Source organism: Stegodyphus dumicola, chromosome 1 (genome assembly GCF_044657685.1).
Source record: "Stegodyphus dumicola isolate Sdum_Otavi_A_Nest chromosome 1, ASM4465768v1".
Taxonomy (NCBI): Eukaryota; Metazoa; Arthropoda; class Arachnida; order Araneae; family Eresidae; genus Stegodyphus; species Stegodyphus dumicola.
Window position 1 is genome coordinate 196,469,396 of NC_140768.1, and position 288,358 is coordinate 196,757,753.

At 35.0% G+C, this 288,358-nt stretch overlaps 1 long non-coding RNA gene across 1 annotated transcript; it reads left to right on the plus strand.

Moving 5' to 3' along the window:
- Positions 1 to 3,281: 3,281 nt before the first annotated feature.
- On the plus strand, positions 3,282 to 11,048 carry LOC146999434 (uncharacterized). The gene is made up of 3 exons (XR_015043232.1): positions 3,282 to 3,384; positions 7,798 to 7,887; positions 10,907 to 11,048. It is a non-coding gene; the product is annotated as an uncharacterized LOC146999434 (long non-coding RNA).
- The last annotated feature ends 277,310 nt before the right edge of the window (positions 11,049 to 288,358 follow it).

Below are 288,358 nucleotides of genomic sequence, written 5' to 3' on the forward strand. Positions count from 1 at the left end.
GAAAGAGATTCCAATGGAATTGTTTAAGGATGTCGTCTATTGAAATTGAAAAACAAAAAAGAAGAAAATATCATTTTCGTCCTGAGAGTTTTGAGATGAGATTGCTTTTTCGAAATTTATTCCTGTTTTCGTCTGGATAGACATGGTCTTCATGAAAGGTAAGTCTTTTACAAATATTTTACTCAAACTATTCTTTTAAACATTGTCTAGTAGAGCATTGTAAGATGTTATAGATTTATAAAAAAACAATTTTTTGTTCCTAATGTTATTGTCATACCGGGCATAATTCATATGTTTCACTATACTCTTTAGATCTGATTCTCCCTTCTTAAATAGGAGTGTAGAAAATATCTGTATGTCGAGAGAGTTGAAAGGATTTCCCCGGGCCCCTTCCCCCTTAAACGCATGATTACTTTAAAAAAACATATATATGATGTTTAGTTTGCCCTCTTTTGGATGTCTTTTCCAACGTATCGTGGTCGCTGAAATGGGGCAAAAGGATTTCTGTTAGGCTTCCCCCTTTTTTACACTGTGATTTCCAAACTGTCCTTTTAAAGACCTTCATGGATCAACAACGAGACTCTAAAGCAAAAATTGATTCTATTGATTACCTATTTCTAAAGGATCTCAGAGGCATTTTTTTTAGATTGGTTTTTATTTTCTGAGCTTAGAGAAAAAAATCTCTCACAGAGTTTATTTTTTTGAATTCCCTGAAATAAGTCTCAAGCGAAACGGTGTGGACTCAAATCCTTTCCGTTCTACAAGTCCCTCCGTTTAGGCTGACCATTGAGGTGTGAAGGGGGGGCAGTTTGTGATATTTATTTCCATTTCCACGACAGACAACACTCTTGTGATTTAGAGAGGTATGAGAGACGTGCTAGAGGATTTTTTTTCCGTTAACATTGTGAAAGGGATCGAGTCGGCTGGGAAAAATTTCTCAGAGCTCAGAAAAAAAAATTCTCAGTTCCGAGAGCTGACATTGCTTTAGGTTGAAAATTGCTTTTTGGAAATTTATTCCCGCTTTCGTCTGGATAGAAATGATTTTCACGAAAGACATATCCTATTTTTCATTTCTCAAGTCGTTGTTTAACGTATGCTTCTAAACATTTCCGAGTGAAATATTGTCAGATTTTCTGTTTCAACCCTACCTCTTTAAACACTCGAGAAAGATCATGATGAGAGATCTTGTTCTAATTTTCTCAAATCACCCTGGTATGGCTAAAACGAAACTCGGAAGGCTGTCAATAAAAAACATTTTTCAGATTTGCTTTCAAAAGCTAAGCAAAAAAGCTACGAGGATTCAAAAGAGCTATGACAATTTCCCAGAAGGGGAGGGGCAGAAAATAGGTATCCAGGTGAGTGCACTGCAAGAAACTGCAGGGAAGTGAAACGGGAAAGGCTTCCATAGATAACAGAGAGTCCTTTCTTAAAAATACCCCCATAGCACAAAACATCCTCAGGATGTCCCATTTAAGTCGCAATATCCCGGGACACACTTAGGATGTCCTAAGCATGTTGATTCTCAGATGTCCTGAGGAGATCGTAATTTAACATCCTGAGGATGTTTTATTTAAGTCGCTATGTCCCGGGATATGACAGGATGTCCTGAAGATGTTGATTCTCAGATGTTCTGAGGAGTTCACCAATTTCACATCCTGAGGACATTCATTCTGCATTGTCCGGAGGACTTTCCTTGTCAAACATTTTGAGGATATTTGTTCTCAAATTTACCAGTTTTAATTTTTTGACATTGCACATCTAAAACTTGCACATTATTTTATTTTTCATATGTATTTTACTAAGTTGTTTCTAAATGCTGTACATTAAAAATATTGATATGATTGATGATTTATTCTTGTTATTTTGTTATTAATTTTAACTGCTATTTTTTCTGACGTTTTTAAAAATTTATTTAGTCATGGAAAAGATTTTTTTCAATGGATTAGCATTTTCTAGAATATTTGCAAAATTCTAAATAACATATATTTTTTTTTATAAAAAATGTATAAATTACATGTATAATTACTTACAGATTACAAACCCTACTACAAATATAGGTAAAATTAGATATATATATATATTTAATTACGGAAACGAATTTTTTTTTTAAATTTGGGTATAGAGACATTAGGTATTTTTTTGGAAGCAGGAAACATGAAAAATTAGCAACTGCCTTCGCCGGGAATCGAAGGACGGACCTCTGGAATACCGGCCCAGTGTGCAGAACCACTACACCCCGAAGACACGCTAGGTGTGGTGGTGGTGTATTTAATTATGGCAAAGCACACTAGGGCTATCTGCCTAAGGGGAGGGATGTCTTCGTGGAGGACTTTCTAAGGGAAACTGGCTCGTATACATTACACGTGGGGAAAACCACGAAAACATCCATGCAGCCAGCCCGTTCGCGGGATTCGAACCTCGGATCGCACTACCAGGGTTCAGCGACTTTACCGCTCGGCCGCTGGTGGGCCGAAGACACACTAGGAGAAATACCTTATATTACTTCTCTTTTTAAAGGCCGACTTTTTTTTAAGGGGATCCAATCACTAAATCCTGGGTGTGGATATACCTCATCCAACACCTTTTTAATTCGGGCGCCACTGTAGAGACATTAGGATTTTTTTGGGGAAGCCGTAGAGATGAAAAATTAGCAACCGCCTTCGCCGTGAATCGAACCACGGACCTCTGAAATACCGGCCCAGCGTGCAGAACTATTACACCACGAAGGCACGCTAGGAAAGCGGGAGAAATACCTCATAAGGAAATTTTTTTCCCTCTAATTACAGGACAGAAAATGTTTTTCAATCGCGCGATCTGTTATTGATATTGAATTACAGTCGTGCGATAATTTCGCAGTAAAGATACATCTCTGATGACTATCCAAAATTCTAGAAACTTTGGTCTTATATAGAGATGGTCGTCTTATAGAAATAATGCTTAATATCAATATTTATTTATAATCTCAGAACTATTGGTCACTTTCAGAAGTGGTCGTTTGAGAGGCGATATTCTATATATTTATTTACTGATACTCTCAGATTCCAAAATTTGTTTATATTCTCAGAAATATTGGACGGAAGGTGGTCGTCCCATACATGCAAAATTTTACATTTCATTAAAAATGAATTCGGCATTATTTAACTATTTCCCTTTTAATTAATTAATTAGATAAAGAAAAAATTAGGAAATAGTACTGTTTATTACGGAATAATGTAGGAAGTTCTACAGAACTATATTCTTTCGCGTCATTGCACATTGTATCCGGCAAACTACTAGTTCCTCGTATTCTTCCGCAAATCCGTAAACATCTGTCTGATTTGAAACGAAATCCAAAATGGCTGCGCTTGAGGTTAACTTGTATGGATATTTTTTGTTGCATGAAAGGTAAGTTCAATTGCAATACTTGTATGTTTACTTTTTTTGCTTTTCGAATTTATGTCATTTTGACAGTTAAATGTTTCACAGCTTTATGAATTGTTACCATTCTGTCGTGAATTACGTGTATCTCAATGGCTGGCTGTCTTTTCAAATATCTACTTTGCCCTGCTATCCAAATGTTTATGACTGAATTTTTTTTAGTCTAGTTTATGCATTCAGTTTCAAAATAATATGTGTGATCAGATTGCTTATTATTTTATTGCAGCAATAAATTTATGTTAAATAGTTTGAACAAATGTATAAAAATAAGAGTTTGCATTGTTTTGTCCAAAATATGTATGGTTGAAACATTATCTTAATCTAGTTTGTAATTCAAGTTTTTTTGGGGGTACTGTTCTGTTATTGGGACCAGAATCGGAAATGTATGAACCTGTGTTCGTACGTATGTGCATAGATGTGTATATGTAGACACACAAACATACAAATATACAAGCATACATAAATACAATTCTGAACCTGGTCCTGATAACAGAACAGTACCTTTTTTAAATCTTTTTTGAATATTTTATAAAAGGATTAAGCATTTTTCAAACTGCATATCATTTTAAGATTCGACTTGCAGGAAGACAAAATATGGTCATTCAATCAAATGCTTTTAACATTTTCTCATAAATATTGTTTGCATTTTTATTGTATTTTAGATACTTTAGTTATGTAAAGTGAACATGAGAATATTAGGAAAGCTGAAGAATATGAATAGCTACCATAATACATGTATTTTTTCATCAAGCCCATTGTTTTAGAAACCAATGCACCATTATTATATGCTGGCTTATTTTATAGTTATATGCAGTTTAATTTTATGTTTATGTTACTGTAGTATTGTCATTATAATAAAAGTATTGATAATTTTTGTTGAATCTTGCAAGTTGCCTAACATTCAGAATTATTACTACCGAATTTTACTGATAGGTTTTTTTCGAGTTGACATAATCTGTCTGATAAATAAAATAAACTGGTGTTTAAATTATATGCATTTCTCTTAATGTTTCATGAAAAGTGAGATGGAAATATAAATGCTATCCAGAAAAGTGAATTCTTTTTGCCTGAAATAACAAACTGTACTAAATGATTAATGTTTATATCATTTTAGAAATGTCAATATTAAAGTTTCTCCCCTTCTCTTCTTTGATTTTGAAATAATTTATAATAAAATAATATATGCATAAGTGTAATTAATGTAAAGTGTCATTCAATAATATAATTTATTTTTACTGATATTTTTATATTTCTTATCTGGGTTTTCTTTTGGTGTTAGAAGGAGGAAAAGACTGTAATGTTTTAATTAAGGAAATAATTAAAACATTACAGTCTTTTAAATAACACAGTTACAGTAATGTTTATTGAAGCAATCAGTACTGTGTGATTGCCAGTGATTGAATAATGTTAAAATGCATTGTTCATAAGGAAATTTGCTTATCTTTGTGTTATAGATTTTATTTTGACACAAGCTGAAATTTCAATTATTGGAAGCACTTTGAAAACCCGAATTATTTCCAGAATCATTAATCAGGCCAATATATAACATACAAATTTTCATACAAAATTATTTCTTTTAGCATATTATAAAGAGCTCATTTAATTTTATTATTTGTACAAATTTTAGACAAAAGTAGCATGTAACAGTTAAAGATTTATTGAAGCCTACTTGTTACTTGTGGTAACAAAGAAGTGTGAAAGATATTGCCACATTAGCGAACATGACGATCATTGATGCTTAGTTTAGTAATTTAATAATATATTGAGAAATGCTGGGAACTTTCAGAAGTAGACATTTCGGAAATGATGGGCTTGATCAGAAATTTACATGGTTTTATTATTTATTCTTTAGTTAAGAATGGATTTTAGATGTTCATGTGAAAGAAATCTGGGTTGATCTTTACATTACGGTAACTTGGCGATTTTTTGGCGAAAATTTAGCGACCAACTCCCCTACAGCAACCCTCTATTTTTTTTTCCCCGCCGCCATTTTGTCTTCACGAAGTAAAGACATGTTTCTTTTCTTCTTATCTACTGAACACTTCTTCCAACAATCTACTAGCCGAATTACACTTATGCTAGAAATTTTATCAAACAAAACTGCTTAATCATGACAAATATTCACTGCAAAATTCGGAAAAAGTGCACAATACCATACACCTTACGCGTTTTTCAAAATAACACATACACATAAACCATGTACACGCCGACTTATTTTTACTTAAAAAAACATCCCAGAATTGCACAAAAATGGCATTGCGCACACTCTTCACTATATCCATGTACACTGCTTTTTTCTCATAAATTCGAAAAATTTCACGAAAATACATGACAATTTTCTCAATCTTTAAACCCGGTAAAAAGAACATATATGAAATTACCTGATCGCGAAAAAGTATTTACCCTTTACAAATATGAACATTTCCACATATAAAATAAATAAAATATCCAAAAACTTTTACCTCTAAATCATCTATTACATTATACACGTCACCAACAAATTCATACATGAAGCATTACAAATATTTAGTATCAAATATTTAAATTATTTCCATGCACGTTTATTTCAACTTAAACGTAAACCAAATTCCTACAAGCATAAAATTCACAAAATAACTATCATTTCATTAAAATATCACTGAACCATGTACACGTCGACTTATTTTTACTTAAAAAAACATCCCAGAATTGCACAAAAATGGCATTGCGCACACTCTTCACTATATCCATGTACACTGCTTTTATCTCATAAATTAAAAAAATTTCACGAAAATACATGACAATTTTCTCAATCTTTAAACCCGGTAAAAAGAACATATATGAAATTACATGATCGCGAAAAAGTATTTACCCTTTACAAATATGAACATTTCCACATATAAAATAAATAAAATATCCAAAAACTTTTACCTCTAAATCATCTATTACATTATACACGTCACCAACGAATTCATACATGAAACATTACAAATATTTATTATCAAATATTTAAATTATTTCCATGCACATTTATTTCAACTTAAACATACACCAAATTCCTACAAGTATAAAATTCACAAAATAACTATCATTTCATTAAAATATAATTAAATTCAAAAACACCACTTAAAATATACATGAGCACATACATTCAATTAATAAAAATTACCTTACAATCCTAATTACTTTAAACTAAATCATTGCTAATAACAATTTTCCCAATAATACCAAATTCCTTTCCACCTTACATTTCCAACAATGCATAAAAATAATTAAAAATACTAACTTACCTAATCTCCTTCAAAATCTTCATTACGTGGCGGATACACTTTTCTTCATTCTCTTTCAGAATCTTTAAAATCATACTTATCTTTCAAAGCAAGATACCAGGTAAAATAAATAACATAATAAAACATGTTTATTTCTCTCTCACACAACCTTAAAAAACATTTCTTACTATCCTTTTCAATACCACTAAATACCCATTTCGAATTCACTTTACTTACGGCCATGGGATCCAAAAATTCACAAACACTATTTCACACAACACAGAATAAAGCCAAATACAAAATTTCCAGATTTTTTCCCGATTTCCCCCCTTTTCCGATTAAAGAACCGTAATTCGTCCATTAATATCACATGACATATCCCATAATCTCTCATTTCCCCCACACAAAATAATGCGTAATCGGAACTCAGTACTGCTCACATTATTACCAAAGTCCCAGGTAGTAACCTTTATCGCCTCCAAAATGTCGCCAAACTACCAGTTACCGTAATGTAAAGATCAACCGAATTCTGTTTAATTATATGTGAAAGAATTGTTAAAGTTTGGCATTTAAAAAAATGAATTAATAATATGCAATTATCTTTTTATTATACATATATTACTATATATTTCTAATGCGCTATGTAAATGTCAGTGCTAAACAATTGAGATACTATTGTCAGGGCAATCTTTTCTTATACATGAAAAATTCTGATACTTTCTTATCATCTGCCCTCACAGCTTCAACTTATGCTAAAACAGCAAGAGTATGCACACGATAATAGTAAACTATGAATATGCATACCACACACATGTATTTACATGCTTTATATTTAATCTTTATTTCTGAATAGTATTCCATTGGATGAAAAATATGTGAATATTGACCCAATGTATATATTTTTGTGTGTGTGCATCCTAAAATTTCTTGTTTCTTATAAAGTGCTTATTTGAATTACTACTTGTGAACAGAGCAGTAGATATGAACCATAAACTAACCATTTTGCCAATTTTCACAGCTTTGCAGATAGTCAGAAAGCACCAAAATTTGTAATAATGTTAAGTTTAAATGATATTCTATACTTTTGTGTTAATTTTTCTATTCTATTACTGTGTTATCAAACTTTCTGCAGGAATTTCAACTGGTTAAGATGTTATTACCATGTGGAGAAGAATTTGGTTTTCAAGCTAGAAAAAATTGCAGCTGAAGGATTTTGTAGAAGGTCAGTCAAACTGGTTTTAGTTAATTATAATTTAATTTTGGGTGAAGAATTCTCAAATTTATTTATCATAAGTGTCTCAAGGTCTTCTAAATTAAATTCTGCTTGTTTTTGAAATTTTTCATGACATTCATTCTTTGATTATTATTATTATTTTTTTTAAATTTACTAACTTATATCCAGGCACATAATGTTGCATTTAAAAATGCCATACCTTAAATATTGTAAAATGTTAAAATAATACATTTCACTTAAAAATGTGGTTGTGACAGTAAATTTTCTGTTACATTTAATCATATCTATAAACATTGGTATACATCATTTTTCAATAATCTGTATATTATTTTGTGCATTTCTTTTACATCCAAGATCTGGCATATGACTTGCTTTTCAAACTGATAACATGGTGTAATAATGTAATCTAATGGTTAAAGTTTACTATGGAACGGGCCAAATTTAATAAATTATTCTTTGATAGAAATTTATTCATATGTTCAGTGTGTCTCATCTCTTTAAATTGCTAAAGTAAATTTTATGTACTTGCATTTAGGAATTTTGACTGTATCAGAGTAATTTTGTTTCAGTTATTATAACATGCAAAGGAAAAAATTCATTCATAGCTCCGTATTTAAAATTAGTTAATTAAAGTCCTTAATAAAGAGGGACGTTTTGTTGTTTTTAATGTCGATAGAGTTTAATTCAAAAATATGCCACATTAAGGGTTACTTTTTAACCTAATTTAAAATTTTCATTACTTTAACATGTCGAATAATTGTTATTTTAACTCCGATATTGTAATAATATCAAAATTCCTTACTTTTTGATAGGTAATCCAAATGTAAAACAAGAAAAGAAAAAATTAAAATCTAGAAGTATATTTATTTCATACCTCTAACAAATAAAAACAACACAAGCACTTTTTGCTGTCTATCTGCATAGTGTGGCATGTCCCGTAAGACTGAGATTTGTATGGTCAAATCCATGTTTCAGTTAAAGGAAAATGCATGCACAGTCTTCTGATTTTCCCTTCGATTAAGGATTCTGTATATACTAGCATAAGAAATATATTAGTTAATGCAGTGTTATACATCAATATTTATGGACAATTATTGTGGCTATGTTTATTATAATTTTGTTCACTGTAATGGCTGGAGTGCCTAAACATCATGCTGTGTAAACAAAACTCAAATCTTCATCTCTGCATACTGCTCCACTAGTGTTTAAACCACTGAAATGGTGATTATGGTAGAACATCTTTGGTAAAAATTTACTCTACTGTAACCCTTGGCGAATCGTTTCTTTTTTTTATATCAAGATCGTCACCTGAGAGGATCGGCACCAATTTCAAGGTGGCCGCTTCACAAAACCAAAATAAGAAGTCAAAGACATACACAAACTCTGTGTCCATGCACGCATCGACCTATTAAAACAGAGAACTGCACAAACTGGGCATTGTGCACTGCCTTAATTTTGTCCATGTACACATTGATCTATTTTCACTTTAAGAAAATCAGAAAGTTAAAAATATCATAGTTACCAGAAAAAATTCGCCACTGTCTTAACACACAGACAACCAAAAATACACAAACAGAGAGGAATAAGTTACCAAAAATACATATTTCCTAACATAAAAACATTAAACAACAAATCTTCTAACAAAAATTAACACACAGAGACAAAAAAATAAATGAAACGTCATTTTTTTAACATACCTTTTTTTTCACATGCATATGTTTAGGCTTCCCACCACCATCCTCCAGGTAAGCAATTCAATTAAATTTTTCGTCTCTTAGTCACCTCAGACATACTCAAACGATGGTACCCACACCAAAATAATAAATAGCATGTTCAAAATACAATACCATACCACTTCCGTGCAACCAAACACAGCAATTGAAAAGAATGGTAAGAACCAAAAACCTGGGACCATACAAAAGGTTTACTATTAAAAAAAGTAGCCCAAAACTAAATTTATCACAGCACGTTGGCAATATTTGCAGAAATAACTCCTTTTTATTGACCAAAAAAAAGTTTTTTTTTTTCCTCAAAGGCTACTTTCGTCAACATTATCAACATTAGGGTTACCGAAAAACTTATTTGACGCAATGGGCTTCCACATTTCACAAACAACCAATACCACTTTGCGATTTTTTTTCAGACAGAAACCAAGGTGTACCATACAGTAAAGATTAGCCACATCTTCATTTACTACTGTTACAAGAACTTCTTTGGTAAATTTCTGCGGTTAATTTCAAAAGTTTAAAATTGCATTAACATGATCAGATTCAGAGTCATAGCTAGGGTTTTCAGCGCTCAGGGACAACTGAAGATTTCGTGCCCCCTACTGCTTGCCAAGGATGGAAAACATTTAATTCTAAAATGTTCTAACATCAGTTTGGTGCCCCTTGGATTCTGCACCCGGGGACAGATGCCCCCCTTGCCCCCCTCTAGCTACGCCCCTGATCAGATTTTATTTTCTGCACGTAGCTAACAATTACTTATGTGTTGTCAGATAAATGTTACCAGATGCAGTTAATTATTTTTTACTTGCCAATCTCATGAGACAAGTTTTTTTTTCTCCTGCAAGACTTTACTTTGTGTTGCAAAATAAATTCATTCTCACTCTTTTTGGACTTGCCTACACATTAAATTTAAAATAGTTTTATGAATAGGTAAGATGTGATTATCATAATTTTGTTTCTCTCTTTATCTTGGCAACTTTATATGTTGATTCAGTATCCAGGTTACCTACCAGTGGCTGATTGATAAAACTGCTCATATGTTCAGCTGGTGGTTTGAGTTTATTTTCTGACATAAAAAATTTTAAAAGGCATCCCCCATGTTTATTTTACTATAATCGAAAAATCAAATAATTGCTACTCTGTTTATAGGTACTAAATGTTAAAATATTTTAAATGCTTCCTTTAATTTGCATTCTAATAGTCATTTGTTTAAATTTAATTATGAATTATATTCACATATAGTAATTGTGAGTGTTTTTTTTTTTTTATTATTATTTTAGGTGCTGTGAAAGGCAATGACAGAGATCCAATTTATCAAGAGTTCTTATATACATAAGAATACATGGATATAAGATTGTTTTTCATGAATTCAAATAAAATGTGATAAATTGGATTAATAAAAACTATTTTGAATTTTGAAAAGTGTTTTTCCTCTGTTAATCATAATATAGTGCCATAAATTTCTGAATGTGTTTATTTTTCATCTAAATAAATAGCTTTACAAAAATTTGTCATATTAATAGATATTGCATAATTTAGCATTATTATAAATATTTATTATAGCAGATTTAGCTGAACTACTTTTTTAGTCTCTTTGCAGATGAAGTCACAAAGGTAAGTGGTTAGATATTTTTCTGTATTCCCCATTAAGTAATTTTATCTGGTAAATTACTATTACTTATATACTAAAGGTGAAAGAATAAGCTTTCCTTGAAGATACAAAAATTTGCAGATATTTCAAAAAATTGGTATACGTAAAAAAGTTCTTAAATTGCCACATATGCGAAACTGAAAATGTTATATATGAAATAGTTCAGAAATATAAATATTTTCACTATTTTTTAACTATAATTCACTGCATTTGTTATATATAATCACAGTTTAAGGTAGCAGTGCTTTTCTCACTGTGATTTCTCATGTATTTTGATTCATAAATATACGTACATAAATCCACGTATTTTGATTTCTCTTTTGAGACCGAATAAAAAATGAACTAAACATTCTCGTTGACATTGAGAGTTGAATAAAAGCTCACCTCAAAATAAAATGAATTAATAAATTTATGGAAAATTTTACATTGCATATATTGAGCAGAAAGAGTAAACTGAATATACTTAATGGAGTTAATAATTGGTAGATTTGATAGCAGAATAAAATGCCTTAATTGCATGGTAAACAGTAGATCTTTTGAAGTTTTTCTATGTTGTGTAAAATGCAGATTTAAATTTTTGATATTGATTGTCATATAAATGGCAATTACTGTTTTATTTTGCTCTGAAATGAATGGTTAGTAATAAAATTCTGGATGAGACAACCTTTAACATGCGCTAGAATTTACAAAGTTTAATTTGGTGCTGATTTCAACGGGTAAATTTCATTTTACTGAATTTTGCGTAAAATAATACCAATGAAACATTGCAAATTATTTTCAGAACTTTTTTTTTTTTTTAATCTAAAAGGGCTATTAGTTTTGAAATGTGACTTCATATCGTCAGTCGTAAACTTGTTTCGCTTTTCATTCAAGTCTTTCCATTTGGCAAAATTTAACATATTTACCTTTAAAATCTAATATATTATTGACTAACAAGTCAAGCTATTTAAAAGCATTACACACAGTTCTTAACAATGCTTTTTTTAATTTTTAATCTGATTGATTTAAAATGCATTTAATTCATGATATATCTAATTGAAAACATTTTAATATTTCTACATAATTACATGATATATTTCTTCATTTTTCAAATATATAGAAGATATATAACTTTCTAGTGTCAGTATCTTATAAAATGTTTTGCTATTTCTACTGCCCCATCTGTATTGATAATCTATGCATTCATAAACTTTTAGCCTCTTTGAGTGACTGCTAAAATCTGAGGCCTTTCAGATTTTTTTTAATTGTGTGAGCAGAAAGATAGAATTTTAGAAGAGTTTCTTGAGTTACCTTTTGAATGATATAAAGAATTGTTAACATAATGTCAAATTTTTACAACTAAATATTAAATATATAAAAAAGCCTGCAGCATTCTCATGTAACGAAAACATATTTATTTATTCTGAGGCTAGGAATTGATTTAGTTTTAAAAATACAATTTATTCCTTTTAACAATTTCCCAACAGTGTCATCAAAACATTATAAATTCCTTACATGTTTTAAAGAAAGATGATTCATTTATGTAAAGATTATTAAATGGGTAATTTTATTATTCAATTTTTAATACAAATTAACTGAAATTAGAAACTGATTTTGTAAAATAATTTAATTATAAATAATTCAATTTGGGGGCTATTGGATGTTTAAAAATGATCAAAAGATTTTTAATATCTTAAAAATAAAAGCAAAATTTTCAGTTTTAATATTTTGTATTAATAATTCATTTTAATTTCCTTGCTCAGTTTTAATATATTCACAAATTCAGATTTAAAAACAAAATAAGTTGTATAAATATTTTCAACATTTCTGATTTTTCCATAGTAACCATTGGAGAACGATTTGAGACTATCTGTGTAAAAAAAAGTAGGTTTTAGATCATCGCACCCTCATATACTTTCACTGGAATTTTCCTCTGTATATATACTGGGATGTGACACTAAGCAGTTGAGAGTATGTATTTAAGAGGTTAAAAGGATATTGTAACTAGTGTTTCAAATCCTGATAACATCCCATACGCTGTCGGTGGGACGTAGATAGGATGTCCTAAGGATATACTGGGATGTGACATTAAGCGCTCAGGAGGATGAGTTTAGGAGGAAATTGGGATATTACGGGATGTCCTGAGGATGTAGTAAGTAGGACTTTAAATCCTAATAACATCCCATATGCTGTCGATGGGACATAGATAGGATGTTTTTAGGATATAATGGGATGTGCTTAGGAGGTTTGTGGGATATCCCGGGATGTCCTGAGGATGTAGTAAGTAGGAGTTCATATCCTAATAACATCCCGCACGCTGTCGATGGGACTTGGTTAGGATGTCCTGAGGATATCCCGGGATGTGACATTAAGCACTCGGGAGGAGGTGTTTAGGAGGTTCGCGGGATATTCCGGGATGTCCTCAGGATGTGCGCATATCCCGCGAGCAACATCCTTGGGATATCCCAAGGATGTTTTTGTGCTATGTGGGTAGAGGGATGTCTCGTCGATCAAGTTGCCTGGGGTAATAATTTTCTAACAGCTGCGAGAAAATATTCCCATACGTTCATAGAAGCTTTTTTCTAGGAGGGAGTGAAATGAAACGGGAAAAGTGTAGAAGAAATTTCTCTTGATACCAATTCTTTCCAGTTCAGGGAAACGTGTGTCCCGGTAGGTTCACAGCAGGAACTGGACTGCAGCTAATCGCGGAATGTTTCATTCAATAATGGAAAGTCTATTCTTAAAAAAAAAAAAAAAAAAAAAAAAAAAAAAAATAGGATGATGCCTCCTCGATTGAGTCGGCTGGGAAAATTTCTCAGAGCTCAGAAGAAAATTCTGAATCAGTCCCGAGAGCTGACATTGCTCTAGCCCACCGGGCGGCTTGCTTTCAAATCTGTTTACGTCTCGAAAACTGCAGCAAAAATTAATTTAATTTTTTAATCAATTTTTTTTTTCATTAAGAGTGAACCAAAATTGTCTTGAAAACGGCCTTTGCTAGATTTTCTTCCCCCCTCCTTGTAGGGCGATCAACAAGTCGTTTCACTTAAGTGATGGTTTCCTACTATCCTTTGATTACCGCCTAGAGGCGATTAAGCAGATGGGCTGCTTTTGCCCTTACGGAGGAAGGAACACGTTTTGTGTCCATGCTTTGGTTAGACAAAAAAAGATATTTTTTTCTGGAAATCCAAAACAGAAAAGGAAGTTTTGTATTGCCTTGTTACTAATTTTGTGCATATTTCTGATCTTAATTTTCTTTTCACCATAGGCAGAAAGGTAAACGTGCGTCCATATAAATGTAAAAATAGCTACATTTGTATTAAGCAAAAGTAATTGTATTAAATCAAAATATCATAATTCTTATAGCATAATTATACCATAATTCTTAAAGTAATTTTTAATCATAGTTTTATAAATTCAGAAAAATAATATAGCCAATTATTTATAAATTTCAAATGAAAATGTTAAAAAATTCGTTTTTGATAAATAATAAATAGCACTCAAATGCATATTGCATTAATTTCGAGCTTTTCTTGCAATTTTATTTTGGTTTGTTTTTTTGATTTAAGTTTGACGAAGCCTATTTCCCCTAATAATTACTGACAAATTAAAAAACATAATTCAAGTAGTTTTCCAATTCGTATAGCCAAATTGGCACCTCTTCTAGTGATTCACATGAGGCAAGTGCCTCACTTGCCTGACCCTTTTCCCGGCTTTGTTGCTTATTAAGTATAAATGTTATTAATTTTTATTGCGTTTCGGTATTTTAATGTACGTTTATAGAATGTTAATTTGTTTTTATATGCATATTTCAGTAATAAAATCTTACGACTAGTGAGACAGTGTAGTTTAACTAATTTTCTGCTTTTGATTCATGTTATCGAGCTTTAACGCTAAGAAAAAATTTATAAGAGGCTTAAAATACCTAATTCCTATTGAAAGCTACATGTAATTGATAAATAAATTACTATTAAAATAACAAACACATGCTCAGTGTCAGTCATTTCGACATAATGTCTGTAAATCATTTTACCACAAATTTATTTCGTTTATCTTGTTTCATATTTATAAAAGAGGAGTTTACCTTTATCGCATTTATTGGTTGATAGAAGTTATGAAATATACTGAATATTTTGAAACAAGTTTCAGTCATAATAACCTTATTAAAAATTTTCTACATATAGACAAGATGTCACAGATACCTCTCAGTTTCCGAACTAAATTACATGGTACTGAAATTCGGTGCATTTTCATATGATTATTTTTGACAGAAAGAGTTACCTTACATAAATCACAAAAGAACATTGTTTTAATTCTTAATTAAATATAGCACTTGTATTAAATTTTAAAATTCATTGTTAGGAAAATCTCGCTCTAAAAAATTAGACACTTTTACCTTTCAAAGTGGAATTTTTGTGGTTTTCTCTGTGCATAATGTGGGCGCGAGTAAGTTTCTCTTAGAATGTCCTCCACTGAGGCATTCCTCCCTTTAGGCAGATAGCTCTCGCGTGCTTTGAAGGAAAACTAAAGCAAACCAAAACAAAAGTTTCAAAATTGATGTTTAACATTTTTTTGGGGTTCAAATACGCAAATTACTTAGAGATCTCAATTTACATTATCAAATGTTATTAGTTAAATAAATAAAAGCAAGCTGAGGATTTCCATTTAAATTGTTTGTTTTAAAATAAAAAATAAGAACGGTAAGTTTTGAATAAATCTTGTCAACATCAAGCAGGGACAGGAACATGCCAATGTAAAATTTAATATTAAGCTAAAAAGAAACGCTTTGACGTAGATTTTGGATAAAACTTAACCAAATTCGCAGGTAGTCAGACACAGGCCTTTCTTCAGTAGAAAGAAAAAAATTTTTCTGAAGTATTTGTGTATTTATTACATAAATGTTTTAATGCTTCCATAGCACTGCTAATCGATAAAATTTATTTGATGAAACGTAGGAAGTTTGCTTTTAAAATTCCGATTTTTCAACCTTTTTCAGTGACATATGTGGCATTGAAAAACACGTCTGGCCAGGAGGCAGATTAATGGCTGAAAAATTCTTAGAATTTAAAGAGGCATCGAACAAGAAAATTTAGGGATGGCGAAATTCTAAGAATTTGGCACTTGACAGTTTTAGAATGTAGAGAGCTACAGAATTTAGGCAGGGCAAAATATTTTAAATTTATAGAACATCGGTCAGTAGAATTAAGATCCCACAGCGATTGCACTGAGAAACAAATCGACCTGCTTCTCGATTATGCGGATGGACGTAGATTAACTTCCGAAAGTACAATAGATTATATAATGATATTACTAACAAAATGATGCCGATGACGCATTTAATTTTTATCTTTTTATTAATCTAAATAAATATGTCATTGAGTTTTCCATAACTTAGTTTTGCAAATTAAAAATGTTCAATAATATAATATGTGATTATGGTATTATTGGTATGGTACTATTCAAGGCAAAGCACACGAGGGTTATCTGCCTAAATGGAGGGAGGCCTCTTGGAGGACGTTTTAAGGGAAACTTGCTCGTATACACGTTACACATGGGTAAAACCACGAAAACGACCATGCAGCCAGCCCGTTCGCGGGATTCGAACATCGAACCGAACTACCAGTGTTCAGCGTCTTGACCGCTCGGCCGCTGGTGGGTAATATGTGATCATGAAAGCTGTGTAAAAGAAGAAAAATTCTTGCACGTTCGTCAGGCAGCATGCTTGAGGAAAAGGATGCGTTTGTAGATGACTTTTTCAGGGAAACTGGTTTGGTATATTCAACTTAAAACTCTCCAAAATACTAAGCAACGAACGCATTCGCCGGAATTCAAACTTAGGCAAAACTACCAGTGTTCAGTTGCAAAAGAGAGTTAACAACATAAACAGGCAACATGTCTAAAATTAGTATTTATTGCATCCAACAGTGATATGATTTTCTGATATAATTTAATGGAATATCACAGTAAAAGAATGGGAATCTTTTTTTTTTTCCTTTTGTAAGGAGATTTTTTTCCGCTTTGTTTTCAAGATTTGTTTGAAATGCAAATTAAATAAATATTTACAAATGCAAAATATTGGATAGTTATTGATGATTTCGAGATTCAGTTTCTGAAATCCATTTCATGTGTCATTTCCTTAAAAAGGTGATACTGAAACCAACTTTCGAGGAGTAAAATGATTACTAGAAAAGAGTTTCCGATTTCTTTCATTCTTTTATTCCCATTATAAATTTATCCCGTAGTTCTTGGAACATTCTTCTATCCGTAAGTGATGATTTGCTTTCCGAGAAAATTTTCTGAAAGGAATAAATTACTTAGTCTTCAAACCATGGGAAAATCTTGCTATAGCCGGTACTTAATTCCCTTCATTTACTGAGATAACCTGCTTTGTTATAAGTATGGTACTTGTTTTCTGATTTTTACTGAATTTGCATGCTCAAAGCTATCTAAATAAAGAAACGCTATTGTGAATATCAGGGTATGAGTACATATATGAAAGGGTTATATATTTTTCAGAATTCCCCTATGAGCTGTTTATTATTAGGGCAGAAAGAGGAAAAAGCTTGCATACATCGCTATTCCCGGAAACTAGACTGTACCGAAAACATTACTAGACAGTCCGGTTTACCAAACAATAGAGTTTATCTGATTCCTAGTTCTAAAAGCTGACAGTTATAAATTGTTATGTTCATGGCGACCTTCAGAAGGCATCAAATTACTTCAAAAATTCCGCTGCTATAAATTTTCAGACTGCAATTTTGTTCCTTTAAATTTTCGAAAATACCTATTTTTTAAGTATTTTTTGGTACTTATGTTAATATTGATACAAATAATATAGAAAGCACCAAACGTAGCTATGATGTATTTCAATTTGTCCTTAGTATTTTCTCACATATAGTATTAACACTTTGTCTACACGTTTCTAATGTTTCACCATAGTAAGCCTTCTCTTTCCGAATGTATTCAGTTCCTTTTCGCTTTCGTTTTCTGCTTCTTCTTTTTTTTTAATTTAATTTAATTTATTTATTTAATGTTACCATATCCTGAGTTTTACTCTAGCTATTAGCTAGAGTAGCTACTAGGTACATTCAAACATTTCATAATATGTAAATGTACCATAACTTCTTTCCAGTGCTTGCACTGAGAATCTCCTTCAAGTAAACCTTAATGGAACTTTATTTCATGAAAATTTAGAAGTATTATAAAAGCCTCAGAATTATTTCGATTGCAAACATTTATGAATTATGCAGAAAAATATATAAGAGAAACATCAATGAGAAACTATTATCGAATATACATTTCATGACAGTAGTAAAACATTTTTTCAGTACCGACGGTATTAAAAAGCTCAATATTGTGATAAGCTAAATAAAATAAAACGGTATTAAAAGTTTAATTATTGTGATAAGTAAAAGTATATTAATCTATAACACTCATTTCATATTTTTGCCATTAGAACTATAATGTAATTCTAACCGTTAAAGTAACATTGTATTTGTATTAACTAGAATTATAATTGTAATTTCAATTAAATTTATCAGAACTCGTTGTTTCCTGCACCTTGAGGGAGACGCATTATTTTTTTTTTCTATTATATAAAATACTGTCCTCAGAAAAAAATGTCTCTAGACATGAATCTGTCTCCAAAATTAATGGATGAGGTGAACAGAAATAATCTTGGAACAGCCTTTGGGCAAGTGCTGCGAGTATGCGAAATGTAAGACTGTAATTAAACTTCGACCATCCTGGAGACTACACTTTCTTAGAATATTGCCATTCGACAAATTATAAGACCTTCCATTTATCTTTAAAGTTTAAGCTATCTGTTATTGACTGAGAAAAGCTGGTAATTCATTGTAGTTACTTTGTAGTTAAAACTACAACTAATGCAGTTATAATTGTAATTGTGCCGTCCAGATGGTATAGTGGTTAGGGAAGCCTGACTGCGATACCGAAGGGCCTGGGTTCAAATCCCGGAGAAGGCATGGCTTTAACTGTTCGTCCTTTCATAGGAGGCGATAATGGCCCACATATTAGATGCCTCCATAATAAAGTGACTGCAACTTCTGACCTTGTATAGACTAATGGACTGTGTTGCACTGTAACTGTTCCCAATCTGCCATTTGGGAAAAAATAAAATAATAATAATAATAATAATAATAATTGTAATACAATGATTGTTCGAATTAAAATATAACTTCAAAAGCAATTAGATTTTTCGCTCAGCAGAGTAATAAGTCGTCTTTTGAATACTACTAGTTCAAATCGGATGCCCATTTTGGCAAACAATCTAAATGTTTAGATAGCTCCGTGGATTTCCTTATGTGTAACATGAATACAAATCATTTTATTCTAGAAAGTTCTCTATGAGTACATCATTCTTCTTAAACGTTTCGTTGCATTCAATTAAATAAAGATCTTTTCCTGCTTTTATTAACGGGTGATGTGAACATGAGCCAGTTTCTCTGAGAAAGTCCTCCACAGAAGTATCTTTGCAGGCTTAATGGTAATCCAAATAATATGACAATCACAGGTGCATAAGAAAATTGTACTTTTATTTGTTCTTACGTGAAACAATGATGGAAAATAGTTCATGCAAGTACTTTCACTTGTAACTGAATAATGCATTTTAGCTATTTATGGAAAATGTGTGTTATGTTGAATAAAAGACCAATTCGTAATTTTTTTTTTTTTTTTCAATGGCAGGGAGTAACCGTTTATAGACATTGATCACTACTAAGGTCGGTCATGATATTAAGAAGGAAAATAATATGTGGGCCACCGTTGCCACCTATGAAGAGGACGAACAAATTACATTCATGCCCTATCCGGGATTCGAACCCAGGCTCCGGTACGACAACCAGAGTCACGAACCGCTTTACTGTCTGGGCGGTAATTCATAATAAATGGATTTAGTAAAATGTCTAATACCCACAGCAATTAAGCATACTGATTGCTGATCAGAATCCTTTTTTACCAGCTAAAGCAATAGGTTGGATAAACTTATGAGACTTAGTTCGGTCCTTGGTGATCTCCTTTCTGAAAAGAAAAGGATAAATGTAATTTTTATGATTTATTTCTTGTGTAATGTAATCAAGACAAGCGTCCCGTAACAAATCCTTTGCGAAAACATCCCTTTGCACTGGCATAAACTCTTTGCTTGCATGGCATAAACAGAAAATATTAATATTTTTCTTATAGGTGATTATCCCGTTGTATTATTTAAAAACTCATTATCCAAAATGCAGAAACATTTCGAATATAATATTATTGACTGTAATTTTCAAATATTATCACGATTTCCTTAGCCTATGTCACTGAAATTATAAGGGGCAGTTGTTTTTCTGATTAAATAGTTACAATCATCTCCTGCGCAATTTAATTAAGAGGTCATCACAATTGCATTGTAATTTTTATTAGATTATATAATTACAGTTGTACTGTTTATTCAATTAGATTTCACAATTAAAATGCAATTATAATTAAAATGCATTTGAGTAAATTGTATATGTAATTAAAATTTGTTACATTGTAATTACAAGATAATTGCATAATATTATTCCAATTACAATAATTAATCATGATCTTAATTGCAAATGTAATTGCATTCTGCAATTACATTTGCAATTAAGATCATGATTTTCTTGGGCTACGTAACTGCTTTTATCAGAAACAATTGCTATCCTAATTACATTATTATAATTTCTTACTGGAGTTACAATGACAGTGTAATTGTAATTAGATTATATGATTGCAGTTGCATTGAATATGAAATTGGATTTCACAAATATAGAGTAATTGTAATTTAAATGAAATTACGTAAATTGTAATTGTAATTAAAAAAGCAGCTACTTTTTAACTATAACTACTTAGTAATTGCATAATTTTATTACAATTGCATACTACACTTAGAATTACAATTATGATCATAATTTCACTATGTTAAGTAATTCTAATTATCAGAGACAATTACTTTCCTAATTACGCAGTTATAATTACCTACTGCAATTGCAGTTCAAATTACGTTGTAATTAGCTAATATTACCGTAGTTGTGATTAGATGCAATAAAATTTGTAATTGTAATTAGATTATATAATTATAATGTTTGTGATTATCATTGCATTGTAATTGTAAGACTTAAGAATTAAAATACAATTACATACATTATTGTTGCATTTAAAAAGTACTTACTTTCTAATTGTAATTGCGAAGCTAATTACAATCGCAATATAATTGAAATCACATATTTCAAAATATTGTTGCAGTTTCTTGCAATTTTAATTTTAATTCCAATTACATTTTTCCAAACTGCATCTAAAATTTGGAGAATAAGTAGGCTGGAAAATGAAAATTCTCTTTACGAACATAAACATTTAAGTTTACAGTAGCTGGTATAAGCACAGAACAGCTGGAAGTTTTGAAAGAGCTATTTATTCCGAGGTGTTATTCAAAACCTAACGATAAAACCCATTTGCCCCTAGCGAATAGATAGTTTCCTCTCCTCAATTACCTCCCGCAGAGAAAAATTATTACCTGTCAGTTTACATTAAGAGCAGAGAGGGGAGGGCACTCTGAGACAGGCCGTATATATGCTACTTTGCCGTTTCGTGCCAAAATTTAAGTTTACGTATATATGTTGCCTTGCCGCCATAAGGACCAAAATATTTGGAAGCATATATGCTGCCTTGCCGCTATGAGAGCCATTATTTTCGAACGCATATATACGGCCTTGCCGCCTGGAGGGCTAGGTTAAAAAGGGTTTTCTCAGATCACCCTGGTATAGCTAAAGTGAAACTCGGAAGGCTGTCAACCAAAAACATTTTTCAGATTTGCTTTCAAAATCTGCGAGAATCCAAAAGAGCTATGGGAATTTCCAGAAGGGGAGGGGCAGTAAATAGATATCCAAGTGAGTCCACAGCACGCACTGCACGGAAGGGAAACGGAAAAGACTTCCATAGATCAGAGAGTCCATTCTTAAAAAAAATAGAGGGATGTCTCATCGATCGAGTCGGCTAGGGAAAAAAAAATTCCTAACAGCTGAGAAAAATGTTCCCATACCTTTATAATGGATCTTTTCCAGGAAAGAGCAGTGTGTATCCAGGTCGAATCCCCAGCACAGACTAATTGGAAGTGGAAACGCAAGTGGTTTAAATAGATAAGTGTGAATTCTTTCTAGAAAGAATTTTGTATGTCTTGCCAATCGAAATTCGAGTCGGCAAATTTCTGGCTGGCTGAGTTATTAAAAAAAACTTTTTGTTAATTTTTATTATGTCTTTAGACATAATAAAAATTAACGATCTCCCCCCTTTTGTCTGGGAATGATGACTCACCTTTCTAAAAATAGACCATAGCTCATTGGTTTTCTTGGAATTCTATTTTTAGAAAGGATGAGACATCATTCCCAGACAAAAGGGGGAGATCGTTAATTTTTAGACATAATAAAAATTAACAAAAAGTTTTTCTTTCTTTTTTTCTTTTTTTAACAACTGAGCCACTCAGAAATTTTTTCCAGAGCTCTGAGAGTTCTTCCCCTCGACTCGAAAATCAAAACAAGACAAAGTGAAATTGTTTCTAGAAGGAACTCACGCTTATCTATTTAAAGCACTCGCATTTCAGCTTTCAGATCAATCTGTGCTGTGCACTCAACGTAGATACACGCTACTCTCTCCTGGAAAAAAGCTTCTGTGGAGGTATGGGAACATTGCTTCTTCTTGGGAGGTGTTTTCATTGGACGGATGGCTCTCTTTCTCTACCTTAGATGAGCCGGATGTTTCTTTTTCGTATTTCGAAGCTATTTATTGATCAAAGAAGGAGATTCCAATGAAATGACTTACCAATTTTGAAAATGTTACCCTTTGAATATTTTTTTGGGGTTGGGGAACTCTATCCTTTGAGTCGATACTAGAACGCTCTGAGTGCCGACTTCACTCAAGTGATTTTCGTTCGGCAGATCTCATTTTTCCTCCGTTTGAGAGCTACGAGTCCAAATTTTTACAATTCGCTTATACAGCTACGAGGAAATTGGGCAATGTTGATCTGAAGCGGAATGTCTGTATACATCACGCTGAGAGACCTATTTCTAAAGGATCTCAGAGAAAAAAATTCAAACATGTCGTCTAAAGCAGGCTCATGTTGAGAAAGATGAGAGATCGAAAAACAGCTTTCCATTGTGTTTAGTGGGCGAGACGTTATTCACCCGTAGACAAACACGGATGCTCTAAACTTTCTCCTATCTCAACGGTGTTATTTGAGATGAATAGGACAAACAAATCGTCACTGAGAGACCTATTTCTAAAGGATGTCAGAGAAAAAATTCAAACGTGTCGTCTAAAGCAGGCTCATGTTGAGAAAGATGAGAGATCAAACAACAGCTCTCCATTGTGTTCAGTGGGCGACCCGTTGTTCACCCGTAGACAAATAGGAATGCTCTAAACTTTCTCCTATATCAACGGTGTTCTTTGAAATGAATAGGACAAACAAATCGTCATAGTTATGAAATGAAACACAAAACCGGTTAATACTTTCTAGAATAAGTACACTTGTACCCGGCTAGATCTACAGCATGGACTCAACGGAAACGAAACGGGAAAGACTTTCATAGGTCGTCGAAAGCAGGCTCATGTTGAGAGATGAGAGATCGAACAACAGGTTTCCATTGTGTTCAGTGGGCGACCCGTTGTTCACCCGTAGACAAACAGGAATGCTCTAAACTTTCTCCTACCTCAACGGTGTTGTTTGAAATGAATAGAAAGCAAAAAACAAATCGTCACAGCTATGAAATGAAATACAAAACCGGTGGATACTTTCTAGAATAAGAACACTTGTACCCGGCTGGGTCTACAGCATGGACTCAAGCAACAGATACATTAAAGGCTTCCAGAGATATCAGAGAATCCATTCTTAAAAATCGGGTGATATCTCGTCGATCGAGTCGGCTGGAAAAAAACATTTCTAAAAGCTGAGAAATATGTTAACATGCCTTTAAAAAATCTCTTTCTAGGAGGGAGAAGTGTGTATCCAGGTCGAATCCACAGCACAGAGTCATTTTAAGTCTAAACTTGAGTGGTTTAAATACATAAGTGTGAATTCTTTTTGGAAAGAATTTTGTACTCGAGTGGTTTAAATAGATAAGTGTGAATTCTATCTAGAAAGAATTTTGTATGTCTTGCCAATGGAAAATCGAGTCGGCTAGGAAAAAATGAGGGCTGGAAAAAATTTCTGGCTGGCTAAGTTATTAAAAAAAAACTTTTTGTTAATTTTTATTATGTCTTTAGACATAAATTAACGATCTCCCCCTTTTGTCTGGAATGATAACTCACCTTTCTAAAAATAGACTATAGCTTATTGTTGTTCTTGGAATTCTATTTTTAGAAAGGATGAGTCGTGATCTATTTTTAGAAAGAGTGAGACATCATCCTAAACAAAAAGGGTTGTAGTTAATTTTTATGATGTCTATTAACAAATTTTTTTTTATAACTCAGCCAGCCAGAAATTTTTTCCAGCCCTCAGAAATTTTTTCCCAGCCGACTTAATTTTCGATTGGAAAGACAGCACTATTTTGTTTTAAGATTGGGCTCGTTACATTTTTCAACATTCCCAGTTTCGCATTAGATAGCTGTGAGCTGTTCAAGAATGCAGATCCGCTGTGAGCTGTTCAAGAATGCAGATCCGCATACAAGATTTTCTGGAGAGCGATTTAAATTTGTTTAAGGATAGTTTTCAACATTTCCTCCCCCAACTTTGAACTCATCAAGAGGTGAGTCTAGGTTTACCAAGATTGGATGAGAGAGTGACCCAAAAAAATGGCTCTCGGAAGGAATAGAATCCATTGACACTCATGGGTATTGAAATATACTGAAAAAAAACGGGCGTTTGAGTTAGTTTCTAGAATATTTCTATACAAATTCCACCGTTAAAATGACGTCATCGTTGCGTTCAAACAGAGTCAACATAAGGATATTTTTCAAGATTTCCTTCCCCAACTTTGGGGAAAAAACTATTTTTCTGATAGATTGGAATCAAAAATGGGCTGATGTCTCGTCTCGTGAAGACAATACAAATGTGTCGTTTTTCGGAAAGGATGCTCCGTTACATGAACACCACACGGAGTTGTAAAGAAAAAAAATCACAGATAGCCCCCCCTCTCTCTATTTTGAAAACCATCACGCGAAACTTGTCGAAGAGTCTTCTTGAAACCATTCAGGAACATTGTTTCTGCTGCGAGGAAAGAATTATATCCATGTTGTAGGTATCTTCAGCAGCGCATGCCCTCTGGAACGAAGCTCAAAATACTTCTCTCTAGATCCTATTGAGTGGATTCCTGAACCAATGATCCTTTTGCAATGGGCTGGAAAATATTTTTCTGACAGATTGGAATCAAAAAATGGTTGCATTCTTCTCATAGAATGCTGTCGGCTGGGAGGATCCTTTTGAGATGGGCTGGAAAAATATTTTTTAGAGAGATTGGGTGCACAACAGGGACTCGAGGAAAGCGAAATAGGAAAATCCTCCAGAGATATTAGAGAATTCATTCTTAAAACATTGGCTGATGTCTCGTCGTTCGAGTCGGCTGGAAAAAATTATTATCTAAAAGGTGAGAAATATGTTAGCATGCCTTTCCAGAATCTATTTCTTTGAGGAGGAAGTGTGTATCCAAGTCGAATCCACAGAACAGACTGATTTGAAGTCGAAACTCGAGTGGTTTAAATAGATAAGTGTGAATTCTTTCTAGAAAGAATTTTGTATGTCTTGCCAATCGAAAATCGAGTCGGCTGGGAAAAAATTTCTGGCTGGCTGATTTATTAAAAAAATATTTGTTAATTTTAATGATGTCTTTAGACATGATTAAAATTAATTACATACCCTTTTTGTTTAGGATGATTTCTTACTCTTTCTAAAAGTAGAATTCCAACAAAAACAATCAGCCACGGTCTATTTTTAGAAAGGTGAGTCATGATCTATTTTTAGAAAGAGTGAGACATCATCCTAAACAAAAGGGTATGTAGTTAATTTTTATAATGTCTAACGACATCATAAGAATTAACAAAAAGTGGTGTTTTTTTTTTTTTTTTTTTTAAATCTGAGCAAGAGAAATTTTTTCCCAGCTCTCAGAAATTTTTTTCCCAGCCGATCCGAATTCGTTTTTTGACCTTCACTTTCAATTCTCTTTTCTATAAAAGCGTTACGCATTTTTGTTAAGAACAGAGTGGGCTGTTGGAGATGCAACATGTCTCTCTCTCTCTACCGAAATCAGGAACCCACGATGATCTTAAGAAGAATTCTTTCTTACCATTTCGGAACCTTAGATGACCTGGATATTTCTTTTCGTATTTTGAAGCTATTTTTTGATCAAAGAAGAAGATTCAAGTGGAATAACTTACGAATTTTGAAGATGTCACCCATTGAAGATATTGGTCTATCCCTTGAGTCAACAACAGAGCGTTCTGAAAGCCGACATCGTTCTAAGATAAGAAATCATTTCTAAAATATCTCATAGAAAATTGGAAACACTCGTGAAGAAAATACACAAATGGGTCGTCTTTCGGAAAGGATGAAGGCGGCTCATATTGAGAGATATGGCATGAGTCTCGTCGGGTGGGAGGATCCTTTTTGAGATGGGCTGGAAAATATTATCTGAGAGTATTCTTTAAAAAAAATGAGCTGATGATCACGTCGGCTGGGAGGATCCTCTTGAGATGGGCTGGATGAAAGAGGCTCATGTTGAGAGATGTGGAGATTTGTATCCAGGTGGGTGCACAACAGGGACTCGACGAAAGTGAAACGGGAAAATTCTCCAGACATATCAGAGAACCTATTCTTAAAAAAAAAATGGGGTAATGATTACTTCGGCTGGGAGGATCGTTTTGTGATGGGCTGGAAAATATTTTTTCTGAGAGATTGGAATCAAAACATAGGCTGCATTCTTCAACTAGAACGATGTCGGCACTCGGAATGTTTAGTATCGACTCAAAGAATATAGTTTCCCCCCCCTTCTCCCTCCCAGAAAGAGATTCTGTGAAGGAATGTGAGCATTTTTCTCAGCTCCTAGAATTTTTTTTTCCAGCCGAGAGCGAAACGGGGAAATCCTCCAAAGATATCAGATAATCCATTCTTAAAAAAAAATCGGCTGATGTCTCGTCGATCACGTCGGCTGGGAGGATCGTTTTGAGATGAGCTGGAAAATATTTTTCTGAGAGATTTGAAAAAAAATCTAAGAATATATATAATATATATATAATATATATATTATATAATATATATATTATAAAAACTTTTTGTTAATTTTATGATGTCTTCAGACATTATAAAATGAACGACATCCCTTTCCCTTTTATGGTTTGAATCCTATCTCAATATCACATGCCCTCTGAAACGAAGCTTCCCTAGATAGTGTTGAGTGGATTCCTCAACCCTTTCTAAAAGATCTCAGAGAAAAAAAAATTGGAAACACTCGTGAAGAAAATACAAATGTGTCGTCTTTCGGAAAGAATGAAGGAGGCTCATGTTGAGAGGTGTGAACACTTGTCCCCAGGTGGGTGCACAACAGGGACTCGACGAAAGCGAAACCGGGAGAATCCTCCATCGGTATCAGAGAGTCTATTTTTAAATAATCGGGTGACGTCTCGTTGATCACGTCGGCTGAAAAACATTTCTCTAATAGGTGAGGGGAAAGAAATGCTCGCATACCTTCACAGAATCTCTTTCTAGGAGGGAGTAATGTGTGTATTCTGATGTCTCGTTGATCCAATCGGCTGGAAAACATTTAGAGGAGTTGAGAAAAATACTTACATACCTTCACAGAATCTCTTTCTAGGAGGGAGAAGTGTGTATCTAGGTGAAATACACAGCACAGAGTGATTTGCAGTGGAAACTCGAGTGGTTTAAATAGATAAGTGTGAATTCCTTTTAGAAAGAATTTTGTATGTCTTGCCAATCGAAAATCGAATCGGCTGGGAAAACTTTCTGAGGGCTGGAAAAAATTTCTGGCTTGTTGAGTTATTAAAAAAAACACTTTTTGTTAATTTTTATTATGTCTTTAGACATAATAAAAATTAACTTTACCTCCCCTATTTTGGTTCGAATCAGGTCTCAACCTGTTTCAACATGCTTCTAAAGCAGATTTCCAAGAAAGAAATGAGTCAATTTCTAGGAATTCTATTTTTAGAAAGGGTGAAACATCATCCTAAACAAAAAGGGTATGTAGTTAATTTTTATGATATCTAAAGACATCATAAATATTAACAAAAAGTTTTTTTTTTCTTTTTAATAATTCAGCCAGCCAGAAATGTTTTCCCAGCTGACTCGATTTTCGATTGACAAGACATACAAAATTCTTTCTTGAAAGAATTCACACTTATCTATTTAAATCACTCGAATATCGACTTCAAATCAGTCTGTGCTGTGGATTCGACCTGGATACACACTTCTTCCTCAAAGAAAGAGATTCTGTAAAGGCATGCTAACATATTTCTCACCTTTTAGAAATGTTTTTTTCCAGCCGACTCGATCGACGAGACATCATCCTATTTTTAAGAATGGACTCTATGTTATCTATGGAAGTCTCTTCACGTGATGTTTCTTAGATATCATCACCAACCTCTCGTGGTCGTTGAAATGGGTCTCCAGCGAAAGGGTTAGATTTTAACTCAAGAGATTTCCGTTCTGCTGTTCCACGTTTTCCCCGCTTCACGCTGCCCATCCAAATATCAAAGCTCTTCTTGGGAGCAGCTACGAGGAAAACCGGGCAGTGCTGATTGAAAGCTAAAAATGTCTGTATAGATCCCATAGAGTGACCCATTTTTCTGTTCAAGATCTCAGAAGAAAAAAAACTGAAAGGGAGATCGCGAAAAAAGAAATAGACTCTCCGACATCCAGTAAACACAGCTCCAACGACAGTGGATGGAATTTTTTTTGTCCTTCAAGAGATATTACCGCTTACTGATAGGTTGTTTAGCAACATGAGCCTCCTTCATCCTTTCCGAAAGACGACACATTTGTATTTTCTTCACGAGTGTTTCCAATTCTTTTTTCTCTGAGATCTTTTAGAAAGGGTTCAGGAATCCACCCAACACGATCTAGGGAAGCTTCGTTTCAGAGGGCATGTGATATTGAGATAGGATTCAAACCATAAAAGGGGAAGGGATATCGTTCATTTTATAATGTCTGAAGACATCATAAAATTAACAAAAAGTTTTTATAATATATATATTATATAATATATATATTATATATATATTATATATATTCTTAGATTTTTTTTCAAATCTCTCAGAAAAATATTTTCCAGCTCATCTCAAAACGATCCTCCCAGCCGACGTGATCGACGAGACATCAGCCGATTATTTTTTAAGAATGGATTCTCTGATATCTCTGGAGGATTTTCCCGTTTCGTTTACGTTGAGTCCTTGTTTCTCAGGAAGTCTCTCAGGAAATAATTTTCCAGCCCATCTCAAAAAGGATCCTCGCAGCTGACGTCATCATCAGCCCACTTTTTTTTTGATTCCAATATCTCAGAAAAAATATTTTCCAGCCAGCCGACATGATCATCAGCCCATTTTTTTGATTCCAATCTTTCAGAAAAAAATATTTTCCAGCCCATCTCAAAAGGATCTTCCCAGCCGATGAAATCTCAGCCCATTTATTTTGAGAATAGACTCTCAGAAAATATTTCCCAGCCCATCTCAAAAAGATCCTCTCAGGCGACGTGATTATCAGTCCATTTGTTTTATTCCAATCTCTCAGAAAAATATTTTCCAGCCAGCCGACGTGATCATCAGCCCATTTTTTTGATTCCAATCTATCAGAAAAATATTTTTTTTTCAGCCCATCTCAAAAGGATCTTCCTAGCCGACGAGACATCAGCCCATTATTTTTAAGAATGGATTATCTGATATCTTTGGAGGATTTTCCCGTTTCGCTTTCAGCTGGGAAAAAAATTCTAGGAGCTGAGAAAAATGCTCACATACCTTCACAGAATCTCTTTCTAATAGGGAGAAGTGGGGGAACTATATCCTTTGAGTCGATACTAGAACATTCCGAGTGCCGACATCGTTCTAGGAGAAGAATGCAGCCTATTTTTTGATTCCAATCTCTCAGAAAAAATATTTTCCAGCCCATCTCAAAAGGATCCTCCCAGCCGATATGATCATGAGCCCATCATTTTTTTAAGAATAGATTCTCTGATATCTCTGGAGTATTTTCCCCGTTTCACTTTCGTCGAGTCCCTGTTGTGCAGCCACCTGGGTACAAATCTCAACATCTCTCAAGATGAGCCTTCTTTATCCAGCCCATCTCAAAAGGATTCTCCCAGCTGACGTGATCATCAGCACATTTTTTTAAGAATGGATTCTCTGATATCTCTGGAGAATTTTCCCATTTCATTTTCGTCGAGTCCCTGTTGTGCACCCATCTGCGTATAAATCTCAACATCTCTCAAGATGAACCTTCTTCATCCAGCCCATCTCAAAAGAATTCTCCCAGCCGACGTGATCATCAGCCCATTTTTTGATTCCACACTCTCAGAAAAAATATTTTCAGCCCATCTCAAAAGGATCCTCCCTGCCGACGAGACGTCAGCCCATTTTTTTAAGAACAGGTTCTCTGATATGTCTGGAGAATTTTTCCCCTTTCACTTTCGTCGAGTCCCTGTTGTGCAACCACCTGGGTACAAATCTCCACATCTCTCAACATGAGCCTCTTTCATCCAGCCCATCTCAAGAGGATCCTCAAAGCCGACGGGATCATCAGCTCATTTTTTTAAAAGAATAGACTCTCAGATAATATTTTCCAGCCCATCTCAAAAAGGATCTTCCCAGCCGACGAGATTCATGCCACATCTCTCAATATGAGCCGCCTTCATCCTTTCCGAAAGACGACCCATTTGTGTATTTTCTTCACGAGTGTTTCCAATTTTCTATGAGATCTTTTAGAAATGGTTTTTTATCTTAGAACGATGTCGGCTTTCAGAACTCTCTGGTGTTGACTCAAGGGATAGAGTTTCCAAACAATATCTTCAATGGCTGACATGTTCAAAATTCGTAAGTTATTCCACTGGAATCTTCTTCTTTGATCAAAACATAGCTTCAAAATACGAAAAGAAATATCCAGGTCATCTAAGGTTCCGAAATGGTAAGAGATTCTCAAAGAATTTTTCTTAAGATCATCGTGGGTTACTGATTTGGGTAGAGACAGAGAGAGACATGTTGCATCTCAAACAGCTCACTCTGTTCTGAACGAAAATGCTTAATGCTTTTATAGAAAAGAGTATTGAAAGTGAAAGTCAAAAAATGAAATCGGATCGGCTGGGAAAAAAATTTCTGAGAGCTGGAAAAAAATATCTCTTGCTCAGATTTAAAAAAAAAAAAAAATAAAAAAAAAAAAAAAGTAAAACTTTTTGTTAATTTTTATGATGTCTTTAGACATCATAAAAATTAACTACACACCCTTTTATTTAGGATGATGTCTCACTCTTTCTAAAAATAGATCATGACTCACCCTTTCTAAAAATAGACCGTGGCTCATTGTTTTTCTTGGAATTCTATTTTTAGAAAGAGTGAGACGTCATCCGAAACCAAAACCAAAAATGGTATGTAGTTAATTTTAACGATGTCTAAAGACATCATTAAAATTAACAAAAAGGTTTTTTTTTTAAATAACTCAGCAAGCAAGAAATTTTTTCCAGCCCTCAGAAATTTTTTCCCAGCCGACTCGATTTCCGATTGGCAAGACATACAAAATTCTTTCTAGAAAGAATTCACATCTATTTAAACCACTCGTGTTTCGACTTCAAATCAGTCTGTGCTGTTGTTTCGACCTGGATACACGCTTCTTCCTCAAAGAAAGAGATTCTGTAAAGGCATGGTAACATATTTCTCAGCTTTTAGAAATGCTTTTTTCCAGCCGACTCGATCGACGAGACATCAGCCACTTTTTTAAGAATGAATTCTCTAATATCTCTGGAGGATTTTCCTGTTTCGCTTTCGTCGAGTCCCTGTTGTGCACCCAATCTCTCTAAAAATATTTTCCCAGCCCATGTCAAAAGAATCCTCCCAGCCGACGAGACATCAGCCCATATTTTTTGATTCCAATCCCTCAGAATATATTTTTACAGCCCCATCTCAAAAGGATCCTCCGAGCCGACAGCGTTCTAAAAGAAGAATGCAACCCATTTTTGATTCCAATCTCTCAGAAAAATATTTCCAGCCCATCTCAGAAGGAGCATTGGTTCAGGAATCCACTCAATAGGATCTAGAGAGAAGTATTCTGAGCTTCGTTCCAGAGGGCATGCGCTGCTGAAGATACCTATAACATGGATATAATTGTTTCCTCGTAGCTGAAACAATGTTCCTGAATGGTTTCAAGAAGACTCTTCGACACGTTTCGCGTGATCGTTTTCAAAATAGAGAAAGGGGGGCTATTTGTTATTTTTTTTCTTTACAACTCCGTGTGGTGTTCATGTAACGGAGCATCCTTTCCGAAAAACGAGACATTTGTATTGTCTTCACGAGACGAGACATCAGCCCATTTTTGATTCCAATCTATCAGAAAAATATTTTTCCCCCAAAATTGGGGAAGGAAATCTTGAAAAATATCCTTATGTTGACTCTGTTTGAACGCAACGATGACGTCATTTTAACGGTGGAATTTGTATGAAATATTCTAGAAACTAACTCAAACGCCCGTTTTTTTTTCAGTATATTTCAATACCCATGAGTGTCAATGCATTCTATTCCTTCCGAGAGCCATTATTTTGGGTCACTCTCTCATCCAATCTTGGAAAACCTAAACTCACCTCTCGATGAGTTCAAAGTTGGGGGAGGAAATCTTGAAAAAGGTCCTCTGTCGACTCTGTTTGAACGCAACGATGATGTCATTTTATACAGTGGAATTTGTATAGAAATAATCTAGAAACTAACTCAAACGCCCGTTTTTTTCAGTATATTTCAATACCCATGAGTGTCAATGCATTCTATTCCTTCCGAGAGCAATTATTTTGTGTCACTCTCTCATCCAATCTTGGTAAACCTAGACTCACCTCTTGATGAGTCCAAAGTTGGGGGAGGAAATCTTGAAAAATATCCTCCACTTTGAACAAATTTAAATCGCTCTCCAGAAAATCTTGTATGCGGATCTGCATTCTTGAACAGCTCACAGTCATCTGATGCGAAACTGAGAATGTTGAAAAATGTAAAGAAGAGTCCATTCTTAAAACAAAATAGTGCTGTCTTGCCAATCGAAAATCGAGTCGGCTGGGAAAAAATTTCTGAGGGCTGGAAAAAATTTCTGGCTGGCTGAGTTATGAAAAAAAAAACGTTTTGTTAATTTTTATCCCAAGCAGCATCGTAACGTTCCGAAAACGTTCAGAGTCCGTGTCATACCGTTCTATAACGGTGTTAGGTGTATTTAGAACGTTCTACATAACGTGCTAAAGTGATGCGTGTAACAACCGTGTATTTAGTACGTACATTTCGACGTACAGCAATCGTGTTTTTTGAAACGTTGCCAGATTGAGTTATAAAATACGTTCGACATAACGTGCTAAAGTTGTGTATGTTAGAACCGTTTTCTTAGGACGTACATTTCAAAGTACAATCCTGGTACATTTCGAAACGTTCTCAACATGTACTGGGAAAAACGTTCCAAATTACGTGCTAAAACGGTGCGTATTATAACCGTGTTTTTAGGACGTATATTTCAATGTACAACACTGGTACTTTTCGAAACGTTCTCAATATGTGCTACAAAATACGTTCTAAACGACGTGGTAAAGCGATGCGTATTATAACCGTGTTCTTAAAACGCACATTTCAACGTACAATCCTGGTACATTTCGAAACGTTATCAACATGTACTGGGGAAGACGTTCTAAATTACGTGCTAAAACTGTGCGTATTATAACCGTGTTTTTAGGAAGTATATTTCAATGTACGACACTGGTACTTTTTGAAACGTTCTCAACATGTGCTAGAAAATACGTTCTAAACGACGTGCTAAAGCGGTGCGTATTATAACCGTGTTCTTAAAACGCACATTTCAACGTACAATCCTGGTACATTTCAAAACGTTATCAACATGTACTGGGAAAAACGTTCTAAATTACGTGCTAAAACGTTGCGTATTATAACCGTGTTTTTAGGACGTATATTTCAATGTACAACACTGGTACTTTTCGAAATGTTCTCAACATGTTGTAACGTCAGGACACCCGTGTCGGGTGAATAAAAGACAGGTTGTCTTTTAAATTATTTATTTGATAAACTAAACTAGATTTCTTGATTATAACATAAAAATAAACTGATCATTACAGCCCTAAATCATACAATATCCGCTAACGCAGATTGGACGCAAAAAAGCTTCCTTTTTACCTTAGTTACAGCATAAAAAAACTATTGTTCGACAGAAACCACTGGCGTGGTTTAGAACGTAAAAGATGCGTCCTGTCACCTTAAAATCACACGAAGAAGTCTTACACAAAGATTTCACTCGTTTTGTTATCTGCGAAGAGAAACATAATTAGTTCTTTTTGTCCGGAAACTCGCAGGGCGTTTTATCTGTAGTCCTGCTTTTGCAGGTATGATCCATTTCGTCCGCGAACAAAACAGGAAGTTATAATTCAGCACCTGTGCCCGCGGTGGGTGCTAGTAGCTGTAACGTCACAACCCCTTTTCTCCCCGGAGGGCGGGAGTTTTCAGAACTCCGATCCCGGGTAGCTACCACAGCAAGTTTTCAAAGTAAACTAATTAGCATTTATTAGCATTAATACATTTTACAACAACACTGGGCTAAGTACCAAGGATAATATATAACAAGAACTATATTGAGGCCAGTAAAAAAAATATAAACACACAATACTAAGAAATAACTCAATTATTCATATACAATAACAAAAGTATAGTTTCTAAAAAAAATGGATTTAAATGGAAAAAAATTTATACACAAAAAAAAAAAAAAAAAAAAAAAAAAAAAAAAAAAAAACACAAGTTTATGACTATAACGGAAATATAGAGAATGGGTTCTCAAGCCCTCCGGCTTAACGCATCAGCATTCTTATTCAGTACTTTTGTCCGACACGTTTCGGGAAGACCAGTAATTTCCTCACATTTCCTATCCGTTCTTCCTGATATTTATATAACAGTCCATCTTTTGATTTGTAAACGTTTTTCGTAGAGTTATTTTGATCGTCTGCCGCAGCCAGGTCGAAAAGTGGTTTTAAATCCGTACTTTTCTTCTGTAGATCCGACAACTGCGTTTTGTCTATAGTGAGCAGTGTCAGGTCGTTCACCTCTGTTTCAGGCAGGGAGAAATTGGTCTCCTTCATTCCCTTTGTTGGGACTTCCTTTTCGACCGGGGGTTTGGCTTCCGACTCTTGCCGAAGACTTTCGCCGATTTCGTTCTTTGCTTGGCGGAGTTTCTGAGACCGAGTCTCCACCGTGTTTACTCGGAAGAAAATTCTATCCAGTTGATCTGCTTGTAATTTTGTAGCCGTCCTATTCCCCAGGAGATATCGGCCTTGATCTAAATCGTTTCGAATGACCGCTGCCTTTGTTGTCACTTGACCAAACTTCCCTTCTAATTTGTCGTGTGTTAAGGGTAAACAAATTGGGGTCGCATCAAACGGATGTTTGACCCAAACCGTTTCGCCCGTCAGCATCGAAGGAGTGATGTATTTGTTGCAAATTACATCTATAGATGCTCCAAAATCCCGTAATACAGGTAAATCGAATCCATTCACCTTAGCCATCGTTGTGTACGGGGCTAAAATATCTTCTTCAGTTTCCTGTACCCTATTTACTACAGCTGGCGATTTGAAATCTTTTTGAACTTTCGGGCATTGAGGCCTTAAGTGTTCGGTGGAACTGAAGGAATAACACTTAAGTGGTTTACGGACATCAAATTGGCGTTCTTTCTGATTTCTGAAAGTTTCTTTTTTCTCGGGCGCATATCTCGTTTTCCCTCCGGACTGATGATACTTTTGCGGATCCCTCGAATTTAAATTATTTGTATTTCCCTTTTGTGACTCCGAACTATGAACAGGAGAGATCTTCCGGGGTTCGCGCACATTTTCATATTCCTCTAGCATTTCCGCTAATTTCTCTGGAGTCGTTATCTTCGACCATTCGTCAATAAAATGTTGCCGCACTTCGGCATTTACACGACGCTTCATTTGGTCCGTTATCATGAGATCCTTTAAAAGTTCAAAATCCGTAACTTACAAACCTGCAATCCATTCTTCAAAATAATTCCTTAATTCAAAGGGAAAATCTCTCCAAGTGGTTTGGGGGTGTTTCTGAGATTGCACGAATTTGATGCGAAATTTTTCTGGACTAAGTTTGAACGTTTTAAGCAGTATCCCTTTTATATAAGCCTAATCATAAGCCTGCTGTTCTGGTTCTCGCATAATCAGCTGAACTATGTCAGTTGGCAAAATTGTCAATAAAACCGAAACCCATTCTGATTGGTGAAGATTCGCACGCTTTGCTTGGCGCTCAAACATGACTAGATACAAACTGATATCGTTCTCTTCAGGATCAAATTTTGGCATCATTTTTTTTAGATCGTATCGGCTTTTTTTTAGTTCATTTTCTTCATTCCCACCATTTCCAGAGTCATTTCCGTTAGCGGCTAGTAAACTGTAACAGCTTTACATATTATTAAAATCTTGTAGTTTAAATAATTTAAATAGATGAACATTGAGGTGTTTGTGAATGACAATATTTAAAACCAGACTCGAGTGCAACGTGCGACTCTCGCACAAAGAATGTAATTTATTTTTAAATGTTAGAATATGTTTTCTCTTCTTGTTTGTATGTCGCCTTTTTGAGTGCTAAATAAAGTTTTGTCTGTGTTCCATCATTGGAGTTGCTTCATATTGCCAAAGAAGTATCACAGTCTTAATTATTTTGGAGGCACCGACCGAGATCGAATAATCGTGCGTATTTTTATTTTATAAGTTCATCACTGAACATAATATTAGTGATACCAGATTATTACTTCCTGTTCATATAGAATTGCTTTATTTTATTAGTTCATCACTGAACGCAATATTAGTGATACCAGATTATTACTTCCTGTTAATAATAAATTGTCTTATTTTATTACCGTATTTGATATTATATTTAATATTCATTTTAGTTGTCCATACGGTAGATATATATATTGCTCTATGTTCTTATTCTTATTTTAATCACAATTAATGTGGTAGAGAGAATGAACTTCATATAATTTAAATATTTCATTTTTGAGCTATTTTGAGGAAATATAAGGAACACAGTGTTCGTTAATTTTAAACATAGAAACAATGTCTTACTTAGGAAGAGCTCGTAAGGAAGATTTGCAAAATCTCGCGGCTGAACTGGGAGTTCATGTGACTGCAGATTTGAAAATAGTCGATTTAAAACACAAAATTGTTGAAAGTAGAGATTATGATGAAGTATTCGTTAAAGAAGTCTTAGACACAATAATAGAAGAACGGAAAGAGAGGGAGGAAAGAGAAGAACGTAGAAGACAGGAAGAAGCGGAAGAGCGGAGAAACAAGGAACAGTATGATTTAGAGAGATTAAGACTTGAAGCAGAGACAAAGTCTCAAAGTACCGGACAGATCCGGCCGAAAACGGAGCTGCGTCACCTTATGCAGAAATTCGATGACAAGAAAGGAGATATCAGTCTATATTTGCTATTGTTTGAAAGGCAAGCAGAATGGGCTAAAATTGATAAAGAAGAATTTGTATCTCATTTACTAGGACTACTTCCTTACGAAGTAACCCAGTTAATAGCTAGAGAACCCTCCGATAAAGCTAAAGACTATGAACACGTGAAAAATTTATTGTTAAGACGGTTTAAACTAAGCCCAGAAAAGTTTAGGCAGAAATTTATGAAACATCAAAAGAGTACCGTATTCACATGGGTGGATTTCAATTATGAAATAGAAAATTATTGCAAAGAATGGGTGACTGGTCTAGGAGTTAAGACCTTTGATCAGTTGCTAGATTTGATGGTGATTGACCAACTTAAACGTCGAGTTCCTCCTGAAATTCGAGATCATTTTCTTGATGAATGGGTAGAGATGATTTCATCTAAAAAATTAGCTGAAAAACTTGATGCCTATGAAAACGTTTGCGGAAACTTGCAAAAAAGGCCTGTAGTGGATCGGCAGAAAGAAAGATACAATCCACTAACTCAAGGTAAATTGAGTTCAGATAATAAAAATAAAACTGAAAAAAATTGTCATCAGGATTTAATTCGCAAAGCTGGTTTCATAGACCTAGAAGTCCACGTCCAGATGATAAATATGAAAAACGAAAAACGCCACAATGCTATCAGTGTGGGTCCTATCAACATTTAAGACCCCAATGTCCAAAACTTAAGAATAGTACTGAATCTCCTGCTAATCTTAACAGAATTAGTGCAAAACCAGAGGATAAATTTCTATTACCTTATACTAGTATGGGTTATGTAAATGGTCATAAAATTCCTATATTAAGGGATTCAGGTGCTAGTATTGATATAGTTTGTCGCAAATACATCACGCCGGAAATGCTGACAGGTGAAAATGTGTGGGTGCAACAGCCATTAGATTTGAATCCAACCTGCTTACCATTGGCTGAGATCGAACTAAATTGCGATCTTGGGCGAGTAATAACTAAGGCTGCCATTATTAGAAATGAACTCGACAAAGGGAGGTATGTATTAGGCAATCGAACTTTTGCACTGTTGAATAAACAAAGAAAGGAACCTGATAGTCCTCCTTATCAGGTTAATGCCGTTTCTACTAGATCTCAAAGGAAAAGAAAAATAGCTGAAGAGAAGATCTCTGAACCGATGAAGGAAGAAAATAAAGCATCCAGAGATGTCTTTGAAGAAGTAAAATCACCGAAATTAAACGTGGAAGATGTTCACGAAAAACTGGAAAACGATAAAGAAATTAATATTGGGAATCATTTTGTAATGCAGCGTTATCATCATCTTTCGGCTTTTGATTTAATATCAAAGCCGCTACTAATAGACGAAGAAAACAATTGTCGAAAGCAAATGACAAATGAATATTATCCAAAAGGCACAGATGAACTGAGGAAAGGCTTTGCTGTGAATTATAGCCGACGAACTGGTCCACCATGGAAGAGATCTAGGCGCCGTCAAGAAAAAAAAGGAAGACTAATTTGAACACTGTCCATTTTCTTCTTATTTAAATGTGGTGTAAAAATATTTGTTTAAAACTTAAAATTTTCGGCCTGAAAATTTGGAAATTTATAAGAGAAATTACCTTTTCTCTTTAAGCATTTGAGCAAGCCGAGCTTATAAACTTTCGAATTTTACAGAACTTTTCCCTTCGGTAAAAGTCTCTCCGTTGGGGGAGAGGTTGTAACAGCTTTACATATTATTAAAATCTTGTAGTTTAAATAATTTAAATAGATGAACATTGAGGTATTTGTGAATGGCAATATTTAAAACCAGACTCGAGTGCAACGTGCGACTCTCGCACAAAGAATGTAATTTATTTTTAAATGTTAGAATATGTTTTCTCTTCTTGTTTGTATGTCGCCTTTTTGAGTGCTAAATAAAGTTTTGTCTGTGTTCCATCATTGGAGTTGCTTCATATTGCCAAAGAAGTATTACAAAACGTAACTTGGATAATTCAAATTCCATTTCTTCTCTTCTAATTCTATCATGCCTTTCTTCTTCTTCTCTCCTAATTCTTTCTGCTCCTTTTTTTCTTCTCTCCTAATTCTTTCTTGCCTTTCTTCTTCTTCTCTCCTAATTCTTTCTGCTCCTTTTTTTCTTCTCTCCTAATTCTTTCTTGCCTTTCTTCTTCTCTCCTAATTCTTTCTTGCCTCTCTTCTTCTTCCTTCCTAATTCTCTCCTGCTCCTTTTTTTCTCTCTCAAGCCTCGTTGAAGTGATATTTTCTAACAGGCCTTTCACTAGTTCCTCCTCATAGGATTCATTTCCCATAATCAGCTGTCTTAGATCCAATATCCTAAGTTCAGGGCTAACTTTTTCCCCTAACTCTTCAGCCAAGGATTTAAAATCCTCTTTCCTAACTTTTGCTAAGAATGCCATGATATAACCAAAATTATGATCCTAACAATTTTAGCTCCCTCACACTACAGATACATACAATTGATTTAAACAGATATAATTTTCACAAGAGAGAGTAAAAATTAAACTTTTATAATTTTTTTCACAACCTATTTTACAGATGTTAGACAAAAACAAGACAGTTTACACTATAATATGCACATTATGCATTCAAAAATAAAATCAAAAATTGTCTACTTGAGGACGTATGAAACTACAAATAATATTATCCTCTGAAAAGCTTTAAATTCAGTTGCGTAAATCACACTTGCTTATGATAATACAATATACTTTCCTCAAAATTTGGGATATGTTAAAATATGCATTCAGAAATACAATAAATTACACAATACCTATCCATATGCTAGTGATTAACATTAATATGACAACAGTTAAAAGGAAAGATACTGGGGGTTTTATCATTCCCCTTTTACTCCTTCAATAGAAAAAAAAATTTCTCAGTTCTTACACAAATAAAAGTTTGACACACCTTAACTGAAATTCTAATATTTATAACATTCAAAACGTCTTAGAAATGATATGTCAGAATGCCACCTAACATTAAAACCTTCAAGTTACAGTAATTCTACTCCTTTACACAAACCAATATATAAATTTAATTTAAGCACAACACATTAACATTTCAGATATTAAAAAAATCTATTAACACAGGTTTAAATTCTAAATTTTATACTTTCTTATTGTAACATAAAACCCAAAAAGCACATTTCTTTAAGCTTTACAGGAACAAGTTGACTTAAAACAGTTATGTAAACTTACATACTGATTTACAGAAATAAATTAAATTACTTTACTGCCACAATATAAAGATCCAAGGTACTTAACCGTCTGGATTGGAGAGTTGAAATGGTTGCGATGCAAAACCGGATGCCGTCACAACTTCGCTTTCTCATAATTTAAGATTTTATGGACACTGATGATCCAGGCACCTATATCGCACACACACAAGATCTGATGATCTAAATTTTCTCAATCACAAGGGTGATCACCCACATATCACTTTTTCAATACTCTACGCATCACAATGATCTGATGATCTTCGGACAATGATTGTCCCACACACTCACTGCGGTAAATTTTCTCGAACACAAAAGATGATCGCACAAGTAGCACCTTTATCACCGCGCTTAAAGATGAGCTTATTTCAGGAGACTGTCGTTCCTCTTTTCTGGACTGATGTCCGTAACTTCTTCGTGGATTCTATTCCCCACTTCGAAGAGCTGTAAATCACTTTTCGGACGGATGTTCGTAAATTCGTGCTGCACTTCAGAGCTAGGCGGTCTGTACTATCTGCAAACACTGATGATGTTCGGACAATGGCTGTCCTACAAACTCGAGATGAATTTCAGACTCGGACGGTCTGCAATCTTTGCATGGATTTTCTTATCCCACAGCTACCACCATTTGTTATAGCTGTAACGTCAGGACACCCGTGTTGGGTGAAAGAAAGGCAGGTTGTCTTTTAAATTATTTATTTGATAAACTAAAATAGATTTCTTGATTAAAACATAAAAATAAACTGATCATTACAGCCCTAAATCATACAATATCCGCTAACGCAGATTGGACGCAAAAAAGCGTCCTTTTTACTGTAGTTACAGCATAAAAAAACTATTGTTCGACAGAAACCACTGGCGTGGTTTAGAACGTAAAAGATGAGTCCTGTCACCTCAAAATCACATGAAGAAGTCTTACACAAAGATTTCACTCGTTTCGTTATCTGCAAAGAGAAACATAATTAGTTCCTTGTTTCCGGAAACACCCAGGGGGTTTTATCTGCAGTCCTGCTTTTTGCAGGTATGGTCCATTTCGTCCGCAAACAAAACAGGAAGTTATAATTCAGCACCTGTGCCCGCGGGTGGGGTGCTAGTAGCTGTAACGTCACAATGTGCTACAAAGTACGTTCTAAGCGACGTGCTAAAGCGGTGCGTATTATAACCGTGTTCTTAAAACGCACATTTCAACGTACAATCCTGGTAAATTTCGAAACGTTCTCAACATGTCCTGGGAAAAACGTTCTAAATTACGTGCTAAAGCGGTGCGTATTATAACCATGTTTTTAGGACGTATATTTCAACGCACATTCTGGTATTTTTGGAAACGTTCTCAACATGTGCTATGAAAAACGTTCTAAACGACGTGCTAAAGAGGTGCGTATTATAACAGTGTTCTCAGAACACATATTTCAACGTACAACACTTATAATTTTTGGAACGTTCTCATCATGTGCTAAAGTACTTTCTACAGGACGTGGGAAAGCTGTGCGTATTATAACCGTGTTCTTCGGCTCAGGCAAACTCGATGAGTTGATCGCAAAAGGGTTCCCGCGTTACGACGCTATCCCGGCATAGGAAATTTACGATTTTCGAATCTTTGAAAGTCGAATAATTGGAGAAAAAATTCGAATGCACATAGAGTTCATAACATAAAGAACCGATGATTGAGTCCTGAAGAAACAACTCCAGCGGCTGTTGGCCTTTGGCGGAGATAAGTGTGCATGGCAATGGCATAGGTGAAAAAGAAATTGCCTAATTCTACGCTTAATCGGAGTCCATGTGACCACTCAACATATATACATTACATGGTTAAATAACATTCACATAAATAAATATTAAAACATTAAAAGAAAATACATAAATGCAAAAGGAGAGATATATACAATATATACAATAATTTCATCAGGCGGTGACCCAAATCAAAACAAAGAGAAAGGGAGATTGCTTAATTAATAATAATTTATAAATTGCATTACACAAGGTACCTTAAAACCGCAAGCGGCCGTTCACTATTTACATCATTTGTGAAGTCATATTGTGGCACAGGTATAGAGCTGTTATTTACGTTTGGAATATTGTGAAAGAATTTGTCAGCAAGAAGTGCAAAATAATTTAAAATAGTTGGTATTTCAAACTCTTCGTGGATAGCCGTATTTCTAATAAACCAACGGCTGCTGGTAACTTGTCTGAGTGTTACATTCTGCAAAACTTGAAGTTCGTTTACATTTGTGCGGCTGGTATATCCCCAAACAGGGCAGGCATAAGAAAGTATGGACGCAAAAGTGTTTTGTAAATGAGCAACTTATTATCAATAGAGAGAACGGAGTTCCGGCTAATTAAGGGGGTAAGTGTTCGTTTACGAGCACGGAACTTGGCAATAAGCTGTGTAATGTGTGGGGTCCAAGTGAGTCGCCTATCTAAAGTAATGCCTAGGTATCGGGCTTGCCTAGTCCACTGCAGAGAAGTGTTATACATCAGGATGGAGTCTTCCGAGTCAATGGTGACTCTTTTTGTAAACCAGATCGCCTCCGACTTGTCCACATTTATCTTGAACTTCCAGGCTGTGAGCCAGGACTCGAGTGTGTGGATGTGAGATTGGAGTGCCTGTATAACTGGACCAGGAGATGCATTTTTCGAGAGAATTGCCGTGTCGTCGGCGTACATAGCCAGGGTGGTGTGTGGTGATTGTGGGATATCTTTCGTGTAGATATTATAGTAGATGGGCCCAAGGAGGCTCCCTTGCGGGACACCGGCCCTGATAGCCCGTGAGGTTGAGTATGTGTTTTTACAAGAACGATAAAGTGTCTATCCTTAAGATAGGAGTAGGTGATGGCTGTGATGTAGTCTGGGAAACCCAGAGAGATAATTTTGTACATGAGGCCCTCCAGCCAAACACGATCAAAGGCTTTAGCTACATCGAGGAAGATGGCACCTGTAGTCTGTCGTTCCTGCAATCCTTGCGAGATGTACTCCGTCACTCGGTACAACTGGTGGACAGAAGAGTGTTTTTTCCTGAAACCGTGTTGTTGCGGAATGAGGATGTTGTTCTGGTCCATGTATCCAAGGAGTCTCTTCAGGATAATGTGTTCTGCCACCTTGCTGAGTGAGGACAGAAGACTAATAGGCCGGTAGGAGGCTGGTTCTGCAGGAGGCTTGCCAGGCTTAGGTATGGGAATGACGATGGCTGTTTTCCAGGGTGTTGGAAAATGTCCCAGTCTTAGCATGTCGTTGATAATAGATACAAGTTTAAGGAGCATGAGAATTCCCATACACTTAATAATTTTGTTGGAGATTTTGTCAAAGCCTGGGCTTTTCTTGACCAGAAGTTTTTCGATGTAGCCGTAGACCGTTTGACAGGAGTAATGTTGTTCGTGTGTCGTTTTGCGAGAAATTCTGTTAGTGTGGTGTTTACCAGGTGTTCTGTTTGAGGGTGAGAAATGTTGTTTGTGCAGAATTGAGAAGCATAGTGATCAGCTAGTGACTCAGCTTTCTCAATTTCGGTGAGGGCATTATTCTGTTGGCCGTTTAAGGGCGGAATATTGGTGTGGCATCTCTTAAGCTTAGCAGTCGCCTTCCAGACAGAGCTTTGAACTGCTGAAAGGGAAGTGAGATAGTTGGCCCAGTCGCGTTGTGTGTGTTGGTGAGTGCGAGCCCTGACCTGATGGTTGAGTCGGTTGAGTACAGTTTTGTCCGCAGGAAACCTGTACCTTTGCCATTCCTTGCGGGCAGCATTCCTCTCCTGGATGAGTTTCTTTAGTTCAGGATCAGTGGCCTTTTGCCTGTGAGAGACAGGGGTGCTGTTGGCATCCAGGGAAGTTGTTAAGTCCTTGGTGAATTCTTGGACCAATGCATCTAACTCATCACCCGTGCTGGCTGTTGGAATGTGTAGTGCTGTGTTGTTTAAGGCTTCGGACATGCATTTTAAAGTACAATACTGGTTTTTTCGAAACGTTCCCAGACATACTACCCAACTAGCACAGTGCACGTTCAGAGCAGGTGCTTCACTAACGTGTCGGGAACGTTCAAGCAGAACGTTCAAAATGCCGTCTATATGTTACAGTTCTAAGACGGGCAATAACACGTCAAATACTTGTGTTTGTAACACTTTCATGCAACGTGTCATTAACGTTCTAGTACAACGTTTTTGGCACGGTTTACCTGAACGTTCTGAACCACGTCATGTATTGCAGTTCAATAACGGACAATAGTACGTCAAAAGTGGTACTACTATCACTTTTTTATAACATTTATAACGTTCTAGAATGTTCTTCTAACGTTCTAACAGAACGTTCCTTTAATGTTCTGGCAGAACGTGGTGAATCACGTCAATATGTTACAGTTCAATAACGGGCAGTAGAACGTCAAAAAATGGTGTTACTAACAATTTTATAAAACGTCCCTTGAACGTTATATGGAAGCTCCGTTAACCTTCTAACAGAACGTTCCTTCAACGTTCTAGCAGAGCGTTTCTTTAACGTTCAGGCAAAACGTTCTGAATTACGTCTGTAAGATGTAGTTCATTAATGGACAATAGAACGTCAAAATGTGATACTAGTAATAATTTTATATAACGTTCCTAGAACGTTCTTTGAAAGTTTCTAAAACGTGCTAGCAGAACGTTCTCTTAACGTTTGGGCAGACGTTCTGAATGTCGTCTATAGATTAAAGGTTTATGACGAGCAATACCACGTCAAATACTTGTACTGTTAACACTTCTGTATAACATGCAAAGAACGTTCCGAATCACGTTTAACTAGAACGTTTTGAGTTACGTCTAACTAGAACGTTCTGAATCCGGTCTATATGTACAGTCTCTGAAGGACAACAGTACATGAAATATTTGTGTTTGTAATACTTGCGTCTAATGCGAAACTTAGTTTCCAAATAGTGAATTCATATAATAATTTACATTTCTTTAATGGAACAGAACACTGCAATTTTCTGGAAAAGACATTACCTGTTTGAAGAGTTGAGCCTGAAATGTTACATTTACAGATATATGTCATGCTTTATATGTGCATCAAAATTCAAATTCTATTTTTTTTTATTCTCTTAGTTTATTATACACATGCCATTTATTAATGAAACTTTGCACCTTTTTCTCTACATTTACATACAGTTCCTCCAATGTAATATTATCTAGCGCTTATATTTCCATGAAAGTTTTACGCACTATTAACTACATATAAGAACAAGATTTGTTACAGTTCTTATGCTAGAAATGTATTTTAAGCTTAGTAAATTAACCAAGAAATCAAGTTATTGTTCTTATTGGAAGGAAAAGGAATCAGGCTCCAAATCACGATTTTTAATATATGGCCAGAATTATTGCAATTTTCAAAATTCGGAAACCTTACTCATGTGATCATATGCACCAAACTATTTTAATGGGAGACTGTATTACATTCTGGACGAAATAATTATTTCTTATTAAATATAATCTTCGGTACTTTTTGCAGTAAATTAAAAACAAATTGTTTTTTCCAACACTAATAAGCTCTGATATGCCAGATTAATAACTAAGTGCAGTTAGATAGCAGTAGTCTCGTATAAAGTTTTACATTTATATAAGACTACTGCTATCTAGAGTTATTGGTCATTGTAGTAGACTAAAAGCATCAGGATGATGAGAATTTAAAGTGAATGCTTGGATATTTCTTGTCATTAAAATAAATTTAAACAATTGCATTTAAATGTATGCAAATTTTAAAAATAATAAATATTTTTCTTGTGTTCTGTTTACAAGCAATTTAGCTGTACTAAACACTTTTGTCCATGAACTTTGTTTATAAAGTTAGAAGGCGTGTTTTGAAAGTTACTAAACAAATAAAATGACATATATCTTTCACAAATTCATTATTTTGACTTAAATTTGATTTATAAAATTAGTTCAGTGTGATTCCATTCAATGGATAAGGATCTTAATAAGCAATTTTCAGTGAAAATATAATTATTGTTATAATTTAAAATTTGAAGCATTTATTGCAAAAGGTTTTAATATAATTCAGCTACTAGGAATGCATTAAATTCCCAAAATATATAAACTGATAGTTTTCTATTATTTCATAAAATTTTAAAGCAAAATTAAAAGCATTAAAGGAAATGTAATGAATATTAATTTCCATATTGCATATCCATGTAATAAATTTCTCTTCTAGAATCGTACATTTAAATTCAATGAACTAATTATTTTCATATTCAGTAATACAATACATAAGATGCGATATTTGCTTAAGCCAAATATCCTCTAGCAGTCCTAGTCTTCATGAAAGTTAGGAAACAAACTGAACAATTAATAACTTTAATTACAGTATTTTCGTACAAGCTAACAATACACAAATATTTTATTCCATTGTTTACAAACTTCCTTCTGTTGTAAATTTTCCATTTGGTTTATGATACTTTTTTTGAAAGGAAGCACAATTCAAGAATTCTTTCATAATATTTTCAGTAATATTGCAAGGTACTTATCTGGTGGCCCGATTTTCTTTGTAAGCACCTAAAAGAAAAAAAAATGTTTTTTAAATTAAATAATCAAGAAATAATAAATTTTCTCAAACTTTAATAAAAGCGATGCTGTTTCATCCTATGTGGTCCGTTTAATATAAAAATATGTTATCTTGAAATAGTACTATTGAATAACGCTTCAACTTGAGATTTCGCCGTTAGAATTGATTTAAAAAAAAAAAATAGATAAATTTCAATTTTTTCAAAAATTAGACAATGGCAAATTGAAATGTTATTTAGAAAGCGGGAACTAAAAATGCAATGGAATTAAGAGAAAAAGGATTTTTAACAGATATTTTTATTAAAGAATTTGAGCTTTGCAATACAAATACCTCATTTTTTGGCAATCTCGGATAGCATTATAAACAATAAAAAAATAAAATTTGTTTCCTTGCCAGAAAAGATACGAAAATGATTATTTAAATCATGAAATGCTGGTCTAGTTAAAATATTTGAAAAGAATGAAATAGTCATAAAATTATCATATATTACAAACAAAAGAAGTCGAATTCTGTTTCTTTCAAGTAGCTATTTCCCCATTTAGTTTCTCTAGTAACCAAGGGTAACATGTGCTGCAAAAGATATTCGATTCTGAAGATTCGTTTTTCCTATTTTCCTTTTACTTTGGCGCCCACCAGCGGCCTAGCGGTAAAGTCGCTGAACACTGGTAGTTCGGTTCGAATCCCGCGAACAGGCTAGCTGCATGGGTGTTTTCGTGATTTTTCCCATGTGTAACGTGTATACGAAACAGTTTCCCTCAGAAAGACCTCCACGAAGGCATCCCTTCCCTTAGGCAGACAGCCCTCGAGGCTTTGCCGTAATTAAATAACCTAACCTAACCTTTTATTTCGGCAGCGCACTTAGAAAGTTTCATATGAGTTACAGTCATGGAGTAGAAAAATGTTTTCATTGAAGGAATGGCAACACATACGTTACGAACGAACATATGTGTTGCCATTCCTTCAATTCTTCATTCCTGGAAACTGTCACCTTGAAATATTTATTTTATACACTATATATGTATTTTAATACGAATGTTAAGGAAATTAAATAGAACTTTGATTCACAAACAAAAATATCTTACAGTGACTCCCCAAATATTTTTGAATCTATTATTCACATAATAAGTATAAATATAAAATTGAGAAATTTAATTTGAAATATTATTTGCTATTTACATTTTACATTTATGAATACATTTCAATAATCAGAATAACTTTTTATCCTAGTGTTTCATTCAAATTAAAATTTTATTTAATATGAGAGATTTACAATTAATTTAAAACTAAATTACAATGTAGATTCAAATTTAATTTTAATTTAGTATTAGAGATTAATACATTGATTAGTTAGAATTGTGTCATTATATGTTGTTAAATGTGTTTTATTTTTATTAAATTTGCGCAAGTATCTAATTAAACGTGAAACAATCTTAACAAAAAGGGAAGTAGTATTTAATCGTGAAAATTTGTCAACTTAAATGAAGAAATATGTAAGTGAGAAAAAAGTTTAACTATTGATTCCTGCAAATATGTATTTAGGAATTTGGGCACCCTTGTTTTAAATAAAATAAAGAATTTTGTTATAGGCTTTTCTTTTTTTTAGAGCAATAGACTTCAGGAAAGCTGGCTAGCCAAATTTTGGGGCAACAATTACATCTATTAATATAACAGTAGTGCTAAAGCTATTTCATAATTCGTTTAATGAGTGCTTGTAATTTTAAACTTGTAATGGAGAAAAACTGCAAGAAGTGCAACATAATACTTACTCATTAGATTCTACTAAAATAGATCTGATCAATTTTAACGACAAAAACTTTTAATAAGCAATGTCATATATATTAATATATATATATAATTATATACATATGTATATAATTAATAAATATAAAGTAAAAAAATCAATATAGGTTATCCTAGAAATGACTGACGGTTTTTCAAAGTGAAATAGCAAGCACATCATGACACTTACTGAAATTAATCTTGTAGAACAGGGATGTCAAACTCATAGGTACACTTGGGCCAAACAAACAAAGTTTAACTTTAGGCGGGCGGAAAAAAAAAAAAAAATCAATATTTATAGAAACGTAGATTTATTTCCAATAATACAATAATAAACATATATATATATTTATATAGAAAAGAAAAGAAAAATTTAATGTTTATGTCCTGATACTTGACATCTCTTCTCTGCTATTATCTTTCCTATTTCGAGAGAAATTTTGTTTGCAGTGATAACTTTCAACGCTGACCCAAGGTGAGCATCATTAATACGGTTTCTAATACGAGACTTATTACCTTTCATGACTGAAAATAACTGCTCGCACCGATAAGTGCTACCAAACATGGAAATAATTTCATATGCGAATTTTCGAGTATTTTCAAACCTGGCTGGTAAATATTTGTAAAATTCAGGCACGCCCACTTCAATGAATTTTGCTTTCAAATTTGAGTTGCATTGAATCTCGATCACCTCCATTTGCATATGGCTGGGTACTGAGTCAATACTTATTGAAAAAATCGAAGGAAAAAAAAATTGTCTTCGAGGGAACTAAAATCATTAAACCTCGTTTCAAATTCAGTTGTTAAATTTGCAATTTTTCTGCGTATTTTTGATACGAACAAGTATCATCTAAACTTGATTTGTTCATGCTGCACGTCGGGAAGTGCGTCAAATCTTCATTTTTAAGTTGTTTTTCCCAAAAAACTAGTTGACGTTTGAATGCTATAATTATGTCAAACATGTTCGTAATGATATAATCTTTTCCTTTTAACGATAAATTTAAATCAGTTAAGTGTTTAGTTATATCAACCAAGAAACATAAATCTTGTATCCATATTGGATCGTAAAACAAACTTACGTCTTGATTTTTCGTTCGAAAACTGACATATTTCTTCTTTCGAATTCCAGAATTGTTTGAGAATCTTGGAGCAAGATAACCAACGTACCTCGGTATAGTAGGACAAACCCGAATATTCACTATCTAACTCACTTAAGAAAGCAGTTAATTGACGCTGATTTAAACCTCGAGATCTTATAAAATTTATAACTTTTTTTTATATATGACAAAACATTCTCCATATTTATTACTTTTGTGCATAGAACTTCTTGATGTATAATACAATGCATATGATGAATGTTTGAACCGTGAATTTATCTAAGTTTTTTCCTTAGTAATGCTACGAAGCCCTTGTTTTTCCCGGTCATTGATGGAGCGCCATCTGTAGCTACAGAATTTAATTTTGCCAAAGGTAGATTGTATTTCTGCAGAAGTCCGAAAACACAAGTAAATATATGATAAAAAAAACTAACTAAATAAATAACTATGAAATCCGTAACAATATGAATTAAGTAATAATTAATAATAAAGCAAAGTGCATGCACATGCATGCACCAATATATCGTACAAAACTATGATTGGAAAACTGAGACCATGCGTTCGGCCACATTCGGCTATCGGGGGATGCATACAAGTTCTGAGTGCACGTGTCATCCAAAAGCCGAAGGTAGCTGAACGCAAGCTACTCACACGCATTTGTAATTTAAGTAGTGTGTGTGTCAGCTCGCTGTGAGTAATCTAACAACACTGAATAAATTATCGTTAATTACTTAGCAGTAAACATTTCATTTTTTTCTTCGTCGATATGTTATTTTATTATTATATATTATTATTTGCCGATATATTGGCCGGGCAGCAAAAATATTTGTTGTGGGCACTATGCGGCCCGCGGGCCGCGAGTTTGACATCCTTGTTGTAGAAGATTGTTGGGCAAGAATTGTTTTTAGTACCACACGTCGTAAACAAATTGCGCTTCAATTTCATATATCGTCAGTTATGTCAAAATGCTCTTGAAATGGTCGCTTTAGTAAATAAATTATTATTATCTTACTTTGCAGCTATTGCGCAAGTATTAGAATAAATTGTTTTCGAACTAAGTGAATTTTAAGATCATACAACATTATATATATATACATACATACAGAGAGAGAGGGATGTGAATTCAAACAAATAGAATTAATATAAAACCAAAATGATGAACTCTGTAACAATAAGGCACAAATCAAAAGAATGAATCAAAAACATGGAAAACAAAATTGAAGAAAAATTAAATCAATACATAAATAAAACAAAGTTCGCATGAAATGTTAAGAATTAAAAAATATCTTTGGTCTTTGTCAAAGAGCAGCCGAAAGAAAACAGAATTATAAACAGAGAGTTCCAAATTATATCTGCACGAATTGTACAATTAATCAAAGAATCCTTTGAATTAAAAGACTAAAACCTTAATTAAAAATTTAAATTTTTCAAAAACTTAAAAACTGTTTAAAAATTATTTAAGGATACTCGAATATAATGAACTGTGCAAGTGATATCTGCGTAAGGGAGGCAATGAATTCGTGGAGGAATTTCTAAGGAAAACTTTCTCGTATTCATGTTACTCATGGGAAAACCACATAAACCAACTGGAATAGAAGCCAGGACGAACTACCAGTCTTCGCTGGTGTTATACATTTAGCCATAGATGAGACAAATTAAAATAATGATAAAAACTGCAAGTATATGAAATCAGTATTTATCACGATATCACTTGCTCCGACGTGACTCAAAACTGAATACATAAATGAAATTAGTAAACTTATTAAATTAAAAAAAGATTAATTAATTTAAATCGACGAAAAAATAGCTAATAAGTAAAGTTAATGCTGAGGAAGTAAGCATAGCTCTAAGTGTCTTTGAAATGAACATTCTTGAAAAATAAAAGTAAATGACTAAATAGCTAGTTAATTTTTGACGTGATTCAAAATTAGTTACCCAATATATAAAAATATGAAAAAGTCAACACCTTTTTTGAAAAGAGCAAATTTTGTTAATTTGAAAGTTAGAAACTTTTTATATAAAAAGTACTATAAAAGTACTACTAAAGTACAAACATTTTATAAAAAGAACTTGAAAAAGTGCAGTGACATAAAGCACAAGCCACCAAGGAAAAGAAAAATGTAGAATTCAAAAATCTTATAATAGTCAAAATTGTTCAAACGTTCATAATGGGAAGTTGTTAAAATACAAAATTTCAAAATAAAATTTAACTTTGATAAAGGAAAATAATCATCAGCAAGCAAAATTATTATAATGGAATTAAACATATAAATTCGATTTAATTATAAAAAATAAAAACTGAAATAAATGATTAAAAACATCTTTTACTACTGTAATTAATATAAATAAGAAGCTTAAAAACATGTAGGAAAATTTAATTCACTACCTCAATCAGGAAATATTAAGAGGGATTTTTTTTAAATTTAGCTCTAATTTAATTTAGTAGGAGGTAATTCTGTTTTGTTTCTTTTTGTATTTAATTTATCATTCGAAGAATTAACATTCTGATACTGTATATATTAGGTCTCATTCGCTTCTGTTTCGGTGTTTCAAAGTCTGAACCTGAATCTAAAATTCAATGCCTTTAGAGCCATTTTTGGACTTAGTTTCAACTGTAGCATAATTAGCTACAAAAATGCATACATTTTTCATTAGATACAGTCTCATCTTTCAACTCAACAGCATATTTATTGTTTAGAATCGTTAATCACGTTAACATTTCTTATAGAAAACTCAAATCTTATTATTGAAAATTATATTTTTATTCAGATTTTTAAATGAAATATATAGGCGTTTTTTTTAATTAAATTTAAACACACTGTTAACATTCTGGAGCCTGATTCATGACTTCATTCAATGGAATTGAATTTGACATTTATATTGGTCCGCAGGTTAAAATCTGTCGTTCAGTCTTCCTTTGAGCATCCAATATTTTATATCTGGGTATGGTTTTAAAGGGGCTGTATTAAAATTCACAAACTAACAAAGTTTATTGAATATTAGAGCGTTACAATGAACTGTAATTAAGAATGTAGATATGATTTATTTCGGAGCAAAACTATTAAAACTTAAACTGATGCAATATGAGCACAATTAATTAGAGAGAATAAGGATAAATAATATTTTTTTAGAAAAATTAAAGTATACTTAATACATTTTTCTACGCATCAAAACATTTTTTTAAAATTTCAATGTTTCAATTCAGAAAGTAAATTACTTCAATTTTATGATCTCGAAAACCTTCCTACCAATTAAACTGATATGGAAAAATAGAAGTAAAAATCATTTGTAGAATACTTACAATATTCTCCTAGGACAACAATTTCAAAATTCTCCCAGGCTGTATCTGGTTCTCTGTGCTCCTGTATTGCTCTTTTCATGTGACTTCTTTCTTTGTACGAAGGCCAGGTACATGTCCCTTTTTATCACCTGACACTCATTTGCTTGGACGACAGCCACGTCATTGGTCGTTAGGAAATATACAACTCTAAATGCCATTTTCTGTGAACGTAATGAAATAAATCCGTAAATGTTCTGAGACTGAATGGAAGCAATCTTACTTTATATGTAGTTAATTATCAACATTAAAAAGCTTGTCTTATACGAAATCAACCTTCCTGACATTCTGGGAAAATTTCTCCCTGACTTTATGAACATATTTTGTATTTTCCATGGCAGTCTAGAATTTTCTAGGTGAGGAAAACTCTGTTAGTACACCTGATTAAAAATATAATGGATAACAAACATAATAATCCCTATATGCCACTAGTATATATATACAGTTAACAGATTTCACTGATGTAGATTCTAAAATCATTTGTAGCGTTGCGCGCCTCCAACTTGCACGCAACCAAGAGGTGACTGTTGAAACTGGATAAACGACAGAGTCTTGTTAAGGGTTTAAGTCCCTTTTTATTCAACGTAATAAATTACAAGTGCGTGCTCTTGACGCTCACAAACTACGCCAACTCGGCGGTAAAATAAAAATAAGCTGAAAAGAACCTGAAAAGAAACTAATGACAAGACTCTAACTACGAGGCTCTCTAAAAGTAACTAACCTCACCGCGTTTTACAATACCGCTGCTAATTCAGCAAACTTGAAGATCACGTTGAACGATTAACAATTCTTCCAGGCAAGCACACAGGCCGAAACGCGGGGTTCTTCAATTTCTGGCTAACTACCTCCGCGCTCGTGAAGTAAGAACAGCACACCTCGAACTCGTTTCCTTTCTATTTAACTCAGAATACTTCCGCTGATAATTTGAATCCTTGCGCGTTCTACTAAAATTTACATACTCTGGCATTGGCAGTTCCAGGGGAAAGTAAGGCTTGACAGGAAAGGTAGTTTAAACTTAAAATAAATGTTAGTTAAAATAAATATAAACCCTACATTTGCCGCTGCCAGAATTTGGAAAACTTGGAAGCAGGTCCTACAAACGACCTGTTGTAAGTTTCTATAATTCTGAACTAAGTCTCGAGAACCTCGTTTACACACACACACACAAAAAAAAAAAAAAAAATCTTATGTAACAAATCGTATACTAAATTTCTGTGGATACTTATAACTCTCTCTTCTTACAGCAACTTTTCCTGGACTTCATCAATCAATCTTGTTCTTTTCCTTCCAGCATCTGGAAGGAATAAGTATCAGTATCTTTCTAAATACATTATAATTTACACTTTCTTGACACTGAATAAATGTTTGTTTTTAAACGATTCGTTTTCCTTAGTTATTGCTTAATTCACATTCATTCAATTTTTCAAGCATTAATTTAACTTTACCCTGGCTCTCCACCATGTGTGGTGTCAAACGGGAATATTCGTGTTTTAGTATTGCAACACTTCCCCTAACCACAATGATTTGTTAGAATTCAACGACCAAATAGACGCACCTTACTTGACATTCTAAAACTCGATGAGCTATGTTTAACATTCTTAAAATTCAAGTGTAGGTGGAGAACCCTACAAAACACATTCATTCTAACTTCCCCCTCATTCATCTTTAAACATGCAGGCTTTCGCTCTAAAGCATGACTTTATCTACAGTTTAATACTTAAATTTTAAATTCATTGCTTTTGAGCATTTTACTTTTAGCATCTAAAATTTTATGCTTCTAGACTAAATTCTACTTTTACACAACATTCAAGTATTTACGTTCATATACAAGATTTTAATACATATGATTTTTAGAATTTACCATAAAATGAATAAGAGAAAATAAATTTTTACTTTACTCATTCTTCGCCAAGCTGGCGGCACTGAAACTAAAATTCTTATTAATACAAGAATACGAAGTTATTTTTATCTTCGGCCAATTTTTGGCTTTAACATAACAGAATTAGTCTTTCGACCAACAGAAAATGCTTGTTCTTAGCTTTTATACTTAAATATATAATACTTTTGCCTTAGCTAAATAAAGTAAAACAAAACTAAGTCTCAACCGAGACATATTGACTTTCGTCAAAACATAGAACTTCGTACTTATGCATAACATTTCGGAACAAAAGGGAAAAAAAAATTTATAGAAGATTTTAACTTATCTTTGAGTTTTCGATGAATGAAACTCCGTCATTCTTTTCTGGCAATATTGTTCCCAAGTTATAGGTTTCATGGACATCAATCTTCCAATCTTCTCCTTACTGACCTCCGAGTGTCGTCCACATTAGTTTTTCTTTTGCGTCCTCTGCATGCTGGCCTCTTGGCGGAGTAATCGTCGGGTTGTTGTCGTTTCCATTTTTCCATGGGACGGCTGGTCTTGACGTCCTCCGGTCTGGAGTCCTTCTTGAATTCCTTCTGTTGTTCCTGGTATTTTTGTTCCTCCTGCTGCCGTTTCAGTTTCCGGAACGGCGGCCTTGCTGGCACCTGACTCTCTGGCCCTGGGCGCGTTCTCCTTGATGTATAATTTCTCCTGCGATACGTTGTATGTGGTGTTTTGCTCTTTACCACGGTTTCTTTACGCGGTGCATCTGCCTTCTTGTTTTTCTTAAATGCTGGAGTTTGAAAGTTTTTATTTTTTCTTTTTGGTACCGTCGTCCGGGTTGTAGAAGGGCTAGGTCACTCTTCAGTTCTCTGCTTCTTGGGTGGTGGAACAGTTGTTGTTATTTCTGGACCTTCTACTTCCTTTAGACTTGAGACATGCAAGAAACTTTTAAGGATTTCAAAATCATTTGGATTATAGTATTTTTTCACCTGGTCGGGACTTGCTTTACAGATCTCCCCTCTCTCGCTTTTTAAGGTATAATACGACTCCTTTGATTTCCTGAATTACATATGGGTCTTCAAATTTTGGAGCTAGCTTTGCCGTAAAATTGTCTGGGGCACTTGATAAAGAAAATTTCAGCTTCAACACTTTATCTCCAACTTTAAAGTCTGCTTCACGGCGTTTTCTATAATAGTATAACTTTTGTCTATTTCTTGCCGTATCCGAGCTTTTAACCGCCTGGTCAATAAGTTTTTGCACATCTTTCTGTTTAAACTTTTGCTCTCTTTGTCGCACAAAGAATAATTTATCTAAAGGCGTAATTAACTTTCGGCCTAAAAATAATTCTGCTGGGGTTTTTCCCGTAGTATCGTGATTTGCCGTTCTTAAAGCATAAGCTAATTCATTTATGTAGCCATCCCAGCGCTGGTGATGTATGCTCACGTAACTACGAATTATTTTTACTATGTTTTTATTCACTCTTTCTGCTATGTTTGCCTGTGGTCTATACGGAACCATTTTGATATGGCGTATGCCAAGTCCATTGCATATGTCTTCAAATATTTGACTAATGAATTGTTTTCCGTTATCGCTAATGACTTTTATCGGTGCACCGTATTTTAAAATGAATCTGTGTAAGAATGCATCTGCGACTGTTTTAGCTGACGGGCGTTTAATTGGAACAATTTCTGTCCATTTTGAAAAATGATCTACTATTACTAAAAGAAAACGATTTTTATTTAACTCGCTCTGGGGGGAAGGGACCAAGAAGATCTATGCCTAAAATTTAATTCGGAAATGTAGCGCGAATGCTATTTAAGTACCCGGCCGGGCTGTAATTAATATCATTTATTAACTGACATTGATTGCAGGACCTGACATATGCCGTTATTATTTTGTATAATTGCGGGAAATATACCGCCTCGCGTACCCTTTTTAAAGTCTTTCTGATCCCTAAATGACCCGCTGTTTTCGCGTCGTGTAATTCCTTCAAAATACTTAATCGAAGCGAGGCTGGGATGACTGGTTTGTACTCAAGATTTTCGTTTGTTGTTTTCGTATAAAATAATAAATTATCTATTATTTCATAGTTTTCTGCTCTATTTCTTATCGCATCGATATCTGTGTGCTCAAAGCTTTCTGGGTCTTTCAAATATGCACAGATATTTCCAAATTCAAGATCAGCTTTCAGTTCAGTGATAATCGTATCTCTAGAATCTAAAATCTTTGAATTCAACACAGCGCATTTAAGTTCATTTCCTTCATCGTCCAGTTTTATACGAGATAGTGCGTCAGCAACATTGTTTTCATTACCCGGTTTGTATTTAATTATTAGGTTATACTCTTGAAGTTTTAAAGCCCATCTTATTAACCTGGGCGTTAGGTTTTTCCTCAAGTAAAGTCTACCAACAGCCGCATGATCCGAAAAGACTGCTACTGGCGCTTTGCCGAAATAAACTCGAAATTTGTGTACAGCCATTAATACGGCTAATGTTTCTCTCTCTGTAGCTGTATAATTCCTTTGCGTAGAGTTTAAAGTTTTACTAAAAAATGCCAAAGGATGCCCATTCTGCATGAGAATCGCACCTACGGTTTAGTCCGACGCAACTGCTGCAATTTCCAGGTTTTCATCCCTTTCCGGGAATTTCAAAACAGGGGCATTGATGAGCGCTTCTTTTAACCTTTCAAATGCAGTATTTGCTTCTGCTGTCCACGAAAACTTACTTTTCTTTCTTTTAATTGCTAACAGCGGTTCAACAATGTTCGCGAACTCTTTTATGAACGACCGATAATAAGAACATAACCCAAGGAAAGAAGAAAGTTTCTTGGCGGTGTTGGGCGGTGGGAAATTCTTGATAGCTTTTATTTTTGAATCTTGCGTTTCTATACCCTTTTGCGAAATTTTATAACCGTGATATTTAAGTTCTTTAGTTGCGAACTTGCATTTTGAAGCGTTAATTGTAAGACCGGCCTCTTTTAATAATTTAAAAACTTGTTCTAGATCATTAATGTGTTGTTCCAACGTACTACTCGTTATAATTATATCATCTAGATAAATTAAAGTTGATTATTCTAGGAAAGGCTTTAGAACAATGTCCATAGCTCTCTGGAATGTTGATGGGGCCCCACACAACCCAAAGGGCATGCGTAAAAATGCATAAGTGCCCGATTTTGTTATAAACGCGGTTTTATGTATGTCTTCGGGTCTCATAGCTATTTGATAGTAGCCAGACGTTAAGTCCAAAGTAGACATGTATCTTTTCGATTTGATCTGTCTAATAATTTCCCCTATAACCGGCAAAGGGTAAACTGGGAATTTAGTAATACTATTTAGTTTTCTGTAATCAATAGCAAACCTCTAAGCCCTTTTATCCGAAGGAGGAAACTCGTTCTTTTTCCTACATAGTACGACTGGACTCGCGTACTCACTATTTATGGGCGTTATTATTTTATTCTTTAACATCTCCTGAATATGTTCTTCGATGATTACGTCTTTTTGTTTGTCGTACCGATAAGGTTTAGTCCTACAAGGTTTTTCGGCAGTTAATTGTATCTTATGCGTAACTATTGGAAAATTTCCCTGCTTTTCTGAAAACAAGTTAGAAAAATTACTCACCACTTGCTGTATTGCTTGCCTTTCATGGTCATTCAGATGGCTAAGGTCCACTTGCGGTTTCTCCACAGGTTCCACCACTCTCTGGTCCATCTCCAGCACCACGGAACTGTCTTGAAAATAAATTGAGCTTGGCTCTCGCGGCCCTTAAAAAGTCCATACCTAAAATAAGAGGATTTTGCAGATTCTTCACTACAAAAATTAATACTTTGAGGCTTTCCTCTTTTACCTGTTTGTTTAATGATAATTTCCCGATGCAGTGACATGTTTTTCTTTGCGCCGCTATAATTTCCGTATTTTTGGTTTTAAATAATCGTACCCTATAAAAATTCTTTTTGAAGAAATTTTCGCTCATAAAATTTCCTTCTGCTCCTGTATCGATGAGGGCTTCTACTGGTACATCGCCAACCAGGACTTGTATAATTGGTAGATGGGATTTTTTTGCGATGACAGTATTTAAATGTCTTTTTGAGGGTTTTTTTTAAAACTTCCGGGGTCTGGACCCTCCCTTTCACAGGCCCCTCTACTCGTTTAAAGCTTTCCTTTCAATTTGTGCCTTCTGGGTACGCGGATGTTTATTTTCGAATTTTCTTTTTGGGCCTTGACCTTCGAGGTTCGATGAGTTAGTTTGATAGCTCTTTCCCCCATAAGAGCGATTTGCCTTTCTGGTTTCCTCATTTGAAGATTTCCTTCGGGTACTTTGAGAATACGTTGCCCCTCTAACGTTTTCCGCTATTCTGCGATTTTGAAACTTCACCGCCAATTCGAAGAGCTCCTGCAATGTGCTTGGGTTTCTAATTTCGAAGTAGTCTTGAACAGCGGGTAACAATCTTGGTAAGATTATTTCAATAATCTCCGCATCGGGTTTCTTCCTATACAGCATATCCGTCAGCTTAATTTTTCGTAGAATAAAGTCCGTCAATTCTTCTATGTCCCGTTGATAGAAACTTTATAGTTCGGCTTCCAGCCTTGCTCGATCTTTCACTATGGGGAAGGCCTTTACTAACGATTATTTGAAATTTTCTAATGTATATGTCTGGCTTCCAAATTCCCCTAATAAAAATTTGCCTATATTCTTCCACCATAGCGCGACCTGTCCTCTTAGTGCGGATGTGGCGATGGCAAATTTTTGTCTTTCAGGCACAGGGTAGAGCTAAAAGTGATTTTCTAAGCCTTCTAGAAATATCGCCACCGAATTTTTTCCATCGAAATTGACGTTTGGCTTGATTGACGCTCTCAAAGTCTGGACCAGGTATCCAAATCCTTCCAATTGGCTTGTCATTTCTTGGTGTTGTCCAGCGGCTTCCATCCGATTTTCGGCCATTTCAGTTCGATAAGTGCTCGGGCGCCAATGTAGCGTTGCGCGCCTCCAACTTGCACGCAACCAAGAGGTGACTGTTGAAACTGGATAAATGACAGAGTCTTGTTAAGGGTTTAAGTCCCTTTTTATTCAACGTAATAAATTACAATTGCGTACTCTTGACGCTCACAAACTACGCCGACCCGGCGGTAAAATAAAAATAAGAACCTGAAAAGAAAATAATAACAAGACTCTAACTACGAGGCTCTCTAAAAGTAACTAACCTCACCGCGTTTTACATTACCGCTGCTAATTCAGCAAACTTGAAGGTCATGTTGAACGATTAACAATTCTTCCAGGAAAGCACACAGGCCGAAACGCTGGGTTCTTCAATTTCTGGCTAACTACCTTCGCGCTCGTGAAGTAAGAACAGCACACCTCGAACTCGTTTCCTTTCTATTTAACTCAGAATACTTCAGCTGATAATTTGAATCCTTGCGCGTTCTACTAAAATTTACATACTCTGGCATTGGCAGTTCCAGGGGAAAGTAAGGCTTGACAGGAAAGGTAGTTTAAACTTAAAATAAATGTTAGTTAAAATAAATATAAACCTACACATTGATAGTTCTGAAATTATACTGACACCTAAATTTAGAGAACTGAAAGAATGACTGAAATTTTGTTTATTAAATTTGTAAAAAAAAAAAAAAAAAAAAAAAAAAAAAAAAAAAATTCTTTTTTCGCTGAATTTTGTAAGAGATATTTGGTTATTACAACTGATTTGTCCTTAAATAAACAACAATTATTACCAATGTCAGCAAGTATCTTAAATGTTGAGAGTTGAAACGATATATTTTGCTAATTTCACCTATTGATTCCTTTTCTTCGTCAAAACGTCTTTGTTCAACATATTTGCGTGCAAGCTGCTGCAAAGGTTTTCAAAGAGCACAAAGCATATTTTTCAGTTTCCCCAAAAAGTTCAAATGTTTTCAACAAAAAGTGTCAAGAGGCCCAGATATTTGAATATCGTTTATTAAATGGATCAAAGATAGAACATTATAGGAAATAAATCTTTTCCCATGTAACCGAATACTGTGTTTAACAAAAGCTCTGAAATCATTTTCTGCAAATGCATCATTAGAGAAAGCAAAATTTGAAGATTGTAAAAAAATAAAAATTGCCACTTGTAGTAAAAGAAAGTTGTTGTACATAGCAGATGGTAAAACTGTATTCGTTACAACAGGCCTAGTGTATAAGAGAAATAAACGAAAGTTTGTTGCCTTCCAACTGTGTATTTCTTAAAGCATTCGAGGTTTACGACTAAATTCGCTTGGTATGTAATATCTTAGACCAATGTGAGATGAAGATTACATCGCTCCAGTGAAGTTCCAGTGATTTATTGAAAGTTCAAATTTTTACTTATTTATTTATTGCCGCCTTAGCTAGAGAACATAAACTGCTCTAAAAAAGTTATCAAAAAGTTAAAAAACTAGCCAAAATTTCAGATTTTAACTCTAAATAATAAAAAATGTCTATTCTTGTGTAAATATACCATATCTAATTCTCTTAGTGATTTAATTTTCTGTACAATTTAATGAAAACAATATGTGCATAAAATACCAGTACTACATTTGAATAGTATAAAAATTGTATTTCTAAAACCATCAACACAATCATATATGCATGCAGATCATAGTTTCCAGGCTTGGAAAATCTTAAAAGACGGGAGATTTTCTTGAAAGACTGGTTTGCTCTAGAAAAATGAAAGGTTTTACACTCTGCGAGGTTATACCATTTCAAAGAAATTCCAAACTCGCTTTGATTCAGTTTATGATGCATGATGGTTCAGGTTACTATACTACTCGTAATTCAATTTTGATGTAAGATGCATTAGCATTTATTAATTAGAAAGTCTAAAATTTATACTCTTTACTAATTCCATTTTTTTATTTTCTCGCTTTTTTTATGCTAAGGAAATCTTGAGTAGAAGCAAAGCTTTTATTTATCTAAGTATTTTTAAATATACGATGCATGTGAAATTAATAATTAACACACATATTAACACTAGATAAAATTAATAATATACCAGGTACTTATGTAAACAAAATTAAACACGAAAATTAACTAATTAAACATTTCCTAAATCTTCACATTAAAACAACTCAGTTTAAATTAAATCCGATGATAAAAATTTATTAAAGTCAATTAAATTTATAAAAAAATATAGTTATGTAAAATAAAGTTTAACAAGAAAAATTATTATGAAAATCATTACAGGTGGACGAATACAATTCGCCTAATTAAAAATTTCCTTATTTTGATAAATTTCGCTTTTTGCTGGGAAAATTTTCTTTAGTAAAGACTTAAATTTCGAGACATTAAAATCTCGAGATTCGGTAATTTACCTTGAGATGTGATGAAAAACTGGGACTGAATTGAAAACTTGAGTTGGCAGCTATGATAAGTTCATTACATTGAGATCAACAACATTATAGCATTTGGAAGATTTTAGATTACAAAACAGTATTAGAAAACTTACGTATTCCAGCCTTGGAAGTCGTAATTCCAGCCTTGGAAGTTTTTAATCGTAAAAAATACGATTAAAAATGTGAAAATATGCATACTTACACTTTTAGTAGAGCGGATAAAACAAAGACATCAATACTACCCTTCGATCTAAATTTTAGCGTTGTTCTTGATGACCTCAAACCCCGGTCTTTCGAATCATTCGTCTTTAAGAATGACTGAGGTCAGAGTCAGCCGGACGTCAGTAATTTCAGGATTTGATTGGTTACATACATTTTTGGACCGCAGGGGATACTTTGAGGGAGAGTACTTTGAGGGAAAAAGCGATTTCGTCCTTGAGAGGAGAAATAGTGCTGTGGGCCCACATATGGAGAAGCGGAAAGAGCTCCAGCCTAAAGTCTTCTGTGTGCAGATCCATAAGTCAAGTAAAATGATAAAAAAGTAAACGTACAAAAAATATTTTGTTTTGATTAATCCATCGACCAAAAATTTAAAATGTTTTATTAGGCGCTTTACAATTTACAACACATTCACTGCAGAGACTGCTTGGCTTTTGATAGTGATTTTATACGGTAATAGTTTAATAGTTAATCAAAAACGGAGGTGTTAATTTTAAAATTTTTCATTAAGTTAAGAATTTAACTAGCAGCTTTCCTTGCAAGTGATATAAGTTCCACACATTGCAAATGTTACTTTAATTTCAAAATTTAATCAGATAATTATGCAGAAAACCAACATATTTTCGTATTCTTGTCGACATCAACAAATGTTTTTATAATTTCAGAAAAATAATCATAGAAAAATCAACGTACCATAGCGCCACTATGATGAAATATTTTATATCTGATAGTAAACAAAAGTTGGTTAAAAAGTATATTCGAATATTTTGAAATTTGTCCAATATATCTGGAAATTAAGCTGATCTTCATGATTGGAAGGTAGTAGAAAATTTAAATACACTAAGACAGAAATATTAGAGTGCCCTTTTCCGAGTTTAATTTATTTTATTTATTTATTGGGCATGTTTGTGTGTGCTTTTGGATTCGGCATCTGAATGCATCATGAGAAAGCATCCTTTTTTTTTTAGCTTTCTTTTTAAATGCATTGTGAAATATTAAAAAGCATACATCTTTATTTATTACATCATTATGATATTTAAGGTAACATTAGCATTTCAAAGGACTCATAAATGCACATACCTATTTGATTAATATATATTAAACTAGTCTTAAGAGTACATTTTTGAAGATCATACATAAACATACAAAAAAGATACACTTCATGAACATTATATATTATATAAGTAACAAAATAGCAGGATCAGTTACGGTATCGTAACATCATTTGGTTAAATTGATCCAGGAAACATGAAACACGTGAGGAAAAGAAGTCTTATATATTCCTCTTTTAAGTGTGACTAGGTATGAGATGGCTCAGTCGCCAAATCCTGGTAGTGACGAATTGTTGTCCACCACCTTTTATTTCGGGCGCCCCTTGTAATGCTTTTTAGAACTCACGAAGCTTAGAATACGTATTAGCGTGTTTGCAGTTACACTGCGATGGTATGCGGAAAGAAGGGCGAAAAAATCTTGTAATATAAACAGCAGAAAACTCTTATCCACAATTAGGTAAAACATATCGTATTAACTTTATTGAAATGAAAATAAGTATTAGACCAGATCGTAAGAGATAAATAAAATCTAAACACTGCAATTTATTTAACTAGATGTCTCACAGAAACATATGGAATTTCTTTTAAAGTTTTCATTTAATATTTTGAAATATATATTATATTTTTAAGTTTTTACTTACCAGTTTTAAAGAAGCATTTATAAGACTGACGAGTCGGAAGTCTTGTCAACTGTTTTGCTGGCTAGGAAAGAGAAGTGAGAGTCCCTCGGAGTGTTTTCCATCAAAACTGCGACGAAACTTTTCCCTTTCTCACGGCAGAAGATCGGTCGCACTCACAGCAAAGTTCTCGGTGACGGAATGGCTAAATAACTGATGAAGGCTAGCCATTCCTAAGAATGTATTAAGTTACGAATGCCCGGAATTTGAGACTACAGCTTTCAGTTCTCATTTCTCAACTATTTCGCAGATTGTTTTCAGCGTGAATTGTACATGACTATCAGAATTTTTCGCGCTACATAGATGCAGAAAATAAAAATAAAAATCCCTGCATTTTACGAATAAATAAATAGTGCAATTCATTCCTGCTATGAGCATAACAAGATATAACGAGTTTCTGTGTTTTCCTGAAAAATTCATGCATGTGTCCGACTATGTTTTACCTTCCATGTTTTCCATTATCATATATGACTCTACACGGCAATCTGCAAGGTATCCAAAGATCAGGTAATAAATAAAATTGTAATTCAGCGAACATTTTTCCAATATATGATATTTTACAGTTTCAAAATATCGAAATAATGCTAATTGAAGTAGAACGCACATCATCACTCTTAAAATCACATTCAACTTTTTTTTGACGGTAATTACGTCTAGCGTGTAATATAGAACAAATGAAAAATATTTTTTTAAACATTATTTCCACAACTTTGTACAATTTTTATTTTGAATTTTTTTTTCAATTGAATTATTTGATTTACATTTCACATACCGTTGATACTCAAAGACATTTTCTAAGGATGCGAAATGACGTTATAACGATCATTAGCTTCATATAAATACGAAAATAATAAATTTCCCTGCTAATAAAAAGTTTTTATGGTTATACACATCATTTAAATGCACCGTATGTCATTTAAGTTAAAATTTTTATGGCCATGTATAATTTAAATGGTGCAGAATGCCTTCAGTTTAAACTCATATTAGCTATTAAGTTGAATATTGCAGGATCAGATTGCAATTTTTATGAAAATCTCATAATTTTTTATTACAAAAGAAGATAAACAAATGTTTAACAGGTTCCGAATGCTGTTATATGCATGCAGACGTATTGTATGCAACAATTTAAAATACTGTAGTCGCAAAAGGATTTTTTGAGTATTTATTTGAAATTTTATATGTGCACGTTTATTAAAAATATAGAGTCTTCATAGATTTTATCACACTGCACCATTTAAGTGTAAGTTTTCCTTCTCTTTTCTTTCTTTCCTTTTTTTTTCGGGGGGGGGGCGATAATTTTATGTGGCTATTTTAACAATAAATATTCTTAAAATATTTTACGTTAAATTTTAGTTAATTCTATGTTAATATTTATATAATAGTAATGAAATATTTGAACATATAGGTTTGGTTTCTAAACAATAATCAGCGTTATTTTAGGCAGTTTATTTGAGAAAAATCTTCTTTTTTCTCAAATAATCTTCTTTTTTTAACCACCATGCTGCCAGAAAGCTATTTTTCTTTTGTTGCAGAAACACATAACTCACTTTGTGTCGCTTCATTTGAAACTTGCTTCATTTGAAATTTTCATCACTAAGTAAAGTAGTATGCAGATAAATAAAATAAAATTATTCTTGAATAAGAGCATGTTCTATTTCATAATTAACGTTTGGATTAGCGCATGTAGAAAATATTTATTTACTTTGTTGAACTAATTACGGATATGAAACAAGTATTTCATAACTTCAAATATTCACTGTTCTAAAGTACATGGTACTAGATATTGAATTCTGAATTGAAAAATCTGGGTAGTTCTTAAAATCTTTTCTTTCTAGGCTAAATGTGATTATTGTTCTACAAGTGAATAAATTTTTTACATACCAAGTTTTGTTTCATCAGAGATAACAGAGCTAAGAGAAAAGTAAAACATTTTCTGTTTTTTGTAAACAGGATACAAAACACGGGTCTTTGATAATGATAATAATAATAAGAGTAAGTACTGAAAGGGATATAGTAATAAAAAGAAATAAAATGCACTTTAGATTTAATTGAAAAGTTGTAGAAATCTGGAATTGATGAACTTCACATTGTTATAACGAAAATCTAAAGTTCTTAATAATCGAATATCTTGAAACGGATCTAGTTGCTATTTTATATTGGCATATTGGCAATGGACGTAAACATTATTGTATACCGTGAAAAGAAAATAATGCGGTCGGTAACCGGAAAGATCAGCTTTATTGTTAACAGACGTGGCCACAGGCGAGGCACTTTGGCGCCCCACAATTTCTTGAAAGCCTTGTTTGAGAATGATCCAAAGCAGCGGGAACCTGAGGCCTTTCACCCAAGTTCGGTGTAAAACTTTGAATCCTCGAGAATGAGTCATAGTCACACCGGAAAAATTTAAAGAAATGAAAAACACTTGCTCATTGACTTCTGCGAAAAAACTTTCGGAAATAGAATAAAATATTATTTTCCATGTTTACCGAATGTGCATAAGCTTTGCACGATTGTTCAAGAAATTAAGCGTTTTCAAGAATATTTTGTTTACATGTTATTGCCAATAGATGAGCAATGGAAATAAAATTTGCTTTTCATTAAATTAACGAATATTTTGCTAATTACAGAAAATACCAGAAATAATATGTAAATATCTTCTAGTTAATTTGATGACAGGATTTTCATACAAGAAATCAAATTCTGAGTTAAAAGTTGATATGAATTAAATTATTTAAATTTGCGAAAATAACAGGATTAAATTTTGCTTTTAGCAGACTTTTTAAACAGGGAAAAATTTAAAGCAACAAATATATACAGTGTGAAATTAAAATGTTGTTGAAAAAACTATTTTTTGCATACTCTTCTTTTTGTCTATGAAAATGGATAACAAGTGTAAAATATCAAGATATTCTGAATTCATAAATTGCTTATGCTGCCTAATTTTCAATTTTTAATTTTTCTGCAAAAACGTATTGGTGGACAAATGAATCATTTGGTGATCACTCGGAAGGGATTCCATTTCTGGCGTATTTAGGGATCCGAATCTTGCAATAATCCCAAGCCCTTTTCATTTCTTTCAAAGAAAGGCAATTAAGCATTAGCGCATACTAGATAAGATTGTCGGCATTTACTAATGCGTGTTATCTAACGGTCTTCTACTGATGTCATTCACTTTTCAGTTCTCACTATAACTGATATTCGGTAACGCGCAGATCAATTACTTATGGCCCTCGAGGCTCCTTGATAAGTAATTAATTAAGGAGTTCGGGTCCATGTGTTGTTAATTATTTCACATGCGCTCGAAAATAAGTTTGATTTTCAATTGACTCATTTTTTATCCTAAATTATGTATAGCATCACTCTGCTTTATTGTAAATCTTGTACAATATCGCAGATTGTTGCAATATGTGAAGGTGGGAGTTCGCGAGAGATTTTGGTCTGTGTGCCTGACAAATATGCTCTTTATGACGCTTGTTTTAGGCGGTGAGAAACGTGGAAAATATTCAAGCTAAAAAGTGGATTATGTCGCCCAAATTTGTATCCTTTATTATTATTATTATTATTGTATTCGTGTTTACATGTTTGTAAAATTAATAAAATTTGTAAAACAATTTTCTTAAATAAAAATCATTAATTGATTTTTTTCTTCTTTCACTTGAAAGAAACACAGTTCATCACCAACGATATTTAATACCTACAATGCGAATAATTCGTGCATTTTAGGGGAAAAAATTTAGCACGCTTGCAAACGTATCAGTATCGTGCCTAAGCACACCAACAACACGCTGTAGCAAACACTTATCGAAACGCAGTGTAGAACGTTTTCGACGTCCTATCATCATCACAATCCTGTTGCTATTCTAAATATGTACAATCGCATTTGTAACGGGAATAATCTGTAGTTTTTTTTTACCCCGTGTCCAAATGTTATGGAAGATACCAATATTGCACATAGAAAGCTACATACTATTCACATGGTTGTTCTACTAGAAAGTTCATGACACGTTTCATGAATGTACTACAAACACAAGTATTTGACGTGTTATTGTCCATATTAGAACTGTAACATATACAAGTAATTTAAAACGTTCTGCTTCAACGTTCTGAAGAAGTTCGTAAAGCACTTGTTTTAAACGTCCTCTGAATTTTCTTGTGGTAATTGGTAACTGTAATAGAACGAATGGCACGCCCTTTGAACATTTCGAGAACGTTCTGTTGTTACTCCGGAACAGTTTATCTATACCAAAATAACTAAACATTAATTCGCTAAGTGGACTTCGAAATGGCTTTACATTCGGTGGAAGAATATAATAGTTATTTCAAGAACAAGTGATTAGCTAGTATCAAAATGCCGCGAAAGACTATATATTTCTACAGGAGTTTCTACATTATTCCATAATACAAAATTCTTATTTTGTGGTATTTTCTATACCTTATGGATAAATTAACACACTAAAGTTAATACTTAGTAGTAATAATTTTATTTTTATTAAAATGTGGAACGATGCCAATGAGACTATATATAATTATATATAAGTGAATAAATACTCAAAGAGTGATCAATTAAGGAAATTACTTTTGAAAGTAAGCAACATTTTTTTAGACTAAAAATAAATATTGGAATTAAACGGTTTCTCTTTAAAGAAATCACCACTACAAAAGACCAAACATTCTTCTCATTCGAACTGGATGGTTGTCACAGAGACTTTCTTTTGCTTCGAAATTATCGCATGACTTTAATAATAACAGTGTAAGCCATTAAACGTATTTTCGTCCTTTTATTTTCAAATATGCTCTTCTATTTATGCGAAATAGTTACATCACCAACTTTTTAATTTAATACGTTAAATAGTTAAGCTAAATTTTTTCAGTAATCTGAATATTTTTGCTTCAATTACTTCTTAATGAAGTAATTTCAAATGTTACTCTTAAAAAGCTGGTACTGTTTATATGATTAATGCGAAATGGAAAAAAAAAAAAAAAAAAAAAAAAAAAAAAAAAAAAAATTGACATCGTTTCATCTGAAAAAATATGTAGAAACTTTTAAAAATATTTGTTTTTAAATTCTAAATAACTTACATTGAATAAGCAGAATACAGTTTTTAAGTAACATTATTTGATCTATTTTTGGAATACAAGCTTTACGAACTGTCTTTACAGTACACATTTAATGAAACTGTTTTCTATAACTAATACTGCGGCAAAATAAAAGATATTAAAGTATTTATGGAAAATGAATAATTTGACGGTTGCCTGAAACCTAGGTAATTAGTATAATTGTAATGTGAGTAGCATGTACTTTATAGCACACGCTCCAAATGTTTTAACGAAGAACATAGTACAACACGGCAGTGTTATATATTAAAATGTACAGAAAAATACAGGTGTAACAAGCACGTCATGTAGAATGCGCTTGATAGCATGCAGTGAGCCATCCGAAAATTACCAATGGATGCTCTGAAAAGAACATCCTAAGAAACACGGTGTAATTAGCTTTAGCGTGTCAAAAAATGTATAAAGTAATTTATACCACATTTTTTTTTTTATTAACGTGCTTCCCTCTTAGGCACTACACGGAAGGGGATGCCTTCGTGGAGGGCTTTCTAAGGGAAATTGGCTCGTATACACGTTACACATGGGGAAAAACCACAAAAGCACCCACGAAGCCAGCCCGTTCGCGGGAATCGAACCTCGGACCGAACTACCAGTATCCAGCGAGTTTACCGCTCGGCCGCTGAGGGCCCTACAGCACACGCTGAGAAAATTTTGAAAAATACCAGTATTGTATGTCTAAATGAAGATAATAAGAACACAGTCGTAACATACATCTCTTTAGCACATCATGCAGAACGTATTTTCAGCAGAAACGTCTGGGAACGTTTCGAAAAATAACAGTGTTGTACTTTAAAATGTATGTCCAAAGAACACGGTTATGATACGCACAGCTTTATCACGGCCTGTAGAACGTACTTTAGCACATGGTGAGAACGCTCCAAAAAGTACAAGTGCTGTACGTTGAAATATACTTCCTAAGAACACGGTTATAATACGCACTGCTCTAGCTTATAAGAACACAGTCGTAACATACATCTCTTTAGCACATCATGCAGAACGTATTTTCAGCAGAAACGTCTGGGAACGTTTCGAAAAATAACAGTGTTGTACTTTAAAATGTATGTCCGAAGAACACGGTTATGATACGCACAGCTTTATCACGTCCTGTAGAACGTACTTTAGCACATGGTGAGAACGTTCCAAAAAGTACAAGTGCTGTACGTTGAAATATACTTCCTAAGAACACGGTTATAATACGCACTGCTCTAGCACGTCTTTTAGAACGTTTTTCACAGTACATGTTGAGAACGTTTCGAAATGTACCAGGACGGTTATTCTACGCTACGAGAGTCGACAGCAAGTTGTGGGCCGCCAGATGTCGCTGCTAGTAAAAAACAAGTCTGCCCGACATCCTATATTCTCTGAGTACGGAAGTTGTCGAAAGCGCGTGAAAAAGTGTTGCCGCGTCGTCAATCAGGGTTGTGCAGTTGACGTACTAAGTAGACAATGACTTTATATGCGTTTTTGCCCCTGATTTTTTTCATATTTAAGCGAAGAATACTGTCGTAGATCTCTGAATCGATGGCGAATTTATAGGAAATATGTTGATGCTTTTGCTCTGCCAAAAGATGTTTTCATTGCGTATTTCAGATTGCCAAAATTTATAGTTATTTTAATTTGCGATGAACTGAGAGAGTATTTGGAGCCACATTCAGAAAACAAGAACGCAATTTCTACTGAAAGAAAGGTTGTATACTATTCCTGAAATTATAGATATAAATTGTAATTGTATGCTTTAAAAATGTAGAAGAAAATAAGTTTATTAAGTACATGAAGCTTCTTGATTTAATACCAAATGTAGACATCCGATAAGCTTCTACTCGATTTATGTACAGCAAGAATTATGTTTACTTTAAAATCTAACAGTTGAATACCTTACGAATAATACTGCGAACACAAAAAGGAATGTCGTTCATTATTACACGAAATTCACACTACTGTAAAATAATATATATATATATATATATAAAACTTTAAGATAGCTTTATAATATTTTTTTCAGTAGCTGTACTACTACTAGTGTGATATTTTTAAAAATAAGTTTTAGCCCAGAGGGGCTATTAATTTCGTTTTGCCATTTTGTGGCGTTTCACTTTTCAAATCGTTGCCACCAAGTATTATCGCACTCTATTATATTTAAAGAAATTAAATAATGAGGAATCTTCAGAATGTATGAATTTTTCTCGCACTGTGATAAAACAACGGTACCTTGAGCCATAATTCTGAATAACGTAATCCTCTATCCTAATATAGGCATCTGGAGGCCCAAATGTGGAACTGGGAATTTGTTTTATTATCTATTTCATATTTTGTAAAGAATTTATGAGTTTGTGATTAAGAAACCCAATGATTTCAAAGCGAGCAATAGCAACATCAAACGGAAAAAAAAAAAAAAAAAAAAAAAAAAAAAAAAATCCATTTCTGGCGCGCGAGACTGTATCGGAAATTCTAAAGATATGCTTTTTTTAAATTATATGATATTGCTGTTGAATTGAATTTTATGGTTTAAGTGCGAAAAACATGATATTTAATAAATAAAGGTAACACGCAAAACGTTAAAAAAATGGCGCTTTGGGAGTAATATAAAATCTAAAGGCTTTCAGATTTTTTTTTTTTTTTTTTTTTTGTGTGTGTGTAATTTTATTACGTTTTAAGACTGGTTTCTAAGTGAGACTTTCTAAGGGAAACTGGCTCGTATACAAGTTACACATGGGGAAAGCCACGAAAACGCCGGCCACCTCGTTCGCGGGATTCGAACCTCGGACCAAATTACCTGCGTTCAGCGACTCTACCGCCCGGCGGCTGGTGGGCTTGTTAGCAGAATTATACTGCATTATTATTGTATTATGCTATAAAGTAGCAATGCTATAAGACTGAGGGTTTGTTCATGGAATGGTACTTTTGTAACTTATTATAGTATTAAAAAATCATTGTTTCTTTGCAAATTAAAAAAAAATACTCTTCATAGCATTCTCATTTTTATATTGTAAAAAAGATATTGATTATTATTAGTTTTCTATTTAAAATGTGTCGAAACGCTGGTTTGACAAGGACTTCAACTGCAGGAGACCTACACTGATTATTTTTACTTTAGTACTTGCATTGTGAAAATATTACTGTCTTATAATTGTTTTCACAGAATAAAATCTTTTGAGAAAAAAGAGTATTTAAACTGAGCAGTTCTTATATATATATAAAATTCAAATAACAGCAATGTAAAATTAAAAAGAAAGGTATTAGTAATTGTGTGACAAAAATTGCAAAACGAATTAATCACACATCTGGATAGATTAGTTCAGTTTTGGTTATATATTTTATATTGAAAAAATATTTTCTTTCATGTTAATTATAGAACATATATTATATTTAAAATAAAGCATTTTGATGCGTGTGTGATAGTTGAATGCAGCAGCAATCAGCCATATTGTAATAGCGAATGAATTTTATTTCTTTTCCTAAAAGAAATAATTTTCATAGAAAAAGAAAGTAAAAAAAAAGGGAATAAATAATAAGAAAGAAATATTTTCTTTCTAATTTCTTATTTAAAGAAATATTTTTTCAATAGTAACTGTAAAATAAATTGCTTGAAAACAGTTTTAATGTAAGCATGGGAAAAAAAAAACTTAGTTTGCTATTAGATTGTATTGCAAATATTGCAAATTAATCATATTATAAATTTAAACGATTAAAATTGTTTATTTCTAAAAGGATCTGAAGTAAGGTTAATTCATTTACTCTTATCTATTTACCATTGCTTTCGTGGTATCCCATATCACTCTTTATTTCTTAGCTCTAAATTCCTGCGTTAACTTTCTCCTTAAAAAACGGGATTTTCCTTCACATAACACAGCAGCATATTCTGCTGCGTGTTGGTCATAATACTGTTTTGTGCAATTTTTTTCGAACTAAAATGCAGCGTGTGAGTTAGTGAAATAATAGGAGAATATTCTTAGAACTTCAGCCAGCGCGCGATATAAATTTCGTTACTCGTCTGTACTGCGATTAGTCTAAAGCTCCTTGAAGCCTTGTCCCCTTTCAGTAAACTTAAATGGACTCACCCGCCCACCAACTGAGGACCACAGAATGGCTTTCACCGATAAGTTGTGATGGCTGTCCATACTGGTTTTTTTTATGTAAACGAGGCTCTTAAAATTTAGTTCAGAATTGTGGAAACTTTTCAACAGGTCGTTTCTAGGACCTGCTTCCAAGTTTACCAAATTCTGGTAGCGGCAAATGTAGGGTTTATATTTATTTTAACTAACATTTATTTTAAGTTTAAACTATCTTTCCTGTCAAGGCTTACTTTTCCCTGGAATTGCCAATGCCAGAGTATGTAAATTTTAGTAGAACGCGCAAGGATTCAAATTGTCAGCGGAAGTAATCTGAAGTAAATAGAAGGGAAACGAGTTCGAAAGTGTGCTTTCTTGCTTCACGAGCGTGGAGGTGGCTTGTTAGAAATTGAAGAACCACGCGTTTCGGCCTGTGTGCTTGCCTCGGCAGATTGTTAAATCTTTCAACGTAAGATTCAGAAGTTTGCTGAATTGTCAGCGGTATCTTAGAGAGCCTCGTAGTTAGTCACATGTTATTATTCTTTTCTTAGTTTCTTATTTTTATTTTACCGCCGGGTCGGCGTAGTTTGTGAGCGTCAAGAGCACGCATTTGTAATTTCTAAAGTTGAATAAAAAGGGATTTAAATCCTTCTCAAGACTTTGTCTACTTTCTAGTTCTTAGCAGTCACCACTATTCTTGCGTGCAGGTTGGAAGTGCGCAACATTACATTGGCGCCCGAACACTTGTCTTGAACTGAAATGGTCGAAAACTGGATGGAAGCTGCTGGACAACAACAAGAAATGGCAAACCAATTCGAAGGATTTGGATACCTGGTCCAGACGATGAGAGCGTCAATCAAGCCAAACGTCAATTTCGACGGAAAAAATTCGATGGCGATATTTCTAGAAAGCCTCGAAAATCACTTCCAGCTCTACCCTGAGCCTGAAAGACAAAAAGTTGCCATCGCCACATCTGCACTAAGAGGACAGGCCGCGCTATGGTGGAAGAATATAGGCAACTTTTTATTAGGGGAATTCGGAGACCAGACATATACATTAGAAAATTTCAAAAAATCGTTATTAAAGGCCTTCCCCATAGTGAAAGACCGAGAAAGGCTAGAAGCCGAACTGTATAATTTTTATCAACGGAATATAGAAGAGTTGACAGACTTTATTCTGCGAAAAATTAAGCTGACGGATATGCAGTATGGAAAGAAACCCGACGCGGAGGTTATTGAAATAATCTTACCAAGATTGCTACCTGCGGTTCAAGATTACTTCGAAATTAGAAACCCAAGCACATTGCAGGAGCTCTTCGAATTGGCGGTCAAGTTCCAAAATCGCAGAATAGCGGAAAAAGCTAGGGGGGCATCGTATTCTCAAAGTATCCGAAGGCAATCTTCAAATGAGCAGACCAGAAATGCAAACCGGTCTTATGGGGGAAAGAGCTATCAAGCTAACTTATCGAAGCTCGAAGGTGAAGGCCCAAAACGAAAATTTGAAAACAACCGTCCGCGTACCCAGAAGGCAGATGTTGAAAGGAGAGCTTTAAACGAGTAGAGGGGCCTGTGAAAGCGAGAGTCCAGATCCCGGAAGTTTAGAAAAAACCCTCAAGAAGACACTTAAATACGGTCATCGTAAAGAACTCACAGTTACCAATTATACAGGTCCTGGTTGGCGATGTACCAGTAGAAGCCCTCATCGATACAGGAGCAGAAGGTAATTTTATGAGTGATATTTTTTTTAAGAAGAACATTAATAGGTTACGATTATTTAAAAATCAAAACAGAGAAATCATAGCAGCGCAAAGACAAACTTGTCAATGTATCGGAAAATTATCTTTAAAGATACAGGTTCAAAATGAAAGCCTTAAAGTATTAATTTTTGTAGCAAAAAATTTGCAAAGTCCTCTTATTTTAGGTATGGAGTTTTTAAAAGCCGCGAAGGCAAAAACTGAATTTTCAAGAAAGTTCTATCGTGCTGGAGATAGATCGGAGGGTGGTGGAACCAGTGGAACAACCACAAGTCGACCTTAGCCATTTGAATGAACATGAAAGCCAAGCCATCCAGCAAGTGGTGAGTACTTTTTCAAACTTGTTTTCAGAACGGCCTGGTAGTTGTCAAATAGTTACGCATGAGATACAGTTAACTGCCGACAAACCCTGTAGGACTAAACCTTACCGCTATGACAAACAGAAAGAGCAAATCATAGAAGAACATATTCAGGAAATATTAAAGAATCAAATAATAACGCCCATAAATAGTGATTACGCGAGCCAAGTCGTACTATGTAGGAAAAAGAACGAGTTTCCTTCTTCGGATAAAAGGGCTTGGAGGTGTGCTATCGATTACAGAAAAGTTAATAATGTTACTAAATTCGCAGTTTACCCTTTGCCGGTTATAGAGGAAATTATTAGAAAGATTAAATCTACAAGATACATGACTACGTTGGACTTAACGTCTGGCTACTATCAAATAGCTACGAGACCCGAAGACATACATAAAACCACGTTTATGACAAAATCGGGCACTTATGCATTTTTACGCATGCCCTTTGGGTTGTGTGTGGCCCCGTCAACATTCCAGAGAGCTATGGACATTGTTCTAAAGCCTGTCCTAGGAAAATCGACTTTAATCTATCTAGATGATATAATTATAACGAGTAGTACGTTGGAACAACATATTAAAGATCTAGAAGAAGATTTTAAATTATTAAAAGAGGCCCGTCTTACAATTAACGCCTCAAAATGCAAGTTCGCAACTAAAGAACTTAAATATCACGGTTATAAAATTTCGCAAAAGGGTATAGAAACGCAAGATTCAAAAATAAAAGCTATCAAGAATTTCCCACCGCCCAACACCGCCAAGAAACTTTCTTCTTTCCTTGGGTTATGTTCTTATTATCGGTCATTCATAAAAGATTTTGCTAATATTGTTGAACCCTTGTTAGTAATTAAAAGAAAGAAAAGTAAATTCACGTGGACAGCAGAAGCAAATACCGCATTTGAAAGGTTAAAAGAAGGGCTCATCAATGCCCCTGTTTTAAAATTCCCGGAGGGGGACGAAAACCTGGAAATTGCAGCAGATGCGTCGGACTATGCTGTGGCTGCGGTTCTCATGCAAAATGGCCATCCTTTGGCATTTTTTAGTAAAACGTTGAACCCTATACAAAGGAATTATACAGCTACAGAGAGGGAAACATTAGCCGTATTAATGGCTGTACACAAATTTCGAGTTTATTTCGGCAAAGCGCCAGTAACAGTCTTTTCGGATCATGCGGCTGTTGGTAGACTTTACTCTGGGAAAAACCTAACGCCCAGGTTAATAAGATGGGCTTTAAAACTTCAAGAATATAATCTCATAATTAAATATAAACCGGGTAAGGAAAACAATGTAGCTGACGCACTTTCTCGTATAAAACTGGACGATGAAGGAAATGAACTCAAATGCGCTGTGTTGACTTCAAAAATTTTAGATTCTAGAGATACAATTATTGCTGAATTGAAAGCTGATTCTGAATTTGGAAGTATCTATGCATATTTGAAAGACCCCGAAAGCTTTGAGCACAGAGATATTGATGCGATAAGAAATAGAGCAGAAAACTATGAAATAATAGATAATTTAATATTTTATACGAAAAGAACAAACGAAAATCTCGAGTACAAACCAGTCATCCCAGACTCGCTTCGATTAAGTATTTTGAAGGAATTACGCGACGCGAAAACAGCGGGTCATTTAGGGGTCAGAAAGACTTTAAAAATGGTACGCGAGGCGGTATATTTCCCGCAATTATACAAAATAGTAAGTGCGTATGTCAGGTCCTGCAATCAATGTCAGTTAATAAATGATATTAATTACAGCCCGGCCGGGTACTTAAATAGCATTCGCGCTACATTTCCGAATTAAATTTTAGGCATAGATCTTCTTGGTCCCTTCCCCCCAGAGCGAGTTAAATAAAAATCGTTTTCTTTTAGTAATAGTAGATCATTTTTCAAAATGGACAGAAATTGTTCCAATTAAACGCCCGTCAGCTAAAACAGTCGCAGATGCATTCTTACACAGATTCATTTTAAAATACGGTGCACCGATAAAAGTCATTAGCGATAACGGAAAACAATTCATTAGTCAAATATTTGAAGACATATGCAATGGACTTGGCATACGCCATATCAAAATGGTTCCGTATAGACCACAGGCAAACATCGCAGAAAGAGTTAATAAAAATATTGTAAAAATAATTCGAAGTTATGTTAGCACACATCACAAGCGCTGGGATGGCTACATAAATGTGTTAGCTTATGCTTTAAGAACGGCAAATCACGATACTACCGGAAAAACTCCAGCAGAATTATTTTTAGGACGGAAGTTAATTACGCCATTAGATAAATTATTCTTTGTGCAACAAAGAGAGCAAGAATTTAAACAAAAAGATGTGCAAACACTCATTGACCAGGCGGTTAAAAGCTCGGATACGGCAAGAAATAGACAAAAGTTGTACTATGATAGAAAACGCCGTGAAGCAGACTTTAAAGTTGGAGATAAAGTGTTGAAGCTGAAATTTTCTTTATCAAGTGCCCCAGACAATTTTACCGCAAAGTTAGCTCTAAAATTTGAAGGTCCCTATGTAATTCAGGAAATAAAGGGAGTCGTATTGTACCTTAAGAACGAGAGAGGGGAAATTTGTAAAGCAAGTCCCGACCAGGTGAAAAAATATTATAATCAAAATGATTTTGAAATCCTTAAAAGTTTCTTGCAGGACTCAAGCGCAAAAGTAGTGGAAGGTCCAGAAGTAACGTCACCCGCTCCACCACCCAAGAAGCAGAGAACTGAAGAGAAACCTAGCCCTGCTACAAGTAATGCGACGGTACCGAAAAGAAGAAATGAAAACGATCAGACTTCAGCAGTTAAGAAATACAAGAAAGCAACGCCGCCGTGTAAAGAACCTTTGGTAAAGAGGAAAAGATCAGTCACAAAGTATCGCAGTAGAAATTCTGCATCGAGGAGAACGCTTCCAGGGCCAGAGTGTCAGGTGCAAACCAGGCTGCCGTTCCCGAGAACGAAAAGACAGCAGGAGGAACGAAAAGACCACCACCAACAGAAGAAATTCAAGCATGATTCCAGACCGGAGGACGCCAAGACCAGCCGTCCAAAGGCAAAACGGAAAAGACAGCAACCCGACGACTACCACTCCAAGAGGCCAGCATGCAGAGGGCGAAAAAGAAAAAGCAACGTGGACGACACTCGAAGGACACTAAGGAAACAATTGACTTCGATGAATTTCATTTCATAGGAGCAGTTCTGCCAGAAGAGGATGTCGGAGTTCCAATCATCGAAAACTCAAAGATAAGTTAAAATCTTCTATAATTTTTTTTTCTTTTGTTCCTAAATGTTATGCGTAAATACGAAGTTCTATGTTTTGACGGAAGTCAATTTCTCTCGCTGGAGACTTAGTTTTGTTTTACTTTATTTAGCTAAGGCAAAAGTATTATTTTCTTTCAGTATAATATCTAAGAGCCAGGGTAAAGTTAAATTCATGTTTGAATATTAGAATGAATGTGAATTAAGCAGTAACTAAGAAAAATAAATCGTTCAAAAACAATAACTCATTCAGTGTCAAGAAAGTGTAAATTATAATGTATTTAGAAAGATACTGATACTTATTCCTTCCAGATGCTGGAAGGAAGAGAAAAGATTGATTGCTGAAGTCCAGGAAAGCTTGCTGTAAGAAGAGAGAGTTAAATTAGTATCTACAGAAATTTATTCTACCTTTAGTGAGATAACAGTTTTTTGATGTAAACGAGGCTCTTAAATTTTATTTCAGAATTGTGGAAACTTTTCAACAGGTCGTTTCTAGGACCTGCTTCCAAGTTTACCAAATTCTGGCAGCGGCAAATGTAGGTTTATATTTATTTTAACTGACATTTATTTTAAGTATAAACTATCTTTCCTGTCAAGGCTTACTTTTCCCTGGAATTGCCAATGCCAGAGAATGTAAATTTTAGTAGAACGCGCAAGGATTCAAATTGTCAGCGGAAGTAATCTGAAGTAAATAGAAGGGAAACGAGTTCGAAAGTGTGCTTTCTTGCTTCATGAGCGTGGAGGTGGCTTGTTAGAAATTGAAGAACCACGCGTTTCGGCCTGTGTGCTTGCCTCGGCAGATTGTTAAATCTTTCAACGTAAGATTCAGAAGTTTGCTGAATTGTCAGCGGTATCTTAGAACGCGGTTAGGTTAGTTACGTTTAGAGAGCCTCGTAGTTAGTCACTTGTTATTATTCTTTTCTTAGTTTCTTATTTTTATTTTACCGCCGGGTCGGCGTAGTTTGTGAGCATCAAGAGCACGCATTTGTAATTTCTAAAGTAAATAAAAAGGGACTTAAACCCTTCTCAAGACTTTGTCTACTTTCCAGTTCTTAGCAGTCACCACTATATTTGCGTGCAGGTTGGAAGCGCGACACATTACAACCTGATGTTTGGATACCTTGCAGATTGCCGTGTAGAGTCATATATGAGGATGGAAAACATGGAAGGTAAAATATAGTCGGACACATGCATGAATTTTTCAGGAAAACACAGAAACTCGTTATATCTTGTTATGCTCATAGCAGGAATGAATTGCACTATTTATTTATTCGTAAAATGCAGGGATTTTTATTTTTATTTTCTGCATCTATGTAGCGCGAAAAATTCTGATAGTCATGTACAATTCACGCTGAAAACAATCTGCGAAATAGTTGAGAAATGAGAACTGAAAGCTGTAGTCTCAAATTCCGGGCATTCGTAACTTAATACATTCTTAGCAATGGCCAGCCTTCATCAGTTATTTAGCCATTCCATCACCGAGAACTTTGCTGTGAGTGCGACCGATCTTCTGCCGTGAGAAAGGGAAAAGTTTCGTCGCAGTTTTGATGGAAAACACTCCGAGGGACTCTCACTTCTCTTTCCTAGCCAGCAAAACAGTCGAGAAGACTTCCGACTCGTCAGTCTTATAAATGCTTCTTTAAAACTGGTAAGTAAAAACTTAAAAATATAATATATATTTTAAAATATTAAATGAAAACTTTAAAAGAAATTCCATATGTTTCTGTGAGACATCTAGTTAAATAAATTGCAGTGTTTAGATTTTATTTATCAATTACGATCTGGTCTAATACTTACTTTCATTGCAATAAAGTTAATAAAATAATTCAGCAGAAAGGTTTGCAATTAGAAATCGCAATTTACAGGAAGAAAGTTCCGCATTTGAAGAGTTCTTTTACTATGCTTCTATTCTATTTGGCTATGGAAAACAACGTAATTTTGAAAATTGTTGATGCACAAAATATATTTCATAAGTAAGTTCAATTTTATCTTTATTTAAGTATCTTTTTTATATGTTTAAGTATGATATTCATAAATGTCTCTTAAGAATTGTTTAATATATATAAATCAAATACGTATGTGCATTTATGGATTCTTTGAAATACTAATGTTACTTTAAATATCATTATGATGTAATAAATAAAGATGTATGCTTTTTAATATTTCACAATGCATTTAAAAAGAAAGCTAAGAAAAAGGATGCTTTCTCGTGAAGCATTCAGACGCAGAATTGAAAAACACACATGAACATGCCCAAAAAATAAATAAATTAAATTAAACTCGGAAAAGGGCACTCTAATATTTCTGTGTTAATGGATTTAAATTTCTTACTACCTTCCAATCATGAAGATCAGGTTAATTTCCAGATATATTGGACAAATTTCAAAATATTCGAATATACTTTTTAACCAACTTTTGTTTACTACCAGATATAAAATATTTCATCATAGTCGTGCTATGGTACGTTGATTTTTCTATGATACTTTTTCTAAAATTATAAGAACATTTGTTGATGTCGACGAGAATACGAAAATATGTTGGTTTTCCGCAATAATTATCTGATTAAATTTTGAAATTAAAGTAACTTTTGCAATGTGTGGAACTTATATCACTTGCAAGGAAAGCTGCTTGTTAAATTCTCGACTTAATGAAAAATTTTAAAATTAACACCTCCGTTTTTGATTAACTATTGAACTGCTACCGTATAAAAACACTATAAAAGCCAAAACGTCTCTGCAGTGAATGTGTTGTAAATTGTAAAGTGCCTAATAAAACATTTTTAATTTTTGGTCGATGGATTAATCAAAACAAAATTTTTTTTTGTACGTTTACTTTTTTATCATCTTACTTGACTTATGGAAGAACAGAAGACTTTAGGCTGGAGCTCTTTCCGCTTCTCCATATGTTGTCCCACAGCACTATTTCTCTCAAGGACGAAATCACTTTTTTCCCTCAAAGTACTCTCCCTCAAAGCATGCCCTGCGGTCCAAAAAACGTATGTAACCAATCAAATCCTGAAATTACTGACGTCCGGCTGACTCTGACCTCAGTCATTCTTAAAGAAGAACGATTCGAAAGACCGGGGTTTGAGGTCATAAAGAATACCGCTAAAATTATTCGGGTTCGACGGGAAGTATTGATGTCTTTGTTTTATCCGCTCTACTAAAAGTGTAAGTATGCATATTTTCACATTTTTAATCGTACTTTTAATAATGAAAGTTTGCTGAAATTGTTTTGTATATGTCTAAAATCTGCCAAATGCTATAATCATGTTGATCTCAAACTTATCATAGCTGCCAACTCAAGTTTTCAACTCAGTCCCAGTTTTTCATCACATCTCAAGGTAAATTACCGAATCTCGAGATTTTAAAGTCTCGAAATTTAAATCTTTACTAAAGAAAATTTTCCCAGCAAAATAAACGAAATTTATCAAAATAATGAAATTTTTAATTAGGCGAATTGTACTCGTCCACCTGTAATGATTTTCATAATAATTTTTCTTGTTAAACTTTATTTCACAAAACTGTATTTTTTATTAATTTTATTGACCTTAATAAATTTTTCTTATCGGATTTCATTTAATCTGAGTTGTTTTAATCTGCTGTAGACATCAGTAGATTTTTATGTGAAGATTTAGGCAATGTTTAATTATTATTTTTTGTGTTTAATTTTGTTTACTTTAGTACCTGGCATATTACTAATATTTTATCTATTGTTATTATGTATGTTAATTATTAATTTCACATGCATCGTATATTTAAAAATACGTTGATAAATAAAAGCTTTGCTTCACTACTGAAGATTTCCTCAGCATAAAAAAGCGAGGAAATAAAACAAAAATGAAATTAGTAAAGAGCATAAATTTTAGAGTATCTAATAAAATGCTAATGCCTCTTACATCAAAATTGAATTACAAGTACTGTAGTAACCTGAACCATCATGCATCATAAACTGAATCAAAGCGAGTTTGGAATTTCTTTGAAATGGTATAACCTCGCAGAGTGAAGAACCTTTCATTTTTCTAGAGCAAACCCGTCTTTCAAGAAAATCTTCCGTCTTTAAAGATTTTCCAAGGCTGGAAACTATGATCTGCAGTCATATACAATTGTGTTTATGGCTTTAGAAATACAATTTTTATACTATTCAAATGTAGTACTGGTATTCTATGCACGTACTGTTTTCATTAAATTGTAAAGAAAAATTAAACACTAAGAGAATTAGATATCTTATATTTACACAAGCAATGAAATAGACATTTTTTTATTATTTAGAGTTAAATTATAAAAAATGTCTTCAATTATAAAAAATTCTATTGAATTTTGTCATAAAAAATGTCTCGAATTTTTTAAAAATGAGCGAGTTTAGTCTTAAACCTGGAATGCTTCAAGAAATACAGAGTTGGAAGGCAACAAAGTTTCATTTATTTCTTTTATACACTAGGCCTGCTGTTATGAATTCAATTTTACCATCTGCTATGTACAACAACTTTCTTTTACTACATGTGGAAATTTTTATTTTAATAAACCCTTCAGATATTGCTTTCTCTAATGATGCATTTGCAGAAAATGATTTAAGAACTTTTGTTAAACATAGTATTCGATTACATGCGAAAATATTTATTTAATAATGTATAATGTTCTATCTTTGATTCATTTAATAAATGATGTTCAAATATTTGGGCCTCTTGACACTTTTTGTTGAAAACATTAGAACTGTTTTGGGGAACTGAAAAATATGCTTTGTCCTCTTTCAAAACCTTTACAGCAGCTTGCACGCAGATATGCTTAACAAACACGTTTTGACGAAGAAAAGAAATCAATAAGTGAAATTAGCAAAATATATCGTTTAAACTCTCAGAATTTAAGATATCTGCTGACACTGGTGATAATTGTTTTTTATTTATAGACAAATCAGTTCTAATAATCAATTATCTGTTAGAAAATTCATCGGAAAAGAAATTGTTTTTTTACAGATTTAATAAACAAAAAGAATTTTAGTCATACTTTCAGTTCTCTAAATTTAGGTGTCATTATAATTTCAGAACTATCAATAAATTTAGAATCTACACCAGTGGAATCTGTTAACTGTATATATATGCTAGTGGCATATAGGGATTATTATGTTTGTTATCCATTATGTTTTTAATCAGGTTTAACAGAGTTTCCCTCACCTAGAAAATTCTAGACTGCCATGGAAAATACAAAATATATTCAGAAAGTCAGGAAGGAATTTTCCCAGAATGTCAGGAAGGTTGAGTTCGTATAAGACAAGCTTTATAATTTTGATAATTAACTACATATAAAGTAAGATTGCTTCCATTCAGTCTCAGAACATTTACGAATTTATTTCATTACATTCACAGAAAATGGCATTTAGCGTTGTATATTTCCTAAAAACCAATGACGTGGCTGTCGTCCAAGCAAATGAGTGTCAGATGATCAAAAGGGATATGTAACTGTATCAGGAATTGTATTCCTCTTTACTGGCTTTGGAAACATGAACTGTCTTGACTCGGAACAGGGAGCTTACTCAAGCTATGTTCAATAAATTGTGAAGTAGACAATACACACAGGAAGGGTATACGAAACCCTTTATTTTTCTATCTTTACAGCGATTTCCGGAACTTCGGAAGACAGAGACCAACCACTTGTGGTCTGAACGTAAGAATATAAAAATATTAACTAAAACTCTAACTAAAACTAACTTTGGGTTAATATACAAGTGCCTAACTTTAAGATTGGACGTTATTTAACAAAATCCGTATGTAGTACAGAGAGCTGCTAAAACTACGATACGTTTAAAATTATCAAGAGGACTAAACCTCTGGCCTTGAAGGCAACCAGCAACCGAGTAAAACTACTATGGCAAGCGGCCTGCTTCTAATAACTCCTTCCTCTCTCTTGCTTGGCAAAAAGCCACAACTTAAGTACTTGGCGTTAGCAAGACAAATTTGCATAAATAAGTTAAAGCTTTTAATTCTGGCCGGAAGTAGAAAATAAGAAGTGATAGTAAAGATTTAAAATAAAATAAACGTTAGTAAAACTTAGAATCCTTACATACTTCCCGCCAGAGTTAATTAGTTTGAAACTGAGGTCTAAAACGACCTTGTTGAAAACTTTTAGCTCTAGAATCTAACGCGAGGCTAATCTTTTACAAACATTTCTCTCTAGAAACTAGAATTTAAAAAGTCGTTTTTACATTATCAACTCCATGGACAAGTAATTTTCATCTGTACTGCATCTATAAACAGGAGTTTCTTAGTTGAAATCTGGTTCCTTCCAGAGATCTGGAAGGAAAACTAGTTTAATGAAAAGTTACACAATCAAATGGCAAGTTACATGAATATTTATATTTCTCTTTTAAAATTCTTATTTCATTCATGACGTTATTTGACTATCTCTCCGTGCTCTTTGATATGTGTTGTAAAGAGAAACACCAAACACGAGCGTGTCTATGTACAAGTGTTCAACACTACCGCCTGCAATCAAAACACTAACGTTTTAAAATTCAACTAACAAGACCTCAGAACACACCTTATATTCATCTCTAAACCCCGAGGTACTATTCTGAAAAGTGGCTAACTCTGAAGTGTAGCGTCAGAGAGCCTAACTACATTCATTCAACCTTTAACACATATTCACAATAATTTGCTCTTTTTAGTCACACCAATAAGTTAAAATTTTTGGCATTACTCTAATATTTTCACTTTTAACATATCACAGTATTTCTTAACTTTTAAGATAACAGTTCACATTGTATATAAGGACATATTAACATGCCGTTAATTTTACGCATTTTAAAACATACATTAGTAGTACATTGTTAACTTCTATTCTTTTCCAAGCAAGTGCCAATTCTTCTACGTTAAAATACTACATTTCAAAAGTCTTTCAGACTAAAACTTCTTTAATTAAGACACAATAACACGCCGAATAAATACTAATTCAGAAGTCAAACAACAAAAATCAGCGTTATATTCACAAACATTTGCGGTTTTGCAGCTGAAGATGATGGTTCGGTAAAACCATCGAAACTAGTCCTGTGAAAATTTTGTGAATATAACGCTGATTTTTGTTGTTTGACTTCTGAATTAGTAAAACTTCTTTCTTGCCAGAATCTTTTAAATAAAATTTTATACAATAATTTTTACAATTTTCTTAATGTACCTTTCTCAAAGATTATCAATGCTTTTACAATATTCAAGTATTTACACATTCCTATTATACATTAATTTTAGTTTTGCTCGCGAGTAATTGAAAAACATAATACGAAAATAGGTAACAACTCATTTCTCTCGTTTTTGGCGATAAAGGTAGGCCTCACATGAGGTAAAACTTCTTGAATTCTGCCACTTGCAGTAAGAATGAAAAATTAACTTAAGGTTTCAAAGTAACATAAAGTTTTACTTATCTTTGTGATATTCAGACATCCTTTTTTCTGCCCAGTTTTCGAAGGTAGCGAAGACCACAGTCTGGTTTATCTTCCTTCTTGTGCGGGTTCGCCCTTCGTTTCCTTCCTCCATGAGCTTTCGTTTTCTTCCAGTTCGGTCACCCTTGAAGACCTTCTTTTTAGCATCTGCTTGTGGTCTCGGCCATTTGATGGCAGCTGGTCTTGGCGGAACCGCGACAACTCTCTCTCATACTTGCCTGGATCTCGTTGCTGGCTGTTCAAATATTTCTTGCTTCTTTGCATCTGCAGCTGGTCTTCCTTCAACAATTCGTCGACATTTGCTGCGTAGACTCCTATCCGATGGGTAGATCTTCCGCTTTGGAGCCGTGTTATAGTTGCTGCCATTTTTCCTGGCTCTCTTTGCATTAGTCGTACTTCTCCCTTCTTCATTCTGGGGATGGTCGTGCCCTGTCTTTTCTGGTCGGTGGAACGGTTTCTTTTTCTTGTTACTTTCAGTTTTCCAAAGGGGAAACTTTCTTTTCAATTGCTCCTGTCTACTAATGGCTTGCCCTTGTGATTGTCGTTGTTCCACCTCTGGAGCTTGTGCCTGCCGTGCCGGATCCTGCAAAAGATCTTGAAATATTGGCATTTTATTACGATTATAAAATGGTTTAATCTGGTCAACGTTTGCGGTGCAGGTTTCACCATTCCTGGCTTTTACCACCACTACAGCCTGAGTTACTTTTTCTATGACATATGGTCCTTCAAATCGTGGAAAAAAATTCGGCAGTTTTATCTTCTGGTGCTGAAGAAAGTGAATGCTTAATTTTTAACACTTCATCTCCTACTTTATAAGTTACTCCCCGTCGTTTCATATCATAATAGAACTTCTGTTTTCTTTGTGCTACTTCAGTATTCTTTTTTGCTTCTTTAATTAATTTTTCTATATCACCCATTTTAAATTCTGGGTCTCTTTGTTGAACAAAAAATAATTTATCTAACGGCGTTATAATCTTTCTGCCTAAAAATAACTCAGCAGGAGTTTTGCCCGTCGTATCATGTTTTGCGGTCCTAAGAGCGAAAGCTAATTCATTGACATAGTTATCCCAGCTTTTATGAAAATTTTTAACATAACTACGGATAATTTTCACTATATTTCTATTGACCCGTTCCGCTATATTTGATTGCGGCCGATACGGGACCATTTTTAAATGACGTATGCCCAGTTTTTGGCACATGTCTTCAAATATATTACTTACAAATTGAGGACCATTATCCGATATAACTTTTAGGGGCGCCCCGTATTTTAAAATATATTTATTTAAAATAGAATCAGTAACTAATTTCGCGGAGGCTCGTTTTAAGGGAACAATTTCGGTCCACTTACTAAAATGATCAACCATAACAAGGAGATACCGACTTTTATTTAACTGACTTTTTGGGAAAGGGCCCAATAAATCGATGCCAATTATTTCATTTGGAAATTCGGATTTAATACTATTTAGAAACCCGGCCAGGCGGAAATTAATATAATTAACTGCTTGACATGTTGGGCAGGACTGGACATATGCCCTTGTTAACTTTTGCAGCTCAGGAAAATAAACTGCTTCGTGTACGCGTTGGATGGTTTTTCGAATACCAGCATGAGAAGCTAAAGGGGAGTCGTGTAACTCCTGCAGTATATTTAATCTAAGACTAGCTGGGATAACAGGTCGAAATTCGTTGTTGGAATTCGTAGTTTTTGTATAAAATAATAGACCATCTATTAGTTCGTAATGGGCCGCCCTATTTCTTATCGCCACAATATCTTGGTGGCTAAAATTTTCAGGATCCTTTAAATACTCATAAATGTTTCCAAACTCAGGATCCTTACCCAGTTCGGTTATTACAGTTTCTCGGGAATGTATCGTACATGCTGTGAGCATTGCCACCTTTACAGTATTACCTTCTTCATCTATTTTTATTCTGGATAGGGCATCTGCTACGATATTTTTCTTTCCAGGGGTATGCTTGATTACCAGATTATATTCTTGCAGCTTGAGTGCCCATCTTATTAACCCTGGGGATAAGTTTTTCCCTGAGTACAATCTAGTTACCGCCGCATGATCAGAATACACTGTTATTGGCGCCCTTCCAAAATAGACTCGGAACTTTTGCACTGCTAACAGAACTGCAAGTGCCTCTCTCTCAGTCGCGGAATAATTTCTTTGTGTTTGATTTAAAGTTCGACTAAAAAATGCCACGGGCTGCTGATTTTGCGAAAGTACCGCTCCTACCGCATAATCCGAAGCATCCGCTGAAATTTCTAAATTCTCATAGTTTTCAGGAAATTTCAAAACAGGGGCTTGCGTTAATGCTTGCTTTAATTTTTCGAAAGCACTATTGGCTTCGGCCGTCCACGAGAATCTTGCCTTTTTCCTTTTTAATTTTAACAATGGTTCTGCAACAGCTGCTAAATCTTTTATAAAGGACCTATAATATGAACAAAGATCTAGAAAAGAAGAGAGCTTCTTCGCCGTATTTGGCGGCGGATACTTTTGCACAGCGATTATTTTTGATTCGTCCGTCTCGATTCCTTTCTGAGATATTTTGTAACCTAAGTATTTTAATTCAGGGGCTGCAAATTTGCACTTTTCGACATTAACTTTTAGACCGGCCTCATTTAATAATGAAAACACCTGTCTTAAATCCTGTACATGTTGGTCCAGATTATCACTAGTAATAATGATATCGTCTAAATAGATAAATGTGGTCTTTCCTAGAACAGGCCTTAGCACAATGTCCATACATCGCTGAAATGTTGCCGGTGCCCCTGAAAGGCCAAACGGCATACGCAAGAGTGCATAAGTGCCAGACTTGGTTATAAAAGCAGTCTTAGGCACATCTTCTGGTTTAACACCTATTTGAAAATAACCAGTCGTTAAGTCTAACGTAGTCATATATTTCGTAGAAGTTATGTTCCTTAAAATTTCTTCAATAATAGGTAACGGATATACCGGATATTTAGTCATGGAGTTTAATTTACGATAGTCAATTGCAAAACGCCACCTTTTCGGATGTGTTACTGGATAGTCATTATTTTTCTTACATAACACAACTGGGCTAGCATAACTACTTGAGATGGGCGTTATGACATTTTTACGTAACATATCTCGAATGTGCCACTCTATAATTTTTTCTTTATTCTTATCATACCGATACGGTTTGTGGCGAACTGTCAGGGAATCTCCTGTGTCGATACTATGGTTAATAACTTGAGTAAATCCGGGAATATCACTAAATAACGAAGCAAATTCACTTACCACTTGTCGAATTTTTTGTTGCTCTCCCTTAGGCAGGTGGTTGAGGTTTAATGTGGGTTCTTTCCGAACTGGTTGCATGGTCAGCTTAACGGACGCTTGGTTGAAATCCAGCGTTGCTTCTGCCTCTGAAAGAAAATCTATCCCTAAAATGACATGTGCTTGTAAATTTTTTACGATAAAAATCATGATCTTTACTTGCTCGTCCTTGATGCGTATATATAATGGTATTTTACCTATGCATTTGCATCTTTCTCCCTCCGCAGCTAACACTGACGTATTATCCGAATTATATATGCGGTATCTACGGAAGTACTTCCTAAAAAAATCTTTTGAAACACAGGAACACTGCGCGCCTGTATCCAGGATTGCGGTGGCTGGGATGTTATTCACCAACACTTCAATCTTTGGAAGAGTCAAATTTTTCACCATCACTGTATTTAACTTGAAGGAAGAGGGGTTTTATTGGCCTTCGGATTTCCGCACTCTCCCGTCAGCAGAAATCCGTTTTAGTTTAAATTTTGTTTCTTCCTTTCCATGCCTTCCTTCTTTTTCCGCTGGCCTTCAGACTTTTTTTCTGGCTTACTATTGAACTGTCAACGTTCGCCGGTTGTTTTTGGATACTCGGGTTTTCTTGCCCACTGATTCGCTTTGCTTCCGTACCCGTGTTCTTGACTTTGCTGTGGTTTTGGCGCACCAAATTGGCTTCGTTGCTCATACTCGCGTCTTCTTTCAATGTCCGCCGTTCTTCTACTTTCAAACTGGATTGCTAGCTCATATAACTTTCCCAGTGTAGTCGGATTCCTTCATTCAATAAAGTCTTTTACTTGGGGAAGTAATCTCGGCAAAATCACTTGGATTATCTCAGGATCCGGACGGCTTCCATACAAGAGTTTAAAGACGTGAATTTTTCTTAAAATAAAGCTTGAGAGATTTTCAATTCGTTTCTGGTATATGCTGAAGAGTTCCGCTTCTAATTTTGAACGATTTTTTACCACAGGGGAGGCTTTTACTAAGCCAGTCTTAAACATTTCGTAAGTATAGGTGGGACTTCCCGCTTGACCCAAGAGGCTTCTGCCTATACATTTGAACCAATTAACCTTTTGAAGACGGGATGGCCATTATAGTGGCCATAGAGTCCTCTCTTTGAAAAGACGGGTTTGTCCGCTTTAGTGGCCATGTCTTTTTCCGCCATTTTCCAGGCTGAAAAGTGGTGTGAAATGTCAAATTTGACGTCCCTAGGGTTTTAACCACATATCTCTTTCAATAGTCTTCCTTTTGCGACATAGATTCACACCTCTGAGAATCCATTAAACTACATGCAAGAATCTTTGTTGCAAATAGGAGGTGATTTCTTAAAGAGGAAAGCATTCGGTTCCAGATTCCCCGTCGTTTGGTAGCTTTTACTGCTACCAAAGCCCCGGCCTCAAAAGGTTAAGCGCTTGGCCCCTCAAAGCGCTGGTAGCTAAGATGACTCTCTGGAATTCATGCACTGGATACAGCATGAATTGGTCATCCAATTTTTCCAAAAAACTGGTTACCGGTGAGTTTCCATTGAATGTTGCTTCTGGTTTCATCGATGCGCGCATGGTATGGACGATGTACCCACATCCTTCCAGGCCGGCAGCTGGCATTTCTGGATTCTGAGCCGCTTCTGCAGGCACCACAGGTTCTTCTTGAAACTCGGCCATGGTTATTCTTCTTCGTCGGGCGCCACTATCAGGACTTGTATTCCTCTTTACTTGCTTTGGAAACAGGAACTGTCCTGACTCGGAACAGGGAGCTTACTCAAGCTATGTTCAATAAATTGTGAAGTAGACAATACACACAGGAAGGGTATACGAAACCCTTTATTTTTCTATCTTTACAGCGATTTCCGGAACTTCGGAATACAGAGACCAACCACTTGTGGTCTGAACGTAAGAATATAAAAATATTAACTAAAACTCTAACTAAAACTAACTTTGGATTAATATACAAGTGCCTAAATTTAAGATTGGCCGTTATTTAACAAAATCCGTATGTAGTACAGAGAGCTGCTAAAACTACGATACGTTTGAAATTATCAAGAGGACTAAACCTCTGGTCTTGAAGGCAACCAGCAACCGAGTAAAACTACTATGGCAAGCGGCCAGCTTTTAATAACTCCTTCCTCTCTCTTGCTTGTCAAAAAGCCACAACTTAAGTACTTGGCGTTAGAAAGACAAATTTGCATAAATAAGTTAAAGCTTTTAATTCTAGCCCGAAGTAGAAAATAAGAAGCGATAGTAAAGATTTAAAATAAAATAAACGTTAGTAAAACTTAGGATCCTTACAACTGGCCTTCGTATAAAGAAAGAAGTCACATGAAAAGAACAATTCTGGAACACAGAGAACCAGATACATCCATTATACTTAAAAAGCCACAAAGACGGCCTCATGTGAATCGCTAGAAGAGGCGCCAAATTTTCTATACGGAATTCGAAAGTTACTTAAATTATTAGGGGAAATAGGCTTCGTCAAACTTAAATCAATAAAACAAACCAAAAAAATTGCAAGAAAACCTGGAAATTAATGGAATATGCATTTCAGTGTTATTTCTTATTTATCAAAAACGAATTTTTTAACGTTTTCATTTGAAAATTATAAATAATTGGCTACATCATTTCTCTGAATTTATAAAACTACGATTAAAAATACTTTAAGAATTATGGTATAATTATGCTATAAGAGTTACGACATTTTGATTTAATACAATTACTTTTGCTTAATACAAGTGTAGCTATTTTTATATTTACATGGACGCGCATTGACCTTTCTGCCTCAGGTGAAGAAATATCTTGGCATGGCTCAGATAAGCAATTAAGATTAGAAATATGCACAAAATTAGTAACAAGGCAATACAAAACTTCCTTTTCTGTTTTGGATTTCCAGAAAAAAATATCTTTTTTCGTCTAACCAAAGCATGGACACAAAACGTGTTCCTTCCTCCGTAAGGCCAAAAGCAGCCCATCTGCTTAATCGCCTCTAGGCGGTAATCAAAGGACAGTAGGAAACCATCACTTAAGTGAAACGATTTGTTGATCGCCCTACAAGGAGGGGGGAAGAAAATCTAACAAACGCCGTTTTCAGGACAATTTTGGTTCACTCTAAATGAAAAAAAAATTGTAAACATGGTTAATTTTTACTGCAGTTTTCGAGACGTAAATCGATTTGAATGCGAGCCGACCGGTGGGTTAATTTTTAGACCGGCCTCATTTAATAATATAAACACCTGTCTTAAATCCTGTACATGGTTGTCCAGATTATCACTAGTAATAATGATATCGTCTAAATAGATAAATGTGGTCTTTCCTAGAACAGGCCTTAGCACAATGTCCATACATCGCTGAAATGTTGCCGGTGCCCCTGAAAGGCCAAACGGCATACGCAAGAATGCATAAGTGCCAGACTTGGTTATAAAAGCAGTCATAGGCACATCTTCTGGTTTAACACCTATTTGAAAATAACCAGTCGTTAAGTCTAACGTAGTCATATATTTCGTAGAAGGTATGTTCCTTAAAATTTCTTCAATAATAGGTAACGGATATACCGGATATTTAGTCATGGAGTTTAATTTACGATAGTCAATTGCAAAACGCCACCTTTTCAGATGTGTTACTGTTAGTCATTATTTTTCTTACATAACACAACCGGGCTAGCATAACTAATTGAGATGGGCGTTATAATCTTTTTACGTAACATATCTCGAATGTGCCACTCTAAAATTTTTTCTTTATTCTTATGATACCGATACGGTTTGTGGCGAACTGTCAGGGAATCTCCTGTGTCGATACTATGGTTAGTAACTTGAATAAATCCGGGAATATCACTAAATAACGAATCAAATTCACTTACCACTTGTCGAATATTTTGTTGCTCTCCCTTAGGCAGGTGGTTGAGGTTTAATGTGGGTGGTTCTCTTTTTTTCTTCCCGAACTGGTTGCATGGTCAGCTTAAGGGACGCTTGGTTGAAATCCAGCGTTGCTTCTGCCTCTGAAAGAAAATCTATCCCTAAAATGACATGTGCTTGTAAATTTTTTACGATAAAAAACATGATCTTTACTTGCTCGTCCTTGATGCGTATATATAATGGTATTTTACCTATGCATTTGCATCTTTCTCCCTGCGCAGCTCACACTGTCGTATTATCCGAATTATATATGCGGTATCTACGGAAGTACTTCCTAAAAAAATCTTCTGCCACACAGGAACACTGCGCGCCTGTATCCAGGAATGCGGTGGCTGGGATGTTATTCACCAACACTTCAATCTTTGGAAGAGTCAAGTTTTTCGCCATCACTGTATTTAACTTGAAGGAAGAGGGGTTTTCTTGGCCTTCGGATTTCCGCACCCTCCCGTCAGCAGAAATCCGTTTTAGTTTAAATTTTGTTTCTTCTTCTCCATGCCTTCCTTCTTTTTCCGCTGGCCTTCAGACTTTTTTCTGGCTTACTATTGAACTGTCGACGTTCGCCGGTTGTTTTTGGATACTCGGGTTTCCTTGCCCACTGATTCGCTTTGCTTCCGTAGCCGTGTTCTTGACTTTGCTGTGGTCTTGGTGCAACAAATTGGCTTCGTTGCTCATACTCGCGTCTTCTTTCAATGTCCGCCGTTCTTCTACTTTCAAACTGGATTGCTAGCTCAAATAACTTTTCCAGTGTAGTCGGATTCCTTCATTCAATAAAGTCTTGTACTTGGAAGTAACCTCGGCAAAATCACATGGATTATCTCAGGATCCGGGCGGCTTCCATACAAGAGTTTAAAGACGTGAATTTTTCTTAAAATAAAGCTTGAGAGATTTTCAATTCGTTGCTGGTATATGCTGAAGAGTTCCGCTTCTAATTTTGAACGATTTTTTACGACAGGGAAGGCTTTTACTAAGGCAGTCTTAAACATTTCGTAAGTATAGGTGGGACTTCCCGCTTGACCCAAGAGGCTTCTGCCTATACATTTGAACCAATTAACCTTTTGAAGACGGGATGGCCATTATAGTGGCGATAGAGTCCTCTCTTTGAAAAGACGGGTTTGTCCGCTTTAGTGGCCATGTCTTTTTCCGCCATTTTCCAGGCTGAAAAGTGGTGTGAAATGTCAAATTTGACGTCCCTAGGGTTTTAACCACATATCTCTTTCAAAAGTCTTCCTTTTGTGACATAGATTCACACCTCTGAGAATCCATTAAACTACATGCAAGAATCTTTGTTGCAAATAGGAGGTGATTTCTTAAAGGGGAAAGCATTCGGTTCAAGATTCCCCGTCCTTTGGTAGCTTTTACTGCTACCAAAGCCCGGGCCTCAAAAGGTTAAGCGCTTGGCCTGTCAAAGCGCTGGTAGCTAAGATGTCTCTCTGGAATTCATGCACTGGATACAGCATGAATTGGTCATCCAATTTTTCCAAAAAACTGGTTACCGGTGAGTTTCCATTGAATGTTGCTTCTGGTTTCATCGATGCGCGCATGGTATGGACGATGTACCCAAATCCTTCCAGGCCGGCAGCTGGCATTTCCGGATTCTGAGCCGCTTCTGCAGGCACCACAGGTTCTTCTTGAAACTCGGCCATGGTTATTCTTCTTCGTCGGGGGCCACTATCAGGACTTGTATTCCTCTTTACTTGCTTTGGAAACAGGAACTGTCCTGACTCGGAACAGGGAGCTTACTCAAGCTATGTTCAATAAATTGTGAAGTAGACAATACACACAGAAAGGGTATACGAAACCCTTTATTTTTCTATCTTTACAGCGATTTCCGGAACTTCGGAATACAGAGACCATCCACTTGTGGTCTGAACGTAAGAATATAAAAATATTAACTAAAACTCCAACTAAAACTAACTTTGGATTAATATACAAGTGCCTAAGTTTAAGATTGGCCGTTATTTAACAAAATCCGTATGTAGTACAGAGAGCTGCTAAAACTACGATACGTTTGAAACTATCAAGAGGACTAAACCTCTGGTCTTGAAGGCAACCAGCAACCGAGTAAAACTACTATGGCAAGCGGCCTTCTTTTAATAACTCCTTCCTCTCTCTTGCTTGGCAAAAAGCCACAACTTAAGTACTTGGCGTTAGCAAGACAAATTTGTATAAATAAGTTAAAGCTTTTATTTCTGGCCGGAAGTAGAAAATAAGAAGTGATAGTAAAGATTTAAAATAAAATAAACGTTAGTAAAACTTAGGATCCTTACAACTGGCCTTCGTATAAAGAAAGAAGTCACATGAAAAGAACAATTCTGGAACACAGAGAACCAGATACATCCATTATACTTAAAAAGCAACAAAGCCGGCCTCATGTGAATCTCTAGAAGAGGCGCCAAATTTTCTATACGGAATTCGAAAATTACCTTAATTATTAGGGGAAATAGGCTTCGTCAAACTTAAATCAATAAAACAAAACAAAAAAATTGCAAGAAAACCTGGAAATTAATGCAATATGCATTTCAGTGTTATTTCTTATTTATCAAAAACGAATTTTTTAACGTTTTCATTTGAAAATTATAAATAATTGGCTACATCATTTCTCTGAATTTATAAAACTACGATTAAAAAATACTTTAAGAATTATGGTATAATTATGCTATAAGAGTTATGACATTTTGATTTAATACAATTACTTTTGCTTAATACAAGTGTAGCTATTTTTATATTTACATGGACGCGCATTGACCTTTCTGCCTCAGGTGAAAAAATATCTTGGCACGGCACTGATAAGCAATTAAGATTAGAAATATGCACAAAATTAGTAACAAGGCAATACAAAACTTCCTTTTCTGTTTTGGATTTCCAGAAAAAAATATCTTTTTTCGTCTAACCAAAGCATGGAAGCAAAACGTGTTCCTTCCTCCGTAAGGCCAAAAGCAGCCCATCTGCTTAATCGCCTCTAGGCGGTAATCAAAGGTCAGTAGGAAACCATCACTTAAGTGAAACGATTTGTTGATCGCCCTACAAGGAGGGGGGAAGAAAATCTAACAAAGGCCGTTTTCAGGACAATTTTGGTTCACTCTAAATGAAAAAAAATTGTTAACATGGTTAATTTTTACTGCAGTTTTCGAGACGTAAATCGATTTGAATGCGAGCCGCCCGGTGGGTTAATTTTTAGACCGGCCTCACTTAATAATATAAACACCTGTCTTAAATCCTGTACATGTTGGTCCAGATTATCACTAGTAATAATGATATCGTCTAAATAGATAAATGTCGTCTTTCCTAGAACAGGCCTTAGCACAATGTCCATACATCGCTGAAATGTTGCCGGTGCCCCTGAAAGGCCAAACGGCATACGCAAGAATGCGTAAGTGCCAGACTTGGTTATAAAAGCAGTCTTAGGCACATCTTCTGGTTTAACACCTATTTGAAAATAACCAGTCGTTGAGTCTAACGTAGTCATATATTTCGTAGAAGTTATGTTCCTTAAAATTTCTTCAATAATAGGTAACGGATATACCGGATATTTAGTCATGGAGTTTAATTTACGATAGTCAATTGCAAAACGCCACCTTTTCAGATGTGTTACTGAATAGTCATTATTTTTCTTACATAACACAACCGGGCTAGCATAACTACTTGAGATGGGCGTTATAATCTTTTTACGTAACATATCTCGAATGTGCCACTCTATAATTTTTTCTTTATTCTTATCATACCGATACGGATTGTGGCGAACTGTCAGGGAATCTCCTGTGTCGATACTATGGTTAGTAACTTGAGTAAATCCGGGAATATCACTAAATAACGAAACAAATTCACTTACCACTTGTCGAATTTTTTGTTGCTCTCCCTTAGGCAGGTGGTTGAGGTTTAATGTGGGTGGTTCTCTTTTTCCTTTCCGAACTGGTTGCATGGTCAGCTTAAGGGACGCTTGTTTGAAATCCAGAGTTGCTTCTGCCTCTGAAAGAAAATCTATCCCTAAAATGACATGTGCTTGTAAATTTTTTACGATAAAAAACATGATCTTTACTTGCTCGTCCTTCATGCGTATATATAATGGTATTTTACCTATGCATTGGCATCTTTCTCCCTGCGCAGCTAACACTGACGTATTATCCGAATTATATATGCGGTATCTACGGAAAAACTTCCTAAAAAAATCTTCTGCCACACAGGAACACTGCGCGCCTGTATCCAGGAGTGCGGTGGCTGGGATGTTATTCACCAACACTTCAATCTTTGGAAGAGTCAAATTTTTCACCATCACTGTATTTAACTTGAAGGAAGAGGGGTTTTCTTGGCCTTCGGATTTCCGCACCCTCCCGTCAGCAGAAATCCGTTTTAGTTTAAATTTTGTTTCTTCTTTTCCATGCCTTCCTTCTTTTTCCGCTGGCCTTCAGACTTTTTTTTCTGGCTTACTATTGAACTGTCGACGTTCGCCGGTTGTTTTTGGATACTCGGGTTTCCTTGCCCACTGATTCGCTTTGCTTCCGTAGCCGTGTTCTTGACTTTGCTGTGGTCTTGGTGCACCAAATTGACTTCGTTGCTCATACTCGCGTCTTCTTTCAATGTCCGCCGTTCTTCTACTTTCAAACTGGATTGCTAGCTCAAATAACTTTTCCAGTGTAGTCGGATTCCTTCATTCAATAAAGTCTTGTACTTGGGGAAGAAACCTCGGCAAAATCACTTGGATTATCTCAGGATCAGGACGGCTTCCATACAAGAGTTTAAAGACGTGAATTTTTCTTAAAATAAAACTTGAGAGATTTTCAATTCGTTTCTAGTATATGCCGAAGCGTTCCGCTTCTAATTTTGAACGATTTTTTACGACAGGGAAGCTTTTACTAAGGCAGTCTTAAACATTTCGTAAGTATAGGTGGGACTTCCCGCTTGACCCAAGAGGCTTCTGCCTATACATTTGAACCAATTAAGCTTTTGAAGACGGGATGGCCATTATAGTGGCGATAGAGTCCTCTCTTTGAAAAGACGGGTTTGTCCGCTTTAGTGGCCATGTCTTTTTCCCCCATTTTCCAGGCTGAAAAGTGGTGTGAAATGTCAAATTTGACGTCCCTAGGGTTTTAACCACATATCTCTTTCAAAAGTCTTCCTTTTGCGACATAGATTCACACATCTGAGAATCCATTAAACTACATGCAAGAATCTTTGTTGCAAATAGGAGGTGATTTCTTAAAGGGGAAAGCATTCGGTTCAAGATTCCCCGTCCTATGGTAGCTTTTACTGCTACCAAAGTCCCGGCCTCAAAAGGTTAAGCGCTTGGCCTCTCAAAGCGCTGGTAGCTAAGGTGACTCTCTGGAATTCATGGACTGGATACAGCATGAATTGGTCATCCAATTTTTCCAAAAAACTGGTTACCGGTGAGTTTCCATTGAATGTTGCTTCTGTTTTCATCGATGCGCGCATGGTATGGACGATGTACCCAAATCCTTCCAGGCCGGCAGCTGGCATTTCCGGATTCTGAGCCGCTTCTGCAGGCACCACAGGTTCTTCTTGAAACTCGGCCATGGTTATTCTTCTTCGTCGGGCGCAACTATCAGGACTTGTATTCCTCTTTACTTGCTTTGGAAACAGGAACTGTCCTGACTCGGAACAGGGAGCTTACTCAAGCTATGTTCAATAAATTGTGAAGTAGACAATACACACAGGAAGGGTATACGAAACCTTTTATTTTTCTATCTTTACAGCGATTTCCGGAACTTCGGAATACAGAGACCATCCACTTGTGGTCTGAACGTAAGAATATAAAAATATTAACTAAAACTAACTTTGGATTAATATACAAGTGCCTAAGTTTAAGATTGGCTGTTATTTAACAAAATCCGTATGTAGTACAGAGAGCTGCTAAAACTACGATACGTTTGAAATTATCAAGAGGACTAAACCTCTGGTCTTGAAGGCAACTAGCAACCGAGTAAAACTACTATGGCAAGCGGCCTTCTTTTAATAACTCCTTCCTCTCTCTTGCTTGGCAAAAAGCCACAACTTAAGTACTTGGCGTTAGCAAGACAAATTTGCATAAATAAGTTAAAGCTTTTTAATTCTGGCCGGAAGTAGAAAATAAGAAGTGATAGTAAAGATTTAAAATAAAATAAACGTTAGTAAAACTTAGGATCCTTACAACTGGCCTTCGTATAAAGAAAGAAGTGACATGAAAAGAACAATTCTGGAACACAGAGAACCAGATACATGCATTATACTTAAAAAGCAACAAAGCCGGCCTCATGTGAATCTCTAGAAGAGGCGCCAAATTTTCTATACGGAATTCGAAAATTACTTTAATTATTAGGGGAAATAGGCTTCGTCAAACTTAAATCAATGAAACAAAACAAAAAAATTGCAAGAAAACCTGGAAATTAATGCAATATGCATTTCAGTGTTATTTCTTATTTATCAAAAACGAATTTTTTAACGTTTTCATTTGAAAATTTTAAATAATTGGCTACATCATTTCTCTGAATTTATAAAACTACGATTAAAAAATACTTTAAGAATTATGGTATAATTATGCTATAAGAGTTATGACATTTTGATTTAATACAATTACTTTTGCTTAATACAAGTGTAGCTATTTTTATATTTACATGGACGCGCATTGACCTTTCTGCCTCAGGTGAAAAAATATCTTGGCACGGCTCTGATAAGCAATTAAGATTAGAAATATGCACAAAATTAGTAACAAGGCAATACAAAACTTCCTTTTCTGTTTTGGATTTCCAGAAAAAAATATCTTTTTTCGTCTAACCAAAGCATGGACGCAAAACGTGTTCCTTCCTCCGTAAGGCCAAAAGCAGCCCATCTGCTTAATCGCCTCTAGGCGGTAATCAAAGGACAGTAGGAAACCATCACTTAAGTGAAACGATTTGTTGGTCGCCCTACAAGGAGGGGGGAAGAAAATCTAACAAAGGCCGTTTTCAGGACAATTTTGGTTCACTCTAAATGAAAAAAAAAATTGTAAACATGGTTAATTTTTACTGCAGTTTTCGAGACGTAAATCGATTTCAATGCGAGCCGCCCGGTGGGTTAATTTTTAGACCGGCCTCATTTAATAATATAAACACCTGTCTTAAATCCTGTACATGTCTGTCCAGATTATCACTAGTAATAATGATATCGTCTAAATAGATAAATGTGGTCTTTCCTAGAACAGGCCTTAGGACAATGTCCATACATCGCTGAAATGTTGCCGGTGCCCCTGAAAGGCCAAACGGCATACGCAAGAATGCATAAGTGCCAGACTTGGTTATAAAAGCAGTCATAGGCACAATTCTGGTTTAACACCTATTTGAAAATAACCAGTCGTTAAGTCTAACGTAGTCATATATTTCGTAGAAGTTATGTTCCTTAAAATTTCTTCAATAATAGGTAACGGATATACCGGATATTTAGTCATGGAGTTTAATTTACGATAGTCAATTGCAAAACGCTACCTTATCAGATGTGTTACTGGATAGTCATTATTTTTCTTACATAACACAACCGGGCTAGCATAACTACTTGAGATGGGCGTTATAATCTTTTTACGTAACATATCTCGAATGTGCCACTCTATAATTTTTTCTTTATTCTTATCATAGCGATACGGATTGTGGCGAACTGTCAGGGAATCTCCTGTGTCGATAGTATGGTTAGTAACTTGAGTAAATCCGGGAATATCACTAAATAACGAAACAAATTCACTTACCACTTGTCGAATTTTTTGTTGCTCTCCTTTAGGCAGGTGGTTGAGGTTTAATGTGGGTGGTTCTCTTTTTCCTTTCCGAACTGGTTGCATGGTCAGCTTAAGGCACGCTTGTTTGAAATCCAGAGTTGCTTCTGCCTCTGAAAGAAAATCTATCCCTAAAATGACATGTGCTTGTAAATTTTTTACGATAAAAAACATGATCTTTACTTGCTCGTCCTTCATGCGTATATATAATGGTATTTTACCTATGCATTTGCATCTTTCTCCCTGCGCAGCTAATACTGACGTATTATCCGAATTATATATGCGGTATCTACGGAAAAACTTCCTAAAAAAATCTTCTGCCACACAGGAACACTGCGCGCCTGTATCCAGGAGTGCGGTGGCTGGGATGTTATTCACCAACACTTCAATCTTTGGAAGAGTCAAATTTTTCACCATCACTGTATTTAACTTGAAGGAAGAGGGGTTTTCTTGGCCTTCGGATTTCCGCACCCTCCCGTCAGCAGAAATCCGTTTTAGTTTAAATTTTGTTTCTTCTTTTCCATGCCTTCCTTCTTTTTCCGCTGGCCTTCAGACTTTTTTTTCTGGCTTACTATTGAACTGTCGACGTTCGCCGGTTGTTTTTGGATACTCGGGTTTCCTTGCCCACTGATTCGCTTTGCTTCCGTAGCCGTGTTCTTGACTTTGCTGTGGTCTTGGTGCACCAAATTGACTTCGTTGCTCATACTCGCGTCTTCTTTCAATGTCCGCCGTTCTTCTACTTTCAAACTGGATTGCTAGCTCAAATAACTTTTCCAGTGTAGTCGGATTCCTTCATTCAATAAAGTCTTGTACTTGGGGAAGAAACCTCGGCAAAATCACTTGGATTATCTCAGGATCCGGACGGCTTCCATACAAGAGTTTAAAGACGTGAATTTTTCTTAAAATAAAACTTGAGAGATTTTCAATTCGTTTCTGGTATATGCTGAAGCGTTCCGCTTCTAATTTTGAACGATTTTTTACGACAGGGAAGGCTTTTACTAAGGCAGTCTTAAACATTTCGTAAGTATAGGTGGGACTTCCCGCTTGACCCAAGAGGCTTCTGCCTATACATTTGAACCAATTAACCTTTTGAAGACGGGATGGCCATTATAGTGGCGATAGAGTCCTCTCTTTGAAAAGACGGGTTTGTCCGCTTTAGTGGCCATGTCTTTTTCCCCCATTTTCCAGGCTGAAAAGTGGTGTGAAATGTCAAATTTGACGTCCCTAGGGTTTTAACCACATATCTCTTTCAAAAGTCTTCCTTTTGCGACATAGATTCACACCTCTGAGAATCCATTAAACTACATGCAAGAATCTTTGTTGCAAATAGGAGGTGATTTCTTAAAGGGGAAAGCATTCGGTTCAAGATTCCCCGTCCTTTGGTAGCTTTTACTGCTACCAAAGCCCCGGCCTCAAAAGGTTAAGCGCTTGGCCTCTCAAAGCGCTGGTAGCTAAGGTGACTCTCTGGAATTCATGGACTGGATACAGCATGAATTGGTCATCCAATTTTTCCAAAAAACTGGTTACCGGTGAGTTTCCATTGAATGTTGCTTCTGGTTTCATCGATGCGCGCATGGTATGGACGATGTACCCAAATCCTTCCAGGCCGGCAGCTGGCATTTCCGGATTCTGAGCCGCTTCTGCAGGCACCACAGGTTCTTCTTGAAACTCGGCCATGGTTATTCTTCTTCGTCGGGCGCAACTATCAGGACTTGTATTCCTCTTTACTTGCTTTGGAAACAGGAACTGTCCTGACTCGGAACAGGGAGCTTACTCAAGCTATGTTCAATAAATTGTGAAGTAGACAATACACACAGGAAGGGTATACGAAACCCTTTATTTTTCTATCTTTACAGCGATTTCCGGAACTTCGGAATACAGAGACCATCCACTTGTGGTCTGAACGTAAGAATATAAAAATATTAACTAAAACTAACTTTGGATTAATATACAAGTGCCTAAGTTTAAGATTGGCCGTTATTTAACAAAATCCGTATGTAGTACAGAGAGCTGCTAAAACTACGATACGTTTGAAATTATCAAGAGGACTAAACCTCTGGTCTTGAAGGCAACCAGCAACCGAGTAAAACTACTATGGCAAGCGGCCTTCTTTTAATAACTCCTTCCTCTCTCTTGCTTGGCAAAAAGCCACAACTTAAGTACTTGGCGTTAGCAAGACAAATTTGCATAAATAAGTTAAAGCTTTTAATTCTGGCCGGAAGTAGAAAATAAGAAGTGATAGTAAAGATTTAAAATAAAATAAACGTTAGTAAAACTTAGGATCCTTACAACTGGCCTTCGTATAAAGAAAGAAGTCACATGAAAAGAACAATTCTGGAACACAGAGAACCAGATACATCCATTATACTTAAAAAGCAACAAAGCCGGCCTCATGTGAATCTCTAGAAGAGGCGCCAAATTTTCTATACGGAATTCGAAAATTACTTTAATTATTAGGGGAAATAGGCTTCGTCAAACTTAAATCAATAAAACAAAACAAAAAAATTGCAAGAAAACCTGGAAATTAATGCAATATGCATTTCAGTGTTATTTCTTATTTATCAAAAACGAATTTTTTAACGTTTTCATTTGAAAATTATAAATAATTGGCTACATCATTTCTCTGAATTTATAAAACTACGATTAAAAAATACTTTAAGAATTATGGTATAATTATGCTATAAGAGTTATGACATTTTGATTTAATACAATTACTTTTGCTTAATACAAGTGTAGCTATTTTTATATTTACATGGACGCGCATTGACCTTTCTGCCTCAGGTGAAAAAATATCTTGGCACGGCTCTGATAAGCAATTAAGATTAGAAATATGCACAAAATTAGTAACAAGGCAATACAAAACTTCCTTTTCTGTTTTGGATTTCCAGAAAAAAATATCTTTTTTCGTCTAACCAAAGCATGGACGCAAAACGTGTTCCTTCCTCCGTAAGGCCAAAAGCAGCCCATCTGCTTAATCGCCTCTAGGCGGTAATCAAAGGACAGTAGGAAACCATCACTTAAGTGAAACGATTTGTTGGTCGCCCTACAAGGAGGGGGGAAGAAAATCTAACAAAGGCCGTTTTCAGGACAATTTTGGTTCACTCTAAATGAAAAAAAAAATTGTAAACATGGTTAATTTTTACTGCAGTTTTCGAGACGTAAATCGATTTCAATGCGAGCCGCCCGGTGGGTTAATTTTTAGACCGGCCTCATTTAATAATATAAACACCTGTCTTAAATCCTGTACATGTCTGTCCAGATTATCACTAGTAATAATGATATCGTCTAAATAGATAAATGTGGTCTTTCCTAGAACAGGCCTTAGGACAATGTCCATACATCGCTGAAATGTTGCCGGTGCCCCTGAAAGGCCAAACGGCATACGCAAGAATGCATAAGTGCCAGACTTGGTTATAAAAGCAGTCATAGGCACAATTCTGGTTTAACACCTATTTGAAAATAACCAGTCGTTAAGTCTAACGTAGTCATATATTTCGTAGAAGTTATGTTCCTTAAAATTTCTTCAATAATAGGTAACGGATATACCGGATATTTAGTCATGGAGTTTAATTTACGATAGTCAATTGCAAAACGCTACCTTATCAGATGTGTTACTGGATAGTCATTATTTTTCTTACATAACACAACCGGGCTAGCATAACTACTTGAGATGGGCGTTATAATCTTTTTACGTAACATATCTCGAATGTGCCACTCTATAATTTTTTCTTTATTCTTATCATAGCGATACGGATTGTGGCGAACTGTCAGGGAATCTCCTGTGTCGATAGTATGGTTAGTAACTTGAGTAAATCCGGGAATATCACTAAATAACGAAACAAATTCACTTACCACTTGTCGAATTTTTTGTTGCTCTCCTTTAGGCAGGTGGTTGAGGTTTAATGTGGGTGGTTCTCTTTTTCCTTTCCGAACTGGTTGCATGGTCAGCTTAAGGCACGCTTGTTTGAAATCCAGAGTTGCTTCTGCCTCTGAAAGAAAATCTATCCCTAAAATGACATGTGCTTGTAAATTTTTTACGATAAAAAACATGATCTTTACTTGCTCGTCCTTCATGCGTATATATAATGGTATTTTACCTATGCATTTGCATCTTTCTCCCTGCGCAGCTAATACTGACGTATTATCCGAATTATATATGCGGTATCTACGGAAAAACTTCCTAAAAAAATCTTCTGCCACACAGGAACACTGCGCGCCTGTATCCAGGAGTGCGGTGGCTGGGATGTTATTCACCAACACTTCAATCTTTGGAAGAGTCAAATTTTTCACCATCACTGTATTTAACTTGAAGGAAGAGGGGTTTTCTTGGCCTTCGGATTTCCGCACCCTCCCGTCAGCAGAAATCCGTTTTAGTTTAAATTTTGTTTCTTCTTTTCCATGCCTTCCTTCTTTTTCCGCTGGCCTTCAGACTTTTTTTTCTGGCTTACTATTGAACTGTCGACGTTCGCCGGTTGTTTTTGGATACTCGGGTTTCCTTGCCCACTGATTCGCTTTGCTTCCGTAGCCGTGTTCTTGACTTTGCTGTGGTCTTGGTGCACCAAATTGACTTCGTTGCTCATACTCGCGTCTTCTTTCAATGTCCGCCGTTCTTCTACTTTCAAACTGGATTGCTAGCTCAAATAACTTTTCCAGTGTAGTCGGATTCCTTCATTCAATAAAGTCTTGTACTTGGGGAAGAAACCTCGGCAAAATCACTTGGATTATCTCAGGATCCGGACGGCTTCCATACAAGAGTTTAAAGACGTGAATTTTTCTTAAAATAAAACTTGAGAGATTTTCAATTCGTTTCTGGTATATGCTGAAGCGTTCCGCTTCTAATTTTGAACGATTTTTTACGACAGGGAAGGCTTTTACTAAGGCAGTCTTAAACATTTCGTAAGTATAGGTGGGACTTCCCGCTTGACCCAAGAGGCTTCTGCCTATACATTTGAACCAATTAACCTTTTGAAGACGGGATGGCCATTATAGTGGCGATAGAGTCCTCTCTTTGAAAAGACGGGTTTGTCCGCTTTAGTGGCCATGTCTTTTTCCCCCATTTTCCAGGCTGAAAAGTGGTGTGAAATGTCAAATTTGACGTCCCTAGGGTTTTAACCACATATCTCTTTCAAAAGTCTTCCTTTTGCGACATAGATTCACACCTCTGAGAATCCATTAAACTACATGCAAGAATCTTTGTTGCAAATAGGAGGTGATTTCTTAAAGGGGAAAGCATTCGGTTCAAGATTCCCCGTCCTTTGGTAGCTTTTACTGCTACCAAAGCCCCGGCCTCAAAAGGTTAAGCGCTTGGCCTCTCAAAGCGCTGGTAGCTAAGGTGACTCTCTGGAATTCATGGACTGGATACAGCATGAATTGGTCATCCAATTTTTCCAAAAAACTGGTTACCGGTGAGTTTCCATTGAATGTTGCTTCTGGTTTCATCGATGCGCGCATGGTATGGACGATGTACCCAAATCCTTCCAGGCCGGCAGCTGGCATTTCCGGATTCTGAGCCGCTTCTGCAGGCACCACAGGTTCTTCTTGAAACTCGGCCATGGTTATTCTTCTTCGTCGGGCGCAACTATCAGGACTTGTATTCCTCTTTACTTGCTTTGGAAACAGGAACTGTCCTGACTCGGAACAGGGAGCTTACTCAAGCTATGTTCAATAAATTGTGAAGTAGACAATACACACAGGAAGGGTATACGAAACCCTTTATTTTTCTATCTTTACAGCGATTTCCGGAACTTCGGAATACAGAGACCATCCACTTGTGGTCTGAACGTAAGAATATAAAAATATTAACTAAAACTAACTTTGGATTAATATACAAGTGCCTAAGTTTAAGATTGGCCGTTATTTAACAAAATCCGTATGTAGTACAGAGAGCTGCTAAAACTACGATACGTTTGAAATTATCAAGAGGACTAAACCTCTGGTCTTGAAGGCAACCAGCAACCGAGTAAAACTACTATGGCAAGCGGCCTTCTTTTAATAACTCCTTCCTCTTTCTTGCTTGGCAAAAAGCCACAACTTAAGTACTTGGCGTTAGCAAGACAAATTTGCATAAATAAGTTAAAGCTTTTAATTCTGGCCGGAAGTAGAAAATAAGAAGTGATAGTAAAGATTTAAAATAAAATAAACGTTAGTAAAACTTAGGATCCTTACAACTGGCCTTCGTATAAAGAAAGAAGTCACATGAAAAGAACAATTCTGGAACACAGAGAACCAGATACATCCATTATACTTAAAAAGCAACAAAGCCGGCCTCATGTGAATCTCTAGAAGAGGCGCCAAATTTTCTATACGGAATTCGAAAATTACTTTAATTATTAGGGGAAATAGGCTTCGTCAAACTTAAATCAATAAAACAAAACAAAAAAATTGCAAGAAAACCTGGAAATTAATGCAATATGCATTTCAGTGTTATTTCTTATTTATCAAAAACGAATTTTTTAACGTTTTCATTTGAAAATTATAAATAATTGGCTACATCATTTCTCTGAATTTATAAAACTACGATTAAAAAATACTTTAAGAATTATGGTATAATTATGCTATAAGAGTTATGACATTTTGATTTAATACAATTACTTTTGCTTAATACAAGTGTAGCTATTTTTATATTTACATGGACGCGCATTGACCTTTCTGCCTCAGGTGAAAAAATATCTTGGCACGGCTCTGATAAGCAATTAAGATTAGAAATATGCACAAAATTAGTAACAAGGCAATACAAAACTTCCTTTTCTGTTTTGGATTTCCAGAAAAAAATATCTTTTTTCGTCCAACCAAAGCATGGACGCAAAACGTGTTCCTTCCTCCGTAAGGCCAAAAGCAGCCCATCTGCTTAATCGCCTCTAGGCGGTAATCAAAGGACAGTAGGAAACCATCACTTAAGTGAAACGATTTGTTGATCGCCCTACAAGGAGGGGGGAAGAAAATCTAACAAAGGCCGTTTTCAGGACAATTTTGGTTCACTCTAAATGAAAAAAAAAATTGTAAACATGGTTAATTTTTACTGCAGTTTTCGAGACGTAAATCGATTTGAATGCGAGCCGCCCGGTGGGTTAATTTTTAGACCGGCCTCATTTAATAATATAAACACCTGTCTTAAATCCTGTACATGTTGGTCCAGATTATCACTAGTAATAATGATATCGTCTAAATAGATAAATGGGGTCTTTCCTAGAACAGGCCTTAGGACAATTTCCATACATCGCTGAAATGTTGCCGGTGCCCCTGAAAGGCCAAACGGCATACGCAAGAATGCATAAGTGCCAGACTTGGTTATAAAAGCAGTCATAGGCACATCTTCTGGTTTAACACCTATTTGAAAATAACCAGTCGTTAAGTCTAACGTAGTCATATATTTCGTAGAAGTTATGTTCCTTAAAATTTCTTCAATAATAGGTAACGGATATACCGGATATTTAGTCATGGAGTTTAATTTACGATAGTCAATTGCAAAACGCTACCTTATCAGATGTGTTACTGGATAGTCATTATTTTTCTTACATAACACAACCGGGCTAGCATAACTACTTGAGATGGGCGTTATAATCTTTTTACGTAACATATCTCGAATGTGCCACTCTATAATTTTTTCTTTATTCTTATCATAGCGATACGGATTGTGGCGAACTGTCAGGGAATCTCCTGTGTCGATACTATGGTTAGTAACTTGAGTAAATCCGGGAATATCACTAAATAACGAAACAAATTCACTTACCACTTGTCGAATTTTTTGTTGCTCTCCCTTAGGCAGGTGGTTGAGGTTTAATGTGGGTGGTTCTCTTTTTCCTTTCCGAACTGGTTGCATGGTCAGCTTAAGGGACGCTTGTTTGAAATCCAGAGTTGCTTCTGCCTCTGAAAGAAAATCTATCCCTAAAATGACATGTGCTTGTAAATTTTTTACGATAAAAAACATGATCTTTACTTGCTCGTCCTTCATGCGTATATATAATGGTATTTTACCTATGCATTGGCATCTTTCTCCCTGCGCAGCTAACACTGACGTATTATCCGAATTATATATGCGGTATCTACGGAAAAACTTCCTAAAAAAATCTTCTGCCACACAGGAACACTGCGCGCCTGTATCCAGGAGTGCGGTGGCTGGGATGTTATTCACCAACACTTCAATCTTTGGAAGAGTCAAATTTTTCACCATCACTGTATTTAACTTGAAGGAAGAGGGGTTTTCTTGGCCTTCGGATTTCCGCACCCTCCCGTCAGCAGAAATCCGTTTTAGTTTAAATTTTGTTTCTTCTTTTCCATGCCTTCCTTCTTTTTCCGCTGGCCTTCAGACTTTTTTTTCTGGCTTACTATTGAACTGTCGACGTTCGCCGGTTGTTTTTGGATACTCGGGTTTCCTTGCCCACTGATTCGCTTTGCTTCCGTAGCCGTGTTCTTGACTTTGCTGTGGTCTTGGTGCACCAAATTGACTTCGTTGCTCATACTCGCGTCTTCTTTCAATGTCCGCCGTTCTTCTACTTTCAAACTGGATTGCTAGCTCAAATAACTTTTCCAGTGTAGTCGGATTCCTTCATTCAATAAAGTCTTGTACTTGGGGAAGAAACCTCGGCAAAATCACTTGGATTATCTCAGGATCCGGACGGCTTCCATACAAGAGTTTAAAGACGTGAATTTTTCTTAAAATAAAACTTGAGAGATTTTCAATTCGTTTCTGGTATATGCTGAAGCGTTCCGCTTCTAATTTTGAACGATTTTTTACGACAGGGAAGGCTTTTACTAAGGCAGTCTTAAACATTTCGTAAGTATAGGTGGGACTTCCCGCTTGACCCAAGAGGCTTCTTGCCTATACATTTGAACCAATTAACCTTTTGAAGACGGGATGGCCATTATAGTGGCGATAGAGTCCTCTCTTTGAAAAGACGGGTTTGTCCGCTTTAGTGGCCATGTCTTTTTCCCCCATTTTCCAGGCTGAAAAGTGGTGTGAAATGTCAAATTTGACGTCCCTAGGGTTTTAACCACATATCTCTATATCTCTTTCAAAAGTCTTCCTTTTGCGACATAGATTCACACCTCTGAGAATCCATTAAACTACATGCAAGAATCTTTGTTGCAAATAGGAGGTGATTTCTTAAAGGGGAAAGCATTCGGTTCAAGATTCCCCGTCCTTTGGTAGCTTTTACTGCTACCAAAGCCCCGGCTTCAAAAGGTTAAGCGCTTGGCCTCTCAAAGCGCTGGTAGCTAAGGTGACTCTCTGGAATTCATGGACTGGATACAGCATGAATTGGTCATCCAATTTTTCCAAAAAACTGGTTACCGGTGAGTTTCCATTGAATGTTGCTTCTGGTTTCATCGATGCGCGCATGGTATGGACGATGTACCCAAATCCTTCCAGGCCGGCAGCTGGCATTTCCGGATTCTGAGCCGCTTCTGCAGGCACCACAGGTTCTTCTTGAAACTCGGCCATGGTTATTCTTCTTCGTCGGGCGCAACTATCAGGACTTGTATTCCTCTTTACTTGCTTTGGAAACAGGAACTGTCCTGACTCGGAACAGGGAGCTTACTCAAGCTATGTTCAATAAATTGTGAAGTAGACAATACACACAGGAAGGGTATACGAAACCCTTTATTTTTCTATCTTTACAGCGATTTCCGGAACTTCGGAATACAGAGACCATCCACTTGTGGTCTGAACGTAAGAATATAAAAATATTAACTAAAACTAACTTTGGATTAATATACAAGTGCCTAAGTTTAAGATTGGCCGTTATTTAACAAAATCCGTATGTAGTACAGAGAGCTGCTAAAACTACGATACGTTTGAAATTATCAAGAGGACTAAACCTCTGGTCTTGAAGGCAACCAGCAACCGAGTAAAACTACTATGGCAAGCGGCCTTCTTTTAATAACTCCTTCCTCTCTCTTGCTTGGCAAAAAGCCACAACTTAAGTACTTGGCGTTAGCAAGACAAATTTGCATAAATAAGTTAAAGCTTTTAATTCTGGCCGGAAGTAGAAAATAAGAAGTGATAGTAAAGATTTAAAATAAAATAAACGTTAGTAAAACTTAGGATCCTTACAACTGGCCTTCGTATAAAGAAAGAAGTCACATGAAAAGAACAATTCTGGAACACAGAGAACCAGATACATCCATTATACTTAAAAAGCAACAAAGCCGGCCTCATGTGAATCTCTAGAAGAGGCGCCAAATTTTCTATACGGAATTCGAAAATTACTTTAATTATTAGGGGAAATAGGCTTCGTCAAACTTAAATCAATAAAACAAAACAAAAAAATTGCAAGAAACCCTGGAAATTAATGCAATATGCATTTCAGTGTTATTTCTTATTTATCAAAAACGAATTTTTTAACGTTTTCATTTGAAAATTATAAATAATTGGCTACATCATTTCTCTGAATTTATAAAACTACGATTAAAAAATACTTTAAGAATTATGGTATAATTATGCTATAAGAGTTATGACATTTTGATTTAATACAATTACTTTTGCTTAATACAAGTGTAGCTATTTTTATATTTACATGGACGCGCATTGACCTTTCTGCCTCAGGTGAAAAAATATCTTGGCACGGCTCTGATAAGCAATTAAGATTAGAAATATGCACAAAATTAGTAACAAGGCAATACAAAACTTCCTTTTCTGTTTTGGATTTCCAGAAAAAAATATCTTTTTTCGTCTAACCAAAGCATGGACGCAAAACGTGTTCCTTCCTCCGTAAGGCCAAAAGCAGCCCATCTGCTTAATCGCCTCTAGGCGGTAATCAAAGGACAGTAGGAAACCATCACTTAAGTGAAACGATTTGTTGGTCGCCCTACAAGGAGGGGGGAAGAAAATCTAACAAAGGCGGTTTTCAGGACAATTTTGGTTCACTCTAAATGAAAAAAAAATTGTAAACATGGTTAATTTTTACTGCAGTTTTCGAGACGTAAATCGATTTGAATGCGAGCCGCCCGGTGGGTTAATTTTTAGACCGGCCTCATTTAATAATATAAACACCTGTCTTAAATCCTGTACATGTTGGTCCAGATTATCACTAGTAATAATGATATCGTCTAAATAGATAAATGTGGTCTTTCCTAGAACAGGCCTTATTACAATGTCCATACATCGCTGAAATGTTGCCGGTGCCCCTGAAAGGCCAAACGGCATACGCAAGAATGCATAAGTGCCAGACTTGGTTATAAAAGCAGTCATAGGCACATCTTCTGGTTTAACACCTATTTGAAAATAACCAGTCGTTAAGTCTAACGTAGTCATATATTTCGTAGAAGTTATGTTCCTTAAAATTTCTTCAATAATAGGTAACGGATATACCGGATATTTAGTCATGGAGTTTAATTTACGATAGTCAATTGCAAAACGCCACCTTTTCAGATGTGTTACTGGATAGTCATTATCTTTCTTACATAACACAACCGGGCTAGCATAACTACTTGAGATGGGCGTTATAATCTTTTTACGTAACATATCTCGAATGTGCCACTCTATAATTTTTTCTTTATTCTTATCACAGCGATACGGATTGTGGCGAACTGTCAGGGAATCTCCTGTGTCGATACTATGGTTAGTAACTTGAGTAAATCCGGGAATATCACTAAATAACGAAACAAATTCACTTACCACTTGTCGAATTTTTTGTTGCTCTCCCTTAGGCAGGTGGTTGAGGTTTAATGTGGGTGGTTCTCTTTTTCCTTTCCGAACTGGTTGCATGGTCAGCTTAAGGGACGCTTGTTTGAAATCCAGAGTTGCTTCTGCCTCTGAAAGAAAATCTATCCCTAAAATGACATGTGCTTGTAAATTTTTTACGATAAAAAACATGATCTTTACTTGCTCGTCCTTCATGCGTATATATAATGGTATTTTACCTATGCATTTGCATCTTTCTCCCTGCGCAGCTAACACTGACGTATTATCCGAATTATATATGCGGTATCTACGGAAAAACTTCCTAAAAAAATCTTCTGCCACACAGGAACACTGCGCGCCTGTATCCAGGAGTGCGGTGGCTGGGATGTTATTCACCAACACTTCAATCTTTGGAAGAGTCAAATTTTTCACCATCACTGTATTTAACTTGAAGGAAGAGGGGTTTTCTTGGCCTTCGGATTTCCGCACCCTCCCGTCAGCAGAAATCCGTTTTAGTTTAAATTTTGTTTCTTCTTTTCCATGCCTTCCTTCTTTTTCCGCTGGCCTTCAGACTTTTTTTCTGGCTTACTATTGAACTGTCGACGTTCGCCGGTTGTTTTTGGATACTCGGGTTTCCTTGCCCACTGATTCGCTTTGCTTCCGTAGCCGTGTTCTTGACTTTGCTGTGGTCTTGGTGCACCAAATTGACTTCGTTGCTCATACTCGCGTCTTCTTTCAATGTCCGCCGTTCTTCTACTTTCAAACTGGATTGCTAGCTCAAATAACTTTTCCAGTGTAGTCGGATTCCTTCATTCAATAAAGTCTTGTACTTGGGGAAGAAACCTCGGCAAAATCACTTGGATTATCTCAGGATCCGGACGGCTTCCATACAAGAGTTTAAAGACGTGAATTTTTCTTAAAATAAAACTTGAGAGATTTTCAATTCGTTTCTGGTATATGCTGAAGCGTTCCGCTTCTAATTTTGAACGATTTTTTACGACAGGGAAGGCTTTTACTAAGGCAGTCTTAAACATTTCGTAAGTATAGGTGGGACTTCCCGCTTGACCCAAGAGGCTTCTTGCCTATACATTTGAACCAATTAACCTTTTGAAGACGGGATGGCCATTATAGTGGCGATAGAGTCCTCTCTTTGAAAAGACGGGTTTGTCCGCTTTAGTGGCCATGTCTTTTTCCCCCATTTTCCAGGCTGAAAAGTGGTGTGAAATGTCAAATTTGACGTCCCTAGGGTTTTAACCACATATCTCTATATCTCTTTCAAAAGTCTTCCTTTTGCGACATAGATTCACACCTCTGAGAATCCATTAAACTACATGCAAGAATCTTTGTTGCAAATAGGAGGTGATTTCTTAAAGGGGAAAGCATTCGGTTCAAGATTCCCCGTCCTTTGGTAGCTTTTACTGCTACCAAAGCCCCGGCTTCAAAAGGTTAAGCGCTTGGCCTCTCAAAGCGCTGGTAGCTAAGGTGACTCTCTGGAAGTCATGGACTGGATACAGCATGAATTGGTCATCCAATTTTTCCAAAAAACTGGTTACCGGTGAGTTTCCATTGAATGTTGCTTCTGGTTTCATCGATGCGCGCATGGTATGGACGATGTACCCAAATCCTTCCAGGCCGGCAGCTGGCATTTCCGGATTCTGAGCCGCTTCTGCAGGCACCACAGGTTCTTCTTGAAACTCGGCCATGGTTATTCTTCTTCGTCGGGCGCAACTATCAGGACTTGTATTCCTCTTTACTTGCTTTGGAAACAGGAACTGTCCTGACTCGGAACAGGGAGCTTACTCAAGCTATGTTCAATAAATTGTGAAGTAGACAATACACACAGGAAGGGTATACGAAACCCTTTATTTTTCTATCTTTACAGCGATTTCCGGAACTTCGGAATACAGAGACCATCCACTTGTGGTCTGAACGTAAGAATATAAAAATATTAACTAAAACTAACTTTGGATTAATATACAAGTGCCTAAGTTTAAGATTGGCCGTTATTTAACAAAATCCGTATGTAGTACAGAGAGCTGCTAAAACTACGATACGTTTGAAATTATCAAGAGGACTAAACCTCTGGTCTTGAAGGCAACCAGGAACCGAGTAAAACTACTATGGCAAGCGGCCTTCTTTTAATAACTCCTTCCTCTCTCTTGCTTGGCAAAAAGCCACAACTTAAGTACTTGGCGTTAGCAAGACAAATTTGCATAAATAAGTTAAAGCTTTTAATTCTGGCCGGAAGTAGAAAATAAGAAGTGATAGTAAAGATTTAAAATAAAATAAACGTTAGTAAAACTTAGGATCCTTACAACTGGCCTTCGTATAAAGAAAGAAGTCACATGAAAAGAACAATTCTGGAACACAGAGAACCAGATACATCCATTATACTTAAAAAGCAACAAAGCCGGCCTCATGTGAATCTCTAGAAGAGGCGCCAAATTTTCTATACGGAATTCGAAAATTACTTTAATTATTAGGGGAAATAGGCTTCGTCAAACTTAAATCAATAAAACAAAACAAAAAAATTGCAAGAAACCCTGGAAATTAATGCAATATGCATTTCAGTGTTATTTCTTATTTATCAAAAACGAATTTTTTAACGTTTTCATTTGAAAATTATAAATAATTGGCTACATCATTTCTCTGAATTTATAAAACTACGATTAAAAAATACTTTAAGAATTATGGTATAATTATGCTATAAGAGTTATGACATTTTGATTTAATACAATTACTTTTGCTTAATACAAGTGTAGCTATTTTTATATTTACATGGACGCGCATTGACCTTTCTGCCTCAGGTGAAAAAATATCTTGGCACGGCTCTGATAAGCAATTAAGATTAGAAATATGCACAAAATTAGTAACAAGGCAATACAAAACTTCCTTTTCTGTTTTGGATTTCCAGAAAAAAATATCTTTTTTCGTCTAACCAAAGCATGGACGCAAAACGTGTTCCTTCCTCCGTAAGGCCAAAAGCAGCCCATCTGCTTAATCGCCTCTAGGCGGTAATCAAAGGACAGTAGGAAACCATCACTTAAGTGAAACGATTTGTTGGTCGCCCTACAAGGAGGGGGGAAGAAAATCTAACAAAGGCGGTTTTCAGGACAATTTTGGTTCACTCTAAATGAAAAAAAAATTGTAAACATGGTTAATTTTTACTGCAGTTTTCGAGACGTAAATCGATTTGAATGCGAGCCGCCCGGTGGGTTAATTTTTAGACCGGCCTCATTTAATAATATAAACACCTGTCTTAAATCCTGTACATGTTGGTCCAGATTATCACTAGTAATAATGATATCGTCTAAATAGATAAATGTGGTCTTTCCTAGAACAGGCCTTATTACAATGTCCATACATCGCTGAAATGTTGCCGGTGCCCCTGAAAGGCCAAACGGCATACGCAAGAATGCATAAGTGCCAGACTTGGTTATAAAAGCAGTCATAGGCACATCTTCTGGTTTAACACCTATTTGAAAATAACCAGTCGTTAAGTCTAACGTAGTCATATATTTCGTAGAAGTTATGTTCCTTAAAATTTCTTCAATAATAGGTAACGGATATACCGGATATTTAGTCATGGAGTTTAATTTACGATAGTCAATTGCAAAACGCCACCTTTTCAGATGTGTTACTGGATAGTCATTATCTTTCTTACATAACACAACCGGGCTAGCATAACTACTTGAGATGGGCGTTATAATCTTTTTACGTAACATATCTCGAATGTGCCACTCTATAATTTTTTCTTTATTCTTATCACAGCGATACGGATTGTGGCGAACTGTCAGGGAATCTCCTGTGTCGATACTATGGTTAGTAACTTGAGTAAATCCAGGAATATCACTAAATAACGAAACAAATTCACTTACCACTTGTCGAATTTTTTGTTGCTCTCCCTTAGGCAGGTGGTTGAGGTTTAATGTGGGTGGTTCTCTTTTTCCTTTCCGAACTGGTTGCATGGTCAGCTTAAGGGACGCTTGTTTGAAATCCAGAGTTGCTTCTGCCTCTGAAAGAAAATCTATCCCTAAAATGACATGTGCTTGTAAATTTTTTACGATAAAAAACATGATCTTTACTTGCTCGTCCTTCATGCGTATATATAATGGTATTTTACCTATGCATTTGCATCTTTCTCCCTGCGCAGCTAACACTGACGTATTATCCGAATTATATATGCGGTATCTACGGAAAAACTTCCTAAAAAAATCTTCTGCCACACAGGAACACTGCGCGCCTGTATCCAGGAGTGCGGTGGCTGGGATGTTATTCACCAACACTTCAATCTTTGGAAGAGTCAAATTTTTCACCATCACTGTATTTAACTTGAAGGAAGAGGGGTTTTCTTGGCCTTCGGATTTCCGCACCCTCCCGTCAGCAGAAATCCGTTTTAGTTTAAATTTTGTTTCTTCTTTTCCATGCCTTCCTTCTTTTTCCGCTGGCCTTCAGACTTTTTTTTCTGGCTTACTATTGAACTGTCGACGTTCGCCGGTTGTTTTTGGATACTCGGGTTTCCTTGCCCACTGATTCGCTTTGCTTCCGTAGCCGTGTTCTTGACTTTGCTGTGGTCTTGGTGCACCAAATTGACTTCGTTGCTCATACTCGCGTCTTCTTTCAATGTCCGCCGTTCTTCTACTTTCAAACTGGATTGCTAGCTCAAATAACTTTTCCAGTGTAGTCGGATTCCTTCATTCAATAAAGTCTTGTACTTGGGGAAGAAACCTCGGCAAAATCACTTGGATTATCTCAGGATCCGGACGGCTTCCATACAAGAGTTTAAAGGCGTGAATTTTTCTTAAAATAAAACTTGAGAGATTTTCAATTCGTTTCTGGTATATGCTGAAGCGTTCCGCTTCTAATTTTGAACGATTTTTTACGACAGGGAAGGCTTTTACTAAGGCAGTCTTAAACATTTCGTAAGTATAGGTGGGACTTCCCGCTTGACCCAAGAGGCTTCTTGCCTATACATTTGAACCAATTAACCTTTTGAAGACGGGATGGCCATTATAGTGGCGATAGAGTCCTCTCTTTGAAAAGACGGGTTTGTCCGCTTTAGTGGCCATGTCTTTTTCCCCCATTTTCCAGGCTGAAAAGTGGTGTGAAATGTCAAATTTGACGTCCCTAGGGTTTTAACCACATATCTCTATATCTCTTTCAAAAGTCTTCCTTTTGCGACATAGATTCACACCTCTGAGAATCCATTAAACTACATGCAAGAATCTTTGTTGCAAATAGGAGGTGATTTCTTAAAGGGGAAAGCATTCGGTTCAAGATTCCCCGTCCTTTGGTAGCTTTTACTGCTACCAAAGCCCCGGCTTCAAAAGGTTAAGCGCTTGGCCTCTCAAAGCGCTGGTAGCTAAGGTGACTCTCTGGAAGTCATGGACTGGATACAGCATGAATTGGTCATCCAATTTTTCCAAAAAACTGGTTGCCGGTGAGTTTCCATTGAATGTTGCTTCTGGTTTCATCGATGCGCGCATGGTATGGACGATGTACCCAAATCCTTCCAGGCCGGCAGCTGGCATTTCCGGATTCTGAGCCGCTTCTGCAGGCACCACAGGTTCTTCTTGAAACTCGGCCATGGTTATTCTTCTTCGTCGGGCGCAACTATCAGGACTTGTATTCCTCTTTACTTGCTTTGGAAACAGGAACTGTCCTGACTCGGAACAGGGAGCTTACTCAAGCTATGTTCAATAAATTGTGAAGTAGACAATACACACAGGAAGGGTATACGAAACCCTTTATTTTTCTATCTTTACAGCGATTTCCGGAACTTCGGAATACAGAGACCATCCACTTGTGGTCTGAACGTAAGAATATAAAAATATTAACTAAAACTAACTTTGGATTAATATACAAGTGCCTAAGTTTAAGATTGGCCGTTATTTAACAAAATCCGTATGTAGTACAGAGAGCTGCTAAAACTACGATACGTTTGAAATTATCAAGAGGACTAAACCTCTGGTCTTGAAGGCAACCAGCAACCGAGTAAAACTACTATGGCAAGCGGCCTTCTTTTAATAACTCCTTCCTCTCTCTTGCTTGGCAAAAAGCCACAACTTAAGTACTTGGCGTTAGCAAGACAAATTTGCATAAATAAGTTAAAGCTTTTAATTCTGGCCGGAAGTAGAAAATAAGAAGTGATAGTAAAGATTTAAAATAAAATAAACGTTAGTAAAACTTAGGATCCTTACAACTGGCCTTCGTATAAAGAAAGAAGTCACATGAAAAGAACAATTCTGGAACACAGAGAACCAGATACATCCATTATACTTAAAAAGCAACAAAGCCGGCCTCATGTGAATCTCTAGAAGAGGCGCCAAATTTTCTATACGGAATTCGAAAATTACTTTAATTATTAGGGGAAATAGGCTTCGTCAAACTTAAATCAATAAAACAAAACAAAAAAATTGCAAGAAAACCTGGAAATTAATGCAATATGCATTTCAGTGTTATTTCTTATTTATCAAAAACGAATTTTTTAACGTTTTCATTTGAAAATTATAAATAATTGGCTACATCATTTCTCTGAATTTATAAAACTACGATTAAAAAATACTTTAAGAATTATGGTATAATTATGCTATAAGAGTTATGACATTTTGATTTAATACAATTACTTTTGCTTAATACAAGTGTAGCTATTTTTATATTTACATGGACGCGCATTGACCTTTCTGCCTCAGGTGAAAAAATATCTTGGCACGGCTCTGATAAGCAATTAAGATTAGAAATATGCACAAAATTAGTAACAAGGCAATACAAAACTTCCTTTTCTGTTTTGGATTTCCAGAAAAAAATATCTTTTTTCGTCTAACCAAAGCATGGACGCAAAACGTGTTCCTTCCTCCGTAAGGCCAAAAGCAGCCCATCTGCTTAATCGCCTCTAGGCGGTAATCAAAGGACAGTAGGAAACCATCACTTAAGTGAAACGATTTGTTGGTCGCCCTACAAGGAGGGGGGAAGAAAATCTAACAAAGGCGGTTTTCAGGACAATTTTGGTTCACTCTAAATGAAAAAAAAATTGTAAACATGGTTAATTTTTACTGCAGTTTTCGAGACGTAAATCGATTTGAATGCGAGCCGCCCGGTGGGTTAATTTTTAGACCGGCCTCATTTAATAATATAAACACCTGTCTTAAATCCTGTACATGTTGGTCCAGATTATCACTAGTAATAATGATATCGTCTAAATAGATAAATGTGGTCTTTCCTAGAACAGGCCTTATTACAATGTCCATACATCGCTGAAATGTTGCCGGTGCCCCTGAAAGGCCAAACGGCATACGCAAGAATGCATAAGTGCCAGACTTGGTTATAAAAGCAGTCATAGGCACATCTTCTGGTTTAACACCTATTTGAAAATAACCAGTCGTTAAGTCTAACGTAGTCATATATTTCGTAGAAGTTATGTTCCTTAAAATTTCTTCAATAATAGGTAACGGATATACCGGATATTTAGTCATGGAGTTTAATTTACGATAGTCAATTGCAAAACGCCACCTTTTCAGATGTGTTACTGGATAGTCATTATCTTTCTTACATAACACAACCGGGCTAGCATAACTACTTGAGATGGGCGTTATAATCTTTTTACGTAACATATCTCGAATGTGCCACTCTATAATTTTTTCTTTATTCTTATCACAGCGATACGGATTGTGGCGAACTGTCAGGGAATCTCCTGTGTCGATACTATGGTTAGTAACTTGAGTAAATCCGGGAATATCACTAAATAACGAAACAAATTCACTTACCACTTGTCGAATTTTTTGTTGCTCTCCCTTAGGCAGGTGGTTGAGGTTTAATGTGGGTGGTTCTCTTTTTCCTTTCCGAACTGGTTGCATGGTCAGCTTAAGGGACGCTTGTTTGAAATCCAGAGTTGCTTCTGCCTCTGAAAGAAAATCTATCCCTAAAATGACATGTGCTTGTAAATTTTTTACGATAAAAAACATGATCTTTACTTGCTCGTCCTTCATGCGTATATATAATGGTATTTTACCTATGCATTTGCATCTTTCTCCCTGCGCAGCTAACACTGACGTATTATCCGAATTATATATGCGGTATCTACGGAAAAACTTCCTAAAAAAATCTTCTGCCACACAGGAACACTGCGCGCCTGTATCCAGGAGTGCGGTGGCTGGGATGTTATTCACCAACACTTCAATCTTTGGAAGAGTCAAATTTTTCACCATCACTGTATTTAACTTGAAGGAAGAGGGGTTTTCTTGGCCTTCGGATTTCCGCACCCTCCCGTCAGCAGAAATCCGTTTTAGTTTAAATTTTGTTTCTTCTTTTCCATGCCTTCCTTCTTTTTCCGCTGGCCTTCAGACTTTTTTTTCTGGCTTACTATTGAACTGTCGACGTTCGCCGGTTGTTTTTGGATACTCGGGTTTCCTTGCCCACTGATTCGCTTTGCTTCCGTAGCCGTGTTCTTGACTTTGCTGTGGTCTTGGTGCACCAAATTGACTTCGTTGCTCATACTCGCGTCTTCTTTCAATGTCCGCCGTTCTTCTACTTTCAAACTGGATTGCTAGCTCAAATAACTTTTCCAGTGTAGTCGGATTCCTTCATTCAATAAAGTCTTGTACTTGGGGAAGAAACCTCGGCAAAATCACTTGGATTATCTCAGGATCCGGACGGCTTCCATACAAGAGTTTAAAGGCGTGAATTTTTCTTAAAATAAAACTTGAGAGATTTTCAATTCGTTTCTGGTATATGCTGAAGCGTTCCGCTTCTAATTTTGAACGATTTTTTACGACAGGGAAGGCTTTTACTAAGGCAGTCTTAAACATTTCGTAAGTATAGGTGGGACTTCCCGCTTGACCCAAGAGGCTTCTTGCCTATACATTTGAACCAATTAACCTTTTGAAGACGGGATGGCCATTATAGTGGCGATAGAGTCCTCTCTTTGAAAAGACGGGTTTGTCCGCTTTAGTGGCCATGTCTTTTTCCCCCATTTTCCAGGCTGAAAAGTGGTGTGAAATGTCAAATTTGACGTCCCTAGGGTTTTAACCACATATCTCTATATCTCTTTCAAAAGTCTTCCTTTTGCGACATAGATTCACACCTCTGAGAATCCATTAAACTACATGCAAGAATCTTTGTTGCAAATAGGAGGTGATTTCTTAAAGGGGAAAGCATTCGGTTCAAGATTCCCCGTCCTTTGGTAGCTTTTACTGCTACCAAAGCCCCGGCCTCAAAAGGTTAAGCGCTTGGCCTCTCAAAGCGCTGGTAGCTAAGGTGACTCTCTGGAATTCATGGACTGGATACAGCATGAATTGGTCATCCAATTTTTCCAAAAAACTGGTTACCGGTGAGTTTCCATTGAATGTTGCTTCTGGTTTCATCGATGCGCGCATGGTATGGACGATGTACCCAAATCCTTCCAGGCCGGCAGCTGGCATTTCCGGATTCTGAGCCGCTTCTGCAGGCACCACAGGTTCTTCTTGAAACTCGGCCATGGTTATTCTTCTTCGTCGGGCGCAACTATCAGGACTTGTATTCCTCTTTACTTGCTTTGGAAACAGGAACTGTCCTGACTCGGAACAGGGAGCTTACTCAAGCTATGTTCAATAAATTGTGAAGTAGACAATACACACAGGAAGGGTATACGAAACCCTTTATTTTTCTATCTTTACAGCGATTTCCGGAACTTCGGAATACAGAGACCATCCACTTGTGGTCTGAACGTAAGAATATAAAAATATTAACTAAAACTAACTTTGGATTAATATACAAGTGCCTAAGTTTAAGATTGGCCGTTATTTAACAAAATCCGTATGTAGTACAGAGAGCTGCTAAAACTACGATACGTTTGAAATTATCAAGAGGACTAAACCTCTGGTCTTGAAGGCAACCAGCAACCGAGTAAAACTACTATGGCAAGCGGCCTTCTTTTAATAACTCCTTCCTCTCTCTTGCTTGGCAAAAAGCCACAACTTAAGTACTTGGCGTTAGCAAGACAAATTTGCATAAATAAGTTAAAGCTTTTAATTCTGGCCGGAAGTAGAAAATAAGAAGTGATAGTAAAGATTTAAAATAAAATAAACGTTAGTAAAACTTAGGATCCTTACAACTGGCCTTCGTATAAAGAAAGAAGTCACATGAAAAGAACAATTCTGGAACACAGAGAACCAGATACATCCATTATACTTAAAAAGCAACAAAGCCGGCCTGATGTGAATCTCTAGAAGAGGCGCCAAATTTTCTATACGGAATTCGAAAATTACTTTAATTATTAGGGGAAATAGGCTTCGTCAAACTTAAATCAATAAAACAAAACAAAAAAATTGCAAGAAAACCTGGAAATTAATGCAATATGCATTTCAGTGTTATTTCTTATTTATCAAAAACGAATTTTTTAACGTTTTCATTTGAAAATTATAAATAATTGGCTACATCATTTCTCTGAATTTATAAAACTACGATTAAAAAATACTTTAAGAATTATGGTATAATTATGCTATAAGAGTTATGACATTTTGATTTAATACAATTACTTTTGCTTAATACAAGTGTAGCTATTTTTATATTTACATGGACGCGCATTGACCTTTCTGCCTCAGGTGAAAAAATATCTTGGCACGGCTCTGATAAGCAATTAAGATTAGAAATATGCACAAAATTAGTAACAAGGCAATACAAAACTTCCTTTTCTGTTTTGGATTTCCAGAAAAAAATATCTTTTTTCGTCTAACCAAAGCATGGACGCAAAACGTGTTCCTTCCTCCGTAAGGCCAAAAGCAGCCCATCTGCTTAATCGCCTCTAGGCGGTAATCAAAGGACAGTAGGAAACCATCACTTAAGTGAAACGATTTGTTGATCGCCCTACAAGGAGGGGGGAAGAAAATCTAACAAAGGCCGTTTTCAGGACAATTTTGGTTCACTCTAAATGAAAAAAAAAATTGTAAACATGGTTAATTTTTACTGCAGTTTTCGAGACGTAAATCGATTTGAATGCGAGCCGCCCGGTGGGTTAATTTTTAGACCGGCCTCATTTAATAATATAAACACCTGTCTTAAATCCTGTACATGTTGGTCCAGATTATCACTAGTAATAATGATATCGTCTAAATAGATAAATGTGGTCTTTCCTAGAACAGGCCTTAGGACAATGTCCATACATCGCTGAAATGTTGCCGGTGCCACTGAAAGGCCAAACGGCATACGCAAGAATGCATAAGTGCCAGACTTGGTTATAAAAGCAGTCATAGGCACATCTTCTGGTTTAACACCTATTTGAAAATAACCAGTCGTTAAGTCTAACGTAGTCATATATTTCGTAGAAGTTATGTTCCTTAAAATTTCTTCAATAATAGGTAACGGATATACCGGATATTTAGTCATGGAGTTTAATTTACGATAGTCAATTGCAAAACGCCACCTTTTCAGATGTGTTACTGGATAGTCATTATTTTTCTTACATAACACAACCGGGCTAGCATAACTACTTGAGATGGGCGTTATAATCTTTTTACGTAACATATCTCGAATGTGCCACTCTATAATTTTTTCTTTATTCTTATCATAGCGATACGGATTGTGGCGAACTGTCAGGGAATCTCCTGTGTCGATACTATGGTTAGTAACTTGAGTAAATCCGGGAATATCACTAAATAACGAAACAAATTCACTTACCACTTGTCGAATTTTTTGTTGCTCTCCCTTAGGCAGGTGGTTGAGGTTTAATGTGGGTGGTTCTCTTTTTCCTTTCCGAACTGGTTGCATGGTCAGCTTAAGGGACGCTTGTTTGAAATCCAGAGTTGCTTCTGCCTCTGAAAGAAAATCTATCCCTAAAATGACATGTGCTTGTAAATTTTTTACGATAAAAAACATGATCTTTACTTGCTCGTCCTTCATGCGTATATATAATGGTATTTTACCTATGCATTTGCATCTTTCTCCCTGCGCAGCTAACACTGACGTATTATCCGAATTATATATGCGGTATCTACGGAAAAACTTCCTAAAAAAATCTTCTGCCACACAGGAACACTGCGCGCCTGTATCCAGGAGTGCGGTGGCTGGGATGTTATTCACCAACACTTCAATCTTTGGAAGAGTCAAATTTTTCACCATCACTGTATTTAACTTGAAGGAAGAGGGGTTTTCTTGGCCTTCGGATTTCCGCACCCTCCCGTCAGCAGAAATCCGTTTTAGTTTAAATTTTGTTTCTTCTTTTCCATGCCTTCCTTCTTTTTCCGCTGGCCTTCAGACTTTTTTTTCTGGCTTACTATTGAACTGTCGACGTTCGCCGGTTGTTTTTGGATACTCGGGTTTCCTTGCCCACTGATTCGCTTTGCTTCCGTAGCCGTGTTCTTGACTTTGCTGTGGTCTTGGTGCACCAAATTGACTTCGTTGCTCATACTCGCGTCTTCTTTCAATGTCCGCCGTTCTTCTACTTTCAAACTGGATTGCTAGCTCAAATAACTTTTCCAGTGTAGTCGGATTCCTTCATTCAATAAAGTCTTGTACTTGGGGAAGAAACCTCGGCAAAATCACTTGGATTATCTCAGGATCCGGACGGCTTCCATACAAGAGTTTAAAGGCGTGAATTTTTCTTAAAATAAAACTTGAGAGATTTTCAATTCGTTTCTGGTATATGCTGAAGCGTTCCGCTTCTAATTTTGAACGATTTTTTACGACAGGGAAGGCTTTTACTAAGGCAGTCTTAAACATTTCGTAAGTATAGGTGGGACTTCCCGCTTGACCCAAGAGGCTTCTTGCCTATACATTTGAACCAATTAACCTTTTGAAGACGGGATGGCCATTATAGTGGCGATAGAGTCCTCTCTTTGAAAAGACGGGTTTGTCCGCTTTAGTGGCCATGTCTTTTTCCCCCATTTTCCAGGCTGAAAAGTGGTGTGAAATGTCAAATTTGACGTCCCTAGGGTTTTAACCACATATCTCTATATCTCTTTCAAAAGTCTTCCTTTTGCGACATAGATTCACACCTCTGAGAATCCATTAAACTACATGCAAGAATCTTTGTTGCAAATAGGAGGTGATTTCTTAAAGGGGAAAGCATTCGGTTCAAGATTCCCCGTCCTTTGGTAGCTTTTACTGCTACCAAAGCCCCGGCCTCAAAAGGTTAAGCGCTTGGCCTCTCAAAGCGCTGGTAGCTAAGGTGACTCTCTGGAATTCATGGACTGGATACAGCATGAATTGGTCATCCAATTTTTCCAAAAAACTGGTTACCGGTGAGTTTCCATTGAATGTTGCTTCTGGTTTCATCGATGCGCGCATGGTATGGACGATGTACCCAAATCCTTCCAGGCCGGCAGCTGGCATTTCCGGATTCTGAGCCGCTTCTGCAGGCACCACAGGTTCTTCTTGAAACTCGGCCATGGTTATTCTTCTTCGTCGGGCGCAACTATCAGGACTTGTATTCCTCTTTACTTGCTTTGGAAACAGGAACTGTCCTGACTCGGAACAGGGAGCTTACTCAAGCTATGTTCAATAAATTGTGAAGTAGACAATACACACAGGAAGGGTATACGAAACCCTTTATTTTTCTATCTTTACAGCGATTTCCGGAACTTCGGAATACAGAGACCATCCACTTGTGGTCTGAACGTAAGAATATAAAAATATTAACTAAAACTAACTTTGGATTAATATACAAGTGCCTAAGTTTAAGATTGGCCGTTATTTAACAAAATCCGTATGTAGTACAGAGAGCTGCTAAAACTACGATACGTTTGAAATTATCAAGAGGACTAAACCTCTGGTCTTGAAGGCAACCAGCAACCGAGTAAAACTACTATGGCAAGCGGCCTTCTTTTAATAACTCCTTCCTCTCTCTTGCTTGGCAAAAAGCCACAACTTAAGTACTTGGCGTTAGCAAGACAAATTTGCATAAATAAGTTAAAGCTTTTAATTCTGGCCGGAAGTAGAAAATAAGAAGTGATAGTAAAGATTTAAAATAAAATAAACGTTAGTAAAACTTAGGATCCTTACAACTGGCCTTCGTATAAAGAAAGAAGTCACATGAAAAGAACAATTCTGGAACACAGAGAACCAGATACATCCATTATACTTAAAAAGCAACAAAGCCGGCCTGATGTGAATCTCTAGAAGAGGCGCCAAATTTTCTATACGGAATTCGAAAATTACTTTAATTATTAGGGGAAATAGGCTTCGTCAAACTTAAATCAATAAAACAAAACAAAAAAAATTGCAAGAAAACCTGGAAATTAATGCAATATGCATTTCAGTGTTATTTCTTATTTATCAAAAACGAATTTTTTAACGTTTTCATTTGAAAATTATAAATAATTGGCTACATCATTTCTCTGAATTTATAAAACTACGATTAAAAAATACTTTAAGAATTATGGTATAATTATGCTATAAGAGTTATGACATTTTGATTTAATACAATTACTTTTGCTTAATACAAGTGTAGCTATTTTTATATTTACATGGACGCGCATTGACCTTTCTGCCTCAGGTGAAAAAATATCTTGGCACGGCTCTGATAAGCAATTAAGATTAGAAATATGCACAAAATTAGTAACAAGGCAATACAAAACTTCCTTTTCTGTTTTGGATTTCCAGAAAAAAATATCTTTTTTCGTCTAACCAAAGCATGGACGCAAAACGTGTTCCTTCCTCCGTAAGGCCAAAAGCAGCCCATCTGCTTAATCGCCTCTAGGCGGTAATCAAAGGACAGTAGGAAACCATCACTTAAGTGAAACGATTTGTTGATCGCCCTACAAGGAGGGGGGAAGAAAATCTAACAAAGGCCGTTTTCAGGACAATTTTGGTTCACTCTAAATGAAAAAAAAAATTGTAAACATGGTTAATTTTTACTGCAGTTTTCGAGACGTAAATCGATTTGAATGCGAGCCGCCCGGTGGGTTAATTTTTAGACCGGCCTCATTTAATAATATAAACACCTGTCTTAAATCCTGTACATGTTGGTCCAGATTATCACTAGTAATAATGATATCGTCTAAATAGATAAATGTGGTCTTTCCTAGAACAGGCCTTAGGACAATGTCCATACATCGCTGAAATGTTGCCGGTGCCACTGAAAGGCCAAACGGCATACGCAAGAATGCATAAGTGCCAGACTTGGTTATAAAAGCAGTCATAGGCACATCTTCTGGTTTAACACCTATTTGAAAATAACCAGTCGTTAAGTCTAACGTAGTCATATATTTCGTAGAAGTTATGTTCCTTAAAATTTCTTCAATAATAGGTAACGGATATACCGGATATTTAGTCATGGAGTTTAATTTACGATAGTCAATTGCAAAACGCCACCTTTTCAGATGTGTTACTGGATAGTCATTATTTTTCTTACATAACACAACCGGGCTAGCATAACTACTTGAGATGGGCGTTATAATCTTTTTACGTAACATATCTCGAATGTGCCACTCTATAATTTTTTCTTTATTCTTATCATAGCGATACGGATTGTGGCGAACTGTCAGGGAATCTCCTGTGTCGATACTATGGTTAGTAACTTGAGTAAATCCGGGAATATCACTAAATAACGAAACAAATTCACTTACCACTTGTCGAATTTTTTGTTGCTCTCCCTTAGGCAGGTGGTTGAGGTTTAATGTGGGTGGTTCTCTTTTTCCTTTCCGAACTGGTTGCATGGTCAGCTTAAGGGACGCTTGTTTGAAATCCAGAGTTGCTTCTGCCTCTGAAAGAAAATCTATCCCTAAAATGACATGTGCTTGTAAATTTTTTACGATAAAAAACATGATCTTTACTTGCTCGTCCTTCATGCGTATATATAATGGTATTTTACCTATGCATTTGCATCTTTCTCCCTGCGCAGCTAACACTGACGTATTATCCGAATTATATATGCGGTATCTACGGAAAAACTTCCTAAAAAAATCTTCTGCCACACAGGAACACTGCGCGCCTGTATCCAGGAGTGCGGTGGCTGGGATGTTATTCACCAACACTTCAATCTTTGGAAGAGTCAAATTTTTCACCATCACTGTATTTAACTTGAAGGAAGAGGGGTTTTCTTGGCCTTCGGATTTCCGCACCCTCCCGTCAGCAGAAATCCGTTTTAGTTTAAATTTTGTTTCTTCTTTTCCATGCCTTCCTTCTTTTTCCGCTGGCCTTCAGACTTTTTTTTCTGGCTTACTATTGAACTGTCGACGTTCGCCGGTTGTTTTTGGATACTCGGGTTTCCTTGCCCACTGATTCGCTTTGCTTCCGTAGCCGTGTTCTTGACTTTGCTGTGGTCTTGGTGCACCAAATTGACTTCGTTGCTCATACTCGCGTCTTCTTTCAATGTCCGCCGTTCTTCTACTTTCAAACTGGATTGCTAGCTCAAATAACTTTTCCAGTGTAGTCAGATTCCTTCATTCAATAAAGTCTTGTACTTGGGGAAGAAACCTCGGCAAAATCACTTGGATTATCTCAGGATCCGGACGGCTTCCATACAAGAGTTTAAAGGCGTGAATTTTTCTTAAAATAAAACTTGAGAGATTTTCAATTCGTTTCTGGTATATGCTGAAGCGTTCCGCTTCTAATTTTGAACGATTTTTTACGACAGGGAAGGCTTTTACTAAGGCAGTCTTAAACATTTCGTAAGTATAGGTGGGACTTCCCGCTTGACCCAAGAGGCTTCTTGCCTATACATTTGAACCAATTAACCTTTTGAAGACGGGATGGCCATTATAGTGGCGATAGAGTCCTCTCTTTGAAAAGACGGGTTTGTCCGCTTTAGTGGCCATGTCTTTTTCCCCCATTTTCCAGGCTGAAAAGTGGTGTGAAATGTCAAATTTGACGTCCCTAGGGTTTTAACCACATATCTCTATATCTCTTTCAAAAGTCTTCCTTTTGCGACATAGATTCACACCTCTGAGAATCCATTAAACTACATGCAAGAATCTTTGTTGCAAATAGGAGGTGATTTCTTAAAGGGGAAAGCATTCGGTTCAAGATTCCCCGTCCTTTGGTAGCTTTTACTGCTACCAAAGCCCCGGCCTCAAAAGGTTAAGCGCTTGGCCTCTCAAAGCGCTGGTAGCTAAGGTGACTCTCTGGAATTCATGGACTGGATACAGCATGAATTGGTCATCCAATTTTTCCAAAAAACTGGTTACCGGTGAGTTTCCATTGAATGTTGCTTCTGGTTTCATCGATGCGCGCATGGTATGGACGATGTACCCAAATCCTTCCAGGCCGGCAGCTGGCATTTCCGGATTCTGAGCCGCTTCTGCAGGCACCACAGGTTCTTCTTGAAACTCGGCCATGGTTATTCTTCTTCGTCGGGCGCAACTATCAGGACTTGTATTCCTCTTTACTTGCTTTGGAAACAGGAACTGTCCTGACTCGGAACAGGGAGCTTACTCAAGCTATGTTCAATAAATTGTGAAGTAGACAATACACACAGGAAGGGTATACGAAACCCTTTATTTTTCTATCTTTACAGCGATTTCCGGAACTTCGGAATACAGAGACCATCCACTTGTGGTCTGAACGTAAGAATATAAAAATATTAACTAAAACTAACTTTGGATTAATATACAAGTGCCTAAGTTTAAGATTGGCCGTTATTTAACAAAATCCGTATGTAGTACAGAGAGCTGCTAAAACTACGATACGTTTGAAATTATCAAGAGGACTAAACCTCTGGTCTTGAAGGCAACCAGCAACCGAGTAAAACTACTATGGCAAGCGGCCTTCTTTTAATAACTCCTTCCTCTCTCTTGCTTGGCAAAAAGCCACAACTTAAGTACTTGGCGTTAGCAAGACAAATTTGCATAAATAAGTTAAAGCTTTTAATTCTGGCCGGAAGTAGAAAATAAGAAGTGATAGTAAAGATTTAAAATAAAATAAACGTTAGTAAAACTTAGGATCCTTACAACTGGCCTTCGTATAAAGAAAGAAGTCACATGAAAAGAACAATTCTGGAACACAGAGAACCAGATACATCCATTATACTTAAAAAGCAACAAAGCCGGCCTCATGTGAATCTCTAGAAGAGGCGCCAAATTTTCTATACGGAATTCGAAAATTACTTTAATTATTAGGGGAAATAGGCTTCGTCAAACTTAAATCAATAAAACAAAACAAAAAAATTGCAAGAAAACCTGGAAATTAATGCAATATGCATTTCAGTGTTATTTCTTATTTATCAAAAACGAATTTTTTAACGTTTTCATTTGAAAATTATAAATAATTGGCTACATCATTTCTCTGAATTTATAAAACTACGATTAAAAAATACTTTAAGAATTATGGTATAATTATGCTATAAGAGTTATGACATTTTGATTTAATACAATTACTTTTGCTTAATACAAGTGTAGCTATTTTTATATTTACATGGACGCGCATTGACCTTTCTGCCTCAGGTGAAAAAATATCTTGGCACGGCTCTGATAAGCAATTAAGATTAGAAATATGCACAAAATTAGTAACAAGGCAATACAAAACTTCCTTTTCTGTTTTGGATTTCCAGAAAAAAATATCTTTTTTCGTCTAACCAAAGCATGGACGCAAAACGTGTTCCTTCCTCCGTAAGGCCAAAAGCAGCCCATCTGCTTAATCGCCTCTAGGCGGTAATCAAAGGACAGTAGGAAACCATCACTTAAGTGAAACGATTTGTTGATCGCCCTACAAGGAGGGGGGAAGAAAATCTAACAAAGGCCGTTTTCAGGACAATTTTGGTTCACTCTAAATGAAAAAAAAAATTGTAAACATGGTTAATTTTTACTGCAGTTTTCGAGACGTAAATCGATTTGAATGCGAGCCGCCCGGTGGGTTAATTTTTAGACCGGCCTCATTTAATAATATAAACACCTGTCTTAAATCCTGTACATGTTGGTCCAGATTATCACTAGTAATAATGATATCGTCTAAATAGATAAATGTGGTCTTTCCTAGAACAGGCCTTAGGACAATGTCCATACATCGCTGAAATGTTGCCGGTGCCACTGAAAGGCCAAACGGCATACGCAAGAATGCATAAGTGCCAGACTTGGTTATAAAAGCAGTCATAGGCACATCTTCTGGTTTAACACCTATTTGAAAATAACCAGTCGTTAAGTCTAACGTAGTCATATATTTCGTAGAAGTTATGTTCCTTAAAATTTCTTCAATAATAGGTAACGGATATACCGGATATTTAGTCATGGAGTTTAATTTACGATAGTCAATTGCAAAACGCCACCTTTTCAGATGTGTTACTGGATAGTCATTATTTTTCTTACATAACACAACCGGGCTAGCATAACTACTTGAGATGGGCGTTATAATCTTTTTACGTAACATATCTCGAATGTGCCACTCTATAATTTTTTCTTTATTCTTATCATAGCGATACGGATTGTGGCGAACTGTCAGGGAATCTCCTGTGTCGATACTATGGTTAGTAACTTGAGTAAATCCGGGAATATCACTAAATAACGAAACAAATTCACTTACCACTTGTCGAATTTTTTGTTGCTCTCCCTTAGGCAGGTGGTTGAGGTTTAATGTGGGTGGTTCTCTTTTTCCTTTCCGAACTGGTTGCATGGTCAGCTTAAGGGACGCTTGTTTGAAATCCAGAGTTGCTTCTGCCTCTGAAAGAAAATCTATCCCTAAAATGACATGTGCTTGTAAATTTTTTACGATAAAAAACATGATCTTTACTTGCTCGTCCTTCATGCGTATATATAATGGTATTTTACCTATGCATTTGCATCTTTCTCCCTGCGCAGCTAACACTGACGTATTATCCGAATTATATATGCGGTATCTACGGAAAAACTTCCTAAAAAAATCTTCTGCCACACAGGAACACTGCGCGCCTGTATCCAGGAGTGCGGTGGCTGGGATGTTATTCACCAACACTTCAATCTTTGGAAGAGTCAAATTTTTCACCATCACTGTATTTAACTTGAAGGAAGAGGGGTTTTCTTGGCCTTCGGATTTCCGCACCCTCCCGTCAGCAGAAATCCGTTTTAGTTTAAATTTTGTTTCTTCTTTTCCATGCCTTCCTTCTTTTTCTGCTGGCCTTCAGACTTTTTTTTCTGGCTTACTATTGAACTGTCGACGTTCGCCGGTTGTTTTTGGATACTCGGGTTTCCTTGCCCACTGATTCGCTTTGCTTCCGTAGCCGTGTTCTTGACTTTGCTGTGGTCTTGGTGCACCAAATTGACTTCGTTGCTCATACTCGCGTCTTCTTTCAATGTCCGCCGTTCTTCTACTTTCAAACTGGATTGCTAGCTCAAATAACTTTTCCAGTGTAGTCAGATTCCTTCATTCAATAAAGTCTTGTACTTGGGGAAGAAACCTCGGCAAAATCACTTGGATTATCTCAGGATCCGGACGGCTTCCATACAAGAGTTTAAAGGCGTGAATTTTTCTTAAAATAAAACTTGAGAGATTTTCAATTCGTTTCTGGTATATGCTGAAGGGTTCCGCTTCTAATTTTGAACGATTTTTTACGACAGGGAAGGCTTTTACTAAGGCAGTCTTAAACATTTCGTAAGTATAGGTGGGACTTCCCGCTTGACCCAAGAGGCTTCTTGCCTATACATTTGAACCAATTAACCTTTTGAAGACGGGATGGCCATTATAGTGGCGATAGAGTCCTCTCTTTGAAAAGACGGGTTTGTCCGCTTTAGTGGCCATGTCTTTTTCCCCCATTTTCCAGGCTGAAAAGTGGTGTGAAATGTCAAATTTGACGTCCCTAGGGTTTTAACCACATATCTCTATATCTCTTTCAAAAGTCTTCCTTTTGCGACATAGATTCACACCTCTGAGAATCCATTAAACTACATGCAAGAATCTTTGTTGCAAATAGGAGGTGATTTCTTAAAGGGGAAAGCATTCGGTTCAAGATTCCCCGTCCTTTGGTAGCTTTTACTGCTACCAAAGCCCCGGCCTCAAAAGGTTAAGCGCTTGGCCTCTCAAAGCGCTGGTAGCTAAGGTGACTCTCTGGAATTCATGGACTGGATACAGCATGAATTGGTCATCCAATTTTTCCAAAAAACTGGTTACCGGTGAGTTTCCATTGAATGTTGCTTCTGGTTTCATCGATGCGCGCATGGTATGGACGATGTACCCAAATCCTTCCAGGCCGGCAGCTGGCATTTCCGGATTCTGAGCCGCTTCTGCAGGCACCACAGGTTCTTCTTGAAACTCGGCCATGGTTATTCTTCTTCGTCGGGCGCAACTATCAGGACTTGTATTCCTCTTTACTTGCTTTGGAAACAGGAACTGTCCTGACTCGGAACAGGGAGCTTACTCAAGCTATGTTCAATAAATTGTGAAGTAGACAATACACACAGGAAGGGTATACGAAACCCTTTATTTTTCTATCTTTACAGCGATTTCCGGAACTTCGGAATACAGAGACCATCCACTTGTGGTCTGAACGTAAGAATATAAAAATATTAACTAAAACTAACTTTGGATTAATATACAAGTGCCTAAGTTTAAGATTGGCCGTTATTTAACAAAATCCGTATGTAGTACAGAGAGCTGCTAAAACTACGATACGTTTGAAATTATCAAGAGGACTAAACCTCTGGTCTTGAAGGCAACCAGCAACCGAGTAAAACTACTATGGCAAGCGGCCTTCTTTTAATAACTCCTTCCTCTCTCTTGCTTGGCAAAAAGCCACAACTTAAGTACTTGGCGTTAGCAAGACAAATTTGCATAAATAAGTTAAAGCTTTTAATTCTGGCCGGAAGTAGAAAATAAGAAGTGATAGTAAAGATTTAAAATAAAATAAACGTTAGTAAAACTTAGGATCCTTACAACTGGCCTTCGTATAAAGAAAGAAGTCACATGAAAAGAACAATTCTGGAACACAGAGAACCAGATACATCCATTATACTTAAAAAGCAACAAAGCCGGCCTCATGTGAATCTCTAGAAGAGGCGCCAAATTTTCTATACGGAATTCGAAAATTACTTTAATTATTAGGGGAAATAGGCTTCGTCAAACTTAAATCAATAAAACAAAACAAAAAAATTGCAAGAAAACCTGGAAATTAATGCAATATGCATTTCAGTGTTATTTCTTATTTATCAAAAACGAATTTTTTAACGTTTTCATTTGAAAATTATAAATAATTGGCTACATCATTTCTCTGAATTTATAAAACTACGATTAAAAAATACTTTAAGAATTATGGTATAATTATGCTATAAGAGTTATGACATTTTGATTTAATACAATTACTTTTGCTTAATACAAGTGTAGCTATTTTTATATTTACATGGACGCGCATTGACCTTTCTGCCTCAGGTGAAAAAATATCTTGGCACGGCTCTGATAAGCAATTAAGATTAGAAATATGCACAAAATTAGTAACAAGGCAATACAAAACTTCCTTTTCTGTTTTGGATTTCCAGAAAAAAATATCTTTTTTCGTCTAACCAAAGCATGGACGCAAAACGTGTTCCTTCCTCCGTAAGGCCAAAAGCAGCCCATCTGCTTAATCGCCTCTAGGCGGTAATCAAAGGACAGTAGGAAACCATCACTTAAGTGAAACGATTTGTTGATCGCCCTACAAGGAGGGGGGAAGAAAATCTAACAAAGGCCGTTTTCAGGACAATTTTGGTTCACTCTAAATGAAAAAAAAAATTGTAAACATGGTTAATTTTTACTGCAGTTTTCGAGACGTAAATCGATTTGAATGCGAGCCGCCCGGTGGGTTAATTTTTAGACCGGCCTCATTTAATAATATAAACACCTGTCTTAAATCCTGTACATGTTGGTCCAGATTATCACTAGTAATAATGATATCGTCTAAATAGATAAATGTGGTCTTTCCTAGAACAGGCCTTAGGACAATGTCCATACATCGCTGAAATGTTGCCGGTGCCCCTGAAAGGCCAAACGGCATACGCAAGAATGCATAAGTGCCAGACTTGGTTATAAAAGCAGTCATAGGCACATCTTCTGGTTTAACACCTATTTGAAAATAACCAGTCGTTAAGTCTAACGTAGTCATATATTTCGTAGAAGTTATGTTCCTTAAAATTTCTTCAATAATAGGTAACGGATATACCGGATATTTAGTCATGGAGTTTAATTTACGATAGTCAATTGCAAAACGCCACCTTTTCAGATGTGTTACTGGATAGTCATTATTTTTCTTACATAACACAACCGGGCTAGCATAACTACTTGAGATGGGCGTTATAATCTTTTTACGTAACATATCTCGAATGTGCCACTCTATAATTTTTTCTTTATTCTTATCATAGCGATACGGATTGTGGCGAACTGTCAGGGAATCTCCTGTGTCGATACTATGGTTAGTAACTTGAGTAAATCCGGGAATATCACTAAATAACGAAACAAATTCACTTACCACTTGTCGAATTTTTTGTTGCTCTCCCTTAGGCAGGTGGTTGAGGTTTAATGTGGGTGGTTCTCTTTTTCCTTTCCGAACTGGTTGCATGGTCAGCTTAAGGGACGCTTGTTTGAAATCCAGAGTTGCTTCTGCCTCTGAAAGAAAATCTATCCCTAAAATGACATGTGCTTGTAAATTTTTTACGATAAAAAACATGATCTTTACTTGCTCGTCCTTCATGCGTATATATAATGGTATTTTACCTATGCATTTGCATCTTTCTCCCTGCGCAGCTAACACTGACGTATTATCCGAATTATATATGCGGTATCTACGGAAAAACTTCCTAAAAAAATCTTCTGCCACACAGGAACACTGCGCGCCTGTATCCAGGAGTGCGGTGGCTGGGATGTTATTCACCAACACTTCAATCTTTGGAAGAGTCAAATTTTTCACCATCACTGTATTTAACTTGAAGGAAGAGGGGTTTTCTTGGCCTTCGGATTTCCGCACCCTCCCGTCAGCAGAAATCCGTTTTAGTTTAAATTTTGTTTCTTCTTTTCCATGCCTTCCTTCTTTTTCCGCTGGCCTTCAGACTTTTTTTTCTGGCTTACTATTGAACTGTCGACGTTCGCCGGTTGTTTTTGGATACTCGGGTTTCCTTGCCCACTGATTCGCTTTGCTTCCGTAGCCGTGTTCTTGACTTTGCTGTGGTCTTGGTGCACCAAATTGACTTCGTTGCTCATACTCGCGTCTTCTTTCAATGTCCGCCGTTCTTCTACTTTCAAACTGGATTGCTAGCTCAAATAACTTTTCCAGTGTAGTCAGATTCCTTCATTCAATAAAGTCTTGTACTTGGGGAAGAAACCTCGGCAAAATCACTTGGATTATCTCAGGATCCGGACGGCTTCCATACAAGAGTTTAAAGGCGTGAATTTTTCTTAAAATAAAACTTGAGAGATTTTCAATTCGTTTCTGGTATATGCTGAAGCGTTCCGCTTCTAATTTTGAACGATTTTTTACGACAGGGAAGGCTTTTACTAAGGCAGTCTTAAACATTTCGTAAGTATAGGTGGGACTTCCCGCTTGACCCAAGAGGCTTCTTGCCTATACATTTGAACCAATTAACCTTTTGAAGACGGGATGGCCATTATAGTGGCGATAGAGTCCTCTCTTTGAAAAGACGGGTTTGTCCGCTTTAGTGGCCATGTCTTTTTCCCCCATTTTCCAGGCTGAAAAGTGGTGTGAAATGTCAAATTTGACGTCCCTAGGGTTTTAACCACATATCTCTATATCTCTTTCAAAAGTCTTCCTTTTGCGACATAGATTCACACCTCTGAGAATCCATTAAACTACATGCAAGAATCTTTGTTGCAAATAGGAGGTGATTTCTTAAAGGGGAAAGCATTCGGTTCAAGATTCCCCGTCCTTTGGTAGCTTTTACTGCTACCAAAGCCCCGGCCTCAAAAGGTTAAGCGCTTGGCCTCTCAAAGCGCTGGTAGCTAAGGTGACTCTCTGGAATTCATGGACTGGATACAGCATGAATTGGTCATCCAATTTTTCCAAAAAACTGGTTACCGGTGAGTTTCCATTGAATGTTGCTTCTGGTTTCATCGATGCGCGCATGGTATGGACGATGTACCCAAATCCTTCCAGGCCGGCAGCTGGCATTTCCGGATTCTGAGCCGCTTCTGCAGGCACCACAGGTTCTTCTTGAAACTCGGCCATGGTTATTCTTCTTCGTCGGGCGCAACTATCAGGACTTGTATTCCTCTTTACTTGCTTTGGAAACAGGAACTGTCCTGACTCGGAACAGGGAGCTTACTCAAGCTATGTTCAATAAATTGTGAAGTAGACAATACACACAGGAAGGGTATACGAAACCCTTTATTTTTCTATCTTTACAGCGATTTCCGGAACTTCGGAATACAGAGACCATCCACTTGTGGTCTGAACGTAAGAATATAAAAATATTAACTAAAACTAACTTTGGATTAATATACAAGTGCCTAAGTTTAAGATTTGCCGTTATTTAACAAAATCCGTATGTAGTACAGAGAGCTGCTAAAACTACGATACGTTTGAAATTATCAAGAGGACTAAACCTCTGGTCTTGAAGGCAACCAGCAACCGAATAAAACTACTATGGCAAGCGGCCTTCTTTTAATAACTCCTTCCTCTCTCTTGCTTGGCAAAAAGCCACAACTTAAGTACTTGGCGTTAGCAAGACAAATTTGCATAAATAAGTTAAAGCTTTTAATTCTGGCCGGAAGTAGAAAATAAGAAGTGATAGTAAAGATTTAAAATAAAATAAACGTTAGTAAAACTTAGGATCCTTACAACTGGCCTTCGTATAAAGAAAGAAGTCACATGAAAAGAACAATTCTGGAACACAGAGAACCAGATACATCCATTATACTTAAAAAGCAACAAAGCCGGCCTCATGTGAATCTCTAGAAGAGGCGCCAAATTTTCTATACGGAATTCGAAAATTACTTTAATTATTAGGGGAAATAGGCTTCGTCAAACTTAAATCAATAAAACAAAACAAAAAAATTGCAAGAAAACCTGGAAATTAATGCAATATGCATTTCAGTGTTATTTCTTATTTATCAAAAACGAATTTTTTAACGTTTTCATTTGAAAATTATAAATAATTGGCTACATCATTTCTCTGAATTTATAAAACTACGATTAAAAAATACTTTAAGAATTATGGTATAATTATGCTATAAGAGTTATGACATTTTGATTTAATACAATTACTTTTGCTTAATACAAGTGTAGCTATTTTTATATTTACATGGACGCGCATTGACCTTTCTGCCTCAGGTGAAAAAATATCTTGGCACGGCTCTGATAAGCAATTAAGATTAGAAATATGCACAAAATTAGTAACAAGGCAATACAAAACTTCCTTTTCTGTTTTGGATTTCCAGAAAAAAATATCTTTTTTCGTCTAACCAAAGCATGGACGCAAAACGTGTTCCTTCCTCCGTAAGGCCAAAAGCAGCCCATCTGCTTAATCGCCTCTAGGCGGTAATCAAAGGACAGTAGGAAACCATCACTTAAGTGAAACGATTTGTTGATCGCCCTACAAGGAGGGGGGAAGAAAATCTAACAAAGGCCGTTTTCAGGACAATTTTGGTTCACTCTAAATGAAAAAAAAAATTGTAAACATGGTTAATTTTTACTGCAGTTTTCGAGACGTAAATCGATTTGAATGCGAGCCGCCCGGTGGGTTAATTTTTAGACCGGCCTCATTTAATAATATAAACACCTGTCTTAAATCCTGTACATGTTGGTCCAGATTATCACTAGTAATAATGATATCGTCTAAATAGATAAATGTGGTCTTTCCTAGAACAGGCCTTAGGACAATGTCCATACATCGCTGAAATGTTGCCGGTGCCCCTGAAAGGCCAAACGGCATACGCAAGAATGCATAAGTGCCAGACTTGGTTATAAAAGCAGTCATAGGCACATCTTCTGGTTTAACACCTATTTGAAAATAACCAGTCGTTAAGTCTAACGTAGTCATATATTTCGTAGAAGTTATGTTCCTTAAAATTTCTTCAATAATAGGTAACGGATATACCGGATATTTAGTCATGGAGTTTAATTTACGATAGTCAATTGCAAAACGCCACCTTTTCAGATGTGTTACTGGATAGTCATTATTTTTCTTACATAACACAACCGGGCTAGCATAACTACTTGAGATGGGCGTTATAATCTTTTTACGTAACATATCTCGAATGTGCCACTCTATAATTTTTTCTTTATTCTTATCATAGCGATACGGATTGTGGCGAACTGTCAGGGAATCTCCTGTGTCGATACTATGGTTAGTAACTTGAGTAAATCCGGGAATATCACTAAATAACGAAACAAATTCACTTACCACTTGTCGAATTTTTTGTTGCTCTCCCTTAGGCAGGTGGTTGAGGTTTAATGTGGGTGGTTCTCTTTTTCCTTTCCGAACTGGTTGCATGGTCAGCTTAAGGGACGCTTGTTTGAAATCCAGAGTTGCTTCTGCCTCTGAAAGAAAATCTATCCCTAAAATGACATGTGCTTGTAAATTTTTTACGATAAAAAACATGATCTTTACTTGCTCGTCCTTCATGCGTATATATAATGGTATTTTACCTATGCATTTGCATCTTTCTCCCTGCGCAGCTAACACTGACGTATTATCCGAATTATATATGCGGTATCTACGGAAAAACTTCCTAAAAAAATCTTCTGCCACACAGGAACACTGCGCGCCTGTATCCAGGAGTGCGGTGGCTGGGATGTTATTCACCAACACTTCAATCTTTGGAAGAGTCAAATTTTTCACCATCACTGTATTTAACTTGAAGGAAGAGGGGTTTTCTTGGCCTTCGGATTTCCGCACCCTCCCGTCAGCAGAAATCCGTTTTAGTTTAAATTTTGTTTCTTCTTTTCCATGCCTTCCTTCTTTTTCCGCTGGCCTTCAGACTTTTTTTTCTGGCTTACTATTGAACTGTCGACGTTCGCCGGTTGTTTTTGGATACTCGGGTTTCCTTGCCCACTGATTCGCTTTGCTTCCGTAGCCGTGTTCTTGACTTTGCTGTGGTCTTGGTGCACCAAATTGACTTCGTTGCTCATACTCGCGTCTTCTTTCAATGTCCGCCGTTCTTCTACTTTCAAACTGGATTGCTAGCTCAAATAACTTTTCCAGTGTAGTCGGATTCCTTCATTCAATAAAGTCTTGTACTTGGGGAAGAAACCTCGGCAAAATCACTTGGATTATCTCAGGATCCGGACGGCTTCCATACAAGAGTTTAAAGGCGTGAATTTTTCTTAAAATAAAACTTGAGAGATTTTCAATTCGTTTCTGGTATATGCTGAAGCGTTCCGCTTCTAATTTTGAACGATTTTTTACGACAGGGAAGGCTTTTACTAAGGCAGTCTTAAACATTTCGTAAGTATAGGTGGGACTTCCCGCTTGACCCAAGAGGCTTCTTGCCTATACATTTGAACCAATTAACCTTTTGAAGACGGGATGGCCATTATAGTGGCGATAGAGTCCTCTCTTTGAAAAGACGGGTTTGTCCGCTTTAGTGGCCATGTCTTTTTCCCCCATTTTCCAGGCTGAAAAGTGGTGTGAAATGTCAAATTTGACGTCCCTAGGGTTTTAACCACATATCTCTATATCTCTTTCAAAAGTCTTCCTTTTGCGACATAGATTCACACCTCTGAGAATCCATTAAACTACATGCAAGAATCTTTGTTGCAAAAAGGAGGTGATTTCTTAAAGGGGAAAGCATTCGGTTCAAGATTCCCCGTCCTTTGGTAGCTTTTACTGCTACCAAAGCCCCGGCCTCAAAAGGTTAAGCGCTTGGCCTCTCAAAGCGCTGGTAGCTAAGGTGACTCTCTGGAATTCATGGACTGGATACAGCATGAATTGGTCATCCAATTTTTCCAAAAAACTGGTTACCGGTGAGTTTCCATTGAATGTTGCTTCTGGTTTCATCGATGCGCGCATGGTATGGACGATGTACCCAAATCCTTCCAGGCCGGCAGCTGGCATTTCCGGATTCTGAGCCGCTTCTGCAGGCACCACAGGTTCTTCTTGAAACTCGGCCATGGTTATTCTTCTTCGTCGGGCGCAACTATCAGGACTTGTATTCCTCTTTACTTGCTTTGGAAACAGGAACTGTCCTGACTCGGAACAGGGAGCTTACTCAAGCTATGTTCAATAAATTGTGAAGTAGACAATACACACAGGAAGGGTATACGAAACCCTTTATTTTTCTATCTTTACAGCGATTTCCGGAACTTCGGAATACAGAGACCATCCACTTGTGGTCTGAACGTAAGAATATAAAAATATTAACTAAAACTAACTTTGGATTAATATACAAGTGCCTAAGTTTAAGATTTGCCGTTATTTAACAAAATCCGTATGTAGTACAGAGAGCTGCTAAAACTACGATACGTTTGAAATTATCAAGAGGACTAAACCTCTGGTCTTGAAGGCAACCAGCAACCGAATAAAACTACTATGGCAAGCGGCCTTCTTTTAATAACTCCTTCCTCTCTCTTGCTTGGCAAAAAGCCACAACTTAAGTACTTGGCGTTAGCAAGACAAATTTGCATAAATAAGTTAAAGCTTTTAATTCTGGCCGGAAGTAGAAAATAAGAAGTGATAGTAAAGATTTAAAATAAAATAAACGTTAGTAAAACTTAGGATCCTTACAACTGGCCTTCGTATAAAGAAAGAAGTCACATGAAAAGAACAATTCTGGAACACAGAGAACCAGATACATCCATTATACTTAAAAAGCAACAAAGCCGGCCTCATGTGAATCTCTAGAAGAGGCGCCAAATTTTCTATACGGAATTCGAAAATTACTTTAATTATTAGGGGAAATAGGCTTCGTCAAACTTAAATCAATAAAACAAAACAAAAAAATTGCAAGAAAACCTGGAAATTAATGCAATATGCATTTCAGTGTTATTTCTTATTTATCAAAAACGAATTTTTTAACGTTTTCATTTGAAAATTATAAATAATTGGCTACATCATTTCTCTGAATTTATAAAACTACGATTAAAAAATACTTTAAGAATTATGGTATAATTATGCTATAAGAGTTATGACATTTTGATTTAATACAATTACTTTTGCTTAATACAAGTGTAGCTATTTTTATATTTACATGGACGCGCATTGACCTTTCTGCCTCAGGTGAAAAAATATCTTGGCACGGCTCTGATAAGCAATTAAGATTAGAAATATGCACAAAATTAGTAACAAGGCAATACAAAGCTTCCTTTTCTGTTTTGGATTTCCAGAAAAAAATATCTTTTTTCGTCTAACCAAAGCATGGACGCAAAACGTGTTCCTTCCTCCGTAAGGCCAAAAGCAGCCCATCTGCTTAATCGCCTCTAGGCGGTAATCAAAGGACAGTAGGAAACCATCACTTAAGTGAAACGATTTGTTGATCGCCCTACAAGGAGGGGGAAGAAAATCTAACAAAGGCCGTTTTCAGGACAATTTTGGTTCACTCTAAATGAAAAAAAAAATTGTAAACATGGTTAATTTTTACTGCAGTTTTCGAGACGTAAATCGATTTGAATGCGAGCCGCCCGGTGGGTTAATTTTTAGACCGGCCTCATTTAATAATATAAACACCTGTCTTAAATCCTGTACATGTTGGTCCAGATTATCACTAGTAATAATGATATCGTCTAAATAGATAAATGTGGTCTTTCCTAGAACAGGCCTTAGGACAATGTCCATACATCGCTGAAATGTTGCCGGTGCCCCTGAAAGGCCAAACGGCATACGCAAGAATGCATAAGTGCCAGACTTGGTTATAAAAGCAGTCATAGGCACATCTTCTGGTTTAACACCTATTTGAAAATAACCAGTCGTTAAGTCTAACGTAGTCATATATTTCGTAGAAGTTATGTTCCTTAAAATTTCTTCAATAATAGGTAACGGATATACCGGATATTTAGTCATGGAGTTTAATTTACGATAGTCAATTGCAAAACGCCACCTTTTCAGATGTGTTACTGGATAGTCATTATTTTTCTTACATAACACAACCGGGCTAGCATAACTACTTGAGATGGGCGTTATAATCTTTTTACGTAACATATCTCGAATGTGCCACTCTATAATTTTTTCTTTATTCTTATCATAGCGATACGGATTGTGGCGAACTGTCAGGGAATCTCCTGTGTCGATACTATGGTTAGTAACTTGAGTAAATCCGGGAATATCACTAAATAACGAAACAAATTCACTTACCACTTGTCGAATTTTTTGTTGCTCTCCCTTAGGCAGGTGGTTGAGGTTTAATGTGGGTGGTTCTCTTTTTCCTTTCCGAACTGGTTGCATGGTCAGCTTAAGGGACGCTTGTTTGAAATCCAGAGTTGCTTCTGCCTCTGAAAGAAAATCTATCCCTAAAATGACATGTGCTTGTAAATTTTTTACGATAAAAAACATGATCTTTACTTGCTCGTCCTTCATGCGTATATATAATGGTATTTTACCTATGCATTTGCATCTTTCTCCCTGCGCAGCTAACACTGACGTATTATCCGAATTATATATGCGGTATCTACGGAAAAACTTCCTAAAAAAATCTTCTGCCACACAGGAACACTGCGCGCCTGTATCCAGGAGTGCGGTGGCTGGGATGTTATTCACCAACACTTCAATCTTTGGAAGAGTCAAATTTTTCACCATCACTGTATTTAACTTGAAGGAAGAGGGGTTTTCTTGGCCTTCGGATTTCCGCACCCTCCCGTCAGCAGAAATCCGTTTTAGTTTAAATTTTGTTTCTTCTTTTCCATGCCTTCCTTCTTTTTCCGCTGGCCTTCAGACTTTTTTTTCTGGCTTACTATTGAACTGTCGACGTTCGCCGGTTGTTTTTGGATACTCGGGTTTCCTTGCCCACTGATTCGCTTTGCTTCCGTAGCCGTGTTCTTGACTTTGCTGTGGTCTTGGTGCACCAAATTGACTTCGTTGCTCATACTCGCGTCTTCTTTCAATGTCCGCCGTTCTTCTACTTTCAAACTGGATTGCTAGCTCAAATAACTTTTCCAGTGTAGTCGGATTCCTTCATTCAATAAAGTCTTGTACTTGGGGAAGAAACCTCGGCAAAATCACTTGGATTATCTCAGGATCCGGACGGCTTCCATACAAGAGTTTAAAGGCGTGAATTTTTCTTAAAATAAAACTTGAGAGATTTTCAATTCGTTTCTGGTATATGCTGAAGCGTTCCGCTTCTAATTTTGAACGATTTTTTACGACAGGGAAGGCTTTTACTAAGGCAGTCTTAAACATTTCGTAAGTATAGGTGGGACTTCCCGCTTGACCCAAGAGGCTTCTTGCCTATACATTTGAACCAATTAACCTTTTGAAGACGGGATGGCCATTATAGTGGCGATAGAGTCCTCTCTTTGAAAAGACGGGTTTGTCCGCTTTAGTGGCCATGTCTTTTTCCCCCATTTTCCAGGCTGAAAAGTGGTGTGAAATGTCAAATTTGACGTCCCTAGGGTTTTAACCACATATCTCTATATCTCTTTCAAAAGTCTTCCTTTTGCGACATAGATTCACACCTCTGAGAATCCATTAAACTACATGCAAGAATCTTTGTTGCAAATAGGAGGTGATTTCTTAAAGGGGAAAGCATTCGGTTCAAGATTCCCCGTCCTTTGGTAGCTTTTACTGCTATCAAAGCCCCGGCCTCAAAAGGTTAAGCGCTTGGCCTCTCAAAGCGCTGGTAGCTAAGGTGACTCTCTGGAATTCATGGACTGGATACAGCATGAATTGGTCATCCAATTTTTCCAAAAAACTGGTTACCGGTGAGTTTCCATTGAATGTTGCTTCTGGTTTCATCGATGCGCGCATGGTATGGACGATGTACCCAAATCCTTCCAGGCCGGCAGCTGGCATTTCCGGATTCTGAGCCGCTTCTGCAGGCACCACAGGTTCTTCTTGAAACTCGGCCATGGTTATTCTTCTTCGTCGGGCGCAACTATCAGGACTTGTATTCCTCTTTACTTGCTTTGGAAACAGGAACTGTCCTGACTCGGAACAGGGAGCTTACTCAAGCTATGTTCAATAAATTGTGAAGTAGACAATACACACAGGAAGGGTATACGAAACCCTTTATTTTTCTATCTTTACAGCGATTTCCGGAACTTCGGAATACAGAGACCATCCACTTGTGGTCTGAACGTAAGAATATAAAAATATTAACTAAAACTAACTTTGGATTAATATACAAGTGCCTAAGTTTAAGATTGGCCGTTATTTAACAAAATCCGTATGTAGTACAGAGAGCTGCTAAAACTACGATACGTTTGAAATTATCAAGAGGACTAAACCTCTGGTCTTGAAGGCAACCAGCAACCGAATAAAACTACTATGGCAAGCGGCCTTCTTTTAATAACTCCTTCCTCTCTCTTGCTTGGCAAAAAGCCACAACTTAAGTACTTGGCGTTAGCAAGACAAATTTGCATAAATAAGTTAAAGCTTTTAATTCTGGCCGGAAGTAGAAAATAAGAAGTGATAGTAAAGATTTAAAATAAAATAAACGTTAGTAAAACTTAGGATCCTTACAACTGGCCTTCGTATAAAGAAAGAAGTCACATGAAAAGAACAATTCTGGAACACAGAGAACCAGATACATCCATTATACTTAAAAAGCAACAAAGCCGGCCTCATGTGAATCTCTAGAAGAGGCGCCAAATTTTCTATACGGAATTCGAAAATTACTTTAATTATTAGGGGAAATAGGCTTCGTCAAACTTAAATCAATAAAACAAAACAAAAAAATTGCAAGAAAACGTGGAAATTAATGCAATATGCATTTCAGTGTTATTTCTTATTTATCAAAAACGAATTTTTTAACGTTTTCATTTGAAAATTATAAATAATTGGCTACATCATTTCTCTGAATTTATAAAACTACGATTAAAAAATACTTTAAGAATTATGGTATAATTATGCTATAAGAGTTATGACATTTTGATTTAATACAATTACTTTTGCTTAATACAAGTGTAGCTATTTTTATATTTACATGGACGCGCATTGACCTTTCTGCCTCAGGTGAAAAAATATCTTGGCACGGCTCTGATAAGCAATTAAGATTAGAAATATGCACAAAATTAGTAACAAGGCAATACAAAACTTCCTTTTCTGTTTTGGATTTCCAGAAAAAAATATCTTTTTTCGTCTAACCAAAGCATGGACGCAAAACGTGTTCCTTCCTCCGTAAGGCCAAAAGCAGCCCATCTGCTTAATCGCCTCTAGGCGGTAATCAAAGGACAGTAGGAAACCATCACTTAAGTGAAACGATTTGTTGATCGCCCTACAAGGAGGGGGGAAGAAAATCTAACAAAGGCCGTTTTCAGGACAATTTTGGTTCACTCTAAATGAAAAAAAAAATTGTAAACATGGTTAATTTTTACTGCAGTTTTCGAGACGTAAATCGATTTGAATGCGAGCCGCCCGGTGGGTTAATTTTTAGACCGGCCTCATTTAATAATATAAACACCTGTCTTAAATCCTGTACATGTTGGTCCAGATTATCACTAGTAATAATGATATCGTCTAAATAGATAAATGTGGTCTTTCCTAGAACAGGCCTTAGGACAATGTCCATACATCGCTGAAATGTTGCCGGTGCCCCTGAAAGGCCAAACGGCATACGCAAGAATGCATAAGTGCCAGACTTGGTTATAAAAGCAGTCATAGGCACATCTTCTGGTTTAACACCTATTTGAAAATAACCAGTCGTTAAGTCTAACGTAGTCATATATTTCGTAGAAGTTATGTTCCTTAAAATTTCTTCAATAATAGGTAACGGATATACCGGATATTTAGTCATGGAGTTTAATTTACGATAGTCAATTGCAAAACGCCACCTTTTCAGATGTGTTACTGGATAGTCATTATTTTTCTTACATAACACAACCGGGCTAGCATAACTACTTGAGATGGGCGTTATAATCTTTTTACGTAACATATCTCGAATGTGCCACTCTATAATTTTTTCTTTATTCTTATCATAGCGATACGGATTGTGGCGAACTGTCAGGGAATCTCCTGTGTCGATACTATGGTTAGTAACTTGAGTAAATCCGGGAATATCACTAAATAACGAAACAAATTCACTTACCACTTGTCGAATTTTTTGTTGCTCTCCCTTAGGCAGGTGGTTGAGGTTTAATGTGGGTGGTTCTCTTTTTCCTTTCCGAACTGGTTGCATGGTCAGCTTAAGGGACGCTTGTTTGAAATCCAGAGTTGCTTCTTCCTCTGAAAGAAAATCTATCCCTAAAATGACATGTGCTTGTAAATTTTTTACGATAAAAAACATGATCTTTACTTGCTCGTCCTTCATGCGTATATATAATGGTATTTTACCTATGCATTTGCATCTTTCTCCCTGCGCAGCTAACACTGACGTATTATCCGAATTATATATGCGGTATCTACGGAAAAACTTCCTAAAAAAATCTTCTGCCACACAGGAACACTGCGCGCCTGTATCCAGGAGTGCGGTGGCTGGGATGTTATTCACCAACACTTCAATCTTTGGAAGAGTCAAATTTTTCACCATCACTGTATTTAACTTGAAGGAAGAGGGGTTTTCTTGGCCTTCGGATTTCCGCACCCTCCCGTCAGCAGAAATCCGTTTTAGTTTAAATTTTGTTTCTTCTTTTCCATGCCTTCCTTCTTTTTCCGCTGGCCTTCAGACTTTTTTTTCTGGCTTACTATTGAACTGTCGACGTTCGCCGGTTGTTTTTGGATACTCGGGTTTCCTTGCCCACTGATTCGCTTTGCTTCCGTAGCCGTGTTCTTGACTTTGCTGTGGTCTTGGTGCACCAAATTGACTTCGTTGCTCATACTCGCGTCTTCTTTCAATGTCCGCCGTTCTTCTACTTTCAAACTGGATTGCTAGCTCAAATAACTTTTCCAGTGTAGTCGGATTCCTTCATTCAATAAAGTCTTGTACTTGGGGAAGAAACCTCGGCAAAATCACTTGGATTATCTCAGGATCCGGACGGCTTCCATACAAGAGTTTAAAGGCGTGAATTTTTCTTAAAATAAAACTTGAGAGATTTTCAATTCGTTTCTGGTATATGCTGAAGCGTTCCGCTTCTAATTTTGAACGATTTTTTACGACAGGGAAGGCTTTTACTAAGGCAGTCTTAAACATTTCGTAAGTATAGGTGGGACTTCCCGCTTGACCCAAGAGGCTTCTGCCTATACATTTGAACCAATTAACCTTTTGAAGACGGGATGGCCATTATAGTGGCGATAGAGTCCTCTCTTTGAAAAGACGGGTTTGTCCGCTTTAGTGGCCATGTCTTTTTCCCCCATTTTCCAGGCTGAAAAGTGGTGTGAAATGTCAAATTTGACGTCCCTAGGGTTTTAACCACATATCTCTATATCTCTTTCAAAAGTCTTCCTTTTGCGACATAGATTCACACCTCTGAGAATCCATTAAACTACATGCAAGAATCTTTGTTGCAAATAGGAGGTGATTTCTTAAAGGGGAAAGCATTCGGTTCAAGATTCCCCGTCCTTTGGTAGCTTTTACTGCTACCAAAGCCCCGGCCTCAAAAGGTTAAGCGCTTGGCCTCTCAAAGCGCTGGTAGCTAAGGTGACTCTCTGGAATTCATGGACTGGATACAGCATGAATTGGTCATCCAATTTTTCCAAAAAACTGGTTACCGGTGAGTTTCCATTGAATGTTGCTTCTGGTTTCATCGATGCGCGCATGGTATGGACGATGTACCCAAATCCTTCCAGGCCGGCAGCTGACATTTCCGGATTCTGAGCCGCTTCTGCAGGCACCACAGGTTCTTCTTGAAACTCGGCCATGGTTATTCTTCTTCGTCGGGCGCAACTATCAGGACTTGTATTCCTCTTTACTTGCTTTGGAAACAGGAACTGTCCTGACTCGGAACAGGGAGCTTACTCAAGCTATGTTCAATAAATTGTGAAGTAGACAATACACACAGGAAGGGTATACGAAACCCTTTATTTTTCTATCTTTACAGCGATTTCCGGAACTTCGGAATACAGAGACCATCCACTTGTGGTCTGAACGTAAGAATATAAAAATATTAACTAAAACTAACTTTGGATTAATATACAAGTGCCTAAGTTTAAGATTGGCCGTTATTTAACAAAATCCGTATGTAGTACAGAGAGCTGCTAAAACTACGATACGTTTGAAATTATCAAGAGGACTAAACCTCTGGTCTTGAAGGCAACCAGCAACCGAATAAAACTACTATGGCAAGCGGCCTTCTTTTAATAACTCCTTCCTCTCTCTTGCTTGGCAAAAAGCCACAACTTAAGTACTTGGCGTTAGCAAGACAAATTTGCATAAATAAGTTAAAGCTTTTAATTCTGGCCGGAAGTAGAAAATAAGAAGTGATAGTAAAGATTTAAAATAAAATAAACGTTAGTAAAACTTAGGATCCTTACAACTGGCCTTCGTATAAAGAAAGAAGTCACATGAAAAGAACAATTCTGGAACACAGAGAACCAGATACATCCATTATACTTAAAAAGCAACAAAGCCGGCCTCATGTGAATCTCTAGAAGAGGCGCCAAATTTTCTATACGGAATTCGAAAATTACTTTAATTATTAGGGGAAATAGGCTTCGTCAAACTTAAATCAATAAAACAAAACAAAAAAATTGCAAGAAAACGTGGAAATTAATGCAATATGCATTTCAGTGTTATTTCTTATTTATCAAAAACGAATTTTTTAACGTTTTCATTTGAAAATTATAAATAATTGGCTACATCATTTCTCTGAATTTATAAAACTACGATTAAAAAATACTTTAAGAATTATGGTATAATTATGCTATAAGAGTTATGACATTTTGATTTAATACAATTACTTTTGCTTAATACAAGTGTAGCTATTTTTATATTTACATGGACGCGCATTGACCTTTCTGCCTCAGGTGAAAAAATATCTTGGCACGGCTCTGATAAGCAATTAAGATTAGAAATATGCACAAAATTAGTAACAAGGCAATACAAAACTTCCTTTTCTGTTTTGGATTTCCAGAAAAAAATATCTTTTTTCGTCTAACCAAAGCATGGACGCAAAACGTGTTCCTTCCTCCGTAAGGCCAAAAGCAGCCCATCTGCTTAATCGCCTCTAGGCGGTAATCAAAGGACAGTAGGAAACCATCACTTAAGTGAAACGATTTGTTGATCGCCCTACAAGGAGGGGGGAAGAAAATCTAACAAAGGCCGTTTTCAGGACAATTTTGGTTCACTCTAAATGAAAAAAAAAATTGTAAACATGGTTAATTTTTACTGCAGTTTTCGAGACGTAAATCGATTTGAATGCGAGCCGCCCGGTGGGTTAATTTTTAGACCGGCCTCATTTAATAATATAAACACCTGTCTTAAATCCTGTACATGTTGGTCCAGATTATCACTAGTAATAATGATATCGTCTAAATAGATAAATGTGGTCTTTCCTAGAACAGGCCTTAGGACAATGTCCATACATCGCTGAAATGTTGCCGGTGCCCCTGAAAGGCCAAACGGCATACGCAAGAATGCATAAGTGCCAGACTTGGTTATAAAAGCAGTCATAGGCACATCTTCTGGTTTAACACCTATTTGAAAATAACCAGTCGTTAAGTCTAACGTAGTCATATATTTCGTAGAAGTTATGTTCCTTAAAATTTCTTCAATAATAGGTAACGGATATACCGGATATTTAGTCATGGAGTTTAATTTACGATAGTCAATTGCAAAACGCCACCTTTTCAGATGTGTTACTGGATAGTCATTATTTTTCTTACATAACACAACCGGGCTAGCATAACTACTTGAGATGGGCGTTATAATCTTTTTACGTAACATATCTCGAATGTGCCACTCTATAATTTTTTCTTTATTCTTATCATAGCGATACGGATTGTGGCGAACTGTCAGGGAATCTCCTGTGTCGATACTATGGTTAGTAACTTGAGTAAATCCGGGAATATCACTAAATAACGAAACAAATTCACTTACCACTTGTCGAATTTTTTGTTGCTCTCCCTTAGGCAGGTGGTTGAGGTTTAATGTGGGTGGTTCTCTTTTTCCTTTCCGAACTGGTTGCATGGTCAGCTTAAGGGACGCTTGTTTGAAATCCAGAGTTGCTTCTGCCTCTGAAAGAAAATCTATCCCTAAAATGACATGTGCTTGTAAATTTTTTACGATAAAAAACATGATCTTTACTTGCTCGTCCTTCATGCGTATATATAATGGTATTTTACCTATGCATTTGCATCTTTCTCCCTGCGCAGCTAACACTGACGTATTATCCGAATTATATATGCGGTATCTACGGAAAAACTTCCTAAAAAAATCTTCTGCCACACAGGAACACTGCGCGCCTGTATCCAGGAGTGCGGTGGCTGGGATGTTATTCACCAACACTTCAATCTTTGGAAGAGTCAAATTTTTCACCATCACTGTATTTAACTTGAAGGAAGAGGGGTTTTCTTGGCCTTCGGATTTCCGCACCCTCCCGTCAGCAGAAATCCGTTTTAGTTTAAATTTTGTTTCTTCTTTTCCATGCCTTCCTTCTTTTTCCGCTGGCCTTCAGACTTTTTTTTCTGGCTTACTATTGAACTGTCGACGTTCGCCGGTTGTTTTTGGATACTCGGGTTTCCTTGCCCACTGATTCGCTTTGCTTCCGTAGCCGTGTTCTTGACTTTGCTGTGGTCTTGGTGCACCAAATTGACTTCGTTGCTCATACTCGCGTCTTCTTTCAATGTCCGCCGTTCTTCTACTTTCAAACTGGATTGCTAGCTCAAATAACTTTTCCAGTGTAGTCGGATTCCTTCATTCAATAAAGTCTTGTACTTGGGGAAGAAACCTCGGCAAAATCACTTGGATTATCTCAGGATCCGGACGGCTTCCATACAAGAGTTTAAAGGCGTGAATTTTTCTTAAAATAAAACTTGAGAGATTTTCAATTCGTTTCTGGTATATGCTGAAGCGTTCCGCTTCTAATTTTGAACGATTTTTTACGACAGGGAAGGCTTTTACTAAGGCAGTCTTAAACATTTCGTAAGTATAGGTGGGACTTCCCGCTTGACCCAAGAGGCTTCTGCCTATACATTTGAACCAATTAACCTTTTGAAGACGGAATGGCCATTATAGTGGCGATAGAGTCCTCTCTTTGAAAAGACGGGTTTGTCCGCTTTAGTGGCCATGTCTTTTTCCCCCATTTTCCAGGCTGAAAAGTGGTGTGAAATGTCAAATTTGACGTCCCTAGGGTTTTAACCACATATCTCTATATCTCTTTCAAAAGTCTTCCTTTTGCGACATAGATTCACACCTCTGAGAATCCATTAAACTACATGCAAGAATCTTTGTTGCAAATAGGAGGTGATTTCTTAAAGGGGAAAGCATTCGGTTCAAGATTCCCCGTCCTTTGGTAGCTTTTACTGCTACCAAAGCCCCGGCCTCAAAAGGTTAAGCGCTTGGCCTCTCAAAGCGCTGGTAGCTAAGGTGACTCTCTGGAATTCATGGACTGGATACAGCATGAATTGGTCATCCAATTTTTCCAAAAAACTGGTTACCGGTGAGTTTCCATTGAATGTTGCTTCTGGTTTCATCGATGCGCGCATGGTATGGACGATGTACCCAAATCCTTCCAGGCCGGCAGCTGACATTTCCGGATTCTGAGCCGCTTCTGCAGGCACCACAGGTTCTTCTTGAAACTCGGCCATGGTTATTCTTCTTCGTCGGGCGCAACTATCAGGACTTGTATTCCTCTTTACTTGCTTTGGAAACAGGAACTGTCCTGACTCGGAACAGGGAGCTTACTCAAGCTATGTTCAATAAATTGTGAAGTAGACAATACACACAGGAAGGGTATACGAAACCCTTTATTTTTCTATCTTTACAGCGATTTCCGGAACTTCGGAATACAGAGACCATCCACTTGTGGTCTGAACGTAAGAATATAAAAATATTAACTAAAACTAACTTTGGATTAATATACAAGTGCCTAAGTTTAAGATTGGCCGTTATTTAACAAAATCCGTATGTAGTACAGAGAGCTGCTAAAACTACGATACGTTTGAAATTATCAAGAGGACTAAACCTCTGGTCTTGAAGGCAACCAGCAACCGAGTAAAACTACTATGGCAAGCGGCCTTCTTTTAATAACTCCTTCCTCTCTCTTGCTTGGCAAAAAGCCACAACTTAAGTACTTGGCGTTAGCAAGACAAATTTGCATAAATAAGTTAAAGCTTTTAATTCTGGCCGGAAGTAGAAAATAAGAAGTGATAGTAAAGATTTAAAATAAAATAAACGTTAGTAAAACTTAGGATCCTTACAACTGGCCTTCGTATAAAGAAAGAAGTCACATGAAAAGAACAATTCTGGAACACAGAGAACCAGATACATCCATTATACTTAAAAAGCAACAAAGCCGGCCTGATGTGAATCTCTAGAAGAGGCGCCAAATTTTCTATACGGAATTCGAAAATTACTTTAATTATTAGGGGAAATAGGCTTCGTCAAACTTAAATCAATAAAACAAAACAAAAAAATTGCAAGAAAACCTGGAAATTAATGCAATATGCATTTCAGTGTTATTTCTTATTTATCAAAAACGAATTTTTTAACGTTTTCATTTGAAAATTATAAATAATTGGCTACATCATTTCTCTGAATTTATAAAACTACGATTAAAAAATACTTTAAGAATTATGGTATAATTATGCTATAAGAGTTATGACATTTTGATTTAATACAATTACTTTTGCTTAATACAAGTGTAGCTATTTTTATATTTACATGGACGCGCATTGACCTTTCTGCCTCAGGTGAAAAAATATCTTGGCACGGCTCTGATAAGCAATTAAGATTAGAAATATGCACAAAATTAGTAACAAGGCAATACAAAACTTCCTTTTCTGTTTTGGATTTCCAGAAAAAAATATCTTTTTTCGTCTAACCAAAGCATGGACGCAAAACGTGTTCCTTCCTCCGTAAGGCCAAAAGCAGCCCATCTGCTTAATCGCCTCTAGGCGGTAATCAAAGGACAGTAGGAAACCATCACTTAAGTGAAACGATTTGTTGATCGCCCTACAAGGAGGGGGGAAGAAAATCTAACAAAGGCCGTTTTCAGGACAATTTTGGTTCACTCTAAATGAAAAAAAAAATTGTAAACATGGTTAATTTTTACTGCAGTTTTCGAGACGTAAATCGATTTCAATGCGAGCCGCCCGGTGGGTTAATTTTTAGACCGGCCTCATTTAATAATATAAACACCTGTCTTAAATCCTGTACATATTGGTCCAGATTATCACTAGTAATAATGATATCGTCTAAATAGATAAATGTGGTCTTTCCTAGAACAGGCCTTAGGACAATGTCCATACATCGCTGAAATGTTGCCGGTGCCCCTGAAAGGCCAAACGGCATACGCAAGAATGCATAAGTGCCAGACTTGGTTATAAAAGCAGTCATAGGCACATCTTCTGGTTTAACACCTATTTGAAAATAACCAGTCGTTAAGTCTAACGTAGTCATATATTTCGTAGAAGTTATGTTCCTTAAAATTTCTTCAATAATAGGTAACGGATATACCGGATATTTAGTCATGGAGTTTAATTTACGATAGTCAATTGCAAAACGCCACCTTTTCAGATGTGTTACTGGATAGTCATTATTTTTCTTACATAACACAACCGGGCTAGCATAACTACTTGAGATGGGCGTTATAATCTTTTTACGTAACATATCTCGAATGTGCCACTCTATAATTTTTTCTTTATTCTTATCATAGCGATACGGATTGTGGCGAACTGTCAGGGAATCTCCTGTGTCGATACTATGGTTAGTAACTTAAGTAAATCCGGGAATATCACTAAATAACGAAACAAATTCACTTACCACTTGTCGAATTTTTTGTTGCTCTCCCTTAGGCAGGTGGTTGAGGTTTAATGTGGGTGGTTCTCTTTTTCCTTTCCGAACTGGTTGCATGGTCAGCTTAAGGGACGCTTGTTTGAAATCCAGAGTTGCTTCTGCCTCTGAAAGAAAATCTATCCCTAAAATGACATGTGCTTGTAAATTTTTTACGATAAAAAACATGATCTTTACTTGCTCGTCCTTCATGCGTATATATAATGGTATTTTACCTATGCATTTGCATCTTTCTCCCTGCGCAGCTAACACTGACGTATTATCCGAATTATATATGCGGTATCTACGGAAAAACTTCCTAAAAAAATCTTCTGCCACACAGGAACACTGCGCGCCTGTATCCAGGAGTGCGGTGGCTGGGATGTTATTCACCAACACTTCAATCTTTGGAAGAGTCAAATTTTTCACCATCACTGTATTTAACTTGAAGGAAGAGGGGTTTTCTTGGCCTTCGGATTTCCGCACCCTCCCGTCAGCAGAAATCCGTTTTAGTTTAAATTTTGTTTCTTCTTTTCCATGCCTTCCTTCTTTTTCCGCTGGCCTTCAGACTTTTTTTTCTGGCTTACTATTGAACTGTCGACGTTCGCCGGTTGTTTTTGGATACTCGGGTTTCCTTGCCCACTGATTCGCTTTGCTTCCGTAGCCGTGTTCTCGACTTTGCTGTGGTCTTGGTGCACCAAATTGACTTCGTTGCTCATACTCGCGTCTTCTTTCAATGTCCGCCGTTCTTCTACTTTCAAACTGGATTGCTAGCTCAAATAACTTTTCCAGTGTAGTCGGATTCCTTCATTCAATAAAGTCTTGTACTTGGGGAAGAAACCTCGGCAAAATCACTTGGATTATCTCAGGATCCGGACGGCTTCCATACAAGAGTTTAAAGGCGTGAATTTTTCTTAAAATAAAACTTGAGAGATTTTCAATTCGTTTCTGGTATATGCTGAAGCGTTCCGCTTCTAATTTTGAACGATTTTTTACGACAGGGAAGGCTTTTACTAAGGCAGTCTTAAACATTTCGTAAGTATAGGTGGGACTTCCCGCTTGACACAAGAGGCTTCTGCCTATACATTTGAACCAATTAACCTTTTGAAGACGGAATGGCCATTATAGTGGCGATAGAGTCCTCTCTTTGAAAAGACGGGTTTGTCCGCTTTAGTGGCCATGTCTTTTTCCCCCATTTTCCAGGCTGAAAAGTGGTGTGAAATGTCAAATTTGACGTCCCTAGGGTTTTAACCACATATCTCTATATCTCTTTCAAAAGTCTTCCTTTTGCGACATAGATTCACACCTCTGAGAATCCATTAAACTACATGCAAGAATCTTTGTTGCAAATAGGAGGTGATTTCTTAAAGGGGAAAGCATTCGGTTCAAGATTCCCCGTCCTTTGGTAGCTTTTACTGCTACCAAAGCCCCGGCCTCAAAAGGTTAAGCGCTTGGCCTCTCAAAGCGCTGGTAGCTAAGGTGACTCTCTGGAATTCATGGACTGGATACAGCATGAATTGGTCATCCAATTTTTCCAAAAAACTGGTTACCGGTGAGTTTCCATTGAATGTTGCTTCTGGTTTCATCGATGCGCGCATGGTATGGACGATGTACCCAAATCCTTCCAGGCCGGCAGCTGGCATTTCCGGATTCTGAGCCGCTTCTGCAGGCACCACAGGTTCTTCTTGAAACTCGGCCATGGTTATTCTTCTTCGTCGGGTGCAACTATCAGGACTTGTATTCCTCTTTACTTGCTTTGGAAACAGGAACTGTCCTGACTCGGAACAGGGAGCTTACTCAAGCTATGTTCAATAAATTGTGAAGTAGACAATACACACAGGAAGGGTATACGAAACCCTTTATTTTTCTATCTTTACAGCGATTTCCGGAACTTCTGAATACAGACACCATCCACTTGTGGTCTGAACGTAAGAATATAAAAATATTAACTATAACTAACTTTGGATTAATATACAAGTGCCTAAGTTTAAGATTGGCCGTTATTTAACAAAATCCGTATGTAGTACAGAGAGCTGCTAAAACTACGATACGTTTGAAATTATCAAGAGGACTAAACCTCTGGTCTTGAAGGCAACCAGCAACCGAGTAAAACTACTATGGCCAGCGGCCTTCTTTTGATAACTCCTTCCTCTCTCTTGCTTGGCAAAAAGCCACAACTTAAGTACTTGGCGTTAGCAAGACAAATTTGCATAAATAAGTTAAAGCTTTTAATTCTGGCCGGAAGTAGAAAATAAGAAGTGATAGTAAAGATTTAAAATAAAATAAACGTTAGTAAAACTTAGGATCCTTACAACTGGCCTTCGTATAAAGAAAGAAGTCACATGAAAAGAACAATTCTGGAACACAGAGAACCAGATACATCCATTATACTTAAAAAGCAACAAAGCCGGCCTCATGTGAATCTCTAGAAGAGGCGCCAAATTTTCTATACGGAATTCGAAAATTACTTTAATTATTAGGGGAAATAGGCTTCGTCAAACTTAAATCAATAAAACAAAACAAAAAAATTGCAAGAAAACGTGGAAATTAATGCAATATGCATTTCAGTGTTATTTCTTATTTATCAAAAACGAATTTTTTAACGTTTTCATTTGAAAATTATAAATAATTGGCTACATCATTTCTCTGAATTTATAAAACTACGATTAAAAAATACTTTAAGAATTATGGTATAATTATGCTATAAGAGTTATGACATTTTGATTTAATACAATTACTTTTGCTTAATACAAGTGTAGCTATTTTTATATTTACATGGACGCGCATTGACCTTTCTGCCTCAGGTGAAAAAATATCTTGGCACGGCTCTGATAAGCAATTAAGATTAGAAATATGCACAAAATTAGTAACAAGGCAATACAAAACTTCCTTTTCTGTTTTGGATTTCCAGAAAAAAATATCTTTTTTCGTCTAACCAAAGCATGGACGCAAAACGTGTTCCTTCCTCCGTAAGGCCAAAAGCAGCCCATCTGCTTAATCGCCTCTAGGCGGTAATCAAAGGACAGTAGGAAACCATCACTTAAGTGAAACGATTTGTTGATCGCCCTACAAGGAGGGGGGAAGAAAATCTAACAAAGGCCGTTTTCAGGACAATTTTGGTTCACTCTAAATGAAAAAAAAAATTGTAAACATGGTTAATTTTACTGCAGTTTTCGAGACGTAAATCGATTTGAATGCGAGCCGCCCGGTGGGTTAATTTTTAGACCGGCCTCATTTAATAATATAAACACCTGTCTTAAATCCTGTACATGTTGGTCCAGATTATCACTAGTAATAATGATATCGTCTAAATAGATAAATGTGGTCTTTCCTAGAACAGGCCTTATTACAATGTCCATACATCGCTGAAATGTTGCCGGTGCCCCTGAAAGGCCAAACAAAAATTATGCAAGAATGCATAAGTGCCAGACTTGGTTATAAAAGCAGTCATAGGCACATCTTCTGGTTTAACACCTATTTGAAAATAACCAGTCGTTAAGTCTAACGTAGTCATATATTTCGTAGAAGTTATGTTCCTTAAAATTTCTTCAATAATAGGTAACGGATATACCGGATATTTAGTCATGGAGTTTAATTTACGATAGTCAATTGCAAAACGCCACCTTTTCAGATGTGTTACTGAATAGTCATTATTTTTCTTACATAACACAACCGGGCTAGCATAACTACTTGAGATGGGCGTTATAATCTTTTTACGTAACATATCTCGAATGTGCCACTCTATAATTTTTTCTTTATTCTTATCATAGCGATACGGATTGTGGCGAACTGTCAGGGAATCTCCTGTGTCGGTACTATGGTTAGTAACTTGAGTAAATCCGGGAATATCACTAAATAACGAAACAAATTCACTTACCACTTGTCGAATTTTTTGTTGCTCTCCCTTAGGCAGGTGGTTGAGGTTTAATGTGGGTGGTTCTCTTTTTCCTTTCCGAACTGGTTGCATGGTCAGCTTAAGGGACGCTTGTTTGAAATCCAGAGTTGCTTCTGCCTCTGAAAGAAAATCTATCCCTAAAATGACATGTGCTTGTAAATTTTTTACGATAAAAAACATGATCTTTACTTGCTCGTCCTTCATGCGTATATATAATGGTATTTTACCTATGCATTTGCATCTTTCTCCCTGCGCAGCTAACACTGACGTATTATCCGAATTATATATGCGGTATCTACGGAAAAACTTCCTAAAAAAATCTTCTGCCACACAGGAACACTGCGCGCCTGTATCCAGGAGTGCGGTGGCTGGGATGTTATTCACCAACACTTCAATCTTTGGAAGAGTCAAATTTTTCACCATCACTGTATTTAACTTGAAGGAAGAGGGGTTTTCTTGGCCTTCGGATTTCCGCACCCTCCCGTCAGCAGAAATCCGTTTTAGTTTAAATTTTGTTTCTTCTTTTCCATGCCTTCCTTCTTTTTCCGCTGGCCTTCAGACTTTTTTTTCTGGCTTACTATTGAACTGTCGACGTTCGCCGGTTGTTTTTGGATACTCGGGTTTCCTTGCCCACTGATTCGCTTTGCTTCCGTAGCCGTGTTCTTGACTTTGCTGTGGTCTTGGTGCACCAAATTGACTTCGTTGCTCATACTCGCGTCTTCTTTCAATGTCCGCCGTTCTTCTACTTTCAAACTGGATTGCTAGCTCAAATAACTTTTCCAGTGTAGTCGGATTCCTTCATTCAATAAAGTCTTGTACTTGGGGAAGAAACCTCGGCAAAATCACTTGGATTATCTCAGGATCCGGACGGCTTCCATACAAGAGTTTAAAGACGTGAATTTTTCTTAAAATAAAACTTGAGAGATTTTCAATTCGTTTCTGGTATATGCTGAAGCGTTTCGCTTCTAATTTTGAACGATTTTTTACGACAGGGAAGGCTTCTACTAAGGCAGTCTTAAACATTTCGTAAGTATAGGTGGGACTTCCCGCTTGACCCAAGAGGCTTCTGCCTATACATTTGAACCAATTAACCTTTTGAAGACGGGATGGCCATTATAGTGGCGATAGAGTCCTCTCTTTGAAAAGACGGGTTTGTCCGCTTTAGTGGCCATGTCTTTTTCCCCCATTTTCCAGGCTGAAAAGTGGTGTGAAATGTCAAATTTCACGTCCCTAGGGTTTTAACCACATATCTCTATATCTCTTTCAAAAGCCTTCCTTTTGCGACATAGATTCACACCTCTGAGAATCCATTAAACTACATGCAAGAATCTTTGTTGCAAATAGGAGGTGATTTCTTAAAGGGGAAAGCATTCGGTTCAAGATTCCGCGTCCTTTGGTAGCTTTTACTGCTACCGAAGCCCCGGCCTCAAAAGTTTAAGCGCTTGGCCTCTCAAAGCGCTGGTAGCTAAGGTGACTCTCTGGAATTCATGGACTGGATACAGCATGAATTGGTCATCCAATTTTTCCAAAAAACTGGTTACCGGTGAGTTTCCATTGAATGTTGCTTCTGGTTTCATCGATGCGCGCATGGTATGGACGATGTACCCAAATCCTTCCAGGCCGGCAGCTGGCATTTCCGGATTCTGAGCCGCTTCTGCAGGCACCACAGGTTCTTCTTGAAACTCGGCCATGGTTATTCTTCTTCGTCGGGCGCAACTATCAGGACTTGTATTCCTCTTTACTTGCTTTGGAAACAGAAACTGTCCTGACTCGGAACAGGGAGCTTACTCAAGCTATGTTCAATAAATTGTGAAGTAGACAATACACACAGGAAGGGTATACGAAACCCTTTATTTTTCTATCTTTACAGCGATTTCCGGAACTTCGGAATACAGAGACCATCCACTTGTGGTCTGAACGTAAGAATATAAAAATATTAACTAAAACTAACTTTGGATTAATATACAAGTGCCTAAGTTTAAGATTGGCCGTTATTTAACAAAATCCGTATGTAGTACAGAGAGCTGCTAAAACTACGATACGTTTGAAATTATCAAGAGGACTAAACCTCTGGTCTTGAAGGCAACCAGCAACCGAGTAAAACTACTATGGCAAGCGGCCTTCTTTTAATAACTCCTTCCTCTCTCTTGCTTGGCAAAAAGCCACAACTTAAGTACTTGGCGTTAGCAAGACAAATTTGCATAAATAAGTTAAAGCTTTTAATTCTGGCCGGAAGTAGAAAATAAGAAGTGATAGTAAAGATTTAAAATAAAATAAACGTTAGTAAAACTTAGGATCCTTACAACTGGCCTTCGTATAAAGAAAGAAGTCACATGAAAAGAACAATTCTGGAACACAGAGAACCAGATACATCCATTATACTTAAAAAGCAACAAAGCCGGCCTCATGTGAATCTCTAGAAGAGGCGCCAAATTTTCTATACGGAATTCGAAAATTACTTTAATTATTAGGGGAAATAGGCTTCGTCAAACTTAAATCAATAAAACAAAACAAAAAAATTGCAAGAAAACCTGGAAATTAATGCAATATGCATTTCAGTGTTATTTCTTATTTATCAAAAACGAATTTTTTAACGTTTTCATTTGAAAATTATAAATAATTGGCTACATCATTTCTCTGAATTTATAAAACTACGATTAAAAAATACTTTAAGAATTATGGTATAATTATGCTATAAGAGTTATGACATTTTGATTTAATACAATTACTTTTGCTTAATACAAGTGTAGCTATTTTTATATTTACATGGACGCGCATTGACCTTTCTGCCTCAGGTGAAAAAATATCTTGGCACGGCTCTGATAAGCAATTAAGATTAGAAATATGCACAAAATTAGTAACAAGGCAATACAAAACTTCCTTTTCTGTTTTGGATTTCCAGAAAAAAATATCTTTTTTCGTCTAACCAAAGCATGGACGCAAAACGTGTTCCTTCCTCCGTAAGGCCAAAAGCAGCCCATCTGCTTAATCGCCTCTAGGCGGTAATCAAAGGACAGTAGGAAACCATCACTTAAGTGAAACGATTTGTTGGTCGCCCTACAAGGAGGGGGGGAAGAAAATCTAACAAAGGCGGTTTTCAGGACAATTTTGGTTCACTCTAAATGAAAAAAAAAATTGTAAATTTGGTTAATTTTTACTGCAGTTTTCGAGACGTAAATCGATTTGAATGCGAGCCGCCCGGTGGGTTAATTTTTAGTCCGGCCTCATTTAATAATATAAACACCTGTCTTAAATCCTGTACATGTTGGTCCAGATTATCACTAGTAATAATGATATCGTCTAAATAGATAAATGTGGTCTTTCCTAGAACAGGCCTTATTACAATGTCCATACATCGCAGAAATGTTGCCGGTGCCCCTGAAAGGCCAAACGGCATACGCAAGAATGCATAAGTGCCAGACTTGGTTATAAAAGCAGTCATAGGCACATCTTCTGGTTTAACACCTATTTGAAAATAACCAGTCGTTAAGTCTAACGTAGTCATATATTTCGTAGAAGTTATGTTCCTTAAAATTTCTTCAATAATAGGTAACGGATATACCGGATATTTAGTCATGGAGTTTAATTTACGATAGTCAATTGCAAAACGCCACCTTTTCAGATGTGTTACTGAATAGTCATTATTTTTCTTACATAACACAACCGGGCTAGCATAACTACTTGAGATGGGCGTTATAATCTTTTTACGTAACATATCTCGAATGTGCCATTCTATAATTTTTTCTTTATTCTTATCATAGCGATACGGATTGTGGCGAACTGTCAGGGAATCTCCTGTGTCGATACTATGGTTAGTAACTTGAGTAAATCCGGGAATATCACTAAATAACGAAACAAATTCACTTACCACTTGTCGAATTTTTTGTTGCTCTCCCTTAGGCAGGTGGTTGAGGTTTAATGTGGGTGGTTCTCTTTTTCCTTTCCGAACTGGTTGCATGGTCAGCTTAAGGGACGCTTGTTTGAAATCCAGAGTTGCTTCTGCCTCTGAAAGAAAATCTATCCCTAAAATGACATGTGCTTGTAAATTTTTTACGATAAAAAACATGATCTTTACTTGCTCGTCCTTCATGCGTATATATAAAGGTATTTTACCTATGCATTTGCATCTTTCTCCCTGCGCAGCTAACACTGACGTATTATCCGAATTATATATGCGGTATCTACGGAAAAACTTCCTAAAAAAATCTTCTGCCACACAGGAACACTGCGCGCCTGTATCCAGGAGTGCGGTGGCTGGGATGTTATTCACCAACACTTCAATCTTTGGAAGAGTCAAATTTTTCACCATCACTGTATTTAACTTGAAGGAAGAGGGGTTTTCTTGGCCTTCGGATTTCCGCACCCTCCCGTCAGCAGAAATCCGTTTTAGTTTAAATTTTGTTTCTTCTTTTCCATGCCTTCCTTCTTTTTCCGCTGGCCTTCAGACTTTTTTTTCTGGCTTACTATTGAACTGTCGACGTTCGCCGGTTGTTTTTGGATACTCGGGTTTCCTTGCCCACTGATTCGCTTTGCTTCCGTAGCCGTGTTCTTGACTTTGCTGTGGTCTTGGTGCACCAAATTGACTTCGTTGCTCATACTCGCGTCTTCTTTCAATGTCCGCCGTTCTTCTACTTTCAAACTCGATTGCTAGCTCAAATAACTTTTCCAGTGTAGTCGGATTCCTTCATTCAATAAAGTCTTGTACTTGGGGAAGAAACCTCGGCAAAATCACTTGGATTATCTCAGGATCCGGACGGCTTCCATACAAGAGTTTAAAGACGTGAATTTTTCTTAAAATAAAACTTGAGAGATTTTCAATTCGTTTCTGGTATATGCTGAAGCGTTCCGCTTCTAATTTTGAACGATTTTTTACGACAGGGAAGGCTTTTACTAAGGCAGTCTTAAACATTTCGTAAGTATAGGTGGGACTTCCCGCTTGACCCAAGAGGCTTCTGCCTATACATTTGAACCAATTAACCTTTTGAAGACGGAATGGCCATTATAGTGGCGATAGAGTCCTCTCTTTGAAAAGACGGGTTTGTCCGCTTTAGTGGCCATGTCTTTTTCCCCCATTTTCCAGGCTGAAAAGTGGTGTGAAATGTCAAATTTGACGTCCCTAGGGTTTTAACCACATATCTCTTTCAAAAGTCTTCCTTTTGCGACATAGATTCACACCTCTGAGAATCCATTAAACTACATGCAAGAATCTTTGTTGCAAATAGGAGGTGATTTCTTAAAGGGGAAAGCATTCGGTTCAAGATTCCCCGTCCTTTGGTAGCTTTTACTGCTACCAAAGCCCCGGCCTCAAAAGGTTAAGCGCTTGGCCTCTCAAAGCGCTGGTAGCTAAGGTGACTCTCTGGAATTCATGGACTGGATACAGCATGAATTGGTCATCCAATTTTTCCAAAAAACTGGTTACTGGTGAGTTTCCATTGAATGTTGCTTCTGGTTTCATCGATGCGCGCATGGTATGGACGATGTACCCAAATCCTTCCAGGCCGGCAGCTGACATTTCCGGATTCTGAGCCGCTTCTGCAGGCACCACAGGTTCTTCTTGAAACTCGGCCATGGTTATTCTTCTTCGTCGGGCGCAACTATCAGGACTTGTATTCCTCTTTACTTGCTTTGGAAACAGGAACTGTCCTGACTCGGAACAGGGAGCTTACTCAAGCTATGTTCAATAAATTGTGAAGTAGACAATACACACAGGAAGGGTATACGAAACCCTTTATTTTTCTATCTTTACAGCGATTTCCGGAACTTCGGAATACAGAGACCATCCACTTGTGGTCTGAACGTAAGAATATAAAAATATTAACTAAAACTAACTTTGGATTAATATACAAGTGCCTAAGTTTAAGATTGGCCGTTATTTAACAAAATCCGTATGTAGTACAGAGAGCTGCTAAAACTATGATACGTTTGAAATTATCAAGAGGACTAAACCTCTGGTCTTGAAGGCAACCAGCAACCGAGTAAAACTACTATGGCCAGCGGCCTTCTTTTAATAACTCCTTCCTCTCTCTTGCTTGGCAAAAAGCCACAACTTAAGTACTTGGCGTTAGCAAGACAAATTTGCATAAATAAGTTAAAGCTTTTATTTCTGGCCGGAAGTAGAATATAAGAAGTGATAGTAAAGATTTAAAATAAAATAAACGTTAGTAAAACTTAGGATCCTTTCAACTGTCCTTCGTATAAAGAAAGAAGTCACATGAAAAGAACAATTCTCAATTATCACACAGAGAACCAGATACATCCATTATACTTAAAAAGCAACAAAGCCGGCCTCATGTGAATCTCTAGAAGAGGTGCCAAACTTTCTATACGGAATTCGAAAATTACTTTAATTATTAGGGGAAATAGGCTTCGTCAAACTTAAATCAATAAAACAAAACAAAAAAATTGCAAGAAAACCTGGAAATTAATGCAATATGCATTTCAGTGTTATTTCTTATTTAACAAAAACGAATTTTTTAACGTTTTCATTTGAAAATTATAAATAATTGGCTACATCATTTCTCTGAATTTATAAAACTACGATTAAAAAATACTTTAAGAATTATGGTATAATTATGCTATAAGAGTTATGACATTTTGATTTAATACAATTACTTTTGCTTAATACAAGTGTAGCTATTTTTATATTTACATGGACGCGCATTGACCTTTCTGCCTCAGGTGAAAAAATATCTTGGCACGGCTCTGATAAGCAATTAAGATTAGAAATATGCACAAAATTAGTAACAAGGCAATACAAAACTTCCTTTTCTGTTTTGGATTTCCAGAAAAAAATATCTTTTTTCGTCTAACCAAAGCATGGACGCAAAACGTGTTCCTTCCTCCGTAAGGCCAAAAGCAGCCCATCTGCTTAATCGCCTCTAGGCGGTAATCAAAGGACAGTAGGAAACCATCACTTAAGTGAAACGATTTGTTGGTCGCCCTACAAGGAGGGGGGAAGAAAATCTAACAAAGGCCGTTTTCAGGACAATTTTGGTTCACTCTAATTGAAAAAAAAATTGTAAACATGGTTAATTTTTACTGCAGTTTTCGAGACGTAAATCGATTTGAATGCGAGCCGCCCGGTGGGTTAATTTTTAGACCGGCCTCATTTAATAATATAAACACCTGTCTTAAATCCTGTACATATTGGTCCAGATTATCACTAGTAATAATGATATCGTCTAAATAGATAAATGTGGTCTTTCCTAGAACAGGCCTTAGGACAATGTCCATACATCGCTGAAATGTTGCCGGTGCCCCTGAAAGGCCAAACGGCATACGCAAGAATGCATAAGTGCCAGACTTGGTTATAAAAGCAGTCATAGGCACATCTTCTGGTTTAACACCTATTTGAAAATAACCAGTCGTTAAGTCTAACGTAGTCATATATTTCGTAGAAGTTATGTTCCTTAAAATTTCTTCAATAATAGGTAACGGATATACCGGATATTTAGTCATGGAGTTTAATTTACGATAGTCAATTGCAAAACGCCACCTTTTCAGATGTGTTACTGGATAGTCATTATTTTTCTTACATAACACAACCGGGCTAGCATAACTACTTGAGATGGGCGTTATAATCTTTTTACGTAACATATCTCGAATGTGCCACTCTATAATTTTTTCTTTATTCTTATCATAGCGATACGGATTGTGGCGAACTGTCAGGCGAACCATAGTATCGATGTCTGTGGCGAACCATAGTATCGACACAGGGAATCTCCTGTGTCGATACTATGGTTAGTAACTTGAGTAAATCCGGGAATATCACTAAATAACGAAACAAATTCACTTACCACTTGTCGAATTTTTTGTTGCTCTCCCTTAGGCAGGTGGTTGAGGTTTAATGTGGGTGGTTCTCTTTTTCCTTTCCGAACTGGTTGCATGGTCAGCTTAAGGGACGCTTGTTTAAAATCCAGAGTTGCTTCTGCCTCTGAAAGAAAATCTATCCCTAAAATGACATGTGCTTGTAAATTTTTTACGATAAAAAACATGATCTTTACTTGCTCGTCCTTCATGCGTATATATAATGGTATTTTAACTATGCATTTGCATCTTTCTCCCTGCGCAGCTAACACTGACGTATTATCCGAATTATATATGCGGTATCTACGGAAAAACTTCCTAAAAAAATCTTCTGCCACACAGGAACACTGCGCGCCTGTATCCAGGAGTGCGGTGGCTGGGATGTTATTCACCAACACTTCAATCTTTGGAAGAGTCAAATTTTTCACCATCACTGTATTTAACTTGAAGGAAGAGGGGTTTTCTTGGCCTTCGGATTTCCGCACCCTCCCGTCAGCAGAAATCCGTTTTAGTTTAAATTTTGTTTCTTCTTTTCCATGCCTTCCTTCTTTTTCCGCTGGCCTTCAGACTTTTTTTTCTGGCTTACTATTGAACTGTCGACGTTCGCCGGTTGTTTTTGGATACTCGGGTTTCCTTGCCCACTGATTCGCTTTGCTTCCGTAGCCGTGTTCTTGACTTTGCTGTGGTCTTGGTGCACCAAATTGACTTCGTTGCTCATACTCGCGTCTTCTTTCAATGTCCGCCGTTCTTCTACTTTCAAACTGGATTGCTAGCTCAAATAACTTTTCCAGTGTAGTCGGATTCCTTCATTCAATAAAGTCTTGTACTTGGGGAAGAAACCTCGGCAAAATCACTTGGATTATCTCAGGATCCGGACGGCTTCCATACAAGAGTTTAAAGACGTGAATTTTTCTTAAAATAAAACTTGAGAGATTTTCAATTCGTTTCTGGTATATGCTGAAGCGTTCCGCTTCTAATTTTGAACGATTTTTTACGACAGGGAAGGCTTTTACTAAGGCAGTCTTAAACATTTCGTAAGTATAGGTGGGACTTCCCGCTTGACCCAAGAGGCTTCTGCCTATACATTTGAACCAATTAACCTTTTGAAGACGGGATGGCCATTATAGTGGCGATAGAGTCCTCTCTTTGAAAAGACGGGTTTGTCCGCTTTAGTGGCCATGTCTTTTTCCCCCATTTTCCAGGCTGAAAAGTGGTGTGAAATGTCAAATTTGACGTCCCTAGGGTTTTAACCACATATCTCTATATCTCTTTCAAAAGTCTTCCTTTTGCGACATAGATTCACACCTCTGAGAATCCATTAAACTACATGCAAGAATCTTTGTTGCAAATAGGCGGTGATTCCTTAAAGGGGAAAGCATTCGGTTCAAGATTCCCCGTCCTTTGGTAGCTTTTACTGCTACCAAAGCCCCGGCCTCAAAAGGTTAAGCGCTTGGCCTCTCAAAGCGCTGGTAGCTAAGGTGACTCTCTGGAATTCATGGACTGGATACAGCATGAATTGGTCATCCAATTTTTCCAAAAAACTGGTTACCGGTGAGTTTCCATTGAATGTTGCTTCTGGTTTCATCGATGCGCGCATGGTATGGACGATGTACCCAAATCCTTCAGGCCGGCTGCTGGCATTTCCGGATTCTGAGCCGCTTCTGCAGGCACCACAGGTTCTTCTTGAAACTCGGCCATGGTTATTCTTCTTCGTCGGGCGCATCTATCAGGACTTGTATTCCTCTTTACTTGCTTTGGAAACAGGAACTGTCCTGACTCGGAACAGGGAGCTTACTCAAGCTATGTTCAATAAATTGTGAAGTAGACAATACACACAGGAAGGGTATACGAAACCCTTTATTTTTCTATCTTTACAGCGATTTCCGGAATTTCGGAATACAGAGACCATCCACTTGTGGTCTGAACGTAAGAATATAAAAATATTAACTAAAACTAACTTTGGATTAATATACAAGTGCCTAAGTTTAAGATTGGCCGTTATTTAACAAAATCCGTATGTAGTACAGAGAGCTGCTAAAACTACGATACGTTTGAAATTATCAAGAGGACTAAACCTCTGGTCTTGAAGGCAACCAGCAACCGAGTAAAACTACTATGGCCAGCGGCCTTCTTTTAATAACTCCTTCCTCTCTCTTGCTTGGCAAAAAGCCACAACTTAAGTACTTGGCGTTAGCAAGACAAATTTGCATAAATACGTTAAAGCTTTTAATTCTGGCCGGAAGTAGAAAATAAGAAGTGATAGTAAAGATTTAAAATAAAATCAACGTTAGTAAAACTTAGGATCCTTACAACTGGCCTTCGTATAAAGAAAGAAGTGACATGAAAAGAACAATTCTGGAACACAGAGAACCAGATACATCCATTATACTTAAAAAGCAACAAAGCCGGCCTCATGTGAATCTCTAGAAGAGGCGCCAAATTTTCTATACGGAATTCGAAAATTACTTTAATTATTAGGGGAAATAGCTTTCTCTGAATTTATAAAACTACGATTAAAAAATACTTTAAGAATTATGGTATAATTATGCTATAAGAGTTATGACATTTTGATTTAATACAATTACTTTTGCTTAATACAAGTGTAGCTATTTTTATATTTACATGGACGCGCATTGATCTTTCTGCCTCAGGTGAAAAAATATCTTGGCACGGCTCTGATAAGCAATTAAGATTAGAAATATGCACAAAATTAGTAACAAGGCAATACAAAACTTCCTTTTCTGTTTTGGATTTCCAGAAAAAAATATCTTTTTTCGTCTAACCAAAGCATGGACGCAAAACGTGTTCCTTCCTCCGTAAGGCCAAAAGCAGCCCATCTGCTTAATCGCCTCTAGGCGGTAATCAAAGGACAGTAGGAAACCATCACTTAAGTGAAACGATTTGTTGATCGCCCTACAAGGAGGGGGGAAGAAAATCTAACAAAGGCCGTTTTCAGGACAATTTTGGTTCACTCTAAATGAAAAAAAAAATTGTAAACATGGTTAATTTTTACTGCAGTTTTCGAGACGTAAATCGATTTGAATGCGAGCCGCCCGGTGGGTTAATTTTTAGACCGGCCTCATTTAATAATATAAACACCTGTCTTAAATCCTGTACATGTTGGTCCAGATTATCCCTAGTAATAATGATATCGTCTAAATAGATAAATGTGGTCTTTCCTAGAACAGGCCTTAGGACAATGTCCATACATCGCTGAAATGTTGCCGGTGCCCCTGAAAGGCCAAACGGCATACGCAAGAATGCATAAGTGCCAGACTTGGTTATAAAAGCAGTCATAGGCACATCTTCTGGTTTAACACCTATTTGAAAATAACCAGTCGTTAAGTCTAACGTAGTCATATATTTCGTAGAAGTTATGTTCCTTAAAATTTCTTCAATAATAGGTAACGGATATACCGGATATTTAGTCATGGAGTTTAATTTACGATAGTCAATTGCAAAACGCCACCTTTTCAGATGTGTTACTGGATAGTCATTATTTTTCTTACATAACACAACCGGGCTAGCATAACTACTTGAGATGGGCGTTATAATCTTTTTACGTAACATATCTCGAATGTGCCATTCTATAATTTTTTCTTTATTCTTATCATAGCGATACGGATTGTGGCGAACTGTCAGGGAATCTCCTGTGTCGATACTATGGTTAGTAACTTGAGTAAATCCGGGAATATCACTAAATAACGAAACAAATTCACTTACCACTTGTCGAATTTTTTGTTGCTCTCCCTTAGGCAGGTGGTTGAGGTTTAATGTGGGTGGTTCTCTTTTTCCTTTCCGAACTGGTTGCATGGTCAGCTTAAGGGACGCTTGTTTGAAATCCAGAGTTGCTTCTGCCTCTGAAAGAAAATCTATCCCTAAAATGACATGTGCTTGTAAATTTTTTACGATAAAAAACATGATCTTTACTTGCTCGTCCTTCATGCGTATATATAATGGTATTTTACCTATGCATTTGCATCTTTCTCCCTGCGCAGCTAACACTGACGTATTATCCGAATTATATATGCGGTATCTACGGAAAAACTTCCTAAAAAAATCTTCTGCCACACAGGAACACTGCGCGCCTGTATCCAGGAGTGCGGTGGCTGGGATGTTATTCACCAACACTTCAATCTTTGGAAGAGTCAAATTTTTCACCATCACTGTATTTAACTTGAAGGAAGAGGGGTTTTCTTGGCCTTCGGATTTCCGCACCCTCCCGTCAGCAGAAATCCGTTTTAGTTTAAATTTTGTTTCTTCTTTTCCATGCCTTCCTTCTTTTTCCGCTGGCCTTCAGACTTTTTTTTCTGGCTTACTATTGAACTGTCGACGTTCGCCGGTTGTTTTTGGATACTCGGGTTTCATTGCCCACTGATTCGCTTTGCTTCCGTAGCCGTGTTCTTGACTTTGCTGTGGTCTTGGTGCACCAAATTGACTTCGTTGCTCATACTCGCGTCTTCTTTCAATGTCCGCCGTTCTTCTACTTTCAAACTGGATTGCTAGCTCAAATAACTTTTCCAGTGTAGTCGGATTCCTTCATTCAATAAAGTCTTGTACTTGGGGAAGAAACCTCGGCAAAATCACTTGGATTATCTCAGGATCCGGACGGCTTCCATACAAGAGTTTAAAGGCGTGAATTTTTCTTAAAATAAAACTTGAGAGATTTTCAATTCGTTTCTGGTATATGCTGAAGCGTTCCGCTTCTAATTTTGAACGATTTTTTACCACAGGGAAGGGTTTTAGTAAGGCAGTCTTAAACATTTCGTAAGTATAGGTGGGACTTCCCGCTTGACCCAAGAGGCTTCTGCCTATACATTTGAACCAATTAACCTTTTGAAGACGGGATGGCCATTATAGTGGCGATAGAGTCCTCTCTTTGAAAAGACGGGTTTGTCCGCTTTAGTGGCCATGTCTTTTTCCCCCATTTTCCAGGCTGAAAAGTGGTGTGAAATGTCAAATTTGACGTCCCTAGGGTTTTAACCACATATCTCTATATCTCTTTCAAAAGTCTTCCTTTTGCGACATAGATTCACACCTCTGAGAATCCATTAAACTACATGCAAGAATCTTTGTTGCAAATAGGAGGTGATTTCTTAAAGGGGAAAGCATTCGGTTCAAGATTCCCCGTCCTTTGGTAGCTTTTACTGCTACCAAAGCCCCGGCCTCAAAAGGTTAAGCGCTTGGCCTCTCAAAGCGCTGGTAGCTAAGGTGACTCTCTGGAATTCATGGACTGGATACAGCATGAATTGGTCATCCAATTTTTCCAAAAATCTGGTTCTGGTTTCATCGATGCGCGCATGGTATGGACGATGTACCCAAATCCTTCCAGGCCGGCAGCTGGCATTTCCGGATTCTGAGCCGCTTCTGCAGGCACCACAGGTTCTTCTTGAAACTCGGCCATGGTTATTCTTCTTCGTCGGGCGCAACTATCAGGACTTGTATTCCTCTTTACTTGCTTTGGAAACAGGAATGTCCTGACTCGGAACAGGGAGCTTACTCAAGCTATGTTCAATAAATTGTGAAGTAGACAATACACAAAGGAAGGGTATAAGAAACCCTTTATTTTTCTATCTTTACAGCGATTTCCGGAATTTCGGAATACAGAGACCATCCACTTGTGGTCTGAACGTAACAATATAAAAATATTAACTAAAACTAACTTTGGATTAATATACAAGTGCCTAAGTTTAAGATTGGCCGTTATTTAACAAAATCCGTATGTAGTACAGAGAGCTGCTAAAACTACGATACGTTTGAAATTATCAAGAGGACTAAACCTCTGGTCTTGAAGGCAACCAGCAACCGAGTAAAACTACTATGGCAAGCGGCCTTCTTTTAATAACTCCTTCCTCTCTCTTGCTTGGCAAAAAGCCACAACTTAAGTACTTGGCGTTAGCAAGACAAATTTGCATAAATAAGTTAAAGCTTTTAATTCTGGCCGGAAGTAGAAAATAAGAAGTGATAGTAAAGATTTAAAATAAAATAAACGTTAGTAAAACTTAGGATCCTTACAACTGGCCTTCGTATAAAGAAAGAAGTCACATGAAAAGAACAATTCTGGAACACAGAGAACCAGATACATCCATTATACTTAAAAAGCAACAAAGCCGGCCTCATGTGAATCTCTAGAAGAGGCGCCAAATTTTCTATACGGAATTCGAAAATTACTTTAATTATTAGGGGAAATAGCTTTCTCTGAATTTATAAAACTACGATTAAAAAATACTTTAAGAATTATGGTATAATTATGCTATAAGAGTTATGACATTTTGATTTAATACAATTACTTTTGCTTAATACAAGTGTAGCTATTTTTATATTTACATGGACGCGCATTGATCTTTCTGCCTCAGGTGAAAAAATATCTTGGCACGGCTCTGATAAGCAATTAAGATTAGAAATATGCACAAAATTAGTAACAAGGCAATACAAAACTTCCTTTTCTGTTTTGGATTTCCAGAAAAAAATATCTTTTTTCGTCTAACCAAAGCATGGACGCAAAACGTGTTCCTTCCTCCGTAAGGCCAAAAGCAGCCCATCTGCTTAATCGCCTCTAGGCGGTAATCAAAGGACAGTAGGAAACCATCACTTAAGTGAAACGATTTGTTGGTCGCCCTACAAGGAGGGGGGAAGAAAATCTAACAAAGGCGGTTTTCAGGACAATTTTGGTTCACTCTAAATGAAAAAAAAATTGTAAACATGGTTAATTTTTACTGCAGTTTTCGAGACGTAAATCGATTTGAATGCGAGCCGCCCGGTGGGTTAATTTTTAGACCGGCCTCATTTAATAATATAAACACCTGTCTTAAATCCTGTACATGTTGGTCCAGATTATCACTAGTAATAATGATATCGTCTAAATAGATAAATGTGGTCTTTCCTAGAACAGGCCTTATTACAATGTCCATACATCGCTGAAATGTTGCCGGTGCCCCTGAAAGGCCAAACGGCATACGCAAGAATGCATAAGTGCCAGACTTGGTTATAAAAGCAGTCATAGGCACATCTTCTGGTTTAACACCTATTTGAAAATAACCAGTCGTTAAGTCTAACGTAGTCATATATTTCGTAGAAGTTATGTTCCTTAAAATTTCTTCAATAATAGGTAACGGATATACCGGATATTTAGTCATGGAGTTTAATTTACGATAGTCAATTGCAAAACGCCACCTTTTCGGATGTGTTACTGGATAGTCATTATTTTTCTTACATAACACAACCGGGCTAGCATAACTACTTCAAAAGCGATTGCTTAATAGTACATTTGAAAATTAAACTTTTAAAATCAAAAAATACCCTCACTTCCAATATTTCACTTAACATGATCTTTGAGACTAAATTGTGATTTCAAAATACATAAAAATCATTTTCTAACCATATTCTAATCATATTCAAAAAATGTCAATGATTTTTTTTCAAGGATTGTATATTTTTCTTCAAGTGAAGTTAACTAAATTCAAATAGTGACATTACAGAGCGTGTTAATTTTGTATTTCAATCTCGAAAATGATTGCTTTAAACGGCGACCATTTCGAGAGCATTTTGACATAACTGACGATATATGAAATTGAAGCGCAATTTGTTGGCGACGTTTGGTGCTAAAAACAATTCTTGACCAATAATCTTCTTACAAAATTAATTTTAGTAAGTGTTATAATTTGTTTGCTATTTCACTTTTAAACTTTCAAAAACCGTCAGTCATTTCTAGGATAACCCATATTGATTTTTTACTTTATATTTATTAATTATATACATATGTATAGATTTATATATATATATATATTAATATATATGGCATTGCTTATTAAAAGTTTTTTGTGGTAAAAATTGATCAGATCTATTTTAGTAGAATCTAATGAGTAAGTATTATGTTGAGCTTCTTGTAGTCGTTCTCCATCACAGGTTTAAAATCATAAGCACTCATTAAATGAATCATGAAATAGCTTTAGCACTACTTTTATATTAATAAATGTAATTGTTGCCCCAAAATTTGGCTACTCGGCTTTCCTGAAGTCTATTGCTCTAGAAAAAGAAAAGTATATAGCAAAATGCTTTATTCAATTTAAAACAAGGGTGCCAAAATTCCTAAATACATATTTGTAGGAATAAATAGAATTACATATTAAACGTTTTTCTCACTTACACATTTCTCCATTTACGTTGACAAATTTTCATGACTAAATACTACTTCACTTTTTGTTAAGATTATTTCACGTTTAATTAGATACCTGCGCAAATTTAATACAAATAAAGCACATTTAACAACATACAATGACACAATTTTAACTAATCAATACACTAATCTCTAAATTTAATACAAATAAAGCACATTTAACAACATAATGACACAATTCTAACTAAACAATTCAGTAATCTCTAATATTAAATTGAATTTACATTGTAATTTGTTTTTAAATTAATTGTAAATCTCTCATATTAAATTAAATTTTAATTTGAATGAAACACTAGGATAAAAAGTTATTCTAATTACTGAAATGTATTCATATATGCAAAATGTAAATAGCAAATAATATTTCAAATCAAATTTCTCAATTTTATATTTATACTTATTATATGTATAATAAATTAAAAAATATTTAGGGAGTCATTGTAAGATATTTTTACTTGTAAGTCAAAGTTCTATTTAATTTCCTTAACATTCGTATTAAAATACATATATAGTGTGTATATACATACACACACACACATATATATATATGTAAAAAATTTATCTTTACATACATATGCACATGTAGTTAAATTTTTATCATAGTTGCTGTATTCTGTTATTTTAATATAAGCATTTCAAGGTGACAGTATCCGTGCTCCTTATTTTCGTTCGTAACATATCTGTTGCCATCCCTTCAATGAAATAATTTTTTCTACTCCATGACTCTAACTCATATGAACCTTTAAGTGCGGTGCCGAAATAAAAGGAAAATAGGAAAAACGAATCTCCAGAATCGAAAATATTTTGCAGCACATGTTACCCTTGTTCACTAGAGAAAATAAATGGGAAAATAGCTACTTGAAAGAAACACAATTCGACATTTTTTGTTTGTAATACTTCATAATTTTATGACCATTTCATTCTTTTCAAATATTTTAACTAGACCAGCATCTCATGATTTAAATAACCATTTTCCTTTTTTTTCTGGCAAGGAAACAAATTTCATTTTTTTATTGTTGATAATGCTATCTGAGAATGCCAAAAAATGAGGTATTTGTATTGCAAACCTCAAAATCTTTAACCAAAAATTATCTGTTAAAAAATCCTTTTTCTTAATTCCATTATATTTTTAGTTCCCGTTTTCTAAATAACAGTTCAATTTGCACTTATCTAATTTTTGAAAAATTGAAATTTATCTAAAATTTTGATTTTTTTTAAATCAACTCTAACGGCGAAATCTCAAATTGAAGCATTATTCAATAGTACTATTTCAAGATAACATAATTTTACATTAAACCGACCACATAGGATGAAACAGCATCGCTTTTACTAAAGTTTGAGAAAATTTATTATTTCTTGATTATTTAGTTTAAAAAATATTTTTTTTAAAATTCTTTTAGGTGCTTTCAAAGAAAATCGGGCCACCAGAGAGGTACCTTGCAATATTATTGAAACTATTATAAAAGACTGGTTGAAAAGTGTTTCCTTTAGAGAAAAGTATCATAAAAAAAAAGGAAAATGTACAACAGAAGGAAGTTTGTAAACAATGGAATAAAAAATTTGTGTAGTAGCTTGTACGAAAATACTGTAATTAAAGTTATTAATTGTTCAGTTTGTTTCCTAACTTTCATGAAGACTTGGACTGGTAGAGGATACTTAGCTTAAGCAAATATTGTATCTTATACATTGTATTACTGAATATGAAAATAATTAGTTCATTGAATTTGAATGTTTGATTCTAGAAGAGAAATTTATTACATGTATATGCAATATGGAAATTAATTTCATTACATTTCCTTTAATACTTTTAATTTTGCTTTAAAATTTTATGAAATAATAGAAAACTATCAGTTTATAGATTTTGGGAATTTAATGCATTCCTAGTAGCTGAATTAAATTAAAACCTTTTGCAATAAATGCTTCAAATTTTAAATTGTGACAATAATTATATTTTAACTGAAAATTGCTTAGTAAGAACCTTATCCATTGACTGGACCATCCACTTTATAAAAAAATTACATGGACAGAAGTAATTTTAACAGAGAACTGTTTAGTACAGTTAAATTGCTTGTAAACAGAACACAAGAAAAATATTTATTATTTTTAAAAATTGTATACATTTAAATGCAAACTTTTAAATTTATTTTAATGACAAGAAATATCCAAGAATTCACTTTAAGTTCCCATCATCCTGATGCTTTCAGTCTACTGCAATAACAAAAACTCTAGACAGCAGTAGTCTCATATAAAGTTTAAGTACAGTTATTAAACTGGCATATCAGTGCTTATTAGTGTTGAAAGAAAACAATTTGTTTTTTACTTACTGCAAAAAAGTACCGAGGATTATATTTAATAAGAAATAATTATTTCGTCCAGAATATAATACAGTCTCCCATTAAAATAGTGTGGTGTATATGATCACATGAATAAGGTTTCAGAATTTTGAAAATTGCAATGATTCTGGCCATATATTAAAAATCGTGATTTGCAGTCTGATTCCTTTTCCTTCCAGTGAGAACAATAACTTAATTTCTTGGTTAATTTATTAAGCTTAAAACACATTTCTATCATTAGAACTGTAACAAATCTTGTTTTATGTAACAAATCTTGTTATATGTAGTTAATAATAATGGTGTGTAAAACTTCTATGGGAATATAAGGTCTAGATAATATTGCATTGGAGGAATTGCATGCAAATGTAGAGAAAAAAGTGTAAAGTTTAATTAATAAATGGCATGTAATGAACTAAGAGAATACAAAAAAAAATAATAAAATTTGAATTTTGTTCATTTTTTATCGTTTAATCAGTAAAGTGCACATATAAAGCATAACATATATCTGTAAATGTAACATTTTAGGCTCAACTTCAGGCTCAAACAGATAATGTCTTTTCCTAAAAATTGCAGTGTTCTCTTCCGTTAAAGAAATTAAAATTATTATATGAATTCACTATTTGGAAACTAAGTTTCACATTACACGCAAATATTACAAACACTAATATTTGATGTACTCTTGTCCTTCACAGTCTGTACATATAGACCGGATTCAGAACGTTCTAGTGAGACGTAACTCAAAACGTTCTAGTTAAAGGTGATTCGGAACGTTCTTTGCATGTTATAAAGAAGTGCTAACAGTACAAGTATTTGACGTGCTATTGCTCGTTATAAACCTTTAATCTATAGACGACATTCAGAACGTCTGCCCAAACGTTAAGAGAACATTCTGCTAGCACGTCATAGAAACTTTCAAAGAACGTTTTAGGAACGTTATATAAAATTATTACTAGTACCACATTTTGACGTTCTATTATCCTACTACATCTTACAGACGTAATTCAGAACGTTATACCTGAACGTTAAAGAAACGTTCTTCTAGAACGTTGAAGGAACGTTCTGTTAGAAGGTAACGGAGCTTCCATATAACGTTCAAGGGACGTTTTATAAAATTGTTAGTAGCATCATTTTTTGACGTTCTACTACCCGTTATTGAACTGTAACATATTGACGTGATTCACCACGTTCTGTCTGAACGTTAAAGAAACGTTCTGTTAGAACGTTAGAAGAACATTAATAGAACGTTATAAAAAAGTGATAGTAGTACCACTTTTGACGTACTACTGTCCGTTATTGAACTGCAATACATAGACGTGGTTCAGAACGTTCATGTAAAACGTGCCAAAAACGTTGTACTAGAACGTTAATGACACGTTGCATGAAAGTGTTACAAACACAAGTATATGACGTGTTATTGCCCGTCGTAGAACTGTAACATATAGACGGCATTTTGAACGTTCTGCTTGAACGTTCCCGACACGTGTGTGAAGGACTTACTTTGAACATTCTTGTGCTAGTTGGGATGATTTCTTTAGACATCATAAAAATAGACATCATAAAAATTAACTACATACCCTTTTCGTTTAGGATGATGTCTCACTCTTTCTAAAAATAGATCATGACTCATCCTTTCTAAAAATAGAATTCCAAGAAAAACAATAAGCTATGGTCTATTTTTAGAAAGGTGAGTTATCATTCCAGACAAAAGGGGGAGATCGTTAATTTTTATTATGTCTAAAGACATAATAAAAATTTAAAAGTTTTCTTTTCTTTTTTTTTTTAAATAACTCAGCCAGCCAGAAATTTTTTTCCTAGCCGACTCGATTTTCCATTGGCAAGACATACAAAATTCTTTTTAGAAAGAATTCACACTTATCTATTTAAACCACTCGAGTTTCGACTTCAAATCACTCTGTGCTGTGGATTCGACCTGGATACACACTTCTCCCTCCTAGAAAGAGATTCTGTAAAGGCATGTTAACATATTTCTCAGCTTTTAGAAATGTTTTTTTCCAGCCGACTTGATCGACGAGATATCACCCGATTTTTAACAATGGATTCTCTGATATCTCTGGAAGCCTTTCCTGTTTCGTTTGCTTTGAGTCCATGCTGTAGACCCAGCTGGGTACAAGTGTTCTTATTCTAGCACCGGTTTTGAATTTCATTTCATAGCTGTGACGATTTGTTTTTTTGTTTCCTACTCATTTCAAACACCGTTGAGGTAGGAGAAAGTTTAGAGCATTCCTGTTTGTCTACGGGTGAAACACGGGCCGCCCACTGAACACAATGGAAACCTGTTGTTCGATCTCTCATCTCTCAACATGAGCCTGCTTTAGACGACCTATGAAAGTCTTTACCGGTTCGTTTCCGTTGAGTCCGAGCTGTAGACCCAGCCGGGTACAAGTGTCCTTATTCTAGAAAGTATTAATCGGTTTTGTGTTTCATTTCATAGCTATGACGATTTGTTTGTCTTATTCATTTCAAATAAGACCGTGGAGGTAGGAGAAAGTTTAGCGCATCCGTGTTTGTCTACGGGTGAATAACGGGTCGCCCACTAAACACAATGCTGTTGTTCGATTTCTCATCTTTCTCAACATGAGCCTGCTTTAGACGACACGTTTGAATTTTTTTCTCTGAGATCCTTTAGAAATAGGTCTCTCAGCGTGATGTATACAGACATTCCGCTTGAGATCAACATTGCCCAATTTCCTCGTAGCTGTATAAGCGAATTGTAAAAATTTGGACTCGTAGCTCTCAAACGGAGGAAAAATGAGATCTGCCGAACGAAAATCACTTGAGTGAAGTCGGCACTCAGAGCGTTCTAGTATCGACTCAAAGGATAGAGTTTCCCCCCCCCCAAATATTCAAAGGGTAACATTTTCAAATTTGGTAAGTCATTTCATTTGAATCTCCTTCTTTGATCAATAAATAGCTTCGAAATACGAAAAAGAAACATCCAGCTCATCTAAGGTAGAGAAAGAGAGCCATCCGTCCAATGAAAACACCTCCCAAGAAAAAGCAATGTTCCCATACCTCCACAGAAGCTTTTTTCCAGGAGAGAGTAGCGTGTATCTACGTTGAGTGCACAGCACAGACTGATCTGAAAGCTGAAACGCGAGTGCTTTAAATAGATAAGCGAGAGTTCCTTCTAGAAATAATTTGACTTTGTCTTGTTTTGATTTTCGAGTCAAGGGGAAGAACTCTCAGAGCTCTGGAAAAATTTTTTTGATTGGCTGAGTTGTTAAAAAAAAATTTTTTTTGTTAATTTTTATTATGCCTTTAGACATAATAAAAATTAACCATCTCCGCTTTTGTCTGGGAATGATGTCTCATCCTTTTTAAAAATAGAATTCCAAGAAAAACAATGAGCTATGGTCTATTTTTAGAAAGGTGAGTCATCATTCCCAGACAAAAGGGGGGAGATCGTTAATTTTTATTATGTGTAAAGACATAATAAAAATTAACAACAAGTTTTTTTTAATAACTTAGCCAGCCAGAAATTTTTTCCAGCCCACAGAAATTTTTTCCCAGCCGACTCGATTTTCGATTGGCAAGACATACAAAATTCTTTCTAGAAAGAATTTACACTTATCTATTTAAACCACTCGCGTTTCGACTTCCAATTAGTCTGTGTTGGGGATTCGACCTGGATACACTCTGCTCTTTCCTGGAAAAGATCCATTATGAAGGTATGGGAACATTTTTCTCAGCTGTTACGAATGTTTTTCTCCCCAGCCGACTCAACCGATGAGACATCCCTTTATTTTTTTTAAGAATGGTCTCTCTGATCTATGGAAGGCAGTGCGTGCTGTGGACTCACATGGATATCTATTTTCTGCCCTCCCCTTCTGGAAATTCCCATAGCTCTTTTGGATTCTCGTAGCTTTTGAAAGCAAATCTGTAAAATGTTTTTTGTTGACAGTTTCCGAGTTTCACTTTAGCTATACCAGGGTGATCTGAGAAAACCATTTTTAACCTAAAGCAATGTCAGTTCTCGGGACTGACTCAGAATTTTCTTCTGAGCTCTGAGAAATTTTCCCCAGCCGACTCGATCAAAGAGGCATCATCCTATTTTTTTTAAAGAATAGACTTTCCATTATTGAATGAAGCATTCCGCGACTAGCTGCAGTTCAGTCCCTGCTGTGGACCTACCTGGACACACTTTTCCCTGATCTGGAAAGAATTGGTATCAAGAGAGATTTCTTCTACACATTTCCCGTTTCATTTCACTCCTTCCTAGAAAAAAGCTTCTTTGAAGGTGTGGGAACATTTTCTCTCAGCTGTTAGAAAATTCTTTCCCCAGTCAACTTGATCGACGAGACATCCCTCTATTTTTAAGAATGGACTCTCTGTTATCTATGGAAGCCTTTCCCGTTTCACTTACCTGCAGTTCGTGCTGTGGACTCACCTGGATACCTATTTTCTGCCCCTCCCCTTCTAGGAAATTGTCATAGCTCTTTTGAATCCTCGTAGCTTTTTTGCGTAGCTTTTGAAATCAAATCTGAAAAATGGTTTTTTTTTTTTTTTTTTTTTTTTTTTTTGACAGCCTTCCGAGTTTCGTTTTAGCCATACCAGGGTGATTTGTGAAAATTAGAACAAGATCTCTCAACATGATCTTTCTCGAGTTTTTAAAGAGGTAGGGTTGAAACAGAAAATCTGACAATATTTCACTCGGAAATGTTTAGAAGCATACTTTAAACAACGACTTGAGAAATGAAAAATAGGATATGTCTTTCGTGAAAATCATTTCTATCCAGACGAAAGCGGGAATAAATTTCCAAAAAGCAATTTTCAACCTAAAGCAATGTCAGCTCTCGGAACTGAGAATTTTTTTTTCTGAGCTCTGAGAAATTTTTCCCAGCCGACTCGATCCCTTTCACAATGTTAACGGAAAAAAAAATCCTCTAGCTCGCCTCTCATACCTCTCTAAATCACAAGAGTGTTGTCTGTCGTGGAAATGGAAATAAATATCACAAACTGCCCCCCTTCACACCTCAATGGTCAGCCTAAACGGAGGGACTTGTAGAACGGAAAGGATTTGAGTCCAGACCGTTTCGCTTGAGACTTATTCCAGGGAATTCAAAAAAAAAAATAAATAAATAAAGTATCTGTGAGAGATTTTTTTTCTCTAAGCTCAGAAAATAAAAACCAATCTAAAAAAATGCCTCTGCGATCCTTTAGAAATAGGTAATCAATAGAATCAATTTTTGCTTTAGAGTCTCGTTGCTGATCCATGAAGGTCTTTAAAAGGACAGTTTTGAAATCACAGTGTAAAAAAGGGGGCAGCCTAACAGAAATCCTTTTGCCCCATTTCAGCGACCACGATACGTTGGAAAAGACATCCAAAAGAGAGCAAACTAAATATCATATATATGTTTTTTTAAATTAATCATGCGTTTAAGGGGGGAGGGCCCGGGGAAATCCTTTCAACTCTCTCGGCATACAGATATTTTCTACACTCCTATTTAAGAAGGGAGAATCAGATCTAAAGAGTATAGTGAAACATATGAATTATGCCCGGTATGACAATAACATTAAGAACAAAAAATTGTTTTTTTACAAATCTATTACACCTTACAATGCTCTACTAGACAATGTTTAAAAGAATAGTTTGAGTAAAATATTTGTAAAAGACTTACCTTTCATGAAGACCCCATGTCTATCTAGACGAAAACAGGAATAAATTTCGGAAAAGCATTCTGATCTTAAAACTCTAAGGATGCAAATGAAATTTCCTTTTCTTTTTTTTTTTTTTTTTTTTTTTTTTTTTTTTTTTTTTTTTTGTTTTTCAATTTCAATAGACGACATCCTTAAACCATTCCATAGGAATCTCCTTCTTTGACAAAGTGCTTCGAAATACGAAAAGAAACATCCAACTCATCAAAGGTTCAGAAGTTGTGAACAATTCCTAAAAGAATTTCCTCTTAAAAAAAAAAAAAACATCATGGGTCCAGATTGAGTAGAGACGTGTCGTCTCTTCAACAGCCCGCACGGATCTGCATTCGAACGCGGAATACTTTTATAAATAAACGAGCATTTGACATCCAACTCATCTAAGGTTCAGAAGTTGTCAACAATTCCTAAAAAAAGTATTTCCTCTGAAGAGCATCCTGGATCTAGATTGAGTAGAGAGAGAGACATGTGAATTCCTAAAAGAATTTCCTCTTAAAAAAACATCATGGGTCCAGATTGAGTAGAGACGTGTCGCCTCTTCAATAGCCAGCACGGATCTGCATTGAAACGCGGAATACTTTTTTAAATAAGCGAGCAATTGACATCCAATTCATCTAAGGTTCAGAAGTTGTAAACAATTCCTAAAAAGAATTTCCTCTGAAGAGCATCCTGGATCCAGATTGAGTAGAGAGAGAGATCTGTTGCCTCTTCAACAGCCAGCACGGATCTGCACTGAAACACGGAATGTTTTCATAGATAAGTGAGGAATTGAAAGTGAAAATCAAAAAACGAAATCGGATCGGCTGGGAAAATATTTTCAGAACTCAGAAAAAATTTCTGAGTGGTTAAGTTGTAAAAAAAAAAAAAAAAAAAAAAAAAATGTTAATTTTTATTATGTTTTTAGACATAAAAAAAATTAACGATCTCCTCCTTTTGTCTGGGAATGATGTCTCATCCTTTCTAAAAATAGAATTCCAAGAAAAACAATGAGCAATGACTTTCACTTTCAATTCCTCACTTATCTATAAAACCATTCCACGTTTCTGTTCGGAACAGTGCTGGTTCTCGAAGATGCAGCATGCTTTCTCTTTCTACCTCTACCTCATCTGGACACAGGATATGCTTTCTCAAGAAAAGGAATTCTTTGGGAATGTTTTGCCATTTCTGAACTTTAAACGAGCTGGATGTTTTCTTTTTCATATTTCGAAGCAATTTGTCAAAGAAGTGTAAGATGTCATGAACGGGACATGTTGACGAATAAGCTAAACTATTTTTTTCCCTAGTCTCACGAAAGCTCATTCAACTCGAACCCTTTCGTGCTCTTAAACCTCGATAGTTTGAGAACCACCCTTTTATTTTTTCATCTCAAACCCTGATGGTGGGAGCCGCCATTTTGTTTCCCATCCAATGAAGACTTTCTGAGGAGATTATTGTGTTCTTTCTCTTTACGCGAGCCAAGATCGGACGCAGCGACCGTTTGATCAGTCATTTTGTTTCCCATCTCACCCAGATAGGTCATGTTGTATTTTTTTCCCTATACCTAGACAATTTTGACGTGAGGCACCCTTTTATTTTCCCATCGAACTAAGAGGGATGATTGAGACCATTGTGTTCTTCCTCTCTTCGCGAACCGAGACGGGGCGTAGCGACCGTTTGTGTTTTTTTATTTTTTCCTCTGAGAGCAAACCTGAATCACTTGAGCAGTCATTTTGTTTCCCAGCTTACTCAGATAGGTCATGTTGTATTTTTTCCTACACCTAGCCAAATTTGACGTGAGTCATCCTTTTGTTTTTCTCATCTAACTAAGATGGATGAGTGAGACTATTGTGTTCTTTCTCTCTTCGCGAACCGAGATGGGGCGTAGCGACCGTTTGTGCAGTCATTTTGTTTCTCAGCTCACTTAGATGGGTCATGTTGTATTTTTTTCCTACACCTAGACAAATTTGACGTGAGCCATCCTTTTGTTTTCCCATCCAACTAAGATGGATGAGTGAGACGATTGTATTCTTTCTCTCTTCGCGAACCGAGACGGGGCGTAGCGACCGTTTGTGGTTTTTATTTTTCCTCGATCACTTGAGTAGCCATTTTGTTTCCCAGCTCACTCAGATAGGTCGTATTGTATTTTTCCTACACCTGGACAGATTTGACATGAACCATCCTTTTGTTTTTCCCATCCAACTGAGATAGACTCTTGAGACCCTTTTGTTTTTTCGCTCTTCGCCAACCAATTCGGCCGCAGCCATCGTTTGCGATTTTCTCTGCGCGCAAACCTGGATCGCTTGAGCAGTTATGTTGTTTTTCCCAGCTCACCCAGATAGCTCGTGTTTTTTTTTCTCTCGAGACCTAGCCAGGATGGACGTCAGCCATCCTTTGGTGTTCTGATCGAACCAAGATTGACACGTGCCACCAGTTTGTTTCTCAACGGAAAAGTAAATTTTCTGAATGGGTACCGGGGTTCAAATTCTTTTGTGACCGACTGAACATCTTTATCTCGAAATCTTCCTGTGAGGAGTTTAACTGAAGTTTCGTAATTTTCTTCGGTTAAATCCAAACCGTCAATGATGTTATAAGCAGCACCTCCCAAAATGGATTTCAAATAATTAAATTTGCTTATAGCGTCAAGTGTTTTATTTTAGTGTATGGCTGATGAAAAAGTGTTCCAAAATGTCAGCCATTCGCAGCTCTCGCTTCGTAAGTCTTCGGAGTCGTAAGTTTAGGAAGCTTCACATTATGACTTTCGATTTTAACGTTTTCTATAATACTTTCACTTAACTGTTCAGTGATTCTTAACACACTAAATTTTTGTTGTTCTATATTAATTTCTTTCAATTTTTTGTTAGCTTTGTATTTAAATGTAGTTATTCTTTCACGATATTCCTCAACACCGTTTAATTCCTGGTCTAGATCTTTTATGTCTATTAATTTTTCTATATCGGCATCTATTTGTTTAAACTCGTTCGATTTATATTTAAGAGTTCTAAGGAAATTTCTAGTTCCTCTGCATTCACTTATGTTTTTGATAATTCAGTTTCGATTCGGCCAATTAATTTTGTAACGGCAGCTCTTATGTGGCCGCGTTTCCTTTTCAATGTATCGATGAATTCCGTCATTGTTTAATATTCAATAATTCAACAAGTATCAACAATTCGCTTTCATTCGCGGCGCGGGATGCCAAAAAATGTATAATCATAATAATTTCTTAGAAAATAAGAGGTAAAAGGAGTTACCTTTTAGTCGATCTTCGTTCTAATCCAAAGGCATATCCGGGAATGTTTATTTAATTCATCGATGCACTACTCACAGAAAAAGAGAGGCTTCTAAGATAATAAGATATTTAATTTACAATCACATCACTAAACTAAAATATATATGTATAACACAGAAGATAAGGATTACATGTTTCACTCAAACGTTCATCACGAGTTCTCAAAGTTCAGTTAAAAATGTTCTGTTTTAGTTTTTGCTGCGCGCATGCGCAAATCACGTGGTTGTCGGTGAGAGTTTCAACAATTAATTCCCATATGTTCTAATTCCCCAAAACATCTTAAATCTTTCAACACAACAGTGTTTGTCATTACCGCTAAATTTTTCGAACAATTTTTATTTGTTTTATTTTTCTCGATTCCTGCAGCAACACAACCAAACACAGAACTGACTGCGTACAAGGTCTTCAGATATTTTAATTCTTTCTGAATAAACTATTCCATAATTCATCCCCGCCAATTAATATCTCAATATCTGTGTTATTTTTTCTTGAGCAATCGGCGATCTGCAACCCCAGATGCTCCATGAAGTCTGCAATTTGTTTACTAGGCACACTGATGGGCGCCGAGGAAATAACATCCGAGATCAAACATTCAATTTTTATTTCATTATTTTGTTTCCAATTCTGAATTTCGATTTTAACGACCGGATAGGAATGATTCATTGCCTTCGTCGCACCAAATGAATAAACATAAAGTCTTTCATAACGGATTGGAGTAAGTTTTAAATAGTCGGTCAATTTTTTCGTTATAAAGGATCTGTGACTGCCTTGATCAAGAATTAATCTAGTTAATTTTGATTTATACTTAGAACAAGCATAAACTGTACAAGTTTGTAATAATATTTCCCTGGCATTACAGTCATTATTATTATCACCTTGAGGAACAGAAGCAATCAGTTTTAAGTTTTGAACTTTATTTCTTTCCTCAGAATTCAAAGTCAGAGATTCAGTTTCATTTTCGGAATAACCTTGTTCCGACTTTTTGTTTACAGGGGATTTATTAGTACAAATCGATTCATTGTGATACATACCGCCACATTTATTACATTTAGTTTTATTTATACACTTTTTTGATGTATGAAATTTTTTAAAGCAAGAATAGCAGCGGTTTTCGGATCTTAGTTTCTTTAATTTATTAGAAATATTCACTTCGCATTTAAATAACTCGTGCAAATTATCACAAAAGATGCATTTTCGGTTAACTGCAGTATGTAATGCAGCCGTGGGTGTATTTTTCACATATTTTCTAGTTTCATATTTTGATTGATCGACTCGCGGAGGCACAGGATTTTTCCTTTCATTTAATACTAGATTTGAAACTTCCCAGCATTCTATTTCTGTTTTAATAAATTGTGTTAATTCCGAAACTTCAACTGTATCTTCCGATGCTCTTTGCCGATTAAATTCCAAAACTAAATCGTCCGGAATTAATTTTAATAATATTGGAATTAGTAAATATCCATATGAGCCAGAAGTTACTTCTAAAGTTTCCAAATTAAGAATCGAAACTTCTAATTCGTCATACAATTTACGTAAAGCCTTTACGTTAGCAGAATTTTAACGGCTTCTAAATTGGGAATTTTATTCATGAATGAATTTAATGATCAGGTCTTTTTGACCATATCTGTCCTTTAGTGATGCTACACAACTATTATAACTAATTTCTGTTAACTCAAAGCCTGACACAACATTCAAAGCTTGTCCCGTTAAGAATGTTTTTAAGTATGCAGTGGCGTAGCTGGGGTGGGGGCAAGGGGGGACATCTGTCCCCAGGCGCAGCATCTAGGGGGCGCCAAATGGATGTTATGAAATTTTAGTATAAATTATTTTCATTTTTAAATGCAATAAAAGTATATTTAAAAAATTCGCATACTCGTCCATTGCCCCATCATAATAAGGATATCTTTTTCCTACATTTTTTTTTGTCGTGTGATTAGCAAAGATTGAATAGAAAAGCTAGGTTTTCCACAGGGATAAATAGTCTTTTAAGTCCTGAGTTTTCCATTTAAAAGTAAGGTCAATGAAAGTCATCCTTCCCCACAAAGCAAACAGCAAGAAAATACTCCGAAGGTTATGTGATACTTTTAAGTCGTAAAGCTTTTGTCCTTTTACAGCTTTTAATAACCCTCCGTATCCGGTCCCATTTTCCCTGTAGCTATCAAGTTTAGCGTCGCGATTCTTCGAAAGTGGAGACACTAAAATAGCAAAAGCCCTATCATTTTGAACCAAATATTTAAAATCACAATGATTAAGAGAATTAAGTATTCCAAAAAAGAAAAAAAAAAGTAAGTTAGGATATTTAATTTTAACATTTACTAATTATTACATAAATATTGCACAAGAGAGGGAAAGAAGCTAAGTCAATTAAACGTATACAAAATATTAATTTATTTTACTTTATTTTATTATTATTATTACTTTATAATACAGAGAAAAAGCCAACTTCGATGCGTTAAGTACAATGCGTTAAGTCATCTAGTAATTTAAATCCTCTGTTTAAAATTACTTAAGGGAGCAGATGTTAAGTATACATATGGTTTAAATAGTTCATTAGTGGGTAGAATGTATAAGTCTGGTCAACGGTGCTAGTTCGATATTGTTTATAATCTCAGCGAACGGGCTGACTGCATAAATACTTTTATAATTTTCCCTTATATGAAATGCAAATACAAACCAGTTTCCCTTAGAAAGTCTTCCATAAAGCTATCACTTTCCATGGTTGTAGGAAAAAATATCACCCGGAAAAAAGGGAAACGGAAAGAATGTCCCCGAAAAATAAGGAACGGAAAAAATTTCACCCTTCGTTTGCAATGGGAAATATAAGGTATGTTGAGAAAGATCGCCAAGCTGGGTGATAAAAGTTTTATCTCAACAACCGTAACTTCGGATTACCGGAAACATGTGCGAGTAGAAGCAAGATTTGCTAGCTGCTGCTTTCTTCGTTAAGGTTAAAAATAGAGGGGTGTTTAGCGGGGAAAGCTTTCGCGATGGAAGCCAGCGGAGAAGGCGGGTTGTCCAGCGTCGGTCATTGTCAGGTCTTTAGTAATTGCTCTCCTCGCACCGCATGTAGTTATAGCCTTAAGCTGCGGTGTAGTGAAACATTTATTGACGCACAACAGAAAACTAATTCATCCTGAGCTTTGGTATAAGAAACAGTTGTAGATGCAATTTCAAGTTACGGTTTGCAATAAGAATAGTACTAAATTTTTTTAGCTAATTAATTTTCGCATAATTTTTTTCTCATTTGATTTTAATTAAAAGTAACGTATCTGCACAGGAAACAATTGCTTAATTTTGCACTTAAGTTTGAAAACAAGAATACCACAGTTATTAAAATTAAGAGGTTTATTTCAAAATTATTAGTCCCTGAGGGACTATTGTTTTCATTTTGCGATTTTGCGTCGAATCACTCTGAATGTCCGTTTAACTTTTCAAACTGTTGCCACCAAATATTGTGATAAAACAACGGTACCTAGAGCCATCGAGTTTCGAATGACGTAATCCTACTGCGAATATGGGTAACTGGAAGCCCAAATTAAAAATTTGGAATTTGTTTTATTATCGATTTTATATTTTGTAAAACGTTAACGAATTTTTGATTAACAAACTCAAGAATTTCAAAGCGAGCCATGGCAACGTTGTACAGAAAAAACCTTTTTATCTCCAGCGCGTGAGACTGTGAATCGGAAATTCTAAAAATGTGCTCAATTTAAAATTATTTTACGATACTGCTCTTGAACTGAATTTTATGGTTTAAGTGCGAAGAACATGATATTTAATAAATAAAGGTAACACACAAAATGTTAAAAAAAGGACCCTGTTCGAGAATAAACATAAAAGTACTCAGGAAACACAAACACCAAGATTTAATGGACTGTAGCTTTATTTCTTTCAACTTCTGTTTGGATGGACACTCTTGCCATCGCATAGGTGCACCTCTCAGCACGCCATCAAGCACACTAATAATGGCCGCTAGCTAACCACGTTGTCGTTTTCTCCCATCGTGGTTGCCAGATCACTTCTGCCTTAACATACCGCCCGGGTTGGACATTTGTTACATAGTTAACAATGACCAAAATTAAACAGTTTTAAATCACCATATAGTCCAAATCATATATCAGAAAATTTAAATTGATACACATGAACAAAAGCAATAAACATGAAATGCACAACATCTAAATTAAAATACAATGCATATATATAACAAATTTTGGAAATATACATGAAATTATGTAACATCTACTGGTAGTACAGCTAATTTGGTTATTGGTCTTTTTAAAAAACCTGACTTGGTTCTTACAATACAAACTCTAACCTTTTTATCCTTACCATAAATTACCTCTTCTATTTTACCCAGTAACCAAGTCGAAGTGGGCATGTTGTCTTCCTTTACTAAAACTATAGTGCCCTTTTTAACGTTATCCGTAGAGAAATACCACTTAAATCGTTGCTGTAAATGACTGATGTAATCATTTTGCCATCTTTTCCACAAATATTGCGTTACTTTAGTAGTGCGCTGACAGCGCTTTAAAGAACTATCAGAAAAATCAGTTAAATCAGGCTCTGTTATTGATGTTAAAGGTCCCCCGACTAGAAAGTGTGCGGGCGTAAGAGCTTCTAAATCATTGGTGTCATTTGAGGATATTGGACGTGAATTTAAAATTCCTTCAATCTGGTTCAAAATTGTAAGAAACTCCTCAAATGTAAAAATCAATCTCCCAACTGCACGCTTAAGGTAAAACTTAAAAGACTTAACACCTGCCTCCCAGATACCTCCAAAGTGAGGAGCCCTGGGAGGGATTTCCAATGAATTCTTTCAGATGTCAGATATTTGGTTAAGAATTCATCAGGGTATTTCAACAAATTATAGAGTCGCTTCAATTCATTGCTAGCCCCAACAAAATTTTGAGCGTTATCGCTAAATAAGGTTGCGTATTTACCCCTTCTAGAAATAAATCGCTTCAAAGCAGCAATAAATGATTCTGTAAACAAATTTGAAACGATCTCAAAGTGGACTCCACGAGTCAAGAGGCAAACAAAAATTGCAACATAAATCTTGCGCACTACGCTCTTCTTCTGAGTTGTATACTTTATACCAAAAGGACCACAAAAGTCAACACCAGTATGGTTAAAGGGAAAGGATGGATTCAGTCTCTCTAATGGTAAATTTCCCCTCTTTTGATCCAGCAATACTGGTTTTACTTTGGCACACATAACACATTCTCTTACTATCTTTCTAGCAAGATTACGCCCACTTATCGGCCAAAATTTTTGTCTAACACTATGCAAGAGCGCTTGTGCTCCAGTATGAAAGTTTCGAATATGGTAGTGTAACATAATTAAATGAGTCAGTTTATGATTTTTTGGCAGGACAGCAGGGTGCTTTGTGTTAAAGGGTAAGTTAGCTTCCTGCAGTCTACCACCTACTCTAATAACTTGAGATTCATCTAAAAAGGGACATAAAAATTTTAACTGACTATTTTTACATACTTACTTAAGTTCTTGAATTCTTCAGGAAAGTTTTGACATTGGACTAAGGAAAGTAATTTATTTTCGCTTAACGAAACCTCATATACTGTCAAATGACCTACTTGTTTTTCCTTGGATCTACAATTTCTTATAAATCTTAAAACATAAGCAAAAATATTAATTAATTTAGCATAACAATTAGTAATACTAAAAACATAATCCAAAAGAGAATTTTTAACAGTTACGGTCAAATTTACATTAGAAATAAGTTTCAGTTCGCGCACATAGTTCTCATTTGAATTTTCAAAGTTATTATTAACACTATAATTAATGACCTGTTGATGCAGAAAATTTGGTCCTTGAAACCACAAAGAGTTGTCAGCAATAATTTCCGGTCTCAGACCGCGAGAAATTATGTCAGCGGGATTGTCTGCTGTTCTGACATGTTGCCAGCAGAAATCCTTAGTTAGCTCTTGGATACGAGCTACTCTATTTGACACAAACACTTTTAGAAGATGAGGAGATGTAGCAATCCAAGCTAACACAATTGTTGAATCTGTGTACAGAATAACTTTGTCAACATATAAACTCAAAGATGTTATTACCTTACACACAAGTTTGGAAAGGAGCTCTGCTGCACACAACTCCAGACGAGGAATGGTTATTACCTTGATAGGCGATACTCGAGATTTGCTGCAAAGTAAAGTCACTTTAACTTCGCCAACTTTAGAGACACAGCGCAAGTAAATTACTCCACCATATCCAAACTTTGAAGCATCAGCAAAACAGTGGAGCTCAATTTCTTTAATTGATTCTATTAGAGTGCAACGAGGGACTTTGATTTGTTTCAACTCTGGTAGGGCCTTTTGAAATGTCTCCCATTCTTGTTGCTCTTTGAAAGGAAGTGGATCATCCCACTCTAGATGTAAAAGCCACAGCCTTTGCAGGAATATCTTAGCACGCATGATTACAGGCCCTGGGAAACCTAAAGGATCAAACAGTTTAACAATATCAGCCAAAACCGTGCGTTTTGTACAGATTTTTGACGAACTAGAAGCAGTAAAACTAAAAGAGTCTTCTTCTAGATTCCATCTTAAACCCAGAGTCTTTACGGTGCTTTGTGAAGATTCTCCAAAATGATACTCTTGTTTTTCGAATGGAACTTGTTCTAAAAGAATTTTTTCGTTTGAGCACCACTTGTGCAACTCCATTTTCGCAGATTGTAGCATGTCTATTAACTGCCGCTGCAATTCTACAGCAGAGGTGACATCTTCTGCACCAGATAAAATGTCATCAACATAAAAATCGTTGAGTGTCGTTTTAGAAGCCAATGGATACTTATCCTTTTCATCTAAGGCTAACTGCTTCAACACTCTTGTTGCTAAAAAAGGCGCTGATTTTGTTCCATATGTTACCGTAAGTAATTGATAAAGTTTAGATGCATCATTCAACGTATTTTTCCAAAGTATGCATTGAAGTTTTCGTTGCTCAGGATCTATACGAATCTGCCGATACATCTTGCATATATCAGCAGTGAAAGCCACCTTGTGTTTTCTAAATCGTAGCAAGATAGCAAACAGGTCATCTTGAACTACACCTCCATTCATCAAACAGTCGTTTAATGAAAAACCAGACGATGAAGGGGCCGATGCGTCGAATACCACTCGTAACTTAGTTGTACTGCCGTCTGCCTTATAAACACCATGATGAGGCATTATGTATTTAGGAGTTTCCGTCACACTCTGCATTTTTTGCATATGCCCTAACGCTTCATATTCACTCATGAACTCACAATACATCCTAGACATGTCAGGGGTTTTGTCTAGTCTCTTCCACAAATTATTTAACCGCTGGGTGGCTAATTGCGAAGAATCACCCAAATGAACATCTTGCCTTAATGGTAGCGTCACTACATATCTACCCTCAATATCCCTCTGATGGGTTTTTCTAAAATGCTCCTCACATTCTACTTCTTCTTTATTTTTTATTTTGAGTGATTCTGTAACAGCCTCAATTTTCCAAAAGGACTTGATTAGTGAATTTAAGTCTTCTTCGACTTTCATAAATCCGCACTGAATCGTATTGCCTGAATTTGAACCAACATTTACACCGGTAGCAATGTATCCAAATACGGAATTTTGAAGAGTTAAATTAGAATTTCGTGGATGAATTTGATCAGCCTTCAATAGTTCATAAAAGCATTCTGCACCTAACAAGGCATCTATTTTCTGGGGCTTGTTAAAATGAGGATCCGCTAGTTTGATCTTTTGCGGAAGCTGTGAAAATGAAAATTTAAAATAATGCACTGGTACCAAATCATTAATTTTAGGTACAACAAAGAATTCGAGAGCACGGTGGTAATCACGCTTGTTTGATATCACAGCAGTAAGCTTGGATTTTACCGATAGAGCTTTTCCATTTAAACATGAAATTGATATGTTAATTTTACTCCCTTTTATTCCAAGCCTATTAGCGAACTCATAGGTGAAACACGAACACTGACTTCCGCAGTCAAGTAAAGCTCGACAAGCAATAAAATTCCCGCAAGAATATTTAACATAAATAATAGCAGTAGATAGTAATACCTCCTTCGAAATCACTTGTGAAGCAGTTACAGACGAACCACTAAATTCCGAATTGTTTATTTGGTTGCAATTAGATAACATTTCAAAACATCTGGCGTCAGGGTTTAGATTCGAGTTGTCTACTAAAGGAGGGTCAGAATTATTAGCCAGTGCTTCCTCCTTCCCCACACAACTCGCTATAGTAGCAGGTGAATGCGAAATGTCTTGATTGGGAAAATGCAGTAAACTATGGTGTTTTTTCATGCATTTGGAAGAGCTGAATTTTGAACGACAGTTCTTTGCAGTATGAGTCGGATTAAAACCCAAGCAATTAAAGCATAATTTATGTTTCTTAACATAAATTATGCTTAATTAAATTCAAGACGTTCACTTACAGTCATTTTCAAGAAAGAATTACATTTATACAACTTGTGAAAATTGATACTTTTACAACAAATACATTTAAAATCTTGACCTTTAACATTTGACACTAAGGCAGTAACCTTTTGAATAGGTTGACCCTTTTTTGCATTAAACACATCAGATGACTTTGACGACTGCAAAGTTCTAGCATGATTTTTTTAGAAATGTAATAAGCTCAGATAATTTAGGTAACTCACTTGTTTTTGAATCTCTTTCCCACCAAAGACGAGTGGAAACATCCAATTTTTGCAGCAAAAAATGTTTCTGTGAATCCCTCTATTTTTTGGTCTAATATTTCCAGAGACCTTATACTTTCATTCACTGTGTCTACTAATTTCAAAATAGAAGACGGGCTTTCATTTTGTATGGGAGAAATTGACATGAAACGCTTTATCTGAGCGAAAACCTGATCACGTTTATTGGAGTATCTCTCTTCTAAAAAATCCCAAGCAATTTTATAGTTATTGTCACAAATTGTGACTGATTGAATAATCCTAGCTGCTTCGCCATGAAGCGATAACTTCAAATACGAGAGCTTTTGGGAATCCGATAATACATTATTATTATGAATGCTTGAAATGAAAAGATCCCGAAAGCTTAACCAATCTTGAATATTTCCACTAAAAGACGGCAAGTTTAATTTAGGTAATTTCATACCTTGTGCACTAGTATTTTCAATCTTTACATTACTTGCATCTTTATCACTAAATTTTGACATTTGCCGTTTAACCTTAACCCACAAAGTATCAATACTGTCTTGAACAAATTGTTGTTCAGTTACATATTTGTCAAACTCTTTTTCATCAACTATTACAAATAATTTATCAAAAGTATCTGAACATTCATTATTAAATTTTGCACATTTATTTTCAAAAAGTTGTAACTGAAATTCATCACAAGTATATTTTTCGAAGTCTGATGTCGCTTTCGTTATATTTGACTTTAAAATTCTTTTCTTAATTAAAAGTGCTTCCATAATTAACGTTAATTAATAATACCGAACATATGAGCAAATTCACTTACCTCCGTTTGAGGTAATCCAAATGAACCCGAAATTTGTAAATCCAAACACACACTAATTTTTATGTCGAATGCGAAGTAACATATCACACTTTTTTATCAATTTAACACTTCACCTTTAAGCTTTTTAACCAGCACTTTATCCATAGGCACTAATCTTCCTACCGGGTTGCACGGACCACAAAATATGTTCGAGAATAAACATAAAAGTACTCAGGAAACACAAACACCAAGATTTAATGGACTGTAGCTTTATTTCTTTCAACTTCTGTTTGGATGGACACTCTTGCCATCGCATAGGTGCACCTCTCAGCACGCCATCAAGCACACTAATAATGGCCGCTAGCTAACCACGTTGTCGTTTTCTCCCATCGTGGTTGCCAGATCACTTCTGCCTTAACAGACCCTTTGGACGTAATTTAAAATCGAAACCTTTCAGATTTTTTATTTTACTAAAATTTTAAAGTCTAATTAAAATGGATCCTATAAAACACGTGATCTGGATTTAAACATTTAATATGCAATGAACCCTCTTATGGCGACCTCTTCCAAAATAATTTCCCAGAGTAGAAATTAACACTTGTACCGAGCATTATCTCTTTAAGACGACTACTTCCACCAAAGACCAAAATAATTAGAAACGTGGATGAACGTCTTAGAGAGGATTTAATGCATTTTACAATGCACCAATGCGTAATCTACTCAGAGCCGGACCATCTAGTAGCCCATAAGCGATTGGCGACCATCTCCTTAAGACGATCACTTCCAAAAGTAAAAGGCATTTCTATAGGTATAAACAAACACTTGCACTGAATATCATCTTTCTAGGGTGATGATCTTCACAGAATACCAAAAATCAACTAGAGACATGGATAGATTAGGATTATTCAATTATGGCAAAGCGCACGAGGGCTATCTACCTAAAGGGATGGATGCCTTCGTAGAGAACTTTCTAAGGGGAAATGGCTCGTATACTTATTACACATGGGGAAAACCACGAAAGTGCCCATGCAGCCAGCCCGTGACCGACCTCGACCGAACTACCAGTGTTCAGCGTCTTTACCGCTCGGCCGATGATAGGCTGAAATCTGATGGATGGCTGATGGATATCTTAGAAAGGATTTTTACTCATAGTAGTTGTTTATGTGAGTATCGTTTGCTTCATTTTATTGTTGCAAACAGCGTAAATTTCTTTTGTTTTTCTTCCTTTAGTTTTGAACTTTATGTGTGGCAACAAGATAATTGATTGATAGAATTGTGTTTGTGACAGCCATGTAGATTGGCTCGCTTATATTGTATCAATTATCACACATCGCTGACATTTTATTTATAATCAGTGTAATGAAATAAAAGTGAAGGAATACAGTCCATTTATTGATTGATTATAGTTTGTGAAACATATTAAGTTTGAAGAACATTTATTGTTGGTCAAAAGTCTAGCCGGAGAGCTAGTGAAGATAGTGACTGTTCTAAGTGTATTCTAACAACGCAAATATGCATATGGTTGGTGAAAATATTCCTCCACTTTGTGAGGTAAGTGGATTTTGAACAAAAATTCGTTTAATTTGTTGTTAAATTTTAAGAACAATGTTGTAATACAGCATAGAATTCGATTTCATTTTAATAATAGTGTTAAGTGATTTAAGAAGAATTTCTGTTTTTGAATTGATCAATTATGAGTGAACTTATAACTTTGAAAACAAAAAGAGCGGTTTTACGCAGGAGCGTTACTAATTATGTAAAGAAAATTGAAACTATTTTAACTGTAGATGAAATTAATTTAATAGAACTAGAGGAATGTGTCGAATTATTGAAAAAAAAAAAAAGAAATTGAGTTAAGGAAGCTTGATTCTGAAATCGAAGGTTTAATTACAGATACTAAAGAATTAGAAAACTAAATAGATAGTGTTCAGGAGTACACAGATAAAATTTATTTGTGGAAATTTAAAGGTGAAAAAATATTAAAAAATCAAAATAGTAAAAATAATTCTAATAGTGTAATTTCAGAACAGGTTCTTGACAATATTAAATTACCCAAGTTAACATTACCGACTTTTGGTGGTAATATTACAGAATGGATAGCTTTTAAAGATCTTTTCAGTCCTTGAGTAAGAAATAATACAAATTTATCTAATGCTAAAAAATTGCAGTATTTGAAGGCTTCGTTGAAAGGTGAAGCATTTCGCATTATTCAAACCATTCAAATTTCGGATTGTAATTTTGAAATAGCATGGAATCTGTTAGACGAAAGATATTCAAATAAGAGAGAACAAATTTTTGCATATATTAAACGTTTTCTAAGCTTATCAACTATTCAAAATGAATCAGCATTTGCTATTTTAAATTTAGTTGACAATATTAATGAAGTAATTCGTTCTTTAGAAGTATTGAAACAAACCATTGATAATTTTGGTGACACTTTAATGACTTAATTAATTTTTCAAAAATTAGACCCTTCTACAAAATTATGGTGGGAACGTCAGTTAAAATGTAATGATATTCCAAAACTTACGACTTTAATTTAATTCCTAAAAAACTATGGAAGAACACTTCAAAATAGCAAATCAACAAGTAATAAGGTACCTAAATCTGTGTTTCAAAATAAGAATAATGTTCTGGTTGCTACTTTGGGTTGTGGTTATTCTAAAGAAGACCATAGTTTAGCCGAATGTTCGAAATTTCTAAATTTATCGGTTCAGCAAAGGATAGAATTTGTAAAATCTAATCGTTACTGTTTTAATTGTTTATCTAATATGCACTTGCTCAAAAAATGCAAGAGTTTAAATACATGTCAACATTGCTTTAAGAAGCATCACAGTATTTTGCACATTGTAAATAATTCAAAGAATAAAACTCAGTTAAACAGTATATCTCCGCCTACGCAATCTATCCCTAAAAGAGATGAATTAACGAGTCCTAAGGACGTTTCAGCAACAGTTTGTGCCTCTCATTATGATTCGAATGCAAAAGGTAATCAAACCAGTCACATTTTATTGTGTACTGCTTTAATAAAAGTTCAAAATTCTGAGCAACATTTTGTGAAGTGTGTAGATGTTTATGTGACACTGGATCTCAGAGATCATTTATTTCAAGGGATTGTGTGAAGAAATTAGGATTACGAGTGAAAGATAATTCCATTTCTGTCTCATGTATAGGAGAATTTAATACTATAAGTAATGGGGAAGTCGATTTAGTATTCACTTCTCATTTTAAAAGTGATATTCGTGTATCAACATCAGCGTTTGTACTGGACAAGGTGACAGATAACATTCCCTATGTATCTTTGCCATCAATCATCTTCGATAACTTCAGTGATTTACAATTAGCTGATCCAATATTTTACAAGTCACAACCAGTTGACATTTTATTTGGAGTAAATGTATTTCTGCATTTAATGACGGGAGAAATTGTCAAACGTGGTCCTGATCTACCATTTGCTCTAAATTCGAGGTTGGGATGGATAATTTCGGGTACTACAAATTTTGAATCTTCAAATTTTGAGCCAGTATATGTAAATCATTTGAATACAAACAAAGATGAGTTAGTAAATTCTTTCTGGGAGTTAGAAAAGTTTCCAAATGTACAACCTTTAACAAATGAAGAAAAACTTTGTGAAGAACATTTTAAAAACTCGCATTTTAGAGACACATCAGGTCGTTATTCAGTTGCATTACCATTCAAACATAATAGAGATATTCTAGGTGACTCCCGTGAAATGGCGTACAGAAGATTTCAATACTTGGAGAAGAGGCTGTTATCTATGAAAGAAATTTACAACCAGTATATTCAGTTTATGAAAGAGTACTTTTCACTAGAACGCGTAGAATTAGTGCCATACACAGATTATGAATTAGAGAATAAATACTATTATATCCCACATCACTTCGTGTTGAAGAACTCTAGCTTAACAACAAAATTGAGAGTTGTTTTCAATGCGAGCGCTAAAACAACCACAGGTGTTTCTTTAAATGATACGCTAATGATAGGCCCAAAAATACAAGATGACTTAATTTGTATTTTACTAAGATTTAGACTTTATAACATTGCAATAACCGCTGATATTAAAATGATGTACAGACAGATACATCATTTTAATATCAGCGGTTCATGAAAAAGATAGAGATTTTCAGAGAATATTATGGAGATACAGCCCGTATAAACAAATACAAGTTTATCGTTTGAAAACAGTTACATATGGAATTGCAGCTGCTCCATATCTTGCAACCAAAAATTTGAGTCAGTTAGCGATTGATGGAGGATTGAACTTTCCAAAGGCAAAGAATATAGTCTTAAGAGATTTTTATGTTGATGATATGTTAACTGGTGTAAAAGATAGTTCGGAAGGTATTGCATTGATAGACGAATTGCAACAACTGCTAAAAAGTGGTGGCTTTGAGTTTCACAAATGGTCGACAAGTCATTGTTAAAAACCTCTGGCTTAACAAACTCAGATAGTGACAATATTCATCGTGTAATAGAAGACAAAAAATTGAAAGTTCTGGGATTGGAATGGCATCCGGACAATGATGAATTCAAATGTAATGTCGGTGTAATAGAGTATCAAAGTGTTCCGACTAAAAGGATTATTTTGTCATTCGTAGCAAAACTATTCGATCCATTGGGTGGATAGCTCCGTTTGTAATTCTCGCTAAAATGATCCTTCAGCAATTGTGTAAATTACAATTATCATGGGATGATCCTGTAACAGAAGAGATTGATCGAAATTGGAGAAATCTATGTAGAGAAGTTAAACTTTTAAATTCTATAAATATACCTAGGAAAATTCTGCTACCTGATTATTTTCGATGTGAACTTCACGGATTTTGTGATGCGTCTGAAAGAGGCTATGCAGCAGTTATTTATATCAAAACTTGCAATAACTCTGACATTAATGTTAAACTTGTTACAGCTAAAACTCATGTAGCACCATTAAAATCTATTACGAGTCCAAGACTGGAATTATGTGCAGCAGTGTTATTGGCACGCTTGATTCAGTCTGTAAAAGCTGCATTAGTTATAAATTTTGATTTAGTGCAAGCTTGGAGTGATTCACAAATCGTGTTGTCATGGCTAAGGTCAGATCCTAAAAAATGGCAAGTATTCGTATCCAATAGAGTTTCTGAAATACAATCCATCTTACCACCTGAGAACTGGAGTCATGTTGATAGAAAGGAAAATCCAGCTGATTGTGCTTCACGTGGTTTATTTCCTGCAGAACTATTATCTCATCGATTGTGGTGGAATGATCCTTCTTGGTTAAAGTGCAGTGAGATTGCCTTGTCTAAAAATATTCTTATAGATGAAGAGGCATTACCAGATGCATGTAAAACAGTCTCATTTGTAGTTTCTGAACCTGTACATGAACTTGCTGTTATATCAAATATATCTTCATTTCCAAAGTTACAACGCATATTTGCTTGGATGTTAAGATTCATATCGAATTCTAAAGTAGCATATCTAGAAAGAAATACGTTTTTTTTATCTAGTAATGAAATTCGAGCTGCAACTTTCTGTATTGTTCGAATAATACAGCGATTTCACTTTTTTAAAAAAATTCAATGTTTGGAGTTGGGAAAGGACTTACCTACAAACAGCAACCTCCTTAGCTTGTGTCCAATTTTAGATGACAACAAAGTGTTACGTGTAGGAGGAAGACTGAAAAATGCGCAACTATCAGAAAATGAAAAACATCCAATCTTATTATCTTCAAAACACAATCTGACAGAAATCATAATTAGACACTTTCATGTCAAATATCTGCATGCAGCACCGGAACTTCTTCTATCTTTAATTAGACAGCAATTTTGGATCATATCTGTTAGATCTGCTATCCGAAAAGTAGTAAGATCTTGTATCACGTGTTGCAAACTTAGAGCTAAAACTGCAAGTCAAATAATGGCTGATCTACCGGAATCTAGAGTAACACAATCGCGACCATTTCATCGAACTGGAATAGATTTTTCTGGACCGTTCATGATTGAACATCGTGCAGGACGTGGACAAAAATCCTTTAAATATTACGTATGCTTATTTGTGTGTTTTGTAATCAAGGTAGTATTATTGAAGTGGTAGAAGATTTGTCAACAAAGGCATTTTTAAGTGCATTGAAACGATTTATTGCAAGAAGAGGGAAACCATTTGAGATTTATAGTGACTGCGGTACTAACTTTAAAGGTGCAGACAAAGAAATCAGAAAATGTTTTTTGCAATGTAAGCAAAATCAAGAAATTCACAAATTTTTGTCTTTAGAGGAAATAAAATGGATATTCAACCCGCCATCATCTCCCCATTTTGGTGGACTATGGGAATCGGCAGTAAAGTCAATGAAATTACATCTAGAAAGGACTGTTGGTGATACTGTGCTGACCTATCCGGAATTTCAGACCTTGATAGCGCAGGTTGAGGCTTGTCTCAACTCTAGGCCATTGTGTCCAACATCGGCTGATCCAAATGATTTAACTGCATTAACACCTGGTCATTTCCTAATAGGAATGTCTTTAACTGCCATACCTGAACCAGACCTAAATTATAGTTCCTTCAATTACCTTGACAGATGGCATGTGAGACAGCTTATTTTTCAGCACTTCTGGAAAAGATGGAGTCGAGAATACCTGTCTCAGCTTCAACAAAGACCTAAATGGCAAAAAAGTCAAAACAATTTAGAAGTCAATGACTTAGTCCTCATCAAAGAAGACAACCTTCCGCCTCTTAAATGGAGGTTAGGGAGAATAATTGCTGTTCATCCGGGCTCAGATCAAAGAGTCAGATTTGCTAGTATTAAAACTGGTCATGGTGTCATAAAACGACCAGTCGTGAAATTGTGTCCTCTTCCTATTCAGACTAAAAACTATGAACTGCTTCGCATATAATATTTTGTATTATTTTTCTTATGTTTATCTTTTATTACAGACTAAGAAGTTTCAAAATGCTCCAACTGTTGAAATCCCCTGGGATTTCAACGAGGGCCAGTATGTTTATGTGAGTATCGTTTGCTTCATTTTATTGTTGCAAACAGCGTAAATTTCTTTTGTTTTTCTTCCTTTAGTTTTGAATTTTATGTGTGGCAACAAGATAATTGATTGATAGAATTGTGTTTGTGACAGCCATGTAGAATGGCTCGCTTATATTGTATCAATTATCACTCATCGGTGACATTTTATTTATAATTAGTGTAATGAAATAAAAGTGAAGGAATACAGTCCATTCATTGATTGATTATAGTTTGTGAAACATATTAAGTTTGAAGAACAGTAGTTATATTAATTACAATTACATGTAAAGCTTATGGAAACTTAAAAGCGGCCGAGCGGTTAAGTTGCTGAATACCCTGGTTGTTAGATCTGGGTTCGATTCCTAGCAAAGCAGCTTTTCGTGGTTTTTCCCCTATATAACGTGGTTACGAGCTAGTTTTCCTTAGGAAGCCCTCCACGAAGGCAACCATTCTCTTAGGCAGATACCTTTCCTGCGCTTTGTTATAGTCAAGTAAATCAAACCAAATTAAAGAAACTTATTCATTCTACTCTCCAAATTGAGCTCTAAATAAGTCATACGTGGGAGCTTTTCGTATTCATAACCTAAAACGTATCAAAATGGAAAATTAAATAAATTTAATTATTTAACTTGGTTATCTAGAATTCCAGTTTTTAATTTATCTCTTGTTTCCAAAAATCTGAGCATGAATAATTGTGTAATAAAGCATAGACCGATAACTTTGAAATTCAGAGAATAACTTAAATGGCCTTTGACCACTAGCAGCCGAGAGGTAAAAATCGTTGAATATTGGTAGTTCGACTGGCGTTCAAACCATGGCGGAAAGTGCTGATTACCAGGAAATTTTCGTGGTTTTCTTCATGTGTAACATAAATACGAGTCAGTTTCTATCAGACGTATGAAATAATTTTTGTATCAACTCCTCGGTATAAACTGTCCTCCATGAAGGCATCCATATCCACTTCGGCAGATAATCTTATGTACTTTGCCATAACCTAAATAATCTGATTTGATTATCATGCTAATCTTTTCTCATACTGAAGCCTGTGATGCTTTAATTAATGATTTATTTATCATAAACTGTGTTAACTGCTTTAAATTAATCAAATCAGGATTTTTTTTCTGTTAGATTTCCTTTTTTAAATTTTTGACATCATTTTAGAAGCCTAAATATGTAAAATCGTTTTAGTAAGACGTATTATTTGTAACTGTTTTACATAGAAGTACAGAGAATCTCATGACGGCGAACTCAAAAAGTGTTTCCTACAACATAAATAAATAGGCTTTTATACATTTGCCCCTCTAATGCAACCATCTATATAAGTGGCTTAAAATAATTATAATGTAAGAAAAAAGAATCGCTTGAAGCCGCCGTTAGTGGTCGCATTAGAAACGTCTCACTATATTTGCATTTTTGTGGCATTTAATAATTTCAGTTACATGTCTGCCTTATGAATTAAAACATTGATTTTTCCAGGTCGTGTAACAACTTTCAGTATAAATTAGAATAGTAACAATCTTTTACATTCCATTCGGATTATTGTATTCGTATGAAAGCCTTGAATCAATTGTTGATCATTATTTTGTACGTTTGCTATTGCAAAAATTTAAAAATTCTTAATTATGGTATTTTCCAATATTTGGGCTTCAAATGCCCAAGTTATTTAATTTTATGCCAAGATTTAAACTTTGTGCATTTACAATAAGAAGATCTTAATTATGGAACTTTTTAACATCTGAAGCTGGTTAAAACTGATTGAAATGTGTTGCAGTCTCAGTTCGTATGCAAAACCATTCTCGCACTGATTTGTTTTATGCTTAATTTAAAACAGTTTCCCTAAGTAACCAAATTTTTGATTTATATCATTTTTTTAAAATTGTGAAAATAAACAAAAAATGAAAAGAGAAAATTTTTCTTTCTTACATTATAATTATTTTCTGTTCATCTTTTAAGATAATTAGTGTATTTTTCAGTTTTCCTCAAATGTCAAATCTCATTGTATTTCTAAATATCTTTAGATTATTTACAGTTCCCGCAATTTTAGAGTTTTTATGTTAATTATTAGAAGCGTTTGATGTAATTAATCACGCAAGTCGCCCATAAATTCGCAAATTTTGAATTTTCAAAATTGTTGCAAGCAATGACCAGAAGATTCATCTTTCCTAGGAATTGCACATTTTAAAATTAAAAAAAATCAACTCCATCAATCCTGTTTTCAGACTCAATTAAAGGCACTGAAGTTATTTCACATTTATCAATGATTTAGAGCTCCCCGGAATTGGTACTCAAGGAATGATTTCAAAAATGCTCTTCTAGATCTATTATTAATTGCTAGTCCCTTGAATAGCTAGTATCTACTGCATTTTCTCCTCATTTCTTCTTTGGTTATTTGAATCATGGCAAAGCACGTGATCTGTCTGTCTAAGAGAAGGGATGCCTTCGGGAAGGACTTCACGAAGTATGAGAAAGGGAAACTTGATCGTATTTACCTTACACATGAAGAAATAACTAAATTATCTTGCAACCAGCTTGTTTTCTGGGATTTGAGCCCCTGTCGAACTATCAGTGTTAAGCGACCGCTGGAGCGCTGATGAGCTGCATTATGTATTTTGCTTAAGAATATAGAACACAAATGACTGTCAATCTTATTATATCATCAGTGTTTGGTAACTTTCCCTATGAAAATAAAATTGCTAGAAATATGAGTGAAAAGACATGTAAATATTTTGAATTTGGATTCAATTTAATTCCTTTCATCATCAATCATATAATGCTGTAATTTACGTAATAGCACTTTAAATTTTTTAATATATTAACACAAAAGGATCGCAAAAAATGCGATGATGGAAACATCGTATAAATAAACGATACTGTGCTACGGCAGTGCTGTAATGGCATTCGACAAAATATGTCTCGTTTATATACCAATCTCTACAGAAGGAAGAAAATTGTAGCCAATGCAGAAAATTTCTAAATTCAATTTCGCCAGATTAATTTTACATAAAATGAAAAAACAATTTTCAGTACATATAAATAATTAATTGAATGAATGCAAATTTTTACTGCAGAATACATAAATTTATTTCCAGCTCAATGTAAAACTGTTCCCACGCAAAATTTACATTATAAGAAAAAGTTAAATGTCTGTTATGTCGAATATTTTTTTACTTACATTGTAGAGACATTCGATATTTTATGGAAGCAGGAGACTTGAAAAATGAGCAACGCCCTGGCCGGGAATCGAACCGTGGATCTCTGGAATACGCGCCCAGCGTGCAGACCACGACACCACGAAAGCACGTCAAGAAAGCTTGAGCCTTCTTGACGTGAATATTATGTTATAAGTGTCCTTGACCTTATAACATAATTAAAATAAAATCAAGTCTAAAATTTATGCATATTTAGTACTAATTTTATATTTTGCATATTAACATTTAAAAACAATACCTAACTAAATTACTCCTGGACGGTTGTGTATAAGCTTATGGTTTGTTTGATCAAGTGCGACTCATTTGCAAAGTATTGAATGGTGTGCTCGCTTGCAAAACCTTTTGAATCTTGTGTTTCTTGAAAAATTGGCAATACTAAGTATGATTGCTAAATATTACATTCTTTTTAAGGGAACATTATATAATAATATGAATATTTTCTCCTGGGATATACTTTTATCAATGATATGTTACTGTAGCGTAGTTTTGCTAAATTCCTATAAATCAGTTCTAATTATTCTAAATGGGTGTATTCCATAATAAGTTTTGCCAGTGTGACTCTTTTCATTGCTTATTTTTTCCTCTCTAGTGGTCTCCCGTTCTCTGGCCAGATTTTATAGCAATCACTGGATATTTGCCAAAACGTCTAAACTCTGTTTAAATATTTTGATCATCAAATGACATAAGGTGAACAACAAAATGCCACTGATGGAAAAGAAATATGAAAATAATAATATGCAGCATTTATGCGATGGCTTTGTCAAGTAAATTTTGTTGTAGAAAACATTTTAGAATAACTTGAAATTAGATTGGTTTTTCAGAAATCATTCTGTTCTACTTATAATTTCTGAGAAGCGACATTGTATAACATTACTTTTGATTCATAGGTTCTCACTTAGTTGTAATTTATACCCAAGCAGCACCGGAACGTTCCGAAAACGTTCAGAGTCCGTGTCATACCGTTCTATAACGGTGTTAGGTGTATTTAGAACGTTCTACATAACGTGCTAAAGTGGTGCGTGTAACAACCGTGTATTTAATACGTACATTTCGACGTACAACAATCGTGTTTTTTGAAACGTTCCCAGATTGAGTTATAAAATACGTTCGCCATAACGTGCTAAAGTTGTTTATGTTAGAACCGTATTCTTAGGACGTACATTTCAACGTAAAATACTGGTACTTTCCGAAACGTTCTCAACATGTACTAGAAAATACGTTCTAAACGACGTGCTAAAGCGGTGCGTATAATAACCGTATTCTTAGGACGTATATTTCAACGTACAACACTGGTACTTTTCGAAACGTTCTCAACATGTGCTAGAAAATACGTTCTAAACGACGTGTTAAAGCGGTGCGTATTATAACCGTGTTCTTAAAACGCACATTTCAACGTACAATCCTGGAACATTTCGAAACGTTCTCAACATGTACTGGGAAAAATGTTCTAAATTATGTGCTAAAACGGTGCGTATTATAACCGTGTTCTTAGGACGTATATTTCAACGTACAACACTGGTACTTTTCGAAACAATCTCAACATGTGCTAGAAAATACGTTCTAAACGACGTGCTAAAGCGGTGCGTATTATAACCGTGTTCTTAAAACGCACATTTCAACGTACAATCCTGGTACATTTCGAAACGTTCTCAACATGTACTGGGAAAAACGTTCTAAATTACGTGCTAAAACGGTGCGTATTATAACTGTGTTTTTAGGACGTATATTTCAACGTACATTCTGGTACTTTTCGAAACGTTCTCAACATGTGCTATGAAAAACGTTCTAAACGACGTGCTAAAGAGGCGCGTATTATAAAAGTGTTCTCAGAACACATATTTCAACGTACAACACTTATACTTTTTGAAACGTTCTGATCATGTGCTAAAGTACGTTCTACAGGACGTGGTAAAGCTGTGCGTATTATAACCGTGTTCTTCGGACATGCATTTTAAAGTACAACACTGGTTTTTTCGAAACGTTCTCAGACACACTATAAAGTACGTTCTGCATGATGTTCTGAAGAAGTGTGTGTTACAGCTATATTCTTATAACGTACATTTAGAAATACAATACTGGTATTTTTCAAGACGTTCTCAGCATGTGCTATAGGCCCCCAGCGGCCGAGCGGTAAACTCGCTGGATACTGGTAGTTCGGTTCGATTCCCGCGAACGGGCTGGCTGCATGGGCGCTTTCGTGGTTTTCCCCATGTGTAACGTGTATGCCAGCCAATTTCCGTTAGGAAGCCCTCCAGAAAGGCATCTCCCTTCCGTGTAGTGCCTAAGAGCGAAGCACGTTAATAAAAAAAAATGTGGTATAAATTACTTTATTTATTTTTTGACACGCTAAAGCTAATTACGCCGTGTTTCTTAGGATGTTCTTTTCAGAGCATCCATTGGTAATTTTCGGATGGCTCACTGCATGCTATCAAGCGCATTCTACATGACGTGCTTGTTACACCTGTATTTTTCTGTACATTTTAATATATAACACTGCCGTGTTGTACTATGTTCTTCGTTAAAACATTTGGAGCGTGTGCTATAAAGTACATGCTACTCACATTACAATTATACTAATTACCTAGGTTTCAGGCAACCGTCAAATTATTCATTTTCCATAAATACTTCAATATCTTTTATTTTGCCGCAGTATTAGTTATAGAAAACATTTTCATTAAATATGTACTGTAAAGACAGTTCACAAGGCTTGTATTTCAAAAATAGATAAGATAATGTTACTTAAAAACTGTATTCTGCTTATTAAATGTAAGTTATTTAGAATTTCAAAAAAATATTTAAAAGTTCCTGCATATTTTTTCAGATGAAATTATGTCGATTTTTTTTTTTTTTCATTTCGCATTAATCATTTGTGTCTGCAGTACATTCATGAAACGTGTCATGAACATTCTACTAGAACAACCATGTGAATAGTATGTAGCTTTCTATGTGCAATATTGGTATCTTCCATAACATTTGGACATGGGGTAAAAAAACTACATGTTATTCGCGTTACAAATGCGATTGTACATATTTAGAATAGCAACAGAATTATGATGATGTTAGGACACGTTTGCGAGCTTAGCTAATTTTTTTCCCTAAAATGCACGAATTATTCGTATTGTAGGTGTTAAATGTCGTTGGTGATGAACTGTTTCTTCCAAGTGAAAGAAGAGAAAAGTCACTTAATGATTTTTATTTAAGAAAATTGTTTTATAAATTTTATTAATTTTACAAACATGTAAACACGGATACAATAATAATAATAATAATAATAAAGGATACAAATTTGGGGCGACATAATCCGCTTTTTTGCTTGAATATTTTCCATGTTTCTCACCGCCTAAAACAGGCGTCATAAAGAGGATATTTGTCAGGCACACAGACCAAAATCTCTCGCGAACCCCCACCTTCACATATTGCAACAATCTATGATATTGTACAAGATTTACAATAAAGCAGAGTGATACTATAGAAAATTTAGGATAAAAATGAGTCAATGGAAAATCAAACTTATTTTCGAGCGCATGTAAAATAATTAACAACACATGGACCCGAACTCTTTAATTAATTACTTAAGGGGCCTCGAGGGCCCTAAGTAATTGATATGCGCGTTACCGAATATCAGTTATAGTGAGAACTGAAAAGTGCATGACATCAGTAGAAGACCACTAGATAACAAGCATTAGTAAATGCCAATAATCTTATCTAGTAATACGTTAATGCTTAATTGCTTTTCTTTCGAAAAAGTTTCTTTGGAAAAATTATTGCAAGATTCGCATACCTAAATACGCCACAAATGGAATCCCTTCAGAGTGATCACCAAATGAGTCATTTGCCCACTATTACGTTTTTACAGAAAAAATAAAAAATTGAAAAATAGGCAGCATAAGAAATTTATGAATTCAAAATATCTTGATATTTTACACTTCTACATAGACATTTTCATAGACATGAAAAAAGAAGAGTATGAAAAAAATAGTTTTTTCAACAGCATTTTAATTTCATACTCTATATATTTGTTGCTTTAATTTTTTCCCTGTTTAAAAACTCTGCGAATTGGGAAAATTTAATCCTGTTATTTTTCGCGAATTTAAATAATTTAATCATTATTCGGAAGATCACATATATGAAGCTGAAATTTATCAATGATTTTTAATCACATGCAAGAAATTTATGTATATCTGCATCGAAACTGTTACGAATATTATTAAGCTGTAGATTTTCAAATGAATTTATATAGTTCCTTTTATACAAATTTGTCCTTTATTCATATCAACATTTAACTCAGAATTTGATTTTCTGTATGAAAATCATGTCGTCCAATTAACTAGAAGCTATTTACATATTATTTCTGATATTTAGCAAAATATTTGTTGTTTTAATGAAAAGCAAATTTTATTTGCATTGCTCATCTATTGACAATAACATGTAAACAAAGTACTCTTGAAAACGCTTAACTTCTTGAACAATCGTGCGTGCAAAGCTTATGCACATTCGGTAAACATGGAAAATAATATTTTACTTTACTTCCAAAAGATTTTTCTCAGAAATCTATGAGCAAATGTTTTTGATTTTCTTAAAATTTTTACCCTGTGACTATGACTCATTCTCGAGGATTCAAAGTTTTACACCGAACTTGGATGAAAGGCCTCAGGTTCCCGCTGCTTTTGACCATTCTCAAACTAGCTTTCAAGACATCGTGGGGCGCCAAGTGCCTCGCCTGTGGCCACGTCTGTTAACAGTAAAACTGATCTTTCTGGTTACCGAGCGCATTATTTCCTTTTCACGGGATACAATAATGTTTACGTCCATTCCCAAAATGCCAATATAAAACAGCAATTGGATCGTTTCAAGATATTCGATGATTAAGAACTTTAGGTTTTCGTTATAACACTGTGAAGTTCATCAATTCCAGATTTCTACAACTTTTCAATTAAATGTAAAAGTGCATTTTATTTCCCTTTATAACTATATCCTTTCAGTACTTACTCTTATTATTATTATCACCATCAAAGAACCGTTTTTTGTATACTGTTTATAAGGAACAGAAAATGTTTTACTTTTCACTTAGCACTGTTATCTCTGATGAAACAAAACTTGGTATGTACAAAATTTATTCATTTGTAGAGCAATAATTACATTTAGCCTACAAATAAAAGATTTAAAGAACTACCCAGATTTTTCAATTCAGAATTTAATATCTAGTACCAAGTACTTTAGAACTCTGAATATTTGGAGTTACAAAATACTTGTTTCGTATCCGTAATTAGTTCAACAAAGTAAATAAATATTTTCTACATGCGCTAATCCAAACTTTAATTATGAAACAGAATATGCTCTTATTCAAGAATAATTTTATTTTAAATATGTGCATACTGCTCTACTTAGCGATGAAAATTTCAAATGAAGCGAGTTTCAAATGAAGCAACACAAAGCGAGTTATGTGTTTCTTCAACAAAAGAAAAATAGCTTTCTGGCAACATGGTGGTTAAAAAGAAGATTTTTCTCTAATAAACTGGCTAAAATAACGCTGATTATTGTTTAGAAACCAAACCTATATGTTCAAATATTTGATTACTATTATATAAATGTTCACATAGAATTAATTAAAATTTACCATAAAATATTTTAAGAATATTTATTGTTAAAATATCCACATAAAATTATCGCCCCCCCCAAAAAAAAAAGAAAGAAAGAAAAGAGAAGAAAAACTTAACTTAAATGGTGCAGTGTAATAAAATCTATAAAGACTTTATATTTTTAATAAACGTGCACATATAAAATTTCAAATACACTCAAAAAATCCTTTTGCGACTACAGTATTTTAAATTGTTGCATACAATACGTCTGCATGCATATAACAGCATTCGAAACCTGTTAAACATTTGTATATCTTCTTTTGTAATAAAACATTATGAGATTTTCATAAAAATTGCAATCTGATCTTGCAATATCCAACTTAATAGCTAATATGAGTTTAAACTGAGAGCATTCTGTACCATTTAAATTATACATGTCCATAAAAATTTTAACTTAAATGACATACGGTGCATTTAAATGATGTGTATAAGCATAAGAACTTTTTATTAACAGGGAAATTTATTATTTTCATAGTTATATGAAGCTAATGATCGTTATAACGTCATTTCGCATCCTTAGAAAATGTCTTTGAGTATCAACAATATATGAAATGTAAACCAAATAATTCAATTGAAAATAAAATTCAAAATAAAAATTGCACAATGTTATGGAAATAATGTTTAAAAAATATTATTCGTTTGTTCTATATTGCACGCTAGACGTAATTAACGTCAAAAAAAGTTGAATGTGATTTTAAGAGTGATGATGTGCGTTCTACTTTTGTTAGCATTATTTCGATATTTTGAAACTGTAACGTATCATGGAAAAATTTTCGCTGAATTACAATTTTATTTATTACCTGATCTTTGGATACCTTGCAGATTGCCGTGTAGAGTCATATATCATGATGGAAAACATGGAAGGTAAAACATAGTCGGGCACATGCATGAATTTTTCAGGAAAACACAGAAACTCGTTATATCTTGTTATGCTCATAGCAGGAATGAATTGCACTTTTTATTTATTCGTAAAAGTCAGGGATTTTTAATTTTATTTTCTGCATCTATGTAGCGCGAAAAATTCTGATAGTCATGTACAATTCACGCTGAAAACAATCTGCGAAACTAGTTGAGAAATGATAACTGAAAGCTGTAGTCTCAAATTCAGGGCATTCGTAACTTAATACATTCTTAGGAATGGCCAGTCTTCATCAGTTATTTAGCCATTCCATCACCGAGAACTTTGCTGTGAGTGCGACCGATCTTCTGCCGTGAGAAAGGAAAAAGTTTCGTCGCAGTTTTGATGGAGAACACTCCGAGGGACTCTCACCTCTCTTTCCTAGCCAGCAAAACACTCGAGAAGACTTCCGACTCGTCAGTCTTATAAATGCTTCTTTAGAACTGGTAAGTAAGAACTTAAAAATATAATATATATTTTAAAATATTTTAAGGAAAATTTTAAAAGAAATTCCATATGTTTCTGTGAGACATCTAGTTAAATAAATTGCAGTGTTTATATTTTATTTATCTCTTCGATCTGGTCTAATACTTATTTTCATTGCAATAAAGTTAATAAAATAATTCAGCAGAAAGGTTTGCAATTAGAAAACGCAATTTACAGGAAGGAAGTGCCGCATTTGAAGAGTTCTTTTACTATGCTTCTATTCTATTTGGCTATGGAAAACAACGTAATTTTGAAAATTGTTGATGCACAAAATATATTTCACAAGTGACTTCAATTTTTAATTTCAGAATAATAGGGTGAAGGGTAATAAATTAGGTGATAATCTAAACATACTATAGAAATTGCAATTTAAAAGAGAAACCCCGTTAAGGGGCCCTATGATCCAGCTTGCGAGGACTACCAAAATTACTTAAACCGACCCTAACGATACGATATGTTTTACCTAATTGTTGAGAACAATTTTTCCTGCTATTCTGTTTGCATTATAAGATTTTTTCACCCTTCTTTCCGCATACCATCGTAGTGTAACTGCAAGCACGCTAATACATATTCGGAGGATTCGAATTCGAATCCTGGTGAGAGTACTGCGGATTTCTTGTTTCGTGAGTTCTAAAAAGCTTTACAAGGGCCGCCCGAAATAAAAGATGGTAGACAACAATTCGTCACTACCAGGATTTTTCGACTGAGCCACCTCATACCTAGTCACCCTTAAAAGAGAAAGTATATAAGACTTCTTTTCCTCACGTGTTTCAAGTTTCCTGGATCGATTTAACCTAATGATGCTACGATACCGTAACTGATCCTGCTATTCTGTTACTTATATAATCGACTCAAAAATAGTAACCAATGGCACAAATAACAGGATCATGTTCCGAAAATGTAAAGCAGGCGTTATTCACGGTGGTGTCAGTAATGCTGTTATCACATCTATAGACGCGCGCGCTTACACGGGACAATTCCGAGAAACGAGATTCTAGTAGCACGGCTTTAAGCGGCAGGCTTCTGAGAAATGTTTCGTCTAGCTAGGAGGAACGTGTCCCGGCTACGAGCAACATTTTAAAACTTTTCCCAAAATGTTCCGACTGGAGACGTGTTCCTCGAACGTTCAACCAATCAGACGAAAGGTCAGCTTCTGAAGGATCACGGGTAACTTTCAATATGGCAATGGCTGTCACTGTGAAGTGATGGACGGTGGAAATAGAGGCCGATTTAATTATTGCTGTTTTGTTGTAATACAACTGCCTGAGTCATTTTTTAAATGTGTATATATTCATTAAATATATAATCGTGGAAATTTCATAGTTGACAGTATTTTACGACGTTCTTGCATTTCGGATTTGTTTACAAATTGTTCGTAGCCAAAAGTTCGCCAAATTTGTCGTATTTCGTGCTGATCGTGTATTATAACACTGTTATATAATAGAATTTTATTTCTAAAATTTAAGTTGAATAATTTTTTAAAATCCGTTTGTATATGCGCGGTTTTTCTCCTAATTACTTATCTTTTAAATTGCTAACTGCATAATCAGTGACACATTTTAAACAGCATAAAAGATGCATAAAAAAAGAAAAGCATAGCTTATGTAATGATGAGAATACTCATTAAATTTGTGTATTATTTTCATGTTATTAATGAAATACTTTTTCAATTATAAATACATTAGAAACTATACTTTTATTGTAAATGCTACATATTGAAACATTGAAAATTTATGGATTTATTATTATGCATGATGAAAACATTTGTATATACATTCATTAATATAAATCTTATTCATTACATTAATACTAATAAATATATATAGTAACAACTTCTAAAACATCGCATCTCTCTATCTGTATGTAAATATATGACTTATTAGATGTATATATATATATATATGTATGTATGAATACAAAAATGAACATTGCCAAGAAGTTTATTTGAAGTTACTTTTAATTCAGATAACGATTATGTAATTGGCAGCAACCATAGTTATCAGTTCTTTGCAAATTATTATGGGTATGTAATAATCAGTTGAAAAATAATTGATGAGTATTTGAGTACTAAAGAGTGTACACATTTTGTAATTGGGTTCATTCATAATTATATTATAGGTATGATCTACGTAATAAAAACATGACTAATAAATAATAAGAAATGTAACAGCTGTGCATTTATAACATTTGATTACTTAAAACAGCGCACAACTGATTATCACCTTCATGTCTGTTTACATAATGAATTGCACTTTCCAATTAAGTGCACGCGCCCACTAGTGGCCGAAGCGTCGTTGAACACTGGTAGTTCTGTCTCAGGTTAGAATGCCGCGAACGGGCTGGCTACATGACGTTTCCTTGGTTTTCCCCATTTGTAACTTATATACGAGCCAGTTTTAAAAAATCTTCTACAAAGGGATCCCTCTTGTTGTTATCTCTCGAGGCTTTGCGGTAATCACATAAAACCAACTGAGCCCACCAGCGGCCGAGCTGAAGTCGCTGAACACTGGTAGTTCGGTCCGAGGTTCGAATTCCACGAACGGGCTGGCTGCATGAACGCTTTCGTGGTTTTCCCCGTGTGTAACGTGTATACGAGCCAGTTTCCCTTAGAAAGTCCTCCCCGAAGGCATCCCTTCCCTTAGGCAGATAGTCCTAGTGTGCTTTGCTGTAATCTCAATAAACCAAACCATAAAACAAACTCATGATGTGAACACCTAATTTCTAGAGTTGGTATAATTAATGTGTTTTAGGTATATTACCGAGTGTTCTATGGGACAGTAAACAACTCGCACATGTTTGATTGCTCATGTATTCATATGCTTTATTTGATCTTCATTTTGCTGAATAATATCTGCTAGCTGTGAGGAGGTAAATATCAGCCATATAGATTTTTGTCATTTGAATGGACAGAACAGTAATTATGAGCCATAAAGTTAGTCAGAAAATGCTTTCACCAGGTCACAAATTTTCTAGTGAGCCATCAAATTTTCATTGAAATGCAGACAATAGAAAATACACATAAGCGATGTGTGATAAATAGACTTATCCAGCACATGTTTTTAAACTATTCTTAGTGTATACAGAATTTGGCTATTACTAATGTAATTGATTGCTATAACCAGAAGTGTGTTTATCTGTTACATAAAGTGCCAGAGTGGAGAATTTGGCCATTACTAATGTAATTGATTGCTATAACAAGAAGTGTGTTTATCTGTTACATGAAGTGTCAGAGTAGACATGAAGTGCCAGACTGTTACATGAAGTGCCAGAATGAACTGATTAACTTGATAGCAATCACCTTTCTATTATCTTCCATTACTAACAATAAAGTTTAAAACGAAAAGCGTGTGAGCGATACAAAACAACACGAAGAAGCGAATGTCACTTGAAAGGAAACGTCACTTTCGCCAATCTGAGCGATAACTGATTCTTGTTTGGCTTTCAGCCTGTTTGCCAAGTGAAGATGGTAACCCTATTTCGCCAAAGGTCGTTTCTCAGAACTGTTGCTACAAACGTTTTGTCCCGGCAACAAACAGCTAATGTGATAACGCTTTAACGTTTTACAAGAACGTTCTGAATTATGCCTATCTGTTACACCTTTTATCCGTATAATCGCACGTCAATTACCGGTATTAACAGTTTCCATTACATGTAAAGACAGTATAAGAGTGTCTCATAGACGGTATAGTGGTTAGGGAAGCCTACTATGATACCGAAGGTCCCGGGTTCGAATCTCGGAGAAGACATGAACGTTTGTAAATGTATAGTGTCGGTGCGGCATGGTGGCACTCTAAATATGCGGCGACCCGAAAGTCATTTCTTGGGGATTGGTGGAAGGGGAAAGGAGTGGGATATACCCGGGATGCTCTCTCTCAAAATTTGGGGTGGAAAATAGAAGTCCAACCTCTCTTCAGAATAAGCTCTGGCAACCATTGTTCCATGTAATATGGACAAGACAAGAACAACAAAGTATAAAAGTTTACGTAGTAGAGCACATTAAAACGTGTCACATGGACAGTGTATGTTCATTAAGGGTATCTTTTTTTATATGTTTAAGTATGATATTCATAAATGTCTAAGAATAGTTTAATATATATAAATCAAATACGTATGTGCATTTATGGATTCTTTGAAATACTAATGTTTCTTTAAATATCATTATGATATAATAAATAAAGATGTATGCTTTTTAATATTTCACAATGCATTTAAAAAGAAAGCTAAGAAAAAGGATGCTTTCTCGTGAAGCATTCAGATGCAGAATTCAAAAACACACACGAACAAATAAATTAAATAAATAAATAAATTAAATTAAACTCGGAAAAGGACACTCTAATATTTCTGTGTTAATAGATTTAAATTTTCTACTACCTTCCAATCATGAAGATCAGCTTAATTTCCAGATATATTGGACAAATTTCAAAATATTCGAATATACTTTTTAACCAACTTTTGTTTACTATCAGATATAATATATTTCATCATAGTCGTGCTATGGTACGTTGATTTTTCTATGATAATTTTTCTAAAATTATAAAAACATTTGTTGATGTCGACGAGAATACGAAAATATGTTGGTTTTCTGCCATAATTATCTGATTAAATTTTGAAATTAAAGTAACTTTTGCAATGTGTGGAACTTATATCACAAGGAAAGCTGCTAGTTAAATTCTCGACTTAATGAAAAATTTTAAAATTAACACCTCCGTTTTTGATTAACTATTAAACTATTACCGTATAAGAACACTATAAAAACCAAAAAGTCTCTGCAGTGAATGTGTTGTAAATTGTAAAGTGCCTAGTAAAACATTTTTAATTTTTGGTCGATGGATTAATCAAAACAAAATGTTTTTTGTACGTTTACTTTTTTATCATCTCACTCGACTTATGGATCTGCACACAGTAGACTTTAGGCTGGAGCTCTTTCCGCTTTTCCATATGTTGTCCCACAGCACTATTTCTCTCAAGGACGAAATGTCTTTTTTTCCCTCAAAGTACTCTCCCTCAAAGCATGCCCTGCGGTTCAAAAAACGTATGTAACCAATCAAATCCTGAAATTACTGACGTCCGGCTGACTCTGACCTCAGTCATTCTTAAAGAAGAACGATTCGAAAGACCGGGGCTTGAGGTCATCAAGAACACCGCTAAAATTATTCCAGATCGAAGGGAAGTATTGATGTCTTTGTTTTACCCGCTCTACTAAAAGTGTAAGTATGCATATTTTCACATTTTTAATCATATTTTTAATAATGAAAGTTTGCTAAAATTGTTTTGTATATGTCTAAAATCTTCCAATTTGTATATGCTATAATCATATTGATCTCAAACTTATCATAGCTGCCAACTCAAGTTTTCAACTCAGTCCCAGTTTTTCATCACATCTCAAGGTAAATTACCAAATCTCGAGATTTTAATGTCTCGAAATTTAAATCTTTACTAAAGAAAATTTTTCCCAGCAAAAAAAACGAAATTTATCAAAATAATGAAATTTTTAATTAGGCGAATTGTATTCGTTCACCTGTAATGATTTTCATAATAATTTTTCTTGTTAAACTTTATTTCACAAAACTGTATTTTTTATTAATTTTATTGACCTTAATAAATTTTTCTTATCGGATTTCGTTTAATCTGAGTTGTTTTGATCTGCTGTAGACATCAGTAGATTTTTATGTGAAGATTTAGGCAATGTTTAATTAGTTAATTTTCGTGTTTAATTTTGTTTACTTTAGTGCCTGGCATATTACTAATTTTATCTAGTGTTATTATGTATGTTAATTATTAATTTCACATGCATCGTATATTTAAAAATACTTTGATAAATAAAAGCTTTGCTTCACTACTGAAGATTTCCTCAGCATAAAAAAGCGAGGAAATAAAAAAAAATGAAATTAGTAAAGAGCATAAATTTTAGACTGTCTAATAAAATGCTAATGCACCTTACATCAAAATTGAATTACAAGTACTATAGTAACCTGAACCATCATGCATCATAAACTGAATCAAAGCGAGTTTGGAATTTCTTTGAAATGGTATAACCTCGCAGAGTGAAAAAACTTTCATTTTTCTAGAGCAAACCCGTCTTTAAAGAAAATCTCCCGTCTTTTAAGATTTTCCAAGGCTGGAAACTATGATCTGCATGCATATACGATTGTGTTTATGGCTTTAAAAATACAATTTTTATACTATTCAAATGTAGTACAGGTATTTTATGCACGTACTGTTTTCATTAAATTGTAAAGAAAAATTAAAACACTAAGAGAATTAGATATCTTATATTTACACAAGCAATGAAATAGACATTTTTTATTATTTAGAGTTAAAAACTGAAATTTTGGCTAGTTTTTTTAACTTTTTGATAACTATTTTAGAGCAGTTTAAGTTCTCCAGCTAAAGCGGCAATAAATAAATAAACAAATAAATAAGTAAAAATTTTAACTTTCAATAAATCACTGGAACTACACTGGAGGGATGTAAATGAAATATCTTCATCTCACATTGGTCTAAGACATTACGTACCAAGCGAATTTAGTCGTAAACCTAGAATACTTTAAGAAATACAGAGTTGGAAGGCAACATAGTTTCTTTATTTCTTTTATACACTAGGCCTGTTGTTATGAATTCAATTTTACCATCTGCTATGTACAACAACTTTCTTTTACTACATGTGGAAATTTTTATTTTAATATAGCCTTCAGATATTGCTTTCTCTAATGATGCATTTGGTGAAAATGATTTAAGAGCTTTTGTTAAACACAGTATTCAATTACATGGGAAAATATTTATTTAATAATTTATTTAATAATGTATAATGTTCTATCTTTGATTCATTTAATAAATGATGTTCAAGTATTTGGGCCTCTTGACACTTTTTGTTGAAAACATTTGAACTTTTTGGGGGAACTGAAAAATATGCTTTGTGCTCTTTCAAAACCTTTACAGCAGCTTGCACGCAGATATGCTTAACAAACACGTTTTGACGAAGAAAAGGAATCAATAAGTGAAATTAACAAAATACTTCGTTTCAACTCTCAGAATTTAAGATATCTGCTGACACTGGTGATAATTGTTGTTTATTTATAGACAAATCAGTTCTAATAATCAAATATCTGTTACAAAATTCATCGGAAAAAGAAATTGTTTTTTTACAGATTTAATAAACAAAAAGAATTTTTAGTCATCCTTTCAGTTCTCTAAATTTAGGTGTCATTATAATTTCAGAACTATCTATAAATTTAGAATCTACATCAGTGGAATGTGTTAACTGTATATATATACTAATGGCATATAGGAATTATTATGTTTGTTATTCATTATATTTTTAATCCGGGGTACTAACAGAGTTCCCCTAACCTAGAAAATTCTAGACTGCCATGGAAAATACAAAATATATTCAGAAAGTCAGGAAGGAAATTTCCCAGAATGTCAAGAAGTTTGAGTTCGTATAAGACAAGCTTTATAATGTTGATAATTAACTACATATAAAGTAAGATTGCTTCCATTCAGTCTCAGAACATTTACGGATTTATTTCATTATATTCACAGAAAATGGCATTTAGCGTTGTATATTTCCTAAAAACCAATGTCGTGGCTGTCGTCCAAGCAAATGAGTGTCAGATGATCAAAAGGGATATGTAACTGTATCAGGAATTGTATTCCTCTTTACTGGCTTTGGAAACATGAACTGTCTTGACTCGGAACAGGGAGCTTACTCAAGCTATGTTCAATAAATTGTGAAGTAGACAATACACACAGGAAGGGTATACGAAACCCTTTATTTTTCTATCTTTACAGCGATTTCCGGAATGGTTTTGGTCTTTTAATTCAAAGGACTCTTTGATTACTTGTACAATTCATGCAGATATAATTTGATTTCTCTGTTTATAATTCCATTTTCTTTCGGCTGCTCTTTCACAACGACCGAAGATACTTTTTAATTCTTTGCATTTCATTCGAACTTTGTTTTATTTATGTATTGATTTAATTTTGCTCCAATTTTGTTTTCCATGTTTTTGATTTGTGACTTATTGTTACAGAGTTCATCATTTTAGGTTTATATTAATTCCATTTGTTTGAATTCACATGTCTCTTTGTATGTATATATATATGCAAGGAAGAGGAAAGTTCAAAAGCGATTGCTTAAAAGTACATTTGGAAATTAAAATTTCAAATTCAAAAAATACCCTCACTTTCAATATTTCACTTAACATGATCTTTGAGACTAAATCGCGATTTCAAAATACATAAAAATCATATTCTAACCATATTCTAATCATATTCAAAAAATTTCAATGATTTTTTTCAAGGATTGTATATTTTTCTTCAAGTGAATTTAACTAAATTCAAATAGTGACATTAGAGCGTGTTAATTTTGTATTTCAATCTCGAAAATGATTGCTTTAAACGGCGACCATTTCGAGAGCATTTTGACATAACTGACGATATATGAAATTGAAGCGCAATTTGTTGGCGACGTTTGGTGCTAAAAACAATTCTTGACCAATAATCTTCTTACAAAATTAATTTTAGTAAGTGTTATAATTTGTTTGCTATTTCACTTTTAAACTTTCAAAAACCGTCAGTCATTTCTAGGATAACCCATATTGATTTTTTACTTTATATTTATTAATTATATACATATGTATAGATTTATATATATCCGTCGATCTGTTTTTTTATATGTTTTAACTTTTCACATATCACATCGATTAGATTAGTTTTTAGTGCATTCACATGTTTTCCAACGTTGATTCTAACAGTTTTATTTCGCGTGTAGGCTGTTTTTTCACCTTTCCATGTTAATATTTTTTTAAAAATTACTTCCATGTTAATATTTTAAAAAATACTGTGTTGAACTATTTTAAGGAGCCACAGCTCCTGGTAACTTTTGAGCAAACTCACTAGAATATTTCTTCCTATTATTTCATATTTTTGCAGCATTTTGCGCAAAAACATTTTTAAGACCAAATAGGTCTTACGTCAAATTACTTTTTAGCTTTTCAATTTCTATTTCAATATATATATATATATATATATATATATATATATATATATTAATATATATGGCATTGCTTATTAAAAGTTTTTTGTGGTTAAAATTGATCAGATCTATTTTAGTAAAATCTAATGAGTAAGTATTATGTTGCGCTTCTTGTAGTTGTTCTCCATCACAGGTTTAAAATCATAAGCACTCATTAAATGAATCATCAAATAGCTTTAGCACTACTGTTATATTAATAGATGTAATTGTTGCCCCAAAATTTTGCTACTCGGCTTTCCTGAAGTCTATTGCTTTAAAAAAAGAAAAGTCTATAGTAAAATGCTTTATTCAATTTAAAACAAGGGTGCCAAAATTCCTAAATACATATTTGTAGGAATGAATAGAATTACATATTAAACATTTTTCGCACTTACACATTTCTCCATTTACGTTGACAAATTTTCATGACTAAATACTACTTCACTTTTTGTTAAGATTATCTCACGTTTAATTCGATACCTGCGCAAATTTAATGCAAATAAAGCACATTTAACAACATATAATGACACAATTCTAACTAATCAATGCACTAATCTCTAATATTAAATTGAATTTACATTGTAATTTGATTTTAAATTAATAGTAAATCTCTCATATTAAATTAAATTTTAATTTGAATGAAACACTAGGATAAAAAGTTATTCTGATTACTGAAATGTATGCATATATGCAAAATTTAAATAGCAAATAATATTTCAAATCAAATTTCTCAATTTTATATTTATACTTATTATATGTATAATAAAATTTAAAATATTTAGGGAGTCATTGTAAGATATTTTTGCTTGTGAGTCAAAGTTCTATTTAATTTCCTTAACATTCGTATTAAAATACATATATAGTGTGTATATACATACACATACACACACACATATATATATAATAATTTATTTCCTAAACAATATTGATTGTTTGATTATATTATCTCCTAAGTTTAATTAAAGTAAAATTATTTTAAAAGAGTATATATATATATATATATATATGTAAAACGTTTATCTTTACATGCATATGCACATGTACTTAAATTTTTATCATAGTTGCACTGTATTCTCTTATTTTAATATAAGCATTTCAAGGTGACAGTATCCATGCTCCTTATTTTCGTTCGTAACATATCTGTTGCCATCCCTTCAATGAAATAATTTTTTCTACTCCATGACTGTAACTCATATGAACCTTTAAGTGCGGTGCCGAAATAAAAGGAAAAAAGGAAAAACGAATCTCCAGAATCGAAAATCTTTTGCAGCACATGTTACCCTTGTTCACTAGAGAAACTAAATGAGAAAATAACTACTTGAAAGAAACACAATTCGACATTTTTTGTTTGTAATACTTCATAATTTATGACCATTTCGTTCTTTCAAATATTTTAACTAGACCAGCATTTCATGATTTAAATAACCATTTTCGTTTCTTTTCTGGCAAGGAAATAAATTTCAATTTTTTATTGTTGATAATGCTATCTAAGAATGCCAAAAAATGAGGTATTTGTATTGCAAACCTCAAAATCTTTAACCAAAAATTATCTGTTAAAAAATCCTTTTTCTTAATTCCATTATATTTTTAGTTCCCGTTTTCTAAATAACAGTTCAATTTGCACTTATCTAATTTTTGAAAAATTGAAATTTATCTAAAATTTTGATTTTTTTTTAAATCAACTCTAACGGCGAAATCTCATATTGAAGCATTGTTCAATAGTACTATTTCAAGATAACATAATTTTACATTAAACCGACCACATAGGATGAAAATGCATCGCTTTTATTAAAGTTTGAGAAAATTTATTATTTCTTGATTATTTAGTTTAAAAAATATTTTTTTTAAATTCTTTTAGGTGCTTTCAAAGAAAATCGGGCCATCAGAGAAGTACCTTACAGTATTATTGAACATATTATAAAAGACTGGTTGAAAAGTGTTTCATTTAGAGAAAAGTGTCATAAGCAAAAAGGAAACTGTACATCAGAAGGAAGTTTGTAAACAATGGAATAAAAAATTTGTGTATTAGCTTGTACGAAAATATTGTAATTAAAGTTATTAATTGTTCAGTTTTGTTTCATAACTTTCATGAAGACTTGGATTGGTAGAGGATACTTAGCTTAAGCAAATATTATATCTTATACATTGTATTACTGAATATGAAAATAATTAGTTCATTGAATTTGAATGTTTGATTCTAGAAGAGAAATTTATTACATGAATATGAAATATGGAAATTAATTTCATTACATTTCCTTTAATACTTTTAATTTTGCTTTAAAATTTTATGAAATAATATAAAACTATCAGTTTATAGATTTTGGGAATTTAATGCATTCCTAGTAGCTGAATTAAATTAAAACCTTTTGCAATAAATGCTTCAAATTTTAAATTATGACAATATATATATTTTAACTGAAAATTTCTTGTTAAGAACCTTATCCATTGACTGGACCATCCACTGAACTAATTTTATAAATCAAATTTATGGCAAAATAATGAATTTGTGAAAGATATATGTCATTTTATTTGTTTAGTAACTTTCAAAATACGGCTTCTAACTTTATAAAAAAATTACATGGACAGAAGTAATTTTAACAGAGAACTGTTTAGTACAGTTAAATTGCTTGTAAACAGAACACAAGAAAAAATATTTATTTTTAAAATTTGCATATATTTAAATGCAAACTTTTTAATTTATTTTAATGACAAGAAATATCCAAGCATTCACTTTAAATTCCCATCATCCTGATGCTTTTAGTCTACTGCAATGACAAAAACTCTAGACAGCAGTAGTCTCATATAAAGTTTAAGTACAGTTATTAAACAGGCATATCAGTGCTTATTAGTGTTGAAAGAAAACAATTTGTTTTTAATTTACTGCAAAAAAGTACCGAGGATTATATTTAATAAGAAATAATTATTTCGTCCAGAATATAATACAGTCTCCCATTAAAATAGTGTGGTGTATATGATCACATGAATAAGGTTTCAGAATTTTGAAAATTGCAATGATTCTGGCCATGTATTAGGGCGAGTCAAATGAAAGTGAGCCAACCCCTCCTCAGCAAGAATGGTTCGGTCCATCATCTGCGGCGCATGCGCGTAGCACAGAGACAGCCTTCATTTACGAAAGTGGCGCGAAAGTGTGAGGTTAAAGTTCTTTAAGGCGCTCTTACATTGGGTTGAAGACGGTAGCGTGACATAATGGACGCTCCAAAAGAGGAACAGCGTGGTGTGGCCAGGTTTTTGACAGCTGAAGGTGTTTCCCAACATGAAATTAGTCGCCGTATGACTGCTGTGTACGGTGAACATTACATCGCATTGGCCACTGTGAAGCGTTGGAGTAAACGGTTCAGAGAAGGACGTGAAAGTTGCAAAGACGATCCAAGACCGGGCCAAAGCCACCTTGCAATCACCCCCGACACAATTGCACAGGTTGATGAGCTGATTAGACAAGAACGGAGGATAAGCATCGATGAACTGGCAGAGCGTGTGAACATCAGTCACGGTTCGGTTCACACCATAATTCATGTTCATCTCGGTTATCGGCTTTTGTGTGCTCAATGGATGCCCAAGATTTTGAACGACCGCCAGAAGACGGAAAGGTTCGGCGCTGCTTTGTCTCATCTCATCCGGTATCACAATGAGGGTGACGACTTCTTGTCTGCAATTGTGACCGGAGACGAATCATGGTGCCACCACTACGAACCTGAAACACGCCGGCAAAGCTTACAGTGGAAACATTTGAATTCACCACCCCCGAAGAAAGCAAAGGCTGTCATTTCATCGGGAAAGGTGCTATTGACTTTTTTTTTCGATCTTCAGGGGCCATTACTGATTGAATTTGCTAAACGTGGAGAGACTGTCAATAGTTCGCGATATTGTGCAACGCTGGATCGGCTGCGTGTCGCAATCAAGAACAAACGACCTGGAAGATTGACGAATGGTGTGATCTTGCTACACGACAATGCTCGTCCCCACGTCGCTGATGTGGTTAAAACACAACTGGCAAAGTTCAAGTGGGATACGCTGCAACATCCTCCATACAGCCCAGATTTGTCACCATGCGACTTTCACATTTTCGGGAAACTGAAAAAACATCTCAAGGGTACCAGATTCGTGTCGGACGACGCCAGTCGGTTACAGACTTTTTGAATCGACAGCCCAAGGAGTTTTATGAGACGGGGATAACGCGGCTCATTTGTCAATGGGATAAATGTCTCAATGTTCATGGAGACTACCTTTACATAAAGTACTCTGTTTGTCATATAATCGCATTGGCTCACTTTCATTTGACTCACCCTTATATTAAAAATCGTGATTTGCAGTCTGATTCCTTTTCCTTCCAGTGAGAACAATAACTTAATTTCTTGGTTAATTTATTAAATTTAAATACATTTCTATCATTATAACTGTAACAAATCTTGTTTTTATATGTAGTTAATAAGAATGGTGTGTAAAACTTCTATGGGAATATAAGGTCTAGATAATATTGCATTGAGCGAATTGCATGTAAATGTAGAGAAAAAGTGTAAAGTTTCATTAATAAATGGCATGTATGTAATGAACTAAGAGAATAGAAAAAAAAATAATAGAATTTGAATTTTGATGCACATATAAAGCATAACATATATTTGTAAATGTAACATTTCAGGCTCAACTCTTCAAACAGATAATGTCTTTTCCAGAAAATTGCAGTGTTCTCTTCCGTTAAAGAAATGTAAGTTATTATATGAATTCACTATTTGGAAACTAAGTTTCGCATTAGACGCAAGTATTACAAACACAAATATTTCAGGTACTGTTGTCCTTCAGAGTCTGTACATATAGACCGGATTCAGAACGTTCTAGTTAGACGTAACTCAAAACGTTCTAGTTAAACGAGAATCAGAACGTTCTTTGCATGTTATACAGAAGTGTTAACAGTACAAGTATTTGACGTGGTATTGCTCGTCATAAACCTTTAATCTATAGACGATATTCAGAAGGTCTGCCCAAACGTTAAGAGAACGTTCTGCTAGCACGTTATAGAAACTTTCAAAGAACGTTCTAGGAACGGTATATAAAATTATTACTAGTACCACATTTTGACGTTCTATTGTCCATTAATGAACTACATCTTACAGACGTAATTCAGAACGTTTTGCCTGAACGTTAAAGAAACGTTCTGCTAGAACGTTAAAGAAACTTTCTGCTAGAACGTTGAAGGAACGTTCTGTTAGAAGGTAACGGAGCTACCATATAACGTTCAAGGGACGTTTTATAAAATTGTTAGTAACACCATTTTTTGACGTTTTACTACCCGTTATTGAACTGTAACATACAGACGTGATTCACGACGTTCTGCCCGAACGTTAAAGGAACGTTCTGTTAGAACGTTAGAAGAACATTCATAGAACGTTATAAAAAAGTGATAGTAGTACCACTTTGACGTACTACTGTCCGTTATTGAACTGCAATACATAGACGTGGTTCAGAACGTTCAGGTAAAACGTGTCAAAAACGTTGTACTAGAACGTTAATGACACGTTGCATGAAAGTGTTACAAACACAAGTATTTGACGTGTTATTGCCCGTCTTAGAACTGTAACATGTAGACCGCATTTTGAACGTTCTGCTTGAACGTTCCCGACACGTTTGTGAAGCACTTGCTCTGAACGTTCTTGTGCTATTTGGGTACCTTTAATCAAACATTTACCTAATGCAACACTTTCGTATTTGTATTCAAATACAAAAGCGGGCAATGCTACGAAATCTGCTTATTAGGATTTATTTCATTCATAATTAATAACTGCCACGAATGCTTTATAATTCAAAATATTCCACCATAAATGGCTAAAATTTTAAACCATGAAAATAAGTAGGACTAGGATATTTTCAGTCAAGTTTCGCATCATTAATCTTGTCTTGCCAGTGGACGTAATTAATGATGGAACTTTACAAATACATGTTATCTTTAAAGCGTATAATTCAGTTTTTTCATAGAAAAACTTGATTTTTAATGAAATAACTAGCCAATCGGTTAAAGTGTGTAATTGATAAATAATTACACACTTTACCTAGTTATGCTATAACTAACAAATGATAGACCGGTAAAGTGAAAAATAAACAATTTGAGATTAAAATAAGTTCGTTATTTGATAAATTAACTAATGGTAAGCGGTAAAATTCTCTCCAAAAATATGTTTCATATTACGGAGAGAATAATTTATAAATAATAATGAAAAACAGAACATATAATATAATATTATTGCTACATTATTTAGCGGCTTTCGCGTGCCATCTTTATTAACAATTCGTCATTAACTAACGCTTTAACACCATCTTTACTTACGATTAGGCATTTAGTAACACTTTGACGAAGGGTCTTTTCTAATTCTTTAACGATTAGGAAATCGTTTTTATATAAAATTACTAGTTAAAGTGTAGAATTCAATAATTTTATGTACTTTATCTGAGGTAATTCATGAAATGCCTAGTTATTTTATGAAATAACGGATTCCACGCTTTATACAATGTACACGCTTTTATGTATATTCAAACATAACATCCATAAAATTCTTTTATTGCTCAGTTATGGGAATGTTTCCTAACATCCGCTGAACGTCTGGGAAAAAGTTTGAAATGCGTTCAGTTGTGCTTATTTGTAGGTTCCGGAGGGGTGGCGGGATTCATTACTGTCACCTGATGATTTCCAATTAATGGATTTGAAATTAAAATGTTTCAGAAAGCTAGAACTTAAAAGGGGTATATTCTGTCCCTTGGGAAGAGGCTTCCCTTTAACAGCCGATCAGTAATGAAAAGCATAATAGGCCACAGCAGGCTGTCTATTGTTAATAGCATTCCGTCGATAACGGACGGTGGAACATCATGTCTATATTTCATTACTTAAAAAGTGAAATTGGTTAGCCATGATGACAGCGCAGACTAAAGAATTTGTTATTAGCATAAGTTTCTCTAAACTTTTTTAAGCGAAATTCGCAGATTTTCTTCGAATGAGAATTCATTACTTGAGTTCTCAGGCTTTCTTTTCTCGGAAACTGACGAAAATCATCTCATCACCCATTTAATTTGTATAAGCTAATCACTCTTATCATTCGATCAGCGTGTGGTTAGTAATTGAAATTACTAGGGCTGTTATGGGAAACTACTTTTCTTAGAATATTCAAAATAAATTTTATTAAGAAGCTCAGCTTCGTTTTTAATGATTCATTTTACCACGCCATTGGGGAGAAAAAAATCTGAAAGTTTTCAGCTTTTAAATTACGTCCAAAGAGGCGTTTTTTTAATGTTTTGTGTGTTACCTTTATTTATCAAATATCATGTTCTACGTGCTCAAACAATAAAATTCAGATCAACAGCGATATTGCAAAATAATTTGAAAATGAGCATATCGTTAGAATTTCCGATACACAGTTCCGCGCACTGGAGATAAATTTTTTTTCGTATAGTGTTGCCGTTCCTCGCTTTTAAATCGTTGAGTTTGTTAATCAAAAATCGTTAAAGTTTTACAAAATGTGAAATAGATAATAACACAAATTTCAAATTTGGGCTTCCAGATGCCCATATTTGCAGGAGGATTACGTCATTAAAAATTCGATGGCTCTATGAACCGTTGTTTTATCACAATGCGAAAAATACACATACATTTATCCAGATTTTTCATTATTTAATTTCTTCAAATATAGTGCAGGTCTCTAACATTTCATGGCAACAGTTTGAAAGTTATTCGCCGTTTATAGTGATTCAACGCAAAATCGCAAAACGAAAAGAATAGTCCTCCAGGAACAAAACCTCTTTGGACTAATGATAAACCGTTAGAGTGAAAAAAAAATTAACACTATAAAATATCTATCGTTTTATAAATTAACTGATGATAAATCGTTTAGTGTTTAGAAAATTATATTTCATATTACGGATAGATTAAATAATAAAGGAATGCATAACATAATATTATTGCTAAATTCATTAAACCGTAATAAAAAGTAACAGACTATACTACGCCAATAGTTCTGTTTAATTTTTAGGAGTGTGTTTGGTGGTCTGGAAAGCAGGTGAACTCGTGTACGTTTCTGAACGCTTGTTTATCTGTTAACATCATGCTCTGATTATCGTGTGAGCTATCGATTTAGATTGTTTAACTGTGTTTCTAGCTTCGCATAAGTGGAGTACATCGTTATTTATGTGATATTGTGTTTGTGTTAGGCTGCCGCCCGGTTAGCCCTAACACGTGCTGAAATGGCCGATGCGGAGTTTCCGCCGTTACCAGCTAAGAATACGAAAAATGTATAATGAAAGTCTGCAATCGAGTAATATTCCCAACTAGCACAAGAACGTTCAGAGAACGTTCAGAGCAAGTGCTTCACAAACGTGTCGGGAACGTTCAAGCAGAACGTTCAAAATGCGGTCTACATGTTACAGTTCTAAGACGGGCAATAACACGTCAAATACTTGTGTTTGTAACACTTTCATGCAACGTGTCATTAACGTTCTAGTACAACGTTTTTGACACGTTTTACCTGAACGTTCTGAACCACGTCTATGTATTGCAGTTCAATAACGGACAGTAGTACGTCAAAGTGGTACTACTATCACTTTTTTATAACGTTCTATGAATGTTCTTCTAACGTTCTAACAGAACGTTCCTTTAACGTTCGGGCAGAACGTCGTGAATCACGTCTGTATGTTACAGTTCAATAACGGGTAGTAGAACGTCAAAAAATGGTGTTACTAACAATTTTATAAAACGTCCCTTGAACGTTATATGGTAGCTCCGTTACCTTCTAACAGAACGTTCCTTCAACGTTCTAGCAGAACGTTTCTTTAACGTTCAGGCAAAACGTTCTGAATTACGTCTGTAAGATGTAGTTCATTAATGGACAATAGAACGTCAAAATGTGGTACTAGTAATAATTTTATATAACGTTCCTAGAACGTTCTTTGGAAGTTTCTATAACGTGCTAGCAGAACGTTCTCTTAACGTTTGGGCAGACCTTCTGAATATCGTTTATAGATTAAAGGTTTATGACGAGCAATACCACGTCAAATACTTGTACTGTTAACACTTCTGTATAACATGCAAAGAACGTTCCGAATCACATTTAACTAGAACGTTTTGAGTTACGTCTAACTAGAACGTTCTGAATCCGGTCTATATGTACAGACTCTGAAGGACAACAGTACATGAAATATTTGTGTTTGTAATACTTGCGTCTAATGCGAAACTTAGTTTCCAAATAGTGAATTCATATAATAATTTACATTTCTTTAACGGAAGAGAACACAGCAATTTTCTGGAAAAGACATTATCTGTTTGAAGAGTTGAGCCTGAAATGTTACATTTACAAATATATGTTATGCTTTATATGTGCATCAAAATTCAAATTCTATTATTTTTTTTTCTATTCTCTTAGTTCATTACATACATGCCATTTATTAATGAAACTTTACACTTTTTCTCTACATTTACATGCAATTCCTCCAATACAATATTATCTAGACATTATATTCCCATAGACGTTTTACACACCATTCTTATTAACTACATATAAAAACAAGATTTGTTACAGTTATAATGATAGAAAAGTATTTTAAATTTAATAAATTAACCAAGAAATTAAGTTATTGTTCTCACTGGAAGGAAAAGGAATCAGACTGCAAATCACGATTTTTAATATATGGCCAGAATCATTGCAATTTTCAAAATTCTGAAACCTTATTCATGTGATCATATACACCAAACTATTTTAATGGGAGACTGTATTATATACTGGACAAAATAATTATTTCTTATTAAATATAATCCTCGGTACTTTTTTGCAGTAAATTAAGAATAAATTGTTTTCTTTCAACACTAATAAGCTCTGATATGCCAGTTTAATAACTGTACTTAAACTTTATATGAGACTACTGCTGTCTAGAGTTTTTGTCATTGCAGTAGACTAAAAGCATCAGGATGATAGGTATTTAAACAGAATGCTTGGACATTTCTTGTCATTAAAATAAATTTAAAAGTTTGCATTTAAATGTATGCAAATTTTAAAAATAAATATTTTTTCTTGTGTTCTGTTTACAAGCAATTTAACTGTACTAAACAGTTCTCTGTTAAAATTACTTCTGTCCATGTAATTTTTTTATAAAGTTAGGAGGCGTATTTTGAAAGTTAATAAACAAATAAAATGACATATATCTTTCACAAATTCATTATTTTGCCATAAATTTGATTTATAAAATTAGTTCAGTGGATGGTCCAATCAATGGATAAGATTTTTAACAAGCAATTTTCAGTTAAAATATAATTATTGTCATAATTTAAAATTTGAAGCATTTATTGCAAAAGGTTTTAATTTAATTCAGCTACTAGGAATGCATTAAATTCCCAAAATCTATAAACTGATAGTTTTATATTATTTCATAAAATTTTAAAGCAAAATTAAAAGTATTAAAGGAAATGTAATGAAATTAATTTCCATATTGCATATTCATGTAATGAAATTAATTTCCATATTGCATATTCATGTAATAAATTTCTCTTCTAGAATCAAACATTCAAATTCAATGAACTAATTATTTTCATATTCAGTAATACAATGTATAAGATACAATATTTGCTTAAGCTAAGTATCCTCTACCAATCCAAGTCTTCATGAAAGTTAGGAAACAAACTGAACAATTAATAACTTTAATTACAGTATTTTCGTACAAGCTAATACACAAATTTTTTATCCCATTGTTTACAAACTTCCTTCTGTTGTACATTTTCCTTTTTGTTTATGATACTTTTCTCTAAATGAAACACTTTTCAACCAGTCTTTTATAATATGTTCAATAATACTGTAAGGTACTTCTCTGATGGCCGAATTTTCTTTGAAAGCACCTAAAAGAATTTAAAAAAAATATTTTTTAAACTAAATAATCAAGAAATAATAAATTTTCTCAAACTTTAATAAAAGCGATGCTGTTTCATCCTATGTGGTCGGTTTAATGTAAAATTATGTTATCTTGAAATAGTACTATTGAATAATGCTTCAATTTGAAATTTCGTCGTTAGAGTTGATTTTAAAAAAATCAAAATTTTAGATAAATTTCAATTTTTCAAAAATTAGATAAGTGCAAATTGAACTGTTATTTAGAAAACGGGAACTAAAAATATAATGGAATTAAGAAAAAGGATTTTTTAACAGATAATTTTTGGTTAAAGATTTTGAGGTTTGCAATACAAATACCTCATTTTTTGGCATTCTCAGATAGCATTATCAACAATAAAAAAATGAAATTTGTTTCCTTGCCAGAAAAAAAAGGAAAATGGTTATTTAAATCATGAGATGCTGGTCTAGTTAAAATATTTGAAAAGAATGAAATGGTCATAAAATTATGAAGTATTACAAACAAAAAATGTCGAATTGTGTTTCTTTCAAGTAGCTATTTTCCCATTTAGTTTCTCTAGTGAACAAGGGTAACATGTGCTGCAAAATATTTTCGATTCTGGAGATTCGTTTTTCCTATTTTCCTTTTATTTCGGCACCGCACTTAAAGGTTCATATGAGTTACAGTCATGGAGTAGAAAAAATTATTTCATTGAAGGGATGGCAACAGATATGTTACGAACGAAAATAAGGAGCATGGATACTGTCACCTTGAAATGCTTATATTAAAATAAGAGAATACAGTGTAACTATGATAAAAATTTAAGTACATGTGCATATGCATGTAAAGATAAACGTTTTACATATATATATATATATATATATATACTCTTTTAAAATAATTTTACTTTAATTAAACTTAGGAGATAATATAATCAAACAATCAATATTGTTTAGGAAATAAATTATTATATATATATGTGTGTGTGTGTGTGTGTATACACACTATATATGTATTTTAATACGAATGTTAAGGAAATTAAATAGAACTTTGACTCACAAGCAAAAATATCCTACAATGACTCCCTAAATATTTTAAAATTTATTATACATATAATAAGTATAAATATAAATTTGAGAAATTTGATTTGAAATATTATTTGCTATTTACATTTTGCATATATGAATACATTTCAGTAATCAGAATAACTTTTTATCCTAGTGTTTCATTCAAATTAAAATTTAATTTAATATGAGAGATTTACAATTAATTTAAAATCAAATTACAATGTAAATTCAATTTAATATTAGAGATTAGTGCATTAATTAGTTAGAATTGTGTCATTATATATTGTTAAATGTGCTTTATTTGCATTAAATTTGCGCAGGTATCTAATTAAACGTGAAATAATCTTAACAAAAAGTGAAGTAGTATTTAGTCATGAAAATTTGTCAACGTAAATGGAGAAATGTGTAAGTGAGAAAAACGTTTAATATGTAATTCTATTTATTCCTACAAATATGTATTTAGGAATTTTGGCACCCTTGTTTTAAATCGAATAAAGCATTTTAGTATAGACTTTTCTTTTTTTAGAGCAATAGACTTCAGGAAAGCCGAGTAGCCAAATTTTGGGGCAACAATTACATCTATTAATATAACAGTAGTGCTAAAGTTATTTCATGATTCATTTAATGAGTGCTTATGATTTTAAACCTGTGATGGAGAACAACTAAAAGAAGCGCAACATAATACTTACTCATTAGATTCTACTAAAATAGATCTGATCAATTTTAACCACAAAAAACTTTTAATAAGCAATGCCATATATATTAATATATATATATATATATATATATATATATAAATTGATATAGAAATTGAAAAGCTAACAAGTAATTTGACGTAAGACCTATTTGGTCTTAAAAATTTGTTTGCACAAAATGCTGCAAAATTATGAAATAATAGGAAGAAATATTCTAGTGAGCTTGCTAAAAAGTTACCAGAAGCTGTGTCTCCATAAAATAGTTCAACGCAGTATTTTTTAAAATATTATCATGGAAGTAATTTTTAAAAAAATATTAACATGGAAAGGTGAAAAAACAGCCTACACGCGAAATAAAACTGTTAGAATCAACGTTGGAAAACATGTGAATGCACTAAAAACTAATCTTATCGATGTGATATGTGAAAAGTTAACACGTATAAAAAAACAGATCGACGGATATATATAAATCTATACATATGTATATAATTAATAAATATAAACTAAAAAATCAATATGGGTTATCCTAGAAATGACTGACGGTTTTTGAAAGTTTAAAAGTGAAATAGCAAACAAATTATAACACTTACTAAAATTAATTTTGTTAGAAGATTATTGGTCAAGAATTGTTTTTAGCACCATATATCGTCAGTTATGTCAAAATGCTCTCGAAATGGTCGCCGTTTAAAGCAATCATTTTCGAGATTGAAATACAAAATTAACACGCTCTGTAATGTCACTATTTGAATTTAGTTAAATTCACTTGAAGAAAAATATACAATCCTTGAAAAAAATCATTGAAATTTTTTTGAATATGATTAGAATATGGTTAGAATATAATTTTTATGTATTTTGAAATCGCGATTTAGTCTCAAAGATCATGTTAAGTGAAATATTGGAAGTGAGGGTATTTTTTGATTTTAAAATTTTATTTCCAAATGTACTTTTAAGCAATCGCTTTTGAACTTTCCTCTTCCTTGCATGTATATATACATACAGAGAGACATGTGAATTCAAACAAATGGAGTTAATATAAACCTAAAATGATGAACTCTGTAACAATAAGTCACAAATCAAAAGAATGAATCAAAAACATGGAAAACAAAATTGGAGCAAAATTAAATCAATACATAAATAAAACAAAGTTCGCATGAAATTTAAAGAATTAAAAAATATCTTCGGTCTTTGTCAAAGAGCAGCCGAAAGAAAATGGAATTATAAACAGAGAAATCAAATTATATCTGCATGAATTGTACAAGTAATCAAAGAGTCCTTTGAATTAAAAGACCAAAACCTTAATTCAAAATTAAAATTTTTCAAAAAATTTAAAACTGTTTAAAAATTATTTAATGATTATTTAAGGATACTCGAATATAACGAAGTGTACAAATGATATCTGCCTAAGGGAGGGAATGAATTCGTGGAGGAATTTCAAAGGAAAACTGGCTCGTATTCATGCTACTCATGGAAAAACCACGAAAACCAACTACGCAACAAAACCGTTCGTCTGGAATAGAAGCCAAGTCAAACTCCCAGTCTTCGCTAGTGTTATACATTTAGCAACCGATGAGGCAAATTGAAATATTGATAAAAACTGCAAGTATCTGAAATCAGTATTTATCACGATATCACTTACTCCGACGTGACTCAAAATCGAATACATAAATGACAAAATAGACTAGACTCGCCTTTTGAAGTATTTTTAACGCACTTTCTTTAGAAGATTTTGAAGAATAAGTGAAAGCATATTTATTAATTTTAAATTAAAAAGTTTTTAAAAATTAATAACTTGGAAAATAGGAATGACATAATGTACATGAAAAAAAAAAAAAAAAAAAAAAAAAAGACGCATGCGGAATTCAAAACCACAGAGAAGGCAAAGCTGGCCAAATTTTGAAAATATGGACTTAGTAAACTTATGAAATTCAAAAGAAGATTAATGAATTTAGATCGTGAAAAAATAGCTAATAAGCAAAGTTAATGCTGAGGAATTAAACATAGCGCTAAGTGTCTCTGAAATGAACATTCTTGAAAAATAAAAGTAAATGACTAAATAGCTAGTTAATTTTTGACGTGATTCAAAATTAGTTACTCAATATATAAAAATATGAAAAAGTCAACACTTTTTTTAAAAGAGCAAATTTTGTTAATTTGAAAGTTAGAAACTTTTTATATAAAATGTACTATAAAAGTACTACTAAAGTATAAACTTTTTATAAAAAGAACTTGAAAAAGTACAGTGACATAAAGCACAAGTCACCAAGAAAAAGAAAACTGTAGAACTCAAAAATCTTATAATAGACAAACGTTCATAATGTGAAATTGTTAAAATGCAAAATTTCAAAATAAAATTAAAATTTGATAAAGGAAAAAATAATCAGCAAGCAAAATTATTATAATGGAATTAAACATATAATTTCGATTTAATTATAAAAAAAAACTGAAATAAATGATTAAAAACATCTTCTATTACTGTAATTAATATAACTAAGTAAAGAAGCTTAAGAAAGTGTAGTAAAATTTAATTTACTACCGCATGAGGAAAAATTAAAAGGGATTTCTTTTTATTTAGCTATAATTTAATTTAGTACGAGGTAATTCTGTTTTGTTTCTTTTTGTATTTAATTTATCATACGAAGAATTAACATTCTGATACATGTATATTAATATATACATGTATCAGAATGTTAATGGCCTCTTTCGCTTCTGTTTTGGTGTTTCAAAGTCTGAACCTGAATCTAAAATTCAATGTCTTTAAAGCCGTTTTTGGACTTAAATTCAACTGTAGCATAATTAGCTACAAAAATGCATACATTTTTCATTAGATACAGTCTCATCTTTCAACTCAACAACATATTTATTGTTTAGAATCGTTAATCACTTTAACATTATAAGGTATTTCTCCCGCTTTCCAAGCGTCCTTCGTGGTGTAGTGGTTCTGCACGCTGGCCCGGTATTCCAGAGGTCCGTGGTTCGATTCCCGGCGAAGGCGTTGTTAATTTTTCATCTCTCCGGCCTCCAAAAAATATCCTAATGACTCTACAAGTGGCGCCCGAACTAAAAGGGTTGTGGATGATGATTCTCCACACCCAGGATTTGGCGACTAGGTCCCCTAAAACCCTAGTCGCCCTTTAAAAAGGGGAGTATATAAGGTATTTCTCCCGCTTTCCAAGCGTCCTTCGTGGTGTAGTGGTTCTGCACGCTGGCCCGGTATTCCAGAGGTCCGTGGTTCGATTCCCGGCGAAGGCGTTGTTAATTTTTCATCTCTCCGGCCTCCAAAAAATATCCTAATGACTCTACAACATTTCTTATCGAAAACTCAAATCTTATTATTGAAAATTATATTTTTATTCAGATTTGTAAATAAAATATATAGATAGGCGTTTTTTAATTAAATTTCAACAAAGTGTTAACATTCTCGAGCCTGATTCATGACTTCACTCAATGGAATTGAATTTGACATTTATATGGATCCGCAGGCTAAAATCTCTCGTTCAGTCTTCCTTTGAGCATCCATTATTTTATATATGGGTAAGTTTTTAAAGTATTATATATGGGTAAAGGTTGTATTAAAATTCACAAACTAGCAAAGTATATTGAATATTAGAGTCTTACTATGAACCGTAATTAAGAATGTTAAGAATGTAGATATGATTTATTTCGGAGCGAAACTATTAATACATAAGCTGACATAATATGAGCACAATTAATTAGAGAGAATAAGGATAAATAATATTTGTTTAGAAAAATTAAAGTATGCTTAATACATTTTCCTACGCATCAAAAAATTTTTTTAAAATTTCACTGTTTCAATTCAGAAAACATATTATTTAAATTTTATGCTCTCGAAAAACTTCCTACCAATTAAATTAATATGGGAAAACAGACGTAAAAATCATTTGTAGAATACTTACAATATTCTCCCAGGATAACAATATAAAAATTCTCTCAGGATGTATCTGGTTCTCTGTGTTCCAGAATTGCTCTTTCCATGTGACTTCTTTCTTTATACGAAGGCCAGTTACATGTCCCTTTTTATCATCTGACACTCATTTGCTTGGACGACAGCCACTTCATCGGTCATTAGCAAATGTACAACTCTAAATGCCATATTCTGTGAATGTAATGAAATAAATCCGTAAATGTTCTGAGACTGAATGGAAGCAATCTTACTTTATATGTAGTTAATTATCAACATTAAAAAGCTTGTCTTATACGAACTCAAACTTCCTGACATTCTGGGAAAATTCCTCCCTGACTTTCTGAATATATTTTGTATTTTCCATGGCAGTTTAAAATTTTCTAGGTGAGGGAAACTCTGTTAGTACACCTTATTAAAAACATAATGGATAACAAACATAATAATCCCTATATGCCACTAGCATATATATATACAGTTAACAGATTCCACTGATGAAGATTCTAAATTTATTGATAGTTCTGAAATTATAATGACACCTAAATTTAGAGAACTGAAAGGATGACAAAAATTATTTTTGTTTATTAAATCTGTAAAAAAACAATTTCTTTTTCCGATGAATTTTCTAACAGATATTTGATTATTAGAACTGATTTGTCTATAAATAAACAACAATTATCACCAGTGTCAGCAGATATCTTAAATTCTGAGAGTTGAAACGATATATTTTGCTAATTTCACTTATTGATTCCTTTTCTTCGTCAAAACGTGTTTGTTATGCATATCTGCGTGCAAGCTGCTGTAAAGGTTTTGAAAGAGGACAAAGCATATTTTTCAGTTCCCCAAAACAGTTCTAATGTTTTCAACAAAAAGTGTCAAGAGGCCCAAATACTTGAACATCATTTATTAAATGAATCAATGATAGAACATTATACATTATTAAATAAATTATTAAATAAATATTTTCCCATGTAATCGAATACTGTGTTTAAAAGTTCTTAAATCATTTTCTGCAAATGCATCATTAGAGAAAGCAATATCTGAAGGCTTTATTAAAATAAAAATTTCCACATGTAGTAAAAGAAAGTTGTTGTACATAGCAGATGGTAAAATTAAATTCATAACAAGAGGCCTAGTGTATAGAAGAAATAAAGAAACTTTGTTGCCTTCCAACTCTGTATTTCTTTAAGTATTCTAGGTTTACGACTAAATTTGCTTGGTACGTAATGTCTTAGACCAATGTGAGATGAAGATATTTCATTTACATCGCTCCAGTGCAGTTCCAGTGATTTATTGAAAGTTAAAATTTTTACTTATTTATTTGTTTATTTATTTATTGCCGCTTTAGCTGGAGAACTTAAACTGCTCTAAAATAGTTATCAAAAAGTTAAAAAAACTAGCCAAAATTTCAGTTTTTAACTCTAAATAATAAAAAATGTCTATTTCATTGCTTGTGTAAATATAAGATATCTAATTCTCTTAGTGTTTTAATTTTTCTTTACAATTTAATGAAAACAGTACGTGCATAAAATACCTGTACTACATTTGAATAGTATAAAAATTGTATTTCTAAAGCCATAAACACAAACGTATATGCATGCAGATCATAGTTTTCAGCCTTGGAAAATCTTAAAAGACGGGAGATTTTCTCTAAAGACGGGTTTGCTCTAGAAAAATGAAAGGTTTTTCACTCTGCGAGGTTATACCATTTCAAAGAAATTCCAAACTCGCTTTGATTCAGTTTATGATGCATGATGGTTCAGGTTACTATAGTACTTGTAATTCAATTTTGATGTAAGATGCATTAGCATTTTATTAGATAGTCTAAAATTTATGCTCTTTACTAATTTCATTTTTTTTTATTTCCTCGCTTTTTTATGCTGAGGAAATCTTCAGTAGTGAAGCAAAGCTTTTATTTATCAAAGTATTTTTAAATATACGATGCATGTGAAATTAATAATTAACATACATAATAACACTAGATAAAATTAGTAATATGCCAGGCACTAAAGTAAACAAAATTAAACACGAAAATTAACTAATTAAACATTGCCTAAATCTTCACATAAAAATCTACTGATGTCTACAGCAGATCAAAACAACTCAGATTAAACGAAATCCGATAAGAAAAATTTATTAAGGTCAATAAAATTAATAAAAAATACAGTTTTGTGAAATAAAGTTTAACAAGAAAAATTATTATGAAAATCATTACAGGTGAACGAATACAATTCGCCTAATTAAAAATTTCATTATTTTGATAAATTTCGTTTTTTTGCTGGGAAAAATTTTCTTTAGTAAAGATTTAAATTTCGAGACATTAAAATCTCGAGATTTGGTAATTTACCTTGAGATGTGATGAAAAACTGGGACTGAGTTGAAAACTTGAGTTGGCAGCTATGATAAGTTTGAGATCAATATGATTATAGCATATACAAATTGGAAGATTTTAGACATATACAAAACAATTTTAGCAAACTTTCATTATTAAAAATATGATTAAAAATGTGAAAATATGCATACTTACACTTTTAGTAGAGCGGGTAAAACAAAGACATCAATACTTCCCTTCGATCTGGAATAATTTTAGCGGTGTTCTTGATGACCTCAAGCCCCGGTCTTTCGAATCGTTCTTCTTTAAGAATGACTGAGGTCAGAGTCAGCCGGACGTCAGTAATTTCAGGATTTGATTGGTTACATACGTTTTTTGAACCGCAGGGCATGCTTTGAGGGAGAGTACTTTGAGGGAAAAAAAGACATTTCGTCCTTGAGAGAAATAGTGCTGTGGGATAACATATGGAGAAGCGGAAAGAGCTCCAGCCTAAAGTCTACTGTGTGCAGATCCATAAGTCGAGTGAGATGATAAAAAAGTAAACGTACAAAAAACATTTTGTTTTGATTAATCCATCGACCAAAAATTAAAAATGTTTTACTAGGCACTTTACAATTTACAACACATTCACTGCAGAGACTTTTTGGTTTTTATAGTGTTCTTATACGGTAATAGTTTAATAGTTAATCAAAAACGGAGGTGTTAATTTTAAAATTTTTCATTAAGTCGAGAATTTAACTAGCAGCTTTCCTTGTGATATAAGTTCCACACATTGCAAAAGTTACTTTAATTTCAAAATTTAATCAGATAATTATGGCAGAAAACCAACATATTTTCGTATTCTCGTCGACATCAACAAATGTTTTTATAATTTTAGAAAAATTATCATAGAAAAATCAACGTACCATAGCACGACTATGATGAAATATATTATATCTGATAGTAAACAAAAGTTGGTTAAAAAGTATATTCGAATATTTTGAAATTTGTCCAATATATCTGGAAATTAAGCTGATCTTCATGATTGGAAGGTAGTAGAAAATTTAAATCTATTAACACAGAAATATTAGAGTGTCCTTTTCCGAGTTTAATTTAATTTATTTATTTATTTAATTTATTTGTTCGTGTGTGTTTTTGAATTCTGCATCTGAATGCTTCACGAGAAAGCATCCTTTTTCTTAGCTTTCTTTTTAAATGCATTGTGAAATATTAAAAAGCATACATCTTTATTTATTATATCATAATGATATTTAAAGAAACATTAGTATTTCAAAGAATCCATAAATGCACATACGTATTTGATTTATATATATTAAACTATTCTTAGACATTTATGAATATCATACTTAAACATATAAAAAAAAGATACCCTTCATGAACATACACTGTCCATGTGACACGTTTTAATGTGCTCTACTACGTAAACTTTTATACTTTGTTGTTGTTGTCGTGTCCATATTACATGGAACAATGGTTGCCAGAGCTTATTCTGAAGAGAGGTTGGACTTCTATTTTTCACCCCAAATTTTGAGAGAGAGAATCCCGGGGATATCCCACTCCTCTCCCCTTCCACTAATCCCCACGAAATGACTTTCGGGTCGCCGCATATTTAGAGTGCCGCCATGCCGCACCGACACTATACATTTACAAACGTTCATGTCTTCTCCGAGATTCGAACGAAGGACCTTCGGTATCGTAGTAGGCTTCCCTGACCACAATACCGTCTATGAGACACTTTTATACTGTCTTTACATGTAATGGAAACTGTTAATACCGGTAATTGACGTGCGATTATACGGATAAAAGGTGTAACAGATAGGCATAATTCAGAACGTTCTTGTAAAACGTTACTGACACCACCGTGAATAATGCCTGCTTTACATTTTCGGAACATGATCCTGTTATTTGTGTCATTGGTTACTTTTTTTGGGTCGATTATATAAGTAACAGAATAGCTGGATCAGTTACGGTATCGTAGCATCATTAGGTTAAATCGATCCAAGAAACATGAAACACGTGAGGAAAAGAAGTCTTATATACTTTCTCTTTTAAGGGTGACTAGGTATGAGGTGGCTCAGTCGAAAAATCCTGGTAGTGACGAATTGTTGTCTACCATCTTTTATTTCGTGCGTCCTTTGTAAAGCTTTTTAGAACTCACGAAACAAGAAATCCGCAGTACTCTCACCAGGATTCGAATTCCGAAACCTCCGAATACGTATTAGCGTGCTTGCAATTACACTACGATGGTATGCGGAAAGAAGGGACACTTTCCATAGCTAAATAGAATAGAAGCATAGTAAAAGAACTCTTCAAATGCGGCACTTCCTTCCTGTAAATTGCGTTTTCTAATTGCAAACCTTACTGCTGAATTATTTTATTAACTTTATTGCAATGAAAATAAGTATTAGACCAGATCGTAAGAGATAAATAAAATCTAAACACTGCAATTTATTTAACTAGATGTCTCACAGAAACATATGGAATTTCTTTTAAAATTTTCCTTAAAATATTTTAAAATATATATTATATTTTTAAGTTCTTACTTACCAGTTCTAAAGAAGCATTTATAAGACTGACGAGTCGGAAGTCTTCTCGAGTGTTTTGCTGGCTAGGAAAGAGAGGTGAGAGTCCCTCGGAGTGATCTCCATCAAAACTGCGACGAAACTTTTTCCTTTCTCACGGCAGAAGATCGGTCGCACTCACAGCAAAGTTCTCGGTGATGGAATGGCTAAATAACTGATGAAGACTTAATACATTCCTAAGAATGTATCAAGTTACGAATGCCCTGAATTTGAGACTACAGCTTTCAGTTCTCATTTCTCAACTAGTTTCGCAGATTGTTTTCAGCGTGAATTGTACATGACTATGAGAATTTTTCGCGCTACATAGATGCAGAAAATAAAATTAAAAATCCCTGCCTTTTACGAATAAATAAAAACTGCAATTTATTCCTGCTATGAGCATAACAAGATATAACGAGTTTCTGTGTTTTCCTGAAAAATTCATGCATGTGTCCGACTATGTTTTACCTTCCATGTTTTCCATCATGATATATGACTCTACACGGCAATCTGCAAGGTATCCAAAGATCAGGTAATAAATAAAATTGTAATTCAGCGAAAATTTTTCCATGATACGTTACAGTTTCAAAATATCGAAATAATGCTAACAAAAGTAGAACGCACATCATCACTCTTAAAATCACATTCAACTTTTTTTGACGTTAATTACGTCTAGCGTGCAATATAGAACAAACGAATAATATTTTTAAACATTATTTCCATAACATTGTGCAATTTTTATTTTGAATTTTATTTTCAATTGAATTATTTGGTTTACATTTCATATATTGTTGATACTCAAAGACATTTTCTAAGGATGCGAAATGACGTTATAACGATCATTAGCTTCATATAACTATGAAAATAATAAATTTCCCTGTTAATAAAAAGTTCTTATGCTTATACACATCATTTAAATGCACCGTATGTCATTTAAGTTAAAATTTTTATGGACATGTATAATTTAAATGGTACAGAATGCTCTCAGTTTAAACTCATATTAGCTATTAAGTTGGATATTGCAAGATCAGATTGCAATTTTTATGAAAATCTCATAATGTTTTATTACAAAAGAAGATATACAAATGTTTAACAGGTTTCGAATGCTGTTATATGCATGCAGACGTATTGTATGCAACAATTTAAAATACTGTAGTCGCAAAAGGATTTTTTGAGTGTATTTGAAATTTTATATGTGCACGTTTATTAAAAATATAAAGTCTTTATAGATTTTATTACACTGCACCATTTAAGTTAAGTTTTTCATCTCTTTTCTTTCTTTCTTTTTTTTTTTTTTTTTTTTGGGGGGGGGGGAGGCGATAATTTTATGTGGATATTTTAAAAATAAATATTCTTAAAATATTTTATGGTAAATTTTAATTATTTCTATGTGAACATTTATATAATAGTAATCAAATATTTGAACATATAGGTTTGGTTTCTAAACAATAATCAGCGTTATTTTAGCCAGTTTATTAGAGAAAAATCTTCTTTTTAACCACCATGTTGCCAGAAAGCTATTTTTCTTTTGTTGAAGAAACACATAACTCGCTTTGTGTTGCTTCATTTGAAATTTTCATCGCTAAGTAGAGCAGTATGCACATATTTAAAATAAAATTATTCTTGAATAAGAGCATATTCTGTTTCATAATTAAAGTTTGGATTAGCGCATGTAGAAAATATTTATTTACTTTGTTGAACTAATTACGGATACGAAACAAGTATTTTGTAACTCCAAATATTCAGAGTTCTAAAGTACTTGGTACTAGATATTAAATTCTGAATTGAAAAATCTGGGTAGTTCTTTAAATCTTTTATTTGTAGGCTAAATGTAATTATTGCTCTACAAATGAATAAATTTTGTACATACCAAGTTTTGTTTCATCAGAGATAACAGTGCTAAGTGAAAAGTAAAACATTTTCTGTTCCTTATAAACAGTATACAAAAAACGGTTCTTTGATGGTGATAATAATAATAAGAGTAAGTACTGAAAGGATATAGTTATAAAGGGAAATAAAATGCACTTTTACATTTAATTGAAAAGTTGTAGAAATCTGGAATTGATGAACTTCACAGTGTTATAACGAAAACCTAAAGTTCTTAATCATCGAATATCTTGAAACGATCCAATTGCTGTTTTATATTGGCATTTTGGGAATGGACGTAAACATTATTGTATCCCGTGAAAAGGAAATAATGCGCTCGGTAACCAGAAAGATCAGTTTTACTGTTAACAGACGTGGCCACAGGCGAGGCACTTGGCGCCCCACGATGTCTTGAAAGCTAGTTTGAGAATGGTCAAAAGCAGCGGGAACCTGAGGCCTTTCATCCAAGTTCGGTGTAAAACTTTGAATCCTCGAGAATGAGTCATAGTCACAGGGTAAAAATTTTAAGAAAATCAAAAACATTTGCTCATAGATTTCTGAGAAAAATCTTTTGGAAGTAAAGTAAAATATTATTTTCCATGTTTACCGAATGTGCATAAGCTTTGCACGCACGATTGTTCAAGAAGTTAAGCGTTTTCAAGAGTACTTTGTTTACATGTTATTGTCAATAGATGAGCAATGCAAATAAAATTTGCTTTTCATTAAAACAACAAATATTTTGCTAAATATCAGAAATAATATGTAAATAGCTTCTAGTTAATTGGACGACATGATTTTCATACAGAAAATCAAATTCTGAGTTAAATGTTGATATGAATAAAGGACAAATTTGTATAAAAGGAACTATATAAATTCATTTGAAAATCTACAGCTTAATAATATTCGTAACAGTTTCGATGCAGATATACATAAATTTCTCGCATGTGATTAAAAATCATTGATAAATTTCAGCTTCATATATGTGATCTTCCGAATAATGATTAAAATATTTAAATTCGCGAAAAATAACAGGATTAAATTTTCCCAATTCGCAGAGTTTTTAAACAGGGAAAAAATTAAAGCAACAAATATATAAAGTATGAAATTAAAATGCTGTTGAAAAAACTATTTTTTTCATACTCTTCTTTTTTCATGTCTATGAAAATGTCTATGTACAAGTGTAAAATATCAAGATATTTTGAATTCATAAATTTCTTATGCTGCCTAATTTTCAATTTTTTATTTTTTCTGTAAAAACGTAATAGTGGGCAAATGACTCATTTGGTGATCACTCTGAAGGGATTCCATTTGTGGCGTATTTAGGTATGCGAATCTTGCAATAATTTTTCCAAAGAAATTTTTTCGAAAGAAAAGCAATTAAGCATTAACGTATTACTAAATAAGATTATTGGCATTTACTAATGCTTGTTATCTAGTGGTCTTCTACTGATGTCATGCACTTTTCAGTTCTCACTATAACTGATAATCGGTAACGCGCATATCAATTACTTAGGGCCCTCGAGGCCCCTTAAGTAATTAATTAAAGAGTTCGGGTCCATGTGTTGTTAATTATTTTACATGCGCTCGAAAATAAGTTTGATTTTCCATTGACTCATTTTTATCCTAAATTTTCTATAGTATCACTCTGCTTTATTGTAAATCTTGTACAATATCATAGATTGTTGCAATATGTGAAGGTGGGGGTTCGCGAGAGATTTTGGTCTGTGTGCCTGACAAATATCCTCTTTATGACGCCTGTTTTAGGCGGTGAGAAACATGGAAAATATTCAAGCAAAAAAGCGGATTATGTCGCCCCAAATTTGTATCCTTTATTATTATTATTATTATTATTATTGTATCCGTGTTTACATGTTTGTAAAATTAATAAAATTTATAAAACAATTTTCTTAAATAAAAATCATTAAGTGACTTTTCTCTTCTTTCACTTGGAAGAAACAGTTCATCACCAACGACATTTAACACCTACAATACGAATAATTCGTGCGTTTTAGGGAAAAAAATTAGCTAAGCTCGCAAACGTGTCCTAACATCATCATAATTCTGTTGCTATTCTAAATATGTACAATCGCATTTGTAACGCGAATAACATGTAGTTTTTTTACCCCATGTCCAAATGTTATGGAAGATACCAATATTGCACATAGAAAGCTACATACTATTCACATGGTTGTTCTAGTAGAATGTTCATGACACGTTTCATGAATGTACTGCAGACACAAATGATTAATGCGAAATGAAAAAAAAAAGAAAATCGACATAATTTCATCTGAAAAAATATGCAGGAACTTTTAAATATTTTTTTGAAATTCTAAATAACTTACATTTAATAAGCAGAATACAGTTTTTAAGTAACATTATCTTATCTATTTTTGAAATACAAGCCTTGCGAACTGTCTTTACAGTACATATTTAATGAAAATGTTTTCTATAACTAATACTGCGGCAAAATAAAAGATATTGAAGTATTTATGGAAAATGAATAATTTGACGGTTGCCTGAAACCTAGGTAATTAGTATAATTGTAATGTGAGTAGCATGTACTTTATAGCACACGCTCCAAATGTTTTAACGAAGAACATAGTACAACACGGCAATGTTATATATTAAAATGTACAGAAAAATACAGGTGTAACAAGCACGTCATGTAGAATGCGCTTGATAGCATGCAGTGAGCCATCCGAAAATTACCAATGGATGCTCTGAAAAGAACATCCTTAGAAACACGGTGTAATTAGCTTTAGCGTGTCAAAAAATGTATAAAGTAATTTATACCACATTTTTTTTTTTTATTAACGTGCTTCGCTCTTACGCACTACACGGAAGGGAGATGCCTTTCTGGAGGGCTTCCTAACGGAAATTGGCTCGCATACACGTTACACATGGGGAAAACCACGAAAGCGCCCATGCAGCCAGCCCGTTCGCGGGAATCGAACCGAAATACCAGTATCCAGCGAGTTTACCGCTCGGCCGCTGGGGGCCTATAGCACATGCTGAGAACGTCTTGAAAAATACCAGTATTGTATTTCTAAATGTACGTTATAAGAATATAGCTGTAACACACACTTCTTCAGAACGTCATGCAGAACGTACTTTATAGTGTGTCTGAGAACGTTTCGAAAAAACCAGTGTAGTACTTTAAAATGCATGTCCGAAGAACACGGTTATAATACGCACAGCTTTACCACGTCCTGTAGAACGTACTTTAGCTCATGATCAGAACGTTTCAAAAGGTATAAGTGTTGTACGTTGAAATATGTGTTCTGAGAACACTTTTATAATACGCACCTCTTTAGCACGTCGTTTAGAACGTTTTTCATAGCACATGTTGAGAACGTTTCGAAAAGTACCAGAATGTACGTTGAAATATACGTCCTAAAAACACAGTTATAATACGCACCGTTTTAGCACGTAATTTAGAACGTTTTTCCCAGTACATGTTGAGAACGTTTCGAAATGTACCAGGATTGTACGTTGATATGTGCGTTTTAAGAACACGGTTATAATACGCACCGCTTTAGCACGTCGTTTAGAACGTATTTTCTAGCACATCTTGAGATTGTTTCGAAAAGTACCAGTGTTGTACGTTGAAATATACGTCCTAAGAACACGGTTATAATACGCACCGTTTTAGCACATAATTTAGAACATTTTTCCCAGTACATGTTGAGAACGTTTCGAAATGTTCCAGGATTGTACGTTGAAATGTGCGTTTTATGAACACGGTTATAATACGCACCGCTTTAACACGTCGTTTAGAACGTATTTTCTAGCACATGTTGAGAACGTTTCGAAAAGTACCAGTGTTGTACGTTGAAATATACGTCCTAAGAACACGGTTATAATACGCACCGCTTTAGCACGTCGTTTAGAACGTATTTTCTAGTACATGTTGAGAAGGTTTCGGAAAGTACCAGTATTTTACGTTGAAATGTACGTCCTAAGAATACGGTTCTAACATAAACAACTTTAGCACGTTATGGCGAACGTATTTTATAACTCGATCTGGGAACGTTTCAAAAAACACGATTGTTGTACGTCGAAATGTACGTATTAAATACACGGTTGTTACACGCACCACTTTAGCACGTTATGTAGAACGTTCTAAATACACCTAACACCGTTATAAAACGGTATGACACGGACTCTGAACGTTTTCGGAACGTTCCGGTTCTGCTTGGGTTCCAACAATCTGGAAAACATCCTGGGTTGTTCCGATTTTAAAACCGAATAAAAATGGGAGACAGATTGCAAATTACAGGCCAATTTCTTAAACGTCTGTCATTGGAAAAAACCCTTGAAAAAATAATCCTGCGCCGCTTATAGTGGTAGGCTGACACAGAAAATATTTTCCTTCAAATATTTATGGCTTTAGAAAAGGGACTAGCGCAACTGACTGTCTTAGAGACATTTATGAGTCTATCTGGTCAGCCAGAAGCAAAAATCTGGAAAATTACTTAATTTGCTTAGATATCAAAGGTGCATACGATAATGTGCAAGATGAGATTTTGATTAAAAGGCTGGAAAAGATGGGCATGAACACTACCCTGGTGCGTTGGATCTGCAATTTTATTACTAATCTTACTATTTTTGTAAAGTGGAGATCTATCCTATCCACAGAAAAGCTCATGTCCAAGGGCCTTCCACAAGGAGCCATTTTATCGCCTTTCCTCTACAATTGTTTCATGTTGGATTTTTGTAAACTGAATGATAGGAGTACCAAGCTTTTCATTTACGCTGATGATATCTATGCGCATGTTACTGTTAGGAAAACAGCCGGTATTCTTGCTTATGTGAATTAATACCTGGAATTACGGAGGATATATGTGTGTTTGCGGACAATATTCTTGATTCGAACTGGTGTGAACTCCTGCGAAAAGAGACTTATACGCTTCAGGAGTACCTTAATGCGTTACAACAGATCCATCCTTTGGAGATCGCTGTTAAAACAAGCGAGCTTAATGCCATGCGGAGTATTGAGCGTGCAACTTCCGAAGAGGAAAAATTAGTGCATAGGAATGATATCAAGACTCTTAAAGGCATTACTGAAGGATTGATGCAGTTATATAAAGGTAAGTGTGCCTCTTTTGGTGCCAATAATCCTACTTGTATAAACTTTGCTATTGCAAAACTTAGTAATAGTGTATCGTTAAATAATGATGTTAGTAATTCTGATTGTCAGGTTATGTCTGATGATTGTGAAAGTAATAATCATGTAAATAATGAAAATGTTTCTGATAATGCATGTTGTTCTACTGATAGTTCTGATGTTATTAAACCTAGTAAAGTTAAGAATGTAAATGCTAGTGCTAGCGTACCACGGCCTAAGCTGCCCTCTAAGAAATCTAAACGTAGTTCAGAAGAGCTACAGGACGCCGATGGCTTCATTCAGCCGCGTAATGCGGCCAGGCCATCAAAAATAGTTAAATGTAATAGCGAGGTACCTATTAATAGCAAATTTGATAAATAAGTGAGAATAATAGTAATGTTAATAATGTGAATGTCAATACAGATGGTAATAATATGGAAGTAGCTGATGAGGATGAAATCGTAGAAATAGTGCAGCCGAAAGTTAAACCGATAATGGTTAAGCCGGCTATTAAATTTTCTGACTTCCTTAAGAAGCTCAGAGATGATACTAAGTTAGAATTTGCAGGGAAAGTCAACGGAGAATTTTTAAAAGTATTTCCCAAGTCAGAGACCGATCATAGATCCATAACTGGATATTTAGAGGATAACAGTGTTGATCACTATATAGTTATTAGAAAAACTGAGAGGCCAGTTAAAGTAGTCATAAGAGGACTGCCAATAGATTGTCCCCTGAGGACATTTTTGAAGAATTAGAGCATATGAAGTACAAACCACGAAAAGTGGTTCAAATGAGAAAAACTAAATCTAGGGCCCCGATGCCGTTATTTCAGGCTCACCTCGATAACATACCAGGGGTGCAAAGCATTTATGATGTAATAAAATATTATGTTTTTATGTAGAAGTACATCCATACAAGGTGCGTGGAGGTGTTGTGCAGTGTCACAACTGCCAACACTTCCACCACTCTAGTGAGAATTGCAAATTGCAGCTACGCTGCGTAAAATGCGCGGGTACACATAAAACTACAATGTGTAATGTTAAAAAAATAGAAACGCCAGTTTGCTGTAATTGTTTACAATCAGGGCACACGGCAAATTACCGTGGTTGTCCTAAATTTCCAGTACGACGCATGGTTGTCGTTAAGTCAGCTAGTACAAATAATGTTAAAAATGCTGATGTCAAGGCACCCAGTGCGCCTCATTCTGCTATGGTGGCCCCCGGCCAAAGCTACGTGGCCAAAGGTTCAACTGTTAATCCTGCTGCAGCTTCCGTAGCAAAACAAGATGTTGTAAAAAATGTAAATAATGTTAATCATGTTAGTACTAGGACTGTAAATAACAACAGGACTGATGTGGCTGCAAGTAGCAGCAATGTTAATGCTTATTAACATGTTTAAAGTGTTTAAAGAAATTTTTGACATGTTCAAAGGAACTTCCTTTGTTACTGTTTTAGCAAAAATCTCCGCAGTAATGCCTGAGTTAAGGGTAACGGAGAACACTATTGATAAACTGTTCATCTTGTTTAACGTGTTAGATGATGTTTTCAGTTCTTCCTTAACTGTTTAATTATGAATTGTACTGTATATAGATATTTAAACATAATTACTTGGAATGCAAACGCATTGTATCGTAAAATCAATGAACTCAGGGAGTTTGTAAATGAGCAGTCCCCCGACTTACTTTTCCTACAGGAACACAAGCTTGACCCAAAAATACCAATTAATGTTGCGAATTAAAGCACCTACAGATCTAATAGAAGTGCCAATGCTTTACGACCAAGAGGAGGAGGAACAGCGCTCCTTATCAAACGCTGCATCCCCCATAATCATGTAACAATACCACAGCTTTCGGTCGTTGAGGCCACAGCTATCTGCATCACAACAGACACTAACATAACATACACGTTTATTTCCACCTATATACCACCAATGAAACCAGTGGCTGCTGTTCAGGCAGACCTCGAGACGTAACTGACACTTGGAACACATATTGTCATAGGTGGAGACTTAAATGCACGACACCGCGCGTGGAACTGTTACACCTCAAATGCTACAGGCAAATTAATTTACAGTTTAGCCGGTTCGGCTCGATTTAATATAGCAGTTCCAAAAACCCCAACACGGTATGCTCCTGGGTCAGCTGCAATAATTGACTTCTTCCTGCTCAGAAACACCAGCAGTCCGCTGGATGTTTTTGTGCTGGATGAATTGTCATCTGATCATAATCCGATCAGAATTATTCTGGACCTCAGCAGTTTTACTACAACAGACAGAAAAGCCTTTCGCACCGACTGGCAAATTTTTGCCAAAGCTCTAACCAACATTCAGTACTCGATTCCAACGATACATTCGGGGGATGACATTGATAGTTTGGTTAAGGAAATCACCTGCCAAGTTCAAGCTGATTATGAGAAAGCAAGCATAGAGGTTAAACCTGAGAAAGCCTTCAAACCATTAGAGTTACGTCTATTGTTAAAACAAAGAAATGCAGCCAGAAAGCAATACCAGAGAACAAGGCCCCACAAGATAAACGGCACTTCAACCAACTGTGTGAGGCAGTCAAGTCTCTTACAAACAAACTTGCACAAGATCGCTGGACCAGCTACCTCGGATCACTTTCCTGTGAGGATAGCTCATTATGGAAAGCTGTGAAAAGGTATAAAAAATGCTACAAGTCCATTCCGCCCCTTAACATGCCCCAAGGGATCCACTACACTGGAGCTGAGAAGGCAGAACTTTTAGCGCAGCATCTGGAATCTCAGTTCTGTATGAACAATATTTCAGACAACAACACAGATCAGCTTATTGCTGACTTTCATCACAATTACACAACAAGCCCATACACCGACAACATAATCTTAGTCATGCCGTCGGAGGTCTGCAGTTACATCAAAAGGCTGAGAAGGAAAAGGAGCCCTGGGTTGGATGGTATTTCTAATCAGATGATCAAGAATTTTGCACCAAAGACCATATATTATTTCCCCAAGCTGGCTAACTGCATCTTACAGTGGCAACACTTTCCGGCATGTTGGAAAACTGTTCAAATTACGCCAATGCTGAAGCCTCACAAACCAGCCACTGCACCTGAGTCCTATCGTCCTATCGTCCACTGCACCTGAGCCTCCTGAGCTCTGTCAGTAAACTAAAGGAGGCAATAATACTGAGCAGATTGAATAAATATCTGGAGGAGCATAAGGTCATCATTCCATACCAATTCGGTTTTCGTCAGAAGCACTCACAAGACAAACCACCACCAGCTTTATAGAGTTGTGGAGATGATCAGTGATGGCTTACAAAGAAGAAGAGTGACTGGAGGTCTGTTTCTAGACATTGCTAAGGCCTTCGACCGTGTGTGGCTAGGTGCCCTCACATACAAGTTACACAACCTGGGATTACCAGGCTACATCACTAACACGATCAAATCCTACCTAACAGTTAGACACTTTGTCGTTCACGTTTCTAGCACATTATCCACCAGCCGCCCTATAAGGGCTGGCGTACCACAAGGGTCCCTTTTGGGCCCCACTCTATTCAATATTTATGTGAACGACATACCCACTACACCCAACACGACACACGCAATGTATGCAGACGACACTGCGATCCTTACACAAAGCGCATTTGTTGGTTCAGCTATACAACACTTACAAGAACACATCCAGGCATTAAAGGCTTGGCTTGTCAAGTGGAGAATTAAGGTTAATGTTGAGAAACATATGCTATATTGTTTACAACAAAAAAGAAATTTCCAGTCTGCCTGCAGATGTATGGAGAAAGAATCCCCTGGGTCAAGCAGGTCCCTTACCTTGGGGTGATCCTCACTAAATCTCTTACATGGAACCCACACATTACAAATATTATCAAGAAGTTTCGAGCTAGCAAAGCTTCACTCTTCCCCTTAATTGCTCGAAACAGCGTTCTATCTATAGATAACAAGTTGCTCATTTACAAATCTATGTTACGCCCCATTCTGAGTTATGCCTGCCCGGTATGGGCATACTCTTGTAAATCACTTAGAAAAAGACTGCAAGCTGCCCAGAATGGGGCAATTAGACAAATTTGCAATGCCCCCTGGTATGTTAGGAATAGACAGCTCCACAGGAAGCTAAAACTTGAGGAACTCAAGGATTATTACAACCGCCTATCGCGGAATTTTTATGACAAGGAGGAGGCTATTGACAATCATGCGATAACTAAGTATAACTATGATATAAATAATCCTATGAATATTAAGCGCCCGCGGGCCATTATTTATACCTTAATTTCTGTGTGTAATGACTGATTATTATTATACATATATAATCTACAAATTTCTGTACTGTTATTGTATTATATATTATTTTTTAGTATTATGCATGTTGTCAGTTTAGCGGCACCAAAGTAGCGCACTTACCTCTTTTGTTTTGCCATATTTGTGTATGTTCTCTTTCCAGCTCTATCACTCGACAGCTTCTGTACTTGACTGGCTTTCTATCCAGATTATTGCTTTAAGTTACCGTTAGGAGATATGCTTGTGGTGTTGCGTGGCCCCAACTAGCCCGCAACAATAGTAGTGACTGCTATTAACTGGAAAGTACACAAACTCTTAAGAAGGATTTAACTCCCTTTTTATTCCACTTTAGAAGTTACAGATGCGTTCACCTGACGCTCACAAACTACGCCGACGCGGCGGTTAAATAAAAATAAGAAAGTACAACTAAAAATGAATAATAACAAGTCACTACCTACGAGGCTTTCTAAACCTAACTAACTTAACCGCGTTCTAAGATACAGCTGAGATTTCAGCAAACTTTCTGAATAAACAGTTGAACGATTCAACTAACTGCCGAAGCAAGCACACAGGCCAAAACGCGCGGTTCTTAAATTTCTACCTAGCAAACTTCACGCTCGTGAATCAAGAAGGCACACCTAAAAACTCGTTTCTCTTCTATTTAACTCAAAATTACTTCCGCTGAAAATTTGAATACTTTGCGCGTTCTACTAAAATTTGCATACTCTGGCATTGGCAATTCCAGGGGAAAGTAAAGGCTTGACAGGAAAGATAGCTTAAACTTAAAATAAATGTTAGTTAAAATAAATATAAACCCTACATGGTGTTAAAAAATTATGTACCATTACCTGATAATTATGTATATCCAAAACAGTTTAAGATATGTTCGTTAATGCATTCAGTTATAATTCACATATATTCGAAACTATACTGTAATTTGTTCAATGAGGGGTAGGGTTAGTCATACCCAGGTACCCTGGTGTCTGGCACCACTTTATATGAAGTGTGTTTAATTTTTACAGCTTGTCAAATTATTAAGCGATCTTGTCCTGCAAACAAGCAGCTTTCGCGTGCTGTCTTTACTGACAATTCGTCATTTATCAACACTTTAATGTGACACAAACTGTTAACTTCCAGTCAGGGATGGATGAAATTTAGTTTCAAGTCCAGCAATCATTGATATAACAGAGGAGAAACATTTGCTCCCCATGAATTCTTTCCTTCCGGGTGACGTGGGTCGGTTTTCTAAATGAAACGGGTGAAGCAAACGCGGGGGAAAATATACGATTTTCCCGCAAGCGAGTTGGAAAAACCTGCCAACGAAATGACCTTGCTCGACTGCAGCCAGCTCAACGTCTTACCCCTAAAACCTCCCTTAAGAGAGCCCGTTATAACCCTGCCGGTTAAATTAGAATTTGGCAGGTTTCCCCAAATAAGATTGGCGACATTATTTGGCGAGATTTTGGAGTTCCTTTTTTTCCGTTCCTTATTTTTCGGGTGACATTTCTTCCGCACACCCTTCCCCATAGATGGATAACCTCCACTTGCTTTGCCGTACTCAGTTCAATATATAGATCAGCAGCAGCAAGCCAAAACTACATATTAACGAAATCAGTTTTATGCAGAAAATAAGAATTTCCCTCGTAAATGTAGGAGGGAATAATAACTTCCCCTCATAAATTTTTGGTATGGGCTTGATTTTGCAAAAATCGATGTTCTACACCAGTTCTACCAAATCTTTTCTTAAATCGACCCCTGTTAAAGGTTTCTTCATCTACCCGCCTACATTTTTCTTTATAATATACAGTCTGCAACATAACAATAATAATAATTGCATATATATGACTTAAAGGTAATAATTAGAACTAAAAACATAAACAAAAATTTTGCAAAAATGCACATATATGATTCAAAGATAATATTCAGACTAAGAACATACACACAAATTTTGAAAAAAATGGTTTACTAGATTTATGTTTTGCATAATTATTTTTATTAAGCTTACAAATATAAAAAGTTTTCAGGAAAAAATATTACAGATTTTAATCATTGCCCTTCATATATTGATGCACATTTTTAAATATTTAGCATAAAATTGCTTATGCCGTATTATTCCTTGTTTCCCGTAATAAGTTATTGACTTGACTAAAGCTTTCTTTAGTTAAGTGAGAAGACGGGAAAATCAATGGTGTTAGGCTAGATAAAAGCTTATATTTTGTGATACTTCTTTCGGATGACTTTTATTCCAAGACTTAAAGTTATAATAATTATACTCCAAAATTCAACTTACACGCATGCGTTTTGAATAAGTCTTGTCTTCTTGTGATATAGCATTATATGAATAGCTAATTAAATATCACTTTTATCAATAAAGTTTCGTAATCAATGGGATCTTTATTGTGCCGATTAAACGGCCATGAAAATTCGGCTGTCGACTCTCATTGTGTTCCTTGATCATTCTTTACCTCCTTTAAAATTTTATCGACAACTAGGGGGTCAATACCGACCCCGCTGGAAACCTCTCTTCTACTCTATAATTCTAATACATTTATCAAAAACAAATGCATTATACTTTTAATCATAATGAAAAACAAAAAAGTGCAATATTAATATTAAAGAGTATCACTGGTGTCCTCGGACGGGAAGGCGAACATTTTCTTTGTTTTTTCTGGATTCATCATATAATAATAGTTTAGATTTAAGTTCTAAAATTTTAAAATGATAGTTATTCATTTTTCGATTCTAGACGTATTTATTCTTAAATATTTTTTCCCAGTTAAAGAGCTCCTTTTCTTTTTTTCACAGAAAGTAAACATCTAAATGTAGCAAGAAACTCTTTTTCTATTTAAGAACAAAGGCGTGTGAACGAATAGAAGGGACGCAATTGCGAGAATGAACATAGAAGGCGCAATCAGCCTTAGGGATAAGAGGAGCAGGAGGGGTGCAGCCAACTTGACCCGAGAATGAGAAAGTGAACAGTAAGGCTCTACCATCTTCGAAAGATACTTTGAAAGTTTTCATAAAAATTTAGTTGTGTGTTACAAAACTTATGTGTTAATTTATATTGAGTTACTATAAAAAATTTAATATGGGACGTCCTGAATAAAAGTAATTTAAAAAAAAACTATTTTATGAGTGTCCTCTAAGAAATTCTACATTTTCTAAGTGAATTCTACTTGGTGCACTTCTGTTTTGGAATAGGTAAGCCATTTCCCCCTTTTTTTGATATTATATAATTTATAATAAGAAAAATAACTTTTTATGTCATTAAAAATTCATGCAGTTGTGTATTTAAATGTATTTACCTAAGCTGAAAATTTCTATTAATGGTAATTTGTTCAATTATTAATTATCTGATTAAGAATTGTACTTTTTTTCTCTTTTGAAATAATCTCAATTTTATTAAATATGCTATTCAGAGATGTTATTTACACAGAGAGTTACTGATTCCTCCTTGTGCAGTTAGACAAAATCTAGTTGCCAAAAATGCAGTTGGGTGCAGCCAACTTGACCCGAGAATGAGAAAGTGAACAGTAAGGCTCTACCATCTTCGAAAGATACTTTGAAAGTTTTCATAAAAATTTAGTTGTGTGTTACAAAACTTATGTGTTAATTTATATTGAGTTACTATAAAAAATTTAATATGGGACGTCCTGAATAAAAGTAATTTAAAAAAAAACTATTTTATGAGTGTCCTCTAAGAAATTCTACATTTTCTAAGTGAATTCTACTTGGTGCACTTCTGTTTAGGAATAGGTAAGCCATTTCCCCCTTTTTTTGATATTATATAATTTATAATAAGAAAAATAACTTTTTATGTCATTAAAAATTCATGCAGTTGTGTATTTAAATGTATTTACCTAAGCTGAAAATTTCTATTAATGGTAATTTGTTCAATTATTAATTATCTGATTAAGAATTGTACTTTTTTTCTCTTTTGAAATAATCTCAATTTTATTAAATATGCTATTCAGAGATGTTATTTACACAGAGAGTTACTGATTCCTCGTTGTGCAGTTAGACAAAATCATTGTCATAACAAAATTATTCCTTTAATGTATGATATTAATGAGAGGATAGTTATTTTAATTCTTATGTAAAAATTTTTCTTCCAAGAATAGCTGATCACAAATGACTGATTTAATTAAGATTTGCTAATAATGCCTCAACTTTAATGATTTTATAGAGCTGTAGAGGGATAATATCTTATACTTATTTATATGGCGAAACATTTTCATGTTCCTATATACAGGAATAGAAGTGCTTGAAACTCTTATGCTGCATTAAAAATTCTAAGAAATGCGAGAACCACTGAGTTAGTGATGTGGGAAAAAGAATAAAGCCCCCTTTCTAATTCTTTAACAGTGAAGAATTAACTGTAATAATCTTTGCTGCTTCTATCAATTAAAAAGACTGAATCGATATGTAATTTGACTTATAACTTACAAAAGAGTTAAAGTGTAATTGAGCATGTCTAAAGTATTATAGAATCTATCACAAAATTCTAATTCATAAATTAGTAAACTCAGAATTAAAATAAAAGTTTAGAAATAATTTTAACTTAAATTATAATCTCAGTGGTTTAAAAGTAAGTTAATAAAACTGTATTATTTTTGAACGTTTTTCATTTTTAATAAAATCACGAAGAATTTCGGGTATCATATTTCAAAGCAAATATTCATTTCGACCATTCGTGAATCAATTCGGACAATTTTTTTGTATGACGTCTGTACGTACGGACAAAATAAAGAATTATTTTTTTCCAAAATGGATTGTAAAATGGATTTAAAACATATTCAAAAGGAATTTTTTTCGTTACATCTGTACATCATACATATGTATCTCACATTAACTCAAAAATGATTAGCTGTAGAACGGTGAAATTTTGTATATATCTCACATTACGACGTATGTAACTCACATTAACTCAAAAATGATTAGCCGTAGAACGTTGAAATTTTGTATATGCAACTGCTGTAACAGTAACTGTGTATATGTTGAGATATTTGTAATCGCATTCTTACTGGTTAAAAGGAAGTATAGCTTTCTGTCAAGTCCGAAACATTCATTAGCTTTCAGCCAGGTCCGAGTTATTCTGAAACTAAATCCCATTCTGCATGTTACTTTTGATTGGTTATTTATTGTGTCTTGTTTATGATTTGTTAAACCATGATCTGTTGTGAAGTTATATATATGACCTCTGTAACCGCTTATCCGCTCATTTTCTGCTCGCCGCTCACTTATCGTTGCTTTTTTGTTCGAGTTGCTCGGCACTTATCGCTGCTACTCTCGCATTCGAGCTTTGGAGTTACTGCGAGCTGGTCGCTTGGTGAAGTGTTCCTGATCGATTGTGCGCGTAAGTAGTTTTCGAGTTTGGTTTTTGATTTTTCCAAGTGTTTTCATGATGGACTTGCCTTTCCGTTAGGGACGGTAAGTTTTTTGGACTGTTGCAATGAATCCCAACTTAGAGTACATTCAGACTTTAAACTTAATTAATGATAAAAATGTTATTGAAAGTCGTTCAGAAGAGGAATTAGATGCTATATCTACCTATTTGCAAATCCAAAAAAATCTTATTGATAGTGGTTAAAAAATAGTTGATCCAGAAGTTGAAAAATTGTTTCAGGTTATGGTAGCCAAACTCTTCAGTAAACGGCAATTAAAAAATGTTAAATCTTCAAAGGAAATTGATGAGATTGTAGGAATTGGTCAGATTCTGACCCGACAAAACATGAATAATGTCAATGTGCAAGACAATAACTCTCTTAAGCAGGGCGAAACTTGGATTAAACCCAAAAAAACGCACAAGCGTACTTTAAGTGATAGCAGTAACTCATCTGTTACAACAATAAAAAATAGATATTCTACCCTTAGAATAGCTGACGGCATGGAAGTCAATCAAACGCCCAACACAAACCCTCAGGATATGGACCAATCAGAAGAAGGCGAATTCATAGCCCCTAGAAAAACTGCAAACCGTGTACCGCCGATTATAATATCTGATGTTACGTCTTGGAAGCCCCTTAGAGATGAAATTAAAAAATTTACCACAGCTATGGAGTGCGTACAAAAAGGTGGAGACATCCACATAAAAGTCAAATCTGACGATGACTATCGCTCAGTCACAAAATTTTTGGATAATAAGGAAATACCTTATCACACATTTCCCCTACCAAGGGATAAGCCCATTAGAGTAGCAATAAAGAAGCTTTCAGTGCATACTAAACCTGAAGAAATATTACAAGAACTCCAACAATTAAAAATTCCAATTAAAACGGTTAGACAGATAACCAAAAAGATTGACAATGAAATTGTCAAATTGCCAACTTTCCTTGTAGAAGTCCCACGGACTGTTGAAGGAAAAAGATATTTCAGGTAACACATATCTTGGACCTTGCGGTCAAAATTACCTCTTTCCAACCAACCCCAGGACACAAGCAGTGCCATAACTGTCAGAGATATGGACATAGTCGCTCCCACTGCAAACATAAACCAAGATGCTTAAAGTGCGGATTAAACCACATCACCACGAGCTGTACAAAAAATAGAAATCTTCCAGGAAAGTGTTGCCTTTGTGGGGGACCCCACGTCAGTTCCTACAGGGGTTGCGAAATGCACCCTGACAATATTAAACGTAAGATTGCTGAAAAAGAAAATCAAAGAGATGCCTGGAGAAAGACAAGAACAAATTCTCCAGAAAACAACTTAGAGAACTTCCCCCCATTACCGAGTAGGAGGAACACTAACGAAAATGTTAATGAAGCCAGTCCCTCATCAGCCAACCAGAATGAAGCTCACGAAAGAGAACAATTAGGCTCCGCCCCGGATTTCCTGAAATGGATCAAAAATCTATTTACTCAAGGCAAAGCGCTATTTGAACGCTTTTTTAAAGCCAAGTCAATAATGGAAAAGCTCCAAATAGGGTGGGAAGCCTTTGAACTTTTAGCAAATTTAAATTATGAATGTTAATATTGTAAATAACTATGCAAGCATCCAACTTACTGCTCCAGCAGTTTAAATTTCGCCTTCTTTAATGCCAACGGAGTTCGCGGCAAGAACACTGAAATCATAAACTTTCTTAATTGCCATGACACTGATATTTTCTTAATTAACGAGACACATCTTCGAGCTAGTGATAAATTTAACATCCAAGGTTATAGAACCTTTAGAAAAGACAGAGAAAATAACAGGGGCGGTGGCACCCTGATTCTCATCAGAAGACACTTGCAGGCCAACTACTTTAATCTCCCAAGTTCTAGTAATATTGAAACTACTGCCATCATAGCTCACTCTCGCACTAATGAACCTATTGTGATTATTTCTGCTTATAATCCCCCGGGACATAATATCAGCAACAGTGACATCAGCATCTTTAGCGGCATTATGCTTCCCACAATACTAGCCGGAGACTTAAACGCGAAGCATCACTCCTGGAACTCTCGACGTGCAAATGCAAACGGGAACTTCCTTCATAATTATGCCCTTACAAATGATTTAAAGTATCTTTGGACCAACGGATCCCACCAGATACAGCCATACTAGCAGTGCTGAAGTTCTTGATATTGTTATCACAAAAAATATTGCACAAATTCCCTTCCTACAAGTTTCACACCAGCTAACTTCCGATCATCTGCCTGTCAGATTTACTTATTACGGCTTTGAAAAAAATATTCCACTTAGAAAAATCACAAACTGGGATGAATTCATTCATTCTCTGGAAAAACTACCAGCGCATCCTGCTTTAGCCGATATTACTGACATTGAGTATCAAGGTCAATAATTGTATAAAAAGTGCTCTTGAAAAATCTACTAAATATGAAGAACATAAAAAAGAAGAACTTTCGGATAATATTATTGACAAAATTAAGGACAAAAATCGCACCGCTAAAATTTGGCGCCGTACTGCTGATCCTAATATCAAAAGAATTCTTAACAGAAAAAATAGGAATATTAAAAATCTTCTAAGTGAATACAGATCTGATAGTTGGAATAATTTATTAGACTCAATGGACTTCAACCCTGATACAGTGTGGCGTATTGGGAAAGCGCTCAGAAAAACTCATAGCGACAACATTGGACCGTTGCACACCGATACTGGAATCGCATATTCTGAAAAAGATATGGCAGAAGTTCTTGCAACACATCTTGAAAAAACCTTCACGACAAATAACTCACAAGCTGAAGATACAGAAGAGGAAGTTTTTAATTTCATTATTCCCCTTTCTGATAGAACAGATGGACAGCATATTGGTTACACCTCGCCCATTGAAATTCAAAACATTATAAAAAATAGAAAGGCCCCCGGCTACGACGGGATAACAAATAAAGTGCTCAAAATTCTCCCCAAGGGATATATTGTCCTAATTACCAACATAATTAATGCCTGCATAAGGCTTAACTATTTTCCGCAGCAGTGGAAAATGGCGCATATCATTACTTTTGTTAAACCTGGCAAAGATCCAAAAAATGTTAACTCTTATCGCCCAATTAGCCTGCTTCCAAGTCTTAGCAAAGTTTTTGAGCGAGTTCTACAGAAACGGCTGACCAGACACTTGGAAGATAGAGGAATAATTCAAAATGAACTGCAGTAGACAAATTAGAAGAAGCAGTTAACATCATCGCACATTACCTCAAATCTTGGAAACTTAAAGTCAATCCGACTAAATGTCAAATTCTGCTCTTTAGAAGGTATAGAAAATTTACTCCAGTAAACGTAAATATAAAGATAGAAGATCAGCCACTCCCCGTCGTCAATAGTACTAAATACCTGGGTGTCATTTTCGATTCACAACTCTTCTTCAAGGAACAGACTGCATATGCCTTACGGAAAGCTACAGCCGCAAAAATGGCTCTGTACCCCCTCATCAAAAGAGACTCAAAATTAAACATTCAATTAAAGAAAAGAGTTTACATGATGCTGATTAGACCGACACTACTTTATGCAATTCCCATATGGGCTACAGTGTTCAAAACGTACAGACACAAGTTACAAGTCTTTCAAAACAAGATATTAAGAGAAATAGTTAATTCTCCTTGGTTCGTTCGAAATTTGCAAATACACAAAGAATTAAAAATCAGACCAATTGCTGACCAAATTATTTCAACCTGCCACAACTTTTATAGTAAAATTGAACAGTCTCAATATGATCATATTAAGGAACTAATCAATTATGACCCAACACTTGAAAATGCTGCTAAGCGTCCTAGGAGCATTTTTCATAATCCAAGGTGGTGAAACTTGTAAATAGCTGTACATACTGTAAATATTTCTCCACTAGAGACTTTTGTGTTTTTTTTTTTTCCAACTTATTTAGGACTTAAAAAAGCTCAGTGGATTATTACTTTATATCATTATTTTCAAGAATTTTATATTTTATTAGTGTTCCTATAAAAAGACTTTGTTAGGGACACACAAACTGAATTAATTATGTGTGTTTCACCATCCCGCCTTCTAAACTGTTACTTATGCTGAAATATTGTGTCTTTTAAAATTATAAGTGTTTCTTAAAAAGTGTGTTTATTCCAGAACTTTGTACAGTGTGAACTGTTTGTGAATACTGTTAATTTATATGACTTTAACATTTCTCGTACGAGAACTCTTGAAATTCACCAGAAATATGTTACTGTTGACTTATTCCTCATTTGAGCCACTCCCACCAGTATAATTACGATCCATTTCATTCTGAACCTGTTTCAAAAGCATACTTAATTTAAATTACTTAATGTTTATTTTTTCAAATGCTTTATTAAGCATACTTTTCAGCTAGTTATATCTTTTGTCACAGCTCGAACAGTTCCCAGATGCTTTTTCACTCTACATACCTTTGTATTTGCTTCAGCTTCGCCTAGTAGGCGCGGCGTTACACGCCCATTTTTTCAATTACATGTACCAACGCCTAAGGGCATCTTTTTCAAAACCGGAGGTTAAAGCAACAGAGGCTGCTAATTGCCTCCTAACCATTCAAAAGACAAAGACAAAGGCTTATCCGCTGCTTAGTATTATTCTGCTTGCTTGTATTATTCTGCCTGTACTTATTTATCTGTGCTAGTGCTTGTATTATTCTGCTTATGTTTATCTCTGTTTGCATGTAACTCTGCATATTACTCTGAAATATCTCAGTAATAAATATTTGCTTTGCGAAACACGGCGTTTTCAATGTTTAACAGCAGAGCGTGGTTCCTTCAAAAGTTAGAATTCGCTGATAGTTCCCTAATTGAACCTTCAGTGTAATAATTTATCGTTCGCGTGATTTTGATTTGGTATATTGTGAATGATGGCTTTTTCCGGAGGTGAAAGGGAAGCTTTTGGTGTAGCGCCATTTGACGGTGTTAATAACTTTACTGTTTGGTGTCGAAGAGTTCGAGCAGTATTTACGGCAAGAGAATTGGATACAATTTTGAAAACAGAAGCAGTTGCGGACAGAGTTGCAGATGTTTTGAAATCAAAAAAGGCTTATGCCTTAATACTTGCCCTTCTAAGTGACAATGTTATTGCTTCTCTTCAACGTGAAGACACTGCATGTAAATTATGGAAGAAACTACAAGCTACGTATAGCGCTAAAGGTGCAGTGAGTCAAATTTTAACGCGTAAACGTCTAGCTACCATAAGGAAATCCAAGGATGTGTCAATGAGACAGCATATCGACAGCATAATGAACCTGGTGAGTAGTCTACGCGTCTCTGGCTCTGAAGTAAGCGATTTTGATATTATTATTTACATTTTAATGTCTTTGCCAAAGGAATATGAAAATATTAAGGCATCTCTAGAGAATCAGCCAAGCAATAATTTGAGTTTAGATTTTGTTGCAAGTAGACTTATTGATTGTGAATCTCTTATGTTTGATTATAAAAATGAAAATAAGTATTCTAAACCAAATACAGATAACTCTGTTTTTATTAGTTCTCGTAAAGAATTGTTTTGTACTTATTGTAAAAGAAAAGGACATTGTTAAATTTTGTAGAAAAAAGAACTGCGTCTGTCATAACTGTGGGAAAAGTGGTCATTTCAAAAGTGAATGTTTTGATAATTCTAAAACGCAGGCAAATTCAAATAGTAATAAGTATGCTTGCCCTGCAATATCTTTTATGGCTGGAAATCTTGTGCATGATCAATTTATTATTGATTCTGGTGCAACTTCTCATATGTCTTCTCACAAGGAATGGTTCACCTCAATTAAGCCTAAGACTGGAACTGTTAAGTGCGCGTCTAAGTCGGCGGTTTTAGAAGTGGAAGGAATTGGTGATATTTGCGGTAAAACTAAGAATGGTGTTGAAATAATGTTAAAAGATGTTCTTTACGTTCCAAAATTAAACGGACAATTTCTGTTAAAAATATTGAAGCAGCAGGTTTGAGCGTAATTTTAAAAAAGGAAATAGTTTATATTGAAAACAAAAACAAGCGTTTTAGATTTGGATACTTGAACAAAAGCGGATAATATTTTAGTGATTTTTCACCAAATTTATTTACAGCTTTAGCAGTAAGGAATGATGATATATGGCACAGAAGGTTAGGACACTGCTGTGATCAAAAATTAAAACTGATGAATCTTCCTGCAAAAGAATCCTTTTGTGAAGTTTGTGTTCGTGCCAAACAAAGTGCTTTGCCTATAGGAAAGGGTCCTCGCATAAAAGAATCCAAACCGCTTATAACTATACACACTGATATATGTGGTCCAATAGAACCTCAAACATTCCATGGGGAAAGGTATTTCATGACTATAATTGATGACTATTCGAGATTTATGGAAATCAGACTGCTCAAAAGAAAAAGTGACATTGCTGATGAACTCAAGCTATTCTTTAAATTGAATCCAACTGTTGCAAAACTGCGCTGTGACAATGCCAAAGAATATGTTAGTGGAGAATTGCATGAAGTTGCTAAAAGAGCAGGTGTAAAAATAGATCCTGCACCTCCCTATACACCTTTTCTAAATGGTGTTGCTGAACGAGCAAATAGACTGTACTGGAAAAAGCTAGAGCAATGATACTTGAGGCAAAATTACCAAAATTTCTTTGGGGTGAAGCAGTACTTACGGCTGCTTACATAAATAATCGACTCCCAAATAGTTCAATTGACAATCATGTTCCTTATTTTCTGAAGTATAGTGAAAATCCTGATTTAAAAAACATGCTTGTATTTGGCTGTGATGCTTATACTCTAGTGCCACCATCGCAAAGAAAGAAACTAGATGAAAATTCTGTCATAATGATATTTCTAGGTTATTCCACAATGGGATATCGTTTAATGATTCCAGAAACAAGACTCATCATTGTTTCCAGAAATGCTAAATTTAATGAAGAAAAGAAGAAAGTAGAAAATCAAAAATATATTTGCGATAGTTCTGATTTGAGTGAAAATGACAATGATGACATTAAAAATGAAGACAAATCAATTTCAGACACTGATAACGGCAAATTAAATGATGCAAATAAGAAGGAGGAACAAAGAAAATCCTCAAGAGAAAAGAAACAGCCAGTTAGGTATCCTGATCCTGAGATTTACCAAGTAATGTTTGCACAAGACACTCTGACATTTGAAGATATTGCAAATCTACCACAAGTAGAACAAGAACCATGGAAAAGAGTTATGGACGACGAAATGAAATCTATGGAAGATAACGACGTCTGGGACCTACAAAGTTTACCCCCTGATAAAAGAGCCATTTCCTGCAAATGGGTTCTACGTAAAAACGAGATGGAACTTACAAAGCGAGGCTTGTTGCTCGTGGCTTTATGCAAAAGGAAGGCATAGATTATACAGAAACGTTTTCTCCAGTGATTAGTATGTGCTCTTTACGTTTAATCTTGGTAATTATCAATAATAAAGGTCTGCAAACTTTTACTTTAGATGTCAAGACAGCTTTCTTGAACGGTAAGTTAGATGAAACCATCTACATGGACCAGCCAAAAGGATATGATGATATGAGTGGTAAGAAATGTAAACTTAAAAAGAGTTTATATGGTCTTAAACAGTCTCCTCGACAATGGTATCAGAAATTTCTTAATTTTGTTATTAAATTAGATTTTAAGCAATTGGTCTCTGAACCATGTATTTTTATCAGAAATTTAAATAGTAAGAAAGTAATTATGGCTCTTTATGTATTATTAATTGCATAATTAATTATTAATTGCTTTATGTATCTTATTAATTGCAGGTTCAGATGTAAAAGAAACAAATATTATAATATCATTGTTATCAAATGAATTTAAAATGTCAAAATCTGAAAGTGTTTCGGAATTTTTGGGTATTAGACTGAAATTTGAGTCTGTTTGTTTGTATTTAGATCAGAAACCATATATTGAAAAATTACTTGATAAATTTAAAATGTCTGATTGTAAAACAGCCCAAACTCCCATTGAACCAAAATCTACAGCGGTTGATTTTCAGAAAAGAAATGCATTTCATGGCCCATACAAAGAATTAATTGGATCTTTACTTTACTTAGCATATATCACACGGCCAGATATTATTTTTGCAGTAAATTGCTTGAGCCAACTGCAGGAGCATCCTACTGATGTTGTCTGGTGTGCTCTAAAAAGAATTCTTAGGTACTTGAAAAACACCTTAAATTTAAAATTGATATACAAAAAGGGTGATTTGGAAAGGGCAAACTTGTGTTTGTATGTAGATGCAGATTGGGGGGGGGGAGATACTCAAGATAGGAAATCAATTACTGGTTACTTTATAATGTTTTCAAACTGTCCTATTATGTGGTGCTGTAACAAGCAAAAGTGTATTGCACTTTCATCAACAGAAGCTGAAATAATTGCTTTATGTAAAGGTATTCAAAATGTTTTATGGATAAAAAATGTAGTAAATGAAATTTCCAGTGTTAAAAACGTTTATATTTTTGAGGATAACCAGTCATGTATCAAAAGTATTGTTAATGAAAATTTTTCAGGTAGGTTGAAACATATAGATATAAAATTAAAGTTCACTCGTAAGATTGTTAAGGAAAATAATATTAGAATTGAATATGTGCAATCAGGTTTACAAATTGCAGATATGTTAACTAAGGCTTTGTCCAAAACAAAATCCTATGAACTGTTATCTTTGAGCTGTTTAAAAATTGTGTAATTCTTTTATGTTATGTATAATGTGCGATTAAGGGGGAGTGTTGAGATATTTGTAATCGCATTCTTACTGGTTAAAAGGAAGTATAGCTTTCTGTCAAGTCCGAAACATTCATTAGCTTTCAGCCAGGTCCGAGTTATTCTGAAACTAAATCCCATTCTGCATGTTACTTTTGATTGGTTATTTATTGTGTCTTGTTTATGATTTGTTAAACCATGATCTGTTGTGAAGTTATATATATGACCTCTGTAACCGCTTATCGCTGCTTGGAACTCATCTCAGAGGGATTTCAGAACCGAAGAGTCACTGGAGGAGTCTTTATTGACATAGCAAAAGCCTTCGACAGAGTTTGGCTTGAGGCACTCACCTACAAATTACACAGCCTGAGTTTCCCTGGCTACATCATAAACATCACTAAGTCCTACCTAGCAGGTAGAAACTTTGTCGTTCACGTATCTGGTACAAACTCTACACCTCACCCCATCAGGGCTGGGGTCCCACAAGGGTCCCTTTTAGGACCCACATACTTCAATATCTACGTGAACGACATCCCAACATCACACGACATAACATTAGCCATGTATGCTGATGATACTGCTATCCTATCACAAAGTGCATTTGCTGGTTCAGTTATACAACGATTACAAAAATACATACATTCACTAGAGGCTTGGCTGATCAAATGGAAAATTCAAATCAATATCAACAAAACTCAAGCAATAATGTTCACCAGAAAGCAAAAATTCAAGTCTAACCTGAAATTCTATGGAAACTCCATCCCCTGGGCCAAGCAGGTCCCTTATCTAGGGGTGATCCTCAGTAAGACACTCTCATGGAACCCACACATTACAGCTAGTATACAAAAGTTTCGAGCTCGTAAAGCTAGACTCTACCCCTTAATTGCTCGAAACAGTGTTTTATCTGTCGATAACAAACTGCTCATTTATAAAACCATTATGCGTCCATTACTCTGTTATGCTTGCCCTGTCTGGGCTTATGCTTGCAATCGATATCGTAGAAAACTACAAATTGCTCAAAATATCATGCTTCGGCAGATTGTTAATGCTCCCTGGTACATCAGGAACAACCGTATTCATGAAGAACTTGGTGTATGTATGCTAAGGTCCTTTTATTATAAAATAGCAAAAAAATTCCACATGAAACAAAGTACCCTAACCAACCCTGCCATTAAGATTGCAACATATGATTTTAATGATCTGAATAACAAAGACAGGCCGCTGGCCTTACTAAATATTTGGATTATGTAACTGTGTACTAGTTTATATCTCTCTTATTTATATTATACTGTTTTCTTTATATGGTGTACTTGTACTGCTTTTATACTTACCAGTAGCTTCAATGTTGTCTTACTGCTTATCTATTCTTCGGCACAAAAATCTTCACACTTCTCTGTCCATGTATTAACACATTCCTTTCCAGGACAATTCACCAGCTCGACTGCTTTCTGGCCTTGTTTATTCTAAAAGAAAAAATGAGTTCAGGCTCAATTTAAAAAAGGAAAAAAAAATTTTAAAATGAATTAAAAAAAATTATATATATAAAAAAAATAAATAAAATAAATAAATAAAACAAAATTTAAAAATAAAAAATTACAAAAGTAATATAAAAAAGAAAAAAAAAACTGTTCGATATTCTTTATTTTGGCTAACTGTATTGTAAATCGAAACGTCTAATATGATCTACAAGGGGTAGTGCCTCTGGCACAGGCACCCTGGTGTCTCAAACACCGCTCCACTTATCGTTGCTTATCGCTGCTTAGTATTATTCTGCTTGCTTGTATTACTCTGCCTGTACTTATTTATCTGTGCTAGTGCTTGTATTATTCTGCTTATGCTTATCTCTATTTGCATGTAACTCTGCGTATTACTCTGCAATATCTCAGTAATAAATATTTGCTTTACGAAACACGGCATTTTCTATGTTTAACAGCATATAACCTTCGTATTTATTTATTAATTATTGTTCATTGAACGGGAGTTGGTTTGTTCACCTTGAAAACTAATTTCCGATCAATAGCAACAATTACTTGCTTTTAATTTAATTTCTTTTTTAAAGTTTGGAATTTTGTTATTCATGACTTACTTCAAGTCTCCGTCAAACATTTTTATTTTAATTTAATTTCTTTTTCAAAGTTTGAAATTTTGTTATTCATGATTTATTTCAAGTCCCCGTAAAATATTTTTAACAATTTACATTCAAGTTACTTTAAAACAATTTTCGGAATTAAACTTCCTACGTATGGATTCACTCTTTTTAGATACTTCTACTAAAATTAATATTAGGAGATAATATATTCAATATTTCTGTTCGCGCCTACGCATCTGTAATGTAATCCACGCATGCGCATCTGTAATGTGATGATCTAACGAGTTTGAGAATCGCCATCGACGGTGTAAGAGGGCTGGTCACAGCTATGAGTTAATTGTAATTAATTATGAGAATTAATAAAGAATCGAACCAGCGAATTTATTTAGTGTGTGTTATTTGGGACGAGACCCAAACATATCTGGTCGTAGTCGACCGGAGTGTGAGTTTGTGCATGAATAACTAGTGTTTCGTTTTTGAGAACACAGGAGTGTTTGTGTTTGCCAGTATTCGCAGCTTTTCTTTTCAACGAATATCGCTGATTTTGGATACGGATATTCATCAAAAGTGAATCACTGCAGAGGTAAGTGATTCCTCTCTTGTTAATTCTGTACTTTCTGTGCTTGTTCTGTTATAAATAACAATGTTATTTAAGGGTGCTAAAAAAGAAGATTTAAGGCTTATTGCCTTAGAAATAAATCTAAATGTTGACGAAAAAATGACTATAGCAGATTTGACTGATATTATTGAGAATAGTGAAATTTTTAAAACTAAACAAGATTTAGTAAAAGAGATAGCAAACTCTATTATCGAAAATAGAAAACAGGAAGAGCAAAAACTTGTCGAGTTAGAAAAAATAAAACTTGAGAGATCAAAGAATGAGTTAGAGTTGGCTAAGCTTAAATCAGAAACTAAACTTGATGGTATAAGCGAAACCGAAACAAAATCAGAGTCACTAGATCAATTAATAAAAAGTATCAGAACCTTAACTGTAAAAATTCCTATACGGCCTGAGAGTTGGGGATTTTTCTTTTCGTCATTAGAACGAGCGTTTATTACAAAAAATGTTTCGGAGGACTATAAAGCAGAAATTCTGTTAAATCTGTTAGGAGACAAAGCTTCGAATATAATAACCTATTTACATGATAAGGATATCGCGAATTATGAAAAAGTAAAAGAAGTAGTTCTGAAGGAGTTTCAGCCAACACCATATTCGTGTTTAGAAAACTTTAGAAAAACTGTTAAACAACCACATGAAACTCATGTGCAGTTTGCGTCACGCTTAGTAACTGCCTGGGATTATTATTTAAAATTAAGGAAGGTAACTGACTTCGAGACCCTCAAACAACTAATAGTTTCAGATAGGTTATACCAATCTTTAGATACGGGAACAGCTTCTCACATTGCTGTGAGGCAAGGTGATTCATGGTTTTCACCTAGTGAGTTAGGTAAAGAAATAGATTTATATTTCACGTCACGAGGAAAACCTCTTACTGAGAATTCTCATGTTAATCGTAAGTATAATAGCTCAAAAAGTGTAGCTAAAGTGTTTTTATCAGATGTTAAAACAGAGAACTGTATTTTATGCCACGAGAATCACGGATTGGCAAAATGACCATCGTATTTAAAATTACCGGTACAAGAAAGAGTACAGGTTGTGAAATCTAATAAATTATGTTTTAACTGTCTACATATGCATTCAGTATCAAATTGCCCATCGAAATATTCTTGTTTTTGTCAAAAACGGCACCACAAAACTATTCACTTTCCGAAAGCAAATAATATCGTAAAGGAGAAAGAATGTTCTTCATCGGAACAAAATAAAAACAAAACAAATGTATCTGACTGCAACATTCCCAAACGAGATGACTCATCGACCTTGAATGTTAATGCGCAGGAGTTCGTTCAAAAGGCATTTATTAGCAATTATTCGAATAAACAGAGTACAGTTCTGCTTTCAACAGTCGTATGTTTTCTAATTGATAACGAGGGAAAAAACACAGAGTGAAGTGTCTATTGTACGGGGGCAGTATGTCGAACTTTTTGACACAGAATTTTATTGAGCATTTGCAGTTAAAGAAAGAAAAAACAAACATTTCCGTTTCGGGAATAAATGATGCTACTTTAACAATAAAGCATAAAATTAATGCTTCGATATGCAATAAAGAAGAAACTTTTATAAAGAATTTGGACTTTTCAGTAATTCCAAAAATAATTGCTGATTTAACACCTTCGCGCAAAATTAAAATTTCAGTGCAAGATCTTCCTAATTTAAAATTAGCAGATGAAGGATTTAATGTTCCAGAAAGAATAGATATGTTGTTGGGAGCGGGAGTTTTTTATGAACTTTTGAAACCGAGTCAAATTCGAATGAATAATCCTGATCTTATTTTTCAAGATACAGTTTTTGGTTTTATCGTGTCTGGAAGTATTCCAACAGAGACTGAAAACAGGGTTCATTGTGGGTTGATAAAGGAAGAAGATAACTTAGATAAAGCTCTTAGAAAGTTTTGGGAATTAGAAAATATTGAAACTGATAAACCCAAAAACAAAGAATTTCTAATTTGTGAGAAACATTTCGTAGAAAATTATACACGAGATAAAACCGGTAGGTACGTTGTTAAAATGCCATTAAAGGAGGATCCAAACACTTTAGGAAGTTCTAAACAAATTGCAACGAGTAAATTAAATTCCTTATGGAAACGCTTAGTAAAGAACCCCGAATATTTAAAATTATATTCAGATTTTTTAAAAGAATATCAACAGTTAGGACATATGGTTGAGGTGAGTGAAAGCGAGGAGGAACGAGGTTCATATTACATTCCTCATATTGGAGTATATAGGGGAGAAGAGAAAAGTAAGTCGACTCCCTTGAGGGTAGTATTTAACGTTTCTTCTTTGACAACCAAAGGAAACTCTCTAAATTCTATACAGTATAATGGAGGTGTGATACAAGATGATTTATTCTCAATTATGCTGAGATTCAGGAAATATATTTTTGCTTTTACTGCTGATATACAAAAGATGTATCGAGCTATTTCTATCCATCCAGATCAGTGGAAGTTGCAAAGGATTTTATGGAAAGAAGGCATTGATAAGCCAGTTAAAAACTTTGAGCTAACTACCGTTACCTATGGAACTGTGAGTGCACCATTTTTAGCAATGAGAACACTTGTACAGCTGTCAAAGGACGAAGGAGATAAATTTCCTTTAGCAGCACCTGTACTGAGAGAAGACATATACATGGACGATATTCTATCTGGAGCTGAGTCGCTAAGTTCTGCGTTAGAACTTCAAAATCAGTTAATAGGCATTTTGAAGAGTGGAGGTATGTTACTCCATAAGTGGTGTAGTAATGCTACTGAACTGTGTCAAACAAACGACAAAACATATCCCTTTGGTAAATCAGAAGAATCTAAAGCATTAGGTATTTTATGGAAGTCAAAAGGAGATTGTTTGAGCTTCAACGTTAAAATCGAAGACAGCGTGAAGGTTACGAAACAGCAAGTGTTATCCGTCATATCTCGCATCTTTAACCCATTAGGTATAGTTTCCCCAGTTATAATTGTAGCAAAAATATTTATGCAAAAATTATGGCTGTTAAAATTGAGCTGGAATGATGTTTTGCCAGAAAAGGAGGCTAAAGAATGGAAAGAATTCTCCACTACCTTGCAACTAATTAACAACATTGAAGTCCATAGATGTATTTTATTACCAGATAGAATCAAGATTGAATTACATGGTTTCTGTGATGCCTCAGAGGCCGCCTATGGAGCAGTTATCTACTGTAAAGCAACATCAGCAACAAACCATACATCAGTGAGGTTGGTGTGCAGTAAATCGCGTGTCTCCCCCCTAAAGAAGACTACAATCCCAAGACTTGAGCTTTGCACAGCAGTGCTATTAGCTAAACTAATGCATCGAGTGAAATCATCGTTAAAATTGGAGCTTACTACTATCCACCTTTGGACCGATTCTATGATTGTGCTGTCATAGATCAACAAAGAGCCACACCTGCTCAAGACATTTGTCGCAAACCGGATTTCAAAGATACAGGATCTGACTGAAATAGCACAGTGGCATCATATCGCTTCTGAAGAAAACCCATCAGATCTCATATCTAGAGGTATGTCTGCCAAAAAACTGCAACTAAGTCAACTGTGGTGGAACGGGCCTGACTTCTTAATGAAGGATGAGTACCCTATAAGAGTTATACCTGAAGCAATTACTGAAAAGGACAGTAATGAACTTAAAAACTTTGCTGATTCTGAACTATCTACATGTTTAAATCTGAATGTGAAAAATTTTGTTAATGATTTATTGAATTGCAGTAATAAGTATTTAAAATTAATTCGTATTATAAGTTTTTGTTTTAGGTTTTACAAGAATTGTAAGCAAGAACAAAAGCAGGTAGGTAATTTACAAGTGGGAGAATTGAGAGCAGCTGAAGAAACTTTAATAAAATTAGTACAGGGTGAGTATTTTATAAATGAGATAAATGATCTTAAAAAATCAGGTATTGTTCCAAGAAATAGTTCTATTAAAAGTCTTAATCCTTTCATTGACAGTAATGGACTGTTGAGAGTTGGAAGTAGATTAAAAAATAGCAATTTAACTTATGAGAAAAAATTTCCTATTATTCTGCCTTCTATACATAAATTAACATAGTTAATTACTATCATTTAAAATATTTGCATGTGGGTTCTCAATCTTTGTTATATCATATAAGACAAAAATTTTGGATTGTAAGTGGTAGAAATGCTTGTAGAAAAATTGTAAAATATTGCATAATATGTTTTAAAGCTAATCCCATTGTAGCTCAGCAAATCATGGGTGATTTACCCAAGGAAAGAATCACAGCTAATTTTACATTCAATTGTACTGGCGTTGACCTCTGTGGCCCATTCTTAATTAAGTACAAAAACCAGAGAAAAGGTATATATCAGAAAGTTTATGTGTGTATATTCATTTGTATGGTTACTAAGGCCATTCATTTAGAGCTTATAACAGACCTAACATCTGAAGCATTAATAGCTACCTTGAAACGTTTCTTTGCACGAAGAGGTAAAAGTTTAACACTATTTAGTGATAACGCTACGAATTTTGTAGGTGCAAATGCAAAATTGACATTTGAACAATTTTTAACAATTATGATTCAGATTGAAGGAATTTTAAATTCCCGACCATTGACACCCTTGTCTTCGGACATTGAAGATTTAGAGGTTCTAACACCTGGGCATTTTTTAATTGGAAGAGCAATTAGTTCGATCCCTGAGCCAGATATCACGGAAGTTAACATTAACAGGTTAAAATTGTGGCAACAAATCACAAGATTAGTACAAATTATCTGGAAAAAATGGAACTCCAATTATTTAAGTCATTTACAAAATCGATCTAAATGGCAAAGTTCTAAAAACAATATACAAGTTGGAGACATGGTCTTAATTAAAGATAATTTGCCTTGTTGTAATTGGGCGGTTGGTCGTATAATAGAAGTATTTTATGGTAAAGATGGAAAGGTTCGCGTGTGTAATGTAAAAACTCAAACTGGAACTTTCAAACGACCAATTACCAAATTATGTGTCTTACGAATACAAAAATGAGTATTGTCTTTATAGTTATTGTATTACAGTATTGAATGTGCTTCACATAAAATGTCATTATGTAACTGAAATGTTATATTGTATTGCTTTGAGGTGTACGCTAATGTATATGGTAAATGTATAATTATAATAATGATTTTTATGTAATAGTACTTATTCAAAATTGTTTATGATATACTTGTTTAATTTTTTTATGCTATATCTTAATTACAATAGTTGAATGCTAAGCATTGCAACGCGGGGCGGCCGCATGTTCGCGCCTACGCATCTGTAATGTAATCCACGCATGCGCATCTGTAATGTGATGATCTAACGAGTTTGAGAATCGCCATCGACGGTGTAAGAGGGCTGGTCACAGCTATGAGTTAATTGTAATTAATTATGAGAATTAATAAAGAATCGAACCAGCGAATTTATTTAGTGTGTGTTATTTGGGACGAGACCCAAACAATTTCTTTGGTAAATAAATTATTATTATCTTACTTTGCAGCTGTTGCGCAAGTATTATAATAAATTGTTTTCGAACTAAGTGAATTTAAGATCATACAACATTATGTATATATAATAGATTTTAATAGAGTTTATTTTGTTTTATTAATTACACATATATATATATATATATATGTACTCACTCCTTCACCCAGCCTTTATTTTCTCAATTGTTGGTCTTTTCATATATTTTCTAATTATAGTAGTGTTTTAAATGAAGAAAATATTCACCTCTTGTCAAAAAAGTATTAATAAATAAAATGAAATAAAAAATAATTTTCGTCGAGTATCGAAATCAAACTTTTACTGCGATTTCCCGGTTTCTATGCTCATATTTGATGAAGTTTTATATTCGTTAAAAAGAATTAGAAGTTTGGCTTTCGTGCACTAAAAATTAACGAGAATATTTTATTTCAAAACTTGAAATTAAAAACTTGAAATTTTTAATATCATTTTCAACTTGATTGAAGAATTGGTTAATTAAGTTAGAATAATTCGAGAAAATAAGTTTAAATAAACTATAGCAAAGAATGTGTATAATTTAATAGGTCGTATAATGTTTGCCGCTATATGTCCACGTATTAAAAACTATTTATCAAGACAAAATCTGTGTTTTTAAATAATATAAATAAAACACTTAAGTTGTACATTCAAATTAATAAATTCTTATAAATCGTTTAAGTGAAAATTGCTAAGTGAAAAATTATAAATCCTTCAGGGTATTACCTGATAGAAGGGACAGACATATACACTCATGCCTTCTCCGGTATTCGAACCTGGGCCCTTCGGTCGACTTCCATTAATCACTATACCGTCGGGGGAACATAAAAAAAAAAAAAAAAAAAAAAAAAAAAAAAAGAAACTCAAAATCGCGTTTGATAGCTTAACAGTTATTCGGTTGTCAGATAAAGTCTTTCCTAAAAATCCAGTTTTATTTGAAATACCATTATTTATATTGAGGTAAAAAGTGTGAAATGAAACCGTTATACGATAAGTTTTAAATAGTGTTTTCAGACGTTTCTTATGTTCCTCAATGCAACAAAAAAATTATTAAATGGGCCTTCTTTTAAGTAAGTTTTCTTTTGAGTAAAGTGAGCTAGGTCCAAATATAGGACTATTTATACATTATTATGTCTTACATTTTAGTGGCTAACAAATTTGCATTTTTGATTACACTAAATTCGTAAGATGGCGTCATTCTCCAAAGCAAGACATTTTATTTTGTAGATAGTTTTTAGTTATTTATAACTGAAAACTGCAAAAAAACATTGCAGGTATTGCTCTATTATGCAATTGCTTCATTATGCACCATGGTTTATAAATAAAATATTTACAATCATTTCAAGAATTATGTCTGATAATAATTTAAACAATCTGACTTTAAATGTGTTTTGTAAAGTATTTTAAAAAGTGCATGAGAGAGATTTACTTTCTGAAATTCTTAAATTAAATAGTACAGAAAACCTGGTAGCTAAATGACAGAAAATTCGAAACTTTCGAAAATACATAAATTTTCATATTGAACAGCCTTCTAAATGGGCTATTATTTAATAATTGCTAAGTCATAAAATATTTAAAGAAAGACAAACAGTGAAGAAGTTGAGAGTATTCCGTCAATAATTAATGCACAGATGCAGAAGAAATATCGAAAAAATTAATAAATGTTTGTTTTACAAACACATTATGTAATTTAGTTATATAAAGCATGTAACCTCTGTTTTCTATAACGTACCACATTTTATTTTGGATTATATAATAAAAACAGAGTTTCAAAGCATTCTGTTTTCTATTACAAATGCTTATATGCTCATAAATAAAACCGCTGAACACTAGTAGCTCGATCCAGGTTAAATTTCCAGGAACAAGATAACTGAGGCTTAGGCATTTAGTGGTTTGTTAAAGATTTTTAACGCTCTCGCTGAGTCCTTTAGGCTGCTCTTACACTCCCATCTAACACCTGCTAACTCATCTAACACCTGCTCCCATCCCTCCTGCTAACCCACTTTTATTTGTCTTTTTAGTTGTATTATTAAGCATCGCTTTTCGCTTTCATGCACTTAGCCACATACAATTCACCAGCAAAATCACAATTTTTTTAAAAGCAGCATATTTTTAGAATTCCCGATGCTGTGTTAAATGTTGCCATATATTTTTATATTTTATTCAGTGTTTTCTCATTTCATATTATCAATGCTCAATATTCTTAGTTAAAAACTTGTTTCCTGTCTACATCCTACATTCTTCAAGGCACAAGCGGATCAAGCCAAAGTAGAACGTAAAACAGGTAAAACGACAACCTTGCATTTATAGATTTTGTAAATTCTCAATCGATGAAAAGGGACCCGTTTGCCTTCGATTGAGAATTTACAAAATCTAAGCCCAAATCAAGGTTGTCGTTTTACCTGTTTCTTCTTACATTTTTCCGAATTGCAGCTGCATCCCGAGTTGGAGATAAAAAATGTTTTGTTTCTAACAGTGTTGCCACTGCTCGCTTTCAAATCGTTGAGATTGTTAATTAAAAATTAAAGTTTTACAAAATATGAAAAAATAATAAAACAAATTCGGAATTCAAAGTTCGTGCTTTCAGGTGAAGGATTACATTATTCTAAATTTGATGGCTCTACGTACCATCTTTTTTTTTTTTTTTTTTTTTTTTTTTTCAATACATGCAGATTTTTCATTATTTAATTTTATTATTCTTTAAAAATATAAAAATAATGCAGAGCGATAACACGTTTAGTGGCAACAATCTTAAAGGTTACTCAAACATTATTTAAGCCTTTCCGACGCAAAATCCCGAAACGAGACTAATAGCGCTTATGTGTTTTTTACCTGTAAAGATTTAGCACAAAACACACAATTAATTTAACGAAAATACAAAATATACGAATTAACACAAAAATTATAAAAATATATCATTGGAGCAGCACTATGCATCTTCGCTCATTGGTGAACTTCGTTCATTGGTGATCACTGAGAGTCAAAGAAACGCTGGAAATTTAACAGAACATCTGAAGCTTATCGCAGAATTTGATCCAATTATGAAGGGCCACCTTTCGTATGTGCAGCAAAATCCAGGATCAACTACATACCTTTCTCCAGAAATGCAAAATGAATTTATCCAGTTGCTAGCAGCTGGAGTTTAAGAAAAATTTGTGTGTGATATCCAACGTGCCAAATACTATGGTATACTGTTTGATTCAACACCTGACGTTGCTAATCAAGAGCAAATGTCGGAAACTATTAGATATGTAGCTATTGACTTTGAGGAAAAAACTGTCGTTGTAAAAGAGTGTTTCCTAGGATTCATTCAAACTCATAAAAAAGATGCAGCAAGTATAGCAGGTATAATATTATGACAGCTAGAAAAAGACAAATTAGCTTTTAAAGACTGTCGATCACAGCGTTATAACAATGCACCTGTAATGTCCGGCTACAAGTCAGGAGTGCAACAAAGACTCACAGCACTTAACCCAAAAGCTATATTTGTTAACTGTAAACATACACTTAATTTAGTTGGAGTTCATGCTGCTAGTCATGAGGTAACTTCTGTGACTTTTTTTGTACCATACAAGCTATCTATGTTTATTTTTCAAGATCAACTCTCCGATGGAAAAGACTGAAAACTGCTCTAGGTGTATCGTTGAAGTCGGAGTCAGAAACTCGTTGGAGTGCCAGAGTAGAAGCTGTTAAACCGGTACATGATCAACTCGAAACCTTAGTAGAATTATTTGAAAATATTGCAGAGGATCATGATGAAAATGCAGATACAAGATGTGATGCAATTCAATTGTTGCATCGGATCTTAACTTTTGAGTTTTTTATTCTTCTTCGATTCTGGAATACAGTACTTGCCTAGATTGACAGGGTTCAGAAAAGACTTCAAGACCCCACTATGAATTTCCACAATGCTGCTCGAGATATTCAAGCTTTACAAGAGTATCTCCTACAAAACAGAGATGAGATATGCATGAAATCTCTTGGAGACGCCAAGGAACTGTGTAATGCTTGTGATGTCCAAGCTGAAAGACGACAGAGGAAGAAGAAGAAAATGCCTGGAGAAATTTCAGAAGATGTAGGACTCACATCAGAAAATGAAATGCTGCGATTGATGAAAAGTATGCTGGACAAAATACACATAGAAATGGTAGACAGATTCATCAACTTAAAGAAAGTAGACTGTAATTTTGGCTTTCTTTTAGATATAAATGGACTAATGGCTACAAATGAAGACAAATTAGCAACCAAAGTAGATTGAAACATTTCTATGGAAAACTTTTACGGTACAAACTTGGATGGCTTGAAGATGTATACTGAAATAATGGACTGCCGAATGCTACTCAAGACAAGAGCTAATGTTAAGCTTTCGACGCCAGAGGACCTGCTTCGCTTTATTGTACAGTACGGAGAAGATGTATTTTCCAGTCTGAGAGTTGGTCTTTAGATTTTACTGACTATTGGAACCTCCATCGCCAGCTGTGAAAGATCTTTCAGTAAACTAAAACTTATCTTGTCCTACCTGAGATTATCCATGGCACAGGAAAGATTGCGTTAGCTTTGCTCGGTGTAGAACAGCAGGTTGCCCAGAGTATAAATTTTGATGAACTAATCGATAAATTTGCAGCAGATAAAGCTAGGAAAATTTCTCTTTGAAATTAGTGATTACATTTGAAGCATTATACATTAAACTTTCATTATACATTTTCAAGTCATTATATTATTATATCCAATATGATGTTTAAGTTTTCGGAATTTATATTTGAATAATATTTTAGAATAATCACATTTTCGAATTACCATTATTGTCTTAATTATTTTACTGCGTTCTAAGTTAATGAATTTAGCGAAACCTTAAAAATATACGCTTAAAAGTGCTTTAAAAATTAAAATATTTAAAATTATTTAAAATTAAAAATATTTCATATTTTAGCAAATTATTATTATTTTGAACAATTAAAATGTTATTATTTTTAAAGTTTTCTTTTGGTTCCCCATTGCATTTTAGCAGACGGGGTGGGTCGCGAAATCTTCACTTGTCTCCGGGCACTGATAACCCTAGCTACACCTCTGTAAGTATGCAAATTTTTGTATTTTTGAAAGCGTTTCATTTTTATGTATCGAATATTCGAAACTATTCCAAAATTCATTCCACTGTTTGAAGTCTCCCCAAAATTTACGAATTATTAATTTTGGTAATTTCAGCGTACTATTCCCACTAGAACAGGAACTTACAAGCAAAATTCCATTACTGGTTTAAATCATAACTTTGGGGATTCCTCGCTGGCGGTACTGCGGTAACCGCACCTAGAAATTGCTTAATTTGACTACAAGCAATTATACCTTTGTCATTGTATTCTTCGCTTACACTATAATCTTCTTCAATTAAGTTAACATCAATTAACTCTTGTATTTCATCATCAAGCGTTCACAAATTATTTTTCTTTTCTGTTAATAATTCCTGTAATTCTTTAATGGAATTTTCCTCCCCTTCAATTTTTAATTTATCTTCAATCACTTTAATTAACCTTGTAACAGACGATCTCAATGTGGAACATTTACGTTTCAAGCTATCTAACTTCTCTTCCATTTTATTTAATTTCAATACACCCACGACAGCAATAATAAATACTTACTAATTTACTACAAATAATCACTAAATAATTAATTTGCCCCACAAGGGGGCAATGAGACTGTTAAGGGGGACGATTCGAAAATGGACTCGTCCAGAGTTTAAGGGGACAAAGGACGTTCTAAATATGTTTCATGAAGTCAAAATTATTCGAAATTTCATTTTTTATTCCCCAAAATAAAGAAAAATGTAAGTGATGTATATGTAAAAAAGTTTTTAAATCGCGGTGCATTTTAAATATTTTATAAAGAATTCTCGCTGTAGACATGGACATTTAAACGCTTTTAAAGGTATTTAAATAACTCACACATTATGCTTTGCAGACGTTTCTCGCACATTTCAGCCAACGAATTAATTTTATTTTTTACTGTAGGAATGGCAACCGGTAGATTATTCTTTCCTTGAATGGCAACAGCAGCTGCTTTCAGTTTTGTTTATATTGATCTTATATTTATTACTTTCAGCCCTTAGTGAAATGAGGGGTGCAAGCAAGAAAAAAATGTTCGACGGTATTCGGAGGCATATTTAAAATTTGGTTTCATACCCGGTCCATTAAACGGTCAACTTTTGTCTTTTATGCCAATAATGCCTGACCAACGAATCAATGAAATTAGGTCGTCTTGAGGCACATTTGAAGGCGAAACATAATGCTGATTTTAATTCGGATTTGAATCATTTTCACACTTTAAGGAAAATTTTTGAAAAAAGAGTAATTTTAAAGTCTCTATTTACTGCTCATAATGCAATGTTAATCGTGCTCTTGAGGCTATTTATCAAATTTCATTACTCATCGCTTAATCTGGGAAAAGCCGTACTATAGAGGAGAATTGAATCAAACTATCAACATCAGCATTTAAAACTGTTCTAGAAAAAGATGACAATGACGTTAAAGCTATGCCATTAAATAACAATACTGTTTGCAGAAGAAAGATTAAATAAGGATATTGAAATACAACTAGTTGAAAAGCTGAAAAAAAATTTTCGGTGCAAATGGATAAACCAACTTTGAGAGACAGTGAAGCCGTACTTGTAACTTATGTAAGATATATTCATAAAGGGGATTTTGCCGAAGAAATGTTCTTCTGTAAATCATTAGAAAGCACCACTACCTCCAAAGATATTTATAGTAAGCTAAAAAATTACTTAGATATAAAAAATATACCAATAAAAAATATAATACATCTTATACTGCAGATGGTGCTCCTAATGTGGTAGTTGAAAAATAAAATAAAACAGGGAATAAGAAAAAGGGTTGCAAAATTGATAAAAGATGAGAATCCAGAAATGTTTCTTCTGCATTGTGTTTCTTCTGCATTGTGGTAGCTAAAAACAATTCGCCTGTTCTAAATGAAGTACTAAATTCAGTTATAAAGTGTATCAATGCTATTAAAGCTAGGGCCAAATGTGAACGTCTTTTCAAGTTATTTTATGGAGAACAAAATGAAGACTATATGAGACTTGTACGTCACACTGAAGTAAGAAGGCTGTCGAAAGGGAACTGCTTGGAAAGATTTATGAAACTATTTGATACTCTTAGTTATTTTATAAGCGACAAACCTGAAATGAAAAATTCATTAACGGATGATAACAAGGCAATTGGGGGTTATTTAGCCGATATCTTTGAAAAATTAAATATATTAAATAAACAACTTGAAGGAGCAAATAAAACTTATGTCGATGCAAAAGGAAGTTATTTGGTTTCATTATCTTTGATGAATTATGTCAAGCATATACTATTTACTACAAAAATTTTGAAAGGTCTCATTGGCTCGAAAAATATGACGTGATTACCGCTATACTTGTTATTGTCAATCATCTGAAAAATTTATCGGCTGATTTAAAAGATTTTGTAACTTAAAACAAATTGATTTCCCCACTTGGGTGATGCAGCCAATTGCTAGTGGATTTGGCTGATATTTCAAATATGTAGAAAAAAAAAGAACTCGCAGAAATGCAAAATGATGAGTCAATTAAAACTTTATTTAATATAAAAGGAGCGATGACATGGCTTTGTGAGGAAACCAGAATCAGATATCCAAATGCAACAAAATTTGCAAGAGAACTATTGTTACCGCTTCCATCTTCATATTTTGCTGAATGCGGATTTAGTGCCATAAATGATTTGCTGCTGGAAAAAAAAAATATCGGTTGGATATAATGAAACCGGGAGACTTGAGACTCAAGTTATCTAAATTGGAACCTGACATAAAATTTCTTTGCAGCAAGTATCAAGCGCAAGGAACTCAATTTAAATAATAAAAATTACTAAAAATGAAAAACTTTCACTAAAATGAGTTTTTTCTTGAATTTCAGTTCTCCACGTTTTTAAAGTTCACTTACTGTGTTTGCTCACAAAATTTCGTAGTCATTTCTTCCTAAAAGCTATCATTCAAGTTTCTTTCGTGAACATTTCAATTTTTAAATATTAAAAATTATGTATATGCTAGGGGGAGATTAAAAATTTTAGAGAGGATTAGGTGGGGCATAGCACAAAAAAGGTTGGGAAACACTGATCTAGACCGAAGCATTTGCTTTGCAAAACATCCGCGCGATAACAAGTCGGCAATATTCAGTTTCCCTGGGACATATCTCCATGATTGACCTCGCGTCAACTCTCGAATCTCTTTGACCCTATTTTCGACGAAAACGGATCAATTTCCTTGCTCCGTTACCTAACAAAGAGCAGTGGTGGAATCAGACCAGTGGGTAACTTTTAAGCGGGCAAACTGAGAGCCTTGATAATAGAATTTGCAAGTCTAGAACCTATACGACAGGCCATTAATTCTAAGCGAGGAATGCTTAAAGGTTTCAAAGGCGATACTCTAGACTTCGCCCGTACGAGATTTATTTTTACCTCAGAATTAAATTCTTTAAACCAGTTCAAAAATGTATTTACATCATTTGGAGACAATTCATCATCCCATGCAATTTTCACTTTCCACAATTTTTGCAACAGCAGTTTCGGAAGCAATGTAGTTGGCGTTAATAAACCAATAGGATAAAACATTATCTGCATAATTGCCAAAATTGTCCTCTGATTAATTGTGATTTTCGTATCACTGGTCAATATATCTGTATCTGTGCAGCACCTCAGCTTATCATTATCCAAATTCCCCCCCCCAAAAAAAACGGAAGTATCCCCTGAATGATTATCAATATTTGTACCAGCCACATTGTTTTCAAAACCGCGTAGGTTAAAACATCCATTTGACATGATTAATTTGGAATGTTCAATAAATGTAAACTGTTCATCAATACTAAAAACACTAGATAAACTATTATCCACATAAAATGACGATTTCAATTTTTGAGCAACTTCACTATACTGACGTGGACAATTTCCCAATAGATGCATTATAGATGCGTTCAACAAGTAGGGGCTCGAAGAAACTCCAAACACAACTCTGCAATGCCTATAAATTAATTGTTATTCATTGCATGGTGAAAAAAAATCTGATAAAATTTCTCTCTTTAGATGCGACGGATAACATTAAGAAATCCTTTTCAATATCGGTACTAATACCTATCGGACATATCCTAAAACGATCTATAATATCGGGTATTAATTCAATAAGATTCATTCCTTTACACAAACATTCGTTCAAAGAGAGTTTCCCTCTCTCAGAGGTAGAGGTGTCAAAAACAGGACGAATTTTTGTAGTTTTCCTTCCTAATTTGATTACAGGCCTATGCGGCAAATAATGACATTCATTATTCAGTTCGTTTTCTGGTACGCGTTCAATAATATTCAACCTTTTCCATTCGTTGAATACATTTTGATAATCATCGAAAAATTTACTACATCGGAGTTTATAGATCATCTTTTGATACCTTTTCCAGGATAATTCTTTATTATCGGTTAAATGTGTCGTATCACATTTCCACGGAAGTTCTACTTCATATCTTCCGTGTGGAAGAATTTTCATTTTATTCTCAAATTCAGATAAATTAAAATTTTCTTTCATTTTAACAGTTTCGATTGGAGCTCATATTCCTATTTTTTCGAGTTACCATAACTCATTCAGAGGAATTCCCCTGACATGCATTCAAAAATTTTCAAAATATTATCCTTTCACCCGAATTTCGTTTTCCAAATACCGTCCACCCTAGTTTCGTTTCCACAGCCGTTAACCCCCCCCCCCCGATTATAATTCAATAGAATTTCCCGTCAATAATTTTCCTATAATATCTGCTCCGATTAAAAGGTTAATTTCAGTTTCCTTTCGCAGTGGATCAGAAAATTCGATTTACTTTTCCTTTAATTTATTCAAAATCTCTTTATCCTTAACCTTAGGAATAAAACTGCAAATCGTTTTTTCAGAAAGTACTTCAAAACTACATGCGAACGTTCCCTTTAAATTGCTAACCTAGACTGAGAACACTTCATGTTTTTTAGGTTTCGTTTCATCCCCCCCAAACAGTGCATGTATAACTGTCTCCTTCCTAAGTGGAGATGCTTTAAGCTGACTCATCAAACTTTCATTAACGTAGCTACTTTGGCTTCCGTTATCGATTATGCAGCAAATAATTTTCTCGCGACCTTGACACCGAACTCGAACACAAAGCGTTTGCAAAAATACAGTTTCGCTTCTGGCACAATTAGAAAGAGAACTCTCTTTTGATCGCGTGTCTGATCGTTATTTTTTAGCGTTTCATTACACATTACATCAAAATGATTACAT